The following is a 288,358-nucleotide window of genomic DNA, read 5'->3' on the forward strand; positions in this document are numbered from 1 at the left end:
GGTGGTTACTGGGCTATTGACCTGAAGGTCTTTATAAACCTAGCTGTGGGTACCCAATATAATACTAGAGAAACCCAATATAAAGGATCTTGCCTAAACTCGAGATCTAAGTTAGCAACGACTGCCCATATCTAGGAGAGTCATAGGTGAAAAATTATATACTGCTTTCTGTTGATTTCTTGCTTTTACTTGCATGTACATGCATGCACACTATTTATTGTGACCAACTAGTCTTAGTACTGTATTGTACTAAGTACAATAAATACACGGAGACAACTACTTCTGTTAATACGCTTTACTGTTACATTCTCCTTTCGGATCTACAAGCATGCAACACAGATGCTGTCAGCTCTCTATAGCAAATTCCCAAAGCTTGTTTATACACACTCATATTTATACCAAAAAGTCTGATATTTTTTCTCAGAGTCTGATGTATAACAGTTCTTTCTTTGTATAACAGTTTTTCTTTGTTCTCTTGTCCTTGGTGCTCTGTAGTTTGATGATCCATGGAAACTCAGTCTTGCATTATCTGAAACATGGTGTTCCAGCACTATCTGAAACTTCCATCTTTTTACATCATTGATGTTCTTCCAGCTGCCATTTGTGCAGGTATTTTTACAGACTTTGTTTCTCAATAACATACTCCTTTACATAGGTTCATAGGTTCATAGATAGGTACTAGGCTATCTGCCCGAGGGCATTTATCAGCCTAGCCAGAGTGTGTCGGCTTTCACCACTTCATTGATTAATTAACGGATCCTCTGTCAAGCAGAGACAATGAAGTGATCCCAGGAGTGTATTTTCTGTTACCCATCCACTCGTCAAGGTTTATCTTGAAGAGTGTTAGTGAGGGGCTCTGCCTAATGTAGTTTGGAATTTTGTTCCAAAGCATGGGGAGTTTCTGTGACAGGAATCTATCCCTCCAGCATGTGTTCTATTTATTGTTGTGGTGAGGTTTAGCTCACTAGAGTGCATGGGTTGCAGTGATTTGGATTTCTTTAGGTGGAGCATGTCCATCAATTCTGAGTTGGACATGGCTTTGAAAGTCAGGCAGAGATCACCTCTGAGTAAGCGATATGCCACTGAGTACAGATGGAGTTTTTTCAGTCGGGTTGCATAGGACATATGTTTGAGGCCAGTAATCATCTTGGTGAGGTATGTTTGTGGTCTTTCCAGCTGTTGGAAGTGTCTTGTGAGGTACACCCCAAATGGGGCATTGTACTATATGATGGGTCTAATGAGTGACGAGTAGAGGGGCACTATAACCTCTTTATTTCCAGATGTGAACCCTTTAGTAATTAGATGGGCCACATAGAAGGATTTCCTAACTACTTTGGAAATATGATTGTCAAAGGAGAGATTACTATCTACCTGGGTCCCCAGATCTCTTATTACCTCTTCTGTATTAAGGGGGCTGCCACCTATGTGGTAATTCGTGGGTGTTTTGTTTTTCCCAGACGGGGTGACTATGCATTTTTTGGCATTTAGCTTGAGACCATGACTTTAACACCAGGTGTCCGTCTCAGTAAGGCCCTTTTGGAGGATGTTCGTGTCAGCCGGAGAGTCAATTATGGCTCCCAGTTTGCAGTCATTGGCAAACTTGGTAAGCCATAGTCCTCCTGTGTTTGCCTGTACTCCTGAGAAGTGTATGCTGAACAGTAGGGGTCCCAGGACCGAGCCATGCAGGACACCACTTGTGACTGGTTTAGAGTTGGACCTGGAGCCCACTATTCTTACCATTTGAGTTCTGTCTGTAAGCCAGTTGCCAACCCATCTCGTGACATAGGGTTTTATGTTCAGGATGGTGAGTTTTTCTGTAATACCTGAGTGGGGAATGGTGTCAAAAGCCTTGCCGAGGTCAAGGTAGGCTGTATGAACCACCTTTTCCTCATCTATGGCCTTGGTGACTGTCTCGAAGAAGTCAACCAGGTTTAGTAGGCATGATCTTCCCTTAACAAAGCTGACCTGGGTCGGGTCAAGTGTTTGGAGGTTCCCAATGTCTTTGTTAATGAGTTCCATGATGATGCACTCCATAGCCTTGCAGACCAGGCTAGTCAGGCTTATGGGGCGATAGTTACCAGGGTCAGTTGTGGCTCCTCCTTTGTGGAGAGGAATAACTGTTGCTGTGTGCCATTCCATGGACATGTAGTCTGTGGAGAGGCTTAGGTTGAACAGTGTGTTTAGGTGGTGGGGTTAGTTCATTCTGTAGTTCATGCAAGACGCAGCCTGGGACGCCATCTGGTCCCACTGACGCTGTGTTTTTGGCTTTTGAAAGGGCTGTTTTCACCTGTGCGTCTGTGATTTTTGGGACACTACACTTTTCCGGTATTGTTGTGGGCCCTTTTGGGGGTGAGAGGGGGGTGAAGTTTGCATTGAATCTATCTTCCAGGATGTTGGCAATGTCAGTAGGTTCAGTATATTTTGTGCTATTTTGCACAAGTTCAGTGCATATCTGTGAGTTGCCACTTAGATTCTTAACATAGCTAAAGAAGGCTTTCTGGTTACCTTTTGAATCCTTGTCTATTTTTCTTTCGAAGTTAGCCTTGGATGATTTCATGAGGGACCTTAGTTTCTTGCTGATACTGATCAGGGATGTCTTTCCTTCTTGGGATTTGCTTTTTTTCTGAACTAGTTTCCTCCTTCTATTGTATAGCCTGTTTATGGCAGGGATCCACCAAACTGGTTTCCTTCTCTTAGAGGGGTGAGTCTTGGTTTTGCTAGGGATGGCACAATCCATGCATCCTTGTAGGTGCTCATAGAGTGCATTTGTAAAGGTTTCTGCATCTTGGGCAGCATTATCCTTTAGCGTGGGAGCTGTGAAACTTACCACCTCTGTCTTAAGTAAAGGGAAGTTTGCTTTAGAAAAGTTTTTTACTGTGGTTTCCTTAGTTGGGAGTGGTGGTGGGGTGTGGACATCCAGAGTGATTAGTTTATGGTCTGATCTGACCAGTGACGGGTTGACCTCTGGTGTGGAACACCTGTTACCCATGTTGGTGATGACCAGGTCCAATATGTTTTCACCTGGATGGGAGAAAGGAAATTCACCCCAGGGATCACGTCAGTCACCCTGCTAGACAGGGGGCAGGAAAGTAAATAGTGTGGGAAGAAATAGCCAGGGAATTGTTATGGCTAGGCTTGTATAGGCCCTAGTGCCAATAGCCTAGTACCAACCTATGAACCTATGAACCTCTGGTAGGGGAGTTTACCAGCTGATCCAGGGCATTTGAGTCGATAAATTCCAGGAAGCGCTGGGCCTGGAAGTTTGTACTCAAGTAGTTTTCCCAGTGAATGGTAGGGTAATTGAAATCGCCCAATATCAGGGTGTTCGGTAGGACCTTCATGTTTTCCAGTGTCTCCAGAAAGGTGGACTGGTGGTCCTGGGTCATGGAGGGTGATCTGTAGCAGACCACAATTTGCATTGCAGATTTTCCCAATGTTAGTTGCACATGGATGATCTCAGAGGTATCATGTTGCGCCACTAATCCGGAGGTGTAGGTATCCTTAATGAATATGGATACACCCCCTCCTTTTGTGTTTCGGTCCGTGTTCTGTGGTCGAAACATGTGGTATGAGTTGTAGCCTCGTAGTGCTGGGGTGCTCTATGGAGCCTTGAGTCAGGTTTCAGTTACTGCACAGATGTCAACGTTCTCCATACTGAAGAGTGCTTCTAGCACGTGCATTTTGAGATTTAAACTCCTGGCACTGAGTAGCATAACCCTCAGTTTTTTGTTAATTGTGCTGTTTACGGAGGTGGGTTTGACTTTTGAGCCTTTCCTAAAAAAGGCACTATGGGGGCAACAAGAGCCCTGGCCAGTATTCAAAAGCCTAGGAGTGACAGGTGCAAGCCGTCTCTTGCGAAGCAACGCAGCTTGTCAAGCATGTCGTCCCAGGCTGACAGACACTAGATCCCCTTTGAATGACACCAGAAGCTTAGCCATTTGTTGAAATTGATAATTTTTTCTTTATACTGAGGTATCATTCTTGGTGAGGGCAGGATGCTACTCAGGGTCAGAGTTATACCAGCCTGGGCTAAATGATCAGAAAGCTCTTCCATGTCTCTTTTCATGTAGTCCAGGGAGGTACATCGCAGGTCATTCACACCAACATGAACAATGACAGAGTCATGTTTGTACTTGTTCTGGAGTGATCTGAGTGCTTGTATTATGTGGCAAATTCTGGCTCCCGACAGGCAGCTAACAATAACCTTCTGCTTGCCCAGCCTAGTGAGTGGGACGTCAGTGTGCCTGACTACAGAGTCACCTATTACTAGTGTGTTAGGTATGTTATTTCGCCTTAAGGGCTGTGATTGTGTGGCACACTGATTCTGTGTTTTATGTGTTGTCTGGTTTGTGATGGGAGGTGCAGGTTGTTTGGGTGTATGCTTTGGAGGTCTCTGATGCTTTTGCAGGTTTTTATTTAGAGCCTCCAAGTATGATTTTGTGTATTTATGTGTATTTTTTGCCAGTGCTGTTTTAGTAGGTCTGTGTGCGGCTGGAGGTGTGGTGCAATTGTTAAACTTCTCCTCTTGACTGTCTGTTCCAGTCTTGAGTGGAGACAGCTTAGCTTCCACTGTTTTGTGGTAGGAGGAGAGGGTTGTCTGTGTACATGAGGCAGTTGTAACATTGCCTCAGGATACCCAGATTCATCAGCTGGACTGCAGAGTACACCTGAAATTGCCCTTTGGTCATGCCTGAATAGTAAGGTGAGCTGCTTAGTTGCTTGGTTGGTGAGGGGTGAATAAAGAGCTTTGCCCTGCTGGGCAATCAGTGTTAGGGTATATTAGTGCTTGCTATTAGGTCTGAACAAATGCTGGACTGTAGGATGCTTTTTGATTGCTTAGGTTGAGAGTTAGACTAGTTTCAAGGGAAAAACTAAAGAGGAGACTTAGTGGAGCTGGGAATAATTTACCTGAAGCTAACCGGTGCTGCCCAGTGCGCAAAACTGTACAAACACAGTTTTTATAGTAGGGAAATGAAAGAGATAGAAATGAGCCCAAAATGGCCAATAAACTACTAACTTCTGGGCTGGAAACATTCCTCCAGGGACAGATAGGTTCCTCAAAGCTCCCCTCTCTCACAGGTGAACAGATAAACTTCCTTCTATCCAAGTAAGGTATGGGCAACTGAGAAACTAGTATCACAGCCCTGAATTCAGCACTAGCCTGAAAACTGGACTATACTAGCTTAGAAAGGCGAGAAACAAGGAATTTTTTTTTGTTTTGTTTTTCTTTTAAAGATAAGGCAAAAACAGTAAAAAATACAATTAAAACAACTTTAAACGACTACAAACGATCAAAAAAGGCTATCACACTTTAGTGTGCAGCCTACAACAGTTAAACAAATTATTTAAACAAAAAACAACTTTTTAAAAGTGCACGCAGTCAAATAAGTACAATATGTGAAAAAAACAAGCTTTTAAATCACAATAAATGCTGGAAAATCTGCGTTTAGGCGGAAAACAGTTAAGTACAGCAAGAAAGTACAGAAAACTGATACTTAATCACTCCATAGTCTCTCTTCTAAGCTAGAAGGCTTGTATCAGTTTAAGGCTTTCTAGTGCTACCCAGTAGTTAGTTACAGGAAAGATGGAAAACAAGTGTAGATGTGGTCTTTTAAACCAGAAATTTGAAAGAGATGGGCAAACTGTCCAAATGGTCAATAAACTACAATTTCTGGGCCAAGAACCTCTCCTCTCATGGTAGACAGTGCTTACCACTCCTACTGATAAGCTAGAAGGCTTCCCTCCAACACAGAAAGGCTTGGGGGGCTCAGAAGCTTACTAACAATCCTGGATACAGCAACTCTGTAACCGGACTAGGCTAGTTATAGGAAAGGCAGAAAACAGGCGCAAGTGCGTCTTTCAAACCAGAAAGTTGAAAGAGATGAAAAAAACTGCTCAAACAGCCAATAGCTACAATTTCTGGGCCAGGGACCACTCCTCTTGTGGTAGATAGGCTACCTGATGCTTACCACTCCCACTGATAAGCTAGAAGGCTTCCCTCCAACACGGAAAGGCTTGGGGGGGGGGGCTAAGAAGCTTACAAAGAGTCCTGGATACAGCAAATCTGTACTTGGACTAGACTAGTAACAGGAAAGGCAGAAAACAAGTGCAAACACAGGCTTTTAAATCAGAAGGTTGAAAGAGATGGAAAAGCTTCCCAAATGGCCAATAAACTATAATTTCTGGGCTAGAAACCACTCCTTCTGTGGTAGATAGGTTACCTAGTGCTTATCACTCCCACTGATAAGCTAGAAGGCTTCTCTCCAACACAAAAGGGCTTGGGGGCTCAGAAGCTTACCAACAGTCCTTGATACAGCAAATCTGTACCTGGACTACACTAGTTATAGGAAAGGTGGGGACCAAACACAAAACGGGCTTTTAACCGGAAAGTAGAAAGAGATGGAAAAACTGCCCAAACGGCCAATGAACTACAATTTCAGGGCCAAAACCCACTCTTCCCATGGTAGATAGGCTACCTAGTGCTTACCACTTCCACTGATAAGCTAGAAGGCTTCCCTCCAACACAGAAAGGCTTGGGGGGCTTAGAAGCTTACCAACAGTCCTGGATACAGGAAGTCTGTATCTGGACTTGACTAATTACAGGAAAGGCAGGAAACAAGCTTAGAATTTTTTTTTTTTTACAGAAAAACAGCTAAAACAGCAGTAAATACAATTCAAATTGCAGTGCAGGCCAGTATACCTGAGTGTGTAGCAACACTACGGCAAATACATTTCAAATAAATGCAATTAAATTAACAAATGACTAAAAAACAAATGCAGAAGGCAGTATATTAGAAGGCTACTAACAAGCAGTAATAAGTGCAGAGTAAGAGCAACTGAATAGATAACAGCATGCAGAAGAGCAACTAAGACAGTTGCAGTAAGAGCGGCTGAATAAAAAAAAAAATAATATATATATATATATATATATATATATATTTTTTTTTTGTTATGTTTTTTTTTTGAGGGAGGGAACAGAGCAGGATTAAGAGGCTACAGGTGTTGTCCTTCCCACATGCTCGCTTTGTACACAGCAGGAGTGCCTGAAATCAGAATATGATCTCACTGCACTCCAATATCTAATAAGCTATGCCAGCACACTTACTACTTTCTATTTTTCAGCATTTTATACTATTCCTAAATTAACCCGTTATATTTCATATCATTCTTGCAGCTTTTTATTCAAACTAATAATCATGCTAACAACAGTTACTATTATTCTTTCAGGTTCCCCTTATTTTATTTTTTTTTTGGAGGAACGGACTAAACTTTAGTTAAATAAAATAATGCATTTGTTTCATTAGCATTGCTACTTACAGTATTTACCATGACGTGTTGAGTTATTGCAACTCTTTGTAAACTGTAGCATATAAAACCATTTTAAGCTGTCATTATTATTATGACCCCTAAAACTACCAACACAGGATGTATTAACCAATTTAACAATTTGGTCCCAGATGATGACCTCCTCTGAATATGTCCCACCAATTATGGACAGTGTCAGCTTCTGTTTTTGTATTTTACTATTAACACTGGGTTATTTGTTTTCTTTTGATACAACTGTGGTGCCAGTTTTGCAAACATTTTGAAATTTGAAGGCAATATTGTCCATTTGCACAACATTTTGTTTAATTTACACATTTAGATACATTAGTACTAAATTGTAATCTGTCTATTAAAGATATTTGTAATTACTTACATTCCTTGTGGTTGTAAATGTACAATCTGTGAGATATTTTGTTCTACTAGTTTTTATACCAAGCTCTTTTAAAACTGTATTTGGTATTTTTAATATTGAAGTGCCATATTGTTTTTTTGGTATTGTTGTCCTATCATAGTACAAGTGGATGGTATTTTTACCATTTGATCTGTATGAAGTACTGGCCTGTTACCCAAAATGGAAGTATTTTAACCCATGGTCCTTGTTTTGTATTACTGTGTTGTTTATATAAATAAGCAGAGTATTGGTAGAAATCATACCCTTTTTCCCCTGTTGAGTTTATTCTTATTTTTGTTATTGTCTACACACTGTGACATTTTTGCATGATGTCTTTCCTTGTCAGAACTGTTACATTTTTGAGGTGACGTACAGCATCTAATAGAGATAGAGCTGTTTACTGAAATGTTTATGTCAGTCTGATTTTTTTCTCTACTTTTATGTATGCCTGACCTTGTTTAGCTAACCATGCTGTTATATATTTGTTAAATGTTATCTTCTCAAAGGTACATGCTGTATGCTTTTTACAACTGAAATTGTATTGTAATTCCCTCTGTTTTGATGTTCAGAATGATGCAAATGAAATGCAGATGCCTGTGTTGAATGCTGCATGCCTTGTCTCGCAGCTGCATTTTTATCTATAGGCCTTGAAGCATGTTCCAGACACTGAACATTCAACTTTTCTCAAGCTGTACCAGAATATATGTATGCTAGCAAACAGAAATACATGTATTTAACTAACTATATTATTTCTACATATATTATAGCAACAGATGTGTATATGCATCTAACTAGCAAACAGATGTGCACATGCATTTATACATTTTTAAACATATCTATCACTGTATACGTTTCCTCTGTTTTATTTTAAATACAAAACTGTCTATATTAGTATATACTTTTTAGTCAAGTTATATTGCTATTAACTAGAAACACATTGGGAAACAAAACCTTTAGTTTTCTTTTGATACAAGTTAACAGTTTAATATTGTCAACACAATGATGACAACCATTACTATTAGAACTGGATGAATCTGAATATGACTATACAGTGATGTTCTATACAGTAATTTATTGACAATGCTTGAGGATTTTATTGCAAATGCATTGCAGTCTAGTTTTTTGAAAACATAAAATCATATATGTCACAAATGTCAAGCTTTGACGTGTTACTCTATTTACATAGATAAACCATTTACTATATACTATACAGAATACACTCGCTTATACAGCTTTTTTTTGCATTTGTATATATATATATATATATATATATATATATATATATATATATATATATATATATGGCTGTAATGTACACTCAGTCCACTTTACAAACCTAGCATTAAACTGAAGCTTGCTAATTACATTACTTGAAACATTAAAATGTATTTTTGGTATTAACACTTTGCACTTTTATTTGAGTCCCTTTTGCAGTACAGTTTACACAGTGTAAAATTGAAAGTATGCCCTTCCCCCTGTAGTATACATCATTTTATTGCAGTATTGTTTATTTGCTTTATGCTGTGAGAATTGAATGTATGTTTGCCTTTTGGCTGTTACCTAGACTTTGGTTTTACACATTTGCTTTCTTATTTGATTATTTTTGGCCATTATTTTCAAAAACAGAAAATGTTTTTTATAAAGCTTTTGCTGTTGCCTATACTGTCAAAGTTGTAGTAGGAATTGCTTTTACTCATTTTGAAAAGGCATTTACTGTTACTACTAGCTATTCATACCCTCCCCTTTTGTAAAGGGACCTGCATAATTTAACTGCATACTATAGGCCATGTACTGACTGTACTCATCGTATTTACTTGCAAACAGATTATTAATGACATGTATGCACAATTTTGATGTCTTATTCCAATTACCAAACAGGATTTTTGTAGACTTTTGTGCTTTTTGCTTAAAGCTGTACGTGAATACTTAACAATAATGTTTTAGAAAAAACGTAAGCCATTTGGCCTTCCAACCGGTTTTGTTTCCTTGAGCTTATAAATTTCAGTACCAGTAACATTTTATGTTAAATAATGCACTAAACCAGGATCCGGTGCAATAAATGTTGTCCAAAAGTAGATAGCCAACAGCCCGTTGAATTAGGTTAATGGAAATTTATTGTCCAACAAGTAAAAGCACCAACGAAAAGCAATTAAATTCCATTCGGTACAAAATGCAAATATTCCTTAGTCAAACATTAAGCGCTTTCGTCTCCGCATCCGGAGACTTCCTCAGAATAAAGTTAAATAAAATCAGTTTACCTTATATACACATTGTACTGCCCTAATTTAAGTCATAAATCAATTTAATCATTAATCAATTAAATAATTGATTGAGCTAATCTAGGGTAGGATTTTCTGATCTACTTTGACAATTAATGTAAGTTCTAGAACTGTGAATACTGTAAAGGTAGATTGTAGACTTCTATGGGTACAATTTATGTATTCTACAACCCTGTGGGTATTCCACATCTATACACATATATATTTTTGTAACCACATTTTTAATTGCATTCTATACTATTTATATTTAATATATTTATTTATATATTTATATGCTTATATTTATATTTATATTATTACTTATATTTATATTTACATTTATTTACGTATATATTTGATAACTATATTTAATTTATACCAATGTTTTAAAATCTATTTGTTATTGGACATTCATATGTGCACATTTCATTTATTTGTTGTTCATGGTTTATATTAACATCTAGATATAGATATATTTATTGATATTAATTTATCAAAAATATTTACACTGGCACTTTGTTCATAATATTTGCACATCAAATCTGCACAATATATGCCTTTGGTTTTAACATTTTAATATTGCAACACAATTTTAATTGGAACACAGCTTTTTATCAGTGTTTCTCAACGATTCATTATTAGATTTATGCTTATCCATCTGGGGATTATTTTAAACATTCATTACATTCAAAAAATTAATGTGAAGTGCCCAAAGTATGGGGATATGTATAAGTTATTTATATTCCGGGTATTGAATTTAACCATACGAATGAATTATATAAGCATACCACGCATACTCTTATATTTTACAAACAGAAACTACCACATCCGTATGTTTTTGAGGGATGTTACATTAACTTATTCATGACATCAGAGTTTAATTTATGTAATATAATTCAGGCCGGGCTTGTTAAATGGACAATAGGTAGGACGAATCTTTGCACAAACACCAGTGTCATTCCACGAAGAGATTAGAAAAAGTAAAAAGTGTCCAGAATTTAATTTTAACTGGAATGCTTTTTTAAAATGGAACAGAACATTTTACATGCTGCTTTGTTTGCCAGAGTACAAATTTAATTATCTAATTGATTAATGATTAAATTGATTTATGACTTAAATTAGGGCAGTACAATGTGTATATAAGGTAAACTGATTTTATTTAACTTTATTCTGAGGAAGTCTCCGGATGCGGAGACGAAAGCGCTTAATGTTTGACTAAGGAATATTTGCATTTTGTACCGAATGGAATTTAATTGCTTTTCGTTGGTGCTTTTACTTGTTGGACAATAAATTTTCGTTAACCTAATTCAACGGGCTGTTGGCTATCTACTTTTTGACAACCTTTATTGTACCGGATCCTGGTTTAGTGCATTATTTGGTATTTGCAGTGTTTGGCAAGTTAACATTTTATGTTATGCAACATTCCTTGTAACTACCCATTCCAGCCTGGAAAGATTTGAGGTCACATACTTTTTTCTTTCTGCGCATTCCAGACGCTTAACCCATATGTCCTTCAGCACTTACTCGTATCTTCAGTCGTTCGTTAATATACTTGAAACTTGATATTAGAATCCAGTTGTAAACATTAACTTGCCTATCTATGCATAATATTGCTTTTGAATACTGTTTTGCTGGAGTCTGTGCCATTTTTTTATGCTATCATACAATTACAAAATATTGTAAGAAACAAAAGAGATATTGGCTTAACTAACACATGCATAAAACAGATATATGTACATGATTTACATTTGCTGTGTGCCTTTTGCTGCACTTTAGGTGAAAATAAAATACATGCATGTCAGTCTTGTGACATCATGTCTTTACTGCATTTAACTACTTTTATTTGATTTTTATGCCCTAGAACTGTTTTGTTATATGAAATGGTTTTAAAATCACTATTTAAGTGCCTTGCTTTAACTGAATGAAAGTTTGTGCTGTGTACATTTAACCATTTTCTGAATGTAGAATAGTACGTCGTAAATTATTTTCTATCAGCGTAGTTAACTGTTTTTACTTTAACTCTTTAGTAACCAGATTATATTTGTCAGTATTTTGTTTTGTCGACTTTAAAGCTCTTATGCACTTCTGAAAAAGTGTTTGCATATGTTGTCTGAACTTTTTGAACTCACTCTGACTGTGTCTTAGAAGTTTATTAAATCATTTTGTCAGTTCACCATGAACCTCATCTCTGTTCTTATCGGTTTTGTAATGTGCAGTGGTTTTATGCCACTTTAGTCTAGCAAGCTGTACAGAAGATTTTCTAAATAACTGACTTGACTGATATTGTAACTCCGAAATTAACATTTTACATGTGGTGATAGGACATAATGCATTTGGTTGTTTACCATTACTTTTATGACATTGCACACAGAAAGCAGTTTCATATAACTTGCACAATAAATGTTTACTGTCATACAGATGATGTTGCTGTTTAAGATATCAGTGAAATGTACATAAAGCATTGACATGGTAAAGTACTACATGTGCTACAGTTATGTTTATACCAATCTTTAAATTCTGACCCATACATGTGCTGGACTATTATTACTGTCTACCTGAAAGGTAGTCTTACACTTTACAGTTCTTTTGTTTATGGCATCCATGCTGTAGAATGAGAAACAAAAAGAAAATTACCAGTTTCTGTGTGGAAGGTGGCCAATTCTTCCGTCGAGAAAGTGTGGAAAGTTCTTCATTGATTCTCCCAAAAGGTGGTCAAACACAGCTGACAGATTCAACTATGTGAATGTACAGGACCTGTGGAACTTGTAGAGATGCACTGTTCCGCTACTGGATACTGTGCAGACGTAGGAGGCAAATGTTTGCACTACAACTGGATGTACTAACTGAATAAAATGAAAAAGAAGCTGTAGTTGTCACAATAAGAAACCATTTGGTCCTTCAACTGTGGCTCACCATTGAAGAATTATATGACGTCATCTGTTGGTTTCTTGCTGTTACTTGCATTTACATGCATGTATATTGTGACCAACTAGTCTTACTACTGTATTGTACTAAGTACAATAAATACAGTGACAACTGCTTCAGTTAATATGTTTTACTGTTACATTCTCCTTTCGGATCTACAAGCATGCAACACAGATGCTGTCAGTTCTCTATGGCAAATTCCCAAAGCTTGTTTATACACACTCATATTTATACCAAACAGTCTGATATTTTTTCTCAGAGTCTGATGTATAACAGTTCTTTCTTTGTATAACAGTTTTTCTTTGTTCCCTTGTTCTTGGTTCTCTGTAGTCTGATGATCCATGGAAATTCAGTCTTGTATTATCTGAAACATGGTGTTCCAGCACTATCGGAAACTTGATGCTACATCTCTTTACATCATTGATGTCCTTCCAGCTGCCATTTGCGCAGTTATTTTTACAGACTTTGTTTCTCAGTAACATACTCCTTTACATGGATGCCAATATCTAATAAGCTATGCCAGCACACTTACTACTTTCTATTTTTCAGCATTTTATACTATTTCTAAATTAGAACCCGCGGTGGTGGTGCTACGGTAGCGTTGTCGCCGCACAGTAAGACGCTGTCCGGTTCGATTCTCAGCTAGAGCATCTTCTGCGTGGAGACATGCGTGAATAGGCGTACCTTCATTGAAGGTTGTGCGTCAGGGCTGGTAACTCGGCATGTAAATATCAACTACCAATCATTAGCGAACTGGAGTTCTGCTATGGCGACCCCTAACCAGAAAAAGCTAAAAGACACAACAAAAAAAAAATACTATTTCTAAATTAACCCTTTATATTTCATATCATTCTTGCGGCTTTTTATTCAAACTAATAATCATGCTAACAACAGTTACTATTATTCTTTCAATACGTGAAATCCGTGGCAGACATTTATGGTTTCCCATCCAGTCATCCAGGCTGTGCTTAAACAGGGTCATAGAGGGGTTCTATTTGATGTGAATTCATAGGCTATGTACCAAAGTCTTGGTATGGGACTGCCAAAAAAAAAAACATTTGTCAGTCAGTGAAACCACACCCCAACCTGTGCAAAATATTGTTGTGGTGCTTCTTTGAGATATGGTCGTGTTATATTCTGCCATGTCAGTGTCGTATAACATAACTAAAAAACAACAGGCACAAATCAGTTACAGCTAAATAAAAAGTACAATGCATGTAGAAGTCAGATGTCCATGCTTCTGAGTTGTTCTGGATTTCTTTTTGGTGATTTCATGAACAGCAATCACTATCCATGGAGTTTACCAGGCAGCAGGAGAAACAGAGGAAGATTGCCAGGCCTCTTGTTGTCTTTTTCAAACATGTATGCACACACACCTGTGAAAAATTTAGAAGTTGCAGTCTATCTACCCCCAAATCGTTGTAATGTGGGAGAAAACCGGAGCACCCAGAGAAAATGCATGCAAACACAGGTAGGATATGCAAACTTCATAAACAAGGCACCCCAGCCAAAGACTGACCTGGAGAACCTCTTGCTGTGAGGCTAACCACTGCACTACTTGTGCTGCCTTAGCTGTCAGATATAGTGATATTTAAAATGACATTGAAGTAGGTAATAATAAAATATTAAAGAAAAAAGCTAGCAGTAGAAGCTAATTGAGAGTGATGGTAAAGGAAATTATGGGTGTTAACTATTTGGCTTTAGTTAACTTTCCTTTTTCTGACTCTCTTCCCTGTAATTGTTGGCCTGTAAATACTTTTCCTTTCACATTCTAGCACTAAAGCTGTCATTTTATAGTTTCACTTCCATCTGCTCATGTTTCATCATCTTTGCTCTTCTTGTCTTTTTAGGTCTAGTGATCCTTTCACACAATACCCTCCACTGTGGAGTCGACTTTCCTTTTCTCTTATATTTATATGCAGTTGCATAAAGTAAAATTCACACACGTTACATCAGTAAAATGCTGCCATTGTAAAGTAAGCATTACAGTTTTGTAGTCTACAAACTTGGTACACACATCATGGCATATATTTGTTTTTACTGTGGCATATTTTCACCCCTTTACCTTTGAAGTATTTGTTACATTTTCACTTAAATATGCTTCCCTCTTAACTTATTTATTAGTGTATACATGTCTGTTACTGTATATATGTAATTTTGAACAAAACATTTATTAGTGGCAATGCACATGTTGTATTTCCAATTTATTCTTCTTCCCCAAAGATATAAGTCACAAAGGGGTCACTGACAGGCACATAGGTGGAATTTGTACACAGACCTACGCAGAGGAATTAAAAATGTTCAGAGAGGGTCAGTCCTGTCTCTTAAATAAATTCAGCCTTGAGTGCATAGAGTATGCTGTTCAGTTAATTAAACTACCCTTGGAGTACATCATCATTATCATTTCATTTATTCATGTCAAAATGTGCTGACGTCAGTGCAGCTCCCTGATGAAACAAAGATTTAACAAAACGTATGGAGAAGTTAAGATAAAAGCCTGGGTCCATGGCTTAGAGATGGAAAGCCCTATGACCCAGATGACCTGAGATGACTCAGGTGCTGGAGTAGCCTGGTATAGGAGTGTCCATGCTGAGTAAGTGTGGTAGTCCTGGTCTGCCATGCTGTCAATATGAAGTAGATGGATGCAGGAAATGAAAGATACAAGAGCAGAGAATGTGCGCTGCTTTGTATAGCCTGAGACAGTAAACCTCGTTGATGTGTATATGTGGGAACATGAATTTGCATTTGGAGGGAGTAGTAGTCCCTTGTGTTGACACAAGTGCTTGTGTCAGCCAGTCATGGGCAGGTTTAGAGCCATTAGAAACACCATCATAGCTTGCACTGGTAGATGCAGGTGAGGGCACAAACTACTTCCATGACTACTTCTATGATGGCCCCTCCAGTTGGCTCTTACCCTCATGATGGGGGGAACCCACTAGTGTAGAGTGAATTGGATCAAAACAAATGGTAGGAGCCTTGACCATTTAGGTCTGCCTTGTTATAGCACCCAGGACTATTGCTACTCAGAGAGCATCTGGTGTGGGCACTGGGCAGCATCACTGGTTTGGTTAGCTGCAGATTCCTCCAAGTAAGCACCCTTCCCTCATCTGGTTAAGAACGCTCTCCACTCCATCTCCTGCAAGTACACATTAGGACCTGCAACCATGAATGGGCTCTTTCCTGCTATCTCTACATCTAGCTTGGTGGACATGGGCATCCTGAGGCAATGTTAACAATTGCCTTATGTACACTGACAACCACTTAATTCTCAACAGACAAATACAGTATGTGAAAAATGCAGTTAACACATTGACACTGGAGGTTAGACTCTCACATACAGACATAAAAAGCAACAAACAGGTTGTCAGCAACTCACACAAGTCACTCAACGCGCCCACAAAGGACCATACACATAGACCCACATATGTGGGGGTGGTCACATGTAACTTACCAAAACCTCAAAGTCCTCTCAAGTGCAGTCCTCAGAAACTCCGCATCCATATAGATAAGACAATTCCCATCACAACACATAAAGCCACATCTCATTGTGTCTCAACTACCAAGCTCATAAGGTGAAATACTCCATTACCCAATATTCTTGTCATAGGAGACTGCATTGTGAGAAATACTGATGTCCCTCTTATTAGGCTGAATAATGGGAATGTTGCAGTTTATTGCCTGTCAGGGACCAGGATTCACCAGATCATGCAAGCACTTAGGCCACTCACCCCTAAGTACCAGTATGACTCCATGTGGGTGTGAATGACCTGAGACATACCTCCTTGGACTATATGAAGAGAGATATGATTGAGCTCTTAGAATGTGTTTCACAGGCAGGTGTGAGCCTAGCATTCAGCAACATTCTACCATCTCCAAGGTTGATGTCAGAACGTCAGGAAAAAATAATTGACCTTAACAACTGACTTAGCCACTGGTATCATCCCAAAGTGGTCCAATACTTCCCAGCTTGGGACGACATGGTTGACAGGCCATGCTGCTTTGGCAGGGATGGTCTCTCACTTGTCACCTCGAGGCTTTCAGATACTGGCCATAACATTATCCACCCCATAGTGGCTTTTTTAGGCATTGCTAAGCAGACAACCCTTCCAAAATAGCAAAAGCTACTCAGGACAAGATAAAAGTGTTACTGCTCAATGCTAGGAGTCTCAACAAGAAACTGCAATCCCTGGAAGATCTCCTCACTCTGGAGAATGCTGACATCTGTGCAATTACTGAAATATGGTTCAAAGCCATGGGAAGCACTCCAGCAGTGCATGGCTGTAATGCTTTTCATATATTCTGACCAGAGCAAAAGGCTGAGGTGTATCTATCTACATAAAGGATAAGCACACCTCACAGCTGGTCAAACAATATGACATGCTTGAGCTATTCCATGTCCAACTAACCATTGGAATAATCCATTATCATATTCCTGCTAGCTACATGTCCCCCACCATAAACCAGTAAACCCATACATCTTACCTGAAGTTACTAGAATCATTCACCATCCAGCCCAGTACCATATTCATGGGTGACTTTAACTAACCTTCATTAATTGGGAGGCATACACAACCACTAACACGCAGGCCCAAAGATTTCTTGACTTTGTAAATTCAAATGCCCTGAAGCAGCAAGTCTGCACTCCCACTAGGGGAACAAATATCCTAGAGCTGGTACTCACAAATATGGAAGAGTGCTGCACCCCCCTTGTGTGATATCCACATTGGTAAAAATCAGATCACAAAGTGTTCTCCCTTGAAATAAAGGTAAAACTAGTCCTCCCATCTAACCCCATACACGTTAAGAACTTCTCTAAGGTAAATTACCCTCTTTTAAGGGACAGCATAGCTAGTTTCCAAGCTCCCCCAAATCCAGAAAGCACAGAAAACAGAGGCAGAGGCATACACAAATGTCCTGTACAATCATATAAACAACTGCGTAGAAATGGCAGTACCAGACTGAAATAAACCCAGGTGAAACTGCAAAAACAGACCACTCTGGTCGACCCATGGTATTAACAGGTTGTATTACAAAAGAAAGACAATCCTGTCAGCAAGTAGGAAGGAATGTGCACAAGAGAGCAAAATGTCCCTCGCTAGGCTAAACAGGTGAATCAGGGAACTAGTCAAGTCTCTGAAAGCAGACTTTGAGGTAAAAATAACCTCCAAAGCTAAGGATAACCATAAGACATTTTTCAATTAGGTTCACAATGTAAAGGGCAACATCCATCAATGTGTGGAACTAGTTGTAGATGGTATCACCTATACTCAGCCAAAATATATAGCAAATCTGCGGGCTGACAAATTCAGCTTGAATTTCTCCTCTCTATAGCCTCCAGTTCTCCCTTAAGAAATACCCTCCACCACCAATTATCACCAAAGAACCGTTTGAAACTGCGCTATCTGACGTTTGAGTACCACAACAGATAAGGCATATCAGTTTAAGTAGTAAAAAAATGTTTTTGATTTACATTTTGGGATGCAACATGGCTGAGACCTTTTGCAACATGCAATTTCTTCTTCTGGAAATGGATGACGATGGATCTTGTCTTGGAACTGTTTGTAAGAAAATGTCACTAGTTGTTGCCAGTGATTCAGTATTGACAGTCATTTCTTTATTTTCTTATCAGAAGCCTTTGATTTAAAACACTAAGTACTACAGTTCCAGCTATTTATCTTCAAGCTGCACATCTTATGCAACATGGTGGCTCAGTAGTTAACGTTGTTGACTCACATCTCCAGTGTTTATGGTTCGGTCTTGACTCATGGTTAATACATGCATAGGACGTTCCTGTTTTCTATAGTTCTGAGTAAGTTTTATAAATATATTATTGTTTTCCACCATCTCCCAAAGTTTGTAGGCTGACCGCAAATTATAAATTGCCATTTTATACACTACATTACATTACATTTAACCTTGCCATTGTGGTTTGTTTACTGGCTGAAAAGGGTAAAGAAAGATCAGTTCATTTACCTGCTTAAGAAAATAAACAAAGGTAAGAAATATTGGCCTGTTTCTGAGTCTTACAAAAGTTTAAAAGGCTAACGGTGTTATCACATGTTTTTTTGACACGTCAATGTTTATGTCCACATAAGCCGTCCTTTATGTCCATATAAGCCCTCTGATAATCTTTGATCTGTATTTTGCTTGCCATTATTTTTCTTCATGGTGTTACATGCTTTCAATTAACTACTTTTATGACATGACCCTTTGGCTGATTGATATCCCATTGCAAAGACTCTGTAGATGTTTTCTTTCTCATTAAGGTACAATTCTTTCTTCATGCATTAAAGATGAATTAAGTACCACTTTTCTTAAAATCTTACTTTTATAATTTTAAACATTTGGTAACATTTTGTAGCAAATGTGACTCTAAAACTAAGATAAAGATAATCCTAGATTATAAATAAAGGATGACAGTATTCATGAGCAGTCTTAATTACTCTTGTCCTCTTTTCATAATCCTGGGTAAGGTAACTTCTGGCAATCCAAGTAGTGTCTCTACTTTTTAGATCTTATACGACATTCACAGTGAAACATCTCTATTATGCTGTGCCTGACAAAATACTACAACCTCTTAGCTCACAAGAAGGAAACATTGGTTCCTTCTGCCTTAATGAATTTAATTCACTGCTTGAGGTATAACAGACCCCTTCTCCTGTATCTGTTTCTCTCTTTTTTCTGTTTTAACTTCTCTCTCTCTCTCTCTGGACCTTGTCTATTGTTGAGATGATGCTCATGACCTCTGCATCTGACTCATGGATGTTATAAGCAAACATGCCCCAGTTTCCCAAATTGATGTCAAAATGAATCACATACCAATGGGATACCTTACTTTAGGAGTGATCTTGGCATGTCATATGATTGGCTGATGTCCATAGGAAGAAACATCCCTGTTGCATTAGTGAGTAGATAGTAAGATTTAGGGATGAATGATATTTCTCAATATTGCAGATCACATGCATAAAAGTAAGAGACAGAGTGTGTGTGTCTGTGTGTGTGTGTGTGTGCGTGTGTGTGTGTGTGTGTGTGTGTGTGTGTGTGTGTGCCTGCTTATGCACAAATCTATATATGGGCACTTACTATTCCAGTTTTTTACTAGAAGGGAGCCTGTTTGTACTTTTGTATATCATTTCCTTTGCTGAAACTGTAAGGTATTTACCAGTGGTCATTTTATGATGCAGCAATAGCTTAGCATGACTTGACATGTTCCAATAATGGTTTCAGAGCTTATAATGCAGAGGAAGGAGTTGATGGAGCACAACATGTAGTTTATGAATGAGTGGAATCCTTTCAGCAACTGAATGAGATAATTTTTATTATTTATTTTGCTTTTTAAATGTAGATTGCTGGAAGTATTATGCACACAGAGCTGCTCAGAATATAAATATTTTGATGGCTTTGTAATGCAAGATGTGTAATGTAAAAGAAAAAAAATAACAGTTTACACTGTTTTATAAAATGCATTACTAGAATTTATAATCTCCAACCAAAAAAACTACTATTAAATTAAGGCTGTAAAGATGCACATATGATATTTATGTTGGTCATTTGCTTTTAGTAGAATTAATTCACATGTGCTACTATTAATATATTCTCCAACCATGATCTCTGTATTAGGGTTCATTTTTAATCTCATCGGAATGTTAACCAATCATTGCATTATGTTTGGGTGATCAAGTGCCAGACGTCCACCCTTGATTTATACTTTTGTGTTGCATATTTTTAGGAAGCAGAAATTTTGTGATATTAAACAAAAATATAAAAGATGTGGGGGCACAACCCACACATAGGCAGAGCAGGAGGAACTTGCCTTCTTGCATCCCTGTAACAAATTATTATTTTTGGGTGGGTTGACTTGTTAATCTTGTATCTCCTAATGTGTCAGTTGTTCAACCTTCTGATCTTTAGGATTCCAGTTGGTCCTGCTTTATTAATTACAGTGAATATCTAGCACATTTATAATGTGATCTGCAAAGATAATTGTCCACAATGATTCTGGTGAGTGATTTTAATAATACTCAAAACACTTTTGGGAGAAATCTGACTGAAATCTGAAAACTCATCATAATGCAAGGAAGCAAATCCATTTTTTGAATAAAGATACATTTATTTGAAATTTAGAAAATACTTGGATCCCCCAGTTCTCAATGTGAGCACACTACAGAGTCCATGAAAGGATGACACATAGGGACAACTTAATTAGGAACACTACATAAGATAGCGAGTTCATTAGAATGAGTTTTGTGTCAATAAAACTCACTATGGTACATCTGGGATATATGTTTAAATATGTTGATGCATTATTACAAGAACATCATTATTTCTAGATGTAGCCACAGCAAAGACATCATGAAGGTTGGAAATAAATGCATAGTGTCTGTGTTGTCTACTGAGAATCCTTATGCATATCCAAATGTTACATGGTACATAAGGAAAGAAATAGTTTTATTTTTGAGTTTATGCCTTAAGTGCAGAATTATAAATTACATTTTAAAAACATGGTTTTTATGTATCCACAGTATATTCTCTCACTGCAAGTAAATAAAACAGAAAAACTGAAGCCTTGGATCCAGAAAATTTGTTTATTCATTATTGCAAGTAGAATAGAAAGGTATTAGTCAGATTTCTGGGAAGAAATGTTGAGAATTAGTAAGCACAAGACTGAATGTGAGCTAGACATAGGTGCTAACTGCAGTATTTTGTACAGAGATACTTATGAAGAACTGGGGCAAAAAGACACAGAAAAGAGAGGTTGTAAATATATTATGGGAGGCACGTAAAGAAAGTGAATGAAAACTTACTGGCATGAGTGCTTAAAACAGAAAACATAGGTTTCTGTTTCAAGTCATAGCATTTAAGGAAGGTGCTTCATTTAATATTTTGGGTGGTTTGACTATTGAGAAGCTAGAATTGATAAAAGAAATTCATAAAGTGAAAGCACAGAGAGAGAGAATGTGATCCTGCACACATTCAAGATTAGTCACACAGTCACTTAAGTATCTCAGTTACTAAACTGAGTTATAGCAAGTATGCCCTTCATGAATATATTGAATTATTTCCAGGATTAGGAAGTTTTCCAAGAAAACAATGTATACAAAGAAACCTTGTTGCTGAACAAGGAATATAAACTCAGGAGTAGATGCGAACAGGGATCTAAGCCGAAAGAAAGCTTTGCCATCATCAAGAAGCAATTAGAGCCAACAGGATGGGTGAAGAGTAAGGCAAAATGTATAAATCAGTGCAATATTTCATTTGTATTGATCCACATACCAGTTAAGGTAGAGCATTGGCCATTGTTCACTCTTGCAAAAAAAGTGGTCTCACTGATACTAAATGATAAATTATTTTCAGTACTAGATGCAAATTAAGGATTCTCACAAGAAGGATAGATGGACAAAGCTCTAAATTGTGTATATTTAATATGTAATTTGGAAGGCAAAGATTCCTGAGACTTTTTTTTTTTTTTCATTAGCACAATAGGTATTCCAAAAGGATGTTTCACAAATAATTGAAGGCTGGTGCTATGAACTTATGATTACTTGGTATGGGATTGCCCAGAAGAACAGCATGACAAGAGGCTGATGCAGCTTCTATATAGATTAAGGTAGAATAATTGTAAATGAAATAAGATCAAATAAAAAATAATAGTGGCATTTCTGAAATACATTGGTTATATTGTAGTGTCAGAGGGATTGAAGCAGAAAAAGTCAGATCAGTTGTGCAAATGCCAAAGACAGAAGTCAAGCAGGCATTACAGAGGTTACTATGAATGATCCACCATCAAACAGCTTGTTCCTGTGTTTGAGCAAGACATAGTCTTGGAATGGAGTTGTGAACAAGAAAAGAGTTTTAAAATGTTAAAAAAGACAATGACTGAAGCGCTAAGAGTAAGAATCATTGGGCTATCACTTCTAACCCTCCATTGGTTTACCAGCTACCTGTTTAATAGCAGCAATAAGTAAAATGGCAGGATCCCTCTCACCATACCTACCAAATACCACAAGTGCTCATCAAGGATCCATCTTCAGTCCCCTACTCATTAATGTTTTCATTACTAAGCTACATACTTCCTCCTGTTGAGGCTCTCTAATTCAATATGCGGATGAGTCTACAATCATCTGCTTTTCAACTAGTCCATCAGATTTACAGCATGTAACACAAGAAGCATCCATTTCTGTTAAGAATCAGCTTACCAATTCCCAAGTCATACTAAATCCCAAGAAAACTAAACTTCTGCTCCTGGTAACACCATCAAGACAAATTTAACTTTAAAATGCACTCCCTAAACAATGCAGAAATAGACATAGTTCCCCCACACCAAACTCTTAGATGCAATAATAGATGAAAAGCTCAAGTGTGACTTACACATGCAAAGTAACATTAAAAAAAAAACAGGAACTTGAAATGCTATACAGGTACAAATATTTTCTGAATAATACAACAAACAATGCTTGGTAGGAAGTATTTATTACCCTCATTACTATATGGAGCCCCAGTGCTTACTAACCTGCAGTTATGTCTGAAAATGAAACGTGAAACTTGCTACAACAAACTTGCTAAGACTGCAACTAATGCAACATATCACTGCCATCACTGTACAGCTTTAAAGTCATTTAGCTGTCTCGAACACCAAACCACCTCTCATATCTGCAACTTATAACTGCCCACAACATTATCAAAAAATATGCAACTTGCCCTGCCCTTATCCCTGTACTTGACAAATACTTCCTCAACAGGCCTCTGTGATGAATAATGATGATAAACAACTTCTCTCATTACATAAACCTACTAAATTATCTGGATAAAACCTTACTCTTCCTCCCTAGCCAAAAATTGGAACTCACTGTCTCTAGCCATTAGAACAAATACTAACCTCTCAACCTTTAAACTTTCTCAAAAAATATGTTTTTCCATATCTTAGATCTAGTCACGCTCTAATTCAGGTTAAACTCCTACATTCTAACCTACCTATTCACCTCTATTTTTTGCCCTTCATACACTTTTACATTAGTATACAAATCCCCTTCTTTTCACAATTACATACTCCTGTTCTCTCTTCCTCACATTCTTTCTCTCGTTTTACCGCTGACCTGTTATCCCCCTCACAACCTTCTCCTTCTTTTCTGTTCTTCCACTTTGCTTCTTTCTACATTCCATTTCAATACCTATTTTTTCTCATTGCTGCAGCCTACTACACCTCTCACAATAAACTGTTTACTCATATCCTAACTCACTTCTTGGGCCTATGTATGCTTCTCAAATTTATATATCTTAATATCAGTATATTATGTTATATTATAATTGTAATGCTATATCATTGCTGCTATCTGCTTAATATATGATGTACTGGTTTTCATAAAATTGTTATGCATTAGGAGTGTTCCTCCTCTGGGCTTCCACTGAAAATGGACATGCTTGGCTCAGTTGGACTATCCTGATAAATAAGTGTTAATAAAAAAATAAATACAGATACTATGATATAAATAAGGTATTATTGAAATGATATAGGAGCTTTGTGCAAAAAGGGTATCAATTCATCCTTATTTTTCTTTCAGAGAAGAAATAAATTGTGACATGGTTTAATGTTCAAAACCGTCAACCTCATAATTCTCACTCAAATATGAAGACAGATCTCTAAGAGGATACATACGAGAACAGTAAAATACAGAGAAGTTATGAAGTATATAATGTATCAACCATGAATGTCAACTTAGATACAAAGAATGCAGAGTTAGGCCCTATGCAAGTCATACCATAACAACAATCCAAATGAAAGAATGATAGCATATTTATTTCTACGACATACATGTATGCAGCATAGTAGGCATAGATTTATTTCTTTTGGAGTGAAGCTATGTAGCTTGCATGTATTATATGTGTAGATTCAAAGTACCCTGAAATAATCAAATTGAGAGGCACAACAAACAGAAGTGCAATTAATGCATTTAAGTCTATATTTTCAAGACAGGAGATGGCTGACTTTGTCATATTTGACAATGGTCTATAATACAGAAGCCAGGAATTTAGATGTGTGCATGAGTAACATTTCAGAAATATAAAGTCTAGTCCACACTATTCACAATGTACTGTACATGTGTAGAGATGAACCTGAGCAGTGGAGTATTTTTTGTGAAAGAGCTTATAGCTAAAGCTATGAGGATTATCTTCCTGCAGTGTTCGAATATAGGAGTATTCCATTGAAGGGACTTAATCTCTTAGCAGTTTCAGTTGTTAATGGACAGGAGGTAAAAGGGATATTGAAACAAAATCAGATGAAATGGAATTCTGCTTTCCGTTATTCAGAAACAGAAGTGAGAGGCAAAATTGGGGAAAAAAATCCATGGTGTCAAACTTTAGACCCATAGCTATTCTGTCATCTCTAGCTAAAATTATGGAGAAGTGTGTACACATACAGCTCATGCACTACCTCACACAGAACAAGCTGTTGTCCAACTTTCAGCATGGCTTTAAGCCACACCACAGTACTACTTCTGCCCTCTTCTCTTTCTCTAATGTCATTAACCACAACCGCAATAATAACAAATTATCCTCAACACTCTTTCTAGATCTATCCAAGGCTTTTGACATGGTTGACCACAAAATGCTTATAAATACCTTGAAGGCCTTCTCCTTAAACAACCATGCACTCAAATGGTTTCAATCCTACCTGCAGGGCAGACAGCAGGCAGTCCTGTGGCAGGACAAGCTATCATCCTGCCTACCCATCACATTAGGAGTCCCCCAGGGCTGGATACTAGGACCCCTTCTTTTCTCCATCTTTATCAATGACCTTTATTCAGTCATCCCAGACGCTACCTGAATTCAATATGCAGATGACGCCAACTTGATTTGTTCTGACACCTCACCAGCTACTTTATTCACATTAACCCAAAATACCTTCAATACAGTGGAAAAATGGCTCTCCAATCAACATCTAATCCTAAACCCCAACAAAACTAAGCTGCTCCTCTTCTCCCCCACACGCAGGATCCCCCCTGCCATCCTTCAACATAACCGCTAACAATGGCACTATCATCTCCCCAGAAGCCCAAACTAAACTACTGGGTATCATAGTTGATAACAACCTGAAGTTTGATGCACATATCAATCAAACTATCAAAACCATTATTAAAAAACTTGGTCTCTTTACAGAATCAAACCTTTCCTTACCCCACTTGATAGAACTGCAATTGCCCGTTCCCATCTACTATCAACTCTTCTCTATGCCTCACCGCAATTCTCCAACTTAAACAAAACAGATCTTAATAAACTATCATCCTGCTATAACCACATTGCCAGATTTGCTACTGGCACAGCCTACTGGGCACACCACTGTCACAACCTAAATTGCCTAGGATGGCTTGCACTGCCTAGCCTACTGCAGTTCAACCAGCTAATAGTGGCACATAAAGTCCTTTCCCAACCAGAAAATACACCTGCACTAAAAAATATTATCAGCCCCTACACCAGCACCTGGCCACTGCGATCATCCACTAGACTCCTACTTCAAACATACAAATCCAACTACTCAGCTGGGGACTCTGTTTGCCAACTCTGTTGGAAAAATATGGAACAGACTCCCAGCTGACTTGACCGTAGAACCCTCACTAACTCAATTCAAAAACAAACTCAAGAAATACTTCAAAACTCATTGGTTATGTCCTTGCACTAACCCTGACTAGTGACCTCTCTATTACTTAGGTGCCTTACCTTCAACTACGTCTAACTTTTTTCTACCACAACTTTTCAGGAAGGGACAATTGTATAACTGCTGCTCAATGTGTCTTAAACCTGAATGTAATGCTATGTATATATAACTTTGAAAATAATGTTATGTTTTGTAAAGTGTTTTATAATAAGTTAGTACTACATGTGGTAAATGCTGGTATTGCTTATGACTGTAATCTGCTTGAAACTAGCATTTACTAAATGTTCAATGTGTATCATTATCTTGGAGCTTTTCTCCCCAGGCCTCCACTGAAAATGGACATATATCCAGTCGGACTATCCCAGGCAACAAAGTCTGCATCCTGAAGTTGGAATTAATGCTGAGCAGCTAAACTTAGGTCCTATGTTGTTCATGGGGGATATGGAATGCTGTACAAGTGGAACTGTGGCATCTGCATAAGACAAATACATTAAAAATAAAAGGAGTCATATGATCCAGAACTGTCACAGGCAGTACTGTCACTAGAAAATAGAGCCTTTCAAGGCTGCGATAATTAAACTTTGCATAGACAGTCTCCTTCATTCATGCTTCAGAGAAAAGTTATAGAACAACAAAAAGTACTCCTAAAGGAAGTCTAGATGTCTGGAGAGAATAACATAAACCAACTAGACTTACTAATAGTTCAAGGGCTGATCACAATTTATTGATGTTAACAGTTTCAAATAACAACAGGTTATAGGTTTAGCATAAGGTTAAGGATAATCCCAATAATTAGTAGATCATCATTCACACTAACTCACTGAAGGTATATAAAACAGATACAATTTTTAAGTAGAAAATGGGTGGATATGATATATGGGGTATAGAGATATACATCTTTAACAGGCTAATGCTTAACAACAGAAAGTGCATGCCATGTGATCTACTTCCTTCAAGACATAGGCAAATTAAAGACATCAGTGGGGCTAGAAGCACATCCACATCTGAAATGTTCACTAGACATCTTGAAAGTATCAGAATGTTGCAGTCATCCGAGAATAAAAGCATAGGGTATGGATTTTTGTTATTATATAAAATGCAGTACCTCTACCAGATCACTCAGCTCCATGTCTCATTACTAGCATTGGTCCTGTTTCTGAATTAGTCCTAATTAGAACCCAGAACACCTAAAACTAGGAGTCAAGTAATTCTCTGTTGTTTACAGTTAGACCTTGACTGCAAAAGAAAAGAAAGTGGGCCATAAAGGATCTGTCTGCACTGTCCATAACTAGCTTTGCCCCACTCTTCAAATAAACATCATAAACAATGGCTTATTCATGCTATTCCCTTAGGGAAACAATGCATTTAAAATAATCCGTGTGTGATGTCTGCAAGTCAATTTGCTCAGAATCTGAATCTGTATTCTTTTACAGATTTAGACGGTTTGTCCAGGGATGAATTGAAAAAGTACTTTAGAGCGTATTTAGAGATTTGTGAGTAGACTTTAACTGAGACAGGGTTATCATAATAAGATATTTTATCTTGCATAAGCCAGAGATTGAAACTGGGAACACTTTTAGATAAAGTTTTTTGATGGTTTTCTTCATTTTCTAAAGAGTTTTAATTTTTAAGACAGAATATTAAAGAACCTGATATGGCCAGCAGTACTGTAGATGTTGACACTGATTTAGATATTGATTGCTGTTACTACAACACTGCCAGACCTTGTTGATTTGGTAACATTTAAAAGTATGAAGTGTAAAATCATAGATCTTCAGTGAGGAGTGGATGGACAGTGCGGGAAGCGGGTTGCCTCCTCCAGTTCTTGTATATTTAATGCACACATTTTTGAAAATGATATTAACATAGTGAAATTTGCTGCACATTTTGGTCTAAGTTGAATGAGAGTGTCATGATTTTGTAGTGAGAGAAGGTATGTGAAAATTGGAGAGATATAAGCAAGCTAAAGAGGCCCCAAATGAGCGCTGAGACCGCATGCCAAGGAGGTTATGATCCACATGGATGTGAAAATATGCAACTTAACAGGATTTTTAATGTACGTCTTAAATGCCTGCAGTTGGTTGAAGGTGCTGAGGTGGAAAATCTACAGGAACAGTTCGAAGATATGGAGACTATCAAGAGCAGGTTATACATTTGAGAAAAAAGGTTGATATTACAGTTAAGTAGTCTGGTGAAATGGAACAAAAGATGTTACACAGGATAACATGAGAAGGGGAAATCTGAAAATATATGATGTTTTAGAGGTAGAGGAAACACTGGATTTGCTGGACTATGATAAAAATAAGATTGTGGATTGTACAGGGTTTGCCAAAGAATCATTAGGTATTGAATCAGCCAAAAGACTGGAGTTGCTTGAGTCTGAGATGAAATATAGAAAACATAGACCAAGTTTGGTGCATTTTACATCACGTTGTGAAAACAGGAGGTACTGTGGAGATTTTGGCAACCAGCATACAGTTTGCCTATTACAAATTAACAAGCATTTGTAAAACATCATTATTGGGAAGTGACATTGCAACAGAAGATTTTCTTTATGAATGTGATCTGAGAGGCTAAAGACGAAAATTGAAGTTTAAATTGTTTCTCCCATGAATTATCCAAAGTATACTACAATGGTAAAGGAATGGCTATTTAGCAAATTAGGAAATGCCCTATTTCGACCCCAAAATGTGACCTAAAGATAAAGCCATTATGGAATTACAATGTGTGGATATATCAGTGTGGGCTGAGGATTAAGGGGAAGAAAAATCTGATTTCACCAAGAGATTGCCACTTTTCATAATTGCATATAGGGGTATGATGGATAGAGATCGGAAAAAAAATGTGAATTTATTAAGACTTGGAACATGGGTCAAATAGTTATAACGTTAAATTTTCAATAAAGATTGGACTGTTAGAAACAAGAGTATTACAATTAGTTTATCTGAGTCAAATGATTTGAAGATCACTATGAAGTCTGAATTTGTGTGTTAAATTTCTTTTTCATTTTCTTTCATACCTCTCAACCTCTTAGAGCAAGAAATCTGGACAAAGCCATAAACAAATGTGGGACAAAGGCTCAAAAATAGGGACAATTTTTAAATATGGCTCTTACAAACTTAGAAAATTGATAGAACAACAGGTTTTTCAATAGCATGAATTTTCTGATGGGTATGAAGTCTGAAACTCAAATGTCTGTCATTATTTTCTTACTTCAATCTTTAATGATTTGCCACTAATTTGCCAGAAAACCACAATTTTATAAAAATGGACCAAAACTAAGAGGCAAAAATATGGACATTCTGCAAAAATCTGTATAGTTGAGAGGTATGCTTTCTTCTAATTAATGCTGGGCTTGCAGGATAATTGATTTTAATGTGTACTATTGATAACTTTAGATGTAAGTTAAAACAAATATGTGTTTATATGTATGTGTAAAAACAATATGAATGCTAAATTTATTACTTATTGAAACTCTTATAAGGTTAGATTTGGCACCTTATCAACCAAATAATTAATGTTTCTTGAATGTATTGATTTAATAGTAGGTACAAAGTTTGAAAAATATATTACCGTATCTGTTAGGTCTGTATGTTCAGACTCCATTGTACATTAATTTTGGAAGCATTGATAATGATTTCAGATGACACTAAAACAACAGTGTGTCAAAACAATATGAAAGCTACATTTTTTGATGAAGAAGTTTACTTAACGGTGGAGTTGATAGCTTATCAGCCTGATAATTAATGTCTCTTGAATTTACTGATTTCATGGTACCTGCAAAATAAGAAAATATATTACTTTATCTTTCAAGTCCCTAATGTATATTAACTATGATTTCTTGTTAATTTGCTTCATTCCATTCATGCTTACAAGTCACAACTGACTTCTGTAGTGACTCTGTGAAGGACCACTGCCAACCACCAAGTTTAATGGCAAGGTAGGAATAGAAGTAGACTATTAGGGCTTTCACCTGTATCACACATGCTAAGTGTATAAAGCTAAGAACAATTTACACATTGATAATTTACCTACTGCATGTGTTTTGTAGGTAAGAAAAAATGGAAACACCTATAGAAAACTCACACAAATAATGGGAGATTATGGAGACTCCATACAGAAGGATTTCCGGACAAGAACTGAACCAGAGGACCTCTTGTAGTCAAGCAAAATGCTATCCATTGTCCCACTGAAGTAGATAAAATCAATATGTGTGTGAAAATATTATGACTTATGCTTGACAGAGAATATAACTCTAGAATTTATAATTGGATGGTGAAACTAACCACTGCATTTGTTTGGAAGGCACTTAACAAAGTTAACCAGTGTGTTTAAGAAGAGATTTTCTTCAGGTGTTTTAATTAGTTTGTATGTCCAACCTGGATTAAGTTTGTAGTTATTTTTTAAACACCTTTATTAAATTATCACTTAAGACATAGGCAAACATACATTAACAGAAAATAATTTATATAACTATTGTCAAACCAGCATTACATAAATTATTGAATTCCTGCCTTCCCTTAAACCTAACTCCTCCTCCTCCTCCTGAACTTTATTCTGCATGTATTGTTCCTACAGTTTCCATTTAGTTTCATGTAATTTGTTCCTTCCCTTTTCTAAATAAACCACTTCCAGTTCTTTTATATTTTTTATAATATTTAATACTTCAAATAAAGTTGTTTTAGACTTTGATTTCCATTTTCTAGTAATTGCTTTTTTGGCAGCCAACAGAATTAAACTCAATTTGTAAGAGTGTGGTCATTGACTTGGTTTCTACGGCTTTTTTTTTTTTTTTGGTTCAGTGTTCAGTAGAGTGATTTCAAGTTTATTAAACTCAATAAGGGCTTACTATGTCTAGGCATTCAGATCCTGTGTCCAAGATCAAAAGAATAATTTCTTTAGTTGCAACTATTTGCACATCTAATGTTTCTGATAGAGTATTCTGTAGGGAATTTTTAAAATCTGCCAATTCATTACACCCCCAAAACATATATTCCCAGTTATCTCTTTCTTCCACATCAGACCTCCAACATGTGCTATTTAACAAAGGAGACTATTTGAAGTCTGTTTGTGGTATAAAATACCTATGCAAAGACTTCCAAGCAAAAATCATAAACCTTGTGGATTTTGTTGCATACTTGGGAGCAATACATATGTCGTCTTATTGTTCCCTTGAAAATTGCTTTTCCATTCTCTTCTCCCAATCTTTTCTAACCACCTCTGATTTATTCTTATACCTATCATGCAACATTTTATATGATCTATTAATTATTAATTTTTTAACATCAGCTTCTCTTCTAGATTCAGCTAAAAACTCTGCATAACCATTGGCAAAGAAAATAAAGGACTCAGAAGTTCAGTGATATAATTGATATGATAACCAAGAAAATGTTGCTTTATTTGCGGATGATATTATTCTATACCTGATAAATTCAGAAAAGGACAATTCAGTGCTGTGGAACATTTTGAGACAGTTTCAATTCTTTTCAGGATGTAGAAGTAATGAAGATAACTAAAGACTAAAGAAACTCCAGCTGTACTTGGTTGCATACCTCTTACTCAGAGGTGATCTCTGCTTGACATACAAGGCCATGTCCAACCCAGAATTGATGGATATGCTCCACCTAAAAAAAAAAAAAAAACAAATCCCTGAGAGCCACACGTTCTAGGCATATAAACCTAACCACAATGATAAATAGGACCTGCTGGAGGGATAGATTTCTGACCCAGAGATTCCCCATGCTTTGGAACAAGATTCCAATATACATCAGGAAGAGCCCCTCACTAGCACTCTTCAAGAGAAACCTTGACGGGTGGATGGGAAACAGAAAATTTACCAAGGGGATCACTGCAGTGGCTCTGCTGGACAGAGGCGCAGGGAACTAATGGCTCTGCTGGTCAAAGGCACAGGGAACTAATCTAAGGGGGCGGTGAAAGCCAAAACACTCTGGCTAGGCTTATAAATGCCCTTGAGCAGATAGCCTAGTACTTACCTATGAACCTATAAAATTAAGTGTATTCACACATGAATTGGTTCAGCAATACCCATATTTACTGGGACACAACATGATGAAGTATTTAGGAGTATGGTTGAAAAAGGCTTCTGTTATGGTAGCTATGGATTTGTGGAAAGAGACTAAACAAAAGTAATATAAAAAGTTTGCAGTTATTTTTTAGATTGAAATCGAGTAAGATGCCTGAAGATAGGAATGCAATGCATTTTCAGTAGGGATACCTTGATAAATTATTTTGTGAAAATAGAAGTGAAAGCTGAATTTAATATGGGATAGCAGGGCAGGTTAGATGATTAAGCTGATGTAAAAGAATATAAATCTGAAGGATGAGGAATATTTCAGTAAAACCTTTGAGAAGTGATACATAAGATAATTATGGTACCTCAGGGAGGTAGAAGTAATGAACACATGATGTGAAAGTATGGCATATGCTATGCTGAATGGATATGAGTTTATTCTATGGGGTGCTTCCTAAGTCTGTACTCTACTGGTGTAACACCTAGTTCTTCTGCTAGATGTTACCCAAGTGGCAAGTCCAAGCAGCTTCACTCCCTTCAGAATGGGTCAGCCGACAGTGGTTGGTCACTTCCATCCTTCCCTGCCAGCTCCTAAGGGAACCCGGGCCATTAATTGAATTTGGGTCACATGTCCTTTAGTTAGGGTTCTATCCCTACATATCACTGAGCTTACCTTAAAGAGCTTTATTGACCATAAAGTAGCATTCTTAATGAAAACTAACTTTTGCCCAGTGAATGTGCAAATCTCTTTCTATCAAGTCAAACTGCTGATAGGCGGTAGAAGAAATGTATATGGTTGAGTTCAGGCATAAACAAACTGAAAGGGGGCAAGGATAAACTATGTGGATAAATAAAGGAATGAATGAGAGGTTTGTATGGATAAAGTTATAGAACTGAAGTGCAATGAGTGTAATAAAATGACTGTTGATGATAAGTATTGTGGCTCTACTTGTTCTTTTACATGATAAGATGATGAAATAGATGAGGATTAATAGCGGCCAAATGCATTAATATATCAGATTGGATGGGTGTGATAAAAGTAATGAGAAAACAGCTTGTTGGAAGTGATGGAGTAGATCATAGTCTGCATTTTTCCAAGGCAATATGATAGGCAAAAGTTCACCTGTTTGCTGATATAGGATGGAGAGAAGGACTGAAGTGTCACGGATGATAAATTAGATGTGGAAATAACAGATTCCATTAGATGGGAATTAAGAGATAAATTAGGGTTGCATTGATTAAAAATTAATTAGCGCATACATGGGATTCTGATGTTTTCCTGTCAAATATTAGGTGTAATAACATGATTTATGGGTGTGTTGTTTTTTGATTAAAGTTGAATTTACAGTTATATGGCTTTTACTTGATCTAAAATAGAAAAAAGAATGTGGCATAACATATACAAATTATAAATGCTGACAGAAATTGAAAGGGATAATAGTGTGTATATATATATATATATATATATATATATATATATATATATATATATAAATATATATATATATATATATATATGGGGTTATTCAGAGACTTGGCTAGGATGGGGCAAAGTGAGCAGTCTCACCATTTGTAAAGTGCTGGGGTACATGATTGGCAGATGCTGACCTTTCTTCAGTGCATTACCAGCATTCAGAAATGAATGCCAGTATTGCATTTTTGAACTGATGATCAGAACTGAAGTGCTTTAGCACTTTGTGTATGGCATAAACTGATAAACTGTAGTAGTTGCTTGCCTGTTTAAAAGGAAAGAAGAGATTTTTTTTGTATTTGCTTAGCTAATTAAGTCCAACAAAAGGAGCTTTTTTGGAAGGTGGGGTGCCAGATCAGGGGGTGGCAAATGGCACAAAAATAGCTTGCTATACTTTTAAGGTAATTTTTATAGAATGGAAAATACTGACAAATGGATGGAATATTTAAAAATTTCAAAGTTATAGAACTTAAGTGTTATTGAATATGTTTAATTGGGTGTTAATGGGCAAAGGAAACTTCATACATAAATATGTTGAATTTATTTTTGTAACTGCAATAAAGCTATTTGTTGTTTAAAATGATGGGTCTACAGTATAATAATATTTTAATTGAATCAAAGTGCAATAAGCAGGCCATTTTCACACATCTGGGAACCTTAGAACAAAGCTGAGCATGCAGATTTTTGGGAATGTTGGATTGTAATCAAAATGATAAAACTAATCACACAACTGGAAATGTGCCAAACAAGGACATAGTCAGCAGAACTCTAAAGAAAGCATATAGGGTGAGTTAAGCAAATTCAAAGTAAAAAGGCAGACATAATATCAAAAACATGCTTAAGAAAGAGTCAGAAGGAATGCATTACACGGGATGCAAAAGAATACAAAGCATTTACCGGAAGGAAATGGAAAATTGAAGACAAAAAAGTGGAAGTATAAAATAGACACTGACTATTAATAGAAAAACAGATTCCTTAAACATATAAATGGGAAGAAGAAGAAAAAGAAGGAAGATACATGGAAATTAAAATATTTTTAGTCAGGAAAGGCCATAACTAATTCATATTTAATTGTGAATACATTCACACCAATAACCAGGTCAAAATATATTATTATGAATAGCTCTTTGGAATTGCTTCTTCAAACATTTGACCTAGTCATCATTATTGACATGGACACAGTTTTGGTATTACTTGAATACCTGAAATTGAATAAATCTTCTGGGTTGAATGGCTTGGTTTAATATCAGCTCAAAGTGCTTGTACGGGCTGGGTGGACTGTTTTAATTACTTACTCACCCTGTCACATAGACAAGGTGACAGTCCAGCATTTTGTAAGAAGGCTTATATCATTCTTGTTTATAAAAGAAAAGGAGTAGGCTACATAGCACAGAGAGATAAAGCCACAATTATGATCAAGCTAACTCAGAAATGACCAGTGACTAATGATCTGGTAACTGGTGAAGCCAGTCAGGAGGAGTGGTAGTAAATGGCTGGCATTGGCTTGCCAGATCTGAGGAGATAAACATGGTCTGGTCCTCTGCTATGCTGACACTTGCTGGGGGATAAATCACAAAGCATGCAACTATAGGCTGGGACTTGTGCATGACTTTGCCAAGGAGCACATATGCACTGTGGCCATCATCTCACAAGTGGTGAAGCATGCAAGCACTTTGGGGATGGTGTATTGGACACTAAGTTTAGAGAGTGTGTGTGTGTGTGTGTGTGTGTGTGTGTGTGTGTGTGTGTGTGTGTGTGTGTGTGTGTGTGTGTGTGTGAGCTGCTAAGGGGTTGGGATTAGGAAAGCATCACCAAACTGGTAATGACTGCCTGAAAAACGGGTCAATTAATTGGCTGCAGTTTGTCCAGATGAAAATACTTTGAAGTATATATCTGAAAGCCACTTCCAACAAATGTTAATGATGTACCTTTTCCTATGGCTGTGTGACTATGCAGTTGGTATATGTAAATAAGAGGGATGTCAGGGCACCCCACACACTTTGGGAGTGCAGGGAGAGCTTGCCCCCTGCAAAAAAGCTTGTTCTGATTTTTGCTGAAAGTGGTTTTCAGTGAAATATTTTTACTCTTTTTTTTATAATTACAGATTTTTACTTCAGTCTGACATTATGAACCCAGATGATGGCTGTGCCATAATTAACTCTTAGTCCACAGTATTAAGAATGGTATAGCATGATCCATACTGAGTAGGTACAGGGATAGGAAAAGAGCACAAAAAATAAAAGGATGAAAAATTACTACCAAGTGACCTGGAAGAAGTACACAAAGGATTATTCCTGTTTATCTGATTATCTTTTCTTTTTTGACCTGTTGATGATCTTGATATGGTCTTGGTAATTGCTATTATAGCATGGACCTTGATAGGGTTAATAATTCTGAATGTACCAGAATGCTACACACTGCTGAAATAAACTGTTTTCTCGAGGAGTGAATAAAGGTTTGACTAAATGACAGGTACTGAAAAGTAAATTTTGATGGCAACTTTGGTAATTGGAGAAGTTGTGATTGTTGGGTATATCTTGTCATGTTAGGAGGTTTAGGAAATAGCAAACAGACAACTGTATTGTTTCTGTCCTTTGCTGTCTGCACTGTGTTTTTTTCTCAGAGTAGCTCAGAGGCTAGTTTCAGGTAGGGAGTTGTTGAGCCAGCCCACATCCTAGCTCTTAGTCATTGCCTGAGGTGTATTTTCTGTATTGTAATTCCAGTACAGATTGCATTTCTGTGAATTTGTGCAGAGCTGATAGATCTAATTTCTCCTGGCTGTGTACAGAGTTGGAATCTATTCCCATCTAATATTCCAAACTGATAAGTACATTTTTTGCAACTCAATTTGCACTGCGCTGTATTTATATATTTGCTTTATTATTTATATATTTGCTGAATTGTTTCTGTCCTTTGTTGTCTGCAACAGTCTGCATCTGTTTGTTTGTTCTGATTTCCTGCCAAGGAGTGTATCATATAACTGATTTAGTTTCCCACCCCCTTCCCTATTGGTATCTTGCTGTTATACTGGGTGGCTTTGCAGATGCTCGGTCCTACTGTAAATCTGATCTGGGACACTTCTACCAGTCTAGTGTCATTAGCTCATTCCACCTAATATAGAGAGAACATTTGAGAAGGCCAACCCATTTAGTTTCTTAACCTTGAATTATCTTCTGCTCCTCCTTCTCTCTTTCCACTTAACTAAAAAAGAAAAAAAAAACTTTGCCAGAATCTCCCTATGTTCTGACTGAGTGTGCTTCTCAGCTGATAAGAATAATTTCTGGCACGTTTTAACTGTTCAGAGTTGAAGAAAACAATAATTGAATTCAGTTCAGAATACATTTTGAACAAATTGCATTTATTTAAACTGTATTTGCTTTAATACTGCTAGACACTCGAGTGTGCTAGCTTGCACTGCACTTGAATTGTTTTTAGTGCTGTTTTAGTTGCTTTTCTGTAAAAAAAAAAATCTAAGCTTGTTTTCTGCCTTTCCTGTAACTAGTCTAGTCTAGATACAGATTTCTTGTATCCAGGACTGTTTGTCAGCTTCTGAGCCCCCAACCCTTTCTGTGTTGGAGGGAAGCCTTCTAGCTTATCAGTGGGAGTGATAAGCAGTAGATAGCCTATCTACCACAAGAGGAGTGGTTTCTGGCCCAGAAATTTGCACTTGTTTCCCACCTTTCTGGTAACTAGTCTAGTCCAGATACAGATTTGCTGTATCCAGGACTGCTTTAGCTTCTGAGCCCCCAAGCCTTTCTGTGTTGGAGGGAAGCCTTCTAGCTTATCAGTGGGAGTGGTAAGCACTAGTTAGCCTATCTACCACAAGAGAAGTGATTTCTGGCCCAGAAATTGTAGTTTATTGTCCATTTAGGCAGTTTTTCCATCTCTTTCAACTTTCTGGTTTAAAAGCCCGCATTTGCACTTTTTCTGCCTTTCCTGTACCTAGTCTAGTCCAGATACAGATTTGCTGTATTTAGGACTGTATGTAAGCTACTGAGCCCCCCAAGCCTTTCTGTGCTGGAGGGAAGCCTTCTAGCTTATCAGTGGGAGTGGTAAGCACTAGAGAGCCTATCTACCACAACAGGAGTGGTTTCTGGCCCAGAAATTGTAGTTTATTGGCTGTTTAGACAGTTTTTCCATCTCTTTCAACTTTCTGGTTTAAAAGCCCACTTTTGTGCTTGTTTCCCTCCTTTCCGGTAACTAGTCTAGTCCAGATACAGATTTGCTGTATCCAGGACTGCTTGTAAGCTTCTGAGCGGTGCCAAGGTCTGTTCTTCAAATTTTCCCTTAGATCTGCTAGTTCTCTCCTCTCCTGCACTTTTACTAGTTTATTAGTCTAGCACTTTACCAGACTTCTTGTAGCAATTATTGTAGCACACAAAAGTGCTACCAGCACTAAACCTTCTACAAGGAAACAGTTCCAGTACTTATTATTAATGCCCACCCCTCCAGGCATGTCTAAAGGTCAGACAACTGACAACCCTCTCCTCTTATCTCCCAACACTCAGACTTGTAAGGGATGCACTTATATATCCAAATTGGAAGCCACGCACTCTCCAGCCAAGACCAGATTAGCTAGTCAAGAGGAGAAGGTCAACACTTGCACCACACCACATGGAACACATAGCCCTCCAGAACACACACTAGCACTGCCTTCACATAAAACACAAACCACACACCCACCTTCGTGCAGGCTCTCAATAAAAATCTACCCAAACAGCAGAGACTTCCAAGGCAGAAATGCACTCGACCACCACAACACAACACTAATCATGAGACACATAACTCTCCTAAACAGTGTGCCTCTCAACCAAAGCCCCTAAGTCAAAACAGCATGCCAACTTTACCCCTCTCTCCCCTCCCAAAGGACCAGTCACAATATCAGTAGATTGCCAGGCACCCTGTATTACTGCTGCACAGGTTAAAACAGCACTGTCCAGGGCAAAGAATACAGTGTCTATGGGGCCTGACAATATCCCTGGCTGTGTTCTACATGAACTACAGAGTGAACTGGCACCTCACTTGTGTACCCTGTTCAATCACAGCGTCACCTCAGGCTTTGTCCCTACCGAATGGTGCACTGCTACAGTCATCCTTCTCCACAAAGGAGGAGCAACTTCAGACCCTGGGAACTATCGCGCCATTAGCCTGACAAGTCTGATATGCAAAGCTATGGAATGCATCATCATAGACCTAATAAACAAGGATATAGGGAATCTCCAAACTCTGGATCCCACACAGTTTGGTTTTGTGAAGGGTAGATCATGCCTGCTCAACTTGGTCGGTCAACTTCTTTGAGTCAGTCACGAGAGCTGTAGATGAAGACAAGGTGGTTCATACAGCCTACCTTGATCTGGCCAAGGCCTTTGATATCATTCCCCAATCAGGAATCATAAAAAAACTCACTAAGCTAGTCATCAACCCCTATATCACTAGGTGGGTTGCAAAGTGGCTCACAGGTAGAACCCACAGTGTGAAAGTAGCTGACTCCAAGTCAGACTGCCAACCAGTCACGAGTGGAGTCCCGCAAGGTTCGGTCCTGGGTCCTCTCCTGTTTGGTATCTTGGTATCTACTTCTCTGAAGTCCAGGCCAACACAAAGGGACTTTGGCTGACAAAGTTCAGATATGATTGCAAGTTGGGAGCTATTATTAACTCCCCAAGTGATGTTGACATCCTACAGAAAGGCCTCACTGAGACCAACGACTGGTGTCAGAACCATGGCCTTAAACTCAATGCCAAAAAATGTGTCATCATCCCCTTTGGGAAAACCCAGTTCCCATGAATTACCACATCGATGGTAGTCCACTGAAGGCATTATAAGAGATCTGGGAACGCAGGTTGACAGCAACCTCTCTTTTGACCACCACATTGCCACATTGGTCAGAAAGTCCTTCTATGTGGCACATCTCATTACTAATGGTTTTGCATCCAGGAAGAAAGAGGTCATTGTCTCTCTCTACTCTTCCCTCATTAGGCCAATCATTGAGTACAATGCCCATTTGGCATGTACCTCACTAAACACCCGCAACAACTGGAGAGGCAGCAAATTTACTTCACAAAGAGGATCCTAGGCCTTAAACATTTGTCCTATATGGACAGACTCAATAAACTCCAACTATTCCCTCTCTCATATTGCCTACTTAGAGGCGATCTCTGCTTGACTTACAAAGCCATGTCTGACCCATCTTTGTTAGAAATGCTGCATCTAAAGAAATCCCAGTCTCTCTGCACCACATGCTAAAGAGACCTCAACCTCATTACCACAATCAACAGAACATGCTGGAGGGACAGGTTCATAACCTAGAGACTGCCCATGCTATGGAATAGACCTCCCATACATATCAAGCAGAGCACCTCACTGGCCCTCTTCAAGAAAAATCTTGAGGAGTGGATGGGAAATAGAAAATTCACCTCAGGGATCACTCCAGTGGCTTTACTCAACAGAGGCACTGGGAACTAGGGTCTAGTGGCATGATACCAGGGTAATCCTATGGGATAGGCTTGTAAAGGCTCCAGGGCCATTAGCCTAGTACACACCTATGAACCTATGTGGAGACATCCATAAAGGAATACAAAACCACCATTTTGATGATATAGTACCTCTTTATGTTAAACTTACAAGAATATCACTAGAATAATGGGAACAAATCTGATTCCTTTTCAGAGTTGTGTGAGTCAGAGAACTGAAAATTTCAGAAAAGACAAAAACGATGGAATGGATTAAGTCATCTTACATGCAAACAGAGGTTACAATATTAAGTTTATACAGCTCGAAGGTGCATAAGCATAAATCTGACCTTATTTTATATCACACAGCATTTAAAGATCCACACAATGTACATGACTTAATATTATCACATGAGAAGAAAATATAAGAACTAATAACATGACAGTGAGAATTATGTACATGGTAGTAGTTATAGACGGACGTTAGAAAAGATAGTCAATATCTGGAAACTATTAGTAAGAAAGTTCAGCACAGAAAAAAAAAGAGAGTAGATTCATAAGTTTACTTGACATATGACAAGCAGGTTAAATGGTTTGCTCTGCCTGTGTCCATTATTGACTACCATCTAGTCTTCCACTCAGTAAGGGAAGAACCTGTATTTGCCAGGTTCATACATTTTCATCATGCAGCAGTCTATCTAGTGAGGTAGGTTCTGACGCTGCAAGCACTTGCCATGTGTCTGAAATGCCACATAATGAGTTAGCAATTACCCCCGTTTGTCATCTTTAATTCTAAAAATCAGAACAGATTATATACTAAGGAGAGAGAATTTAAGACAGTTTTGGGGTTGGCTCTTGTGAATTAATAACATTATTAACACCTGTCAGATAAAATATTTTTGGTGTAAACAAATTACACTGTTACATTTTAAAGAATAACATTAGAAGTTAACCTTGCACTTTCTTTTCTGTTATATAGTGTACATACATTTTATTGCAATCAAACATGCAACCTTAGAAATGGCATTTCTTTTCTTATACGGGATAAACTGCAGAGCAAGATTGATGGTGTTTTTCACACGTTAGTTTTTAGCTACTGTCAGCAGAACTCACACAGAAGTATATTCATTTCATCAGTCCTTGTCCTTGGTTGCTGTCTATCTGAAAATGGTATGGCTGCTTTCTATTTTTCACGGATGTCTTAGAAAAGGAGTTATCAAATGGTAAACACAGCCAATCTGTTTAGCTCCAGACCTTTTTCATATGAAGCACAAACAAGTTTGAATATTTTGTATATTTAAAACAACTGATTATTTTTTATCTGATTACATGGAAAATAAAGGTCTATACATATGTGGGTTTTACTGTGAAGGAATAGTAAATATGGGAAAGTGTGGTTAATTGAAGTGCTGCTGTATTTGATAGGGCCAATAGATATGTATAGCACAACATATGCCTTTTTTGGGGTCTATATTAGAACACCGAACATTCAAAATGTCCAGTGTTCTAATATTGAACCCTAGCAATCGAAAAAAAAAAACATTGAACATTCGGAACAGCAAATTTTTTCCTAGGGAAATAATTTGCTGTTCCAAAACACATGCACACAACACAAGCACAACAAACAAACAGCAATCCACACACATACACCTAAACTCAACACCTAACCCTACACTAAACTATACAAACACCACTAACTATCCACTTACCTTAACCCAAACCCTAAGCCTAAGGTCCGTCACTATCGCACAGTCACCTCACCCGCGCCCTAACCCACCTAACCTGCTCTAACCCACATGTCCACACAATCGCACACTTACCTGACCCACGCCCTAACACTAACTCACCTAACCTGCCTTAACCCACATATCCACACAATCGCACACTTACCTGAACCCGACCCATAAATTTCCACCAGAGCACTGAAAATACCGAAGCAACATAAACTGACAACTGATTTCTTTCCCTAGGAAATAATTCGGTTTCCTGTTACTTTGATATTTCAAATGTTCGGTGTTCTAATATAGACCCCTTTTTTGTATGGAGCCCCAAAATGCATTTTTCTTTATTTGTAAAGAAGGCTAAGTGACTTTAATTGGGGTTGAGGAGGTGCCTCACTGTATCAAAACCTGAGAATTTATGTCTTAAAGAAAAAAAAACTATCATGCTTCACATGATCTAATAAAACCTGTAAATCAACGCATAGTTTTTACTCATCATCATGAATTTTAACCTGTTGATGGACTGTATCAATATATCAATAACTTTGTTACAGCTAATCACTCTGTGTTTTCCAGTTTGATATTTTAAGTTGCACAGAAAAGTATATAACTCCTTTTGCTCTTCCTGGTCAGCATTTATTTACATTTGAATACTAAAGAGGGTTTGAATGTTAACTTCTATCATACATGTCTGACACAGTGACACAATGGTACAACGGTTCACATTGTTGTCTCATAGTTCCCAGCTGTCCACTGCACTTCCTGGGTGGAGTACTGTCTCTGTGGAGTCTGCGTTTCCTTCATCTGCCTGTGTGAGTTGTCAGTGGATGTTCCATATTCCTCCTGTATCTCACAGACATGCCGTTACATGAACTGGTGGTCCTGTAAATTTCCCATAGTAATGTCAATTTGGTGTGTGTGCGTGTGTGTGTTTGTGTTCATAGGTATCTATATTTTTATGCATGTCTGGATACATACCCATGTAATTAAACTGTGCTGCTGACAATATTCAGTTCTTTTAATTACAGAAAACCTAAGGAGAGGTACAAGGGCAATGAGAAGTGGAGATTCATGGCTTTTTTAGTGAAATCCCTTTTTATCATTTAATTTTCAGTCTAATTGGTTCTATCTCTACTTTCTTCCGACTATTTAAAAAAAAAAATAGTGTCTTTTTTTTCTGTCTGGCAGTTTGGTGTAGAAGTATATGACTACATACTGTAAGAACACATCCCTGTACCAATTTTATTGCTTTTGTTGACGGGGAAAGTCTGACTAGGTAAAAACCCTTTTCAGTGTGAGCTTGGGGAGAAATGTTCCACAAGATACAGTGAGAAAGTAACATATATACTTACATACATGGTGTGATGAATCATTTCAGCATGCAATAATGAAAAAAGTGATTGAGTATATAATAGTGAGAAAATAAAGACATTGACAAGATATATATATATATATATATATATATATATATATATATATATATATATATATATATATATGAATAGTCAGCATGCAAATCTATTATAATCATGATACAGGCAACATAATGACATGAAAAATCATTCAATGGTAGACCAGAATAAGTGTTTATACAAAGTTTAGACTCATTGTTTTTTTTATAACAGTAGGACAGTGGTATAGTAAACTTTAATAACAATGCAAAGATGCAGTGAGTGGGGAGCAGTGTATGTGGCCAAGTAGACAGAATAGTACAGGATAAGACAGACTATTACTGTATAAGTAGTCATTTTAGAGCAAGATGGGATAGTGGATAAAGATAGTCTAGTGGGATTTTCCAGGTGTGGCGCATGAGCAAAGCCATGAGGCCTTTAGGGGTTGTTTCAATAGTAGCTTGATTTATTTCACTTTGTTAGTTTTTCTGAGTGAAAGGGGAATGGAATTCCAAACTTCAGAGACATGAGAAGAACATATTGAGTCACTTGCACTATTATTTGATTTAATTGGGTGCAATAATTTGTTAATAGATTTAAAAGAATCCTAAATGGAAATGAGTTTGGATAATATGTTTTATTGTTTGAAATATTTCAGACTGGAAAATGAGACTGTCAATAGATTTTAGTTGTGTGCAGTAACAATCCCTAGGGTGGGGTGAAGGGGGCAGCCACCACAGGTGCAAAGTGGTATGAGTGCAATCTGTCAATCCTGATTGCTCTTTGGTGGATACTAGCTTTTAAGTACTGGCATTGCATCTGTGATTAAACTTGAGTGCTGTAGTAGTCTGTGTGTGGTATAAACTCTAGCTTGTTACAAATATAGCAAGCAGTTTGCTACAGTTTAAAATAAAGAAAGATTTTTTTTCTTTTTTTTTAAGTCAAATCTTAGCACTGTAATGTTCTGTGTATGGTATAAACTGTCACATCTGCTTGCTATAAATTTAGCAAGTAGCTTGTTACAGTTTACACATTTTTTTTGTATAACTTAAGCACTATAGAGGGTGGGGATGGGATGTAGAAACAGGACTTGGTTGCCTGGTTGGCTCCTGCATTTCGGGAGTATCAGGCTGGAAATGGCTCCAGGTGTTAGATGAGACAGCTATTCCTCTGGTAGTGTGAATATTAGATAGTGAAGAAATTCTAACCAATTAATCAGTTTTAATACCATGTAGTGATAGGATCCATAAGGCATATCAGCTGTGAATTTAGCTGTTTTGTTGTATCATAGATTCATAGGTATTTACTAGGCTAACAACCACAAGGGCCTTTTTAAGCCTCGCCATGCATCCCAAATCTCTATCAAGTTCTGGCACACTTGATAATTGTAAGCAGCATTTTTCTAGCATGGTTATTTAGGCAGCTTGCAGGTTGACATATAGAGGAGTGGTGTATAGACGGGTGGGTAACAGCATAGTAGAGGCAACGGTTTACCTAGCCAGATCATTCAAGTAAGATTTGGCTCGATATAGGTTGCCAAGCTTTTTTATGCATTTTGCTGATAGCTTGCTTCATGTAGTGGTCAGATTTCATGGATGGATCTGTGATGACACTTAGGAGACTGGTATGAGTTGCAAGTTCAATTTTGTTTTGTAAGAAGAAGTAATAGTGCAGAGAGGTTTGTCCTTAGAGTATTGTTTAGGTGTGAACAGAATAAGTTTGGTCTTCTTAGAGTTTATTAGTAGTTGAGAGTTATGGAGCCATGTTTCAGTGGAGTTGAAGAATTCCTGCATTTGGATGTAAAGCTGTTGTAGATGAGCATTTTGGGAGTGCAGATGAGTGTTGAATCATCAGCATACTAAATAGTTGTGGCATGTTTACTTGCATGTAGGTTATTTATGAAATCATTGAATAGCAAGGGACTGAGGACAGATCCTTCAGGCACCCTTTGGGAACTAAGGGAAACAGAGAAATGTCATTTTCCCATTTTACAGCTGGAAGTAAATCACTGAAATAGCTGTTGAACCAGGTGAGAGATGAATGCTCTCCTCCTAGGGTGGAGCATTCATAGAGCATTGTTTTGATGCAAAACAGTATCTAAAGCTATTGACAAATCAAGGAAAAGTGCTGCTACTTCCCTGCATTATTGTTGATGGTGATAGCAGAGCTGAGAAGAGTTGTTGTAGTGCTATGGTGCAGTAAAAAACAAGTTGTTTGAAGCTATATAAGTTGTTTATGGTAACAAATTTAAAGGAAAACTCCACCCTAGAACTAAAAAAAATATGTTTTTTTCAATCCATTTTTGTTTCCTGACCTATTTTAATACCTTAAAATCACTCTAAGTGCTTTATTTGTAATTTTAGCCTGTTTCCCACAACATGGCTACCAATGGGGCTTGATGTATCAATGTGGTCTTGTTTTCCCTCAACCCTTTCTCTTTCCCATAATGCATTGTATGACTCATGCCAGACATAAGGAAGTAACTTTGAATTCCCATGCCATTGACATATAATGGGATTTGTGAGGGTCACTATTTTCTTTACCTTCTGTAAAAGGACTGCTTCTTTTCTATCTCTAATCACCCTCATTTATGTTTGGATCAGACCTTGTTTTACACTACACTTAGAAGTTATCCAGCTGCAGCCAGAAAAGTAGCTAAATTGCAGGCCTTTGTTCAGTGTTTTCTTTTGTAGTTCAAAAAGAATTGAGAGTTCCCTCCCACCACACTACTGCAGAGTGACCCTTGCAGAATCAATTCCTCTTAGACTACAAAAGAAAACCCTGAACAAAGGCCTGCAATTTGGTCCCAGCACAAAGTAAAATCAGTAGAACAAATACGTTCTGTTTGCCTCCATTTTTAAGATTTTGAATATTGTCTATTTGTTTTAATAAATAGTTTTAATCAAGATTTCATTCTCAGTGTGATTACAGGGCTGTGGTGGTACATCCACATTTTGTTCTACTGTGTTAATAAAATGTGAATTGAATGGGCTGGCAGTGTTGCAAATCAGTACTCCAACCAGGTTTCGAATCTTCTCTATTCAGAGCCAGAAAACGCACAAATAACGAATGAATGAGATAGAAAAACTCACTTTATTTAAAACACGAAACAAAGCTTTCAGGTATAACCCTTCTTCAGTGTTTGTTAATATGTTTTAAACTAAAAACATTTTCATTATATAACCAGGACAGACAAAAAACACATGACACAGCCCACCTATAAGATAATACTTAAGGAAGAAACAATTTACAATTAAAGCTACATCATTATATTTAAAACCATATAGAACACAAATACATTATTAGTGTTTAAAAAAGTACATATATCATAAAATAATTTTTATATAAACGTATTTATGTAAAGTGAACAATACATAAATCATAAAAGAAGAGAACATATATAACATTTAGTGATACTGTTTCTGTCTAAATTCCAACATTGGTTTGATGGTAACTACATTATTTAGTCCAGGTTTCTTATCAGCATTTAACCTGATAATCCATTTATATTCAGCAATATCAAGTTTATTAATTGTTAAGTTAATTATTAAAAAATATCAATGGCAGCGTCTGAGTTTTTTGGCATACCTTGAATTTAACATAGTCCATAGAGGACTGCGTATATTAAAAATGCCGGCGTATGCCAATACATATCCAGAACTTTTAAAAACCTGGCAACAATTAAACTTGAAGTTGAGCAAAGAATATATGCAATTAATGAATGACTTTTTTCTGCCTATAGAAAAAGAATTGTCGGATGAAATTTAGAAAATAGAAAATGAACTAAGTTCTAGTGACTTTGTACATATATCTGGTGCATACCAATTAATGATTAATAGAGTAAATATGCTTGACAACAGACTACAAGCAATTAAGCAACATAAATTATTTAGAGACATCAACGATTTCAGGCTTGGTCATATTTTTTCTTGGCCGAGGACTAATACTAAAAACATTAATAATACTGGAACTCTACCTCTACATATAGAGAAAACTAATAGACTAGATGTTTTGGATGATTTTGAAGTTCAAAACGATCTGGTTATAAGTGAAAGACAGTCCCGCCCACAAAGAAGGTCCAATCAAGGAGAAAGTAATGATGGACAGATAGTGATGCGTAATGATATTGGTGGCAAACAGATAACCAACCAGAAGCAAGTAACAACGGTTATGCATACAACAAGGGATTCTGAAAATGTTTGTGAGCAGGTACTAGATATTCCACCAAATGTATCGGCTGTGAAAGCTAAACAAACTGAGGTTTTTTTAAACCTCAAACATCCAATAGTTCCCAACCTGCCCGAGAAGGTAGCAACGAAGGGTCGACCTCAGTCCAGAGGCCGTTCGCAACAACGTTTCAACCCAAATGCGGGCAAGAGAAAAAACAACAGCCCCTTACCAAACAACAAACAGGTACGGAAGTGATTGGTAAGCCACATTCATCAGTGGTAAATTTATCTTCACTTATTTTGACCGCTGAAATGGAAAGTCTTCTAGACAAAGGCTTACAATTTATTGTAAGCGGTAATGATACCATAGTTGAAGCCTTAACCGACTTAAAAATATTTGTTCGTAACCTCAGTTTAAAGATGTTTTTTAAGGATATGCATAACAGCGCACAAGTGAAGTTGAAGAAAAAAAGTGTGTTTATACCTATTAATTGTCCTATATTGAATGCCTTCAGTTGTATTTGTGAAGAAGAACTAAAACATTTATATAATGATGTGTCTAGACACAAAATGAAAAGTTATTCATATAATATAACATATAAAGAGAATGAGGCTTACAGAACACTGATGGAAAACAAAAATATTATAATTAAGCAGGCAGATAAAGGGGGTGCTATTGTGATTTTTGATAAGACTGATTATCTTACCTCAATGTATAGTTTTTTGGATGATAAACAAACTTTTAGGGAGATTAGTTTATCTGATGTTAAGAAAATCATTGGTGATGTGAACATGTTCGTGTATGATTTACAGGCGCAAGGTGATATTAGTTTAGAAATTTTTAATTATCTTTCTGTTTCAACTCCAGTTATACCAGTAGTTTATGGTATACCTAAGCTACATAAATCTACCATATCACCGCTGATGCGGCCTATTGTATTGGGGCGAGGCTGGTCGACAGAACCTCTATTTACATTCAAGAGAGACTTAGTAAATATCTATCCCTGTGTCCTAGTTACATAAAGGACACAGGTGATTTTCTAAAAAGTTATATCAGTGGTATATTAAGAATAGAGAATGCCAATATTTAATGGTGACTATGGACATAGCATTTTTGTTCACAGTTATACCCAACACTTATGGCGTTGACGCTGTCCGTAGTTTTCTATGTGAAAACACAAACAATACAGGGAGGGATATTAAAGTTTTGTGTAGTATACTGGAAATAATTTTGGAGAAAAATATGTTCATGTTTAATAAACAATATTACTTACAGATCGCTGGTGTAGCCATGGGTACACCCATGGCCAACACATACGCGAATATTATTCTCAGCCAATGGGAAAATATATATATATATGGTGATAACAATTTATATAAAAACAACATATTATTCTACCAACGTTTTGTAGGTGATTGCTTTCTTTTATGGGAAGGTACACAAGAGCAACTAATAAGTTTTGTATCCTATTTGAATGATACTACTGAATTTCTGAAATTTACATTGTGTTCATCTAATTTGAAAATATCATTTCTGGATGTTGAAATATGTAAAAATGATGACAATATGTTAGAAACCACAGTTTTTAAGAAAAAGGTACAAGTAAATAGCTATACACATGCAAATAGTATGCATGCTGGTCATGTATTTCATGGAATAGTTAAAAGTCAGTTACTATGTGTTAGTAGACTCAACACGGATCTTTATAGATGCAAACAGCAAATGGAAAACATGTGCTCCGAATTTTATGATAGAGGCTATAAGATGATAAAAGTTAATGAAATAAAGGATGTTATATTAAAAAATAGGAATAGTTATGCACGACCTTTTTTTAGTGATATAGTTACTTAAGCTAATGAGAATGATATACCACAAGATATTCTAAGATATACCTTGACATATACTAATTTATCAAAATATGCTAAGAAAATAATTGAAAAGAACTGGCCTGTTCTTATGGCTCAGCCTGAATTAAATAAATTTCTAGGTAGACTTCCTAAATTTGCACATAGAAATATGTACAATTTGAAGAGAAGGCTTTGTTATAAAGATTTTGAATTAAATGTAATGCCAATAATAATAAATAAAATAGGCACTATACCTTGCTATGCTCATAGTTGTAGAGATATATGTACGGATAAAATATTTGTGCATCCAACTAGTGGAATCTAGTTTGATATTCGATGCCAAGCAACATGTAGGACCACCTTGATTGTATATCTGGCTGCTTGCACGTTATGTACTGCATATTTATATTGGGAAATGTTCACGATCATTAAAAGAAAGAATCACTGAACATAAATCAGAAATGAGAAGGCATATTCTAACTAATGCCTTAGCACAACATAAAAGAGATGAGAATGAAAAACATAGCTTTAAATTTAAAGTGTTGCAAATAATAAATAAGTGTTTAAGGTTAGGTGATACAATTAATAAACTTGATATTGCTGAATATAAATGGATTATCAGGTTAAATGCTGATAAGAAACCTGGACTAAATAATATAGTTACCATCAAACCAATGTTGGAATTTAGACAGAAACAGTATCACTCAATGTTATATATGTTCTCTTCTTTTATGATTTATGTATTGTTCACTTTATATAAATACGTTTATATAAAAATATTTTATGATATATGTACTTTTTTAAACACTAATAATGTATTTGTGTTCTATATGGTTTTAAATATAGTGATGTAGCTTTAATTGTAAATTGTTTCTTCCTTAAGTATTATCTTATAGGTGGGCTGTGTCATGTGTTTTTTGTCTGTCCTGGTTATATAATGAAAATGTTTTTAGTTTAAAACATATTAACAAACACTGAAGAAGGGTTATACCCGAAAGCTTTGTTTCGTGTTTTAAATAAAGTGAGTTTTTCTATCGCATTCATTCGTTATTTGAGTGTTGCAATCAGTGTCATTAGTGATGGGGCTGGTTGAGTAGTGTGGCCAGGATGCACAAGTTTGTTACTAGAGAACCAGAAACATTTGGGGTTATTTTGCTTAGTATATTACAAGTTTGTATAGTATGTTTTTGTCAATTTTAGGTTTAATTCCCATAGTTTCAATTTGCCTACTGTGTCACAGTGATCAAGCCACTTAGTCAGACATTGTTCTTTGGTTGTCCCTAAAAAGGGACTGTGGGACCAGTGGACTTACCCAGTTAACAATCAGATTATTATTGTATTCCTTCTGTGCTTACCTACTCACTATATTTTCTTGTAGAGATGAAACTGAGGATTTCAATACCATAGTATCTAGTATTTAGTATTTAGTATCTAGTATTTACAGTAAATAAAGCTAACTCTTTGCTTTGTTTATTTTTTACTAAAGACAAAAAGGCATTTGTCGTATTTTGCATAAACTGGAGGTATCCTACCTGTATCCTACATTTTCAAGGCAAGTGCATTCAATAAATGGGGCCTATTTGCTCTGTTTCTCATTTGAGGAAAACAAAAATAACACAGGGCCCCTTACTTCCTTTAGTTTGGACTCATTTGCACTTACACATGTATTTACATATGTATAAATAAATATTATACAATGACCTCCCATTAATATTCCAAAACGTGCACCCTGATTGGCCAGCGTGCCCGTTGTAAATCCCACAATATACCAACGGAAAAAGATCCGGTCGCCTGGACTTTTTTCTGTTGGTATAAAGTGTCCAAAACCTTTTTTTTTTTTTTGTAATAAATAAAAATGGAGCAACTGAGACTTTCTTCTCTCCATTGCTTCCATTTAAAGCATTAATGTACTGGGTATGTGTAGGAATGCAAGTCCCATACACATGTGCAGTACAGCAACACAAGGAAGCAGTATACCACCACCAGTGGAAGAACAGTAATGCTTCGTTATACAAAGATATTATTTAAGAAAAGTAAGTATTTTTTTCTTAAATAATGTCATTGTATAATAGCAATAACCGACTCCGTGGTTGTGGTATATTGAAATTTACCTACGGTTGGCTTCAGTTAATCACTCGGGCTTCACCCTCATGATTAAACCACACCAACCATGGGTAAATCTTCAATATACCACACCACGTTGTTGGTTATTGCTTAAGTATTACTCATAAATTTACCATTTTACATACATACGTTTATAGGTTCTTACTAAACTTAGAGTCAAGAAGACCACTGTGAAGCTCAAAAATATCACCTAATATTAGTGGTAGATTAATAGCGTCCTACATTAAGTGAATATTTGTCATTGCCCATTCAGTAATTTAGACTGGTTTTAGGAGCTGGCCAGGGAAATACTCTGCCTATTCCATAAACAGAGAATACATAGGGTTAGCTACCTGCTATTCCAGCTGGAGTTTTAATTGAGGTGGTATAAATTTAGGTCTCTAGAGAATGTGTTCACTTCATCACCAGTTCTATTTAAGTGAAGGAGTTTGAAGATTGCTGGGAAATTTGTGGTGTGGAAAGCTAAGCACACATCAGCCATTTAAGATTCTATTCCAAACTGAGTAGGGGGTTAGAGCTTTTACTCTGTCAGAGTAGATAATGATACTAAGACCTTGGGTCCTTTTGGTGAGGAAACACCAAGGTCTGGTTGGATTGGGGATAATTTGAAAATAGAGTGTGGTATAAAACAAGGATGTCCTGCAATCAGTTTGATTTTCGCTATAATCACGAACACAGTAATAATGGAAATTAATAAGATGTCAAGTAAGCGAGGATATAGAATGATGGGGGAAATACAGTTGCCAATAATGTATCCTTACACTGATGATATTCTAGTAATAGCAAAAAATAAAGCCTGAATTGTACAAATTAATGGAAAATTAACTACATAGTTGAAGAAAACTGGTTTAAACATAAATAAAGAGAAATGTAAAGTTTTGGGTATAAATGTATTATAGGAGATACAGAAGACAATGAGAATAGTACAGATATTGTAGGAATAGTATTTGGAAGTACATAATACAGGCATGAACAATGGGACAAAATTATTAAAGAAATGAAAGACATGATTACATTCTGGAAGGCATATAGGTTTTCATACAAGAGGAAAGCACATTTAATAAACACCATAATAGTTAAAATAGCTTATATAGAAAATGTTTACATGATGCCAATGAAACATGAAAAAGAAATTATGCAGATACTTTTTTTTCATTTATTTGGGTGGGGTTAAGATTGAACCCAGTTAAAAGAGGAATTTTGTATATGAAAGATGAACAAGGGGAGTTGGGGCTGATTAATTTGATTGTGCGTGCAGCTTCTTTTAGTATATATAAAGCACTAAAAGGAATAATGAAAAATAATAAAGACTTGATAGAAACAATAATGTATTATAAATATACAGAAATTTGGGAAGAAATGGAAATTAAAAAAGTAAAAGTGTTTTTTTTTAATGAAGAAATAAAAGAATTTTGCAGCAAAACTGTATTGTGGTAATTAAAAAAAGAATGTGATTGAAAATAATGGAAAAAATGGTATATTAACATTGTGAGATCCTTTTATTTGGTGGCTGCATGGAGAGAGTTAGAAATAGATAAGAAGAAAGCAACAATGATGAGATTCAAAAATCATAACAATTATAATATAATGATTTTTTGTGGAGGTTGTCCATAGGACAATTACCAGTGGGGGCAAATGTGCCATATAAGAAAAAATAGGATAGAATATGGAATGGATGTAAAAAATTAGAAACTACAGAACATTTTTTTTAAATGTAAGCAAATTCAAAAACTGTGGAAAGAAGTACATAAACATGATTTAATTAAAACGTATTTAAATTTTGAAATGTTACATATGGACATGATAGAGTATGGGTTTTATGTGACTAGATCCCAGAATTAAGCCATGAAAATGGACATAATCATTTTTTTATGTAACATGGGTCATATGGAATGAAAGACTTGATGAAATCAAAGCAATGGAAAATGGACTTTGACAAAAATACTGGACACAATATGGCTTTGTTTGTGGGTTATTAAAGAGTGGAGGAAATACTTAAAATAGGAATATAACTGTATTGATTGATGTTAAAATATGTGAATATTGTAAACAGGTAAATATGCAAATATGTAAAAATATGAATTATATATATATATATATATATATATATATATATATATATATATATATATATACCAATAAACCTCCTACTCATTGTTATTCATTTTTGTTGTTGTTGGAATGTGAATATATGTATATGTCCCTTTCTTAGTGTGGAGGTCTCTGTTAAGACAGTACATGAGATAGAACAGCAGCAGGGAGTGGAGGCAAATGCCAGCTCAGAGAAAGCATAGAGGATTCAAGGATGTATTTCAGAAAGGGCTATTTGAGCAAACCGATGAAACTTAGAGGAATGTGTGATTACAACCCTTCAGTCTGCAGGGTTGTGGGATGATTTGTTGCAGGACTTTATAAATCAGAGTGAGCCAGATAATGAAATTTCCTGGGGTGACATAATGGAGAAAATAAACAAAGGGATGGAAAGTAGATATTGGCAGGAAAGAATTGAAAGAGGATGTATTCAGAAGTGGCAGCGGCTACATTGGAAGGAGGGAGAGAGAGAAAAAGAGAAGAAGAGAGTGTGAAAAGATAGTTTATATTAAAGATACAGAGCCAGAAGGAAAATGAACTGAATAAATTTGAGGTATAATGCAATGTGATTTTACCATTAGGAACAAAAGATCAAGAGGTAAGAGCATTTATTCTGATTAACAAAGAGACATTTTGTGACATTTTATTTGAGACTGTGTAAGCCATGGAAAGATTTTTTTGTTTATATGAAAAAAGACAGAATGACAATCCTTGGACTGAATATATAATAAGGGCATTTTGTTCAACAAACTAAAAATAAGGTACATATACAATCCTGAATAGAAGTGGATAGAGAGAATTTTAAAAGAACATTTAAAAATGTATGTAAAGAAATAATAACTATATCAAAAGTTTATGAAAATAGGGATTTATGGACTGGTGCATGGGAATGCATTATTATTCTGAAAATGGAAATGGATACAATTGTACATATTCCAAGTGCCATAAACATTGCTGGTAAAAGGGTATTGTGAAATGCTGGGTACAACCAAAGACTTATTAGTTTTTGTGGAAATGAAGAACATTTAATTAATAATTATCACAAGAAAAAATGTTATATATGTGATAAAACTGGGCATGAAGCAAAATAAACTTGAATGCTATAAATGTAAAAAAGGGCCATTTATGGATGGATTCTAAAAAAAAAGAGGATGAGCAAAGTGTTATAAATCAAATCAAAGGTAGGCACAAAGGAGTGAAGAGGGCATAGAAATAGATGAAACTGTAGAAAAAGGAGATGTTAAAAAAGAGAATAAAGGAGAGGAATTAGAGGCAGACTCAGAAGTCAGTGACAAAGAGGATATAAGTTGGAGAATGGCAAGAGGAAGAAAGACTTCTACTGGTAGAAGATTTAAAGATAGAAAGAGAAAACTTAAAGCCCTTGATATAAAAGAGAAAGAAAGGGAATGGATGAAGCCTTTCTTATAGGAGATTAGTACAATGATGATATATACTAAATTAAGAAATAGAGAAAGGAATAGCATAAGAATTCTTTCTGTGAATGTTAATAGTATAAATATTACAAGAATAGCAATTCTAGAATGGTGTAATGAATGTGATGTGGATATAAGGATTTTGACACAGGAAGTGAGACTACAAACACAAAAACTATGGGATATGGAAATAATATGGAATATAAGGAATGAACATTTTTCAAGAAAAGCAATGTTATGTAGAATGGTAATTCAAATTTTAAATGTTATAATAGGAAAAATTGGAAGAACAACTGTTATAGATTTAAGGTGGCAAGAAAAAATATATAGAATTATTGCTATATATGCATATGTAAATACGAAAGCGAAAGCAAATTTATTTCAGAAAATATTGCTTTATATTTTTGTTAACACAGACATAATAATTACTGAGATTGCACTTGTAATTTAACAGGAAATAAGAAAAGAGGAAAAGTTGTAAAAAATAATGATAGAAATAAAATATGGAAAATTAGTTATATGGAACAAAAAAGCATGGACAAAAATTGAAATAGTCTTATTTTTTGGTATCAGAAGGAATAGGTATAATGGAAGAATAAACTATTACAACAGGATTTTTTTAGGTCATTTGGAAGTATGGTTATAAATATATTATAATGAAGAGTATATAAAGATAAGAAAAGGTATAAAAACAATAACTGAAAGGAATGGAATGAAAAATGAAAGAAATATATCAAGCAATTATGGAGAGATCATATTAATATGAGAATATTTCACTTCAACTGGGTGGAATGGTGGATTGCTTCAAAACAAAATATAAAAATAGTTATGTATTGTGGAATAACAAAGAAAGAAAACAAGTAAAACAAGAACATGCTAAAATGCATAGAGAAGTCATAAAAATTTTGGAAAACAATAATGGAGATTATTACGAGAAAGAAAAAGATATTTATAGGAAAAATATGATACAATCAGAGAAGTACCTTATAAATAAAAATATTTTCTATAAGGAAGAAAAGAAGAAATGTCCTCCTATTTAAGTAAAATAGAAAAAGAAGGTAGTAGTATAATGAGAGAAATGAAAGACAAAGAAAGTGATGAAAAGAAAAGTCAGCAACAAATTATGGAAATTGTAAGCTATGGAGAAGAAATGTTTAGTAAAACGGCACATGATATAAAGGAATGAGAAGTTAAAAAATTTCTGAACAAAAAGAGATTACCTTATATGATTTAGAAAAGGTATTTAAACAGTTAAATGTTGACTCAGTATTAGGTCCAGATGGTACTGGGTTTGAAATGTATAAAAATGTAGACAAATGGCAGAAATGCTTAATATGTATATTTAATGAATGGTGGAATGATGGATTGAAATGCAAGGAATTATATAGTGGAATATTAAAATTTATATGGAAAAAGTGAGAAAGGGAAGATGTAAAAATTGGAGACCAACAGTTCTAAATAATATAGATTATAAGATATTTATGAAAATAATACAAAAGAGATTAGAAAGTAAGATGCAATATATCATGCAAGAAAGTGTATACAGTATAGGAAAAGGATGTCAGGAATTTTTGAATTATAATGAGAGAAATTATAGATGATACAAATTGGAATATGTAAAACATATGGTACATGATATTACTAAGGCATTAGATTCTATACAGCATGACATGTTGTGAAAAATAATGGACATATACTATTAATTATAAGATTAAGCAAGTGTGTATAACAGCTTATGAGAACAATAAAGTAATGGTTTTAATTAATGAATAGATAAGTAAATAAATAAATATGAATAGTGGTATAAAGCAAGGGTGTCCTAGAGCAGTATTTTATTTGCTTTGATTATAGATTCAGTGGTTAGAAAGGTAAATCAGAAAATGAAAAATGCAAATTATAAAATTCAAATGGAAATTGAAATTCCAGATATGATGTCTTATGGAGATGATAGTATCATAACAACTAAAAATAAACAGTGGATGAGCAAAGTTATTATATATTTTTGCTGAAGGTTTAAGAGAAAGAGGTATGATGCTTAATAAAGAAAAAGTTTAAGGAGTGGGGGATACAATAAAAATATCAGGTATTCAATTTTCTATGAAGGAAATATTTTCTTTAGGGATAAATTTGATAAAGAAGATCATAAGAAAGGATGGGATCTAATAATAAAGGAAATAAAACATATTGTATATTATGAGAAATGTATAAATTAATGTAAAAGAAAAAGTGTACCTCATTTATTTATTGTTATTGGGAAATATATCATATTTGTCTAGAGTTATCATGATTCTTAGGATATATGAAAAACTGTTATTAGAAATATTTTTTTCTTTTGTATGGAGATCAAGACTAATTCCTGTTAAAGGGTAATTTATATGGATAAGGAAAAATGGAAGATTAGGTATGGTATATCCAATAGTATGTGCTGCTTCATTAAACTCACATAAGATTTTGAAATGGTTAACTGAAAAGAATGAAAAAATTGTGAAATTATGCTAAAGTATAAGTATAATAAATTTGGGGAAATATAAGAAATAAAAGAACAAAAGAATATTTCAAAAAAGGAATAGAGAACTATCAGCAAAGATAAGAATGTAGAAAATAAAAATTGATGAAGTAGAAGGAGATAGAAAGATGGGATATAGCAAGATTATGGAAAGGCATTATTATATAAATCCATGGGAAAATGTTTCAGAAGCAAAGATTAAAGCAACTAAAGAAAGAACTAGATGATGTAAATACAATGTTGAATGCCAAGATTTTTTGGTAGAGGCTGGGAATAGTGCCTGTTAAGGCAAATATGCCTTAGAAAAAGAATAATGAAAGAATATGTTTATATTGTGTGTAATAAGAAACAACAGAACTTTTTTTAATGTAAGAGAGTAAAAAAAATTGTGGAATAAATTATGGGTCTATATTATAAGATTGACGGTTGAAAACATCGAACACCATATGGTCGATGTCTTCAAACGTTGACCTTACAAAAAGACTCAAAAAAAAAAAAGAAAGAAAAAAGTACCCTAACGGGATTAAGCAGGGGGGCAAGTACCCTTGCACCCCCAATGCCCCGCTCCTTAAATATACCAACTGTGAGACCACATTACATTGCAGTAAATGGAAAGCTCCCCTTATGGAGATTTCCAATTAAATTACACATTCGAGATTCTCAGCATTCGCTATTCTTGTGTCGACAATGTCAGAGTCAACATTGTCGGCATTCGAGAATATAATATAAACCCTAAATTATGCATAGAAAAAGATTCTGAAGGTATTAAAAATATGAAGATATAAAGATGGGCATGATTGAATATGGATATTATGAAAATATAAGTTAAAATTTCAAAATAGATTTAGATAAAGAAGTTTTTTATGTAATTTGGGTAATATGGAATGAAAGAATTAATGAAATTATGTTCAATGGTAAAATGATATTGTCAGTTATATTAAAGAAGGCTAGATTATGGTTATGTAAAAAGGAATGGGGACTCAATATAAAAATGGCAAGTTTTGATGTATAAAGTATGAAAATGCATAAAAATAATTGTATAAATATGTAAATATGTATCTATGTAAGTATGTATATGTATGTATATGTATGTATATATATCTATCTATCTATATATCTATATATATGTGTGTGTGTGTGTGTGTGTGTGTGTGTGTGTGTGTGTGTGTGTGTGTGTGTATATAAACTGCAAGAAAAACCTAGCCAGCCTACAGTATTCACTGTGTGATACCTTAAACCTCCTGTAAGATAGGCCCATGGGATATATGTAAATGACCCCTTAAGGGCATCACGTGGTTCAGCAATATGGCTTATGAATTTTCATGACTTTTTACATTTTCTTTCTAAGTCTTTGTGGATACATTCAGTCCAATAAAGCCAAACCGCAGTAGTTCTGGACATGCATATTTCTGCCTTCTTATGACCTCATCAGTAGAACATAAGTGAAATTTAGCTATACTTTAGAAACACAGGGTCTATAGCCTAGCAGATGTCCATAACCATTAAGGTGTCTGCAAAATATCCCAACCAACATCCTAACCAAAGAGTGAAAAGGTCACAATGACAAACCATTTATTAAAATCTATAAGAAAAACCTATCCAAGCTAGATGTTTCACTGTGTGATACCTTAAACCTCCTGTAAGAGAGGCCCATGGCATATATGCAAATGACCCATTAAGGACATCAAGTGTTTCAGCAATATGGCTTATGAATGCCTATGACTTTTTGCCTCTACTCTTTTCAGTAGGTGCTGTGGGATCATATAGCCTCACCTGATTTACAACCAGCCCATGCAATTGGGGCCTCTGTTTATCATCTCATCTGAAGGACAGCACACTCAGTAGCAATGCACCCTGCCTTATGCTGCACAGCAGTGTAAGCACTGGAAAATCAATCCAGCTACCTAGTAAGGAATAGAACCCACAGCCTTCTCCACCAATGGTGAGTGTGCTACCTGATGATCTACAGAGACTGCTTATTAAGTTTGGTGAATGCTGTTAAGAATGCAGCCTGTTCTAGAATAATATTATACAGAATCTGGTGCTAGACACTGGGTTAGAAATAAATACAGATTCTCCACTGCAGCTGCCACTGGATTTAAATGCCTGATAGGCATAGTAAGCTGGAATGAAGGATAGGACACAATTGGGGGAAGTAGTGTTTTTTGACGTCAACTAAAGACATGTATAAACACAGTATAGATCCAAAATGAGTACAAAAACTGATAACTGAGGACATATAATGTAAGAAAAGCTTAGGCAAAAAGTAAGATAAGTAACAAGAGCTAATGAACGAGAACCAGTAAGGTATTTTTTGGTCAGATTTAACATAAGGGTTGGACAACCCCAGAGTCATTAGGTTTAAGAACAAAAAAAAGGAGCAGAGTGGGAAGGTGAACATTTTTCCCACATAGCAGATCTATTCTGTGGTAGAGACATTTCAAATGAGGTTTCTCATGAAAACCTTGGAATATTTATAAATTAAAATACTAATCTCTAGTTTTTGCCTCAATTCATAAGAAATTCACCTGTTCTAGCTCCTATGAATCAAAACACAAGCTTTGTTTCCTTCCCTAACCAGACCTTTTAGTATTCAAAGGAGAAGAACACACACTGCAATAAAACATGATAATGGAATGGACAAGATAACAGACCCTACACACTACAGACCCATACGTCTCACTAGTCTCATATGCAAAGCCATGGAAAGAATTAAAATGGAAATGTTCATTAATGACATGGTAAAGCTCCAGGCACTGGACCCAACCCAATTTGGTTTTGTCCAGGGCAGGTCATGTCTCCTCAACTTGGCGGACTTCTTTGAGAAGGTCACCAAAGCAATGGATGAGGGCAAAATTGTCCACACTGCCTACCTTGACTAGGCCAAGACATTTCATACAATAGCTCACTCGGGCATTATCGACAAACATAAGAGGTTCGGTACAAACCCTGATGTCGCCTGGTGGATAGACAACTGGCTCACAGATAGGACCCAGGAAGTTAGAATTGGGGAGCCACCTCTACAACGAGGCCAGTCACAAGTGGAGTCCCTCAGGGATCAGTCCTGGAACTACTCCTTTTTCTCTGAAGTCAAGGCCAATGTCACTGGCATATGGCTGACTAAATTTGCAGATGATTGCAAATTAGGAGCTATCATTGAATCCCTCCCTGACACAAATGTTCTCCAGGAAGGGCTGACACAGACAGACAACTGATGTCAGAGCCTTGGACTAAAACTAAATGCCAAGAAATGCATAATAGTATCCTTTGGAAAGTCATCCACCCCTGGTAACTATCATGCTGACAACACACACCTAAGAGTTAACCCAGTACTCAGGGACTTGAGGACACACAGATCTAGCCTTTGACCATCACATGTCTACAGCAGTGAGGAAATCATTTTATTTTTTGCAATTTATAAACAAAGGTGTGGCATCTTGGTCCAAAGAAGGCTTTGTTCCATTGTACTCATCATTCATCAGACCTATCATTTAGTACAATGCCCCCTTTGGTATGTACCTACACAGGCATATCCAACAATTGGAATGCCTACAGAGGTTCCTCACTAAAAGAATACAGGGTGTAAATAAAATGTCCTCTGCAGACAGCCTCAAAGCTCTATCCCTGTATTCTGTCTCCTATAGGTTGTTGAGGGGAGTTCTATGCCTGGCATACAAGGCATTGTCAAATGACACTCTGGTGGATCTCCTGCATGACTGCAAAACAAACAGCACCAGAATGACCCATTCTGAATACTTAAACCATGCCTGTGATATAAATAGGACCTGCTGGAGAGACAGGTATGCATTCCAGAGGCTACCTCGTCTTTCGAACAGGCTCCCCATCAATATGAAGTAGAGTTCCTCCCTAACCAAATTTAAGTGTAACTTGAACAACTCGATGTGGCACAGAAAATTCATCCCTGGTTTCTGACGTATGTCTCTTATAGACACAGGCATCCTGTAAATGGTTCATCTTCCAGGCCCATGCTTGTGAATGTTTCATCTCCCAAGTCCTACTTACACTTGTCAGAGATTTGGGATGAATGGCTAGGCTTAAAAAGGTCCTTGTGATTGTTCGCCTAGAAAACACCTATGAATCTATGAACTAATGAAACCGAGAACTCTTGTTTAACACATCAGTCTGTTCTATGACAGACCAGTTTGAGACAGCTTTTTCAAAATAAATAAATAAATAAATAAAAACATGGAATATTTATAAATAAAAATACTAGTATCTAGCTTTTCCCACAGTTTAGAGACAATTAACCTCTAGCTCCTAAAAATCAAGACAATTATTTTTCTCTCCAGATCAGAACTGTTAGAATTCAAGAAGTGACTTTAAATAAGACTGAAAAAACAAGATGCACACTGCAGTCAAAGAAGATACCAATGTCAGTGATTCAAGTCAAGAAATAGGCTTTTCCTGCACATCAGATCTCTTTGGCAGAAGCAATTCAAGTGAACATTTTTAAGGAAAACAGTATAATGTTTATTAATAAAGATGGCTGTTTCCACTTTCATGGGTAATTAGCCTCTTCTAGTTCCTATGGATTACCAAGAGACACAAGCTTCATTTTCACTTTTAACTAGAACATTTAGAATTCAAAGTCAAATGACTTTAAATAACATGCTGCAATAAAAATCCACACTGTAAACAAACAAGATAATAATATGGGCAATGTAAACCAAGAAATATACATTTCTATACAATAGTCAATTCTGTGGCTCAATTCCAGTTCCTATGAACCACAAAACAATCCTACAGTGGGGGCAGTTGGTGCTATGGGCAATCCGCATGTTGGCACCCTCTCAACTGTTGTCTAGGAGGAAAAAAAAAAGAAGCACTAGGAAAAGAAATGCAATATTTCTACAAAGATACATAGTAGCTCTTTCCTCTCTCTCTCTCTCTCGCTCTTATTTCTAGACACACATACACACACACACACTCACACACACACACACACACACACACACACACACACACACACACACACACACACACACACACACACACACACACACACACACACACACACACACACACACACACACACATTCTGCAGGCAGTGGTCTTTTAAATAATTTAACAAGCCACAATGTGAAAGTTTAAATAATGTTAAATATGTGTGTGTGTGTGTGTGTGTGTGTGTGTGTGTGTGTGTGTGTGTGTGTGTGTGTGTGTGTGTGTGTGTCTGTATGTATGTGTGTGTTAGATGCAGATCTGAAAAATGCACATACACCACAGCTATAGCAAGGTTGATGGCTCCCTGGGCAATGCCTCCATTTAGCAACCCCCCCCCCCCGGGGGAAAAAAAAAATGAATCTGAAGGAAAAAGTTCTCGCAAAATTTGAGGACAAAATAAATAAATCAATAAGAAAAGAAATGTAAGTTTTTCAGGCTACACATATAACTATTAGGTCTCTACATAACATAATTTTACTACTGTTTGCTAAATACCTTACTACACTGAATCGAAAAAGTTACACTAGCTCCTTGCTACCCTTCTGAACACACAAGCACTGCTTGATGGGAATGTTCTTTAACTCTTCCACACTACTGAGCATATTCCTTGGAATTTTGTGGCCTTCCTACAGCTTTGACATGTGCACACACATACCCATCCCAGGTATAAAGTTCTTTTCTAAAAGTCAGTTAACAGCTGTGTGAATGTAAAGTTTGTAAAAATATCCTCTCACAAATATGTAACATGTTTCATTTTACAGATCTTAGCAAACACTTGGCTGGCACGATGACTCCTGGTACTTCTTTCAGGCATAAGCACTGTGCAAGGAGATAATTATTACTGACAAATGCTTGTTTACGTATGATATCATAAAACTACAGCAACAACAACAACAACGATTTAGCTGTTTATTGTAGTTCAGTAACATATCTGCTGCCAGTTACATTTGTTATGACCTAAGTGCAACATTGCTCAAAAATAATTAAAGAATTATTAAAATAAATCATCATGGTTTATCTTAGGCACTTATTACATGCATTTAGTAAGAAAACGAATACGTATTTTTCTCTGACTCAAAGTTTTTTGTGAGCAAGACAAACACATCAAACACAGTGTTACAATATTGTGAAAATAAAGAGAAACATGACTGACATAGATAACTTTCTCAACACTAAAACAGTTTAAGCTTGCTGATGAATAACAAAGGAGTTTTCTTAATATCCTGACCGAATTTCCTATTGATGGTATGTAGTTCGCATCTCTGATCTGCATTAAATAAGTAACAGAGACCAAGTGGGATTTAATCAGTTTGCAAAATGCAATAAATAATCACAATTCTATGGTATAACTATGACATCTGCAAACTTGTGTGCCTAAGGATTTCCTTATCTTCAGGTTCCTAATTTTACTTTTAAGTAGCGCTACATTTACAGCTAACATTTTATTTTAAACAATCAGAAATTACTCACATGCTTGACAAAAAGAACTGAAAATCCATTATGTTATTATAAAATAAGTCATGATAAAAAATGAAGCAAAAATAAACAAAAAGACAGCAATTAAACAATGATACAAAAGACAAAAATGCCTGTGAATGAAAGTCAAAGACCTAAGTTTACAGTTTTTGGTAAAACACATTCTTCTAAGAAGCAACACACTGTATTTAGTGTTCACTTTAGTTTTTATGTTTCATTCTGAATACACAGTGAAGAAAGGTAGTATTATAAGCAAGTATTTGGTATAAATAAAGGACCCTGCATACGATCAAGTCTAAAGGTGGAGTCTACAGCCATTATCTGTTTAAATAAAAGACAAATAAAACGAAGGAAAAGAAAGTACAATCCTGTAAGTAAACGTTCCATAACAGTAGCAGTGGCCTAAGACACTTAGGTCTTATCCCAGACAGCATACAGCTTTCAAAGCTTAAGGATGCCTTCCACATGCTCTAACAGTCAGGTCAAAGGGGATCTCCAATATAAAGATAGTAAGAGCATCAATTTGTTCAGAGTTTTTTTTTGCCTATAACAAGAGAGGCAAGAGCTTTGAAAGAATAATGCTAGGAAACGTACCTTATGGTAAACTATAAACAGTAAGGACTATACATCTACTCCCTAGCAATCCAAAAGGAAAACAGACAAAATAAGAAGGCTGGAGGGAGGAGTGGTTACTTCAATAGTGATCTGTTAGAACAGCTACTGTAATGGTAAATGTACTTACACAACTGTACTATGTTCAGCATTTAGATCACTGTTGCAGTAGCCTAAGCTATTTGGGTTGATTACCATAACTTGGAACTAAGAAGGCAGGAGGAAAAATGCATTAAGAATTCAGGAGCCACTAGAGAATGGTCCTAACAAGGCTTGTTCTGGACCTGGAAAAGGAATCTTATTTGCAGTGCTTTGTAAAAGTATGTACAGTGGGCCAAGTTGCCACCTCTATAATACTTCTAAAATCCACTGCTTTGCAGAAAGCCACCAAAGAAGCCAAAGCCCTTGTGGAATAGGCTCTAACCCTGCCTGGAAGTGGCTTATTATGATGAGTATAACAGTAGTAAATAGGATGAGACAGTCATCTGCAAATAGTCTGCTTTGACACTGCTTGTCTTTTCTCTTACCTTCATAGGAAACAAACATCTGATCAGCTTTCCTGAAGTCTAGAGCTTTGTCTAGGTAGTATCTGAGCTGTCTCTTCACATCCAGTTTGTGAAGAAGCTTTTCTTCATTGTGCTTATATTCAGGGAAGAAGACATGAAGATTAATAGTCTGGTTTAGGGTTTATTCTCAGACTACTTTAGGCATAGGTGAAGGGTTAGTTCTCAAAGAACCCCTGACCTTTTAAAAAATGAGGTAGGGTGACTCACCGTAAGATCTTGTAACTCAAATACTCTCTTAACAGAAATTTGAGCAATGAATAAAACAGTCTTCTATGCTAAGAGCCTCAATTTAGCCCGCGGAGCTGGTTCAAATGGAAGAAAAAAGAGTAAGCTTTTCAAGCAGAAAGTTAAGATCCTAAAGAGGAGCCATCTGTTTTCGTTGTGGGCAGATTTGCAACACCCTATATAAACAATAATTAATAATAATACAAAAATAAACAAGAAAGTAGTTAAAAAAGTTTTAATATAACTAATATCTTGAGTCAACAAACTCTTCAAATGGAAGCAAAACATAACAAAAAGACCCAGTATATACTTGGAACAACTTCCTCTAATTATTCAGTTTAAGCCATCCATCCATCAATTCCTTTTCCCATTTTTACACTTGGGGTTGGGGTGTCACTTCAAGAGTGACAATCATCTAGACCCAAGGTTCACACTGCTGGATGGCTAGCTTTGTTGCAGTTGTTCTTCCACAACACACACATACACACATGCACACTCACACCTACGGCCAGTTTAGAGCATTCAATCTACCTATTGCATGTCTTTGGTATGTGAGAGGAAACCAAAGCACCTGGAGAAAACCCACATGAACACAGAGAGGATATGCAAATTCCACATAGAAGGCACCCCAGCTGAGAATCAACCCATGGATCCTCCTCCTGTAGGTGATAACACTATCTGCTGCACTACTGTGACACCCTTCTAATTATTCAATTATCCTATGTGATACTTTCCAGGGAAGCCCAGGGTTCACACCATAAGGTTGTAATGTATTAAACTGCAAGATATGCATAATTTACCTAATAACAAAGATCTATATTTTTCTCCATAGCCAAATTCTTGTGAAGCTTGGCTCATACCAAAAAAAATCTTAAATATGAAACATTTCCTTGATGATAATTTCATAGATGTTTTGTTAGAGAATTTTTACAGTTTTATTTCTGCAATCTTTCAAATGTTCCATGAATCAGACTTTCACCATCCTACTTTAGTTTCCTATATAAAACATACTACAAGAGCACACTATGGCCTAAATTACCACAGAAGAATGGCATGAAAAACTGCTATGTACACTGAAATTCTCTAAAGGAAGAGACCAAAAAGCTTCTCTACTTACAAACTTACAAGCCTTGCTAACTCTACAAGGTTTGGTGCCTAAGTTATTAAATCCAACATAATCAAAACTGCTATAATCCAATCTGGAACTTAAAAGATGGGCTTATTCTATAAGAAATAGAAGGCCAAATAGGTAGAACAGCAGGCAAACTATTACCACATAATGAAACTTGCTAATGTACTTTAATCACTTGAAATATTTTTCAGAGATGTCATTAAATCTGTTTAATCTTTTTCTATTCTAACGCAGACACTACAGAAAAAAAAATCAAAAATGTTGTACAAACATGCTGCTTGTATGAATTTCTCCTTGGGTAAATAATAAGTTTAGGATTATAGCTGCTTCCCCTTAATATGGAATTAACAGCTATCTCCTTTCTGTGTAATGAAGTATAAAAAATACCTTCTCTTAGAGAAATCTTAACATCAAGAAATTTAATAGCTTGTAAATCAGAAATCCCAGAAAAATAAATCCCCAAGTTATGGAATTTAAATGTCATAACATGTCATCAAAAAGGTTACAGGGACCCTGAAAGCAGAAAAACCAACCAGTCTACATCTAACATAAAATTTAACATGATTAATATAAATGTCCATAGAATATATGTATTTTTTGAGAATAATTCATAAAAATAATTGCATATGAGGGTACAAAAACTTGCCGCCAAAGTAGTTCTCTGTTTCTGTGTATAATTATTATCAAAATAAAAATAATTATACATTAAATAAAATTCCAACAGTCATAAAAAAACATTGTTTTCAGGTCCATCTGGCAAGAAATAAGAAATAGCATCAATACCATACTTGTGTATGATGTCACTGTATAGATCCTGAACCTGATTCATAGCCATAAAGGAATCCTCTGAAACACCCAAAGTCTTTAATTTTTCCAAAAGTTCCAATGAACCCCTTATTTAAGTTACCCATTTTATGCAAAGGTTGTAAATACTGATCTAAAAGTGAACCTAACCTTTTAAACATAGTCCCACATAGAGAAATAATAGGTTGAAGAGTGGATTCATAAAAGTTTTATGAATCTTAGGAAGTCTGGAAAAACAGGTATATTCAAAAATCCCATCTGTAATATTTTAGATTGCTCATAAGAGAGTATACCTAAAGCATGACCTCTAGATATAAATCTTATGTTCACTAAACAAGATTTGAATGGGATCTTCAGTAAGTAACTTAGAAGCACTTGAGAGAACCTTTAAATAAGCCTGTTTATAAAATTAGACATCCACAATAACAATATTGTCCCCCTTGTCAGCTTCCTTAATCACAATTTTTCCTTCCTTACAAGAACGTTTGAGAACTTTCAAAGCAAGCCATTCATCTTTAGTATAATTGTAACTAGTATATATATATATATATATATATATATATATATATATATATATATATATATATATATAATTGGCTAACAATCTATGAACATCCTGTATATCTAGTTTTCATAAACTTCAATATAACTATTAGATCAAATGGACAGAAAGTTAGCTACCAACAACAGAACTATTTAAACTAGGAATAACATTTTCAGTAATGTCCATTCTTTCACAGGCTGTATGAAAGGAAACATTAGAGGGGGAACCCAGTGAAAATGAAGAGGACACAGAAGACTTCCTCTCCTCAAGCTGGACATGTAATACATCAGTATCATTGTTTACATTAACACCTTGACTCATAAAATAGTATCTAAGTTTGATTTTTTTGAGTAAGTTTATGAATATCAGTTAACACTTCCCATCCCTTGGGTAAAGCTGTAGGAATAAACTTCAGACATCTGCTTAGAATACTCAGTTGTGTTTGAGTTAAATGAAAACTTGATAAATTAAAAAAAAATTGCAAAGTATCTGTAAAGATGGATGATGCATCAGTTAAAACAGTGCTTGTTTACATAAATTAGAGTTAATAACAGCATTGGAATGAAAATGCTGAAAAATTATCTGAGCAGATTTTTTTAAAGCCTGCTGCTGATGTTTTGTTTTTGCCCTGCAATTTTAATTTCCACTTGCAACATACCTCTCAAAAACTGTTTAACTTGAGGATGGTTAGAAAGGGAGGATCGGAGGACAGGCAAGCGGAAATAAACAACTAGCCAAGGAATAAGAAAGGCCGGAGGACAGTATTTCACAGAAATAATCATGAACCAGAGGCAGTCAGGCCTGAAGAGGTTCCTGATCCTTGGACTAGCACCAACTAGAAAATCTTTTACACTTGCACATATATGATTTTCTAATAAGACTTTTTTGCTTCCTTTATTACCTGTTGCATGTCTTCAGAAAAAGGGTGCCCAAAAGGTTCTTTCATGCAGGCTGTCAGTTAAAGAGTTTTCTGATTAGAGTGCATCAAGCAACCCCTGTCTTGTGGGACAAATCCATTCTTTGGGGAAGCCTCTGGTAATTGATCTTGGTCAGACTGAAAAGAAGGGAGAACACTGTTGCCTGGGCCAAAAGGGAGTCACCACCAGTATTTTGGGGAGTCCCTCTGCATCTACAGAAGAACTCAGGACAACAGGAGAAAGGGTGGAAAAGAATTTAAGAACATTTCCGTCCATAGGGATGAACAAGCATCTGTCTTCCAGGCCTGTTTGCAATAAATCCTAGAGCAGAATATCTTTAGTTGTTTATTGTGAGAGGAGGTAAGTAGAACAACTTGAGGTGTTTCCTGCAGTTAGAACAAAACTTGGAAGACCCCATGATGAAGTTTCCATTAAAGAAGGTCTATCCTGGGCCTGCTTAGCTTGTCTGCAATGTCATTTTGCTTTGATTGAATATATGAAGCCTTCATAGTCAATCTGAGCTGAGTTGCTATCTCCCAGGATATCATAGCAAGTCTGCAATGCAGGTATGATATGATACCTTCTTCCTTACTTTATGTACCATATCACTGTGATATTGTCTGGATAAACCTGCAGTTTTCCATGGGACCAGAGAAGATTTAAAGCTTTCAAATTGCTGATCATGGCCACTATATCTCTGACATTGATGTGTTTCTGTCCATCATGAAGGTTCCACAGAGCTTGCAGTTTCACCCTTGTAGAGACTGTTACCTATGTCACGTTTGATGCATCTGTAGTGACAGACTTGAGCATGGTTGAGATGGAGAATGGGAAATCTGTATTGCAAGAAATCTGATTATCCAACAGAAAATCTCCAGTTTTACAAATCCCAGAACAGGGATCTGAAAAGGTAATTGGTGCAGATGCTGAGCCCAGACTGACCTGAGGTACCCCTGGATCTTCCTCATGTGGGGTATGGCCATGTCATGCATCCCCAAATCCTGTAAAATTTCCTTTCAGATGCATAGCATTGGTTGGAAAAACTTGGGAATGACTGTTGAAACGTCTCTACCTTGACATAAGGAAGAATTACTCTTTCTTGGGCAGAATCTAACAGACATCCCAGAAATACAATCCTATCAAATGGGATGAGAGAAGATTTTCGAAAGTCGGTTTGAAAAAAACAGACTGAGTAGAAGATTTTGAACAGCTGCTAAACACTCTTGACAGCTGGGAAAATAGTCTGCAAAGATAGGGAAATCATTCAAATATGGAAAAAATGGGAATGCCTTGAATTCTACAATAAGTAGTTACTAGAGTCAAACACTTTGTGAATACCCTTGGAAAAATGGAGAGTCCAAAGGGAAAACAGAGAATTGATCATGTAAGCCGGACACAGAACATATGAACTGATTGCAAACTGGAACGTGATGAAAATTATCCTTTAAGTCTAACTTTACAATTAAAAAACAAAGAAAGGGAAAGAGGCAGAAGGGATTGAAAGGAAAGCATTCCAAACTTTAGAATATTGACAAACTTGTTTAAAAGGAGAGCTCCAGTACAGACCTCCAGGATCAATCCCTTTTTGCTACCAGGAAAAAAACACTGGATAAAAGCCTTTCCCCATCTGGCAGGGAGATAATACTTCTGTTATTCCCTGTACAAGCATTAGATGTAGAGTCAGACAAAACAAGGATAGTTGGTTCACTGGACAAGAGGGAATCCCATGAAGGGGTAGGAGGCATTCCCATTGCCAAGTATATAACTGATGAAGTACGTTTAACACCCATTTGTCTGCCACATTCAGATGCCATAAGGAAAGAGGACGCCTGTGAGACAATGATTGGTTACTGGAGGGGGGCCTAAATATGCCCATAGTCATACTGACTGGGAGGACTGTCCTTAATTTTAGAGGCTTTTACATTTTTTTTGTTTGGGGGGGGGTGGCTCCTTGTTATTGTGTTTCAAATACATGTTTGATGGCTTCTTGCTCCTTTAATTGCTTATTGAAAAAAGAGAAATTTGCTTTTAATAAGGAGAGTTTTCAAAAAATATTAGGCATACCTTGACTTACCTTTCCCTTTTCATCACATTTCTTGAGCACCTTAGCTGCAGAAAGGGCAAGAGAACTTTGCTGTCCAAGTGAGAATTTACAATTTAACATCGTCAGGAAGGTTTTGAGAATGAAGCCAAGGCAACCTTCTCATTACTGACCCAGAAGCATCAGTTCTGGAGGAAGAATCAGCAGCATCATAAGCACATTTTGAAATATGCTTAGTCACAAGAGAAGCAGGTGTTAAAGGGAATTCAACATTTTTTTCACCTCAGAATAAGGTGGGTTAGCTATTAACTTTTGCACATTCTCAAAATATAAAACTAAATGTTTTAATATTTGAACATGTTAGTTTAAAATCCTGAAAGCTAAAGTAGCAGAACAATATGCATTCTTCCCTAACTTGCAAACATTTTCACATCCTTGCCAGAGGCAATGGGTTTAACAGCAGTACTCTATTTAGCACAAGCAGTTTCAGATAGGGAAATTACTCCTGGATTTGATATATGGCTGGAAAATATATTTTAGTCTGTGGAACCCTAATAAAACCACTCAGATTACCCAGGGGAAGGAGGAAAACTAACAGCAGTGAGAAAAATATTCTCTAAAGCAGACAAATCAGGAAGGGCAGCTACATATTTAGGCATATCCTACTGTAACAGATCATAATATATGTTCTTTTCAATAGGAATTTTATTCTTCTTCCATTAAAAAAACTCTTTAATCTTGGATATAGTCTTAGAAAAAGAAAAAATCTTCTGTAGGGCATTCTGAAACCATACTTTCCTCAGAATCAGAATGTTCAGATTGAGAAGAAATTCCTGAAGTATCACAATCACCTTGCAATTCCTGCTCTTCTGACTGAAAATCCAAGTCAGAAAGATAGTGAGAACTCTTTTCTGTTTCTTGAAAAAAAAGCAATAGCAAATTCCAGGCAATCATATCTGTGCTTTGAAATAGAAACAGAGGAAGGTAAGATTTTCTTATTATGTTCACCTTTTCTGAGAAACGTAAAATAACAAACTCAGAGTAGGCAAACTTGCCCCCAGATTCAGGGTCCCTATCTCAGCTGAGTGAAGGACCTTCACCTGCCCTTCCCTTGAGACTGACAAACGTTGTTCCCCTTTGTCCACCAAAAATATCCCTACAGATACAGAGGATGCGGCTCTCTTTCAGTCCTTATTGGCTGTAGGTGCAACATTAGATGCACCAGAGGAAAGATGAGAGGTATGACAAACCAAGATCAGCCAATGCAGGGTCACCCACTAGCAGCTGGAGTACAACAAGAGCCAGTCTGGTAACCCCAGACTTTTGTGGGCTGGAGAAGGTAAAACCACAGAAATTGGTAGCTGATGCATAGATAAGCTGTGAAGGATACCTCAAAGGTGGAGAGTGGAGCCTGAATGAGTCAGTAAAAGTAAAGTAGAGAGCAAGTGCTACTGAGGTAAGTAAACCACTGGGAGTCCCCCACACTCATAATATCGTGCCCTAAAAACATAAATCTAGACAACATGTAGGATAATTCTGACAAAAAAATAGAATTACTTTCACAAAAAATTTGCATAATTAATTTATACACAAGTTCCCTTAGAACTGCAATGACAGTCCATAAAAACATTCTGTTTCCTAGCAAGCACCACATTTTAGTCAGAAAAAGGCAAGTTTTCCTCAGAAAATAAATTTTAAAGGAAGGTTTTCCTTGACAGGAACTTACCTGCCCAACCTTGAAGGATTGGTAGCTAGCTTGACAGTTAATGGAACCTGCTGAAGGAGCATACTTCTGCAACAAACAATTTTGACTAAACTGGCTCTCTAATCATCTTTATTTTTGAGTTTTCCTCTAGCTCCTGACAGTTTCAGCATGTGGAAGTCACCCTTATGCTTTGAAAACTGTCTGGTCACTGGGGTGAGACCCAAATAGCTTAGGCTATTGCAACAGTGATCTAAATATTGAACATTAATTTGAACCACAAGAACTTAAAATACAAAAACTAATAAAAAAGTGTCACAGAGTATTTCAAATGTAGTAAATTAAAACAATTAAACCATTTAAACTGAGTTCATTACAGAATTTTAGAAAATAGGTAACAATGTCTATGATCTGACACAGTGACATCTCATATGAGGTGTTATACTGCATATGTATGGCTATCAATGCTGTGACAAAGTATTGCTTTGTTACAGATTTTACTTTATGTACTAGCAAGCAATTAAATTCAGTTTTCCATTGTACCAAACTGCTGTATAATCCTAGTCTGACCCAAAGAGAAGGGACAGATTATTTAAGTGGCAGAGATGTCCACACTGTAATTGCAAGTTCTTATCTTCCTAATAAGGTACCTCATTTTACTGGGCTTGAGGCCCCTCTATTACAATGACATATCTGTCAATCATCCAGGTGCTGCTCCTCCCATGTGGATGTGGGGATGGCACTGTATGGATCCATTATGACTTTTGCACAACGAATAATCATTACAATCAGGAAAAGACAAAGAAAGACAAAACAAGCTAATGTTAAACCCTTGTCTACATCAACATATGCAGGCTCTGGTGTTGTACCCTCCATTACTTCTGTCTGTCTTCATTGATATTTATTTCCACTGCTACCAGCTCTGACTACCTAAAAGAAGAGAAAAAAACAGAGTTTATGAAACAGCATGAAGTAAAAAAGTGAAAGAAAAAAATGGGGGAGAAAAGATAGAGAAACAGCAAAAGAAAACATCAAACTAGAAAAATAGATCACAGTCAGATCATAAGTACTAATACACAGTTGTATAAGTAAACTTACCATAACAGTAGATTTTGGACTAAATCAGTTTTGCAGAAGCATTAGCTATATAGTTTATATCTCAGACACATCGACCATAGTCAAACATAAATTTAATCAAAAACAAATGTTAAGTGCTGTCACAATCCTAAGCATGATGAAGTGCCTTGGAGCATAAAAGCACTCAATGTTTGTTTTTTATTACAGTTTATATCTTGCCTAGAATATAACTGTGAGCCAGTCTTCCAAAGCCTTGGTCCCCTACTATACATGTGCCCTGGCTGCTGGTTGTATGAGCTCCTAAACAATGTGGATCTTTACAGTAACATTAAAATGGCTGTATTGTTTTGGTTCCTTACATAGGCCATTCACATGCTGCAGACAAGGAAACAGATCTGTTGGAGAGACTTGCATTATAGATCTTTTTGCTGCCTGGAATACATAGTTCAGAAGCAATCGCAATGTGGAGTACAGAGATGTAAACTTTTTTTTTAGTTATCAGAAGAAGAACCAGATTCAATTAACTGGATCCTGCTCCACTTGTAGTGCCGCTGACTGTGGTTCACATTAAAACACATGAACAGTGACACTGATAAAGGTAATTTAAGTTACATCCTCTGCTCTGAATAATTGTATTCTGTTAGAGAGATGGCATCTTACAGTGTAAAGGGTGGCACTGTGACACTGATAAAGGTAATGTAAGTTACATCCTCTGCTCTGAATAATTGTATTCTGTTAGACAGATGGCATCTTACAGTGTAAACGTTGACACTGTGACACTGATAAAGGTAATGTAAGTTACATCCTCTGCTCTGAATAATTGTATTCTGTTAGACAGATGGCATCTTACAGTGTAAACGTTGACACTGTGACGCTGATAAAGGTAATTTAAGTTACATCCTCTGCTCTGAATAATTGTATTGTGTTAGACAGATGGCATCTTATAGTGTAAACTGTGACACTGATAAAGGTAACATAAGTTACATCCTCTGCTCTGAATAATTGTATTCTGTTAGACAGATGGCATCTTATAGTGTAAATGGTGACACTGTGACACTGATAAAGGTAATTTAAGTTACATCCTCTGCTCTGAATAATTGTATTCTGTTAGACAGATGAGATCTTATAGTGTGAACAGTTAATTTTCTTTAACTGTATAAAGATGTTAGCAAAGGGGACCAAAAAGAATGATAAAACTGTACCTGAAGACAAAACATCAAACTATTTGTATCCACTGGTAATTCTGTCTTCTTTTAAGTAATGCAATAATTGTTTTCTTTACAGATCTTTCTGATCAACTGAGTAATAGCTGAAAGAACTCCAAAAAAAAAACTGGTAAAATAACAAAAAAGCAAGCAGGCTGTAAGCACTCCAAACCACACCATTTATTGTGAGCACTTTCGTCAGAGACACTCACAGCAAGACGTTGCCCCGTTCGATTCTCAGCTAGAGCGTCTTCTGTGTGGAGGCATGCGTGAATGGGGGTGCCTTCATTGAAGGTTGTGCGTCAGGGCTGGTATCTTGGCTTGTAAAATTCCAGTACCAAACATTAGCGGACTGGAGTTCCGCTGTGGCGACCCCTAACCGGGATAAGCCGAACGACACAACAACAACAACAACTTTCATCAGAGACAATGCTCCAACTTCATCAGACAAAAGAAAATACAACAATTAACCACTTTATATACTTACAAGTGGATGCAATTAAACCAACCACAAATTAACCATCAGTAAATTACATTCACTAATTCATGTAGGGTTATAAAAACATCTAACTCCATTGTGGCAACAGTAAACAATTTAATTAATACAAGCTATCTTCTCCATTTACAATATGTATACTTAAAACCATATACAAAACACATCAGAAACCTATACACAAATACATGCATATAATAAAAATATATACGTTAAAGATTAAAAATTAACAAGGTGTAATACCCTTTCAGCTAAAATACTAGGGGAGCTAAACACATAGTTGATAAAAGTGTGGGTAATTATAAAGTAAAAATTTAAACTTGAATGATTTTTACTTAATTATTCCTACATTTAAAAATGCAACTTATGTACATGAATATATATATATATATATATATATATATATATATATATATATATATATGTGTGTGTGTGTGTGTGTGTGTGTGTGTGTGTGTGTGAATAAAAGACCAAAAAACATGGCCCAGTAGACAAGTATATATAAATGTAACCTTATGGTAAATATGACACTGACTGTAGGTAGGCAAACAAAGGCCAGTGTGACACTTACTGTAGAAAGGCATACAAAATATACTTAAACGCTTAGTTAGAAAAACTGAAGTGCTGGTGCACAAGCTATAGGCACTACCTAGCAAGTGCTTTAAGCTTTAAAAGGCATTTAATTGATATATATTCATTAAGGCCAGGAGGTATGTGGGCCAATGTGCAAACTTGCCACATAAGCTCACATTCCTCAAGCTTAGGTTTTATTATTTATTTTTTTATTTTACATTTGTTGACCGGGCTAGTCTAGCTGGACAAATATCCGTTTTCAGTAGAGGCCCAGGGAGAAAAGCTCCAAATTACAAGAAGTAAAACAATCATTAACAATAAAACATAATAAGCATAATACAATAAGTACAAAGGTGGACTTATGTATGAATTTACAGAAAACACAAACGAAAAAAAGCAGAACCACAATCTTTCAGAAAATATTTGGTTAACAATAAAATTACAAGGTAAAATTAAAGATTTAAGGTTCCTATGGACCTCCTCATATATTATGTTCTAACTGTTGTATGGCAACATCAACAGTCTCTATAATAGGAATAATCAACAGGGTTTCCAGGAGCATTGGGGGAACCAACACAATCAATGGCGGAACAGCAGGAACCAGGGACACCAGAGGAGATGCCAGAATCGGTGAAGGAAATGAATCAGGACAATTTAAAATTCCTTGTAAGTCTGGAAGGAGATTTTAAAATCTTTAATTTTACTTCTCCTGACATTAATAATGACATGGTAAATGTGTTTGTACCTGAAAGAAGGTCCAATTTAGTCAAAACTATCATTGGTTAGAAATTATTTGTATGCAAACTTAACATGACATGTCATGGGTGTTAATTCTTCACTCACTAATAACTTGAGTGTCTAGCTTATTTAACCATCCCCTTCAAGAGTCTTTGGCTATCTCTGAAAAAGTTTGTGAGATGGACCTAAGAGCTACGCTATCTAACAATTTGAACAGCATGAATGTTAAAAAGAATATTTCTTCTGATGAGTTAGATTTCATTAACTTGTTAAATTTATGTAATATCAGAGTCATGAAGCCTGACAAGGGTAGATGTCTGGTCTTTATGGACCAAACCAAATATATAAATCGAATGGAAGTTTATTTAAACAGTGATGTTTATGAGGATGTCAGCCTTAATGAAGTCAATGGCGCTTATAGGAGGATTAATAGCATTATTAATGATTTATTTCTAGAAGGGAGCATAGACATTGACACACTTCAGTATTTGACAATGCCAGAACCTATTATACCAACACTTTTTGGTTCTCCTAAAATCTACAAGGACCTAAATAACCCCCCATTCAGACCCATAGTGGATGGGAGGGGGTCTATTACGTATGCAAGTGCTAAATTTTTGGACAATAAGTTAAAACCTTATATAAAAATTGAACCACAAATCTGTCATGACTCATGGAGTTTCCTCGAGAACATCAACAACTTAGAATTTAATGAGAATTTTATCTTCCTCACGGTAGATATTAAAGATCTCTACACAGTGATACCACAAGAGTTAGGTATTGAGTGGGTTAGAGAATTTTTGCTCATGAAAGGGATGAATGGTGGAGAAATTTATGTCATCGAAACCCTTCTAGACATAGTCTTGTCTAACAATTCCCTATGATTTAATGGGCAATTTTTTCTTCAGAAAACAGGCATTGCAATGGGTTCACCCTGTGGTAGCAGTTTTGTCAACTGCGAGATGGCCTATTGGGAGAGAGTTTTTTTGTTTTAACAACACAGTGTTCAAAGATTACGTGGCTTGGTATACAAGATACCAGGATGACATGTGTTTCATTTGGAAAGGTGAGGCTACCCGTATAGAGTCCTTTATTGCAGATATCACCACTTTAACTGAGTTTCTGGAATTTACATTCCAAGTGGGCATAGATTCCATTAACTTTTGGACATATATCTGTTTAAAGATAGGGAGAATAGTAGATATGTGAGAACCATCTATCGTAAACCCACTTACTCAAATGCTTTTTTACATTTTTCAAGCAGCCATCCTTACCATCAGAAGAAGGCAGTTGTCAAGGGAGAGGTAGTTAGGGCTGCTAGGATGGTTTTGAGTGACAATGATTACATGATATAATGTGATTTGTTAAAATCTATGTTCCTCAAGAGAGGGTACCCACTAATTTATGTTGAACACATCTTCCGTGAGGTAAATACTAAAAGTCTGTCAGGGTATTTTAGACCTATTGTACACAAAGGCTATGAAGCAATATATAATACATCTTTTGAACAGCCAATTCAAAAGAGGGTGAACCCAACACTTGATACAGGTACAAGATTTCTTGTTACCTATTCTACAGATTCCAAAAATATTAGGGACATTCTTCTTAAGAATTGGACCATAATTTTGGAAGACAATGGTCTTAATAAAATATTGGAAGCAGCCCCGCGATTCATGTATAGGAGGGGACCCAATATGAAATGCCTGTTAGAGAAACAGAGAAAAATATGTAAGAGTAGTTTTGGTATGACAAAATGTGGTAGCTGTCCTCACTGTAAATTTATTAAGATGGGCAATAAACTTTGTATTAAGGATAGAACATACAATATAGAAGGCAAATTTAACTGTGACACCAAAGGGGTAGTCTATGTAGCCTAATGCGAGGGGTGCGCATCATACTACATTGGGAAAACCAAAAGAAAAATAAAACAAAGGATAGACGAACACCAGTACAGCATACACAAACAGATTACTACAAAAGCGTTGGCAAAACACATTTTAGATCACCCCACTCACAAGTTTGTGTTTGCAGTAATACAACAGATAGAACATAATATACGAGGAGGTCCATGGGAACTTAAACTTGAGGAATGTGAGCTTATGTGGCAAGTTCACACATTGGCCCACGTACCTCCTGGCCTTAACGAATATGTATCAATCAAATGCCTTTTAAAGCTTAAAGCACTTGCTAGGTAGTGCCTATAGCTTGTGCACCAGCACTTCAGTTTTTCTAACTGTTTAAGTATATTTTGTATGCCTTTCTACAGTAAGTGTCACACTGGCCTTTGTTTGCCTACCTACAGTCAGTGTCATATTTACCATAAGGTTGCATTTATATATACTTGTCTACCTGACCATGTTTTTTGGCCTTTTATTCACACACACACACACACACACACACACACACACATATATATATATATATATATATATATATTAATGTACATAAGTTGCATTTTTAAATGTAGGAATAATTAAGTAAAAATCATTTACGTTTTAATTTTTACTTTATAGTTACCCACACTTGTATCAACTATCTGTTTATCTCCCCTAGTATTTTAGCTGAAAGGGTATTGCACCTTGTTAATTTTTAATCTTTAATGTATATATTTTTATTACAATGCCTATTTCACCCATATCAGCATACCTAAAACCCCTACTCTTTTTCTCAATTCTTCCTTTCCTTCTCCTTCCTTATATCCCAACTGCTTATGAACATTTAGCTACTCTAATTACCACCAACCCTCTAAACAAACATCCCTACCAGATTTATCAGCCACCCTTAAACACATTAACATAACATCTATAACCAGCTATCTCCTCCCAAAGTATCATTGAGTTATCCATATTACCTATAAACACTACCAAGTCAAGAGAACTCATAACATACTGAATCTTTCCCTAATTCACACTTTTAGACTACACCAATACCTCCTACTGGATGGCGACATTCATCCCAGTCCTGGTCCTACCAATAATGTTCTTCCTAACCCAGTTAGACCCTCTCCTTCCTCCTTTCACACCCCTACAAGACCTCCTAATCCCCTCTTCATAGCTCACCTAAATATACAAAGTGTAAATAACAAAGTGACTCACCTTCATGCTCTACTGGATGTTCATGACTCTGACATCCTTTGCCTTACTGAAACTTGGTTAAATCCAGCAACCCATGACTATGAAATCACCCCTCCAGGATATAGTATCTTAAGAATGGATCGCCTTAATAAGAAGGGTGGGGGTGCAGCCTTAATTTACAAATAAGGGCTCCAAATTACCCAACTAGATACTCACCCACCATCTCATACCAAAACTGAAATTCTCATCTCTAAGCTACAACTAAATACTAGTAAGTCCATCTACATTATTTGCTCATATTTTCCTCCAGGTAATAACATTACCCCCCTAGAAAATCTCCTTAGCTGGCTTTCCAGTAACTTTCCTCAAGAAACCATACTGCTAGGCAACTTTAATATAGGTTGGAATACCTGTAATACTGATAACCCAACTAACCACATAAACCTACATGGCTTCTCCCAAACTATCACCTCACCCACTAGAATCCATAAACCTACCTGTAAAGAAAGTGCCTTAGATTGGATTCTAATAAATACACACTCCCCAACTTATTTGTCAGGCATTATCCCAGAAGACATTAGTGATCACTCGCTAACTTATATAATTAGACAAAAGAGTAATATTCCTTACCCCTCAACTTTCAGAATAACTCGCTCCAATAAACATTTCAACCCTGAACATTTCCAAAATGAGCTTAGTGTGTGCAATTGGTCACCCCTAAAACACCTCCAGCTAGAGGAAGCAGTGGCATACTTCAATTCTAAGTTCCTAGAAATCTTGAACTACCATGCCCCCTCTTGCACTCTTAGAAACAGAACAAAAACAGCTCCATGGCTCACTAAGGAAACTAAGCAAAGAATTCTATTAAGAAACAAAATTTGGGCCAAATGGCGAACTTCTAAAGACCCATCTGATCATTTAAAATTTAAACAACTTCGAAACTCTACTAAAGCATCAATATTATTAGATAAAAGAAACTTCTACTTTCAACTTCAACAGACCAATTAACACAGTCCACAAAAATTAATAGACTCCTACATCCAGGCAACTCTAAGACACCAACCCCGTCAGGTATTTCCCAAGAGACTCCCAAACAAATTGCTGATACATTTAATATCTTCTTTACTGAAGCCATCCAGTCACTTGCTAACTCTCTACCTCCTGTATCCTCTAATCTCCCCACCTCCTTAACTAACTCTCAACCTACTTTGCAACTACAACCTGTCCCTACATCCCTCATCTGTAACCGTCTTCAAAAACTCAAACCTTCTACCCCCTCTGCTGACCTCTTACCTGCTAAAGATCTGCAAATAGCAGCTAAAGTTGTAGCTTATCCTATCTCTATCCTAATAAATAGAACCATAACAGAAGGTACCGTCCGATCCATATGGAAAGTCTCCCATATAATCCCCCTACACAAAGGTGGCAACTCAACTGAACTTTCTAACTTTCGTCCAATTGCCCTCCTCTTTCCCTTAGCTAAAATCATGAAAAAATGCATTCACCGTCAACTGTTAGACGACCTTTTACAAAATAGACTATTAGCTAGCTTTCAGCATGGCTTTAGACCCTTCCACAGCACCACTACTGCCCTCCTATCATTTTCTGACCACATTAACAAAAACCGTAACAATAACACCTTCTCCTCTGCAACCTTTATTGATCTCTCAAAAGCATTCGACATGGTTAACCATGACCTATTGTTGAATATTCTTAAGTCTTTCTCACTTGATACTCAAGCACTTCAGTGGTTCAAATCCTACTTCGATAACAGGCAACAAGCAGTGCTTTGGGACAACAGTCTATCCACCCATCTTCATGTCACCCTTGGTGTACCCCAAGGTTCTATTCTAGGCCCTCTTCTATTTTCCATCTTTATAAATGATCTAACTATAAGTATCCCCCAAGCTACATGCACACAATATGCAGATGACTCCATATTAACATGCTCAGCTACAGATCCATCTGAACTGCAGTCCCTCACCCAAAATGTCTTTGAACTAGTAGAAAAATGTTTTTTACAGTGTTGTCTTCTCCTTAACCCCAAAAAGACTAAACTATTGATCTTTAGTCCTACACAAAAGTCCACCCCAATCAACCTCATTATTAAATCTAATAATGGCACAATCATATCTCAAGACACTACCACCGAACTCTTAGGAGTAACTATTGACCACAACCTGAACTATGATACTCATATCAATACTACAATACAATCAGTTAACTGAAGACTAGGCTCCATCTATAGAAATAAATCCTTCCTTACTCCCATAGCTAGAAAAATTACTGCCCATACCCACCTTATCTCCACCCTCTTCTATACCTCTCCTATATACACAAATCTATCTAAAAGCAACTTCAACAAACTGGCAATCTCCTAAAATAACATTGCCAGATTTGCTACCGGCTCCCCTTTCAGAACCCACCACTGCCAAAACCTGAAGCAACTGGGTTGGCTGGAACTGCCTAATCAAATTATATTCCACCAACTGACTATTGCTCATAAAACCCTTTATAATCCATTTAATACATCAATTCTCATGAGTCTAATCAGCCCATATAAAAATCTCACAAACCTATGTTCAGCAAATAAACTACTGGTATCTAGACAAAAGCCCAACAATAAAGCAGGAGATTCCCTTTTCTCTAACACTGTGGGAAAAAGATGGAACCTTCTACCTGTTGAACTCACATCTCTTTCTTCAACTGCACTATTCAAAAAGAAACTCAAATTACACCTTACAACCCACTGGCTATGTTCTTGTACTAACCCTGACTAAGATTTCTCTTCCTGTCATCCTAGATTATAGCGCCAATTTAATACTCACTCTATAGCCACTTTAAGACCACTACCTTCTTAGTTAGACTTTTTATACCCTTCAAAGACTGTATTGTTATTTTACTGCCTTATAGCTAAGTCACTGCCCTTAACTAATTCTCCAGTCTTGCATATATCTATTCTATTTTCCTATGCCTTATTTATAATTTTCTCTTGTGAATGTCCTACATCCTTCCGAATACTCTTTCTTCTACTATTTTTTGGTCAACTACACACACACAAAAAAAGGGCTTTTCTATTTTTTTGCTGTTTTACTATCATGTATGCTAAGTTACCATGTGAACCTGTTGTGTCTTACAAGTGTACTGTAACCAAAGTTGTAATATTTTGTTTGTTCTTGTTTTTTTATGTGGAGCTTTTCTCCCCGGGCCTCTACTGAAAATGGACATATATCCAGCTAGACTAGCCCGGTCAACAAATGTAAAATAAAATTACATTTTATGTAATTACATGTATTTGTGTATTGGTTTGTGATATGTTTTGTATATGGTTTTAAGTATACATATTGTAAATGGAGAAGATATCTTGTATTAGTTGAATTGCTTACTGTTGCCACAATGGAGTTAGATGTTTTTATAATCCTACATGAATTAGTGAATGTAATTTACTGATGGTTAATTTGTGATTGGTTTAATTGCATCCACTTTTAAGTATATAAATTGGTTAATTGTTGTGTTTTCTTTTGTCTAATTAAGTTGGACGAAAGCGCTCACAATAAATAGTGTGGTTTGGAGTACTTACAGCCTGCTTGAATAATAGCTGAAGCTATAAAATTTTGTATGATTATTTCAAGCAGAAGGCCTTTCAAGAAGGTCACTTTGTACAGTTTTTTTAATAAAAAATGTACATATGTCTATCTATGATGTAGCTACATAACATTACAGGATCAGTCAGCCTATGAGAAAAATAAACTTTCACCACCGAAAACAAAACACAAAAATGGGGAGTTGCTGATTTAATAAGAAATAAAACAGAAAATTAATTATTCAGGATTTCTCGAACAATCCCTAGACAAATGACTTCTAATACTTAGAAAAAAAATAAAAACAGTACAATTCAAGAGAAATAAATAGGCATAGTTTTTCTCACAGAAGCTAAAGAAACCTTTGAATATCAGTTCATAAAGATACATAGCTTAGGAACTTAATTGCTTTTAGATGCTGTGCCAAAGTGGCAAGCTTGCATCTGTTCTCTATTTTCCCATATAGTCTTTTTGTCAGCAACAGGAAAGTTTGCATGAAAGCCGGGAATACTCACAGAACTTCATTATACGTTTTATTTTTTAAGCTTGAGGAAATCTGCTGTTTTAGCCCAAACTAGTGTAAAGGGGACATTATTACTGACAATATTTAGTGATTCACCACAGAAGAAATCAACAGCTTTATAAAACAATGTTTAGAAATCAGTTGTAATCAGTTCTTATTGGAAAGTCCTTAATTCTAATTGGAAGACAATACAAATAATAACTTCATGTGATGATTACTCCAGCTCCTTTCTGTAATAATGGGATTCCAAATTGTGAGTCAGTGGGTTAAATAAAAAAAAAACTACAAAAATACAGCAGCACAGTGAATATTGAAAATTACTGTTTTTTTTCAGTTTTGCTTTCTGCAGGGGGAAACTCCCTGTACACCCCACACTGCCACTACTTATATATACTAACTCTAAGTTCAACATACCTCAAAGGAAAAGGAATACTATGGTCAAATGACATACAAGGGCAAATGTTACTATTGCTGCCTCACAGCTAGTTTTTCTCTGGTTTTGTTCATTTACTGTTGAGTCTGTATGTCCTTTCTGCATCCATATGGCTTTGTGCCACAGGCCCCGGTTTCCTCCTGCATCTCAAAAAAAGATACAGAAAAGTGAACTGGTAGTCATGGAAATTCTCAGTAAGTGTGTGTTTGTGTATGTGAGTGTGAACACATGCACATATGTATGTGTGTATGTGTGTGGTGTGTTTGTGTGTATGTGTGTGTGTGTGTGTGTGTGTGTGTGTGTGTGTGTGTGTGTGTGTGTGTGTGTTTGTGTGTGTGAGCACACCCATGTGTATGTGAGTGAGTATACATGTACGTCTGTGTGTATGTGCATGTAAATGTGCTTTGTGTATGTCCGTGTAAGTGTGCTGTGTGTATGTGCATGTGGGTGTGTATGCGTGTTTGTGTGTGTCTGTGTGTGTATGTAAACATCCAATAATGGACTGGTGTCTTGCCTATTACTTGTTGTCTTCCTTAGTCCAGTTGCTTACCTTTATAGGCTCCAGCGCTTACATGACCCTGAGAAAGATAAAATGGCTGTCAAAGAATGAATGAAATGAATGAGGATTATTCAAGTAACAGCAAAAAGAGTGGGGTTAGTATAGCAATCAGACATCACACATAGAAACGTAAAATTGATAGCAACCATTTCAAGGATCTTTTATAGAAGTAACTCTGATCCAGTCTTCACATCTGTCCTATTGGAAAGGCTGACAGCCTAATACAATTTCTAACCAGCAACATAATTTAACACAAAAATGTTTCTATAAGTTGTCGGCTATTACTGGAAGTTCCAGCTGTTGCTAGGTTTTCACAAACAGCAATCTGATTTTGCTGAAGTAACAAATTAAGACTCTACCTGGTGGTATATGTCACCAGACAGCAACATATCTTATTTAAATGTGGGAAGTGAGGCATTTGGATGTCAAGGTGAGACTGCTATGGAGAACTATTGACACACTTAAATATTTAGTATGTTGCAACTCTTGTACCTTATTTTGCCTTTTCTGAGAAATACTTATTTACCTAAATAGGTCAGGGGATATACCAGATCTCCAACATTAAAATCAGACTTGAACTGAATGCTGGGGGTCTGTGGCTGCAGCATATCGAGTGTAGAATTTGGACATCTGGTAGTTGTGCAGAGAACTGATGATTCTTCTTTAGTGCTGCCATAATGAATACTGTGGGAACAAATGGATGTAATGGGAACACCAGGATTAACACTGAGGTCAATATCAAAGGCTATTAACAGTAACTGACCAGTTACTGAGTTACGATGATCAGTCAGTTGTACCAGAGGGACGCTGCAGAAATGAAAAAAAAAATAATCACAAAAATGAAGACTGCAGGATATAGTATTATAAATATCACCTTGGGTCTATCCTGAAAAGACACTACTAGCCTAATGGGACTAACCCGGTCAGCAAAGAATAAATGATAAAACAAAATGCTTTGCATGTTTTGTCTAGGTTAAGTAAACAGATCATATATGGGCATTCAGAATAATAAAAACGATGTGGTACCATCTGTATGACTGGACCTACATAGTGAATATTATTGTCCAAAAGCAGCTATTATATATATGGCAGCAAAAAAAAAAAAAGTTTAAGGATACTTGCATGTCCATGGAGACGAGTGATGGAATATGTTACACTTGAACACTTGAGCTGGTTCCCTCAACAGAAGGCTATAGAAGTGAGGAAATAGAAAAAGAAAGAAGGATTTATGTGTGTTTGCTTTTGCAAATCTATAGATTTAATTAGTAAACTACAGTATGTGTCAAAAAGAGAATATATTTCTGAAATCATCCAGTGATGCTAACTGTATTTTTTATTTTGAACCCTCTGCAAAAATGAAACATTATCATGTATAATAAATGTCAGTTCTAATTGGATATTCATTTAATTTCAGACTGTAAAAGAACTTGGAGTAATCCAGGACAAATGTATTACAAAAATAAGAGAGGCAATGAAGCTCTTCCCTCTCGGTAGTTTCCCGGTTATCTTTTCTTCTATTGACCCTCTTTAAGAAATGACCAAAATGATCCATGCAACTTGAAGTGATTCTGCACAGTGCCTTCCAAGAGCATCTGCTTTCACACATTATGAGGTCATTCAGTTGATTCATTATTGTCTGCAGTACAGCATACTAGCTATTTGTTATGGATTCATTGGCACCACCTTTTATATATTCTGCCAGCTTCCTGCTGCTGCTGCTAACAGTGTCTTATATAATGTAATAGTCTTGACAGCCTAATTTCATTCACTGCCATATCACTCAATGATCCCATCAACAGCCAACAACATCCCATTGGCTCACAGCAGGCCATAGTTGAGTTATTTTCTTCATTTTCAGATGAAAAAATGTCTAAATCCTCTAAAAAGAAACACAAAACAAATTTTACCAGATAAAGGCTATGTGCAAGTTTGCATTCAGCTGTGTTACACTGAAAAAGTATACAGTAAATACTACTACTAATAATAATTGTTTAATTTTTAAGGCAAATAAAACCTGCATGACCTTGCTTTTTGCACATTTTACAGGCTATTCAAGCAGTAGATAACTTCTAAAATGTGGATTATGTTGCTTTTACCAAATGTGGTGTTTTTAGGCTATAAGAGTAGAGCCCAAATGACCGAACTTGACCAAATAAGGTAATTCTAACATTCCCAGCACTCAGACAAAACTTATTTCTGCCACACAGTAGCATTATTTCAAACATAAGTAATTTTCCTTTTTAAATTATGCTACTGTATGGAGGAACTGCCTTTCATTTCTTTCTCTGCTTTGTGATGCTTTGTCACTGGTGAGGCAGATACATTCATACATGTACACACACACTATAGATGTACTGGACATTCCTTGACTGCATTTGTACACCATTTAACCTGCAATACACAACACCATTTCACCACTTACCACTGGGCAGTTTATACTTTTTATCAACTTAGCATGAGTACCATAACTAAGGACAACAGGTACAGGAAAGTCACTAACTCTCTGACCCCTCTTGACAGCTTGCATAATGGTATTATCTGTACTTTGACAGGATATTTGGAAATTATGCAGTGGAAAAATATGCTGCTGGATACAATGGAAAAGACTCTGTCTGGATCCTTAGGGAGGATGACACCCTAGTTGTCACAATGTAGTATCCCTGTAGTTTTTTTTGATGATCATCACTTCTGTTTTTTCTCTGCTACTAACATACAATACCTTTTGAAATACAATACCTTTTGAAATCATTGTTACCAATCTGCTTAGTTGTTGGCTTGTTATTGGTGTGAGAGCTTCATGTTTAATGCAGTGAAACATTACCGAAGGAATGCTTTTCAGAGTTGTCATTTGCAATTACTTAAACAGCATGAAAGTAATTAACAGAAAGCAAGAAATGATGGCATTTGTTTAAATAAATTATTCAAAGATGAAACATAATCTAATATGCAATGCATTGAATGTAAGTACTTGCTTTTCCTTTTACATATTAATTGTATGATGCTTTTTATTTTCGCAGCAGCAAAGCATTAATCTGTACATTTTTAAACTGATAGCTAAGGTTACAGAGATAACTGAAATTGCTTCTCTCCTTTGGTAATGCATATTTTATTATAGTAAAGAGGTGCTCAGTAACCAGTCAGATTTATTTGCTTACTTAGAACTATTGCTGTTTTGCATAATTATTGTTATTCATTTCTTATCTGCATAGATCACATAGTGCATATGACCCTTTACTGAGAACGAAACAAACTGCTTATTTATACTAAATGGAACATTTTTGGCCTCAATACATGGTGTTTCCCAAGATCTTCATTAGCAATTGCAAATGGATCTTATAATACATGCATAATTAAAATGTTTTGTTTTACTTTTGCATAGGAGACTGTATGAATTAATGCCCATGGTTTAATCTAATGACATTTTTTTTTTGTGTAAGCAAGTGTCTTTTTATAATTAGAGACCACAATGTAATGAATAGTTTTATTTAAGAAAATGAATGTTCAGAGGCATTTGAGAAATTTGAAGGTGAGGGTAGCTGTACATTTTGTTCTTGTTTCTATGGCACAATGCTAATTAAAGGTAAAGGCAATAAATCAAGAGGTCTAGACATTGTTTACCAAAAGAAATGGAAAATTAAAAGGTACAAGGGCAAGCAGCTCAGTAAAAAAATAAAGTTTGAAATTATTGGAAGCCAATAAGGGATAACAGCTTTTCTGGTAAATACTTTAATGCATTTACTAGAACAGTGTATAATTTAGTTTTATTTAAAGATAACTAGTACATTTTTCTTAATGCTAAATGCTAAAGGTTAATATTCTCAGAAAGCATACAAGTTTTACATATTTGTGAGAGAATAAGGATAAGACAAGAGCAGATAATTAGTGTAAGTAGGAGCACAGGTTGTAACATGCAGCTTAGCATGGATAATCTTAATTTTAGGTTAATTAATGCCTGTGGGTGCAGATGCTGATTTGGCAAATTGTTCCTATCAAGAGGGTTAAACTTCATTATTTGAAGATGCACATAGTTCTACTTGCTTCTTTTAATTTAATGGAAGTGTGTTTGCTTTTTTTTTTTGTCTGAAGTTTTTCATTAAAACAAATAGTTTTGTAAAATGTGACATAGGTTCAAAGAGAATGACAAGAAACAATTGTATAAAGGATCAAACTGCCAAACATCAGACATTTAAAAAAGCTTTCAAGCTGTGGTGGTGCAGCGGTAGCATTGTCACCTCACAGCAAGAGGTTCTCCTGTTCGATTCTTGGCTGGAGCGCCTTCTGTGTAGAGTCTGCATGTCCTTCCCGCAGTCAAGTGGCGTTCGAAAGACATGCATGAATTAGTGTGCCTTCGTTGAAGGTTGGGTGTCAAGCTGGCAGCTCGGCACTGTAAAAATCTACTGTCAATCATAAGCGGACTGGAGATCTGCTGTGGTGACCCCTAACCGGGAAAAGCCGAAAGAAGAACAACATATGATAAGTGAAAATAATAGCTTCTTATCATAATGGCTACACTAAACATATTATTTTGGAATGTGAATGACCTCACTGTTATAGACAAAAGGGTAAGAATATTAAATTATATTAAGAAATATTAAGAAATGCAGAGTGCAAGTAGCAATGCTTAATTGAAAGATTTGACACACATCCAATAATTATTGGAGATCATGTGCCAATAACAGCTAAGATAAAAATGCAGGGTAATGAGTAAAATGAGACATTGGAGCTTTCCTACCTGCCTATTAAAAAGAAAGGAATTTAAGAAATAGGTAGTGGAAATTATTTGAGAGGTATTTGGGAAGATAGCAATTTCTTCAGAAGTTATAGCTAATGAGTAGGATAAAATGAAAGTGGAGTTTAAAAATAGGGCAGAAATAAAAGCAAAAGAGATATAGTTAAGAAGTAACAATAATTATATAGAGGGCTGACAAAGGGTGCATTCTGTATCAGGGATTGATATTGGAGTATAGGCAAAGAAAAAGAGAAAGGGATCATGGAATCCTAAGTGAAAGAGCTCTCTGATATAGTTTTTAGTTGATGACCCGAGACAGGTGCTGTCACCATGTAATTTCTGCCCAGACTAGAGTCAAGCACAACTGGGTCTACTTTCCCAGTTGATTCTGACAAGCCCCTTATCTTGGCTGTGGTTTCACTAGATAGTAGGCAGGAACAGTGGGAATCTCATTCATCCATTCATGTGCCATCACTAATAAGATGATGAGGCATTTGGCTACCTTTAGAGAGTTATAGTTACCCCCTCAAATTACCCTTACTTCATTGAATTCCTTCACATTTACACTTAGAACACTTAGCAGAAATCACACCATGCTAACAACCATCTCAGGCTTTTGCAATGCTTTGTTTTAATTAAACAGTTGGATTCCCCTGGAACACACAAGTTCTAAATCTGATGACGAGGGTGCTGCTAAAAAGGTATAGGTAGGACATATAAAATATTGATGTGTAACCAGTCACCCTTAACCTGCTTCCCCAACACATCAAAGTGACTGTAGTAAACATCTTTGCCACTCTGGCCAATATATAAAAATACTTCAAGAGACACTGCCATCTGAAGAATCTGAACTTGCAGGATTTCATAACATGTCTACAGGTCATAATTAATTTTAACTTCATACTCTGTGAAAGGAGCACAACTTTCTGTCAAAATAGTCATCAACTTCTGGTAGAGCTGATTCAGCTGATTAAATATCAGGTAATTGAAATTTACTGGCTTTGCCTGTACAAGATCATGGTACAGTAGGGATCAGGGAGCACCTTTTGCCCCCACGTATGCAAACCTGACAATGGTCAAATTTGAATTAGAATATATATATATATATATATATATATATATATATATATAAATATGATAAAGAAGCCAAAAACAAATCCAAAAGTTTTATTTAAGTGCTTTCGTTTCGTCAATAAGAAATTTCATCAGAAAGTGACAAAAATGCATACTACCCAGCTTAAATACTCCCCCTAATTAGCTATTTAAAGTGCTACCTGCATTTTGTATAAAAACACAGAAAAAATGTAAACATTCCACCTCTATAGAATAATACAATAATAAATAATACTTATACATCCTTCCTAATACCTCTTAGTTCAAGAAAATATACAATATAATTCATAAATTTATATAGAAATATATATAAAAATACATGCGCTTTTCTAAAAAACATATATGTATATATGTATATATTCAACAATCGCAGAGAGCAATACAGAAGATGTCCCAGATCCAACTGTTCTTGGCAATAAAACAATACACAAATACAACCAAAAAAAGCCCGTAGGAAATACACTTTTATAAAAAAAATTCAGACCTCAACCTAAGTACCAAACTAATAGATAAGGTACTATTTAGTCCAGGGTTTACACTGGCATTAGTTCTTAACTGCCACTTTAGTTCTTTTAATTCTAGAAAATCATTTACTGGACCACCTCTCTCACGGGTACATACTTGTTCTAGTATAGTAAACTTAAAATTGTGTTCTTGATTTTCTAGAACATGAACTGCTAGGGCACTTTTTATTTCATTATGTAAAATGTCACTGTTATGTTGGTACACCCTGGTCCTAATGGCATTGATAGTCTTGCCGATATAAAATCTTGGGCATTTGGTGCACACAACTAAGTACACCACTGCCTTTGTACTACAGTTGAATTTCCCATATAAATGAACTTTGCCATAATTGGGAATAATAACTGTATTTCCTTCCAACATATATTTACATTGTCCACAGTGACCGCATTTTGACATATTTCCTTTCACCTGGTTGTTATTCGGACACCTTTCAATAATAGTTTTAAAATTGGTGTCCCTTCGATAGACTATTTTTGGCCTATTACCTACACTGTTAAGATGTTCTTTGTTAATTTCAAATACATGCCAGTTTTGATAAATAATCTCCTTACATTCTTGAAAACCCTGGTTATAGGTAAGAATTAAAGCATTATTAAAGTCCGCCTCAGCCAACTTCTGTTGTCCCATAACCATGTAGTCTGCTTTCCCTAGTAGGGGAACAAAGGTACCCCCTGATCTTTTATTAATAATGTCCTTAAAAATATTATTTAAAAATTCCACCGGGTAACCTCTTTTCACTAACATATTTTTTAAGAAGTCCATCTGTTCCACAAATTCTGCCTCATCACTGATCATTCTTGCCAACCTAACAGTCTGTCCCTTCACCAAAGATTTTTTTCTGGTGTATAGGATGCCAGCTATCAAAGTGTAACAGACTGTTAGAATAAGTTGGTTTCCTATATATAGTGGTCTGAAAACACTTCTTAATTCTATCCTTAATAATCAAAATAGCCAAATAACTAATTTGATCAGAATTTAATGTAGATGTAAACTCTAAAAACCCAGTGGTTGTCTTTAGTTACTCAAAGAATTCCATCAACTCTACCTCATCCCCCTTCCAGAACACAATGATGTCATCCAGGTACTTCCCATAGAAAGTCCATTTTAGAGAATAGGGACTATTCAAAATAAATTCATTTTCCCAATATGTTAAAACAATATTGGGAAAAATAGGGGAGCATGCGGCGCCCATTGCCAACTATTCTCTTGCTTAAATAATTGTTTTTCAAAAGTAATAACATTACTCTCCAGCACCAATTCCATTAAGGTTCTAATTGTTAAAATATTCTCATGGTCAAATTGAGAGTACTGACATAGACACCTATAAAACCAATCCAGCCCCACATCATGTGGAATGACTGAAAAAAGGTCTTTCATGTCTATTGTGACAAATATTAAACCATCGGTGTACATTTCTTTAAATATTTTCATCAGGAGGTCCCAGGAGTCTTTCAGTATCCAAGTTTTTCCTTTCAGCACATTTTTAGTATGAGAATCAATGAAATTAGCAGTGGTGTAAGTTTTAGAGGCCCATGCATCCACAATTGGTCTTAAAGGAGGATCGCCCAAATCCTTGTGGATTTTGGGTATTCTAAAAATAGTGGATGTTCTATTGTTTTTAGTCACAAGAAATTTATATTCATCTAAGGTGATCTGATTGTTCAAAACTAACTCTTGTAATGGAATATCTATTTTTTTATAGATAATATTTTCTCATTTAAACTTATTTCACTGTATGTATCTGCATAACAGTGAACACATCTTGTTGATATAATCAATGCTATTCATGATTACCAGGCCCCCTCACTTATCCGGTTTCACGATTCTCAGATCATTTCTATTGCATACTTCTCTGAGTAAAGTGGTTTCTTCTACACTAAGGATAGACCCATATTTGTGTCTGTTATCATTTAACAAAGCTCTCAAATCATGTTCACACAATTTCTCAAAGAGATACACAGTTGGATGTAAAACAGGGTTAAAATTACTTTTTCTCTGACAAACATCATTACTAATCCTTCTAACTTTTTTGTCCTCGAAATAAAATTGTAAATTCAATTTTCTAGTGTAGAGTTTCAAATTAATTAAAGTATCATCTGCCCTTGCACCCCTACCTGTAACATAGGTTAACCCCTTATCAAACAAATTGGCAATATTCTTATGTAAAACCACATCACTATAATTATAAACATTAAAATCACCATGGTCATTGATCAGAATAACATAAGGTGCATTTAATGTTGATTCCAAACATTGTTGTTGTGGTACTGGCCTTTCCCCCTCCCTCTCCCCTTCGTAGAGGGATACTGTTGACCATTATCATAACCACCCCATCTGGTTCTTCAGTCTCTCGGACCTCCTCAGAAGGGGGGGGTATTCTAAAGGGTCAGGACCATCATAATTGTCCTCACAGTCACCACTGTGTTCTTGCCTTCTGCTTTGTTGAAATGCTCCCAATCTTTGTTGGCCCGATGGGGATGGTGGATATGCCCTACCCTCCTCATATTCATGCTTGTCCCTGGTCAATTTGTTAAACTTTTTATGCTTTAAGTCACTAATAATAGAATAAATTTAATGAAAAATATTAAAATATTGTAACTTTTTTTGTTCAAAAAGCAGGTCAGTATGAATTTTACTGCCCAATACTTTAATTTCTTTGTCCAGTTCACTGATCTGTCTATCATTGTCTCGAACAAGGCAGCTCAACAATTCACAACCTTGTTTGTTAAAAAGAGCTAAATGTTCTTGGTGAAGCATAGAGGTCCTTACCAGCCCAGATGGATATTTCCATGTTCTTAACCCTTTAGGAACACGCTCCACCCTTAAACATTCATGGAGATAATTGTTCTCCAATTGCAGTTTACGGTATCTTAATATAGACTTTTCAAACTGTAAAATCATGTCATTCAAAGTACCTTGAAACACACTGGAGATGTTACCAGGTTTATGCCAATTGATTCATCTCTCCTCAAGCCATTGCGATAATGTGTTGTTACGATTATACGAAAGGTCGTCTCTCAAAGATCCTCCAGGCAAATGTACATTGTCCTGCCCTACCCCTGGTTGACTGGGGCCTATTAAAGGTTGCCTCTGGGCTGGAGTAATTCCGCTCAGTGGAGGTGAGTCACAAACCCTCTCACCTCCTGTTTCTGTTGTACCAACGTTTCCTGATCCTCTCTGCGATGCCGGTCGCTGGGTTGTTTGTGTAAGCTGCTGTACCAACAGCGTTAAATTGCTGACATTCTTATTAAGTTCAATAAAAGACTCAGATAGAGTCCGTAAAGTAAATGAATCAATTTGCTGACTTCCCTCCATCCTCAAACTGCATACACACGTAGAACACAAGTCCAAACAAACTGGTAAAATGATAAAGAAGCCAAAAATGAATCCAAGAGTTTTATTTAAGTGCTTTTGTTTTGTCAATAAGAAACTTCATCAGAAAGTGACAAAAATGCATACTACTCAGCTTAAATACTCCCCCTAATTAGCCATTTAAAATGCTACCTACATTTTTTTATAAAAACACAGAAAAAAATGTAAACATTCCACCTCTATAGAATATTTTTATATATATTTTTATATATATTTCTATATAAATTTATAAATTATATTGTATATTTTCTTGAACTAAGAGGCATTAGGACGGATGTATAAGTATTATTTATTATTGTATTATTTTATCAAACTTTATCAGCATAAACATCTTTTGAGCAAATTCCATCTTACATTGCAAATGCAGGTCTAACTTACATTTAGTCATTATTAGACAGTCCTTCCTCCTGATTTTTTCTTCTTTTCTTCATCCTGTGCTGCTCTTATGTTGGTAAGAATTCAGTTGAACTTTTGTCTCAACCTAATTTTTGCTACTAAGTCTAATTCTTATATATTATGGAGCAACCTGATCTGGATAACATCCTATCCCCAAGGTGACCTGACCATTTGATGTATTAATAGTAAATACACATTGTATTATAGCTTGTAACTGTACTGCTTTAACAAGCAAAATATTAGCTCTACAAGACCTCTCACTACTTAGGGTATTTATTTGAAAAGTATATATCGTGGGAGCATAATCTGAAATTACAGTTGGGTATGTAAGCTTGTTTAAGCCTGTTATACCAGTACATACACTTTATCAATCCTAGAGAAGAATTTGTACCAGTATAAGTAACAAATAAAACTTCCCTCAGTGCATTTAAATCAGCTATGCATATGTATTAACCCCATGATAGAAGTAAATCTTCTCAAATATTTCCCTTAGCAGGCACTTATAGTGATCTGGGTCTGGACTGTACCTCTATACTTCATCTTGACATAACCACTATGTTCCCATTTCCTGCTTGCCTTGTGAGACCTTCCTGGTTTAACTGCTACTCCAACAGCAAGCTGACCAATCTTTGAGAGAGGGTGTCCAGTGGGATATATTCTGTGACTATGTGGAGATGCTAACCAATCCTTTTGTTAGGGTGCCTGGTGAGATATATGCTGTGACTATGTGGAGAACAGACCAGTCCTTGTGTGAGGGTGCCTGGTGGGATATATGCTGTGACTAAGGTGAGATGCTGACCACTCCTTGCATGGGAGTGCCTGGTGGGATATACCCTGTGACTAAGTGGAGTACCTCCAGTGTTTCCTTAATTAAAAAATATCAGCCATACTTGTCAGAAGACTCATTATAAAGACCTTTTAACTAAAATTTCTACCCCCTTCTCCTATCTCCTGGGTAGGAAGATGAGCCCACCCATCTATATGCTTTGCTTTTTAACTTCAGGTTTTCTGCCATTGTAAGTTGTCTTCTGAAGTAAAACAATTTATTTTTTTCTTAACAGGATAGGTTATACGATTTAACTTCCAACTAAGTATGTTAATCAGACTTTGCTATTTATAGCAAGTATTCATACACTAAATGAACCTCACAAACTTACAATAATATCTAATAGTAAAAACCTATGTGCATTACTCTGATTGTTGCCAAATCAAATATTGAGAACCAGCAAGAATATTAACATTCTGCACTGACTATTAAAATATCATGTCTCCAAAATCACAATGTTTCTATTCATATTCCTACACCTGTTCTTTCAGCATTGCAGCCCCATTAATATAGAAAATTGTAATAATCCAGGTCATGCATTTCATCAGAAAACTATAAACAATGGATTGTCAATCTTCCAAGAAGTAGGAGGCATAATGTCTGTAATCCAAAGGAAGCTGGAGAGCCCTTCAGTACCTAAATGGGAGAGGAGTTTGGAATGTTATTCCAGTTACTGTCCTCATAGGAATCCCCCTGACCAAATATGTAAATGGGCCTCTTCAACACACACAAGATAAATTTTACATCATCTCATGCTTCCAGATGACTTAAGAATAAATAATTGACAACAATCACATGGCTTTTCAAGCTTAAATCATCCTCCAGCATTGATCCGTGTTTCTCCTGTGGTTCAATTATTGTAGTTTAACTGGGCTCAGTTTTTGCAAACTGCATTCCTGTTCCATGTCTAGTGGTTAACAGCTTTTAGCCATCTGAAGGATACATGGATATTTATACAAATGAGTTAAGAATGTCATGTTCCTGCTGTCCTACCACAAGTGCGATCATCTTTCATATTTATCAATATGCTAGGGGTGAAGAGCAAAGTTCAGGAGAAAATACAACCAATAACCCTGTCTAACAGTCATTTCAGACTACAGATAATGGCAATCCCATATCCTACAAAAGACTGTACCATTTTGGCTTATAAACTACGCTTTTGTGTGACCAGCCAGGGGGAAACCTTATTTGAAATGAAAAGAGATTAGTCACCCCCAATGCTAAGGTCATTGATGCTTAGTCTAATGAAGGAAAGTCCCCCTATATTTCACTCAATTTGCCAACATCTGTTTGTCTAAGTGCAGATAAAGATTACCTCTTCTCTTTAGTGTGACCCCCACTCAGAATTCGCACAGTCTGCTAATTATCAAACCAGTCTCGCTCTTCTCAAATTTTCTGTTGCTACTCTCTGACAGTCCACTAGCCTTCTTTGAAACAAAGTGAATGGCTTCAGTCCTCTATAACTTGCTCTCCGGTCTGATGCAGTCCTCTCCCATGCTCTGATAATTTTTACCATTCTGGGAATTTTTGGCTGATGTGTGTGAAGTCTGAAAGTGAGGTAGCTTCGTTTCACTTCTTCCTTTGAATTAAATGTGACAGGGCTCATGGGGAGGGATATGTTGAGTTGATCAGGAAAGATCTTGTTAAAATTCTACCCAGGTTATTTGCACATTTCCTTTGCCATATGGAAGGCCATCCTTGGCTTCCTGGTCTCCAGAGAGAAGTCTTTCTTGTTCACAGAAGATTCTGCTGTTGCGTACCATTAAAGAGCTGCCTAGGCCAAAATGGTTGAGAGCACCCATTCCTTTGACGTATAATTATTAATTTCTTACTAATATAGTTCTAGGATATCTGCTTCTTAGGGACTGCAGAAGGAAAACTCTGTGCACCAGTTCTGTTAAAAGCAATTTCCTCTATATGCCCATCCATTTGGTTATCTTTTCCTCTGTAGCTGAAATGCAGTTAACTTTCAGTATCCAACAAAAGTTGTTTTTACATTTCACTCTGTCCTTCAAGTCCACTAATCATCTCCAGCTTGGTGTCCATATCAACCATCCTTTGCACCTTGCCCGCTGCCTGTGTATCCATTTCTAGCATGAGAGTCATATTGTGTACTATTTATTTTCTCAAGTTCCAACATTATCTGTTCAGATCTGGTTTCCTCAGTATTAATGACGTAACAAATCATCTCAGTAGCTAATGCTCTTGAAGCAGCACTGGTGGGAAGCCGAGAACAAGTTGTGTGGTTTGCTGCACTTGCTGGTAGTACAGCCACAGGAAGATTCTTCTTGGAAATAAGTTTATTACAAGTCATAAAGATAAATCTGTTAGCATCACCAAGTGCCTTTCTCAAAATGTTCAGCAAAAAAGCTTAATTACGGTCATTAAAGTAATGATAAAAGGCTGCAACATGTGGGGTGGCGGGACTTAAAAGCTCTACTGCCATGCCTCTAGCTTGACAGGATGACCCACAGTTTTGATTTTACCCACCACATAAAGAAATGTTCATGAACTTAAAGTAAAAGTGGATAATATTTCCTGCCATACTACAAATTATTTTGAATAAAAGATATCTATTTGCTTACTTGTTTGTTTATTTTTTTGTTTGCTTGTTAATCATCAAAGTAAAGTAGTTCAACACCCTTTTTATCCATATCCCTGGCCAAAGGCAATGGTAAATCATACACAGTAATTCAAATATAATACATGACTCAGAACACTTAGATTAGGTAGCATGTAGGTGATTATGAGTGTGCTTCTGATAATAACCAACTTATTATATGTTTGAGACATGGATGTCAAGAAATTGACCTCAAAAGTGGAATGAAAAGCTTGACAGGTGAATCTTGACATATACATCAAGAACAGGTAATAAGTAGTTGTGATATGAGAGATGCAAACATAATGCTTTGTAGGGTATGGAGCTTTGTCCATACCCTACATTTATAACAGCATGTGTTTTACTACCAGATAAGGAAAATACATATAGGAGTGCAAAGTGTTTTACAGTTTTGAAAGGTGTAAAACACACAGCATAGCAACAAAGATAGCATACAGAAATGCCTATCAAATGAATGAATGAATGCCTTTACAAGTTAATAGGCACTTCACTTTTTTACTCTATATTTTATTTGTGTCAGTGATTTGTATGCGAAAATGTTTCAAATGTTGCTCTGTGGTGGCTGTTATGCTCACTGGGACTAGAGATTAACAGTGCTGAAAGGTGCTTACATCAGAAAAAACATTTGAAAATGTTGCCTTTTTGTCAAATCTGGAGTATAATTGTGACACTCTATGTACTACATGACAATGATTATACAATTATTACATACACAAAATTAACAAAGAAAGGTCAACTTACATGTAATTTGATTGCACAAAATCACAGTAAGGGTTTGCAGTAATCTATATCACTGAAAAATATTCAGATAATTTGCACCACAAAAGTTTAAGATACTAATAATACAGTTATAAGCATGCAGCTGGGTATTTACTTTCGTCATATGTCAGCTTGCTAAGTCCACTGGGTGCTAGTGCTTCTTTTCAAAGATGATGTGGGAGCAGTGTGTTCAGAGTCACACATTAAAAGTATGTAGACTGAGGTACTAAAACTCAGGTCTACAGAAAAATGAAAAATTTGCATTTTTGAAAGCACAGTGAAAGCACATTTATAACAGCATGTGTTTTACACACACACACGCACACACACACACACTAATAAACCAAGGGCTTTTGCAGTTGAAAGCAGGTGCTTTAGCCCCACCTTGCTAGACTTTATACAGCCCAAAATTCCCAGCTGGTGCTTTCACAAAGGGGTTAACAGGCTCAAAGCTTCTTTGAACAAGGTAATCTGAGATCAGCCTATTGGGGTTTGAAAAATTATTGACCTGTGTGGTTTTTACACTTTGAAATTGTTACTTGGGATTGTACAGACAATTCTGGATGCGCTACCTAGGACTATGTGATATAATCTGCATTCTGTGAGAGAATTTTAGAATAAACAACTGGGACTTCCTGATTTCTTTTAAAGGAAGACAAGGAAATTGAAGTCACTTCATAAATTATTTACAAAAAAGGTAAAGTGGTTGTTAATTTTTCTTGCACGAGTTTGCATTGTGGAAAAGCAGCCTGTCTATAAAAGCTATGGAATGTTTAGTCTTCATACCTTTGGTTTGCATTAAAGGAAGAAAGCAGTACTTTTAAATTAATTGTTTCTGCTGTTTAATAAAGACAGCTGGAGGCCTGTTCCATGCTACTTTGCAACTGAATGAACTCAAGCTTGTTTTTTTAAGTTATGTCATTTTACATTCAAGTAAAATCTTTTGGTCCAAAACTGTATATATATATATATATATATATATATATATATATATATATATATATATATATATATACTGCTGTTTGCTGGATAACCTAAAACAAGTTAGTGTGAGGTGGGAAATGGGGCACAGTGCAGAGGCAGCAGACAGCATAGCAGGCTGCCTACACAGTACTGTACAAGGCCATGATGTAGAAGCAGTACCTACGTAATACAGAATTGTAATGGGTGAAGTATGGCTAGCCAGCAGTGTGTGTGTGTGTGTGTGTGTGTGTGTGTGTGTGTGTGTGTGTGTATGTATTATATAAGTAAATAACTTTGTGGGTGCGTATTGTGTGTGTGTGTGTGTGTGTGTGTGTGTGTGTGTGTGTGTGTGTGTATGTATTATATAAGTAAATAACTTTGTGGGTGCGTATGTGTACACCAAGGTGACCATTTTGTTACAAGACCTAAACTGGGACACTTGACGGCCTCCACAGGAAGCCGGGTCCGCAATCCCATTCTCCCAGCCCACATGTGAGTGGAGATAGGGCAGCCATGTCATCTTGCACTGTGTTAGGCAGGTTGGCCTCCTGTCCTTCACCAAGCACTGTGGGGATGTCACTCTGTGAATAACACCACCCAGGATGCAAGAGGCCACATGTCAGGAGGCTTGAAGTGATGCACATTTGTTGGCACCTGGCACCATGGTGGTGAGAGCCTGAGGTGCAGACATGGGGGGACCCAGGGCCATCTCCCCTGTGAGTTTGAAAGCCTTAAGTGCAAGGCAAAGTGGAGAACCAGTGTCACGGAAGTCTGGCTGAGGTACTGTCTGAGGCTTCGTGGCCCTGCAGAGTTCCATGAGGCTGGGAAGATGCCCTGAGAGGCTCCAAGAGCATGCATGACACTGCATGATTTGGCAGCAGTTAGGAGATATATAACCTTGGAAAGGAGCTCTCTCTCCTGTGTAGAAGTGGAACCCCAGAGGGGGTCAGTCCCGATGGAAGTCTGGAAGGGAGAGAGAGGTGGAAAGTGACTAGTACAGGACAGCTCTTGCCTGGGTGACGGGGTACGGACCATGTTCCACATGGGACAGATGTCTGGAAGGGGGAGTGAGGCAGATAGTGGCAGGGCTGGGCCAGCTTCTGCCTGGGTGGGGGGGGGGTCAGGCAGAGCTCCCCACAACAGAAGTCCTTAAGGGAGTGCAAGGGTGGACAGCAGCTGGGCCTGGAGAGCTCCTGCCTGAGTGAGTGGGGTCAGTCACAGCCGCCCATGATGGAAGTCCTTAAGGAAGCAACTGGTGGACAGTGGTGCGCCCTGGAGAGCTCCTGCCTGGGTGAGTGGGGTTAGGCAGAGCTCCCCATGATGAAAGGCCTTGAGGAAGTGTCAGGGTGAATGGCAGAGGGGCCTGGAGAGCTCCTGCCAGGGCAAAGGCATCCAATTTCACCCCATAACTGACAGCATCCTTGAAAAATCTCAAAGTCTCCAGAGCTGCTCTGGATGGGAAAGCAGGGGGACTCTGAAGCCTTCATGAGAGCAGATCTGCCCCTCAGTGGCCGAGGGGAGTTCTGGAAGAGTGAACAGGATTGGAGTGAAGCTCCCCTGAAAGGATCAGAGGGCATGAGCAATCTGGCACAATTTGGCAGCCTAACATGCAGGTGGCGGAGTCCCCTGACATGGGGGGGGGCCACGACCGGGGAAGGTCTCTTGGCCAGGTCGAAGGGGAGGACTGTAGGGTTTGTCCCTGACAGAAGTCAGTACAGGAGCACCAGGCAGATGGGTGTACGGCCTGGAGAGCTCCTGCCTGGATGAGTGGGGTCAAGCAGAAACCCCCATGATTTAAGTCCTTGAGGGAGTGACTGTCTGATGGTGGCAGGACCTGGATGGCTCCTGCCAGGGTGAAGGCATCCAACCTTACCCCATACCCAATGGCATCCCTGAAAAATCATAAAGTCCCCAGAGCTGCTTAGGATGGGAAAGCAGGGGGGACTGGCCACCCTGGGAAGCCAAGTCACCATTCAGACTGAGAGGTCTAAACTGGGACATTTTGTGTCCCAAAGACAATGTTTGGGATTCCGGGACAAAGACTTCCAAACTGGGACCGTCCTGGAAAAACTGGGACCGTTGGTCACCTTGGTGTACACCTGCATGATCTTACTTTACAATGCTCTTCATGGAGGAAATTTTACACCATAGCACACCAAACCTTTTTGAATGATGTGCAGAAGTGAGCTGTATGATTTGAAGAAGGTCCTGCGTTTGTGATTTCTGTTATCCATTCCTGTTTGCCATTTATCGTTCACATCTCGTTGTGTCCCTCTACCCTAAGATGGGTGTTACTACCATATTATCTGTAAGAAAGTATGCAACAGGAGGAGCAATCTATGGCAGCCTGTTTCTGCAACGCTGTGCAGCAGGTTAGGTTGTAGATTTTCAGTACACAGGCAATTTGGCAGCATACCATATAGGTGAGTATTTATCTGCAGCTGTGTCTGTACATAAATAATTGTGATTTGTACAACGTGTTATTAGCATTAACTATATATGTACAGGTTGCTCCGTGTGTATTCATGCTACTAGTTGAACAATTAAATGCTTTCTACAGGGCTGGCCAGACTCTAACCATGCTGTAATGCAAGTCTCATGTGTCTGCTGTGGCACAATATATCTCCGTCTTGAGTCATGTTAGCTGTCTTATTCATGCTGCATTGCTCATTTGCATATGTACTTACCACCTGCAGGGTTTGATGTGCAGTCACATCCTTTTCCTGCTGTTTTGGTACCCCACTGTCTCTTTACATCATTTAGTATTTTGCTCTTTTTTTCCAGGGAGGTAGCTCTATGCATTTTTTTGGCATATCTATCAAACTCACAGATCTTCCTAAGTATCTTTATGTATTCATTTGCTTGCTTGTTTGCGTGATTGCTACTGCAACAATTTTTTACTGGTTTATCTCTGTCCTTTTATTTGGATTTGTTGGTTAACACATCCTGTTGATCTTGTAGTCTATTTACTGCGAGATCCAGGATGCTATACAAATAGTATATAATTGTACAAGTACAAAATTATCACTGTTGCAATCCCAAAACAAGGCAAGATGTATGAGTAATACTTCACTGTAAAGAAATACTTGATGCGTCTACAAGTATTTGTGTGTCTGAGTTTGCAAGCAATAATTTTTATGCTGAATCTTCAATCCCAACCTTTATCCCAAAGAAAAACAAATACAATAATAGACATATATTGAAATGTGCTGGGTTTTCTTTGAAGGCACTTCTGCAGAACAGATTTTTACCACTATGAAAAAATGCTGAGACTCCAGGGGCCAGATTCCAAAAATCTTGCTTCCAGTATAAGTGACCTATTCTGATGTAAGCCAGGCCCAATTCCAAAAGACTTGGTCTCAGTGTAAGCCTGTTTTATAGACAGGCCTTACAGGACTAAGTCTTTTGGAATCAAGGCAGGCTTATTCTGGAGTAAGTCACTTAGACTGAGAGCAAGTCTCTTGGAATCTGGCCCTAGGTAAAAAAAAAAAAAAATGAAGATTAGATAAAGGTACATGTTTGACATTTTGGTGTAATATAACTGGGAGTTGCTAGTCTGGCTGCCCAGTGAGTGAGAGAATTGAAAACAAATAAGATGTTCAACCTTTAATGACATTTGTACCACTTCTGGTATATTGCCAAGCTTTCCACAATCAGATGGCATAGTATAGTCTTTCAGAAGGTTATCTAACTCATTAAGTCCTTTGCTGTGAAATTGTTATTGATGTAGGTGCACAATTGGGTTGCGCTACATAATTAGGCTTATAAAGGCCCTGGTGGCCATTAGCATAGTATATACCCATGAATATATGGGCAATTTAAAGTAAACCTCTTAAGATTTTATTTATTTTAATAGTTACTTACTAATTTTTAGAGTAATAGATTTGCGCTAACTATACTCATAGGTTTATAGGTTCATACTAGGCTATCTGCCCTAGGGCATTTATAAGCCTAGCCCGAGTGTGTTTGGCTTTCATCACCCATTTCAAATTAATTTTGCTATGCCCTTTTTCGAGGTTAGTATACTGTGCCTATGTCTAACAGTGACACAGAAGTGATACCAGGGGTAAACCTGTGATCTCCCATCCACTCATCAAGATTCTTCTTGAAGAGAGTCAATGAGGGACTCTGCCTAACCTGGACTGGGATTTTATTCCAGAGTGAAGGGAGCCTCTGGGTTATGAATCTGTCCCTCCAGCATGTCCTATTTATTTCAGTGCTGAGGTTCAAGTCTCTCGAGCGCGTAGTTCGATGGGATTTGGATTTTCTGAGGTGCAGCATGTCCATTAATTCCGGGTTGGACATGGCTTTATACGTCAGGCACAGATCACCTCTGAGCAGGTGGTATGCCACTGAGTAGAGCTGGAGTTTCTTTAACCGGGCAGCATATGGCATCTGTTTGAGCCCTTTGATCCTCTTGGTGAGGTACTTTTGGGGTCTTTCCAGTTGCTGCAGGTGTCTGGTAAGGTACATCCCAAAGGGGGATTTTAGTCAATTGTGGGGCAGAAGAGGGATGAGTAAAGAGGCACGATGACCTCCCCTGATCTAGATGTGAATCCCTTCATGATTAGGTGGGCTATATAAAATGTTTTTCTCACCACTTTGGCCACGTGGTTGTCAAATGAGAGATTGCTATCAACTTGGGTCCCCAGGTCCCTAATTACTTCTTCTGTACTTAATGGATTACCAACTATGTGGTAATCTGTGGGCACTTTGTTTTTGCCAAAGGGGATGACTATACACTTTTTGGCATTTAGCTTGAGGCCATGGCTCTGGCACCAGTTGTCTGTTTCTATGAGGCCCTTTTGGATGATGCCTGTGTCGGCTGGAGAGTCTATTATGGTGCCCAGTTTGGAGTCATCTGCGAACTTGGTCAGCCACAGTCCTTCCATGCTGGCCTGTACCTCCGAGAAATATATACCGAACAAGAGAGGTCCCAGGACTGAGCCTTGTGGGATGCCACTTGTAACTGGTTTGGAGTCTGACATGGCTCCAGCAATTCTAACCATGTGGGTTCTGTCCTTGAGCCAGTTTGCAACCCATCTAGTGACATAGGGGTTTATATTTAAGCTGGTGAGCTTATCTATAATGCCCGAGTGGGGTATTGTATTGAAGGCTTTTGTGAGGTCCAGGTAGGCTATGTGGACCACCTTCCCCTTGTCAATGGCCTTGGTGACTGTTTCAAAGAAATCGACCAGGTTTAAGAGGCAGGATCTGCCCTTAACAAAGCCGAACTGGGTAGGATCCAGTGTCTGTAGGTCCCCAATATCTTTATTTATGAGGTCCATGATGTCCTTTCCATAGCTTTGCAGACCAAGCTAGTCAAGCTTATGGGGCGATAGTTTCCAGGATCCGTTGAGGCACCACCTTTGTGGAGAGGGACCACTGTTACTGTACGCCACTCTTTGGGTACATATCCTGTTGTAAGGCTGAGATTAAACAGTAGTTTTAGGTTTGGGTTTAGCTCTTCTTGGAGTTCATGTAGGACACAACCCCGGACACCGTCTGGTCCCATTGATGCTGTGTTTTTTGCTTTGGAGTGGGCGGCTCTTACCTGAGCATCTGAGATGTCAGGGGGCAGCACTCTGCTGGGATAAATATTTGCCCTTTTGGTGGGGAGGAGGGGGAGAAGTTTACGCTGAACCTGTCAGCTAGGATGTTGGCAATGTCTGTGGGTTCGGTGTATTTTTTGTCATTTTGGACTAATTCTGAGCATATCTGGGAATTCCCACCCAGGTTCCTAACATAACTAAAGAAAGCCTTGTGATTATCCTTAGTGTCCTGTGCAATTTTTCTCTCGAAGCTGGCCTTAGGCGATTTTATGAGTGCCAGTAGTTTTTTGCTAATACTGATCAGAGATGCCTTCCCTTTTTGGGATTTTGCTCTATCATGTAGTAGCTTCCTCCTTCTATTGTATCGTTTGTTTATGGCTGGGGTCCACCAGACAGGATATCTGCCTTTGGAGGATTGGGTCTTGGTTTTATTTGGGATTGCATGATCCATGCATTCCTGAAGGTGTTCATAGAATGCGTTAATAAAGGATTCTGCGGTCTGGGCCATATTTTCCACAGGCCCGGGGGCTTTGAAGGATTCCACCTCAGTTTTGAGTAGTGTGAAATTTGCTTTAGAGAAGTTTTACACTGTGGTTTTCTGGGCAGGGGGTGGGGTCGGGATGTGAATATCCAGTGAGATTAGTTTATGGTCTGATCTTACCACTGAGGGATACACTTCTGGTCTGGAGCATAGAGTCCCCATGTTGGTGATGATCAGGTCCAGTATGTTTTCCCCTCTTGTGGGAGTGGTAAGAAGTTGTTCCATAGCATTTGAGTTTATAAATTCTAGGAACCTTTGGGCTACGGTGTTGGAGCTGGAGTAATGCTCCCAGTCTATGTTTGGGTAGTTGAAGTCACCCAATATAATGGTGTTTGGAGAGACCTTCATATTTTCCAGTGTTCTCAGGAAGGCTGAGTGGGGTTCCTGGGTTTGGGAGGGTGGTCTGTAGCAGGCTATAAACTGGAAGGCAGATTTACCCACTGTTAGTTGCACATGGATAGTCTCTGATGCTTCGTGCTGTGCCACCAACCTGGAGGTGTGGGTATCTTTGACGAATATTGATACTCCCCCTCCTTTTGTGGTTTGGTCCAAGTTTTGGGGCCGAAAAGCATGGTATGAGGTATAACCTGGTAGTGCTGGGGTGCTCTCGGGAGCCTTGAACCAGGTTTCTGTTACTGCACAGATATCGATGTTCTCCATGCTAAGGAGAGTTTTGAGTGCGTGCATCTTGAGGTTTAGACTTCTGGCGTTGAGTAGCATTACTCTTAGTTTCTTATCCCTTGTGATACCTATGGAGGTGGGTTTGTCTTTTGAGCCTTGCCTAAAATGGCACTATGGGGGTAGCAAGAGCCTTTGCCAATATCCGAAAGCCCAGTGGTGACAGGTGCAAGCCGTCCCTAGCAAAGCATCATGGCTTGTCGACCATGTCATCCCAGGCTGACAGGCATTGGATCCCCTTTGAATGACACCAATACTTAAGCCAATTGTTGAAATTGATCATCTTGTCTTCATATTGTGGCATCATTCTTGGTGAGGGTAAGATGCTACTCAAGGTCAGGGTCATACTGGCCTGGGCTACATGCTCAGAGAGCTCCTCTATGTCTCTTTTCATGTAGTCCAGGGAGGTACGTCTCAGGTCATTCACACCAGCATGGACAATGACTGAGTCATATTTGTACTTGTCTTGGAGTGACCTGAGTGCTTGTGTTATGTGGCGGATCCTAGCACCTGACAGGCAGCTCACTGTGACCTTCTCCTTGTTCAGCCTGGTGAGCGGGACGTCAGTGTGCTTGACGATAGAGTCACCTATTACAAGTGTATCAGGTGTGTTGTTTAGCCTTAAGGGCTGTGACTGTTCGGCACACTGGCTTTGTGAGCTATGTGTTGCACGTGTTTTGTTTTGGGGTAGTGGTTGCTTGGGTGTCTGCTTTGGAGGTCTCTGCTGCTTACGCAGATTTTTATTTAGAGCCTCCGAGTATGTTTTTGTGCATTTATGTATTTGGTTTGCTGTCGTGGTAGGTCTATGTGAGACTGGAATTGTAGTGTGTGTGGTTTCCTTCTCCTCCTGACTGGTTACACCAGTACTGAGTTGAGAGAGCTTAGCCTCTAGTTTGGCTATATGGTTGCATCTCTCACATGTGTTGGAATTTGTTGGGAGAAGGAGAGGGTTGTCTGTGTACATGAGGCAGTTGTAACATTGCCTCAAGATTCCCAGATTCACCAGTTGGACCGGAGAGTAGATTGACAACTGACCTTTGGACATGCTAGAATAGTATTGGGAATTCCTTTATAATTGAAAAAAAGGACCAATGGAGAACAAGGTACTCAAGGGGTGTTTGTGAGGGAATAGTGCTTTTAATTTTTTAGTGCTGACTTATATAATTGCTTTAGTGAGCAAGTGCCAGGTAACTTAAATGCAATGTGTTACAGGTAACTTAAATTCAAAAACGACAAACAGTAACTTTCTTTCAAGTGAAACAAGGAAATAAGTACAGTAAGCAATGCATATATCACTAGGAATCCACAGAAGTGCTGAAAAGCCGCGTTTAGGTGGAATTAGCATTTCAGGGAAATAACAAGCAAACAAACAACAAGCATACAAACAAAGCTAGATTCAGCAAGCCTGGATCTAGTCTATGCTACAGCAAACAAGGTGTACCAATTTCAGTAAGAAACAGTTCAAATATGCAGGCACTATAAGCCTTTAACCAGAAATTCCCAGCTCAGAAGGGCAGAGTCCAGCCTCTCCTCCCACAAGAGTGCAGACCACGAACCTTCTTAATGTAAAATAACTGGCCTGAAGCCCAAGTGCTTAAACCAGAACTAATACACTTTTAGAATAACAGACACTGAGCCCTCAGTCAGCAGTTCCCAACTTAGAAGGATGTAAGCTACCTGTCCTGCCACCACAGTGCAGGCCGCAAACCTTCCTAATGTAAAACAACTGGTCTGAAGCCCAAGTGCTTAATCCAAAAGACTTAGAATGATAGCTACACTTTAATCAAGTTACTACCAAGCAGTAATACATACAATTGAATACTTGAAAGAATGCCTGGATTAGTGCTCAAGTTATACAAACAAAGCTAGATTCAGCAGGCCTGGATCTAGTCTATGCTACAGCAAACAAGGTGTGCCAATTTCAGTAAGAAGCAGTTCAAATATGCAGGCACTATAAGCCTTTAACCAGAAATTCCCAGCTCAGAAGGGCAGAGTCCAGCCTCTCCTCCCACAAGAGTGCAGACCACGAACCCTCTTAATGTAAAATAACTGGCCTGAAGCCCAAGTGCTTAAACCAAAATTAATACACTTTTAGAATAACAGACACTGAGCCCTCAATCAGCAGTTCACAACTTAGAAGGATGTAAGCTACCTGTTCTGCCACTACAGTGCAGACCATAAACCTTCTTAATGTAAAACAATTGGTCTGAAGCCCAAGTGCTTAAACTAAAAGGCTTAGAATGAGTTACACCAAGCAGTAATAAATACAATTGAGTACTTTTAAGATGACGCAAAAGCAAAATAAAGTAGGAAGAAACACAAATACATTAAAAGCAGATAAGATAAGATAACCACGATGTTTAACCAACAATCACATTGAAGAACCCCTTGAAGGTGAGCTAATAGTTTAGATGATGATGGAGGGAGGCAGAATTAATCTGGGATATTGATAGAAAATTTTCATCTTTGATTATACCTGAGGAAAGAAAAATATGAAGCTTGAGAAAAAAAGGGGGGGGGGGGCATAAAGAAGGAATTGGAAAGACTGAGATATGATAGTGTTTAGTTTGGCATAGTTATACATTTGTGGTCAGTGACTCCCAGGATGAAGTTACAAGATCTTATCCATTCACTTAATTGAATTTTGAATGTTGCTAAGGTTTTACACTGTCTAATGTGTAGAGTAAGCTTGCTCATTATGTGAGGGAGGCAGAGAGTGATGAATAAATCCCTGAAACATAATATTTTAGTATAGAGCTAGGTCTTTGGAATTGATATTAACTGAGGACTTATTTTAAAGAGAAGGAGGCCACAGAGATTACCTTGCAGGAGCATATAGACCACAGAAAATATATATTTTATTTCATTTGATATCCAGGTAGGTGATCTGGTGAAGCTGACTCCTTTTTAGTAATGACCAGGTATTCCATGAGTAGTAAGTTGCACTGATTGCCATTAAAAAGTCCAGCTCCTTCCAGTATACGAGGGAGAGTAGTTTGCTATGGCTGAAATAGTAAATTGAGTAGATTTTTTGACTTTCCTTGTGAGTGCTATATCTGAAGCCACATGTAGTGCATAGGTCTTAAATGTGTTGAAACATGACTATGCTATTTTTCCTGCAAAATACTGAATACATTTAAGATTTTTTGCTGTTACTTTGGCTTTGAACTCCATTTACCATTATATACTGAACACGTTTTTACATTTATTCCTCCCTCACCCTTTCAATTTTGTTCATAGTATGATCTCATCAAGTAATTTTGGGCCATCTACACTTTTTATTTTTTATAGTAACAGTTGATTTTGCTATATGTATCTGCAAATTTAGCTGTAATTTTGCTAGATCTGTTTGCAAAATTACCAGTAATTCTTGAGGAAGGAATCATTTTTTACAGTTTTTTTTTTCAAGCCATATTATTAGATATCTATTTGAAAGTAGTTAGTTTCATTCAGCAAACAATTATAGCCAGTTATGTTCATCTGTTTACTAAGTTCAGATCATCTGCAGATTTTATTCATCTTATACTGTCTTCTTTCTATTGCTAGTTCTTATTCATGTACATTTCACTGAGTGCACAAGTATATTTTTCACCTGTGCTGTAAGTTGTATCACTGAAGTAGAAATATGCACTGTGTATCAATCTTCAGTCTCTGTGTAGAGTTTAAACTAGAAATACACTATGTTGCATTGAATTCAGCAGTGCTATTTCATTTATGTTTTAAAATTAAAATTTGTTTTTTAGAGTATCGGATCTCAGTAATTGTTTGTTACCTCCCAGCTGTATGAGGTACTTTGTTTTAGTTCCCATGGACTGTAAATGCATTGTTCTGTTTTTAGTAACTTCTATTTTTGCCATCAGAGAGAGAAGCAATATGCTGTGCGTGTGTGTGTTCAAAGACCAATACAATAAGACATGCAACAAAGAGACCTGAGACTTAAAAGAAAACTTTACCCTCCCCTACAGTTTAACTCAATCTTTAGATTTCTTTTCTCCCTACAACGTGGTTTCAGCATTGTGTAGGTACCAGAAACCTGTTTGTACTTTATAAAACTTTTATTTCCTTGCATTGGAGTCAAAGGAAGGGAAATCCCACATACGTCATTTTTTAAGCTCAACTTCTCACATGCTTTGCAGAGGAAATCATCTCCACCTGCATGACATATCATAGACACAGTTAAATCTACGGTTAACCCTGGCAGGTACTGCTGTTGATCTTAGATGGGCAATTAACCCTGCTAATGTCAGGAACACAGCAGCTGATATAAAAAAGACATAAAGCTGTGGAACTGTTTTCCACTGTTTTTATTACAGAGAGAAGGAGAACTTAACACTCCCCTTTCATAGCAAAACAAAGCATTTGGATCAGTCAAGGGTTTAAAGGCAATTGTCAACTCTTCTGCCAAATTTACATAAGTATCAACACATTATTGAAATGCCAAGCTTTAAATGTTGATTATTTATAATAGTTTATATGTTAAGACAACTTAAATATAGTATCAACGATTTCTGTGACATTTAGAGAAAAGACAGAAGATATTTTTTCTTGAAAGGTTATCAATACATTTACCATTTTCAAGCCACCACACACATACACACACAGGCCAGAACTGCAGAAAGAGAGACAGGTGGCAATCATATCAAGGAGGTGAACTGATAATGTTAATAAAAAGGGCTCTTATGCTTTTTGTGACATCATTCCAGAGGGGGATACATTTCTGGTACACACAGATCCATTTTAAGAGATTCTCACTGACGTTGAATCAGTCCTTACATTGTATGAGTGCATGAGCATTTTGTACTCCACAAAGGAAATGTGACAATTGTTGGCAACCATAATACACAGCTGAATTTACTTAACGTACATTTACTATGTACTCTTGCATTAAAAACATTAAGAAAAGGAAATCAGAAGTATTTAACTGTGTTTAAATGCACACATGCACGCATGCATGCGTGCGCACACACACACACACACACACACACACACAGGCACCTCATATGTTTTTGTACACATGTACTTTATACACATGCACATACACATACACACACACACACACACACACACACACACACACACACACACACACACACACACACACACACACACACACACACACACACACATATAATTACGTACATTGCAGGATGTCCTGCAATTCCTGTATCAGTTGCAGTTCATCATACTGACCACACAGCACAATCAACCTGTCTGGTATAATATAAGGAGTTGCCATCTTTGTCTAGATAACTGCTGTGCACAAGTACTAAATGATGCTAAAGGCAACAGCCAGGTCTAGAAATGTCATGGAGCCATGTCATTGGCAGACATCTACTCCTTTCATCCCTTGATTTGGTGTATAAAACTTGGAGGCAGTGCAACCATCTGATGCTTCTGTAGTGATGACACATATGTAACAGTGATAGGACTAACATGGATGGGATGACTTTCATTGCTCCTCCACCATTGAATGTGAGTGTGCCTTGTACTGTTCATTGCTAACAGCATCACAGTATCATTGGACTGTGCTGTGTGCATGGTCACATCAACATCAGCCACTGCTGATCTACTGAAATTAGAAATGTTATGAGCTGTTACACAGTGTCAATGGAACCTGTGAATGGATACAGATAACCCTGATATGTGGCACACAAATTCCTACATGCCAACTGCATACATAGTCTCTGGGTACATATGTACCTTGTAGTGTAGGTAACTGTTGTTGCAGCCTTGATGTCCCCTTGATGAAAGATATATATATATATATATGTATGTTTTAATAAGTGAGCCAGTCACAGCAGCAAGTCACTACTGTCCTGCACTAATGGAACATGATAGTACTAACTTGGTACAATTCCTATAGCCACATACACAGTTGCCACCAGTCCTGCTTCCATTCCCATGCCACTGCTATGTATGATCGTTATCTCATCTCCCCCAGCGAGGGGTAATTGGAATTCCTCCACCTTAATGTTAGAGGTTCACCCACTGTGGTCACCCTGTTTCTGGTAATTTCTAGTGTCATAGTCATGGCATAAGGATCATAACAGTGATCATGACATGTACCTTTACACTGTCCTTGCATGGCTTTCTGCAACTCGGATGCCTTGCACTAGTCCCTGCTATACCCAGTCACAGAGGGCCTTGTCTGCTTTACCCTTCTCCAGAATGCACATGCCACTTGTGTGTAGCCCCTGTAGGGGTACAGTTGATTTTACCAGCTGCAAATACTTCCTTAGTTTTATGGCAATATGTGTATGCCTGTGGGTTAGTGCAGTGTATGTATACACACATCCATACCATTTGACAATTGTATCAGTAATGTCCCAAGCTTCTGTGTGGTACTGTGCTGTCAACTTTCTGGCACTATGTCATAGTTTGGCAGTAACCTGGTCTGACCTTGTTCTCTGTCAGGTTGAGTTCCTTGCCCTGTACTCTGTCCCATGTAAGGGTATGTCCCCCAATGGAACTACAACCTGACCTGTTTTGTACTCTTTTTTTTCCTATTAGTATGATTCCTCCCACACCCCGTCCATCCCCACTAATGCCTTATGCAGTGTTATTGCACATAATCCTTTGGTCAATAGCTCTCTGTGTTGCCTCTGTCACCCTTCTGTTCTCACTGCAGTATTGATGTGCATTACTAGTAGTTCTGACCCTGCTGACATTGTGCCAGTATGCCATTACACTATCTTATCCACTATATTTTAATTCTTAAGTTGCTTATCATAGTGCAGTCCCCTGCAATATGATGAAAGCAGTTTTTATCATGATATCATGGACTATTTATGGCAGTAATTCTACTATTGTGGTGACTTGCTGCAGTTATAATGTAATAAGTTATCAGCCACAGTCACTAATACCATGCTTGAGTCTGCCTGTTCCTGGGCTTTGATGCCCTGTGCAATGTGCTGGTGTCTGCATTGTCCCATTGTCCCATTATGCTGCCCAATCATGCATACCACATGGTATGCAGTAATTGCTGCTGTGTACACCAGGCTAAAATATTCCTTCCCATTCTGACCTGCAGAGTGGACATGGCATCTTTAGGCACTGAACTCAGCAGGCCTTCCACCTATTGCAACCAGAAAAACAAGATTTTCCTTCAGCTTCTGCACAGAGTCAATAGTGAGCATCTGCTGGAGGAGTGTGATGAACACCTCTAAAATGGATGCCTGGCATCACCCTCTTTGTAATCAGTACAGGCACAAGTACTATGACCTGTGGAGGTGCCACCTAGACATGCTTCTTCAGTGGGAAACAGAGGTTAGAAAGAGGGCACCATTTTTTATTGTAAGCATTCTGTACTTGGTTTGGCATTGTACATTTGTCATATCACTTGTGGCAGTAATTGACTTCTATTGTCAGAAAAATGCTGTAGTGATTATGATTTGTTTTATTTTTTACTGCAGCCGAGGAAGCTGAAGCCAACTGAATGGCCTTTGTATGGGAATGTGACAGTAAGTGTAGCTTATTGCTGTATACAAAAGTGTAGCGGGAAGCTGAAGCCAACTGAATGGCCTTTGTATGGGAATGTGACAGTAAGTGTAGCTTATTGCTGTATACAAAAGTGTAGCGGGGGTGGCAAAGGGGGTAAACAGACAGGGTGCAATGCCTTAGGTGACATGATCAGGAAGTGCAGTTCATACATTATATTCCGTACCAGCATTTTTGGATGCTTTTAAAGAAATGCACTTGAACACTTTGTGTGTGGTAAAGCTGTAGCAGACCATTCTAGCTGTATATACTAGACTATTTCAGTAAAGTTTTATATACAAGTACTAATCTGTTGTGTTTATTTCTGATATTTTTCTTTCTTTTCATTCTTGCAGTGTGGTGAATGTCATCCTGTGCAAAGTGAGATTAAATAATTGGATGGGAAATAGGAAATTCACCCCGGGATCACCTCTGTGGCTCTGCTCGACAAGGGCACAGGAAATAAACTTTCTTGGGTGGCGTAAGCCAGGGAACCTTGTTGGCCAGGTTTACTTAGGCCCTTGGGCCGATAGCCTAGTACCTACCTATGAACCTATGAAAGGCTCACTGATGGGCATTGTGGCCACATTTCAGGATGGTGAATAGGCTCATTCACTGAGAGTGCTCCGGAGGGGTCATCCAGGGTCACCCAGTATCAGTTGTGGTAACTAATGTGGAAAAAGTTGAACATACAGGTCACTGTCTACATTGTCATTCTGGAGTCTCTCCTTGTGTAGCTTATTGAGTCACATAGCCTGCTGGCCCATTTGTCAGGCAAGCAGAAATGGCAACTGCCTATGATGTCAGCCATGGAGGTGACTGACATCTGGGGGGGGGGGGGTCCTATCTAGGCAGAACCTCCATACCTCTTCCTTTCTGCCACCACCATATCTCTATTCATTATGTGTCACTTTTCTGTCATCTTTGTAGTCCATTGCATAACCAGGAGTCCACCTTTTGTCAGTCAGTGTCTTTCCACTGTTGCCCCTATTGTGCACATACCTGTCTCATCAGTCTTTTTCCTTCCTATACCCTCTTTAATCCTTCCTTATAATTGTTCCTTGGTAATGTTCACCTTTATCCTTGTTAAAAACATGAAAATGGACACTTTTCCCTTGAAAAATGTATGCTCTCCTTTTTCATTATCTGCCCTTCATGATGTCCTTCTGCCTGTTCCTCTGCTTGTTCTTTCCCATTTCTGCTTGTGCTATCTCCCCCTTTTCTCTCCATTTATGTCATGACATGGTTTAGCATATTGTGGTCTTGTTTTGGCTACAGTTAGTGCCATTGTTGCAGCTGTAGGATGCTTTGTTGTCTGTACAAGTGCACATAACGTCAGGCAGACCACCTGCTTGATGCTTTCCCTTTGGGTCATGTGACCACCAGTATTAAGGCTTTTCCAGCAGCATAGGAAATGTTATTATTGCTGCAGTGTTTTATTACTTAGCCAGTCCCTGGCATGGCAGTTATATGCTGGCATTTAAGTATACTCAATCAGCTGTCTGCTCTTCTACCTCTTCAGCCAACACTTACTACTCTTTATTTTCCTCTCGTGTCCTTTCATAAAATTCTCATCTTTCTAATAATAATCAGCTCTCTGTCCATGCCCTTAATTTTACTTTTTGCTCATTATTCCTACACATTTCATTCTATTCCTCTGTCTGTTTTCGCAGCAGAATATTATTTTTCACCTCCATACATTATTAGAAATGTTATCAATATTTTGAATAACTATATATTAATTTTGCTTGACATAGACCATCCATTTCTGCAGGGTGTCTTGCTACTTGATATACATGTTGTATTCTTGATCACAATTTATCTTAGTAATATTTCTGTAAGTGTATTTCAATCTGTCTGTGTTTTTATCTGTTATGGGGATTTTCTTCTCTTGTATATAATTACTTATCAGCTGCTGTAAATGTTTTTGTGTGCATCTTTGTGGAGCCTTTCTCCCTAGCTCATTGTAAAATATTTAATCTGTTGCAGGGCTTTTCTCCCCTTGTATATAATTATTCAACTATTGTTTAAATGTTTTTGAATCTGTTGTGGAGCTCTTCTCCCTGAGCTCCACTTAAAATGGGCCATTGGCTCAGTCAGATTTTCCTGGTTATCAAAGGACTAATAAAGTAAATAAAAAAAATTAAATACATTATTAGGCCATGTCATACTAATTTCATGTTATATGCATGATGACATTATATTTTTTTAAGAGTAGATTCCACAGTATCTCATCAATCAGTTAGTAATCTAGACTATGTATGGGAATGTAGTTTTTGTTTTACTGTAATGTCTAATTTACCATATGACTTGATAATGGAGAAAGATTTTCCCAACTCAGATCAAGGGAACTAGCAAGTGAATCAGTTTACAGATATACCTCTGCCTAGCTTGGTAAAAGTGAGGGAGAGGGATGCAACCCCAGGCACATTCATTAGAGTGTATAAATCTCACAAAGATAATGGCATAGGGTTAGAAACCTATAAAGGTGCAAAATAAGGATGCAGAGAAAATAAGAAACTGTGCCATTTAAAGAGAGATGTCAGCACATACCTTTGACAGAACAACTTGCAAAAGTAGAACCAAAAGAAGTAAGAGGTGGGGGGGGGGGGGGCTACTCAATGTATTTATTATTTATTTCAATTTGTTAACTAAAGTATACTGGTCCGGACCCACACCAAAAGGCAGATGCAAAGGATTACATACATACATGAGTTAAAGCAAGAGCACGTACATACATGAACCAAAGCATGAGATATAGTTTACTCTTTAGTCCAAGCTGTATTAGCATATACAGGTGATGCAAAAGCTGAAGTGACAGTATTTCATAAAGCAGGTAGTAAACAATCTAGCTGTTCAAAAAGGTTGACAGAAACTAGTTACAGAAGGCTATTTACATATTTGCATCTGGTACAATTTAACCAATAAAAGCAGGTTGAGTAGATCACTGAGTGAAACATAAAATATTATAGCCTGAAAGTGCTGCAAAGCAGAGAGTAGAGATGACACTGCAGCCTGAAAGTGTTAAAAACAGGGAGTAGAAGTGACTATCAGAACTGAATAGAAGGGATTGATTACTGCAGGAGTGTGTTCTGAAAGAATGAACTTATGAAATGTGAAAACTCCTAGAAAAGTTCTAGATGATCTGTCAAGCTAAAAGGGAAAAGACAGAGAAATGGAGAATTGTATGCATCAGGAGGATGTTGAAAAGGAGAAATGTATTAATGAGGTGAATTCATTTAATTTAATCTTATAACAGGTAAGTTGGACCTTTTAACTTGTAGCTTGTTACTGGTCCCATTCCATGGTTTGACATGACCATGATAAGTTCCTAGCATTCCTAGAAAACATCCCTAGTAAAGCTGTAACTCTAACCCAGTGACTTTAACATGAGCAGTAAGCAGCAAAGGGTAATATACAAGAGAGGGTACAATATACATATATACATAGATTGTATTTGCAATAACATGGCATGTTGATTCTTTAAGGGTAAGATTATAAAGATGTAGAGTGATAATTAGTGTAAAGGAAAAAGTTAGTCAGGGTTAGTACAGGAGCATAGCCAGTGTGTATTGAGAAATAGTTTTAGATTCCTTTTAAAAAGTGAGAGAGAAGTCTGAGTTGTGAGTTCAGTGGGTAGTAGATTCCATAGTTTTCCAACAGTGTTAGAGAACAGGGAGTCACCTGCTGAGTTGTTGGATCTGGAAGTATTGATCAGCAGTCTGTTTGAGGAGCGTAGCACTTGTATTTCTAATATTGAATATACACAGTAATTCTTATATTGAGTGAATGCGAATGAATCAATAAAAACCAAGAGGGGAGGAAATATCCTCGGAGTAGTTATCACAAACATGGCTTCCACCTACTCCCTGCTGATGGATGTTCCCTCATTTGTTAAGTCTGATCACAATTTGGTTGCATTCCCTCTCATATCATCCACTTCCATGGTTTCCCAACACCACCCTCTTTAGAGACTTAAAAAAACAACCTTTTACAACTGCAAAATGAAATTCCAACATTCTTCCTTGCTAATACCAAAACGAGTTCAGGATATGCATTCATGTATGTTAGGATCATTCTTCTCATTTAGATAAATGCACTGATAGGGCTGTCCTCTCCAGGACCAAATACAATGGCAAACCCAATAACTACCATGGTGGTCAATAGATATAAATAAACTTTAAAACTGAAGGAAAAATCTGCTTAGATTACTTTTGTGGACTGAATCACTCGTCAAAATGAGAATAAAAAAATGCCCCACCAAAAAACTGAAGGCAGCTATTAAGACCATTAAAGCCTCACATGAACATTGACTTGCTTTTGAGGCTAAGGATAATTATAAGTCCTTTTTCAGCTATGTTGGAAAACTAAGCAATAATTCACATCACTGTTCAGAACTTATCTGTAATGTCACCATCTATTCAAATCTTAGCGACTTTGCCAACATACTGGCTAATAGGTTTGCTGACAGTGTCTCCCCTGAGATAAAGCTTTCCACCCCAAACATATCAGTGTGTGTGTGGGGGATCCAAGGGCCACATTCTTTAAGTGCAACCCAAGACCAAAACTACTTGAGTCCTGACAACAGTCCAACTTGCCTTATAAACAATGTCAGCTAGGCCTCTGCTAATCCCTTCCTCTTGTTGTTAGCCTAAATTATGCCACAGACAATGCTTCTGATCAGTGATGCACTGTGTTGGTGATGCTGTTTCATAAAGATGGCTGCACCACTGACTTAAGCAACAGTAGACCATCAGCCTTACTAAATTTGTTTGTAAGGCCATAGACTGCATCATCACTGACCATTTCAGATTTATTAAAGACAGGTAATGCCGCTTAAGTCTTACAAGCTTCTTTAAAAAGGTCACATAGGCCATGGACAATGGTCATACTGTTCATGTGGACTGCCTGGAAATAGTAAAAGCATTTGATTTCATACCACATGATGATTTTCTAAACAAGTTAATAACCTGAAATATAGATACCAATGTGATAAGCTGAACTGCAAACTGGTTCAAGGACAAAACACATGTTAGTATCAATGATGCCCACCTTAGTAAGAAAAGGTGACCAGTGGTATTTCACAGGAATCTCTATTGGGCCCTTTCTTTTTGGTATTTCTTTTTCTGATCTGTGCGCTGACAACAATGACTGGCTAGATTCGCAGGTGACTCCAAGTCAGGTACAGTTGTTACATCAATAAATTATACAAATTCCCTTGAAGTGGAACTATCATGAGTTAACACATGATGCACCATACCTCTCAACTGTACCGATTTTTGCAGAATGCCCAGATTTTTGTCTCATATTTTTTGGTCTGTTCCTCATAAAGTTTGTGGTTTTCTGGTAAATTATTGCATATTGAAGTCACTGCATAATACTAAATAAAGACAAACATTTGAGTTTCAGATTTTATATCCTTCAGAAAATATGTAGTAATGCAAAACCTTTTATTCTAGCAACTTTCTAAGTTTATAGGAACAATATTTAAATTATGTCCCTATTTTGGGGCCTTTGTCTCCCCATTCTTTCTGGTTTTGTCCAGATTTCTTGCACTAAGAGGTTGAGAGCTATGTGGTGCACTGAGAAAGGGCTCAAACTAAGTGCTAAGAACTATAGCATCATCTCTATCAGTAAACAAAAAATTGCTACATCCTGCTGCATCAATGGCACTCACCTTTTGGATGAGCCTGTCATGACCTGCCATGACCTGGGCACCTGGGTAGATGTCTCTCTCTTCTTTAATCACCATGTAGCTACCACAGTGAATGAATCCTTCTATATGTCACAATTAATCATAAAGGGCATGTCTTCCAAAACGAGTTGTTCCCTGTACTCTGTCCAGGTTAGACCCATTATAGAATATAATGCGGCCTTTGGCATGTATCTCAATAGACCTGTATAAAAAAATCTCAAAAAGATTCCTGAGGTTGCTAACAAAAAATAATCTTGGGTCTTGGCTTTATCATGACAGGATGGAGTCACCATGTCTGTGCTCAGTATCATACAGACTCTTGAGGGAAGACTTGTACCTTGCTTTGCATGCCCTCAGGTATCACATTATCAGAGACCTCCTTTTTCTCAATGTATCAAACAGTGCAGGCAACACTAACACAAGAGATCTGACTCTACATCAGAGAATAACTGAAGCTACATGGAGAGATAGGAGGTTCATTACCCAGTGCCTCCTCTTGCACAAGAATAGACTCCCTTGCATGTAAAGCAGTGTGATCACTTATCTGGCTTCAGACATAGCTTAGACAATTGGATGGATACCCTTTGAAAAGGTTGGTAGAACTTTAGGGTGATTATTGGCAGGGCACACATGGTCTCTGATTTAATAGCCTTGTATTTCCCATGACTCATAAATAAAGAAGACTTTACTACTGAAGTTAAAGAGGAAAAATGTTGCAATTCAGAGTTCTAGACTCCACTGTGTCCATGCAAGACAAAAAATCAAAGATATCAGTTACCTCAAGCCTTCTGTTAAATAAAGGAAAAAATAAAACTGAAGATAAATTCTTTGCAGAGGGAAAGGAATCTAGAAAAGAAAACAAATGAGAGGGTAGCTTTCGGTTGCTCTGTGACAGAGGGTGAGCGACATAATGATAGAAAGAAAAGGGGGAAGGTAGTGTATACTGAGAGTCAACATAATCTTGAATTGAATTTTAGTGATATTTCTGTTGAACCTAAATCCAGCTGTAAGCAAAAGACAGAGGAATCTGTGCATTAGGTTCATGAAGAAAAATGACAACAAAAATTAAATAAGGCACAAATAGCAACTGACACTAAAGATAGTAGCCATTGAGACCGCAGTGTCTGTGCTGGTAGGAGAACAGTGAATAGCTTCTGTCTCGTTATAGGTGAAATTGAGGAAAGTCCCTGTGTAGACTGAGTTGGGAGGGTGGCCTAATGGTTAAGGTGTTTGCCTTACAAACACATAGTGCAGGGTTTGAGTCTCAGAAGGGATAATTGGCTAGGCTTAAAATGGCTCGCAAGGACAGTTAGCTTAGTCCTAATCTATGAACCTATGAACCACCTTCAGGTAAGCTGCTTAAGTTTTAAAATGCAATGGGAAAACGACACTTGAACAGTTCAAAGGAAATATAGCTAATGTAGACAAGATGCTCCTACTTGTTACTCATACTTGGAGTTATAAAATGACTTACAGACTGAACAAGGATAGAGATGAGGTAGAGTGTGAAATGTTGGTGATGAAGTCTTTCAGAAATCTCTTGATGGCACTAGCACTTAGTGAGATACTAGCGGGGATACCTGTGAGTAGTTAAGAATAAAGCAAGGATCTTAGCAAATGTTTTTCCTTAGAAAGAAGTTGAGAACCTCTGTCCTGGATGCTTAAAATGTGGGAAGACAGCCCTAGATGCAGGTTTAAAAAATTCTTTGATTCTATTGCTTGTCATGGAGTTGCCATCTGAATGTATTGTTGCAGACATTGTGTCATTAGCAAAAGTCAACATTTGGTTTCAGTATATTTTTATTATTTTGGACTATGTAAGTAAGCACCATGAAAGCTGTCCCACTATTATAGAACTAGTCTTATTTTGCATTGTATGGATACCTAAGGAAATTCTCACAGACCAAGGGACTCCATTTTTGTCCAGAATAATTCACCAACTATGCCACTGCTTTAAGATCAAGAAGTTAAAAACTTCAGTGTACCATCTATCAGATGGATGGATTAGTAGAGTGCTTTAACTGAACATTAAAACTGATGCTGAAAAAAATTATTGGACATGATTGCAAAAACTGAAACCAATTAATACCATACCTCATGTCTGCCATTAGGCAAGTGCACTAGGACTAGTTAATACCACACCTCATGTCTGCCATTAGAGGAGTGCTGAAACTTCAACTGGGTTCGGCTTTCTTGAATTATTATATTGTAGACACTCTCCTGGAGTGTTAAATACTGATTTATATGTGTATGTATGTATGTATGTATTTATTTGTCTTTGTTTATTGGGAAAGTCCAGTTGGGCAAAGCCCAGAGGGGAGCTCCACATTACATACACTTGAATGAGCTAACAGTCAAATATACTATATAACACTCAGAGCTACATAACTCAAAAGGTGATCACCATGTGACATACTTTATGTAATATTTACAGCATATTAAGCTCAGACAGATCTACAGAACATATGTACAGCATGTGAAACTCACAGCAACAGCCCATTCAGCATTTTTACAGTGTATGTACGTAGCACACAGACAGCAAGTAAGGTATATGGATATTTTAGTTAAAACAATTACTTAAGACCTGTAATCAGAGATATTTGGAAAGAAGAGAAAGCCCAATTTAAAAGTTTAATAGAACATGATACCAACATACAGGAGAGGTTGCAAGTGTTGATGCCCATAGTATGGGAGCACATGGCTACACAACGAGGGGTGTATAACAGAAATGCAAGCATCAAGGAAGGCAAAGCTCAAGCCGATGTGCTGGTTTGGTTCTCTTGCAGAAGAATCTTTGGCTAAATGGTAAGGTCCATGTGGAATAATAGAAAAAGTAAATGAGGTAAACAGCATGGTAAGAGAACACTAGAACATAAGATCACAGTAGGTTACTAGGCTAATGGCCCTAGAGCCTTTTTAAGCCTAGCCATTTCTGCCCAAAGTTTCTCAGTTATCAATACCCATGGACTGGAATGAGTTTGGTACAAGTCTGTACTTTAGGGCATTTACAAGCTGCCCCTGCCATAAGGGCTACACCTGACAAGCCAGGGGTGAATTTGTGATTTCCCAGCCATTGGTCCAAACTGCATTTGAATAGGCTTAGGGAAGACCTCTGTTTTACATGAGTGGTAGTCATCTGCATACAGACTGTAGAACACCTCAGATGAAAAAGATATATCTGAAAGATACAATCTAAATTAGTATGGCCGAGGATATAGCCCTGTGGGACACCCTGACTGTAATGTTGAATTTCACCAAATGTCATATGATATGTGCCATGTAGTTATCCATCTTATCAGGAGTACATCAGTACCTAGTAGTTCTAATTTATTGATCAGTGTTTTGTGTATGCATCCTGTCAAATGCTGTAGTTAAATCTATACAAATTACACAACACAATTTTTCATCATAACTGTTATTATATTGTTATAGAGTATCATGTTACAGGTGGTAATAAATCCAATTTTAACATATGCATGCAGATCTATGATTTCAAGTCCCAAACTTTTTAATTCTAGCAATAATTTATCAGGTATAACTTCCATTGTTTTTCCACCACATGAAAGTAAACTTATCAGTCTGTATGTTTCTGGGTTTGTCCTACTCCCCTTTCCCTTAAAGACATATTTAATGAGTGCATGTCTCCAGTCTTAAGGAATCTCCCCATATTTGTACAATCTAGTAAATAGATATAATGGTACTATAATTTCATGCCAAAGTGTTCTCAGGTCATTTTTATTAATTCTGTCTCCTCCCCGTGCTTTATTTGCATCCATTTTACATAGTTCTTTTTTAATATAATCTAATTTGATTTCAGTATCTGAGGTAACCTGGATGCCACAAGGACAATTTATCACTCCCTTTGTGGAGACAAACTGCTTTGCATAATATTTTGTAAATATATCTATAATCTTTTGTGTCTGAGAATAAATTTTAGAATTTTCACACAGTTTATCAGTTTGTATGCTTTATCTTACCACATCTTATGTATGTATAAAATGGTTTCATATTATGCTTAATATCTTTATATACATTTTCAATTTTTTCTTGATCTTGTCTCAGTCAGTGTTTAATTTGACTGTCTAGTTTGCTTATTTCAGTTTTCAAAGTTGTAGTTCAACTTCTTTTCCATTTATTTATTTTAATTATTTTCTGTCTTTCAATTTAGTCAAGTATCTTGTTCTTATGGAATTATATTGTCCTGAGGTTGTGTGCCTAGGTCCTGAAGTTAAACATTTCTTTTTGCATTCAAATAATTACTTTCAAAACTTTCCACATTCTATCTGTAGTTTTTGCACTGAACGCATCCCTCCAATTAGGTTTACGTAGTGACTGTTTTGCTTCCATATAATCTATTATTAATTTTCTGTGCATTGGTTTAGATTTCAGTTTGGAAGAATTATTCACCAACAAATTAACTTTTATAACCCTATGATCACTGCACATCACTGGTGGTAAAACTTAACATGAAGTAACAGTATTTTATTTACAAATAATGTCTAGTGTTTTCTGTTCCATGGTAGACTTGTTTACAATCTGAAGCAATTGTTTTTTTCCTGAACATACATTGTAAATAATTTATTTACCAATGTTATTGAATCAATATTATTCCAGTTTGTTTCTGTTAAATTCAAGTTCCCAGCCACTATTATTATTCAGTCCTGTGTTTCATGTAAGGAATGTATGAATTTTTCTAGGTCATCAGCCCTTGACTTTTGTGGTCTATAAATTCCAACAATTGTTATATGTTCCAGGGTTGTCTTTTTTTGTCACAGTTACACATTCTACAGTATTTGTGTTATTAATGGGCATGTAATAACCACAGGTCTCATAACAATCCTTAATCCCTATCATAACACTTCCACCTGATTTTTAGTTAGAATGTCTGTTACAGTAAAAACATTTATACCCTGACAGAACTGGTTTCTAGTCATTGTTTTTTTTAACCATGTTTCACAAACAATAATAACATCACTCTTGTGGGAACATAGCACATTTTTCCAACAAAAAAACATTTTTATTAATGCTCCAAGAATTAACAACCATCAGATATACATCAAATATTGCCATCTGTGAACTGTTAAACTTTTGACCTGGCAAAAATCCTGCCTTACATTTTTCAAATATTGAAAAAATATTTTCTGCAAAAATATTCTTCTCCTATTTTTGACAAGTGTATGCTATCCTGTCTAAACAGGTGTTCCCAAAATTAGGCTTGGATGCTCTACATATTTCATTTTTTTTCATGTGTGTATTTACCCAAAAAATCTATTCATTCATGATGCCCTGACTCTCCTTTCTTCATGTGATTTGTGAAAAACATGTTCTAACACATATGCTGTCTAAGGGGACTGTAGGTTCCCTACTAACAGTCAGCGAGTCCTTGTGGATGAGATAATTTGTACCAACATGAATAAAAACGGATCTCTACTTCCTAACATTAAGGTGTTCTGAGGCTTCTAAGGCCTTTCTCTCATCCTCTATTTTTACTCCTGGCAAGTATAACACTATTCAGTGTTTATTGTCTTCTCTGCAACTGTAAGTATCAATTCCTCTAATAACTGAATCTCCCGTTACAAGAATATTTTTTCCAACCAGATCTGACGAATCTTCAATGTCTATTTCAGTAACATCTGCTCCATCAATTTTTACTCATGGCACGCATAACACTATTCAGTGTTTATTGTCTTCTCTGCAACTCTAAGTATCAGTTCCTTTAATAACCGAATCTCCCATTACAAGAATATTTTATTCCGACCAGATCTGACGAATCTTCAGTGTCTATTTCAGTAACATCTGCTCTATCAATTTTTATAAAGGAATGATTTTCATCACCATAGTCTAATTAATCCCACTGTTTTCATTGCTTATTACATTTGCAAGCATATGGCGACTGGTGACTTCAAATTTAAGGGGGGTTGCAGGAGACAGCTGAATGGGTGGGGCCAATGGGAAGGGGTGTGGCCAACTAGAGGGGGGGGGGCTATGCTCAAAACCACAACAACTGGAACTTTAATTAAATACGCTGCCCTGGGTGCCAAACCGTCATTATGAGAGTCCAATCAAGACAAAATGAAGTGTAGAAGAAAAAAATATTTCAATGCATTGGCTACATGACAGCTTACTTAATATCTAGATGGAAACAAAAAGGTTGTGAGACGTGAAAAAAATAATTATTTTTTTAAATACATTACTGGAATGCCAGTCAAAATCAAGTATATATAAAAAAACAAGCAGCACTCAAATCAAAACACTTCTCCTTGCACTGCAGTTCTAATTATAATTTATATTCAGCTCTATAAAAGTACCAAGTAGCATGCTGAAAGTAGCAATCTCTGTGATACCCCCACTTGTAAAAATGTTTCTTATCCAAAAAAGACCTACTGCCTGACAACAACTATCTACTTGTTTCATAGGGAAGACATGGTCAAGTAAAAAATGAACAGTAAACAAAAAAACAAGCTCAAGATAAATTGCTTAAAGGATTACTCCACAGGTTATGGACCACACATGATAGATTGGCATTCTGTTTAGTTTATGGGTAAAGCCTGCAAAGATGACTGCAAGTCTCCGACAAATGTAATGAGCTTCTGAAAATACTGTAATCTTGTCCTTTATTACAAATACTGTCATACAAGCCTTATCTGCAAGGTCATGGAGCTTATTATCATGGAACTTATAAACAAAGACATTGGCAACCTTCAAACACAGGACCCCACCCAGTTTGGGTTCATGAAGGGCCGATCTTGTCTCCTAAACCTGATTGACTTCTTCGAATCTGTCTCCAGAGCCATGGACAAAGGTAAGTTGGTCCACACAGCCTATCTAGACCTTGCCAAGGTCTTTGACACCATCCCCCACTCTGGAATCATAGATAAACTTACTAAGCTGGACATTATCCCTACGTCACCCAATGGGTTGCTAACTGGCTTACTGATAGAACCCACACTGTAAAAGTAGCCAACTCCAAATCCAGCTCCAGACCAGTGACAAGTGAAGTACCTCAGGGTTCAGTCCTGGGACCGCTGTTGTTTGGCATCGACTTGTCTGAAGTACAGGCCAACACTAAGGGATTCTGGCTAACAAAGTTCCCAGTTGACTGAAAACTGGGAGCCATTATTGAATCCTCAAATGATGTGGATACTCTACAAAAGGGCCTTACAGAAACAGATGCTTGGTGCTAGAGCCATGGGCTCAAGCTCAATGCCAAGAAATGTATAGTTATCCCCTTTGGGAAAAAACATGTATCTATGAATTACTATATAGGTGGCAGGACACTAAACACCAAAAGTGTGATAAGACACTTAGGGACACAGGTAGACAGTGGTCAGACCTTCGATAACCACATCGCCACAACAGTCAGGAAATCCTTCTATGTGGCACACCTCATCACTAAGGGCTTTTCATCCAGAAAAAAGGAGGTAATTGTCCCACTTTACTCATCCCTCATTAGACCCATTATAGAATACAATGCCCCATTGGGTATGTACCTCTCAAGACATCTGCAACAACTGGAAAGTCCGCAGAAATACTTAACTAAAAGAATCACAGGCCTAAAGCAGATGCCCTACACTGACCGCCTTAAAAAACTCCAGCTATACTCTGTCGCATATCGTCTACTCAGAGGCGATCTCTGCTTAACATACAAGGCCATGTCAAACCCAGAGCTGTTGGACATGCTACACATAAAGAAATCCCAATCCCTCAGAGCCACACGCCTCAGGGATCTAAACCTTGTCATCACAATAAACAAAACTTGCTGGAGGGATAGGTTCCTGACCCAGAGACTCCCCAGACTCTGGAATAGATTGCCCATACATGTCAAGCAGAGTGCCTCTTTAGCCCTCTTCAAAAGGAACCTTGATGATTGGATGGGAGAAAGGAAATTCACCCCAGGGATCACGTCAGTCGCCCTGCTAGACAGGGGTTTAGGGAAGTAAATAGTGTGGGAAGAAATAGCCAGGGAATTGTAAATGGCTAGGCTTGTATAGGCCCTAGGGCTGATAGCCTAGTACCAACCTATGAACCTATATGCATTTCAATACCTAAGGCTTATATGTTATCTGGTTATGTAAATATTCTCTGCATGGCAACAAGAAAAAGGCTTTCAATGTTGGTAATTCATTAACAGTATGCTTACTAAAGCTTATTTGCATCTTACAATCTCCAACAAGCTTACCTGATGGTCATTAAATCATTGCTACTTAAACACAGAGCAACAGGGCACTGCGACAGTAAGCATTTTCTGAATAATAAAAAGCATAAATCAACAGTATAAAATATGACAGAAAGCCAGAACATTCTACAAAATCAAGGACATATGAAAAGCCACTGTTGCACTTGTGTCTACCTTGGATAGGGGAATACCCTGCATGCTTATACTGCATAACTGCTCCTTGCCTTGCTTGGACAAATCCAGAGTCACTGTATGGGGGAGTGGGGGTGCAAAAAGTATGTCACAATTTGAAATGTCTCTGGCTGATGGTGATAGCTGTGACACTCATACTGCTCAACCTCAGAGCAAGAAATATGGACAAAGCCATACATAGAAGTGGGACAAAGGCCCAAAAATAAGGACAATTTTTAAATATTTCTCTTATAAACTTAGAAAGATAATAGAATAGTAGTAGGTCTTGCATTAGTATGACTTTTCTGAAGGGTATGAAATCTGGAACTCAAATGTCTGCCAGTGCCATTATTTTCTAACTTCAATCTTTAATTATTTACTACTAATTTGCCAAAAAAATACAATTTTATGAAAAACAGACCAACATGTGATGCAAAAATACAAAATTGCCACACAATACAGCTGGGAAACTGTCAAAGAAGAGACACCTTTTTAATATTAGTACTGTTAATTTGAGCAGCTGACAAAATAAGAGAATCTACATGCATTTCTGAAATAAAAGTAACCTATACCTCTGATCATTACAGTTATTTATAATTGTGAATCCTCCACATTTTCTACAAAAATTGCCATTTTTGCAGAGGGATTATTAGGGGGAGAGCAACATTTTGAGCCAAAATTGGGGACAGTTGCAAGGTTTGGATATTCCTAATTCTATAAAGTGATTTATTTGCACGTACCTCTCAATCTCTTAATGCAGGAAATCTATTAGGGGAACATACAAACAGTGCTAAAAATTGCTCTTGTATAAACTTAGACAGTTGATAGAATAACAGGTCTTGCTTTAGCATGCATTTTTCTGAAGGTTATGACATCTGAAACTCAATGTCTGTTATTATTTAGTGACTTCATTCCTAAATGATTTGCCAGAAAACCACAACTTTTATGAGGAACAAACCAAAAATAAGAAGCAAAAATCTATTCATTCTGCAAAAATCTGCACAGTTGAGAGGTATAGTTCAGCCAGGGCTGTCTTTGAGTTTGCTGCCCTTCCCCCCTCACAAAATCATGGTTGAATGGAGCCTCCCCCTGCAGCCATTCCAATGTCCCATTCCTTGGTTATTTTGCCCCATTTACCATAAACACTGTAATGTGCATACTGCTTTACGTCTGTGACAATTTGGATTTCATTTGAAAGTTTTATTTTGCATTTTATGGCACAAACACTAATAGATATCTGCTAAACAAAGCAATGCAGTCTCACAATGAAAATAGACTTAGCATTAAAACTTCTCTGCCCTTGAAACTCACATTCATTGAAACAGCATTGAAACCCACATTCAAAGAAAATATATTTTAGCAGTGGCAGATAAATATTAACTTTGGGCTGTTTTCAAATCATAGGCCCCTTGCACACGAAACATACATATGCTCTTTGATACACCTTCCTGATTGTATTAAATTATATTCCTTGTACAATACAGTACGGTTGTTAGAAGGCATTTTAAATTTATTGTTTTGAACATTTTTTCCAGTAAACGATGAAATAAAATGCATGCACCAATAATGACAAAACTGCCCAAATCAGAACATTTCCATCATAAAAGTCTACTTAAACTTCTACAGTTCACCAGTATCAGTAAATATGGATAATCTCTGAAGAAGTAAAAGTCATTTAAATAATTCCACATTAAAGAGATCTGTGACTAATGAAGAGGTTGCTGTTAGCAAACAACTTCATATTTCATTGTTTCATCTACAAATAAAATGCCTGTTGCCCTTGAGGAATAAATTGCCTATGTTACATTAAAAAACAAGCTAGTAATATTGCAATAGCGAATGGATGTCAAACTGATAACAGGTTCATAGTTACTAGGTATCTTCACCAAAAAAGACTGCAGCATCCTCCCCCTTTACAACACAGTACAGTATCAGCAATGCATCTACCTACTGTGGGTGTAGAACCCACAGCCTTCTGCATCAAAAGCAAGTACACTACCTGTCATGCTATTAAGAATGCAAGCAGACTCAGCATAAGCAGCACTAAACTTTTGCTCCCCTGCAGCTCTCAGCTCCTCATAAAATCTACTCGACACTCAGCTATATCTCTGAACTTTGCAGCACAAGAAATCTGGAAAAAGTAAAAATTTAATGGGGGGGACAAAAGCCCAAAAACCAGGGACACATTTTAAACATTGCTTGTATAATGTTGGAAAGTTGCTAGAATAAAATGCTGTGTTACCACCATACATTTCACTGCCAAGACTTGAACCCAGGACCCTGTGCAAAACTGTCAGAGCAACATACCACTATGCCATATCAGCTGTTTTGTGAAAGAGATGAAGACTGAAACTTAAATGACTACCATTTAGTGAATTCAGTTCTCACCATAGCTGTCAACCTCTTAGCACAAAACACCTGAACAAAGCCAATAATGAGGGAATACAGCCCCAAACATATTCAGTGAATTCAGTTTTCACCACCTTAAGGGCTTAGAGGTTGAGACATTGATGTGGTTGTATGTATCCTGGGGAATGTTGTTTTTGTAGAGCATTTTGGATGTTGCTGAGGACAGCATCTGGGATGCTTTGAGCTTTGGGTAGATTGCAGTTAAGAGCCTCAGCATATATGAGTTGATGTGTCAGATCCATAGTAGGTGTAGTGTGTGTATGTGTGTGTGTGTGTGTGTATGTGTGTGTGTGTGTGTGTGTGTGTGTGTGTGTGTGTGTGTGTGTGTGTGTGTATGTGTGTGTGTATGTGTGTGTGTGTGTGTGTGTGTGTGTGTGTGTGTGTGTATATATAGGTGTGTATGTTACTGGCAATCTGTTTGGAGATATCAGTGCCTGTATGCGACAGCATTACCTCCAAAGACATAGTGTAATTACATCTCTCACATACTGTGTCTGTCTGTTTAAGAATACATGGTTGCCAGTAAACATGAGACAATTACTACATTGTCTCATGATACCCATTTCTACCAGGATTGCTACAGAGACAGTAGGAAAGTGCACATGCATGGTTGTGGGTCCCCTTTTTTGTGACCCATGAAGGGTGGTGCAATTGGGGTTTGCAACTAACTAAATTTGGAGTTGGTGGGCTGGGGATTGATCCAGGGTTGATCTAAAACAGTACTCTTGGGGTAATGATTTGCTGTATACCCACATAAATACTTGAGAAAATAGCAGAGGAAGTTTTATATGGAAAATTGCAGCTCTAGATGCCTGCGCCTATACAGGCCACTGCAAACCACTGCTGCACAGGTTTTAGGAGATGAGCTATAGAGAAATCCAATCGGTAAACAGTAAAAGAGAAAGGCCATATCAACATTCTGAAGGAATTATAAACCTATATATTTCGTCTAACAGCAATGACTTCTAACTCTTCTAAATACGTCAAAAGACATATGCCTACAGTTTAGGTAAATGATACACCACCTAAACCATAGAAACTAGAAATAGAAGGATTTCTGTTAAGAAGCAAGGAATTACTTTCAGATCCACCTGGCAGAACAAATCTGATTCAACACCATATTCAAGCCATTCTAGGAGAAGAGATTAACGTAACAATATACAGAATGCAGATGTCACAAAGAAAGGCTGGACAGAAATTAGTAAAGAAATGGCTTAAAACAGGTGAAATAGAGGAGCCAAAAAGTGAGTGCAACAGGCCTATCATTTGGCAATAAAACCTACTGAAATGTCTGGAAATGTAGTGGTTTTAAGAGGCCAAAGGGCATCTTAGACTTGGACGATTCCCCAAAGTCTATGACTGAAGAAATACTAAAGATATTTGAGAAGACAAGAAATACATTAAATGGCCTCCAGACATTGAAAATACGGCATCTGCTTGGCTCTGTCTAACACAATGCAGATGGCCTATCTAGGGCATATAGAGAATACAGTGGGCAAAAAATAGTGGTGTTAAGCTGGGGTGCAGTGGTAGCTTAGTGTGGCAATTCTCACTACATAAAGTGTCAGCCTAAATGTAAACACTGTAAATAATTCTATATCTGTATGTAATTTAAACTGCTATCATAGATGAGTCCTTATTCCAACCATTTAAGGTTTGGAAGTTTGTACTCTACCTTCTAGTAGCTGGATCCTGAGCTTTTTAACGATTATTGTTAGATTGTCATAGTTCAAACAAATGTTTATAGCTCTAGAATTGTAAGAGTTACAGAAGAAGTGTAATAGTAATCTGTTTGGTACAAACCTGTTTCTAGCATTGCTAGTATTCATTAGATTTTTAGGTCTTAAAACTGGATTTTGTCAGTGTCAATAAACACAGCATATACTAATTTTTGTAATGTTTTTGGAAAAAACTTGCATTACCCCACTTACCACTCAACCTGCATGCATACTGGCAGTAGCAGTTTGATTCCATTGCCTGTCACAGAATGCAAAATGTATTATTGTCAACATTGCGGACAATGTGCACTTTCATATGAGATGAAGTAGTTCTAGCTGTGTTACTTGGTTGTTGATATATTCAAAGAAATATGAAAATTATTACAATCATACCCATCAACCTCTTAACAGAAAAAATCTGGACAACGCCTAAAATAATGGGGGCAAAAAGGCCCAAAAATAGGGACAGATTTTAAATATTGCTCTTGTAAACTTAGAAAGCTGTTAGAATAACAGGAATTGTGTTAGCATGACATTTCTGAAGGATATGAAATCTGCAACTCCAATGTATGCCATTATTTAGTGACTTCAGTCCTCAATGATTTGCCAGAAAACCACACATTTTATGAGGAACAGATCAAAAATATGAGGCAAAAATCTGTACAGTTAAGAGCTATGATTACAATATAACTACATTGTATATAAACAACATTTAATATTTTGTCGCTACACATTAGACATTTCAAGTATCAATGGTGTTGCATTGCCCATCATCTAAGCTTTAAGAATAAAAAAAAATCTTTCAGTAGCTTGTTTCTAACCTGGTTTTGCTGTTATTAGTGTAAATATGAACAGATAATATTAGTCACCTGGACGCATCACTAGGATCATCCTAGAGAAATGGTCTGGAAATGTGTGTGACTAGGGTTTAATAAGTTTGTGTTTATTTAAGAACAGGAGGGAATTCTCCTGTTATTAGCCAGAAATGTGTTACTGTCAGTCTAAATGAAAATGTTAATTATAAGATTAAATTGAGCTTTCCTGTATTAGCTAGATCAGTGGTGGTTGGTGACTTCAAATCAAAGAAGAGCTGCAGGAGATACCTCAATGGAGTGGGGCCACCTAGAAAGGGGTGGGGTTAACTTCACAGGGTGGAGCTATGATACAGAGGGATCAACACTGATCATGCTTACCATGTTACATAAAATAACTGCTCAATCACTATTGCACATGCAGAACAATCTACCAAATTCTAGACTAAATCACATTTCAGAGCTAATGAGGTGTTTAGGTTATGCTGTAACAGCACAAAACCTAAACATCTCTAAACAGTAAAAAAGTGGTTGGTCTTGATTGCATGAAACTATTAGCAGTACACATAATGTAGTAAACATACATTGTACTGTATTAGGTAATCTGCATTTTGTACAATGTTGGGTGAAAAGTAAGGAGATTTGGAAAGCCCACTGCACTATTTTAATTTATTATTCACAATTCAAGGTCACTGCAATGCTTAATGTGGCAGTGGTTCTGAGACACACTGACACAAGCTTGTAAGACAGTTAACTTTACCAAAATACACATTAATCTTGCAAAGCCAGAATTATATCAGTAAAGAGCAGGGACAATCAACCCATTTCATTCACAAACAGTACCCCCCATTACCGAACAAAAGAATCTGCTTGACCCTGCCAGGATTAAATGAACATACTTGCATTCATTTCATTTTGTTAACAGAAACATTAGTCACAACTTATTTATTTTATTTATTTTTACATGTGTTAAATGGATTAGTCCGACTGGGCCCAGAGAGCCCTTTCTCAACAGAGACCTGAGGAGAAAAGCTCCAGGAAAGTAATTAGTAAAAATAAAAAAAAACTAACAATTCAAGTTGTAAGATACTTAACAGTACAACTACAGAGAGAGAGAAATATATAACAGGAATATTTGCAAGGCAAAAATACAGTATTTTGAGAATTCAGTAGCAAATATGAAATTTGGTTAGTATTGAGTTATATACAAGCAAATATAGCAATGCCTTAAAATAAAAAATAGTTTCTAATATGTAATATACAATTCAGAGTAACAACATGACATAGTACATCAAAGATGCATTTAATAGCATAGGTATTAACTGCAGAGAGAGTAATATGTGTAAACAGTTTAGATAGGAAATACCATGTAGATATGTTAATCGAGAGAGGAGGCCAAATTCATTAGGTTATATGTGCCAGCTTGCCTTACACAAATACGCATTCCATTTAATTTATAAACACATTTAAATATTTAATATTTAAATAATATTTAAAATAATATTTATTTTAAATAAATAATGTTTAAATACACATTTCCTTTTATTTATTTTATTTTTATTTACCCAGTTTTGTCCAACTGTCTTTAGTCAAAAAAAAACTTTTTAGCATATGTCCGGGAGAAAAGCTCTAACATATTACAAACATTTTTAAGCAGACATTCAGTATATACATGAACAGATATGAAATAACATACATTAAGAATGACTCATACTTTTGATAATTAGATTACATTCATCTGAAAGTACAGACAATTATTACAGTCTTGCAAAGCCAGAATTACAACAGCAGTAAACAGCAGGGCCAGTTGCTCCATTCACACATAACCACAACCCCTACTGCCCACCCCATCCACAGTATCTGATTTGATCTTGCAAGGTTAAAAGACAAAAAAAAAAAAAAAAAGATAAAAGGCAACACTGTTATTAATATACGTATTTTTTCACATAAACCATAGCAAGAATTCAGAACTTGTGGTCGATCATACTTCATTCAGATGGACGTTACTGTTGCAAAGCAAGTCAGAAGTACAACAGTAAGGCCAGTCATGTCATTCACACATACTAGGTATAGCCCCCCCAGCCCAATTTCCTACCCACAGTATCTGCTTTCAGCCTACATGTTTTAAAATAATGAAAAGAGAAGACAATGGTTACATTAATGTATTTCTTTGGCCTTCACAAATCTAAAAGCCTGAGGTGATCTTACTTAATTCACTCATGCACATTTTAGTCATGCAAGGCTAGAGGTTCAACAACAAAACATCCGCACAGCATTGAAATCTATCTTGATTGACCCTGCAAAAAGCTTACGTTAAAAAAAAAATTATCCACAAGTATCCCCCAAAATACATTGTGTACCTAGTATCTGTTTGACCCTCGCATGATATTTTATTAGAAAAAACGACATCCACAGTCAAGCAACATCCAAAGTATACTACCTCTTTAGTATCTGGTTAACCCTGCCAGGATATTATATTAAAAAAAATCATCAACGGCCCCAAAAATACACAGACCACTAGTGTCTGGTTGACCCTACCAGTGTATTATATTAAAAAAAAAAAAGAAAATCATCACTAGTCCCCAAAACGCATTGCCTTCCTAGTATCTGATTAACCTTGCCAGGATATTATATTAAAAAAAAAAAAGTCCTCAACAGCTCCCAAAACACAGAGACCACTAGTATCTAGTTGACCCTGCCAGTGTATTATATTAAAAAAATGAAAGTAATCAACAGCCCCAAAAACATACAGACCACTGATCTCTGGTTGACCCTACCAGTGTATTATATTAAAAAAAAGAAAATCATCAATAGTCCCCAAAAGGCATTGCCTTCCTAGTATCTGATTAATCCTGCCATGATATTATATTAAAAAAAATAAAGTCATCAACAGTCCCAAAAATACACAGACCACTAGTATCTGGTTCACAAACCTGTGGTAGTGGTGCTGCGGTAACGTTGTCCTCACAGCAAGACGTTGTCGCGTTCGATTCTCAGCTACAGCGTCTTCTGTATGGAGGCATGTGTGAATGGGCGTGCCTTCATTGAAGGTTGTGCGTCAGGGCTGGTAACTCGGCACGTAAAAATCCATTACCAAACATTAGCGGACCGGAGTTCCGCTGTGGCGACCCCTTACCGGGATAAGCCGAAAGACACAACAACTAGCATCTGGTTGACCCTGCCAGGAAAAAAGTAAATACAGAAATTATCTGGTTGACCATGCCAGGAAAAAATTAGAAATTATCTGGCTGGCCCTGTCAGGAAAAAAAAACTGAGAACTTAATTGATTAATTTTTTTTTGTAGGGGAGGGTCTAATTTACAAATAGCTTACCTTGGCTTCATTCACCTTAAAATTTGGTTCTGAATCTCAGATCAGTGATTAAACCATTTCCACTTTTTTATTTTAATAAGAGTCCTCCATCTCTTGCTCTCTTCCTCACAACTTAACTATATCCAGTTAAAGCCCGGGAAGAGAACGTGACTAATCAGCAGCTGAGTTATGTACTCATATTACATGACAGGCTGCTGACTTAACATTCCCAGTGGCTTCCTATTTCCTGCGGTTAAAACCACAGTGACTTCTGAGCATCTTCATTGATACCTGCAGTTTTCCCAATCCAGACTGTTTTAAAAACAGTCCAGTGACAAAAAGATATATAACTGGAACTTTAGCACTCATGCGAGCTGCTCCGCGTTCCGGATCATATCACACCTTTGGCTTTACACACTAGTTTCTAGTTCAAACTGCTACTAATGTGGAAAACAAAGTAATTAAACAATTTTTATTTATGTATTTATTTATTTATTTTGTTTATGAGAAATTGTGTGTGTGTGGGGGGGGGGGGGCTGTAGCCCAGCAATCCGATACCATGAGCTACTAGATTTGATTTGTTCAGTGAAAAAATTAATGCTATATAAAAGGAGGGCTAATCTGACTAGCTTTGCCCTTCTTAGAGGGAGATTTGATCTCCAGAGTAGTGTAAATGAAGACATGGAAGGAGAAGCTAGGATTAACCTGGAACTAAGTAGCTTCTCAGGAACAGCAATCAGTCTACGGCTTCATTTCTGCAGGTTTTTGGCACATCACATAAATCATTAATCCAGCCACTGAAAGGACAAAATGACACTTGTGTACTACATGGCTTATGCTAACGATGGTAAAAGGTGTTCATATTTGGACTTCCAAGCTGGAAGGTATTTTAAAATGCACATGTGCAGTCTATTTTTGTTTGACTTCTTGGAGTTACATTTTATGTGTGCAATTTCTCTGGTTCTTGCCTCTTATAGAAATCCAGTGGGAGTGGGGGATAGGGAGAGAGAGAGAGACAGACAAATCTATTGAAGATGAGTGAATTCCAACTCTATTGGACTCTTAACTCTCAACCTCTTAGTACTAGAAATCTAGACGAAGGCAAAAATAATAGGGGGAAAAGAGTCCAAAGATAGGGACAGATTTTAAAAAGTGTTCATATAAAGATTTGCCGCCAGAGTAACAGGTTTTGTGTTAACATGCATTTTCTCAAATGTCTGTCTTTAGTGACTTCAGTCCTCCTTAATTTGCTAGGAAACCACAAATATGAGGAAATGTGAGACAAAAATTGGGACATTCTGTGAATATCCGGACAGTTGAGAGGTATGATTGGACTATTTTGAAGGTACTTGTGAACTTTTATTTAGCTCTAAGACTTTTGTTTTCAGAAGAACCTGCTTCGTTATGCTTTGATATAATTAGCTACATATTTTTCTAAAACTGGTACTTTTTACTGTTTTACACACACACACACACACACACACGCACACACACACACACACACACACACACACACACACACACACACACACACACACACACATTTTTTTTTATTAATAACGTTCAAATTCTATGTCCCTCTTGCATTATTATGCCTGACTACCATTCTGTCACATAAAAATACAAATGTCTTTGCTTTCTATATTCATAGGCTTCATTTTGCAAGCAAGAATTGGGGGTGGGGTGTATTGTTTAAACTGGACTATTGCCTCACAGTTCTTCACACTTTCGTAAGATCTAGGTTTCAGCTTTCTCCATTAGTATCATGTCTAATATCTGATGCTCTCTGTCTGTCTCTCTATATATAATGTGTATACACACACACACACACACACACACACACACACACACACACACACACACACACACACACACACATTATCCTAACAATGCACAGTGATAATTAGGTGTTAAGTATATTTATGTGACAAGCTCACAGTTATTTTTATCCGCACTGTTTGCGCATCACCAACATGTTTATTCCTACCATGTTCATTATCATCACTTTTTACCATGGTATACATGTCATCAACCCACACAAAAACAACAACACTCATAGAAAGCTAATAGCTAGACATTAAATCAAGAAAAGCTAAAATGAAAAAAAAAATTTAATCTAAAATAAAAACAAAAACTACAGTAGGACATTATCATAAAAATGGATCTAAAACTATAAACAGAATTGATTAAACAGTATTCTTACTTATGAGAATATACAAACAAGAATTACTAGAAATCTAACACACTGGTTTATTTTTCTTGTATTGTATACCTCTAAATATGTACTTGTCTTGTATATCTACTTCAATTTCTATTGTGTAAAAACATTCTTGACTTTCACAGTTAAGCTGATGTTATGTAAACATTTCTGTGATTGTATGGAGCTTTTCTCCCTGGGCCTCCACTGAAAATGGATCACTGGGCCAGTGGACTTTCCCGGTTAACAAATGGCAATAAATAAATAAATATACACTAAACAACATAAGAAATCCTAAAATAACTGGCAACCTGTTTGCCATGACATGAATACAACAATACTACAAAATACAAAGAAATTTTAAAAGATTAAAATTTACCTTAGAGCTGTATCAGTAAACCAGCCATGAAACAACCTATTCATAGAGCTACAAAAACCATCATGTAAAGCCTTTATTTATCCCTTCCCATTAAAATAAATGGAAAACAATTATTCTAAGCAGAATATGTGGGGTGTGTATTTTGTGATGAAAGAGATATCTTGTACCGAAGGATTATGGGACTTGTTTTATGACCCCCCCAGGTTTTACCACTCAAAAACTCATTAATTGATCCTGCAATACCAACTGTTTTGTTGCGCGCGCACACACACACACACACACCGGCCTCCACTGTGGATCATTGTGAATGCTAATATCTTTCCATTTTCCCTTTATAGTTCCATTTTAATATTTGGAACGTGCATGGATAACATCATTCTTTAGAAGGGGACGGGTTGGGGGTTGTTATAATGGTTAAGGTATTTACTTTACAGACATAAGGTACAGAGTTTGATTCACACCTTTGAAAGGGAAATTGGCTAGGCTTATAATGGCCCGCAAGGGCAGCTAGTCTAGTACTTCCTATGAACCTATGAATATCAGACAAGCTCCTCCATATATATATATATATATATATATATGTATTCATGTAGTGTGAGATACACTTGATATTCTCAAATAGTGGATATTTTGTCAGTGATTTTATTTTACTTTTTTCAGAGAAGGTGGAAAACCTATTTTAAATAGAGTTGCACAAACTATAATTTGGGGATCACAACAATTACAACATTCAACAGTTAGATATGAAAAATAATCAATACAGAATGAACAGCTTTTGTTAGTTTTAGGAGTTAAACTCTAGTTTCTGCCTTTCTCTTGTATAAATTTCAGCAAGATGATATCTGCACTATGTGAAAATTTGAAATATATAATGTTCCATCTTTCTAACAGCATAAACAAATATATTGTACACACAGAGAAATGCAGGTTAAATATAGTTTCTGAGTAACTTCCATTACAGGTGCAGATATTGAACCCGATTCCAAAAGACTTGCTCTCAGTGCAAATGACCACTTAAAGTGAGAGCAAGCCTTTTGGGATACCGCCCCAGGTGTAAGCCTGTTTATAGATCGGCCTTACACCTGAGTAAGTCACTTACGTGGAGAACAAGTATTTCCGAATCGAGGCAGAAATAACTGCAAATCTTTTGGAATCTGGCCCATTTTCATTATCTCTTTAGTCTAGAGTAAGGTACGCTGAGGTACCTACTGCCTTACATTTAGCATCATTAATGCTCACCTGCTTTGCATTCTGACCTACGCAGCAGTAAATCTGTAGAGTTACAGCACCTAGACATATGCAGTGCTCTGTTGTTTCACATTAATTATTCATTTCAAGGTAATCTACCAGCTCTTTCTGCAGCTTCATCAGCTGAATAAGCAATGAGGGAAGTACTGCTACTGTCGAAGTAAGTTTTTTCTAAATGCCATTTCATGCACTTTTGTTCTGTGCAGAATGGTTTCCCACCACACTTCACTTATTTCATCTTCATGTTCTTCCAGTTTCCTTTTTTTGTCTTCTTCATGAAATGATATTAGAGTTTTCTGCTCAAGTTTTGCTATAATGCATGTTGGACAATTATTTTTTTTCTTTTGATTAAGCATTTGCTTTTAGCATTAGTAACACATGCCCTTTACTGTTTTCTGAAAATGACTGACTTTAATTTATCGATACTTTTTCATATTTACTCTTCGTGGTACCTTTTCCAGTATATATTGCTCTTTTCTTGTTTATGAATTTGCTATGGAACGGTGTACTGTAAAAGATTATAACTATGCACTAGACAGCTCGGTATACCAGAACAGTCACGTCAACAAATCTTCAAAAGATATTGCAAGTGGCTAGTATCAAAGAAGAATTTTGACATATTATGTCTAGCAGTTTTACTTCCTGGGGTGTCAGTCTGCTGGCCAGTGGAGCTGACCATACTATGGAAGGCAGATACTGCAAACTATAGGTTCAATAAAGGTACAATATAAATGGGACCCATGACACGTAATATACATGTTGCACAACTCCATTGGCATAAGAGGGATAAAACAATGAATATGACCAAGCTGACATGAATACAATAAGTGGCTTGGTCACCTGTGGAGCTGTCCAAGAGAAGATGGGAATATTGAAGAAGTGATTACCTGCTTCTCCTCAGGGGGAGGACAGGAACTGTGGCAGCTCTCAGGTTCTCTTGCCCATGATATGGATCAGCCAGGTTTCTGGGAATGGGCTGATGACCCTTAATTGGGAGTGCTAACCTTGATAGTAATGTATGTGTGTGGGTAATGGTGGGTGTGAGCTCATGGGGAATGCTGTACATCCTAGGATCTGTGCATTGGATGCTAACAATTGTAAGAAAGAGAGTGAAAAAGAAACGGGGTTCTAAACAGGTAAGCTCCTATTGTCATTTTTTTTGCATGTCATTATATACACTAAATAGATCTGTTTATACTGGGCTCCTATAGTACTTTATCTTTTGCAGTAAAATTTGCAATTCATTACATAAGCGTTTTATAAATATGTTATTGCCATACTGTGTTTTTTTTATTTCCGTACTGGTTTAAATTATTATGCATCAGTAATGTTATTGGCATCTCTTGCTGAGGTTAACTGGCATGACTTTAATTAGATTTCATTAGTTCATGTTATTTTTACCATTCTATGCCCAGTTTTTATAGAAGATTTAATCAATATATTTGCCACCACTCAAAAATGTAAGCTCAAAAAGTTAAAGAAAAAACCCTTCATTCCTTGTTCTTTACCACTGCTCACTGATTGTTGTATGTTGGGCTAGAGTCTGATGCATTACAAGCATCAAAAGTTGTATCAGCAACAGACTTCCATAGATGGCATCATCCTATGACTTTGATTACTGAGGAAAATACAACATATGAACAGCAAAGTACTAATGCACACTGTGTAAATCACAGACATAACAGGTGTGTTTTTTTCTAAGGGAAGGCATTTTTTTGTATTTTCTATTAATAACTTTTATATGGTTTGTGTATGCCATCCACATATTTTCTTAAAGTCATGTTTACTTTTCACAACTGTTGACACTGAATGTTAATCTGTCTCAGTTACTATCACAAGCCAGATAAGACTTTGTGTTTAATAACACATGATGCAGGAACAAATCAGTGTTAATTCTATACTGAACAGCTACCACCCTTTTTGGAATACATTAATCCTTGGTGTAGGAGAAGAGACAGTAAACCTTAAAGCCCACAAATAGATACACAATGCATGCACAAGATAAGCCAAATTCTTAAAATAGATACACAGTGCATGAACAAGATAAGCCAAATTCTTAAAATATATACACAATGCATGAACAAGATAAGCCAAATTCTTAAAAATAGATACACAATACATGGACAAGATAAGCCAAATTCTTAAAATAGATACACAATGCATGAACAAGATAAGTCAAATTCTTAAAAATAGATACACAATGCATGCACAAGATAAGCCAAATTCTTAAAATAGATACACAATGCATGAACAGGATAAGCCAAATTCTTAAAATAGATACACAATGCATGAACAAGACAAGTCAAATTCTTACAAGGAGAGAACACAGGACTATGAAGTGAAGGTTAGGAAACAAAAAAAAGGAACAATTTAAATGTATCACCCTACCAGACACGCACACACATGTACACCACACACACAGAGGTAATATGGGGAGATATCAGAGAAGTTACATAAAAGAATAGACTTAAAGAAGTACATTTGCTGTTCTGTTACAAACATGCACTTAGCATGTTATAGGCCCAGCAGTACTTACTAAAGCTATTGATTTGCAAGGTTCTTAAGAAGACTAGCCGTATATCCATGTGCAAGTTTTTACATCTTATATTTTGCTTATGAATAAACCAGAGGTGGGAAAAACAAGGAAATGTTGGGAGATGTACTTGTTGCCCCTATCCATGAGGGACATTGGTACTAGTAAACCAGGGGTGAATCTGCCATTTTCCTTCCATTCATCCAAATTATCTAAGAGAAGTACTTTGCTTTTTGCGGAGTGGAAGATGCCTTTATGGAAGAAGTATTCCTGTCCCTCCAACATGTTCTATTTATATTACCAAAATATTGAGGTCCCGTAAGCTCATGCTACCATTTGACTTGCTAATGTGTAATAAATCTGGCAGGATAGAGGCTATTGAGTCACTGTATATGTGGCATAGGTCATGTCTTAATAGCCTGTATGATAATAAGTAAAGGGACAAGGCCTTGAGATGGTCTGCATCGTTTCTGGGATTTAGGCTCTTGCTTTCTCTCTAAAAAAAAAAAAAAATTATGGTAATTCCAGTTTTGATAAGTGTTTAGACAGAAACATACTGAATGAAGCATTCTACTCTTTGATGGCTCTGATGAGAGCTGAGTACAGTGCAATAATTATGCCATATCTTTAGATTTAAATTGTGCAATGAAAAAGACTTCCTTATTTACTTTCACATTTCTGTCACAAAGGGTTTAATAATATGAGTTTACTTTATATATATATATATATATATATATATATATATATATATATATATGTACATGTGTGTGAATGTGTACGTGTGTATATGCGTGTGTATATGCGTGTGTGTGTGTGTGTGTGTGTGTGTGTGTGTGTGTGTGTGTGTGTGTGCGTGCATGCATGCGTATATATATATATATATATATATATATATATATATATATATATATATATGTGTGTGTGTGTGTGTGTGTGTGTGTGTGTGTGTGTGTGCATGTGTATATGTGTGTGTGTATATATATATATATATATATATATATATATATATATATATATATCTATATATATATCTATATATATATATATATATATATATATATATATATTTATATATATATATATATATATATATTTATATATACATCTATGGATAACCTTCATTTGCCTGACAGATCATTTGCCCAACAGAAATTTCAGGCAGCCCAATTGCCTGACAGTTCATTTACCTGACAGTTCATTTGCCCGACAATTAGAAAAAGGCAAATAAAAGGTATATGTCCTTTTCCCCATAGTAGTGCGATCATGGAGTTAGAATGTATAGTTGGGGGGGTGTGGGGGGGCCAAGCCCTCCACCTACTTTGGTTTTATATTGTCCAGTTTGTTTTTTTATTGTTTACTAAAATCAAAGTAGGTTGCGGGGCTTCACCCCCCCCACATGCTCCCCCTAGCTGTCTCTGTCTCTGTCTCTCTCTGACATATGCACACATGCCATGAGCCCACAGTGTGTTTCCCAGTCCATACATTTATTTATTATTTCCTTTATTTTAATTGGGTAAGTGAGTTGATTTGAGGACCTTATTCAACCACAACTCGGTCCTAAAAACTCCAAAGTATTGCATTTTAAGAACAATAATTTATAGGCTTCAAAAATTAATATCAAAACATCTACAATTTAATTAATTATACCAAATTTGACATAATATGAAAACATAGGTAAAAATAGATACAACTTGCATGAGAATGATTTAAATTTTAGCCGGTTTATATTGAAATTAAAGGTATGTTATGGCATATTTAGAAAGGAGTCAGGGAAGAGAAATTGATGGAAGTAAGGAAGTGACATATGAAGGGAGAGTAAGGCGGTGTAAAGTATGAACAGCTACTCGTTCAGTTTTCTTGTCCTATCCAAGATGGCGGCAGATCATAACTGACAGTGGATATTATGATAATTTTTTCATTAAATCATTGTCTTACTGCAGGCTGAATTGTTAGATATTATTGGATTGCATATTAGCTTTATTCTTTTTACTCATTTATAATAATCTGTGATACTCTGAAGTTACGACCAAAGCCCTGCTTGGTATGTCTTTGCCACCATCCTTTACTTCACAAAGCTCTGATAAAGGAAGTGCTTTTTCATTTCCTGTGTCTTGTCATCTCTAATGTTGCAGTGCTGCTGTCTTTGGTACCAAGTTATTTTATTTATTTATTTATTTTTTGTTATGGAAAAATGTGATATTTTTGCTCTTGCCAAGGATGCAGTATAGGGACACATTACTTTACATCGGAAAGCCTCTTTGTTGCAAACTACATAGGTTCATAGGTAGGTACTAGGCTATTGGCACTAGGGCCTATATAAGCCTAGCCAAATGGTACCCTGGCTTTTGCCACCCAAGAAAATTATTTTCCTGTGCCCCTGTCAAGCAGAGCCACAGAAGTGATCCCCGGGGTGAATTTCCTATCTCCCATCCAATTATCAAGATTTTTCTTGAAGAGTGTTAATGAGGAGTTTTGTTTGATATAGATAGTTTGTTCCAGATTATGGGAAGTCTCTGGGACAGGAATCTATCCCTCCGGCATGTTCTGTTTATTGTGGTGACAAGGTTTAGGTCCCTAGAGTGTGTAGCTCAGAGGGATTGGGATTTCTTTAAGTGGAGCATGTCCAACAGCTCTGGATTTGACATAGCTTTGTATGTTAGGCAGAGATCTCCTCTGAGTAGGCGATATGCGACAGAGTAAAGCTGGAGTTTTTTGAGATGGTCTGTGTAGGGCATCTGTTTGAGGCCAGTAATCCTCTTTGTGAGGTATTTCAGGAAACATTGTAGCGAGTTAAGGACCACTGTTTTTATGGTGATTTCACCTTTATGATTATTATGCTTGTGGGTAAACACCATTATTGGAGCTGGTTTGTAGTTTTTTTTCTGGAGCAGAGAACTTAATTTTTTTCAATTTATTGTATTATTTCTTTCTTATAACACTAAGACCAGTGTTTGCAAGCACCAGACAGGTGAACAGCTAAACAGCATAATTCAGTTACTGTGGTTGCATGGAGGCTGTATCCTGGAGAATTCTGAGTTTTAATTTCAGTTTTGATTTTTGCAGTATCTGTTATGAGTTAATGTCTGCTTCATTTTGGTAAATTGTGGAAAACTGTCAAACTCTTTGCTGATATTTTATTGCGTGGTTTATTCATATGTAGTTCTGCTAGTGGGATGAATTAACAGTTTATCAAAATAGTTGTGTCTTATTTAACTACTGCTTAGTTATCATGTTTATGTTTTTTGTATAGTGCTTTTAGAGTTAAGCTCTTAAATAAACTAGAATTTGAACTTTGATTATCAGGTAGAGGTGTCTTCTGTGTTGAGTCTACAAGTCATCCTTGTGTCTGTGTGGGTTTTCTAGTGTGCTTCAGTATCCTCCCTCATCCCTAAGACATGCACTAAATGAGCTGGCAGTTTTCAAAACTGCCTGTGTGTGTGTATATATGTGTGTTATATAATCTATGTGTGCATGTATACATGTGTTTGTGAATTTATGTATATCCTTTGACAGACTGGCATACTGTACAAGATTAGTTTCTTTGCCTTGCAGTGACTGACTGCTGCGATATGCTTTAGTTTTCCATGATATGGGATTGAATAAGTAGGTACTGGAAGAATAAATAATGACTTTATTACCAACATTTTAATTGAAATTCTCCATATTTTTTGGGTCTATATTATAATAGCAAAAATCCTTTTAAGCAAACGCAGAAACACCAACATGTATTGCGCGAACCGCGATTATGTCGAATATACTAAACCGCGAAATTCAAAAAGTCGAAGTGTCATGGTTGGCCCGTCTGTGGTACAGCTCCGTAAGGTAAGTGTGCGACAGTTATGGACCTTAGGGTTAGGGTGCGGGTTAAGGTAAGTGCATAGATAGGTAATGTATGTAAGGTTTAGTGTAGGGTTAGAATTAGGGTTTTTTTAAATGTATGTGTGTGGATTATTTGTTTTGTTTTGGTATATCACTGTAGGGTAAGTGTGCGATAGTTACGGACGTTAGGGTTAGGGTGCGAGTTAAGGTAAGTGCATAGATAGTAATGTATGTAAGGTTTAGTGTAGGGTTAGACGTAGGGTTTTGGTGCTTTACTTTAGGGTTAGAAGTAGGGTTTTGGTTAGTGTATGTCTGTGGTTTATTTATTTTTTTTGGGTAGCAGTATGTAGTGGGAGGTGGAGATGGCTGACTATGGGGATTAAAATTTTTGTATTTCCTGGTTTAGTACGTTCGGCATATTCGTGGTTCACGCAATACGTGTCAGTGTTTTCGTGTTCACTTAAAGGGATTTTCGCTATTATAATATAGACCCATATTTTTCCCTGTGGTAACTACCTAGTCTTCAATACTCTCAGGTAAATAATCTGTGCTAGTTCATGTTTTGATCTCATAGCTAAGCCTTACAACTTCTCCCACAGCTGTTTCTTCCCCCTTTGTTTCCATCTCCTTTACTCTATTCATACAGCATCATCAGTGGTCAAGTAACAAATTATAAGGATACATCCAAGTGTGTGACCCTCCAGTGGCAATGAAACGAAAAGCAGAGATTCAAAGGAACTTCAAATAAGATGCATTCATAAAAAATAATAAAGTTTATTCCAATGAGTGAGCTTTCCAAAGGCTTCTTCAGACTCTTAAAACAATGAATAAAACTGTTTGAATCATTTTTAAACCATCCTTAAGCTTCCTATTGGACATTACAAATTGATATGTCACATGTTATCTTGTCTTAAAGGAACAGATACTCAAAAAAGTTAACATAGTTAAATGCAACAATATTTAGAAGGAATACTTCCATCCAAATATACAATTAATGATCAGAATGTCCATGCAAATAAGTAAAAATATGCATATACCCTAATACATTCTAAAAATAAAAGGAGCATTGTGCTTGGTCCTATATCATTCTACAATCATTAAAAACTGTTGCTACATTCATTAAAAACCCTGAACATTCTCTCTCCTCATGGTGTTAAAAACATTAAAATCCTTAGATAAACAGCAAGTTTTATCGCGTTTCAATATCTAGCATCTCTACTAAGATAGTGGTGTGTCGAATGCTACTTTGCATATATCAGGTTAAAAAATTAATATAGCGAGAACTCTGTACTAAAAATGTAAGCGTACCTTTACCACAAAACAACATAGCGAATATAATGTATTTCGCGATGTGCCTCATCAAGGAGTCAGACCTCATCATATCGGTGAAAGGCTGTTGTCCAAGATTAAAAAATTCCACAAATAGGAACCTCTTAGATTCCACGTAAAACAAACTGTTTACAAGTTGTAAAGTGCCGTGTGCTGTAGGAACTCTGAATGCAATTGAGTACAACCTAACTTCATGTGCTATGGTAACTTAGTGTGCGGTGAGCACGTTCTAAGCATCTAAGTACTGAACAACAGAAACAATGTTTAAGTTTCTAAGAAAAAAAGGTGAGCCTATATTCGTGCTGTCCTATGCCTAAAATAGACAGTATTTGTAAGCACGATTATGCCCTAGAAGCATATATTGATCACAAAGTGTCACTATTTAAAACAATGAAACGTGTACATATTAATGAGTACACTTATTAAAGTGTTAAGCTGAACATGGCAGAGATGGCATTAACTAATACAAAATAAAAAGATAAAAACAGATAAATAGTGGAATGCTAGGCGTAACACATAAAAATTGACACAATAAAGCTTGAAATTAGCACAAAGCACACATATAATAATACCTAAGTATAAAGCTCCATAGATGATAGGGTCCCTAACTAGTAAAAAAGCAACTACTTCCATGTACATAGTTGGTGCTAAATATAACAACATTCTAAGTTAAAAAGGTCAAATAAAAAATGTGAAGAGATAAACAATCCGCAACAATACTAAGCCTGTACCTAATGATAAAACAAAACTATCTATTGATGTATGGGGTACCTAGCTCAGTCGCAAAATAAATTCCAGCTACAGTGAACAAATATATAGACGTATATGCATGCTTGTATATACATGTGTATATATTTTTACACACATGCATGTGTAAACTATGCCCAATAACCACTAATATATTGAGGTGGTGATAGGAGGGGATGAAAAACATACTAGTATGTGAGGTATGGGCTCAGAAGTAAGGCTAAAACAAGAAAGCCGAACATATCCAAAGGTCCATCAGTTCCTGGGATTTGATACTAAGAACACATCTACTTGTGGCTATAAAGCTCAGAACATTAATACTATGAAAATAATTATATTCAGTCTACAAGGACTGATTCTTACACTGATTTACTATAAGAGTGACATCAATACGTAGTTTTAAAATTACCTTACTACTCTATTTAGGTAATAGTAGGTTAAGTCATCTTCGTAGTCTTCTACTTCTTAAAAATGGTTTGAGTTGCACTTTATCATTAAGCCCTGGTGACCTATCAGACCTTAGTCTGATAATCCAACGTGTCTCCTGTTCTAAGGTTTTGTTGATTAGATCACCACCTCTAAAACCCACGCTGACTTGTTCAATAACACAAAATTTAAAATTATGATTGGTGCCTGCTGTTGTATTGTGTCTAGCTAGGGCATTGGTCTCAGTACCTATCCTAATGTGGTAAATATGTTCCCTAACTCTTTCCTTAAGTGATCTATTGGTTTTGCCAATGTAATAGCTTTTGCAGGTTATACAGGTGGCCATGTATACCACATTCTTACTTTCACAGTTCGTGTTAGTTCTGAAGTTATATGTGCGTAGCGTAACAGGATGCTCAAAAGTGGTATCTTTATTAATGTAGATGCATTGATTACAATGGCCACAGGGTACTGTGTTTCTATCATTTATTGGTCTACTTTTCCCCGGATGTTTGGGTCTACATAAAATGCTTCTTAAATTCTGATGATTCTTGTAGGTTATACGTGGTATTGGTCCTACTACCTCATTGACATCCCTATCGGATTTCAGTATTCCCCAGTGTCTATCCAGGGTTTTTTTCACCTCCAAGTTCATTTTACTGAAAGTGAGGTTGGTTCTAATTTCAGTTTTAAAGGCTTGGACTCTTCATACTACCTTCATGTGCCATAAAGTAAGGTTTAGCAGTACTCGTTCTTAGACGCTCCACAGTTCTGACCATTTCTAATATTTCATTTTCTTTATAGCCCCTTTCTAGAAATCTATCCTTCATGTCCTCTATTCCTTTCTCATAGAACTCTTGTTGTGGGTTCAACCTTGATACTCTCATGAATTGTCCTTTAAGGACATTTTGGAATACATGTACAGGATGCATACTGTTTCTGTGTAGTATGTTGTTTCTTTGGCAGGCTTTCCTATGAATGGTTGTATTAATAAGGCCATTGGACATCCTGAATACTTCCACATCCAAAAATGGTATAGTTTCATCTGAAAAATTCATGGTGAATTTTAAAAATCCGTAGTGTTATCCAAATAAGAAATGAAATTCTTTAAAGAGGGTTCATCACCCAACCAAATAAGGAAGAGGTCATCTACAAAGCGGCAATACATACCAACAAATTCATTGAAAAGTGGATGGTCATATAAGTGAACATCTTCCCACCTAGCCATCACAAGGTTGGCGTAACTATTAGCACAAGATGTGCCCATAGCTACGCCATCCTTCTGTAAGAATATGGATTCTTGAAAAGCAAAAGCGTTGTTAGTCAAGACAGTCTCAAGTAACAGAGTTATAAGATCAACTTTTTATCCGAAAAGTCGGAGTGTATCTTCAAATATTCTGTTAACATTCTTATTCCTGTGTCATTAGGAATAACAGTGAATAAACTGACTACGTCTAGTGTCACAAAAAAGTAATGTTGCTGTTCACCTAAAGGTCGAGTTTGAGAGTATAAATCTAAAAGAAACTGTTTGCTATCTTTCAAAATATTCCTATTGTCATTGACTAAAGGTCTTAATACACTTTCCAAGTAAATAGATAAGGGTTCAGTGACCCAACCTTGCCCTGCAACAATGGGTCTGAGTGGTGGATCTACGCTGTTTTTATGGACTTTGGGGAGTCCCTGTATAATCGGGATGATGGGATTGTTCACCTTAAAGTACTCATAGAGTTGTTGAGTTATGTCCAGAGACATAACTAAGTCATCAAGGTATTATAAACACTGAACACCATATCTATTAAATTGTCCTTAGTTAGTATGGAGTAAGTATTGCTGTCATTTAACATTTGAAACATTTTGTTAGTGTAGTATATATCATCCATGATGACCACGGGGCCACCTTTATCAGCTGGTCTTATTATTATAGAGCTATCATCTTTGAGTGAATACAATGCTTGTCTCTGCTTATAGTTCAAATTGCGTCCATGTCTTGAAGGTGTTTTCTCCTGATAGCATTTGTATATGTCATCTTCCACTACATTGCCAAACACTTCAATTGTTGGGTGAAGTTGAGGCACGTAAGTGCTGTTAGGACGGTGCTTATTCTTAACTGAATTGTCATCAAACTGTCCAAACTCTAGCCTTAGTTGTAAATTACGAATGAACATTTTGGTTTCTATAATAGTGTCCACTAAGTCACTGTTCTTAGTGGGAATGAAACTTAGTCCTTTATTTAGGACTTGTTTCTCATACTCATTTAAAACCCTGCCGGAAAGGTTCATGATCAATGATTCTGCCTCCCCCACATTTTCTTTATCGTGGGGCCTACTTGTTCCTGCTCGTCTAACGATCCTTTCCTCTTCTGTCTCCCCCTGCTGGTTGACCTTCTTTTGTCCAAAAAATGATTTTGTGCTATGGGGAGGGGGGCAGGTAATATATTTGTATTCACAATAACACTATTTGTTTTTGGTCTTACCACTGCTGCACCTGACCTCTGTACATCCGTAATACAGCCTATCAGACCTTCACCTACAACAGTACTGTTAACTCTCCCATTTCCTTGTGTCCTGTTAGGGCTTACATTGTCCGTTTCTTGATTATTGTTTGCTGTGACTGGTTGATCAGATTCTGTGGTTACACTGGTACCTAAAATGTCAGTGATATCACTCTGCTTATTGTTTAAATCAATTCTATTAAATGATCTACTTTCTGAAGTATCACTGCGTGGATGTCTATCAGGATTGATTATAGGTGTGCTCAGTGTGGCATTCACAAAATTGTTACCTGTTCTACCTGGAGGCCTGCGTGAGGCATTTGAGCCCTGACTATAGTGTAAATTTGGATTCATTTCCCTAGGCCAGGTGAATACATTGTTGTTCTTAAAATCTCTTACATCCCTGGTAATCTTAGCTTTCTTTTGGTCTAGCAACCGTTTCTCTAAAAACAAAACATCTTCAATTACTTTCCCTAATTTTCCCATGCACATCTCATTGTTAGCATATTTACTTTCAAAGTCTTTAAACAAGTTATTTACAGTCAATCTCAGTCTCTCCTCTTCAGGCAGATGAAACTCAATTAAGAGTTTCATATAACTAAAACTCAACTCCATGTTGAGTTGCTGCCAGCGATATAGTAAGTCTGGTAATGAGGTACCAGATGTAGGCATCTTCAGTACGCGTAGGCGAGGTATAATCCGTTTGTTCAAACAACTTTCAAAATAATGTCTTTGAACTTGTAGTTTAACCAATTTACCGAAAACATACTCTAAATCTTGTAAGTCTTTAACAGAATCCATAGTACTCACATCAGTTCGAGTGACTGTCCCTCCATCAACAACTGGATTAAAATCCAATAATGAATTGATACTTCCAGATACACAAGTCTTAAATCTGTCAAGGACATTAGAAGTATGTTCCAGAACGCGTGGTACATATGGTAGTTCAATGTTTATGCTGCTTTCGTTCGCCATCCTTACTTCCTGCAGCACTGACCAAATAAATAATACAACTCAAAAGCCAAATGCAGTGCTGCTATCAGTTGAGGCAGGAGACTCAAGTAAACATAAGAGAGCAATCCAAATCCAAGTGTGTGACCCTCCAGTGGCAATGAAACGAAAAGCAGAGATTCAAAGGAACTTCAAATAAGATGCATTCATAAAAATAATAAAGTTTATTCCAATGAGTGGCGCTTTGCCAAAGGCTTCTTCAGACTCTTAAAACAATGAATAAAACTGTTTGAATCATTTTAAACCATCCTTAAGCTTCCTATTGGACATTACAAATTGATATGTCACATGTTATCTTGTCTTAAAGGAACAGATACTCAAAAAGTTAACATAGTTAAATGCAACAATATTTAGAAGGAATACTTCCATCCAAATATACAATTAATGATCAGAATGTCCATGCAAATAAGTAAAAATATGCATATACCCTAATACATTCTAAAAATAAAAGGAGCATTGTGCTTGGTCCTATATCATTCTACAATCATTAAAAACTGTTGCTACATTCATTAAAAACCCTGAACATTCTCTCTCCTCATGGTGTTAAAAACATTAAAATCCTTAGATAAACAGCAAGTTTTATCGGCGTTTCAATATCTAGCATCTCTACTAAGATAGTGGTGTGTCGAATGCAACTTTGCATATATCAGGTTAAAAAATTAATATAGCGAGAACTCTGTACTAAAAATGTAAGCGTACCTTTACCACAAAACAACATAGCGAATATAATGTATTTCGCGATGTGCCTCATCAAGGAGTCAGACCTCATCATATCGGTGAAAGGCTGTTGTCCAAGATTAAAAAATTCCACAAATAGGAACCTCTTAGATTCCACGTAAAACAAACTGTTTACAAGTTGTAAAGTGCCGTGTGCTGTAGGAACTCTGAATGCAATTGAGTACAACCTAACTTCATGTGCTATGGTAACTCAACGTGCGGTGAGCACGTTCTAAGCATCTAAGTACTGAACAACAGAAACAATGTTTAAGTTTCTAAGAAAAAAAGGTGAGCCTATATTCGTGCTGTCCTATGCCTAAAATAGACAGTATTTGTAAGCACGATTATGCCCTAGAAGCATATATTGATCACAAAGTGTCACTATTTAAAACAATGAAACGTGTACATATTAATGAGTACACTTATTAAAGTGTTCGCTGAACATGGCAGAGATGGCATTAACTAATACAAAATAAAAAGATAAAAACAGATAAATAGTGGAATTTTAATGAATGTAGCAACAGTTTTTTAATGATTGTAGAATGATATAGGACCAAGCACAATGCTCCTTTTATTTTTTAGAATGTATTAGGGTATATGCATATTTTTTACTTATTTGCATGGACATTCTGATCATTAATTGTATATTTGGATGGAAGTATTCCTTCTAAATATTGTTGCATTTAACTATGTTAACTTTTTTGAGTATCTGTTCCTTTAAGACAAGATAACATGTGACATATCAATTTGTAATGTCCAATAGGAAGCTTAAGGATGGTTTAAAAATGATTCAAACAGTTTTATTCATTGTTTTAAGAGTCTGAAGAAGCCTTTGGCAAAGCTCACTCATTGGAATAAACTTTATTATTTTTTATGAATGCATCTTATTTGAAGTTCCTTTGAATCTCTGCTTTTCGTTTCATTGCCACTGGAGGGTCACACACTTGGATTTGGATTGCTCTCTTTTATGTTTACGTGAGTCTCCTGCCTCAACTGATAGCAGCACTGCATTTGGCTTTTTGAGTTAAATTATAAGGATAGCCTTAATATCTCAATGTTATGTAACACCCTGCATTAATGTATATGTATTAATGTATAGCTGTAGGTTTGACTCAATGATTAACATGGCCAAAAAATATGGATATCAAACTATCTATGCTTTCTCACTGATAAAACCTTCCAAAACCACAGGACACCTGACAGCGCTATCCCAGACCTCTCCTTTAAGGTAACTTGTCTGAAGTATATAGGCTTCATGCACAGTGTGAGTTGCCTTCTAGCTCACACTTGTCACACTTTAGCCTACCTCTCTTTCTGTCCCATAAGTCCCACTTTTTAAGAGGGGTTAGTGCAGAGACCACATAAGGCTCCACCTCACACTCTTTAAAAGGATAACAGTATCCTATAATATATAGATTAGATTCCATTTAATTCTAAATATTTTAAAATCTGTATTTTATATATTTTTTCTGATTCTATAACAACCTCACTGTCATGCTAACATTTGCATGATGCTAGTACTAACACTAAATCCTAAATGATGTACATCTGAACTCACTCACGGTATCATTTAAATGTTGAGATTGTTCCCACTACAATAATACTGGACAAGCAGTCTGACAGCCCAGTCCCTCAACTGTAAATATTCCTGCCTTTCCACCCATAATGCTGTTTGCAATACATGCTTCACAAACTTACATTTTTAGTATTATGTGATTATGTAACTTTCAGCGCTATTGTTAATCTTTAACTAATATATAAATATGGAAAGCCGTCATCATCATTAGTCCCCCTTTCCCAGTTTTTACATGAAGTCAGGCTGCTACATGACTTATCGCCACACTTCTCATTTCAGAGCTACTCTCCTACCTTCTTCGGTAATCACACCCAACTGTCGCTCTTACATATGCAATGCTGCCATCTCTTGGCTGGTTGTCCTCATCTACTCTTGCCTTCCTCCTCTCTCTCCAAATCATCTTCTGCTGTCTTGTACACCTTACACAATACTCATCATTTTGTACACCTCACTTTTCAGCTTTTTCACATTATTTTTTTACACATTACCCCAAAATTTTGTACACCTTACATTTCAACTTTTTTTGCACTCTTCAGTTACACACTACCCATAATTTTCTGCAATTAACTTTTCTGCTTTTTTGTATTATTCTGTTACACACTACTCCATCATTTATACACCTTACTTTTAAGCTTTTTCACATTCTTCTGTTAGATACCACCTTATGGTTTTGTACATCTTACTTTTCAGCTTTTTTGCATTCTTCTGTTACACACTACCCCATTGTTTTGTACAATTAACTTTTCTGCTTTTTACACTATTCTGTTACACATAACTTTTTTGCTTTTTCACACTATTCTGTCACACACTACCCCTGACATTTTATGCCTCTATCTCATTTAGCCCTCCCTTCCCCTTAACCTTACTTCCCAGATACCTGAAGCTGTTAAAACCGTTCCAGTGTTTTCCCTTCTATTTCAGTTTTCAACTTCTTATGATTTGCCCATTTGCTGTCAATGACCACTGTGTTGCCTGTACTCAGTTTCAGTCCATGTGCTTTCAGTTTTGCATTCCAGTCCTTTATCACGTGTAGAGGTTCCTGTTCAGTCTGCTTCAAGTAACACATTACCTGCATAAAGCAGGTTTGTTAATCTGTTCTGTCTAACCTAATTGATTGCTGATGTAGTCTGTTGCCAGTATGAACAGGGGTGAGCTCCCAGCTGAACCTTTATGCATACCAAGTCCTACTGGGAGCCCCTCAGTGAGTCTGAGCACTATTCATACTTGCATGGAGTTCTAGTACATAATGCTGCACTAATTCCAGCAATGTTTCCAAGGCATCTAACCTCAGGACTCTGTAAATCTACTTTTTGGACTTTGTTGTATGCTTTCACAAAATCTGGGAATGCCCAGTTGACTCTTTTACCCCCAGCTTCTTTTCCATAGATTCATACAGTTATCAGTACTTACTAGGGTATTGATCTGTGAAGATCTTAAGAAGTCTAGCATTAAATAGTTTTTAACCCTTAGGCTGATAGGGTGCTAAGCCTGGGGGGGGCTGAATTTGCAGTTACCCATCCATTTGTCCAAATTACATTTGATTACGGTAAGTCAAGTACATTCTTTTATGTGCAATAGAAGATGGTTCCATAGAAGCAGTATTCTCTGTGATACATACCTATCCCTTCAACATGTTCTATTTATTTTGAAAAAGAGATTAAGATCATTTCATTAGGTATTTAGAATGCCACCGGATTTGTGAATGGGTAATGGGTTTGACAGAATAGGGTCTTTTGAAGCTTTATATGCAAGGCAGAGGTCTCCTCTCAGTAGCCTTTATGATATTGAGATGACGGACGAGACTTTGAGATGGTTTGCATAGCTTTTTCAATTTAGGCTGTTGATTTTTTAAATGAGAAAGCATTGTGGTCCTTCCAGTTGCAACAAGTGCTTTTGTAGGTGCATACCAAAAGTGGCCTTATACTCGGTGATCAGCCTAGTAAGTGCTGAGTGCAGTGGAACAATTACATTTCTGGATTTGGATGGAGTACCTTTAGATAGGAGTTTTGCAATGAAAAATGACTTGCTTACAACAGTGGCTACATGGTGATCAAAGGACAGATCACTGTCAACATTGGTTCCCAGATACCTAACTACAGGATCAATTTTCAGGTGTATGTTGTTAGTTTCATAGTTACAAGGGGAGTCATGTTTGCTGAAGGATATGATTATATACATCTTGAAATTTAGTTTTAGTCCATGGTTTTGGTTCCAAATATTTGTTGGGATAGGGCCTCTTAGAGGATCCAAAATTGGTGTTCTCCGGGGAGGTTATGATGACATCTAGTTTGCAGTCATCTGCAGACTTGGTCATCCACAAATGTTTAACATTAGCTTTGACCCCTGATAAATAAATGCCAAAAAGGAGTGGCATGAGGACTGAACCCTGGGGCACACTGCTCATGAATGGTCTTCTGGAGGGGGTACAGCCACCCACCCTACCTTTGTGGACTCCATTTGTGAGCCAGTTTACTATCCAAAGAGTTACACAGGGATTGACATTTAGCTGGGACAGTTTTTTATGATACCAGAGTGTGAGATGGTGTTGAATGCCTGTGTGAGTTCTGCTTCACCCTCATCCATTGCTTCAGTAACCTTTCCAAAGACATTGAACAGGTTAACTAGTCAGGACCTGCCCTTGACAAATTTTAATTTGATTGGGTCAAGAGTCTTTAGATTACCTAAATCCTTCTTCATATTAATTCCATAAATATCCTTCCCATAGTGTTACAGAAGCAACTGGTCAGGCTTATGGGTTTATAATTATCCAAGTCCATTGAAGATCCACCTTTCTGCAAGGGAATGACTGTTGCTGTTCTTCATTCATCTGGCTGACATTGAACAGCTTCTGTCACTCATTCATCTCTAACACATATAACAAGAAGGATGGGGGTTTCATTTAGATGCTTTAATGCATAGAGACACATCAGGATGGCTAGCAGGATCATTAAATATGAACAAACAAGTTAACAGACAGACCTTACATACATACATTTATACATACTTACATTTCAAAATGGCACTCTAGCTTGCACGTGCTCAGTATTTATACACTTGTGCAAGCCCTTGGATAGCTTATTAAAGGTATATGCACTCATATTGATCTACTTCCTCCATCTTAAAAAGATTGCCCTTTATACAAACCAATATCAGAGATAGACATGCATCAGTATATAAACACAATGTTCATGTTCAAGTTGCTTCATATCTGCTACAGGGTTTAGAGATTCGACCATATCTCGTAACATAACAATCTAGACCAAGCTTAGCAACAGGAGCAGGCTGTGGTGCACAACTTATATCAGGGACTTCTGGATTTGTCATAGGAATGGGAATGTCCTCTGGAACTTCCACTGGAATTGGAACACTGGACAACTCACTCTGAGATAATGAGCCTTTTTCACAGACTATATGCTGTGGTATAGACTCAGACATTGGTCTCAAATGCTTCTGATTCCACCTAAAATCTCCTCCTTCTGATTCCACAATGTCCGATCTTGGCTCTGGACCAATATTCTTCACAACACCAATCCGATCATAGCCTTTGGATGCTTTGCATCCTTACCACTTCTCCCTCTCTTACTAGATTTAGCAGTTTGCTGGTCTTATTGTTGTAGGACGTCTGGATTAGGCATTTCTTAAACAGATTGGCTTTCACTAACCTGTTGTTCTTCACACATGGAACCAACAATTGAGTACTGATTGGTAATGTGATTCTGGTTTGTCTCAACGGAAGTCTCTGAGCAGGTGAACCAAGATGTTTATCACAAGGAATATTTCTGAGATTTCAAGAGTTTCAGGAAAACATTCACTATTATGTCATTTTGACTTTTCTAGTAACTGTTTTGCTCTTTGAACTGCATGCTCTGCCAAACCATTTGACTGCGGGTACTCTGGACTACTTGTGACATGAGTAAAGTCCCATTCTCCAGCAAATGTTTTGAACTGTTGTCTGATATAACTTTGTGTGGACTACTGTGGACTGCAAAATGATGTTTCATCTTAGTAATAACAGTACTGGATGCTAGATTAGGAAGTAGGTCAATCTCGAACCAAATGGAGTAAGAGTCTGCTAACACCAAATAATGTCAATCATTCCACTCAAAAATGTCTGTGGTTACTGTCGACTAAGGTACTTCCGGAATTTAAGCTGAAGTGGTTCCTTCTATTGATGTGGCTTTGTACTGTTACACACTGAACAAGATAAAAGTGCTCTCTCAATGTTATGTGAATTAGAAGGCCAAAATACTAGTCCTCTCGCCCTTCTTTTAGTAGAGTCGGTACCTGGGTGACCACACTGCAAGATAGTAATATACTCTTGTTGCAAAGACTTTTGAACAATCACTTTTGGACCTTTCATAATGATACCTTTGTCAAAATCTTATCTCTATATGGAAAATAAAGTCACATTTCTTGAGGTAAACTAGATTGCTTTGACGGCCATCCATGGTTGATAAAGTGGTTGAGCCTTTGTAAAACTGGATCTGTGGCTGTGTGATCTCTCAGCTCATCAAGACGTGTGGAAGAAATATTTCTCACTTCCATGACTTCAAAATCAAGGTTCTCATTCTCATGCTGTTCTGTGGTATTTCTGGGCGATCTGGATAAGATATCAGCAAGGTAAAGAAGTTTGCCGTTCTTGTAGACAAGATTGAAATTGTACCTTTGCAATATCAGCATCATGCATTGCAACCTGGCTGGAGCTGAATGCATAGGCTTTCTCAAGATAGTGACTAAAGGTTGGTGGTCTGTTTCGATCTGGATAGGTATACCATAAACATAATCATGGAACTTCGAACATGCAGACACAATTGCCAAAAGCTATTTCTTAATCTGGGCATACTGCATCTCAGTTTGGCTAAGAGTTCTCAATGGATAGGTAACAGATTTAACAGATTGATCTTCTTGTAGAATGACTGCACCTAAACCAACATAGTATCCGAGTGTTGGTGGACTAGCAACTCCCTGTTTCAGTACTTCAAATGTTCTTTGGTGTTGCTGTAAACAAGACCAGGATACATCCTTATATGTCAGCTCTTTGAGTGGTGTTGATAGTTGGCTCATGTCTGGAATGAACCATGGCTAGGTAGTTGACCATGCCAAAAAAAGTTGCAGAGCTTGAACATTGTCTGGAGCTGGCATCTCGGGAATGGCATTTTGTTTTGAAGGGTCTGGTCATAGGCCTATACTTGTAAATAAATGACCAACATAAGTAACTTCTTGTACCTTGAACTTGCGTTTCTGTGCCTTGAGCTTAAGATTTACTTGATATGCTTTTTCCAAAAGTTTTCTGAAGTTTCTGTCATGTTGAGCTTCATCACGGTCTCCTACCTGTATGTAGTCTACTATAATAGCACAAGGATACCCAGAAGTATTTTGCTCCATTGCACATTGAAAGACTTCACTTGTAGAATTTATCCCTAATGACATTCTGAAAAAACTGAACCTGCCAAATGGAGTACTAAACATAGTGAGCAATGATGATTTCTTTTCAAGCTGAATTTGCCAAAATGAACTCTTTGCATCTAAGGCAGAAAAAATAGTGGCTTTTGGCATCAAGGCTGCAACTTCTTCAACTGTGTGCATTGGATGATGAGGTCTTATTAATGCTTTGTTCAAATCTCGTGGGTCAGTACATATTCTGATGTTATCTGAGCTTTTCTTGTGAGCTACCACCATGGAAGATACCCACTCAGTTGGAGTTTCAACTAGACAAATCACACATTGTTGCACCATTTTATCTAACTCAGCTTTGACTCTGTCCTGCATGGCTATTGGAGCTTTTCGTGCTGGCTTGATAACTGGACTGACCTCTGGGTCTTACTTCATGGAATATACAACTGCAAGTTTGCCTTGTTCGTCTTGGAAAAGATCAGCATAGGTAGAAAAAATGTACTGGGCAAAATTAGAGGGGTGGTTTTATAAGCTAACACGGTGGACTTCCTTATTAAATGAAAGTAGACCCATTTTTAAAGTGTCTCTCAGCCCTAATAATGACTGAATTCTCACATAAAATAATAAGTCGTAGCTTCTTCCAGCAGACTAACATGAAAGCACTACTGAGCCTTTGGTTTGAATTTCTTTACCTCCATAAGCAACAGATTTTGCACACCTTGTGAAATCAAGCCTTTCACCTTTACATACTTTGGCAAATGTTTCTGCCGACATAACATTGCATTTGGAACCTGTATCAACTTTGAACTCTCTGGGTTTGCCATTTATCCGAACAGTACACAATACTCCATTTGTAGCCTTTAAATCTGCTGGATTGACCGTTTCATGAAGCACTGACACACCATCAACATAAAGAGTAGGCTTGGCACAGTCTAACTGATCAGCTCCTTTCTTGAAATGTTCCCTTTTAATGAAATAATGTGGACCTTTTGATTTACAAAATCTTTTGAAATGATTCCATTTATTGCATTTGTGGCATTGGTGACCAAAAGCTAAACATTTCTCCCTTCAAAGATTCATGATTACCACCACAATTATGACAGTTGGCAATGAAACTAGGTTGGGGCCCATGCTTTGTTTTTGCTGACTCACTCTTATGCTTCACTGAGGCTGTGCAAAGTCTGGAATGTGCTAGAAAGTTCTGGGGTTTACCAGTGAGTGCTGCATGGCCTACAGTTGCTGCCATGTGCTTGGGCCTGTTTCTTTTAACCATGTGCTGCATACTATCAACATGAGCTTTATCACTGTACCTCCTAGAGCTGCTCTCATTTGTAAGCATATTTGTGTGCTTTTCTGTGAGCTCATATATCTGGCAATCTCAATGGCCTTATTCATAGGTTCATAGGTAGGTACTAGGCTATCGGCCCAAGGGCCTACGTATGTCTAGCCAACAAGGTTCCATGGCTTACGCCACCCAAGAAAGTTATTTTCCAAAGTTAAATCACTGTCACGAAGAAAAATCTTTCTCACAGCATCATCTTTTATGCCATACACAAGTCTGTCCTTTATCAACTCATCCCTTAAATTACCAAATTTGCACATTTTAGCTTTATTTCTCAGGTCAGTTATACATGCAAAAGTTTCACCAGGCTTTTGATCCCTTGTATAAAATAAGTGCCTTTCTATTGTAACATTTGTCTGGGGCTTATACATTTCTCTAAATTTACATTTTAAGCACTCTGGGTTCTCTCTTGACTCAGCCTGTACAACAATATGACAGTTTCCCTCTTTGTAGCATAAATAGCAAGTGCATACACAAATGAGCATTCCATTTTAATATCTTCTGACCCAGCTAAATTAAGCAGAATAAATGCCTTTCTATGGTCATCTTTATCAGAAGATATAGCCTGTATGAAAATGTTGTACTCTTGCTCAAACACTCTCCAGTTCTCGGCAATATTATTGTCAAACACAAGTGGACTGGGTTTTCGAAATCCATCTGCTATGCCCACAACATATACATAAACACACTGAAAATATGTCCCTTGTAATTATGTATGAAAGAAATTGTGCTGTGAGCTTGAAACAACATTCAAACGCACAATAAAAACTTCAAAATACTTTACTTTGTGAAATATGCTTTGTAATGACTGTACTCTGTGAAATATGCCTTGTAATGGCTATACGTTTGCAAAATATGCCTTGCAATGTCTATACTTTTGCAAAATATGCCTTACTGTAACACTGCACAAACATGCAAACATTTTATACACTTCTGATAACTTGGATATCTTTGCTTAATAAGAAAAATACATGCAAAAATGCGGTCATTTCCCTTTATTTTATTTGTTTTATGCAATACAGACTTTATTTCAAAATTTTTCATAGTAATTTGAATATTTTTATCAATAACGTACATAACTGTTTATGCAAATATTGTTTAGAACGTTCTGTATGCCCTTTTCATATTATGTAAATAAGAAATAGTGCTGAGCAAGATTTAATATTTAAATGCATTTCTGACCTGTTTTGCAAAGTTTTATCCCTTATAGGATGATCCACTCATTTATATTCCACCAGCATCTGGATAAATGTCTTAAATCATTTTCACCAAGCCGTTTCAAACTCCATGCGCCTTTGGTATGCCGGTTTTGACTTCCAGCCCTTTTAGATATGCCGCTTTTGGCACCATGTCCTTTAAGACATGCCACTTCTGGCACCATGTCACTTGTTCATCTCTAATACATAAAACAAGAAGGCTGGGGTTTTGTTTAGATGCTTTAATACATACAAACACAGGGTGGATAGCAGCATCATTAAATATGAGTGAACTAGTTAACAAACAGAGTTGTATACATAGATACTTAGATCTCAACAGCTAACTACAAAATAGCAGTCATGCTCACACATGCTCAGTATTTATACACTTGTGCAAGCCCTTAGATAACTTCTTAAAGGTATATACACACATACTGATCTCCAGAACCTATATCAACTTTGAGCTCTGTAGGTTTGCCATTTATCTGAACAGTACAAAATACTTCATTCTATGCCCTTAAATCTACTGCATTGACTGTTTCATAAAGCACTGACATGGCATCAACATAAAGAGTGGAACTGCCACTGTCTAACTGATCAAATCATTTCTTAAAATGTTCCCTTTTAGTAAAAGAATGTGGGCCTTTTGATTTACCAAATCTTTTGAAATTATTCCATTTATTGCATTTGTGACATTGTTGACCAAAAGCTAAACATTTTTCCCTTTTAGATTCATGATTACCACCACAATTATGACAGCTGGCAATGAAACTAGGGTGGGGCCCATGCTTTGAGTTTGCTGACTCACTCTTATGCTTCACTGAGACTGTGCGAACTGCGGAATTTGCTAGAAAACTCTGGGGTTTACCAGTGAGTGCTGCAGGGGTTACAGTTGCTACCGTGTGTTTGGGCCTGTTTCTTGTAATAATGTGCTGCATACTATCAACATGAGCTTTACCACTGTGCCTTCTAGAGCTGTTCTCATTTGTAAGCATATTTGTTTGCTTTTCTGTGAGCTTGTATATCTGACAAATTTCAATGGCCTTATTCAAAGTAAAATCACTGTCATGAAGCAAAATCTTTATCACAGCATCGTCTTTTATATCACACACAAAACTGTCCTTTATCATTTCATCCCTTAAGTCACCAAATCTGCATGTTTTAGCCTTATTTCTCAGGTCAGTTATATATGCTACAAAAGTTTCACCAGACTTTTGATCCCTTGTGTAAAATAAGTGCCTTTCCATTGTAACATTTGTCTGGGGGTTACACATTTCTCTAAATTTGTGTTTTAAGCACTCTGGGTCCTCCCTTGACTCAGTCTGGACAACAATATGATGGTATTCCCCCTCTCCTGTTTAGACACCAGGTGCATACACAAATGAGCATTCAATTTCTATAGCTTCTGACCCAGCTAAATTAAGCAGAAGAAATACCTTTGTAAGGTCATCTTTATCAGAAAATGCAGCCTGTATGAAAATGTTGTACTCTTGTTCAAACACTCTCCAGCAATATTACTGTCAAACACAAGTGCCCTGCATTTTCAAAATCTGTCTGCCATGCCCACAAAGTATCCACAAACACACTGAAAATATGGCCCTTGTAATTATCCATGAACAAAGTTTTGTGAGCTTGTAAAAACATTCAAATGCACACTAAACCTTTGAAATACTGCAGTTAGGGAAATATGCTCTGTAATGGCTGTACTCTGTGAAATATGCCCTATAATGGCTGTACTCTGTGAAATATGCCCTATAATGGCTGTACTTTGTGAAATATGCCTTGTAATGGCTGTACTTTGTGAAATACCTTTACTGTAACACTGCAGAAACGTGAAGACTTTATACTTTTCTGATAACTCTGATATATTTGCTTAATATGAAAATGGGGTTGTTTCCCTTTATTTATTCATTTTATGCAACTCTGACTTTATTTCAAACAAGTCCTATTGATGTCATAGACCAGGCTGAAGTCGCGCGTCCATGTAACTTGAGTGGAGCTTGACTTGCAGATATGCAGCAGTCCCATCAGGGTGGGCTCTGAGATTGCTTTGTTTGCCATACAGAGGTCACCTCTGAGGAGTCTGTAGGAGACTGAGTAGAGGGACAGGGCTTTTAGCCTATCTGTGTAGGGTAGATGTTTGTGGCCCAGGATTCTCCACGTGAGGAACCTCTGTGATCTCTGCAGCTGCTGCATGTGCTTTGTGAGGTACATGCTGAAAGGGGCATTGTATTCAATAATGGGTCTTATAAAGGAAGAATAAAGGGATGTTATGACCACCTTGTCCCTGGATGAGATGACCTTACTAATGAGGTGGGGCATGTAGAAAGATTTCCGTACATCGGAGGCAATATGGTGGTCAAAATTCAGTTTGCTATCAACCTGGGTGCTCAAGTCCCTTACAAGTGATTGCATGCTTAGTGCCTTATTATCAATGTGATAATTTGTGGGGACATCATTCTCTCTGAAAGGGATGATGATGATGATGATGCATTTTTTGACATTCAGTTTGAGGCCATGTTTCTGGCACCAGTCATTTGTTTGGGTGAGACCCTCTTGGAGGAGGTCCACATCACTAGCAGAATTGATGACAGCACACAGCTTGCAGTCATCTGCAAACTTGGTCAGCCATATCCAACTAGATTTGGCCAGCACCTCTGAGAAGTATATCCCAAACAGCAGAGGGCCCGAGACCGATCCCTGGGGTACACCTCTTGTCATGGGTCTACTACTTGAGGTGGTTTCCCCTATTTTGACTAGGTGAGTTCTATCAGTGAGCCAGTTTGCTACTCATCTGGTAACATATGGATTGATGCCTAGTTGAGAGAATTTATTTATTATACCTGAGTGGGGAATAGTATTGAAGGCCTTGGTCAGGTCAAGGTAGGCAGTGTGCACCATCTTTCCCTCGTCTATGGCCTTGATGACTGCCTTAAAGAAGTCAACATAATTTAACAGGAATGACCTCCCCTTGACAAAACCAAACTGTGTGGGATCAAGTGACTGGAGGTTGTCAATGTCCTTGTTAATGAGGTCCATGAAAATCTGCTTTATGGCCTTACTGATCAGGCTAGTTAGGCTGATGGGTCTATAATTTCCTGGATCACTGGATGTTCCACCTTATTACAAAGGGACAACAGTAGCTGTCCTCCACTGAGCAGGGATGAAGCCGCTACTCAGGCTTTGGTTGAATAGGGTGCCTAATGGTGCTGCAAGTTCCTGCCTGAGTTCATGTAGGATGCAGCCTGGGATGTTATCGGGTCCCATGGAGGCTATATTTTTGCCTTTGTGAGGGCAGTGATGACTTGCTACTGGGAATGTCCTGTTTTACTGATGGGGGGACAGAGGAGTGAAGTTTTCACTGAATTTGTCTGCCAGCAGGTTGGCTATATCTGCAGGGTTTGTGTATGTGGTATCCTTGACCATCAGAACAGATCTGGGTGCTTCCCTTGAGATTGCGGACATATGTGAAGAAAGCCTTATAATTTTCTTTAGTAGATGTGGCCAGTTTAGACTCTAAGTTTACTTTGGAGGATTTCACTAGTGCTCTTATTTATTTGTCTAGGCAAAGGAGAGATTGCTGCCAATTACAGATCTGCTCTTTCTCGGTCCTGGACAGCATTATTTTCCTTTTATTATAGAGTTTATTTATTGTAGATGTCCACCAGACAGGTTCAGTCTTCCTTGAGGAGGATGATTTTGTCCTGTCTGGTATTTCTGATTCCATGCAGCTATATAAATGCTCATATAGTACTTTGGTATAGGTTTGGACATGTGTGCCAGTTCCTGTGGAGGGGGTGGGGGCTGTAAAGCTGTTTATACCTTCCCTCAGGAGGTTGTAATCAGCTTTGGAGAAGTTTTTTTGTTTGACCCTAGCTAGATGGAGGGTCGGGGGAGATGGTGACTGTGAAAGTGACTGATTTGTGGTTGGAACAGCACTTTCATGCAGTATATCAGGAGTTGAATACTTCTATAAAGCCCACAGTTTTGAATACTCCCTTTGTTCTTGTATACTGACACTAAAATGCTTATTTTCCAGTCATCTGTGATATAACTCTTTCTCCATACCACAGTAAGTCTACAGACAGCCCCAAATATCCAGCTTTGTAACCCGTTTGTTGAGTTCATGCAGCTTAGATGTCTGATTCTAATAAAATAATTGCTACAGTAATGTGTTTCAGCTCTGATTCATACAAGCACACAGTATCCACAGGAAAGTATTTCAAATTCCTTCACAGAAATGCACACTAGTCCTACAAATCCAGGTTGATTGCAGTTTGACAGGATCAAATGACCACAGGATCGGTCACATTCTTGCCCAGAATCATGAAAACAATGGCCACAGTAATGTATTTCAGCCTGGTTTCATACAATTGGTGGACACAGTAAAGTATTCTAAATTGCTTCATGCAAATATATGTTGGTCTTGCAAATTCAGAATGATGACTACTTAACTTGGGTAAATGAGAGTAGGGTTGGTCATTTTCATTCACAGATAACCCTTGTACCTAACAAGTATAGACACTGTGCACACAGAACATCTGATTATGATAAAATAAAACTGGCTCTTCCACATAAGCATACAGTATCCAGTCACAATAAAGTGTTCCAACTTGCTTTACAGAAACACTCGTTAACCATGTCCTGGTGTCCTTCTAAAATGGAATATATATAGCTAAGGAAATATTACCTGCTACACTCCAGACTACTCTGAGCAAGACCACTATGACCACAGCCTTCCTTTGTAGATCCATTCAAAGTGCCACCGCCAATTACAAACTACCTCTACTGTTTTCACTGTAACTATAACATCTGCTTCATTGTTTAAAATTTGGGGTCTTATGCTTCTTGCTTTTTCATCCATGATCTAGAAAATAAGTCTGTAAGCTTCAAAGATTTTCTGATTTCTTGTCTAAACTACGAATGGGACACAGCTGAAAGCTCACAAAATGAATGGTGAGGTGTACATCATCTTTATTAAAGTTCACCATAGCCACAGCTGCTTTGAAGAGGAATGCCACAGCTGTATTTCTTTACCAAAAATAAATAAATAAATGAAAACAACTTGAATCGGAAAAGTATTCTTAGCCAAATACTACTGTAGCAAGCTGCCTAGTTTGCCCGTGCCTAAGGCTTGCAATGTATATTCTCCACCCTTCTTTAGTACTCTGAGAAGACAGATGCATAATATAGTAGACCAACACATTCAGTGTTTGTATACTTTACCTTTATTATTCTTGGAGAAAAGTGTATTATGTATCTGTATATTCATTCATCAAAGCAAAATTCTGCTGCTTTCCTGTTCTTCATATAGGGTATTTTATTTAAATGCAAAGTAATTAATCAATTAACTACTATTGGGAATTAATGAACAATATATAAAGACTGTTGGGATTAGTTCAAAATTGGATTCTGAAGAAGTCTCCATTGTGGGAGATGAAAGCGCTAAATCCGAGGTGTTTTTATACTTGTTTTGGTTGTTCACAATAAAGAAATTAGTTTTTAAACTACTCGTCATTCGTGGTTTATGCTGTTCAAGCATTACGGAGGTTCAGCAGAAAAAAAAAGGGAGAGATAAAGGACAGCCTTAATAGTGCCGGGACGTAATTGGTGTTTGGTGACATATTCCTTTTGGTTATAAGTTTCCAGTTGTATTTTATTTATGTAAGAGATATTGTAATTTTACCCTGTCAATGGCACACACCATAATTTGGCATTATGCAGTATGTGGGTCCAAACATAAATAACACCTAAAACATGAATTTCTCTAACTAGAATACACTGTCCATATATTGATAGGATGCACAAGTCAGTAATGAATGGATGAAACATTTTCCTGTACCAAACTCAGTTAAGTGTGACAATCTGTCATTTAAGGCAGAGGACTAAAGCTCTGAGCTGTTAATGAGCTGCTTGCATTGCACAAGTTACAGGGTATGATTCATTCCACCTTCATTTTTTATTAACTGAGTTTGAGCAAGGTTTTGGGTCACCCATAATGCTTATTGGGTTAATAAATTTGCAAAATAAAAAGTAAACCCACCAGTCTTTGAAAGAGCATGACAAATTAGAAAAGGATGCCTGCTGATATAAGTCCCATTTGTCTTGTGGAAGAGAAGGGGAACAGCCAATATGAATAGAGACAGCATCATGAATTGTATAATTCATGTACAAGCAAAAATCAACTACTGGTACTGGTACTATGGTAGGCTTAAAACTAATGTAGGGAAATGAAGTTTGAGCAATGTTCAATGTATATTTAAATCCAAGATGTCAAACCATATTTGAAGGTGAGTTTATTGGGATTGCGGTGCCATAGATCTCAAGTGCCTAAAATCTGGAAGATCTTTGCATTAGCTGAACTCATTTACTTTTGGGCTAAAAGCACCATTTAATATACATTGGATAACCTTGGACCTCAAATGTTCAGTTCTTTACTTAGTATTGACATGCTCATAATAGTTAGGGTAGAGCATGAATATTTTATTTTTTATCTACCTTTCACATATTGTGCCACAATATCAAGTTATTTTTTGACTACCATATAATTCCATTAGCACTAAGTCATCCAAAGCCCTATCCACTAGGATAGAGACTAGCTCTGTCATATCTGAAACTTAACATTTAAAGATGAACTATGTCAATTTATGCAAGAATATGACATAGCCTACTGATACTCAAATGCCTTTTTTCACATATTTAGGTCAGGTATTAGAAGTTTCCAACAGCTGAAATAGAAAGCAAGAGCCTGAACACCTATAAGGTTGTTTACTTTATAGCAGTCAGCAGAAATCCTCTCTACTAATTGTATGCTGAAAACAAATGAGCCCAACCCATGCTTATTATACAGGTCAGTAACTCCTTAATATATTATTATTATAAAATTATCAAACCCATAAATGCTAACAGACCAAAGCCACTAATGCCAGCAGAACTACACCAGGAACTGGATTGTTTCACATGTAAACATGAAACACACGACACTGTTAAAAATTCCCTTTTCATTATGAAGCAGATATATAGCATTTACTAACAGCTTCTAATAATCATTTTAATATAAAACATGCATTGGGCATACTTAAAATTTAAGTCATTGCCCCTTTCATTCCCCAACATTCATATAAGTAATGTTGAACTTATATACTACTACTTGTATCTACTGTAAGAAATGTTAGTCACTAGCATGATGTCCTGTTGTGTGTATATATGCTATATGTATGTTTGTTAATCACTAGCATGTTGTCCTGATGTGTATATATGCCATATGTATTTGAATCGACATTGTCATTTTTTCTAGCCGTACTTTCGGCATTATGCACGTCAGACACATGGCAGATGACAAATCAAAGGTCTGTAATGCAGGAACTGTGTACTGAAAAAGTGAAAATTGTCACTATTCATCATGCCTAATGCAAGGACAAAATTAATAAGATGTACCACAGCATTGGTTTTCCAGTACTGTTTGTCTTATTCCTGTTATTAGAGGAGCTGGAAGGCCTTCCACGTGCCCATTGCTGCTAGCATAATCAAGTATCAGTCACCTTTTATTCTTGACACTGAAAACGGAGACGCAGTCTGAAAAAAGTTCTATGTTGTCCACAGTTCCTTTATGTTTGGACAAATGTGACCTATAGACCTCCTTTCAAGTTCCAGCTTTAGAAGGAAAAATATTTCGAAGAGGAATTCAAATGAGAGGCCCTAGAATCAAAGTAAGCAAACTACTGGAGAAAAGGGTTTAAGATTCCTGTGTGAGCTTACTACCTAGGACATTTTTGTATCTAGGTCTGGCTTAGTTAATGTTCTAACGAATGGGATGTTTGACATTCTCTGTTTTTTCAACTGTTTGTACTTTGTGAGATCAGTGGAAATTGTATTTTTCCAGTGGGTGTTTGATTTGGATTAGATGGTGAGGGATGGTGTATGCTTTTATGTAACTTGCTTGCCTCAATAATTACTGAATAACTGACTGTACCTTATCCCTACTAGTGGTTAGTGCACGCACCTCATCACGATAGCCAGTAGCTAAACCCTCCAAATATTGTTGCCCACTTACTCCTTATCCACTCACTACTACAACTGCTCCCCCCTCCACTCCAGCCTTCGATATCCTTGTGAAAACACCCTCACACATTTCATTCTAATCCTCTCCTCTCAGACTTATTAACCGTTTCTCTTCCTACACATCCCTCTCACTCAACTCATACTCTGTCTCCTACCATGCAAACAAAATCTGCCTATGCTCTAATACCCTTATTTCTAAGCCTAATCCTCTTCTGCTTACTCTACCTTACTAGTCTCCCACAATTTCAGCACTCCCCTCCCTTTCATACAACTGCGATTTACATTAAAAAAGACTTTCCCTTTACAACCCAAGCCTCCCCCCACCTCTACAAACATAATGAATCTTTTCTATTTCAAAGGAAGCTCTTCCTTACCTCTAGTAAACCATTTCCCATACCCACTAAACTCACCTCATTAGGTTCCAATATCTACACCTATGACCCATTAGAAAATAGATACCTATCCATACTCTACTCAAAATTTATCACCCTTCTCCACCATTCTGGAGGCATACACCCTAACCCAGGGCCTTCATACAACTCCACCTCTAAACCACATTCACATAGCTCTCCCCTGCACCACAAATCTCTTCTCCTTGCCACACTTAATGCCAGGAGCCTTTGTAATAAAATACCTTCCTTTTACACCAGGATCTCTCATAACAAACCTGATATTGTCTTCATCACAGAAACCTGGCTAAAACCACACATAAAAGATACCGAAATTATGCCCCTAACTATAAACTTATAAGAAGTGACAGACCCCATAAGAAAGGTGGAGGAGTAGCCTTATTCTTCTCCTCCTCTTTAACAGTAACACCCTATACTAAGCCCATACCCTCATTTGACACCACCAAGCTAACCCTCACCCTTCTCAAAGTAAATAACAATAAAACTTTATGCATTGCCTCCCTGTACATTCCTCCTGGTAACAATAACCCTATACTGGAAGATATTCTTGGCTGGTTCACTTCCAACATAAATAGTGAGACTATAATCCTAGGTGATGGCAACATAAACTGGTCTTCCATTGACTCATCTACCCCTTCTCAAAGCATCAACCTATATCAATTCACACAGCTAATAAAAACCCCTACTAGACCAAATAAAGATTACACCACAGGTAGCATCCTTGACTGGATACTAGTCTCCCACTCAGACCGAGTTTCTGATAGTGGTAGTCTTGCAGACTCCCTTAGTGACCATCTCCCTGCCTACATATGCCATTACCCCTCCACCATCCTCTTTCAACACAGACACATTACCACCCGCAGCCTGCAAAACTTTATCCCACTAATTTTCTCTAATACCTTAAAACAGATAGACTGGAACCCTCTAAAGTCCCTCCCTTTAGATGCCGCAGTCTCACATTTCAATAGAATTTTCACTGATATACTTAACCATTTCGCCCTCAGTAGAACCAAAAGACTCAGATCCAAAACAGCCCCCTGGCTAACTAAAGACACAAAACTACTTATGCATCACCGAGATAAAATCTGGAACTACTACCAAAAATGCAAAACTCCCAACTTTCTTGCCAAATACAAGCAACTGCGAAATCAAGTAAAAAAAACAAATAGTCACTGACCGCAAATCCTACTACCTTAAACTTTAAAATAATCATAAAACCAACCCCAGAAAATTTTGGAATAGTATTTCATCAATATTATCCCCAGGCAAAAAAGAGAACCCTTGCCCTGACCCAGACACACCAGACCTCCATCTAACTACCCAATTTAACTCTTTTTTCATTGACTCCATAGACAAACACACCTCTTTTTTCCCTGACAACACCCCCCCAACTTAACTGATAACAAAAACTTAACATCCATGAACCCTAAGTCCTCCTCTTTTACTATCAAATCCATTCCTACCCACACTATAAAAAAGCTCCTACAAAAGTTAAAACCTTGCTCTAATGCCCCAGATGACATTCCATCCAACTTTCTCCAACTAGCTGCTGATGGCATAGCCCTTCCAATCAGCATCCTAATCAATCGCCTCATTCAGGAGTCCTATGTACCATACGTCTGGAAAAAAGCCTTCATCATCCCCCTCCATAAAGGAGATACAAACTGTTCAATCTCCAACTTTTGCCCTATTGCTATCCTATCCCCTATCTCTAAGATACTCGAAAAATATATTCACCTCCAACTATTACCCTACCTATTGGGCAACCAATTCCTAACTCCTACCCAACACGGGTTTATACCAGGACATAGCACCACCACTGCCCTTATTTCCTTCCTTGAAATCATTAACTCTGCTCGTGACTCTGGGAACATAGTTTCTATGCTCCTCCTCGACTTATCTAAAGCTTTCAACACTGTCTCTCATGTGCTTCTACTTTCTAAACTCTCCCATCTTAATCTCTCCTCTTCATCTATCAAATGGTTCTGCAGCTATCTCTCAGCCAGGGAACAAGCTGTAAAATGGAACTACTGCACTTCCTCTTTCCTTCAGACCCCAACAGATGTACCCCAAGGCTCTATTTGGGTCCTTTACTATTTAACATTTTCATCAATTATTTCCACCAAAAGATCCCCAATGCTAAACTGATGCAATACGCAGATGACTCCACTATCATCTGCTCAGCCAAAACTCTTCCTTTACTAATAGACCTTACGCAAGAAGCCTTCTCCTCCACTGAGTCCTGGATGCTTGACAATCACCTAGCCCTAAATGCCTCCAAATCTAAAATAATGATCTTTACCCCTTCTAGACATACTGCTGCTGACAAAGCATCCTTCTCTATACTTAGCCTAAACAAAACAACTATTGAAATAGTTCCCCATAAAAAACTTATAGGCGTTCTTATTGATGACCAGCTAAAATTTGATATCCACCTACAAACCAGTATTAAAAAGACTCATCAAAAACTTGGTATGCTTTATCGACACAGGCACTACCTTTCTGTCTTCTAGACAACTCCTATCTACCACCTACCTCCTACCCTCCCTTTTGTATGGAGCTCCGCTACTCTCTAACCTCCAATCATCCCTAAAATCTAAACTTTCCTCATGTTATAACAACATTTCAAAGTTTGCCACAGGATCCAAATCATCTACTCACCATTGCAACTTCCTACATGCTCTAAATTGGTTAGAACTCCCAAGCTACCTTAATTTCATTCAACTAACTACAGCACACAAGCTAATTTTCAAACCTTCTAACTGTCCATCACTCTCCTCTTCCCTAAAACTTCACCAGTCACATAGAACACTTAGATCCACAAATCAGAACCTCTTCGAACTTTACAAGCCTTTACACGGACCAGGGCAACTTCTACTATCATTCTCCCTTGCCCGATTATGGAACTCTCTTCCCCCTTACATTAGAACTACCCCTAACCTACCATCCTTTAAAACCCTACTCCACTCTCAGCTCTACTCCCTCTGGGACTGCTCCTGTACCCATCCTACCTGATTCCTGACACCTATCCCTATTCCAGTCTACTCTAATCTCTGCCACTGCTTCAATTCATCTCTCTAAAATTCCTTTGCCTAAATACATGTAGTGTATTAAATGAACATAAATGTATTGTTTTTGCTAATATCTTATAAGTGATTGACTCAGCTCATATATTTCAAGATATGTAAAATCTTGCCTTGCTGTATATTGAATGTTAAACTGTTGTTCTCATATACTGTACTAATACATTGTATATTGTATATTGTCTTTCTGTCTGGAGCTTTTCTCCTCGGACATCCATTGAAAACGGGCTACCTTGGCTTAATGGACTTTCCCGGTTGACAAACTGAAATACATAAATAAATCAATATTCTACTTCTTTTTACTCTCATGTAATGTATTGTAATGTGGAGCTTTTCTCCCCTGGCCTCTGCTGAAAATGGACCTGTGTCCAGTCAGACTTTCCCGGTAAACAAATGTAAAATAAAATAAATAAAATAAATACTGACTCTCAGACACAAGTCAAACAAAGTAAATTCATGTCACCATCACAGTCATAAGAGGTACACATCAGGATTATCCATTACCCCCACTGTTGTTTGATCTGGCTATAGGGGATCCGTACTGATCCCCGAATTAAATTTTCACCGAATCACTAATGGCCAGGCATACTTACGTGAAAGTGCTTTTCCCTGAAGAAGCACTTTCGCTTAAGTATGCCTGTTGTGGAGGTACAGTGCAGGTAAGGAAAAATTCCCTTTTCCCCACTGTAGTGTGATCTCGGAGTGAAAATATTAAAGTAAGGGGGTGTGGGGGGTGCAGGGGAGCTTGCCCCCTGCAAAAACATTAATTTAATGTTTTTTTTTTGTTTAACACACTTTAGCGAAAGGGCTTTTTCGGTGAAAGCGCTTTCACTAAAGTGTGTTCGGTGACAGTGGATTCGTACTGTTGAACTTTCGTTCAACAGTCCTAGATCCAGCTATAGAGCCAAGAGCACAAATCCTTAGACCTTATTTAGATATACAAAGTTACTCAGTATCCCCTTATCTACAACATAAAACATCACTATTTACAGATAATATGATACTACTTTTTGTTTACTTAAAGGGGTCAGATAAAATAGCATGTGATATAATAAATTAATTCAAAGCTCTACCAGGACTAACCATTAACTTCTCTAACTCAGTACATCATTCTATAGTGTATGACTGATAGCACTTTTCAGTCTGACTCAATGATGACAAGCAGTTATCACGCATTCACACAACATCTTCAGGGTTTCTTAAGTTTTTGGAGAGATGGCTTTGTATCAGGATGATACCACTTTTCAAACAGGACCAGCATCTGATGTGCAGTTTTGAGCCACTAAAACTTCTCACTAAACAAGCAGATCTGCAAAATATTTCCTGTTAGTGTTAACTTGTGGTCCCATCATCTTATCATAGTGACATTTATGGCAATCTCTAATAATACTCACTTATTGGAGCTTTACTGCTAGGTCACTGTACTGCAGGAAGTAGTTATGAATTAAGTGCATGTTGGAACCTGTGTAATTTTCAAGTTATAGCCCACCAACCTTTTGAACCATCCGTAAGTGCATGTGATCTTTTGGATTTATCCTCTTGATTGTTTAAAGGGCATACTTGTCTACCAATTTGTTTAAAATTATATTAACTTTTTATTAAAGAAATACTTTGAGTGTTTTAAAAATTAGTAGTCTTGAAAATTTTTCCAGCAAGAAGTGAAAAAGACTAACCAATAATAAAATTATCAATTTTAGAATATTTCAAATGTGCAGAAACACTCAAAAACTGCTGTCATGATGAATTGCTACTGTCCATACCCATCAGTTATAGCCACTTTATTAACTGTGTACACCTCACATTCTGATTGTGATAAAAATGTCCACAGGAATGTATCCCAACTTGTTGTACTCAAAGGCATAATACTCCTGCAAAGCTCGACTGACTGTTTATGTTGATCATAACTGCAGTGTCAGCCATTTGTATCCATTGACAACCCCTATATTCAGCAATTATAGCCATGCTGTTCACTGTGCACACCACAGATGTCTGATTTAATAATAATTACAATAAGAATAATGGCCACAATAAAGAATTTCAGGGCTGTTTTGTACAAGCACACAATGCTCACAGCAAAGTACTTAAACTTTCTGTATACTAGTCCTGTAAAGCCTCCCTCCCCTGCAGTTCTGACCACTTTAAGTATGCTTTAGACATAAACCCATGACAAAATAATTACTGAAGTAATGTATTTCAACTTTGTTTCTCACATATAGTAGCCACAGTAAAATAATCTAACGTGTTTCACACAAATCACATTAGTCTTGAGAAACCAGAATAATGAGCAAATGAAAGTGGCCAGCCTTTTCCATGTATGGACAATCCTCATGCCCAACAGTTATAATTACTTTTCTCTGTGTACATCTTACATGTCTGACTGTAATATATTAAAAAACATAAAATAAAATAAGGGCCACAGCTTATTTGAATTCCCTTTCATGCAAACATACAGTTGCTTGTTAGTCTCCACAACAAAGTAAACCATCATTAGCCCTACAGTAAAAACATCCAAGACTCTTATCTGATTGTCTGCTGAGATTTAAAAAAAACTTGTCACCCTACCACCGTCACTTTTCTGCATGATGACAAATCCGTTCCTGCTTAATATTTGCACACTGTCTGCTCTTTGCCATCACAAGAATTGGGTAGCATATGGACAGCAAAGAGTAGAAAGCCCACAAAAATGATTGATTATGTTGTGCTTGTTGAGTGTCTTTCCTGTGAGATCTCAGTGAATTGTGGGGCTACATAGTTCTGTTTTAAGAAATTGCCATGAAATTATATGATGCAAACTATTGCACTGTTTGCCAGAACAATGTACACAATAGCAGGCTGATCCATAGACTATACTTGTCTGCACACTACTGTATGCAGAAAACTGATTAGCCAGCTTGTATTGTTCACAGTACCAGTGTTTTCCATCTGTCCTATTTTTATTCTTAGCTTGAAAGATAGTGTCAACATTTGGAGAAATTAGGAAAACATTTGAGCCAGTGATTTGTTCTTTGAGCTGTCCTACAGCACTTGAGTTTGTATGCCAAGAATCCATGGCTCACAAATAAAGTCTTCATCATGTGTTTGCATGGTCAACTTGCACTACAGGGATCATCACATAAATGATATTGCAATTGTCTACAGGCTATGCACTGAGGGGGAGTATGGGAATTTGCTACAGCAAATCCTTAGGAAGCAATCAGACTTAATTAGTGAGCAATTCTCTTCACATCAAAAATCAGTTGTGTGTGTGTGTGTGTGTGTGTGTGTGTGTATATATATATATATATATATATATATATATATATATATATATATATATATATATATATATATATATTGCAATTTAAGATCTGCACTTATCTCTGTCTTTAATGCTGAGGTGCTACCAATCTTTGTGAAGCTGACTGTAGGAGGAAAATTACACCAAATACCTGTTAAGGGACAGGAAGAAGACTTACTATGTACCACACAATAGAGGTAGTACTATGCTCTGTACAGAATTAGCTTTATACTCAATTATTTGTGACTGTTTTGAGAAAGGGCAGTGCAGACTATTGATATGCATCAATGGTCACAACTCCCCTTTTCAAGTCAACTTCAGTTCCAGCATCCTACTCAGTGTCACTTGCTCATGCTTTGTGGCTCTTGAGCTGTAGATCACAGCTTCCCTAATTGCCACTATTACAATCTACCACAGGCAGGAGCCACACTTTGTGTAAGAAAGACAAAGCTGGACAGTGATGTTTATGTGCCTTTTAGACCCACTAAAGATTCATGTTAAACAAAAAGGTCTTGATAACAAAAGTACTATATGATATCTAGTACTCCATGTTAATCATGCACTTACTTTCATAATTCATACAAAACTCAGAACTTGAAAACACTCCTCTCAGCTAAGGGCATGTTATTCAGTTTCAAGCCATCTCACTCCCAAAGCTAGAGCAGGGTTAGCCAAATATGTGTTCATTACAAGATTAGAGCCTTCCACTGCCTTACACTCAGCATGCAACATAAAGTTATTGCAAACTACCTCAGACAAAATATGTTGATTCATAACTCTCCTCATACAGTTAGCATCACTGTCATACCCTTAAGAAAGCTAACAGGCTCATCATAAATGCATGAGCATCTTTCTTCTGTCTTGATTCACTTACAAACTGATCAACTGCAAATACTGCCACCAACTCTGTAATAAACGTCTGGATAAGTCCCCCTCTTATGACCTTCACAGCAACTCTGACTGCACCACTACCTTATACAGACCACAGTTTATAAAACCTGTTTGCGAAAGGAACTTTAATAAGCTGATTCCTACAAACTGGAAAAAGCTATCAAAGGAACTGAAGTGGGTGGCCAAATGGTTAAGGTGTTTGCCTTACAAACACAAGGTGCAGGGTTTGAGTCTCACAAGGGATAATTGGCTAGGCTTAAAATGGCTAGCAAGGGCAGTTAGCTTAGTACTAATCTATGAATCTATGAGAAGTAAATATACATACAAGACTTTAGTGAATGGTATTCTTTCAGAGATATGGGCTTATGAATCCAAATCCCTCATGACTTTCACTTTGATTTACCACACTCATTCATTCCAACCAGACAATTAATTAAAAGAAAAATTTCTCACTATATAGATCCACCCCAATTTACTGTCAATAACTTCTCCCTTAATGTATTTTCCATTGATAAAACTAAACGAAACTACCTCCCTTTACTCCTATCTCTTCATTTCACTTCTCTTTTGACTCTTCCTATCACTTTAATCGTCTTGTATCTTTTACACCTTATTCCATTCATCCCTTCCTAAATGTATCTCTTTTTTATATATTATTGTTAGTCCAAAGTTATCATGAAATAACCTCTCAGGATGATATAATAGTCTTTATACTCTAATTTTACCTCAGTACAGTTTGTACTCTAGTTGTTTCTCTGTCTCTCAAAATGTATTTTTCATTAAACACAAATACCACCAATGACTATGAAAATGGTATTTTTATCCTTAAGTGTTGGATGTCTGTTTAATTGGATAATTGGATACGTGAAATTATATATATTACATATGCATAACTTGGGGTCTGTTTTCATGGTCTGATGAAGCGCACAGTGAAAGCTTACTGTTTTTCTGCTATAATAAACGTTTTGTGATATATGAATTGCGAGTGGTCCATGGTTGTTTCACTGCCATAGTCGTTGCTGGTATTTGCGCTTATTTAATTTCTGGTGATGAGACATTTATCCTACGGGACACCCTTTTGGTTTGTTTCATTTTTATTTTTCATTAAACTTCACATTATCATTTCATATATATTTGTACTTCTTTGAAACTTTGTTGTTGTATATTTCTTCCTTCATCTTTGTTCAGCCCGACCAGTTCTGTCCTTCTCTTCCTTCTTTCTGTGCTGTGCTTTTAAAAGGTTCTTGCATCCCGTTCTTGATCTTTTCTGATAATTCCCTTTCAACTTTAGTATTTGCTGCTACCACCTTTGTTGGTTTGTTTACTAGCATCCTTGACTGTTCCTCCTCCATCTCTCCATCTTTTCCACTGCTTGTAGGCCCCATATTTTTTTTCTAATTGCTATCCTCACATTCCAGTGTAGCCATATTCATTGGCCTTATTGTTTTGCCTCTTCCCCACACACACTTACCTGTAGCCCTGAGTACTCCATCCCTGACTTGATTTACGTAGCTTTTTACTCACTGGAGTTTCTCAGTTCCTTAACCTATCCTTGACCACTTGACTCAGCACAGCACAATTTCCTCTTCTCAAATCCCACGTCATTGTCTTTGACATTTCATTTTTACCCTTTTCCCAACTCTAAACCACACAGTCGCATGATGACTGATGGTTAATTGTGCCATAATATCAAATGTAGTATCCCCTACATTAGTTATGAGAACCTCTAGAATTCTATCCTTTCTGGTGCAGTGCTGTACCAGTTGACTTAAGTCTTCATGGTCCAAGACCTCAAGTAAACTGTCACTCTGCCTGTACTTTGGAATTTGGAATCTCAGTCTACTCATGGCAGATTACACCCCTCCGTGAGTATTTCCCTTGTCCACCACATTCCTTTATTCACTCCTCCAGTCTTTCCTTCCCCTCCCCTTTCTTATTGTATCCGGTAACCAATATACTGTATTAGTTTGGTTATCTCTCTCTGTCTGCCATAATTTCCAGGACATTTAACCTGGTTCTAACCCTGGTTGTACCCCTACTGTATTTTTGCTTTAGTTTTTGTCCTTTTCTCTGAACTCGCACATCATTTCTTCCTATATGTAGATAGTTAATCTTCCCCATCTCTCCCTGTCTGTACTGTTAAACCTTTGGTAATAAAGGAAAGCACATTCCCTATAATAAAAGTATAGCTTTGCTAGTGTAATGTTTAATTAACTGTTTGTACTCCCATTAGGTATGCTTTACAAGTGGTGCTGTTCTTTACCAAAGCATCCTAATGTTCCACTCCACAGCTGTTCATTATTAGACCATCCTCTGGTGATAATGTTTTATTATGAGCAAATCTGTTCCACAGCAAAGTTCAGGGGATATTATTGATAGTGCCAGCTCATCTAGATATTGTAATGTAATTTATCAGTTTGTGGTACATGGCAATAGTAAATTTTGTTTTATTTTATGATGCCTTACACCATGAATAGCACCATTTAGTTCTCATGCAGTATCCTAAGCCCATCTCATTAAAGCTTACTACTCCCAGTTGTGCAACTTTTCTTCTTTTCTTATTTATACATTTTTTTTTGTAAACATGGTATAGTGAGGAGTTTCCACCATCCTTAATAAGGAAAGGCCTCTACAATAATGCAATATGTGTTGCATTTTGATATTGTCTTATTTGCTGTTTTGCATATTTTTATGTTATTATCTGTGATCAGTTGAACTGTTTCAGTTGTTTTAATTATTCCCTTATTGGTTCTAGCTTGTAAACACTGTCTTATTTCTGAATAATCTGAGTCACTAGCGCATACATTGTTGTTAAGCTAATACTTGAGTGACTTGTGTATTAACAGTTGCTGCCTGTGTGGTTTAGAATACAGATGCTTTACACATAAAACCATTGCTGTAGTGTTTATTTGAACTGTAGCTGCAGGCTGATCAATTCATACTGTTTATATAATATGTTTTGCAATGAATGAGTGGTGGAATCCACATAACTAGTTGCTGTCACTAATTAAGATGTGGAGATGACTGCATGCACAGTGGTGAGTTGTATTAGCTTGGACACCATGCACTGGTATTCTGAACCAGTATTACCATTCGCTGGTCAGTTGTATTTTTGCTTTGACTATCAAGCTTATGACCTACATGTCTTCAAAAAGTTTGATTTTTTTGATTGCTGTAACCCCACATTAATTTTCTACTTCCCATATGTATCGAGGTTATTTCTGAAGAAAGTTTGTGACCTATTTTACTATGTATTATTAATCAACTAACCTCTGCAAATTGTTAATATCTTTGTCTCTACTCCTCAGCAAGCAGAACAATATAATTATATTTTTCTGTCTGTTTTAGTCATCTATATTTTGTCCCTATAATTATATCTAAACAAGGTATTGTTTTTTTATTGATTTCATTCTGAGGCTGATTTATACTTTATTCAGCCATAATATAGAGTAATAATATTCTAAATGAATTCTATTTGATCATTAAACAATACTTAAAAATGCTAATAGTTATTGTGAATTGCTTAGGGATTGCAAAAAAAAAAAATACATTTGAGCTAAAACGTAAAATGTCTTGTTACATATTAGCATAGCTTCTTACGTCTTCAGGGCATGACTATCAAAAATCCATGCCAAGCTATTATGTGAGGTAAGCAGTGAGATTCCATTCCCAGAATAAAACAGTTCACAGTTTACCTATTAGCATCAAGTCTTTGGATTTGAGAATGGCCAAGCAAGCAGATGCTCAGATCGTCAGCACGAATGTTCTTCTTCATTCACTTGTAAATTTAAGGGCGGCCATGGTGGTGCAGTGGTTAGCATTGCCGCCTCACAGCAAGAGGTTCTCTGGTTCAATTCTTGGCTGGGGTGCCTTCTGTGTGGAGTCTGCATGTCCTCCCTGTGGTCATGTCGGTTTCCTCCAGGTGCTCCTGTTTCCTCCCACATCCCAAAGACATGCTGCAGATGGATTAGACACTCTAAATTGGCCCTAGGTGTGAGTGTTTGTATGTGTGTGCCTTCTGTGGAAGGTTGGGCGCCAGGCTGGAAACTCAACACCGTAAAACTCCACTGTCAATCATGAGCAGACAAGGTGATCCACTGTGGCGACCCCTAACCGGGAAAAGCCGAAAGAAGAAGATTCACTTGTAAATTTAAACACTGTCATTAGGTATATGTAATATCACATATTGCCCACGACCATGATTTCCATTTTTTATATTATTATTGTGATTCAGGAGAGTGAGGCTTTTTTGTGAGAGCAGCAAAGTAAAATCCATTATTAAGAGTATTATTTCTTTCATATTGATCACAGTCAAGCATTGCTTAGGGTTAGAAAATTTGTGGTAGAAGGTAGAGAGGCAGAACGCATGAAAGCAAAATCCATTACTTGATTCTTATTAAATATTCAACAGTATGACTTACCAAGTTGAGAACGGTATGTCTATGAGGCCAATAAGCTGAAACACATTAATGTAGCTATTATTTCTTGCACTTTCATTATAGTCAAATGCCTGAAAGCAAACTGTCATAGTGGGTATTTTTTTGTGTGGAAGATGAGTAAGCAGATTGTGAGTGAAAGTAAAGGGGCATTACCTGATCAGTGTTAAATGACCCCCAATATGACTTGTCAGAGAGGAGTGGTACACAGGCAAGAAAGCAGCATGCTGAAATACATTGCTAGTATGTCTTTCATAGTGATCACAGGCAGATGCCCACATGTAAAAGTAACTAGCAATTGCATGATCACTGCTAAATGATCATTGATATGTTTTGTGAATAGGTGCAATGTATTTGAGATCACCAAGCTGAAATACATTACATCAGCCATATATTCTTGAATTTTTTTCACAATCAAAAATCTTAGGTGCTTATAGAAAATGGCTTTTTATTGGATCTGATGAAGCAGTCTATGTAAAAGTGTGGTCACTATTACCACTCAGTCATGGTTAAGCAGTTGGTAATGTTTGTCAGGGAAGTGTGAACAACATTTACTATGTGTGCAGGAGAAATATGTATTTTTAAGGATAATTACCATAGGTTTTATATGCATACAATTTATGTAACACTTTCACAGGGAAAGGAGATGTACTTTTTCAAAACGTGCAAATTATACTGGGATAGAGCTATAACATGTGCTAGTGGCATACTAAAAGCAGTGGAGATGGCCCATGTTTTGGTTTTCAAGTTGTCACAATCTCTCACTACTCCTAGTGTGACTAGCTTCAGACTCAATTCCCAGAAAGCATGTGCATTTTCCTTTTCATCATGGGACAAATTCATAAATAAATGTTGCCTTTATAACATGAATAAAATCACTATGCATTTGTCACTCACAGTGATGTTTTCAGAATTTGAAATGTCCATATATAGAAAGTTAAAATATTACTGGGAATTATGACCTGGTACTCAGCAATTCAACATGTGGTTGTTTAAGTGCATGTGCTTTAAAAAGCATAACCTAGGTACAGTTGCATATCTAACCCAAAAATCCAAAATCAAGTTGGAGTGAATGACTGTGCAGCCAAGATATAATCATTTTATTGGGATGAGCAAACACACATGCAACCTGTCTTTTTATAATTTTACCTTCTGTACCTATCCTACATGGGCATAACTGACTATTCAGCTTTGTTGTCTAAACAGTTTTAACAGAAAATGTGAAGACATTTTCATATATATTGTATTGATAGGCTCTAGAAATAGGACAAATATGTTTTTAGACTGTGCAAAATTACATTATACTTGATTTCAGTTAAGGGTGAGTAAATGACTTATATTCAGGGTGTTGAATGCAGTACATGTCCAAAGCAAATCTTTACTGAGTTATCATTAATTTACTCATTTAAATTATGAATATTTTGCAATGCAAGACCATATTTTCTCATTGTAGATATGCCATGATCAAAATTGTCTGTGCTGGTGGAGGGGGTGAAAGTGTGCTGCTGTCTTATTCAGCATGGAGCTGCCATGGAATGCCTATAAGTAGAATGGCAGTTTAGGTGCATTGTCTATCTGAATATCATATTGTAATTCCTTGAAAGTTTTACTAAGAACTTTCAAGGGGAACTGGTGTGTGTGTTTCTTTGTATATTCTTTTATACATATTTACCAAAGTAGTCTATTTTATTTTATATTGACTTTATGGTATATTAAATTGTTATTTTATTAGAAGTAACAATTGTTTATACTTCATCTGATGATGAGTTTTTCGTACTGCATATTTGCCATGATCAAACATCCCCGTGTTAAGGGGCAAAGTGCTAAGGTCTTATTCAACACTAATCTATACTGAAGTCCCTAATGGTAAACTAACGGTCTTAGATTAATGTTGTACCCTGATTTCTCCAATTATATTTCTCTGAAAGTTTTGTTAGGAATTTTCAAAGGGGACAGCAATATGACCTTTTATATCTAGGTACTAACTGTATGTTTTTTCATGTGCTTCATATTATCAGTCCAGCATGTTATATTATTCTCAGTTTTGATTAGGTAGATATATGACTTTTTAGGTGAGTAATGTAACTTATATCTTAAATTTATCTACTGAGCTGAAACTACATTGATATTAAAATAGATTGCATACCTCATAAAAAAAATTCTAATTACTGTGACTAAACTTCCTGTGCTGATAGGGGCAACATGATGTGGTCAAATTCAACACACTGATGCATTAAATTTTCAAAGAGTAGAACAGCAGTCATAGTTACCCTGTGTACCTAAATATATAAAGGTTATCTTTGCAAAAGCTTTGTCAGTAACTCTTAGAGGAATATTGAGATGCCGCTGTTAGGCATATGCATGTACAGTTATTTAATGTTGACAGGCTGAAGCTATATTGTGCTCAGTTTCCTTTGGGGTCAACATATGACTACTGCTCATGATAAATAATACAGTGCATGTTCAGAATATATATTTATTAAGCTGCTGTTATATTACAAACAAAAATATGTGTAATTTACTGGAGCAAGCAATACCTTTGTCAGTGTAAATAGGGCATGACCAAAACTTCCTACACTTAGGTGGAAATGTTGTGTAGTCAAAATTAGCACTCAGCTGCTATGAGATCACTAAGGGTAGAATGAGACTTATAGGTGTATTTAATACATGAATATTCCATGGAAAATGCTGTCAGTGGAGGAACTGAGATACTCTATTTGACATAAATATGCATAGTTATTCCACAGTGACAGTCTGGCATGTTGTGTTACACTTAGGTTCCACGGAGATGGGTATATGATTTCTGTTTAGAATGAATAAAGCAACACATGTAAGAACATATATATATGCTGAGATGCCATTAGCTTTAGAAGTAAAGGTCATATGTACTTCTCTATAAAATGCAACTTGTTTTGTTATCAGCGGCATACTATGAAAAAAAACCACTATCTACTGACTGACAAGCAGAGCTGAATCATGGTCAAATGGGTCCCTAGGCAGGGCAATGGATTGGGTCTCCCACACGGCAGCTCCTCACAGCCATTCCAGTGGCCATTTCTCCCCAGTTACCATAAACATTGTTCAAACCTGTCAGTGTGCATACTATTTTCTTCTTCCCTTTACAGTGATTATACTGTAGATATCTGGATTTAATTTAAATTCAAATTTTATAGCACAAAGATTGAAATCCATTTGGTGAACAAGCAATACAGACTCACAATGAAAACAGACTTAGCATGAAGAGTAGACTTCTCTTCCCTTGAAACTCACATTCATTGAAATGGCATTGAAACCCACATTCAAAGAAAATGCAACTGGCCAGTGGCTGATTAAGTTTACCTTTCGGCTGTTTTCAAACCATAAGCTACTAGCACGCATTTTTAGGACTATGTATACATTTATGTGTTCTTTGATTCACCTTCCTGATTGTATTAAATTATATTCCTTGTATAATACAGCACCACTTATTAGAGGATGTTTTTAGCATTTTCTAGTAAGCAATGAAAGAAAATATCTGAACCAATAATGACAAAACTACACATTTCTAAACAGTTCAAAAGGCCACTCAAATATCTGGCATTACAGTTTATCAATATCAGTCAATATGCACAATTTCTACAGAAATAAAACTCATCTGAATGAGATTTGTAACTAACTAAGAGGTTGCTACTGGTAAGCAACTTTACATTTCAATGTTTCATCTACAAATTCAGTATTGGCTGCCCTTGAAGAATTAATTGCCTATGTTACATTAAAAGAAAGTTGGGGAATGACTGGCAAACCAATAACCTGTTCATAGTAGGCATATCAACCAGAGGAAGACACACACATGAGTGCAGCACCTCCATCTCCCTTTAAAGGACACCACAGTATCAGCAGTCCATCTACATAGCGTGGGAGTAGAACCCACAGCCATCTGTACCAAAGGCAGTTATGCTATCTGTTGTGCTACTGACACTGCTTGCAAATTCTATAGCACAAACACTGACTGCCATTTGCTAAGCAAAACAGCTAGCCCATTGAAAACAGACTTAAAATGATCAACAGTAAATTTCTCTTCCCTTGAAGCTCATAATTCCTAGAAAATGCACTGAAGCTCACAATTCCTTGAACAGTGTGGTAATTGGTGTAGAGGACTCACACTCATCTCCACTGAAACACACAATTCCTTGAGTAGTCTGGTAATAGGTTTAGAAGATTCAGGTTCTTGTCTCCTGCAACCAAGGTACAGGGTTTGAGCCTGAGTAAGTTACCTGACTAACCTTCCATCCTTAAATAGGGAATTTCACACAGACACACACACACACACACACACACACACACACACACACACACACACACACACACACACACACACACACACACACACATACACCTTGTGATTTACAAATAGAACAAGTTTAAATTCTGTGAGCCTCATTCACCAATAAGTGCACGCAACATACCAGACTATTACTGTGGAATAACTATGCATATTTATGTCAAATGTAGTATTATACATGGCAGCCTTTCAGCCCCCATCTGACAGCTGTTGATAAAACTTTCAAAGTTATCCTTGATCTGTGACATATAGGTACAGTGTGATGTTCAAATCAACACTGTGCTACATTGAAATCCCTATGAGTAGATTGGCAGACATAAATGCATTTTACACCTGCACATGTTGTTGTAAGACCATGAAAGTTTTATTAAGAACTGCAAGACAGGAACTGATAAAGGTCTATTATATACTGGTACCAAATGTAGGGTTTTATGGGTATTCATCATTGTCACAGTGTGGCATGTTGCTTCATATTAAGTTTTGATTAAGGGTGGATATATGATTTCTTCTCAGGGTGATGTATGTAGCACATGCCCCAAATACGTTTTTGCTGAATTGTCTTTAGATCAGAAGTGAAAAACATATATATATATTTACTCATGCTTATCTACATTTTAACAGTGCAAACTGCATGATCAAATACCCTGAGGTGATGGGAGCAGTACAGTGAGTTTTAATTCAGTACTGAGCTGGACTCAAATCCCTAAGGATAGAGCAGCAGTTATAGGTATATTTTGCACATTAATATACTATTATGATTCTCTGGAACATTGTTTTTTAAATCATGAAAGGAAGACTGCTATACTTTTTTATCCTTTATACATAGTTGTCAATTGTAGGGCTTTACTGGCATTTTCCTGACATGGTCTAGCATGGACTATTACATTTAGTTTCAATTGAAATACATATATATCTTATGTTTGAAAATGCAACACATATGGAATATATCTTTATTTGGTTGTAGTAACAATAAGTACCTTTCCCTCTTGTGCTTCAGGTTGTGTCAGACAATGGTCCTTCTTTGTTATGTCCCCTTACTTGGTTATTTGGTTAAAACAAAAACAAACAAACAAACAAAAAAAACAAATGAATAAAATAAATAAGAGTATGCATTTTTGTATAGCAACAGAGTATATATTGTTCAACCATTTTTCCTCTCAAATATAATATTGGTAGAGGGAATATAATGGGGATCTTCATGCAGATCCATAGTGAGAAGCAAACAAACTGCTGTCATCTGCTGCAGACGAAAAAGATTACAGTAGCTGCTCATGAGCACAACTGGAACAAACATGAGGTAGAACTAAAAGAAGGGGCTACTACTTCCTAGTTGAGTGACTAATCATTAGAAATCCTCATCTATGTAAACTGTACTAGGTAAATGTTTTTATTTATTGATTTGTTTACTTTTGTTAACTGGGAATGTCCAGGTGAGAGTTTCCATTTCACTTGAGCTCTCGAGAGAAGAAAATCTTCATATAGTAGACTCAATAATGAGCAGTTATTTACTCAAGAAAATACTACAAATGTATTATTTATTTATTTATTTTATTTGCATTTGTTTACCAGTAAGGTCCACTGGGTCAAAAAGTACCCATTTTCAGTAGAGGCCTGGGGAGAAAAGCTCCACAAAGATTTATACAATACATACAATACAATACAATACATACACTTGATTAAAAACTTGATTGGCAGATACACATTTTACACAGTAAACAAAAGCTTTTACAAAGTAAGAAGGTAGTGGAGCTGTACATAAATCTGTCTACTGACAGCACACACATATATTTAGGTACAGAACTGGATTATTATCCAGGGATGAGGGTGAAGTTTAAAGGTAATGTAGGATGGAGGTATGAAAGGTGGGAGTGGTAGGAAAGAGATAGGGTCAGGTTATAGGTTGTGAGGAACTAGCACATGAGCATAGCCAGTGAGAGGAAAGGTATTGTCTCATGGATTTTTTGAAGAAAGGTGCATTGCTAGTGAATCTAAGATAGGGTGGGAGAGAGTTCCATAGTCTAGCAGTGGAAAAAGAGTGGAGCATTTGATTGGTGGAGAGGTTAGGTTTTTCTACTTGCAACAGCATTTGATTTTCAGAGTGGAGAGGTCTACTAGGGTGGCATAGTGTAAATAGGGAAGAAAGGGCAGGGCAGCTGGAAGGATAGAACATTAGTTTGTGAGCAGTTGTTAGTTGTATGTATGTAAGATAATGAGAAAGTTCTAGCCGGTTTAGTAATTGAAGAGAGGCACAGTGGTGAGATAAGTGTCGCCCATTAGTGACGAACTTTGCAATCTTATTATAGCATGAGTCTTGTTTAGATTTAAGACTGGCCATTATGTTGGTAAATAGAGGAGAACTGTAAAGAAGAGTAGGGAGTAGGAAGGAGGAGGCAAGGGCTAGTTTTGATGAGCAATTGAGGAAAGCTTTGTGCTGGTATAGCATTCCCAGTTTCTGGTGTGTTTTTTTGATATTGTTGTGACTATGCATGTTGAAAATTAGGTGTTTGTCTATGGTGAGACCTAGAAGTTTAGTATGTGTGATGCCTTCAATTATAGTGTTATCTTGGGAGAGAATAGAGAGAGTTTTTGTTTATAGTAGTGGTCTTCTTAGGGGTGAATAACATAGGTTTTGTTTTCTTAGAGTTTAAGGCAAAGTGGTTGTTAGCCATCCATATTTCAATGGAGCTGAGAGCTGACTAGGTAAGTTTCAGGAGTTTAGCTGGAGAATTGGCAGTGCAGATGATAGTAGGATCATCTGCGTATTGGATGACTGTGCCTTGAGTGAGAGTGAAGTGGAAATCATTGATAAAAATGTTGAAAAACAGAAGTCCTAATATGGATCCTTGTGGAACACCAGTAGTGGTATTGAGGAAAGGAAAGAAAGAGTGTTGCCACTTAGTAGCTTGTTGCCTATGTGTGAGGTAGTTAGAAAACCAGTGTAGAGTAGAGGGAGAGATTCTTAAGTTGGATAATTCCTAAGGAGAAGAGGGTGGGAGAAAGGCTTTGGAAAGGTCAAGGAATAGAGAGGAGACAAGTTTCCCGGCATCTCGAGCCTGACTGACTGACAGAGTCACAGAAGGATACAAAAGCTGTAGTGGTGCTATGACTGGGTCCAAAACCATGCTGGGTCATTGACAGCAGATTATTGTTAAGTAGATAGTTAAGGAATTGACTGTGAATACATTTTTTGAGGATCTTTGCGATAGGGGAGAGTATGGCGATGGGTCGGAAATTGGATAGGTCTGAATTGTCTCCGCCTTTGTGCTGAGGGAGGATAAATGCTTTTTTACCAAATGGTGGGAATGTAAGACTCTTGAATGGACCTATTAAGAAGTATGCTAACAGGGTAGGCAATGGAGTGTGTGGCTTTTTGCAGAAATTCTGGGGGCAGGTTGTCAGGGGCATTACTGCATGGTTTTAACTTCATAAGTAGTTTCTTTACTGTAGCAGTAGGGATAGGTGCTAGAGAGAGAGGTTATGTAAGTAGCAGGAGGAGGTATTTGTAGTTGGAGGATCTGATAGGTTGGGATTATTTTGAGAGAAGTTGTTGATGAGATTACCTATGATGTTTATAAAATATGAGTTGAAGAGTGTGGCTATTTCAATGGGGTTTTTTTTTCTGGATTTGGACAGGGGTTATTGTTTAGACCTGGGTGTAGTAGGATGTTGATTGAGCTTCAGAAGTGTTCAGAATTTTGTTTGTGTTGGTCTTGCAAAGTATGATAGTAATTTTTTTTTTATCATTAATAACTAGGCGCTTTACTTGGTTGCGAAGGAGTTTATAGGTTATAAGGTCAGTGTTTTTTTTGTGCTTTTGCCAAAGTTTCCAGGCTTTATCTCTGGTGGCCATCTTCAGTTTGGTTGCTCTAGTGAGCCATGGGGCATGACTAGATTTTACACATTTTATCCAGGGAGGTGCGAGGCTTTTTAAGATGTTAAGGAATGTAGAGTTGAAAAATTCGACTGTGTTGTCTAGGGAAGTATTTTAAGGGTTCCCAGTTAATACTGTTTAAAGACTTGTTAAAAGGCTGAAGGGCAAAAGTGAGATAGGTTTCTAGTGTTCCTGTACTGATGTTTGTTTAATGCTGTTGAGGTTTTAATAACAAACAACATTACAAATAACATTGTATAATAGCACATAACATTACAATTCAAGAAAAACAAGAGATGAAAACATTCTAATATTACTGTAGTGGAAAGTTATTCTGACAAAGTGAAAGGAAGGTGTGAACTATCATAATAAGAAAAAAAAAATAAGATAATATTGGACAATATTGTTATGTAGCACAAAGTCAGAGGTCCATTTTCCTTCTACCAGTGAACATTATGTGAGTGACGGAATGTTCCATATCTTACCTCTGATCAAAGAAAATATGGAATCACCAATTTTGTTTTTGGATATTGTTATGTTGACCAGCTGCTCCATTGATTTTCTGAGCTCAGAGGAGTGCCTCCATGAAATGGTGTCAGCAAAGGATAAGTGCTTAGGAGTATGTAAGAGTTTGTGAATAAAGTATAGCTGAACTATACATACATTACAAATATTTCAACCAATAACGTCCATCTAGCCTGCTAATGTACCAAAAAAGTTCTTATAATAAGTGTTCATCTAGGCTATTCTTAAAAATATCTAAACTATTGTTTGTTTAATATTATAGTCAATTCCATGCATCAGCATCCCTTATGCAGGGTGTATGACTATCTTCTTTATCCCCTCTCTTTTTGCCATGCAACCTGATATAATTTATTTGTGTCATCTAGTGACTTACTTTCCAGAAGCTGGTAGAGTATCTCTGATGCCCTTTTCCTTGCCATTGCAACTCCTTTCTTAGCCTCTGTTAGCCAACCAGTAGTCCTTCCTAGCCTGGTCCGTTTTTTCCATCTCCTACTTTTTCCTGCACTCCTTCTTTCTTTTGACTACTTCCTCAACTTCTGTATTCCTTAAGTACCTCATTTCCATATCTAGCTCAGCCGTATATCTGTTCTGTAGTCCTCACACATATTCTTTTTAGGTGCTGCCACTCTTTTTCTACTACATCTATTTCCTCCTCTTCTTCTTGAGGTGCTAGAGCCCTGGGTAATTCCTTGAACTGTTGTGCTTTCCATCAACTTCCAGGTCTTCAGCCTGGTCTTTGATAACCTTAGAACTCTCTGACCACTGCTTGCACCTGATTGTGGCAACCAAGTAGTTTATGCTGTTGGCTGACCATTTTATTGGGGATGATGTTGCAATCACTGATTCTACCCCAATACCCTTTCCTTACTAGGAGGAAGTCTACCTGAGTTGCATGTTGGTCACACTTGTATGTGATTTTGTGACTGCCTCTGTTTCTGAACCATGTATTTGCGTCTATCAATCCATTTGTCAGACAGAAGTATAGAATGACCTCTCATTCTTTATTTCTGTTGCCCCACCCATGTGGACACAGGCAGTCCTCATATCCTGTTCTCTCTGTACCGATATATGCATTCATGTCACCCGTTATTTACACTGTCCTGCTTTATCTAGTAAGTCCTGCAGATGCTGTCTGAATGCACTCTTTTCCTCACTATCACAACTGTGCTGAGATTATGAATACTGCCTTATCATTAGGCTGGAGTCTGACTGCCATGAGTCTGTCACTCATTCTAATGACATCCCACACTGCCTTCTGAAGTTTCTTCCTCACCACAATTCCCACACAAATATTCAGAGTAGTAGACTCTGGATACCAAGCCAATGGCTTTGTTGCACTGTATCTTGTCTCTTAGATACATAGAATGTCCAGCTTCCTCCTTACCATCATGTCATCCACTTCCAAGCTGTGAAACTACACTGAGTGCATCAATTCTTAGTTCATGTTTGGCAGTTTGATTGGTTTTACATCCAGCTTTCACTCAATAGGGCCATCCCAGGTAGCTAGTAGCTTATTGACTCAGGGCTGCTAGGCTTTTTGGTGGGTACACATTGGCCAATAGGGGCATAGACACCACACCCACCCTTAGCATGAATCCCTGGCATAGGTCAAATCACTTATCACCAGGAAATACCCATGCCCAATTTGGTGACATTTGTCAGCATGACCGAATCACCTAAAACCATATTTTACACCGTCAAGTGGCTAACCCTACCATGGTGCACAGTCTGTTATCCATGTTTTCCTATCATGAGGATACTTGGCACCACAGTAGACACCCAAAGTGGTTGGTTTATAAGGTACCATGTAGAGTTTGTGCTGCTGCCCATACCTTGATTCTTTGGTGAGTTTGAGATGGAAACAATCAGCATGTTTTTTGGAGGTGGGAGGAACTCCACAGAGAGACAGATAGAACATCCAAACTCCAAACAGACATTGGCTGGAGGTCAGGATAGAACCTTGTCCCTTGTGCATCGGAGGCAAAGACCTAATCTTTATGTCAACTGGTCCTTTTTGTGATGTATTTGCCAGCATATTATTCTCCTGCACCCAAATGGTAAATTATGCCAAGTTATTTTGCAGGCATGCCCTATCTGTAACGCATGTAATCAGTTTACCCATTTTCAAGTCATCTGCATACAGAAGGTAGAACACATGAGCTGAAAAAGATAGATCTGAAAGATACAGTCTAAACATGTATGGACCTAGAATAGAGCCTTGTAGGGCACTCTGACTACAGCCTTGAATTTCACCTGTCCAATTGCTATATGATACTTGCCATATCCTTTTTGTAAGCCATGCAGCTATCCATCTTATCAAGAAAGCATCAATACCTAGTTGTTCTAATTTATTGATCAGTCTTTTGTGTATGACACTATCAAATGATAGTTAAATTTGTATAAAATTACATCACAACATAATTTTTCATTAATAGCTGTTATTATATTGTTATAGAACATCATGTTACAGGCAGTGATAGATCTATTTTCAACATATGTATGCTGATGTATGGTTTCTAGTCCCAATATTTCTAATTCTGACAATAATTTATCCAAAATAACATTCTCCATTATTTTTCCACAACATGAAAACAAACTTATGGGTCTGTCTGACTCTGGGTTTGCCCTACTCCCCTTTCCTTTAAAGACAGGTTTACCAAGTATATGTCTCCAGTCTTGAGGAATCTCCCCATATTTATATGACCTAGAAAATAATTGATATAATGGTACTGTAAGTTTATGCCAGAGTGCTCTCAGGTCATTATTACTAATTATGCCTCCTTCCTGTGCTTTGTTTGAATCCAGCCTGCTTAGTTCGTTTTCAATATAATTTAATTTGATTTCAGTATCTAAGGTTACCTGGGTGTTAGTAAGACAATTTATCATCCCCTTTGTGGATCCAAACTGCTTTGCATAAGATTTTGTAAATATATCTATAATCTGTTGTGTCTGAGAGTAAATTTTAAAGTTTACAAACAGTTCATCAATTAGTATGTCTTTATTCCTAACACATTTTATGTATCTATAGAATGGTTTCCTATGCTCAATATCTTTATATAAATGTTTTTTGTGACATTCAGATACGTCACAATATTGCCCAGCTAATCTTACTGGGAGAAGAAACTGTTGTAGAATAGAGATGACAAGCTCAAGGGAAATATCTTCCAATATATAATAGTAAAGCCATCTGTGTATTGTATTAATTTAGCTCCAACACACTGTTTGACCATTTCATTCACACGCACTCGCTCACTCGTGCATGCGTGCATGCGCACACACACACACACACACACATATATATATATATATATATATATATATATATATATATATATATATATATATAAAACGGTTTACTTCACAACCCCAAAAGCTCACTTACTCGACTTTCAAAAAGACTGAGGTGAAAAACACAAAACTCCAGAAGACCGACCGCTCAGAACATTGACATTTTACTACAGGCAAGTAACCGCTTGACTAACCTGGCAAACAAACTAAAACCAAAGTAAAGAAAACCCACCCATGTGAGAGGCTTTGTCCCCCACACCCCTCTATGTGGGGGGCTGTGCCCCATCCCCCCAACTAGATATACCAACTCCACGATGACGCTACTGCAGAAGTAAGGGGCAGAGTTCAACAGTGCTGGCCAAGCTGTTACTTACCTGTAGTGAAATGTCAGGGTTCCAAGCAGCCTGTCTTCTGGAGTTTCATTTTTTTTCATCTCTGTCTTTCGAAAGTTGGGTAAGTGAGCTTTCAGGTTTGTGAAGGGGACCCAGGTTTGTGAAGGGGACCCATATATATACTTTCCATATAGGAGCTGCACCCCTCTAATCACACATTGTTGTAAGGGATTTAGGCACTCTTGTTGATAAAATTATCATTTGACCATCATGTCTCCACAGTAATTTGAAAAGTCTTTTATGTGGCTCATCTAATTTCCAAAGGTATCTTCACTAGAAGTCTTAATTCCCTTTTACTCATTTCTTATCAAACCTACTACTGAATGTAATGCACCTTTTGGTGTGTATTTGTCTAAAAATAGCAACTTAAGAGACCTGAGAGATTCATAATTAAAAGGATCAGTGACTTCAGAAATCTATCAGAAGTGGCTGATAGCCTTTTATCTGTACCCAGTCTTTTACAGATTCCTTTGTGGGGATCTGTGTCTAGCCTTTTGAGCCCTTCACAGGACTAATTATACCTTAAATACTCTGTTAAAGGGACTAAACCTTCATCAGCAGATAAATACAACATGTTAGCATGTTACCTTCATATTTCAACATATCCCTTACCTCTGGAAAAAATTTCCACTACATGTCAAGCAGACTAGAACCCTTGTCCCTTTAAGGTAAACCTAGATAATTGGATGGACAGTGTCCGATTCTTTCCCAGTCTATCTTGTCTTGTTCTCCTTGAGGCTAGAGGGAACTTTTAAATAGGGTTTTTTTGCCTATAGTTGAAGTGTTCTGTAGTCTGATTGCCTAGTACTTACTTATGAACCTGTTAACCTAAGGGGTTATACCTATGACTTTTCCTATTCATATAGTTGCTGTTAATGAGCTTACTAGGTGCTTTATTGTCTCCCACATCTATTACTTTGCATTTGGTTTCAACTGCAATATCTCTGAATATTCCTCTTGGCTCACTGGCATAGAAGGATGAAGCTGTGATTCCAGCAACTGGTGTTCGATAAGCAGTCCAATCGCTGGAAGCACCATGCAGAGATGGGGAGGAGTGAATAGTACATGGCCTACTCACCTGTTCTTGGGGGTGGGGGGTTCCATGCACTTGGCAGCACAGAGAGTACTTGGTTTCCCTTATGGAGACTGGTAAAACCACCTCCTTTCCTTTGAGGAAAGGAGCAGGACTGTTTAAAGGGAACACTTGTTGTAGAAAAGAGAGTATGTACTTTTTGAACAACCCACCACACAATCTCTTATCACACTACTCTAAGTGCATGTAGGGACATTTGGTCTGCATACAAAAAAAGTCAAAAAACACCCCCATGGCTGTTTGAATGATGGTCCCTCCCATACAAACTGCAGTCTGGTGTTGGGGAATGAATAAGCCAGCTGGCAAGGAAATTGGTTGGCGAGGAGATGATCGACAGGCTACTGGGAGTTGTGTCCCAAAAATTTCTGCTATGCTCATTCTGTTTTATTTCATCCCATCTTGTGTAGCCTGTTGCAAAACTTAGTGGCATCTTCAAAAGTATGCAGTTTTCCTTACTATTAACAAAAGAAGACATAAACAAAGAAGTAGACTATTTGTGAATATAAAACAAAATGTAAATGACAAAACGCAAACTGTTCTCACCTTAATGTGCAGAACGGAAGATCTTGGTGAACAGTTGTGTTTTGGCCTCATCTCTATAACAGGAATCAGTCCTGAATGATGACTGAACCACCACTGTAGTGTTTGCTGAAGATTGAAGCCTGCCTAAAAATGCAAAAGAGTGTAAGAAATAATGAAAACAGATGAGATGTCAGGTCAGTAAAAGAAAGAAAATATGAAGTTCTTACATTGCATAAAAATGCAGTTTTAGCTTACAGATACTAATCCTCTAATTTATTATTTCCTAAGAAACAAATTACACACATTTGGATGGCATCCATTGCAGACAATTTATTAAACTACATTGTTTCATAAAGGCACAATTTGCTGAATCAAACTCTCTAAATGCAAGTTACAAAAAGGCACAACTCACCAAACCAAAGAATATTGAAGGTGCAGTACACCATTGTGATGACTACCTGGGCTATGGTCTCATAGACCATAATACTTGCACAAATATGTGAGGGTCGAGGGATTATGGTGATTTGATGTACTCCACCGCACCAATAAATATTGGTAAACAGCAACAAATAAAGTGAAAATATAAATAAATGTATATGAATACAATTCAGTATAACATAAATTAATGAGTGAGGTCTGATCTTAAAAAGAATGTAGAAAATGTACACTGCAACATTGGACAGTGGGCCTAAACCAACCACATCAAAATAGGTTCATAGGAAATTACTAGGCTGATGGCCCAAGAGCCCTTAAATGCCTAGGCATTTTTAACCTGAGTTTCCCAATTTTCAGTAGCAAAGTGAATGAAATTCACAGAGGTATGAGCCTGTGCTATGATATTTAATACTGACTACCTCTGTCCATGAGGTACATGGGTACCACCCCAGGAGTAAATTTACGATTACCCATCCATTGATCTAGGTTGCACTTGATGAGGTTCAGGGAAAGGCTTTGCTTCATTTGAATGGGAAGCTTGTTCCAGAGAATGGGTAGTCTCTGAGAAACATATCCTATCGTTCTAACAACATTATTTATGTCAGAGGCTAGGTTATGATCCTTGGAATGAGTAACCCTCATGCGGTTTGATTTATGAATGTGTAACATTTCCATCAGGTCTGGATAAGAGATTGCCTAGTAGGCCAGAAACAGATCACCCCTTAATAGTCTGTGAAAGGCATAATACAATGATAGGGTTTTCAATCTTTCAGTGTATGACTTGTTTTTTTATTCCCTGTATCTTCCTGGTGAGAAACCTCTGGGATCACTCCAGCGGTTGCAGATGTCTGGTGAGGTACATGCAAAAAGGTGTTTTTTTACTCAATTATTGGTCTAATGAGGGCAGAGTACAATGGAATTATAGTGTCCTTTGATCTGGATGTGAAGCCCTAATTTACAAGTTGTGCCACATAGAAGAACTTTCTCACCACTGTGAACACATGGTGGTCAAAAATCAGATTAATGTCAACCTGAGTACCCAGATCATGTACCACTGGGTCTACTCTTAGGGAGATGCTGTCTACCTTGCAATTAGCTGGGGTATTTTCTTTGCTAAAGGGAATAATTATGCATGTTTTGCATTTAGTTTCAATTCATGATTCTTGCACCAATCATTTGTCTGCGTTAATCCTTTCTGCAGTATATCAGTGTAATTTGGGGATTCAGTGATTGCCCCCAATTTGCAGTCATCCACGAACTTGGTCAAGATGGATTCATGGAGAGAGTAGAAACATTAGATTAGCATTAGCTGAATTTTTTCAAAGAGAACATTAATGTGTTTTTTGTGACATTTAGATATGTTCCCACATTGCCCAACTAATATTGCTGGGAGAAGAAGCTGTTGTAGAATAGAGATAACAAGCGCAAGGCAAATATCTTCCAACATATAATAGGAAAGCCATCTGTGTATTGTATTAATTCTGCCCCATCACACATTAGTTTCTTTCTTTTGTTGTATAGCCTGTTTATACCAGGGTGGCTTGTTTTTCCAGCAAGATCTGGGTTTAATGCGGTCCAGTGCTGCCAGTTGTATACAACTACTTAAGTGGCTATACAGGACATTGGTGTATACCTGTGCATAGGATTCTGTGTTTTATGAGTTTGGGGGAGCTTTGAAATTTTTTATGCCATCACTTAGTAGGAGATAAATTGTCTTGGAGAATCTTTAGCATTTTATACCTTGATAGGGTTTCTGGCCTTATATTTATTTTAAAGGACAACATTTTGTGGTCCAATATTACCAAAGAGGACATTACATGGGAAGGGGGGTACAGCTTTCCCTCATGTTAATGAGTACCATGTCCAGAATATTTGAGACCCTAGTGGGTATGCCAACCAGCTGTTCCAGAGCATTTGCAAAGTCCAAGAACCTCTGAGCTTGCACATTGATGGTCATTTATGTTCCCCAGTCAATAGTAGGATAGTTAAAATCACCCATGAGTAATGTATTGGGCAGCATGTTGAGTGAATCCAGTAAGTCCATGTACACAGTATGTTTTCCTGGCTCATGGTGGGGCAACCTATATCTAGCAATGATGCAGTAGGGGATTTTGCCTATGGTTAGATGGACATAGAGTTACTTAAGAGAGTCATACAGTCTGACCAGTCTAGAGGTGTATTTATCCTTTATGAAAATGGGTTTACCGCCTCCTTTGGTTCTTTCTTGCTCAATTGGTGGTCTGAATGTATGGAAGGAATTGTAGCCTTGTATGACCAAGGGGCCTTCTATGGCTTTGAACCATGTCTCTGTGACTACACAGATGACAGCATTTTCTAAGATGAGGAGTGCTTCTAGGGAGTGCAGTTTCTTGTTTAGACTCCTAGCATTGAGCAGCAGTACCTTTAGCTTATCAAGGGAAGATTTTATTGCAATGGGAGATTGGTTACTTTGACTCTGCCTAAAAAGGGCATTATAGGGTTAGCTAAAGCCTTAGTCAGTATCTGAAAGCCTAGAGGAGACAGGTGCAGACCATCTCAAGCAACAGCTTGGCCTGCCAATCATGTCCTCCCAGGCTGACAAATATTGGATACCCTTGAACTGACACCAAAAGTGAAGCCAGTTGTTAAAGTCAATCACTTTTTGTTTGTATTGTAGTTTCCTCCTTGGTGAAGGTAGAATGCTGTTTAATGCTGGGCTCATATCTGCCTGGAGACACATAATCTGAGCACTCAATCATGTCTCTTTTCATATAGTCCAGGGAGGTATGTCTCAGGTCATTCACATCTACATGGACTATGACAGAGTCTTATTGGTACTTGTGGCTGAATGACTTGAGTGCTTGTGTGATATGATGGATCCTGGCACTTGACAGGCAGCTAACCATAACTTTCTCCTTATCCATCATGGTGAGGGGGACATCCTTGTGTCTCACTATGGATTGTTCTATGACCAGTATGGTAGGTTTTGTGGTGTTTTCCTTATGGGCCTGTTTGTTGAGACATTGGTGTGTGCATTATTATGTGTTGTGGTTGTTTGCTTTGTTGTGTGTATATGTGGTTTCTGAAGATGGTGTTTGGGAGGCCTTTGAGTATTTGGTAATTTACTAGTGAGTAAATCTGCATATGTGGATTTATGTGTCAAATCCTTATTTAGTGTGGGAAGTCATGTGTATGTGTGCTGACAACCTGTTTGGCAGTCGATTTGTCTGTATGCAAGTCTTGCCTCCATTTTCATAGTATAACTACATGCCTCACACATATAGTATTTGTTTCAGGATTAAATAGCTGTCAGTATACATGAGACAATTGGTACATTGCCTCAGGATGCCCACATCCATTAAGCTGGCTACAGAGATGGTAGAAAGCTACCCATTCATGATACATGGTTCTTACTGTGAGTTTTATCAGTGAAAGGGATGGGTTAATTAGACTGGACTGTGCTGGTAGCACAGAGACTGTGAGTGGGAACTACACTTCGTGTAATCTAAAGTTAACCAACAAGATCGATGTTGCTCAGCACTTCACTTAGATGCTCCTAGTGCAGCAGAGTGGAAGGTATTGTTTCCGTGATGGGTATTTTAGGAAAATGTTATCGTTAAGGTATTTGCGTCTCTACAGGGCACTGCTAATTGCCTCTGTGTAGAGAGCAGCTTTATGTAAATCCATGGCTCAACAGGCAAAAAGAAACAGCTTTTAAGCTAACTACCAGTCAGGAAAGCACACTGTGATGACCCACCATTGGCCCAGTAATCAAGGAGCTTCAATCCTCACCACTGGCAACAGAGGGAGAACACACACTGGAAGGATAACAGCACACACACAGTATTTCCAGATGCAACTTTTTGCATCAAAGTACAATTTCTCTTAAGAGCAAACAGAAACCACAGCCAGTCTGGGGCTGGTTTCTCCCTCTTTTTCTGGATCCCCAATAAGACTCCCCACTGGAGCAACTATAGAGTTGAAATCTCAGCTGAGTGGCCAAGACGAGACCTCCAGCACCCTCTCTATCCAACCAGTGCTTCATGTCTCTGCCCAAGTAGCTGACATAGACACACTCATTGAGGTTTGATTTATACAGACACACACACACCTGGGATAAGCTGGCACAGGTTTACTACTTATGCCCCCTTTTGCTCAGACTATAAGCTAGTTATCACTGCCACCTGCCACCAGCCAACTCCTTATCAACTACTTTAAGGCCCTTAACATCATTTCTTGTCATCTGACTTCTAGTCCTCAGGTCCAAAACAACCATTGATGGCAGCTTGTAGCATTTAACATCTACCTGTAAAAATACATAGGCAAGGCATTTCCTCAGATTTTAGGCAAATGCTGGAAGTCATAAAACAATAAAACACTTCCAAGACAATACTTAAAGTTTCCTAGTATAAACATTCTATCTCTAGCTGCCATAAAGTCATTTAATGTCACTTATTCTTCTGAAGTTAACCTCCTGTACTTCAGTTTCCACTATTAAAATATATAAATTTAGACGGTTACAATAGTGTATGTACATTTCTGTTCTCTTCTAGCAGGGCACAAAGTAGATACATCTTTAAGCTCAATACTTTACAAAATACCCAGTAATTTACAAAATATCTTTTTAACACACGTGGCTGTACAGACCAGTTTGATATACACATGCCATACAGTTCTAATACAGTTGTAACACATACATCCTGTATACATCACATTGATAGTCACAAATGACATATAATTATTTACAAAATTCCAGATAGCTGTGCTGCTAGTATCTCCCTTTGTCACACTTCTATATAAATCATGTTGATTTTCATAAATGACATATAATTATTTACAAAATTCCAGCTAGCTGTGCTGGCAGTATTTCCATTTGTCACACACGCAATACGCCTTCTACCAGCAATTCCCAACTCAGATATGTTCAGATTAACACACTTCTTCCACAAGAGTGCAGAAAAACCTTCTTAATGTATAATGGCTAGTTTGGAGCTCAAGTGTAAGAAGACTACACAAACTAGATACAACAGCCCTGACTATCTGATACAATGTAATAAGTACTTAAAGCAGCAGTAGATCAGTACAGTTTTTTTTAAAAGTGCAGCAAATACAGCAAATATCACAGGAAAGTAATAAAATGTTACCAGTAGAAGCACAAAATGATACTTATTTTGTCTTTTTAGCAGAGGATTACCTTAGCTGTAAGCAAATGCACCATGCACTAAAAAAACACAGAGCATTATTATAGGTCATTTCTTCCTATGCTCCTTACTCTGAACTCAGTGCTTTACAGTGTTCTGTTATCTACTGTAACTATAATTTGACTGGTGTGTTACATTCACATGTGGATTCATTCATTTCTAGAAGGGGCTAGTGGTTGCTTTATGGTAATGATGTCATCAGCTAGACTCAGAGTAGTGTACATACACGATTACCAGTTACTGTACCCACTCTTAGATTATAAGCCTAACAAAATAGAACAATTAATATATAGCTGAGCAGTTTTTCTCTCCTTCAGAACTGAGTGCCACAGTTCTATACCAGCAGTTAGCATTACTCTTAAATCAATAAATAAATATGTAACCAGTCACATGGTTTAAAAATTGAATGCATCTAATTCTTTACTAAAAGAAAGTTGAAGAATATGGTTTGGAGGTGGCCAAAATGCCAGTCTGATAGCAGCAGAAATCTATAGCTCTGCTTGGATTTTAATATCCTGACGGGAAATATACTTTAATTTTTAGAAAAATCTAACTAAAAATTAGATTAACATAGACTCTTTATTATTTTCTAAAAATTAATACATAGTCAAGAGAATTTTTTAATTATTTCTGTCAAGAAGTTTTCTACTGGAGATCTCAAGATGAGCAACTCAAAGAACCCACAGCAGGAGAGTGCAGTGAAGAAAGAATTACATCTTATAATAACAAACATCCAAGAACTGTCACTACAAATGTGCACATTCAAAAACAGAATGGATATTATCAAACAAGAATGCAGTAAACAACTGGAACTTCTAAATGGAATAGTAAAAAAACAACCTGAACAGACTCTTGCCTTAGAGGACCTAGACGCTAGAGTGACAGAAAATGAACATCACAAAGAATTTCTTCTGAAACAAAACACCAGGCTGATTGAAAAACTGGAAGACCTTTAAAGTAGATCAAGGAGGAATAACATAAGAATATACGGAATTCCTGAGAAAGAAGAGAGTGCTAACATGACTCAGTTCCTCAATAAGTGGTTTTCTTCAGCACTAAACATGCCTGAATCCCTCTTTTTTGGAATTGAAAGGGATCATCAGTCCCTGGCAAATCCAGCTTAATCTCTGCGTTCATCCCTCAGGTCTATAATAGTTAGATTTCTTTCCTCACAAGACAAGGACTTAGTGCTGAAATCAGCTTGGACTAATTCCCCTATCAAGATGGGTAAAAAAGTTATTTGTTTTGACAATTACTATACCTCTACAGTCATATCCAGAAGAAAGGAATATGTTCCTCTAATTAAGTCCTTGAAAAAAGCCAATATTAACACTCAAATTCTTTTTCCTGCAATAATAAAAATCAAAAAGAATCACTGTTCCAATGTTCACCAAAACACCAAAAATACAGAACAGATGGAAGAGGCACAAATCCATAATCCACACGAATTCCTTTATTAAAACGACTCTTTAGTCCAATAAAACGCAGAAACAATAAGTTTGACTATACAGTCCACTAACGCGATTTCACCAGCACTGCGTTTTCATTTAAACCACTTCATCAGATGGAGACAAATGCATACCTACACAAAAACCACTCCTTATATATTCATCAAAATAATTAAACAATTAGTTAATTAAAGGGAACAAGATACTTAAACATTTAAAGGGGTAAGACATAATGCATACAACACATACATTAAAATATATTATAATGGATTCCCCCCACACTGACCTGATACATTAATGGTTTAATAAATTAATGATGAAGTGGTTTAAATGAAAACGCAGTGCTGGTGAAATCGCGTTAGTGGACTGTATAGTCAAACTTATTGTTTCTGCGTTTTATTGGACTGAATAATAAAAGTCACCTTGACAGAAGGAGTGAAGATCTTTGATTCCCTACAAGAAGCCATAGAATTTATCTAAAAGAAGAAAATACTGTCGGACATAGAAGAAACGGAATAGTCATCCCAGAGTTTGAAGAGACAGGCAACAAAAAATGGATGGTCTGTGAAGGAAGGAGCAAACAATACTAAGAAACTAAGAACAAATGAATACATTTCTTCTAATTTAATTTTAAATGCTTTGTTTTATGAATTATAATATATTTGATACTGGAAAGTCTCTATGTTGTAAGGTGATGTGAATCATTTTTTATTATTAACTTTCTCTTTTCCTTTCTATATATACTTCTTCTAATTACATATAGTACTAAGTATTTAAATAACATTCTCACTCTTTCTCTTTTCTTTCATCCTATTTTTTTTTTTTTTGTTACCAAAGTTCCTTTTCTCCATTATAAGTACTTTACATGCATTTCCCTTTTAAATAACTACAAATGATTATGTCTTCTAGTTCTTCAGTAATAGTATAATTTGACTTAATACCAAAGTGCATTTTTTCTAGTTGGTCAGTGGTGGAGTAATAAGGTGTTTCCGATTAGTGTTTCTAACTAGATGTTTTAGACTCTTTGTTTATATACATTTAAACATTAATACAGTGCATTAATGGTGTTTTATAGATAGCTAAATATAAGCTGTTGTTACTTCTCAATAGTTGTTTTCATATGAAAGGGTTATTTTTTCATGATGTTTCAGTTTTGCGAGGAAACTGGTGGTTTGTGTGACTGTTTTCATTGTGGAGATTCAATGACATGCACTGACAATACAGCTTGAGTGTTTCTTTTTTTCTTTCTGTAAACTCTAAAAGCTTCAAGATCTGAATTTCCTGCTGAAAATGCTTTTTTCTTCACCAGAGACAACTTCTGTTGTGCATGAGCCTATTTATATACTTTTTAACAAGTTTATGAAGCTGCAGCTTGAGGAAACCACAGTGATGACATCATTTGACCTTTTGAACTTGTTAAATGGTTGTACTTATAATTCTTTTCTCTTGAAATTCTGTTATCCTTCACTAGTTACTTTAAATGGTAAATAATTAGTTCCGATAAAAGTGTTTAACTCCTTTGAAAATGCCTATGCTCTGTTATTCTGCAGATTCAATTACACTATTAGTAACTAAATGACATCAAGTGAACTAGGAGATGCATTAGAAAACTCATTATGCATATTAACATCAGACTTATGTTATATAACTAAACCTTTAGGAACTAAACAGATGGTTGAGAGGCCCCCTTTTCTCTCTCTCTCCCCCCTTCCTGATGAAAGACATCAACATAAATATTGTTAATGCATATGAGTAATATGTGTATAATTGCAAAATATAATCGTTATGTTGTAATAAGTGTTTTATATATCTATATATATATATATATATATATATATATATATATATATATATATATATATACACACAACAGATCCTTACATGAAAAATGTTAGATAGATGACTGACAAAATGGTTAAATTATCTGATGTTTCTTGAAAAGTCTTAGAAATAATGATGATCTTCTTAACCTTCAGCTTCTAATGTTTATACATACTTTGATCTGATGTGTATTTCTGACATATCTATGTATTAGAGGTGCTATTATCATATGTGACATATTCATATAGCTTCAGATATATTGGACACTCTTATTCTAATGTATATTTTATGAATTCAGATTTCTTTAGTTGCTTTCATAATGCTTTTCTTTTTTGTTTTCATACTATATTCTAAGCAAAGATGGATAATTTGTGTCGTTTGGTATTGGAGGAGAGAACTTTATGTTTCACGTATGTGTTTGTAAATAGTTTTGGATTTTTGAAAGTAGTGCTCAATACACATTATGCATCCATGTTAAGTAAGTTTGCAATAGATTTCAAGTCAATACAGAAGAAAGGTCTTTCAGTTAGTAATAACATACACATTATAGTGAATGGCTTATAAATGTTTTTCATTAAATATTAATGGTTTGAACAATAATGGCAAAAGAGCTGGTTTGCTTAAATATATCAAAATGCATAAAGCCTAGATCATCTTTTTACAGGAAACCCATCTATTAAAAAAAGCTCTACAAAAATACTCATTCAATGGCTACACCATTCTGGCTGATTCATGTTTTAAGACTAAGAGAAGGAGCACTCTTATTCTATGGAAACATACTTATACTATGCCAAGAATTATAGATACAATTTCAGATAAAGATGGGATACTAAGCATGGTTACTTTGGAAATCAATAGGAAGTATTATACTCTGATTAATACATACTGGATACCAGGACTGAGTACTAAATATGTTGACAGATATCTGGACCTGATTACTTTAAATGCAAAAAGGGAAATTATAGCAACAGTTGATTTTAACTGCCTATTATCAGGCAATGATATTCTAAAAATGGTAAAATAAAACTAACATCTCAAGCCAAGAAGTTAAATGACTTTACAAACCAGATGAACCTTAAAGATATAGATGGTCTAAGAGAATACTATGCGGTATTCTATACTCACTATTCATATTGGTTTGGTACACAAACAAACATTGATAAGGTCTTTGTATCAAATAATATATACTCTAAAATAAGTGATGTATCTATAATGACTTGTCCACTTTTGGACCATAATGCTATAAACTTTACAATAACTACACATACAAATAATTTAAGATTTCTACAGAGAATTCCTGATTACATAACTAAGTTAAATGTCTTTAGGGAATGGAGAATGAAAAAAATAGACATGTTTATGGAAACAAATGATAATGGTGAAGTGACTGATACTATACTATGGGACACCTTTAAAGTTTACATATATGGTAGAATAAAATCTTGGTACCTTAAAAAAAGGAGAGAGTGGGACAAAGAACTTTGAGACTTTCAAAAAAACATAGACAAGATAAAAATGGATACAAAACCAAATAAAGTAGCACACAACAAAATTACTAAGTTAAATAAAAAAATACTTAGAATTTCTGAAACATATGGTAGCCATAAACCTGGAAAATTTGAAATTACAGTCTTATGCTGTAAATCCCAAATATCTACATAACATAGTGGTAAGATCCAAAAAAAAAAATAAACAATCAAAATCTTATCAATGAGATTAAATATAAAAGTGATGGTTCATTTGAGTACATCTAACTTAATGGGCATATTAGAACTGTTCAAAAATGTCTATAAAGATATAAATAATAACCACTTTTGGAGACAGATAATGTAATACTTTTATTCAAGAAAATATAACTACTAAGGTGTCAATGCAACAAAATAACATATTAAATAACCAAATAACACTAACAGAAGTGCAAGGGCAAATAAAAAAAATTAAAAGATAATAAAGCTCCAGGACTAGATGGAATAATTCCTGAACTATATAAGATTTTTCCTGAATATATAATAAAGAAAATGATGAGTGCCTTTACTGTGGTTAAGCAAAAGTGTATAACACCCCCATCATGGAAATACTCAATTATCTCTCCCATATTAAAACAAGGTAAGGACCCCAAATCTTGTGATTCATATAGGCCAATTCCGTTACTAAACACTGATTATAAAATTTTCATGACAATATTAGCTAGTAGGATAAAGAAAATATTACCTAATCTAATGCATAATGATCAGCCAGGGTTCATTCTTCATAGAAAAGTGCAAGATAACATTATTAAATTACTATCATTAGTAGACATAGCATGCAAATACAAAAAACAACTAACTATTATCAGCCTAGACATAGAAAAGGCTTTTGATTCTATTAGTTGGTGTTATCTACAAAGAATTCTGATTGTTTTTGAATTCTTCTCAGATTTTGCCAACTTATTAATAAAAATTTATATTGGGGCACAAGCTTATGTGAAAATCGGATCATGTCTATCCTCACCACTAGAAATCCTCAAGGGAGCTAGGCAGGGTTGTCCCCTGTCACCATTATTGTTTGCTCTTTCAATGGAACCTTTTGCTACATATATCAGAAACAAGCAAAATATAAAAAGGCTTTCAAATTAAGGACTATTGTCCTAAGATACAATTATTTGTTGATATGTTGTTAATGTTGGGTGATATTGATGGTTCTTTGCATGATGTTATAAATACCTTAAGCAAGTTTGAAAGAATTTCAGGGCTTAAATTTAATCATAATAAATCCAAAACATTACTAATTAACAAGAAGATAAAAAAAAACCTAAGAGAGAATAGCCTGTTTAATTGGGAGAATGATGTATTAGAATATTTGGGTGTCAGTATAAAGAGTACATGGAAAGAGTCTGTTAAACTAAAACTACAATAATTTAACAACCACCATTAGTGAACTAATCAAAAGATTAAATAAAATGTTCTTCACAATGGAGGATAGGCTCTCTTTAATTAAAATGATAATTTTACCTAAAATGTTGTCTTATATACAATCATTGATACTACCTCCTCCTACTTAAATTTTTATGGATCCCCTTAAAACCTAGGATTGCATATAAATGGCACATTAGAGCTTGGAACAGTAATGGGATAGCATTCCCTAGCTTAGATATTTATTCCCAATCAGTTCTAATTAATGTAATATTACACTGGATCACACCTACTTATATATCTGGGTCTATATAAAAAAAAAAAAAAAAAGTTTCAAATAACAAACGATCACATGAGCGAAAATGCAAGACATTTAGCTCCTTATTGTTGGGGGCTGTGCCCCCTACACCCCCGCTAACTATATATTCCAACTCTGAGATCACACTATAGTGAGGAAAGGGCAAATATTCCAAACTTCACTGTACTGCGATCCCAAAAAACCCTTTCATTGTCCTGCATTTTCGCTCATGCGAGCATTCGTTATTTAAAACTTTAGTTTTTTTTAATATAGACCTATATATCTGGCTGGAAAACAATACATGAGATTCAAATAACTGATGTCAGAACTTTAGAAAATCAGTTTAAGGAACAATATGTAATAAGTAGAGTTCATTGGCTTTTAAGTGAATTTTGTTTATTTAATAAGTTTGGTCATTTTTCTTATGGCATTAATCAAATATTTAATAACTTTAAAAATATAATTGATTGTAATTACAACATTAAGCAATTTCTATTTCTTATATTCCCTATAGCATACTCCCGATTGCCTAGATTCTTTCAAATTCAATGTGATGCAAAAATTAAAGGAAAATAACTGATATTCTGGCATCAGTTTATTGAAAATAAGAGTCTTAAACCACTAAACTCTCTTTTATGTAGTTTTGATAATAGTCAAGACAGTTGGTTGTTTATACAGTCACGGCAGTTTATAGAAAACAAAATGAGAGTATCAATCAACCTATAGACTGAACCTATACCTAGTTTGATTCAACTTTTTATTAGTTGTCTTGAAAAGACAGAAATTTGATGTTTAAAAATTTTATTAATTTAGCAAAAGTTGTCTGTAAAAAGAACGGCAAACCATTTGTTATAGAACTCATAACATTACTCATAGAAAATAGCATGGCAAAAATTGGAAAACATTTTGAACAAATACTGATAAACAATCATTTTATCCATGAGCAGTTATCATGGATGAATGTAAATATTGTAAATAGTTTTGTTATTGTTTTATTGTATTTGTTGTATGTACATCTGCGTATGTTTATAATGAAAATAAAAATGTTTTTGAAAAAAAGAATACAGTTTGAAAAGTTACATATACAGACTAGACAGTTTTGCAGAGAGGAAATACAAAATATAATGTTTAAACAGGTAGATGGGTTGTAGAAAATAATGAATAACCAGCTATGCTTGACTATTTTTCTAAAAGAATCATTAGGCCCTGTCTATTACTCTGAGGAATGTAAAATAAAATGGGCAAAGCAAAAATATAAACAAACTTACAGATGTGAAGAAGTATCCCTGAGGCAAACAAAAGTAAGCATTAGCTAGCTAGCTAACTGAAAATGGCTACCAGGTCTGTCACTCAAAACTTGGCCAAATCAGTGACCTTTTTTTAGAAAAGTTCATGATGTAATGTAGTAAGTAAAAAGCAGCAGCTATGTCCAACATTGATAGTATGTGTATGTGCATAGCTACTCTCCCCTACAGAAAAAAGTCAGTTTCACCTTTTATGTCCTGCTGCAGCCTGGCTGCCTTTCTCACAGAAAAAAGTTACTGTTTGCATTTTAAATTTTATTTTCACTTTTTTTTGCTGCAGCTTGAAATGAACAATGACACATAGTACTGTTGTATTCACATAGTTTTTTAGATTTTATGTTTTATCTATCTGCTGCAGCCCAGAGAAAATTACAGCTGGAAATTCTATAAATGTTTTTCACAGTCACAGCTTTGCTGCATTCTTACTAAAAGAACAGTTTTAGGTTTACGTACGGTCCTAATACTCATCATAAATCATTATACGACCATGAAGAAGGCCTATTTCTGCAAGACCTCTGGACGTCCACCTCATTATCACAGTGTATGGTTACCCTTATTGTAAGATTGCACAAGCTTACAAAAAGGAGAACTTTTTTCTATAAACAAGTGCTCTCCTTTTCAAGGCAATGCAACCCCAAAATCAAAATAAGTATGTGTGGAGGTTGTGATGTTGCCACATGCAACATGGGCTGTGCGGGGTATTGGCCCTCTTCTGAAATGCAGTTTTACATGTCATTTAGTGGTATGCATGATGGGGATTTCTGTGATAGTTACCTTCACACTGTCTTTAAAATTACAGTTCTACATTTCAGCATATTCATCTTTCATTTAATTGTTGTGTTTGTCTTCCACATGTAGGGATTTTTGGCAAGAAAAAGAAGATGTACGATCGCAATACACATAGCATTGTCCAGTATGTATTATCAGGGCACAACATGTATATCTGACACTTGGCATGCTGGGGTGGAACTACAGACTGAAATAATTAGCTGCAGATATGCAAATGCCTTTTATGTTATTACTACTTTCTGTATTTCTTACTTTTGTGTGTTAGAAATGTTGAACATGTAAGTTGTAAAGTAGTAGTTCCTACTAAAATGACGAAGTGACAAAGTAGTTCTATTTACACCCTTGAAAGGTTTAGACTACAGTAGTCATATTCCTTCCAGCTGTGGAATTTTCTGGAGGGACTTGAACTACCCTGAACTAATGGACTTCAGCTATACAGGACTTTAATAATGTTTCTGATCTGTGAAAAGTATCGAGGAAATATAAATGACAGTAAAATGGTTAGTGTCAGTATCTTCTGATCAGGGATTTGAAATAAATTAACTAATATGAAACTGTTGAAGTCCTTGGAGACTTTGCAAATACTTATATACTTTTCTTGAGTATGGCTTTGAGTAAGTACTCTGACACACATTCCATTGTTCAGTTCTCTCAACAAATATCTTTTATTGTTGCACATCTGCCTCGGTAGTTGAAACTGAATAACTAAAAGCCAGAAGTCAAGAAAACAACTCTAAAAAATGAAATTGCTCATACAATAATAAGTGAAGTTTCGCATAATATTATAGGAATTTACATACACCATTTATGTTCCCTTGAGAACATAAAGATTTCCTAGGTAAACTCCAGAATGAAGATGGCAACAAAAATGCAATTATTTGTGTTGATGTTAATCACCCTTTATGGGTAAATTATTTAAAGTATTCTAATCAAAACAGTTGGCAAAAAATAGTATGGAATTTATCTAGGCAATATCCTGGACAGCATACTGACAAACATTGGATCTTTCTGCTCTCCACCCATGCCTATTGCTTCTGTAACTAACAGAGATCATTATAGCATCATCTTTAACTTAAGAGTGAAATCATACTCAGTAATAAATATATTATCCTTCCTGGATTGCACCAATGGATGCTATGAGGTAATACATAATATACTTATGAAATCTGACTGGGCTACTGTCCTGCAATCAAGCCAACACACAGAGATATCTCTGTATAGCTTACTGCTTGCAGAGTTTTTTTTTTTTTTTTTTTTTTGCTGAGGAGGGCACATAATCTCTCTCAGCTGTAAATATCCACTAGATAATCTAAAATATTTCTAATTAAGAAGTCTTGTGTATGGTTTTGCCAATATATACAATTTACATTTTAGACTTTCACAGCATGTAAGTAAATGACTCTCATACAGATTCCCCCAAGTGTGTTTGTATTTAATTAATGGAAAAATGGTGAAATGCCAGATGCAGTATTTTTATTAGAAAAAATAGTCTTTTTTTTCTTTTGGTAAAATTGGGCTCCTTAGACTAAAAGAGCAAAAGGAACCAACTTCAGCCAAAAATTATCATAGTGGACTCCCTCTTATCCATTCTTGCTGGGACCGGACCTTAGGCTGGATAAACAAGTGGCTGGTGAATCAGAAGAAGCATTTACAAGTTACAAATCAGCTAGAGTAACAGAATTTGTGTTAGTGTGCATTTTTCTAAAGAATATGAAGTCTCAAACTCAAATGTCTGTCATTATTTAGCCTGGAAGAGGCAGAAGTACTATTCTTCTCTGTTGTCTTTTGCTAGGGCTATGGCAGAAATTTGATGGCCGGATAAGAGGGAGTCTACTGTATGACCATTCCAAAAAGAACTCACAGTTAGTATCAGAATTAACTTTGCTGCAAGTTCACCAATAAGTATGCTAGCAGAAGTAGCAGACAGCATTAGATATAATGAAGGTGACTTGATAATTGTGTCGTGGGGTAATATGTACCCAAAAGAACAGCACACTCGGTAAATGTGGTCAGTGATATTGAGGGTTTGTCCTTTCCCTGAAGAGCATAGACACAAAGTTGAATATCATACTAATGGAGTTGTAGTGTACAAATTCCCAGAAAAATTATTATGAGAAGTCATCAAATGCCCTGTTGAGCACAACAGTTTGTTGATGGCAAAATTGCCTTACAACTGTGTTTCCTCCTCACAGTTGTCGGAGACATTCATCATTGATTAAAACTATGCAATTATTAATTGACGTCTGGGAATGTAACTCCCCTAAGAAAAACTTAAAATAGTTAAAAAGAGCACTAGCTATCAAGCTCCTGACATAGGAAATGTACTGATTACACACACACACACACACACACACACACACACACACACACACACACACACACACACACACACACACACACACACACAGACAGACACACACACACACACACACACACACACACACACACACACACACACACACACACACACACACACACACACATTCTCTCTCTCTCTCTCTCTCTGTATGTGTGTGTATATATATATATATATATATATATATATATATATATATATATATGTAGGATTACTGAATTATGTGAACACACCACAATGTGCATGGCAAAAATGTTGACCACAAAAGGTCAACAGAAATGACTTTCAACTGTGCATGCACAAGTAAAATCCTCGCTGCATGCACAGTTGTTTGCACAGAGGCTTGCCCCCTGCACACCAATGCTAATTATATATACTAACCCAAGACTGCACAATACAAGAGGAAAGGGAATATTCCCCTTTCTGGGGATTGTCAACCTATCATACCTGTCGACCATCTACATTCATGAACCTTTTGTGGTTGATCAATTGGCCACCAACATTGTGGTGTGGCTAAGCAATTCACTGGAACCATATACATTGCACACACACATGCACATATAAAGTTACACTGAATTTCAATGAACCCCTCCCAAATATTGATTTTTACAAAGTCAACCAGAAATCATTGACTTTGCAGACATGGACACACTACTACATATGCACCAAGCAACAATCTTAATGCAATCAAAACTTACATAAAAAAAAAAATAGAATAAGACATCTTTTTTGTGTGGGGGGGGGGGATCTCCCTGGCCCTCCTACTAATTATATACACTTACTCCGAGATTACACTGTATAGGGGAAAGAGTATATTTCTTGTACTCCAAGAATTTTGTGATCTCTCACACCTGTCGACCATTTGTATAGTTGAATAAAATGCCTAGTTCACATAAATATATACCACAGCTATTCCATCAGGTAAGTCTAAAAAAGATGGTTTGGTCTTTTCTCTGCCAATGGACTTCATCAAACTAATAAACATTTTAAAACACAAGCAAATTTTTTTTATACAGATGCACACACATACGAACGTATACATATAAATAAATAAATATATATATATATATATATATATATATATATATATATATATATATGGATTCACTTCTTAACCTCAAATTACTGAAATGTCGAATTTCAGTATCTTGAGACTACAAAACCGAATCCACAAAACACCGACACAAAAAAAACGCGAAAGTCAAAACACCGAAAAAACCGCACACACAATACTACACATACACCACAACACCCACATCACAACAAAAACAAACAAAACTACATGCATACACAACTCATACACACATAAGCAGGGGGGCCCCCCCCATGTGTGGGGCTGCGCCCCCCACATGCCCCCTACTTATATATACTAACTCCGAGATCGCACAAACACAAAACAGAAGCCGACTCACACACGCACATTCTCCGACCCCTCACACACACATCAAACACATCAGCACACTCACACACACTCTAGCTCCCACTCACAACCCTTAGAAAACACTTACCTGACATAACATCTACATCCACACACGGCACCGCGCACCATCAAAACACAATCCCGGACATTACGCAGCGTAAGGTCATAACCGCGAATTCGACATATTCGAATTCGCAATTATGGGCTTTCACTATTTTTAACATTCGACTTTATAGCTTCGAGATACTGAAATTCGACATTTCAGTAATTCGAGGTTATAAAGTGTTTCCATATATATATATATATATATATATATATATATATATATATATATATATATATATATATATATGGGTCTACTTCATTTGCCCTAACTTCCAGTTGACTGGCACCCATTTGACTGAAATTTCATTTGACTGACACTTCATTTGACTATCTCTTCATTTGACTGACAAGTATTATTGGCAGTCTCAAGAGCACTGTAAGGCAAGTAAATGGAATATGTCCCCTTCCTCACTGTAGTGCGACCCTGGAGTTAGAATATACAGTTGGGGGTGTGTGGGGGGCACAGCCTCCCACAATGGGTTGGTGTGGGGGGGGGTGAAACCTCCCCACTTAATTTCGTATTATATTGTGTGGTTTTGCTTTAATATTGCTTAGTGCCCCCACACCTCCCTAACTATATATTCTAACTCCAGGGTCACACTACAGTGGGGAAGGGGACATATTCCATTTACTTGCCTTACAGTGCTCTTGAGACTGCAATAATACTTGTCAGTCAAATGAAGTGTCAGTCAAATGAAATTTCAGTCATTTGGTCTCAGTCAAATGGGTGTCAGTCAACTGGAAGTTAGGGCAAATGAAGTAGACCCATACACACACACACACACACACACACACACACACACACACACACACACACACACACACACACACACACACTATCTGTGACATATCATGAATTCTATCACTAAAACTGTACAACATAACTGAAAACAAGGTGTTCAGAAACATCACACTGGACATGTGCTATGCCAATACTCCATTGAAGAAATGGAAAAACAAAACTTTACCCTCTTGGGCAAACTATATTCTTAATAGTAAACCCAACAGCATTAAAAAACACAAAAAAATAAACAGTAAGGCACACTGACAAATTCCTACTACCAATATGCTGTGATTATTCTTGTATATGTTTAAGCTATTACTAGATATTTACTGCTGTCTGTTCTTTATGTCAGTACCCTAGAGGATTTATGATTATTATATTAGCAATCTATGCCAAGCAGTATGAGGATGCTCTGTTCGCCATAAATTTTTGAAACATTTAACATTTGCTTAAAACAACCTCTAATTTGCAGAAATAGCACATTTTGCAATGCGATGACATAAGATAAATAGCTATTTTAATGACATTCAGTGAGAAATGTAGATTTTTGTATGTGTATTACAAACTCTTTATTTGAATAAATATTTTACTCTAATTATTTTACATAATTTTCACAATGTCTTTATTTTATGATGGGATCCAAATAATAAGAACCTCATTAAGGTAACCTTGAAATATCGGACCTGAAATACACAGACTGAATGGCCAAAAGAACAGAGTTGCATATACTAAGTCTGAGAAGCCAGTTCTTGGAATATTCCCTTTTCAATGAGGTATGGCAATCTGAGGGTTGGTATATATGTCTGGGGGGGGGGTGCAAGGGGGCTTTTTTAAGGAGCAGAGTGATTTTTGAGATTCGCTCTTCTCCTGTGTTTTCGGTCTTTTTCGGCTTTTCAGCATTGGCATTTTGAGTGACAACATTTCAACAGGGTGCCCAAATCAACTGGAATAGTGATTTATTTATATATTCAAGCATTAAACACTAACAATAAACAAACAGCACAATAACTGTGCTGTGAAAGCAATAGTAATTGGTAAATTAATAAATTGATTAAAAAGACTGCAACTGTTAAAAATACATGTCTTGTGTGGATTAAGAAAGAGACTCCTAAGCAGATGGTATTTATGGACTCTCCAGAAGGAATTAGAGATGAAAAGGCTTCAACATAACATACTTTAATCAGGGAAGCTGACTGTAGAGTGCAAGAACAAGGAAGGCAAAGAAGGGCCTACCAGAGGTTTCTAAATAAGAACTTGTTACTGCTGTCAGCGCCACGTAATAATAATAAGTTTCCTTTAGAGCTAGGGGGAAAAAGAGCTCTTTTAAATATTCAGGGCCTAGTATGTGTAGGACTGAAATGGTTCAGGCTAGAATTTTAAGTGATATATAGGGAACTCAGGTGTGCCATTATTGCTCAGAAAAAACATCCAACATTTAAATGTGTTAGTATATTAGTAAGTATTAACATTATAAACACATTTAATGATCCTCAAGTTAACACTTATATGGGGAAAAGGTGACTCATTAAATGTAGACTCCCTGTTCCCAACTACTGAAATATGCAACTCCCTGAATGTTTTTACATTCAGTAGTTGTACTGCAAGATTGCAGTTGTGTGAACTATTTCTTCATTCTTGTGGGATTTTTTTTCCTTTTTCCTTGCAGTTTTGCAACAGTGGAGTAGGTATATAAAGTACTAGACTAGAGAATGGTAGTCAAGCTTCCATGTGGGAAGTTCTGGTTTTTATCTGTGGCAAAAAAACAAAACAAAAAAAAAACTTTTTTTTCCTGATATTACCTGTAACTTTGGTGAGTGTATTGTTTGATATCTTTGGCTTGTCCAGTTTATTGTTGATGGATTATACATCTACCGTTCATGCTGATCCCTTTCATTTGGCACATGTACCTTGATGACTGTGGGTAGATATGAATAAGTACTGAATCCTTGCATGATTTTGTTAGCTATTTAAATTGCAACAGATGTATTTTAAAGATGATGCTGAAAGTCTTAACTATACTACAAATCTTTGTGAGAAACCATGTATAGCTAGCTAGTTATTTACTGCTTGCAGATAGCTTACATCCAAGACATTTTCTTCAAAATAATCTAAACTGCAGATTTTTCAGGTATAGCAGATTTCTTCTGGCTTTGATGGTTGCAAGCAAAGATATTCTGAAGTATGTGGGCTATTTGAAGAAAAGGATGTTTAAAAACAAGAATAACTAGATATCTGTCACTTTACATCTTAAAAACATATCCTGTTGAGAACTTATCTGTAGTTTGGATAAGAGTAAGATCTGTTATTTAAAGGTAGATTCATTATCTCTACATTTTTATTAATTACCTTCTCTTCTCTCTAGGAATATGACCAGATGCAAAAGACTGCTTACTTGGTTTAATCTCACTGTGATTTGGTTTGGTAGGATACAATAGCAGCAGATTGATGCCTTGGAAGAAATTCCTAACTTACAGTTAAAAAAGGCTCACTTCTTTCATAATAAGTACATTTCATTGAACTTCTTTGGATATCCCATATAAACACTCAACGGACCTAGAAAGAAAGCACATAGAAAGACAACATTGTTTATTTTCCTATCGCAAAAGTTACTTTGGACACAGAAAGTTACTAAATTTTATACACAACCATCAAAGGCAGAATACAACCTACTGTTGAACATTCATCTGTGCTGCATTTTGCTTTTTTTGTAAATGTAGGAAAAAAAGAAGGCAATAAAAAAGTCATGAGCAATTCTTGTTTTAATTACATTTGTTATACAATGAGACTGTGTTTGTGACTAGACTTCTTCTGTATGCCAATTATTCTGTGCTGTCACACAGTGATAACCACACTTTTAATCTTCCTTGGCACACATAAATGACACCATTAATAACATAAGAGATATACAAGTGATTGTTATGGTGTGGAGAGAAAATGGTGGCTGTATTCATTATTAAGGATGATTATAGCAAGAAAGTGCCCGGTCAAAATTCTTGCTATCAGAAAGTAGAGCATATCCTTTCTATTGTCTTGATTTTTGAAGACTTTTGTTTCCAAAACATGGCATGCAGTTTCATTTTACCATATGAAAGCTATAGTAAGTTTAGTGCACTTCAGGCAGCATTAAGTACTTTGACATCCATGCACAGGGGTTCCATCCTTCCTGGAAAGTTTGTACTATGGCATTCATAAAGCAGTCTCTGTATGATCCTCACACCAGCCAAGAAAACATACTTTATAAAAAAAAGGGGGGGGATGCATAACTGAAATGCATCAGTCTAGTCATAAGGAACTAAAGAAACACTTCTAACATGGTGTGCAGTACTGACAGTGACACTGACACTGTGGTAGGTTGGCATAATGGTTAAGGTGTTTACCTTACAAACACAAGGTGCAGGGTTTGATCTTTACATGGCATAATCGGTTAGGCTTAAAATGGCCCACAAGGGCAGTTAGTCTTGTACTGATCTTTGAACCTATGAACCTACAGCACAAGTTCATCTGCTACTTTGCTGAAGTTAAACTACTGCAATGCATGTACTTTATCTGTTGAATAGTTGTAAGTTGTCCAGTATTTTCCTAACCACATGTGGATCATTAAGTAGCATATTGTCAGATTAAATCAATGGATCCTCTAATGAGTGTTCTTTGTAGTATACATGGCATATATGGTAAAGTGGCCTGTCTCTACCAATGCCACTGACTACTGGCAGCTTACATGGGTACCCTCTGGCAATGCCACCTGTACAAACCCATAGGAAAATGTTATCTCTCCTTTGTTCAGATATTATTTGTTCCTAGAATCCAAATTCTAGTCAGGCATAGCCTATTCAGGCTTTGTAGTACAGTCACAGTAGGAAAAGGGAATCCAACATGCTTTCTGGCTTTCAAGACAGTTCTTATAACCTTTCACCAAATCAGCTTAAGATCCACATAACATAAAGTAATCTGCTGGTCTTGTAATGCTGGGTAAATTTTGTTAAGCTTGAGAAATAGTAAGTCTCATATAGACTGCTGCATCCTATACTGTGGCATGCTGTAGCAGAGCAGTCTTGGGATTCTAAAACACTGTAAATTTTGTTAGTAATTCACAGTTGCCGAATCGACAGATCATAGATGCTGCTGATGTAAGCACTGTAATACTGTATATTACAGACCACCTGACTGCCACAATATAGTATGGATATGCCACGTCTGATACATCGGTATGGCATAGCCATCATTTCACAAAGTCATAGGACTCAGATTCGATGGATATTGAAGTTCATTCTTTTCAGTACTGCTGTCCATATCATTAAGAGCAACATGAGCAAAGTGATTTTGCAGCCCCCTTCCTAATTACTTTTTAAACTATAATACCAGCTAGGCTTATAGACTCAGAAGAGCAGATGCCTCCCAGCTTTGTGGATTTATGCAACTGTCATCTGACTGAAATCATCAATGTAGGTAAATGTCTTATATGAAATTCTCTTACATTGTACTATAGTGAAGTTCTTTGCTGATGTATTTAGTTCATTAATATGCTAAGGCTCTCTACTGTTTACACTGGTGTTATTTCATCCAAATCATCGTTAACTCAAACAGAATATGTGCACAAAAAGTAAGTAAGTAGATAAGTAAATAAACAAGTGGAAGTAACCTGTAAAGGACATAGTTTGTGTCTGTTTGTGCGTTTTAGGCATGGAGTTACATTTAAGGTAAGGTTTTATTTATAGGTGAGAGATGTAGTACTTAAATCAGTTATCTGGAACAATAATTCACAACTCATTTCTCTAATTTAATGTTTCAGTTGACACAATATGTGGCAGCTAATATTGGCATCCATGCAGGTGAATCATTTTACAGTCTTTTATCATGTATATGACAAATTAATACTAGGGAAGACTGTGAAGTACTTAGAAAGAATGGTAACATTAATTTTGTAAAATCAGTAATATGGTCAGAAATGCACAAGGCAGCGTGATGCGGATTAGGTATGTATAAGTTCCAACATATTGCAGACCTGCTGGGGATAGTGCTGCATAATGCAGCCCTGCATTCATAATTGGCAATCACAGGGAAAGTGGGTAGATTGCACTATTAGAGGTCATGTGACCTGGGTTCATGTGCTCACCATGATGCATGCTCACAGACAGATTGAAGTGCTGCATATTTATGATTTAATTTTTTTTATTTACATTTGCTAACCGGGTAGTGTCTGACTGGTCCAGAGGCCCATTTTCAGTGGAGACCCGGGGAGAAAAGCTCCAAAAACAAATGCAATGTGACATCAATAGAAAAAGAAAAGGTATGCTAAACTACAAAACAGCTAACAGAGTCATTTAAGTATGCGTGCAAAGAGCATTACATGAGAACAGAGGTATTGAGCAACTGTGTAATCACAATAACATTATATACACACTGTGTGTGTGTGTGTGTGTGTGTGTGTGTGTGTGTGTGTGTGCGTGTGCGTGTGTGTGTGTATATGTATATATATATATATATATATATATATATATATATATATATATATATAAAACATAATATAAAACAGAGCTATTGGCATCACTGGGAAACCAAATAGTCAGATAGGAAACAATAAAAATTCAAATAGCAACCCATAAAAGATTGAAGAAAATCATTGGTGATAGGAGTAAGGTTACGGTGCTGGAGACGGGTGATGAGAAATAGGAGAGAGGAGATATATGCAACATAGGCACAGATAAGAGCCCATGCAGGAAGTATATGTCAAAGTGTCAACTTTGATTTTCTAAATGGGAAGAAAATAGGGAAATTCGACAGTCAGAAATGGAGAAGAGCAAGCAGAAGAACACAAAGGAGGACAATAGAAAGGGAAAAGTTGCACAGGATGGAGGAAGGAAGTTTGTTATTATTAGTGAAGTATGGTAGAAGGGAGTGAAACGGGGGGCATGGGTAGAAGGGATCGCACGGGAATGGGAACAAGGGGGGCAGATCTGCAAGTATCTAACACAGAGAAAGACTGACAGGGGAGGTGCTTAAATAAAGGGGGGCCACAAAGGAGATATGCAAAGAGACAGAAGGTAGATGAATGGTGATGAGCATGACTGAAAAACAGACAGGAGAGGGTGAGCAATACATAAGGAAGGAAAACATCATGATGGAGGACAAGTTGAGGGTTACAACCTTCTGCCACAAACCTCCCCAGAAGCCAATCTCCTCCATGGCTGACATGATGGATGGTCTCTGCAACTGGTGGCCTCATGGTCAGGACTGTACAGCTAGGCAGCTCTGCAAGTCACATGAGGATGCATGCCAGGGTGCCAATCTGATTGCTGAACTACTGGTATATCTCAGTCCTTACCAGCCAAGCACCTCCCTGCAGTCCCCCAAGAGGACTCCTCTTATCCACTCTCCAGTGAGGAGCTCATGCCTCCTCCCTACTTGAGAAGCAGCACCAGTGGCCATTACTGAAACCATCCAGTTTGCCTCTTACAGAATGATCTTTGTCACCTTGCAGAGAATCTGGCCAGTGGACTGCTAGAGGACCCGTGAGTTGATTTAGGTGGCCTGAGCAGAAGATGGCGGCTGTTATCACACCATATCCTGCACCATGGCTGACAATTCTGAATGAAATGACAAAGGAAAAAATGGCAGAGAGAGAGAGAGAGAGAGAGCAAGCAAGCAGTACAAAAGAAACCATGTTAAATATAATGTTGTACCTTATTTTATGACAGGTCCTGGAAAGAAAAAATGAAGTCAGGAGAACAACTTCTTTGAAAAGACCATGGATAACACTGGGGTTTGACTGACTGTGCCTCATTCACTGCTGTGTAAGACAGTAACACAGGTTATGGATGGTAATCAGTATGTGTGTGTGTGCATTGGCCAACAAAACAAGGGATAAATAAACAAACTGTACTAATGAAATGTACAGCCATGTGGAACGCATGTATAAATATCATACATGGTGAGTAATAAAATGTAAAAGTACTTTAGATGAGAGAAATAGCCTATCTTCAGTGATATACCAAAGTACAGTTGTAAGGATACAGCAGGGTTTGTAATACCTGGCACAAGAAAGGTCTGTAGCACAGTTAAAAATGCATTTAAGACTTTATATCAACCCAGAACCACAACAAGGGTGGGGGAAGGGGGTGGCTACTCCTGGTGTAAAGTATTGGGAGAGCACAATTGGCAGGTGCTGATCATGTGGGAGAGTGGTGTGATGATGTGAGGTATTGCCAGCATAGCTAGCTAGAGTTTTGTAAATAATTATATGTAATTTCTATATCAAACTGATTTATGCAGGTGCTTGTGTTAAAAATGTATATGTTAAGCTGTTTATGTTAAAAATGTACCAGCATGGGTCCGGCTGGACAGAAAAGAAATACACCTGTATGTCAGATTGTATTGTAACTGTTGAAATGAATATATTGTAACAGAGGATACTGGAAGAGAAGAGGTTAATCTCAGTCTAGCTAACTTTGAATTTCAATCAAAAAACAAGAGCAAACAAAAAAATGGACAGATACCACTGGCAACAGTTCCAAAGATTTGTTCGAAAAACGTTAGCACCTCGGCCAACACAGCCTTCAAGAAGTCAAGTTGTTAACTTTGAAAAATAGTCTGAAATTAAATTACCTGGTTTAGGCCATAGAGATTGTATCTTACAGTTCTGATTGCAGCCAGAGACAAATTTTCTGTGAAAACCAGGACTAGAAATCCTACTGTATTGTCCTTACAGGTGAACTAATTGCTACCCTGGAAGAGTGGACATTTTTGAAATAGTTGTATAGCTTCCAGATGCTATAACATATCTTAGCAAAGCTGTATTTGTGTGTATGGTAATACATATGTGCAAGATTCTGGCTCAGTGTTTCGAGTAAAGGGGGTAATGTAGGAACTAAAAGTCAGATGACCAGATGTGTGTGATGTCATTCTGTAAGCCAGCATTGAAATTATGTTTTAATACTAGATGAGACAAAAGTCTCAGAGCAGTATGTTTTTGAAACCTGACAAAGAAGGAACACTCATCCCCTTCATCTTGCCTTGCTTTAGTAAGTAACCAGCTAACAATAATTCTTTAGATCAGTCAGGAAAATATAGTGAGATTAGTTAAGTACTGTTTTTCTATATTTGTCTGAATCTGTCCATCTGTGTTATTTTTAATATTTCCTGTGTCTGAAACTCTGGTGTTTATTATAAATAGATATTTAGTATTTTCATATTCTTTTATTATTTATTATTAAATATATTTAAACTTTTCATTGTGGCTATTTTTTCCCAAAACATCGTTATTACATTTACACATATGACAAAGGCAATCTTACATTTATATAAATGAAAAACATACAAAATGATATCAGTTTAGTTGCAAACAGTTTACACCACAGACACCATTGAAACAACTGTAGTTGTAAACATTATACATCACTTATAAACCATCCAGTCATTGTCAGTTAAGCATTATATAGCTCATTCAAATCCTGCCTCTTAAACCTTGTTTCAGCTCTGCATATTTTGTTCCCACAATTCCCATTTTTTTCTATGTAGTTTGCTCCTTCTTTTTTCTAAAGATCCCAATTCTAGTTGTCTTACCTCTGTTACTATATTCACTACTTCTAGTAAAGTTGGTCTATACTTTGATTTCCATTTTCTAGTAATTGCTTTTTTGGCAGCCACCATAATTAGCCTCAGCAAGATTTACTATGTCTAGGCAATTCTGATTCTGTAGCATAACTCAAAATAATCATCTCCCCAGTGAGTCCAATCTGCTCACCCAGCATTTCTGACAGAACAGTCTGCAGGGAATCCCAAAAGTGTGCCAGCTCATCACACTTCCACAAATATGTTCCCAGCTACCTCTTTCTTACCCATCACACCTCCATTTGCTATCCACCTGAGGAAAAATTCTTTGGAGCCTACTTGGGGTATAAAAATACCTATGCAAACCCTTCCAGGCAAATATCCTAAATCCTCTAGACTTTGTTGCATATTTGGGAGATATTCATACATCATACAGTAAATATCATGCAGTAGATCCTCCCACTATCTCGTTGTGAACTGCTTATCCAATCTCTCTTCCCAATCCTTTCTAAGCTCCTCTGATTGATTCTTATAATTATCATGCAATATTTTATATGCTTTAATAATTATTCCTTTTTTAATGGCAGCTTCTTTTCTAGATTCTATTAAAAACTCTACTAGTGCTGGCCTTTCATTTAGGAGACTCCTGTTTATTTCTCTTTGCCTACTCTGATATCAATCCTTGATAGGGAAGGCAATCTCTAACCTGAAGTCCAAATAAATTCTTGGCCTCTTTCCATTTTATTACTTTCCCCTTTCTAGTAATTTGCTCCAGTACTTTGGTTCCTTTGCCAGTTTTCTCCAATAAATTCCAGCCCCCTCTTGAATATTATCTGTATCCCTGACCACAGTTAACCCTATTGGCAAAATCTGTTTTTTTTTCATTCTCATGCTGGTTTGGTTTTTAGAATACTCCCTGCTATTTTATGAATATAATACTCTGTATGATGTTGATTGTTCTCCTTCTTTCAGAGAATATCTTAACCTTTGAGAGTACTTATATTTATTTGGTGACACTATGGCCACACCAAAAAGCCTTGGTGCTTTGGTCAAACAATACCATTTCTATTAGTATTAATTTTACTTAGTATAATTGGGTACCCTTAGAGTAGCTGGCTTTGGTGCATTCTGGTGGCAGTATCTACCTTATAGTCTGGGCAGAGGGGGCAGGTCATATGGACATAAACTGTACCAAGAGACATATTATGTAGAACTTTTATTGGCCCAGGACTGCAAGAGATGTAGCAGGGTACTGCAGGACCTTGTGAGCAGTGCCAAAAAGTAGGGAAGACAAAAGACGAGGTCAAAGCTCCTTTGATTCCTTTGCCTGTGATTGAGGAGCCATTTCAGAGGGTTGCTATGGATACTGAGGGGCCTCTGAGTACCCCAAGTTCCACAGGGAAAAAGTATATCCTGGTGCTAGTGGATTTTGCTACTGGATACCCTGAGGGGGTGGCTCTGTCCTTCATCAAGCCAGAGAAGGTGGCCACTGCTGTGTGTGATTTTCAATATGGTAGGTTTCCAGAGAGAAATACTGACTGACAGAGGTGCCAATTTCATGTCAGACCTGCTGGCTTGTCTGTGGGAGTGTTGTGGGGTGAAGCACCTAAAGACCACCCCTACCACCCCCAGACTAATGGTCTTGTGGAGAGGTTAAAGTCTACACTAAAGGCCATTCTACATGCATTTTCAGACCAGTTTAAGAGAGAGTGGGACAATATTTGCCCCATCTGTTGTTTGCATGCAGAAAGGTATCCAGGAGGAATCTACAGCTTTTTAACCCTTTGAGTTGCTGTACAGGCATAGGATGAGGGGGCCTTTAGATTTGATTTTTGATGAGTGGGAGGGTGATTGTGAATCCCACAAGGAGTCTGTTGTGGCATATATCCTAAACTCAAAGAAACAGGGACAGCACATAGGATAAACCAGGCAGGATACAAGATGCAAAACAGTAGTAAAAAAATCCAAAACCTGGAAATGTTGAGGTAAAATGCAGCATTTATTCCAAACAGAAAAAGAATCACAAAGCGTTTGGGATCAACCCTTATTCAGTGTGTAAAAAATGAAATCACATGCCTTCATTTAAATAGTAAATTCAAACCATAAGACTAATCACGATTCTGAAATTAAATTACCTGCTTTAGGTCATAACAATTGTATTTTACAGTTCTGATTGCAACCAGAGACAAAATGTCTGTGAAAACTAAGACTAGAAATTCTACTGTATTGTCCTTAGGGGTGAACTAGTTTCTACTCTGGAAGGGTAGAAGCTTTTGAAATGGTTTTATAGCTTCCAGATGCTATAACACATCTTAGCATAGCTCTATGTGTGTGTATGGTAACACATATGTGCAATATTCCGGGTCAGTTTCTAGAAAAGGGGGTAGTGTGGAAAGCAGAAGTCAGATGACCAGATGTGTGTGATGTCATTCTGTAAGCCAGCAGTGAAATGATGTTTTAATATTACATGAGCTAAAAGTCTTAGAGCAGTCTATTTTTGAAACCTAACAAAGAAGGATCACTCATCCACTTCATCTTGCCTTGCTTTAATAGGTTTGGAAAGAAATAAAATTGTGGAAAAGTGAATAAATGTTAGTTAATAATGAAAGTCCAAATTCCTATTAATCACATGTGTATACATATGTATACATGTTTTAATCCATTTTTTAATTCATTGTTATTTACTTTTCTTGGGATAGAAGGGTTAAACTTTTTGTAATGATGTCATGATGTTTTATCCAATTATGCAAGGGCATGCATTATTTAAACCTTGTATGGTTTTTACTTAGTTGTCTGATGAAGTTTATATTTTATTAAACAAAAGTGCTCACATTAATTTCTTATTAATAAAGTCTTAAAGTTTTATTTTAATACTTTTTTGCGTTTGGTGTTTGGTTTGGGAGGCATCAATCTCTACCTACCCACTTTTCTGCAGTTGGTTTTATTTGTTCGTGGGTTGCTATGGCTTTGGGTAGTGATTTGGAGACCATCCAACCACTTTCAGGCTCAACACAAAATGACTCAACCTCAGATTTAGGTCAGTTAACTGCCCTTGTCTTGCAGTAGACACATAGGATCGATAATCTGTATCAACAGGTGGGCATCATCACGAAGAGGAGTACACCCGATTTTTTTAAATAATCCAGGACAGTCTATGGACATTCCTACAAACTTCAGTGCTACACCTCAGTGTCTAGCTGCTTATCCACAGAGATTACCAGCACCTACATCATCACAGGATGTGCAATTGCTGAACCCGGAAGTCAAAGAACCACAACGAGCGAGCATTTAGAACGGAGCTGTTGTGAGAGAGATAAACGGCCATAGGAAAGAAATTCTGTCACTAAATGACTTTCTTTTAGCAACTATGCTGATTCCAATTTGTCTTCATTGGAAGATAAGCTTAGTAGTTTCGATACTAAGTTAATACACTGCAAGAAATTGCAGCTTGAGAATACATACTTAAATGAATGCATTAAACTAAAAGTCGTTCCGAAAGGTTTAAGAATGTATAGACCAGAATGTGAATTTTTTGAGTTAATTAGGGGTCCCTAACTTTAGCTGATGTCCCTGACTTTAAGGTCCTTTTTCCCCAATATTCACATTTGGAGGTTAAGAGGCATGCTGTGTTTGTGTGTGTGTGTGTGTGTGTGTGTGTGTGTGTGTGTGTGTGTGTGTGTGTGTGTGTGTGTTATATCTGTCTGCAACTTTTGCTTCTTTTTAACTTTAACGATGTCTGTAAGAAGGGAGTCAAGCCTTCATTAACATAAGAAGCACTTGGTGCTGATGTTTTGAAGGCAATTGAGCCTTCAGGAATACTATTTACTGAGGAAAGAGACAAGAAGGTGAGGGAATATATGAAGGTGGGTGAACCTTCACAGGATTCAGAAGCAGTTTTTCAGACAATGTTTGAAGGCAAAAATATGAGCCCAAATGGATGTATTATTACATCCCTCCAGTGGGGAGGGTCGCGCAATGTTTTATTGCAGGACGTAATTGTGCAGCGTGAACTGTAGAGTGGAGAGCAGCTTCATGGGTGGACATAATGGAAAGAGTGCAGGAAGAAGAAGTTGAAGAGATGGTAAAGAAAAAGTTATATGTGGATAAAGTAAGAGGAGGAGGAAGAAGAGAAGAAAAGGCCAAAGGAACAAGTACTATTAGTAAGACTTGGCAGCAAAGTAGAGATAGTTATGGACAGCTATGATATTTGGGACAATATAGTGGCACCTCTGGGTACTTCTCCACAAGAGGTGAGAGCTTTTATACATATTAATAAAGATTATTTTGTGATATTTGAATCTAGTCAATAAATGAAAAAGTTTCTGTGACAATATGAGTTGAAAAAGTACTGCAATCCATGGAACTTGTATGTATTTCAAGTATTTCATATGGAAACAAAAGAGAAAATATTTATTCATTTCAGAACTGAAATTGAAAAAAGAAACACTTAGAGAATATTTAAAGGCTCTGTGTAAAGAAATTATGGACATTGCAAAAATATATGATAACGGGTTTATGGACTGGGGGTTGGAAATGTTATATTGTATAAAAAAATGGAAAATTATAGGATCATCCATATTCCAAGCATGATACATATAAATGGGAACAAAGGTACAGTTAAATATTGGGGGAAATACAAAACTTTTTTTTGTAGAAAATATGATCATTTAATTAGTAACTGTGACAAAACAAAATATTACATTTGTGGTAAGGTGGATCATGATGCTAAAAATGTGAATTGAAATGTTTTAAATGTAAAAAATACAAGTACTTTATGCATGGACTGCAAATAAAGTATAGGGGAAAATAAGGAAGGGGAGTTAGCGACAAGAGATTGAGCAAGACATAGAACAAGAGGAAGAAATGGAAACAGAGGAAGAAAATGTGCAAGGTAAACATAATGATAGAAAATAGTGCAACAAAAATAAAAGAAAATAGTATAAGAAAGAGCAAAAGAAAAAAAGGAGATGAAAGTATGTCAGAAATAATTGAAGATTAAGAGATAAATTGAAGAGTAGTGAAAGGTAGGAAAATTCTGTTAGAAAAAGGATAAAAGATAGGAAAAAAAAATTCACGGGGTTAGTTGCAAAAGAGAATAAGAAAGGGAAAGGATAGATGCTGACATGAGAATAAAGGATATAAGAAGAGAAGGGAAAGTAAATGCAGAACTGAGAATATTAATAATAAATGTTAATGGTATAAAGAATATAAAATGGTGGATAGAGGTACTAGAATGGCGTACAGAACTAGATATGGATGCAATTATTTTAGAAGATATAAAAATACTATCCGAAGAAGAAAGATTACAAACCAAAAGATTATGGGAGGGGTTAGATTATTTGGAATATAGGGATAGAAGCATGTTCAGATATAGCAGTATTATGTTCATAGGTAAATACTAGGCTAACTGTCTTGAAGGGTCATTTTAAGTCTAGACAATAATCCAAGGTCAGAATCAAACTGTGCCCCTCATCTCTCTGTGGTGAAGACTTTATAACCATTATGCCAAACCCACTTATTAATCTATCATTTAAAGTTTTGGATTTTATATTAGTTGTAATGGGGAGAATAATGATTGTAGATTTGAGATGGAAAGGTCAAGTTTATAGAATTATAGTAATATCTGTATATGTGACAAAGAAAGGAGGAGAGAATATGTTTAAGAAAATATTAGATTATGTAAGTGTAAATATTTTATTTTATTTTATTTCATTTATTTTATTTGCAGTTTGATTACCGGGGAAGTCCACTGGGCCAAATTGACCCATTTTCAGTGGAGGCCCAGGGAGAAAAGCTCCAATATAGATTTGATATCAGCATGTGATTTTAATTGCGATTTAAGAAAGAGAAAAGCGAGATGGGATATAAAAAAAATAATAATAATATCTATGAAAAGTGGAAAACTATACATTTGGAATAGCAAACAATAGACGTATAGAAAAAGTAATTGAAGGACAGAAATAGATTACTTTATTATTTCCAAAAGCTTAAAAATAGTGCAAGAAGGGACAAAACGTACAGGAGTTTCTGATCATTTAGCAATTTGGATAAAAATTGAAGAAACAAGTTTATATAAAATAGGTAGAGGTATTAAGAGAATAAATATTAAAGAACTAAACAAGGAAAGAATACAGCTGATTAAACAGTTATGCAAAGATCATGTGGGAATGAGAGAATTCTACAAGAATTGGACTTCATGGTTGATAAGTTACAAAGATAAATATAAAATTATTTGGAATGGCAAAGCTTAAAAAAGAGAAGAAAGAAAGAAAAATATAAAGAAATAAGTAGACAAGCATTGGCAGAGTTGACAAGTAAAAAGAAAGAATTTGTTAATATAGAGAAAGAAATATATGAAATGAAGCAAGAAAAAATTCAAAAGTATTTATTTAAACAAATATATTTTTGCAAAGAAAAAATAATTAGAACCTTATTTGAGCAGTATAGTAAAAGAGAATAAAATGATAATAAAAGAATTAAAAAATGGAAAAGGAGAAAAGGTACAAAGTCATTTGGAAATAATGAATGCAGTAAAAGAGGATATAGAAGAAACATTTAAAGAAATGAAGATAGAGAAAGGACAAAAGTGGAATGTTAAAAAATGACAGAACAAGATAATAAGGAATTAGAAAAAGGCATAGCAATGGAAGAATTGAATATTGTATTAAGAATGCTAAATCTAGAGTCAGCAAATGGACCAGATGGGATAAAATATCATATGTATAAAGACATGTTAGATTCACAGAAGAAATATTTTGTACAACTGTTAAGGTTGGAAGAAGACTTTGGACAAGAAGAAATGTGTATTGGAGTTATGAAATTTATATGGAAAAAAGGATAAAGATGAAATAAAAAAAAAAACTGGATGCAGATAGTACTTAATTTGGAGTTATTTATGAACATAATTTAAATACGAGTGGATAATAAAGTATTACAGGATACAATATTTGGAAGGAAAGGAACAAGAAATCAATAATTACTATTGATAGTAAAAAGAATTGTATCTGATGCCATATACAGGAAAATAGATTCAAAAATTAAGGTAGGTGACTTGAATAAAGCATTTGATGAGATACAACATGGAATTTCATGGGATATAATGAAAGAATATAATTTAAATGAAAAAATCCAAAAGATTACTGAGAGAGCATATTAGATTAATTAATTAAAAGTGTTAGTGAATGGATGGTTAAGTCAGGAAATAGAAAGAGTGGTATAAGACAAGGATGTCCTATGAGTAATATTTCATTTGTGTTGTGATTGCAGTGGTTAGTAAATTAAATACATTATTGAAGGTAACAGAATATAGGAATTAAGAAGGAATTAAAATATCAGTTATGTGTACATATGCAGATGACACAGTAGCAGTAACAAAAAACAAACAATGGCTGGAGGAAGCTATTAAAATATATAACTAACAGTTCAAGGCCATAGGTATGAGTATACATACAGATAAGAGCAGAGCTCTTAGGGGAAGAAGGCAAGACAGAGAATGTTCAATTTAATATGAATGAAGTAACATTATTAGGTATAACATTCAGAAATGAAATGGTAAAAATAAAGCAATGGGAAGATATAATAAAAAATGAGAAATATACATTTATTTTGGGGAACTTAGAAGCTGTCATAAAAAATGTATTTAATAAATTCTGTTTTATTAGAAAAAAATGGCATATTTCACAAAATTTTTATGATTCCTGTTAAGTAAATGACAAATGTATTTTTGTTCATATGGGGGTCAAGATTGAACCGGTAAAAATAGGAATATTATATGTTAAAGAAGAAGGAGAAAGATTGGGATTGATAAATCTGATGGTGTATGTAGCATCCCTGAATTTATATAAAGTGCTAAAAGGGATAAAACATGGAAATAGTTCATTAATATGCGTGATAACAAAATAAAAATATAATACAGTATAGTGGATGATGAATAAATTTAAAAGAGAAATAAAAGATTTGAATGGTGACATGAAACAGCATCAAGAGAAAATAATAGTGTGGAAATTAAAGATAGGTGACTTTGAAGAAAAAAAGACATGGTATATGAATATAATGAATAAGTATGTTTTTATTTATCCATGGGAAAGTTTGAGGAAGGAAAAATAAAGACATTAAAAATCAAAACTGAATGGTGTAAAAATATGTAAAATGTAGAGATGTTTTATGGAGATTATCCATAAAAAATGCCAGTAAAAGTGAATATGCCATATCAAAACTAGAAAAAGGCATTTGTAATGATTGTGGTAAGGTTGAGACAACATAACACGTTTTCTTAAAATGTAAAAGGGTAAGAAAATTACAAGAAAGCTAAGTGAAGATAACTTGCAAGGTATTAAGTAAATACAAAATATAAATATGGATATGTTGAAATATGGATATTATTGAAATAGAGGATGGGAATTTGTAATGCAAATAGAAAATTGTTTTATATAATTTAGACTATATGGAATGAAAGGTTGAATGTGATAAAATGTAATGGAAAAATTGATATTAACAGATATATTAAAAAATAAGATCTTGGTTATGGGAAAAAGGGTGGGGGGTCATAAAGTGAATGTATATGTAAAGATGAAAATATAAATAGTATATGATGGAAAACCTACTGTAAAACAGTGTAAATGATTGTAAATAGTGTAATATATGTGTATAATATAAGCAATGGATTTAATAATGGAGCCCTGCCTTTTCAATAGGCACCATGAGATCTTTTACATCCACCAGAGCTACCACCAACTCAATCAGATTGAGCCTCAGTTTAACATCTCACTTGAAGCATGGCATACTTGGGAATTCACCAGCCCCTTATGCTGCACTGCAGTGTCAGCAAGGGATCTACCTTATATGGGAATAGCGCCCACAGCTTTCTGCACCAAAGGTAAGTGTGCTACTTGTTGAGCCACTGACACTGCACAGATTTTAGCTCAAGGATTTAATAACTTGAATCACTGATGATCTGCAGACAAAATACATATTCTTGCTCACATTCAAAACTGAAAAAAGTAACAGCCTCAAAGTTGGTTTGATTACCAAGTTTGAAGTTGTTGCTGTTTAAACTGGTTCTGTGGCAGTAGAGTGTCAGACCTATAAGCAATGAGTGTAAGCTCCATGAAGAGTTGACAAAAATCAGTATAAACCAATGTTGGTGAATGTTGTACCTTTATCGATCTATATGTAGGGCAGGGCAAAGAGGGTGACTGCTTTGGGCACAAAGATGGCATGAGCGGCACTATAGTATAATTGCCAATTGGTCCCGGCAACTCAGTGAAGTAATCACTTTTCTTGATCTGCTGGCCACAAACACAGTATTGGCAGTCATTTAAGAAGTTTTTCTCAAGATTGCAGCTGCTTAAATGATTTACTTTTAGTTTGTGCATGTTAGTAGCAGTAGCAAGTAGCTAGAATAGCTCTTTGTCCAGTTTCTGAATAGTGTGGAAGATTTTTGGCTCTCAACATCAGGAGATCTTTTTTTTTTGTTCCTTAATTATCCCAGTCCTGCAAAATCAATGTGGAACTTCTGCCAAGTAATGCTGACCATTCTCACAGATGAAGTGTTGCAGGTTCTGGCTCATTCTGGACCATCTGGCACCTGCACATTTCATTGCCAGTTGTTCTCTTGCTTGTTCAGTTCTTGTCTTGGCCACCAGCTGTGGCTTCATTTTCACAATTCCAGGATAACCTTGATGTAGTTCTTCTAACACTCTGGGTCATAATGCAGTGGGTAAGATAATCACTAACCCCACATTACACAGCCAGCATTTAAGGTAAGTTCCTTTCATTTGCTCAGCCATTTTGTTTTACAGTATACACTTTTAATAAAACTTTACTTATTGGTTGCAGATTTTACAATGCCTGCTATAACTATCATGCTCTCAATTTGACTGAAGGAGAAAATATCCAGTGATTCCAGAATCACAGCTATATCTGGTTCCCTGTCTAGTTTCCAGTTTTGGCACACCCTCCCCTTAAATCCAAGTTGTGGACCAAATAAACCCACTTCTGCTCTGAAGATGTAGCAAACCACCTGCTATAAATGTAACAATTGGCTTGCTACAGTTAAAATACCAGCAGTCACCACAAACACAGTATTGGCATTAATTTCTGGATGCTAATACTGTACTTTCCCACCATTGGTGTCTGTGGATTGTGTCCCTAACACCTTGCACCAGTGGCAGTTGACCCCTGCCCCCAGTTTTAGCTATATCTCTGAGTGATTTATCATCTTCATGTTTATAAGCTTTAGTCTCTAATGGTAATTGACACAACTTATTGTCATTTTTATGATGTGTATTATGTTTATACTCAATCTGTATTGGTGTGCACATTACTGCATTCAAATATCTGTTGTGGTTGGAATTCCTTTTTTCAGGCTTAAAATGGAGACCTGCTGCTGGTGGTCTATAACAAACATAAATTCTCTGCCAAATAACTAGCAGTGAAACCACCTAACACTCACACGAAACTTATTGCCTCTCTGCCAATCTGTGCGTAATTTGTTTCAGCTGTGGGCAAAGAGAATGAATCAGATGTTAAGTCCTCTCACTGCCATTTTCATTAACATGACATCACTATTTAACTAGGTTTCACAGGCCAGCTTGAAAGGAAGGGATGGGTTATAATGCTTCAGGACTCTATCTGATGTGCTTCACAAAACAAGTTTTCACATTTCTTATTTTACATCATTGGTCTGCAGACTTGAAGCACCTCATTTGGAGAATACAATTCAGTTGCCAGATTTGGTAAAAAATACCTGAGTAGTTCAGAATTGCACAAAAAAGATCTGAGGTGTAAAACATCTTGTCGTGGAGGGTTTAGTACAATCTGAATAATGTTTTCACACTTACCCAGTCCTTGGGCATTTGTAACATAGTCACGATACATAATACTTGGTTTTAAGAAGTAAACATTTGCCCCAAGTAGCTCCTATCTCATACTCTTCCCATCTTTTTAGAACTATTTTCTAAATGCTTCTCATTTGTAGCAGCAGTGACAATGATACCTTCAAGATAACACTGACCTCTGGACTTCCTAATGGATGTGAGCCATTGCCCACTGGCAGATTGTATTTGGAATACCTTGTACCCAACCTGCTGTTGTAACATTAGAGAGCCTTGGTTGTAGTGATTCTCTGGAATACATTTAATATGCCAAAGGGTACCAATACCACTAGTAAATGCATGGACAGCATCTCCTAATATCCGTTCTAATTTTTCCTTAGTAGCTTTTTACTATAGTAAGTCAAGTTAGAAGGCTCTTTACCTCTTTTCAGTCAAGCCACAGATTTCTTAACCACTCACAGCCCCATAAGAGTGCACCACCATTTTGTATCCTGTGCAAGAAGGCGTACGGCAACAGTGGTCCCACTTCACAAAGGCGGTGCTTCTACAGACCCTGGAAATTACCACCCCATAAGCTTGACGAGCCTGGTCTGCAAAGCTATGGAGAGGATCATTATGGAACTCATAAACAAAGACATTGGGGACCTACAGACATTGGATCCTACCCAATTTGGCTTTGTCAAGGGCAGATCCTGCCTTTTGAACTTGGTCGACTTTTTTGAAACAGTCACTAAGGCCATTGATGAGGGTAAGGCAGTTCACACAGCCTACCTTGACCTTGCAAAAGCCTTTGACACAATACCCCACTCGAGCATCATAGACAAACTCACCAGCTTAAATGTAAACCCATATGTCACAAGATGGGTTGCAAACTGGCTCAAGGACAGAACCCACAGGGTCAGAGTTGCTGGAGCTATGTCAGACTCTAAGCCAGTCACAAGCGGTGTCCCACAGGGCTCAGTCCTGGGACCCCTCTTGTTCGGCATTTATTTTTCCGAGGTACAGGCAAACATAGGAGGATTGTGGCTGACAAAGTTCGCAGATGACTGCAAACTGGGCGCCATAATTGATACTCCAGTGGACACAAACATCCTTCAGAGAGGCCTCATAGAAATGGATAATTGGTGCCAGAGCCATGGCCTTAAGCTGAATGCCAAAAAATGTATAGTCATACCCTTTGGGAAAAACAAGGTACCCACAAATTACCACATAGGTGGTAATCCATTAAGTACAGAAGAAGTAATCAGGGACCTAGGGACCCAGGTTGACAGTAACCTCTCATTTGACACTCACATTGCCAAAGTGGTTAGGAAGACCTTCTATATTGCCCACCTTATCATGAAGGGTTTCACATCTAGATCAAGAGAGGTCATTGTGCCCCTGTACTCGTCTCTTATCAGGCCAATGATTGAGTACAATGCCCCATTTGGGATGTATCTTACCCGACACCTGCAGCAGTTGGAAAGACCCCAAAAGTTCCTCACCAAGAGGATAAAGGGTCTTAAACATATGTCATATGCTGCCCGACTGAAAAAACTCCAGCTCTATTCAGTCGCATACCGCCTTCTCAGAGGTGATCTGTGCCTGACGTACAAGGCCATGTCCAATCCGGAATTAATGGACATGCTCCACCTCAGAAAATCCAAATCCATCAAAGCCACGAGAGCAAGAGACTTAAACCTCAACACAGAAATAAATAGGACATGCTGGAGGGACAGATTCATAACCTAGAGGCTCCCTACACTCTGGAACAGAATCCCAATCCATGTTAGGCAGAGCCCCTCACTAACTCTATTCAAGAGAAATCTTGACGAGTGGATGGGAGATCGTAGGTTTACCCCGGGGGTCATCTCTGTGTCACTACTAGACAGAGGCACAGTAAACTAAACCCTAAAAAGCCGTAGTATTCTCATCCTAAGGGGTGGTGTAAGCCACACACACTCTGGCTAGGCTTATAAATGCCCTAGGGCAGATAGCCTAGTACGAACCTATGAACCTCTTTTTGAGTATTATATTCTTTTGTCACAGGCAACTCTCCAAGAAGTGTAACTGTTCCCAGTGTATGTCCTGAGAATTATGGAAGATTGGTTCAACCTTTCTTCATTTAGCAATACTTTGCAGTTATTTTGAGACATTACTAAATCAATTAGTAGGCACAGGGGGCACAGATAGTAAATCTGTGCCGGCCTTTCCCAGGTGTGTGTGTGTGTGTGTGTGTGTGTGTGTGTGTGTGTGTGTGTGTGTGTGTGTGTCATGTTCATGATAAACCTGATTTTCAGCATGCTTGTGTGGTGCAATATAGTCCCTTGTATTCTCAAATAAAGGCAATTCTGACAAAAACTTGGAATATTTTTAGAACTAATGCCGAAATATATCGTATATCGGGTCAACAACCTATCTTTTCTACCAAGGTTGGACCTAATATTAAGACAATATTGGAGATGGATCATACTTTGAACAATACCAGGGTCAAGAGAGGGGGTAGTAAACCTTGTGGTAAATGTTCCTATTGTCGATATATTTTACAAGAAAACTTTATTACCCTTGACAATCAAAGTAAGAGTCATATTTTTTTAAAGAGTGGCAATTGCGATTCAAGCAAACTGGTATATATAGCTAAGTGCTGCTCCTGTTCTTCCTTTTATGTAGGTAAGATGGAGAGAAGACTGAAAAATAGGATATACGGACACCTATATGATATCAAAAATGAAAAAGACACCAGTGCAATGTTCAAGCATAGTGTTACTTGTATTAATTTCCAGTGTTATAAGTTTGCTATATTAGAATTTGTCACCATTGAAGCCAGAGGGGGTGACTGGCAAAATGTGTTGTATAAAAAGGAATTACTATGGCAACTGCGATTGGCTGCTGATTACCCCCCAGGGCTTAATGAGTATATCTCTATTATGCCCATTCTTAAAGAAAAGGCAGGTTTAGTGTAGTAGTATTTTTTAAAAATATATAAGTGTATTGTAGTATATTTTTATTACAAGTTTTTCTATTGAAAAGAGATGTTATGTGTGTGTATTTTCTTGTTTTTTTGTTAAATAGGTTATGATGAATCTGATATTTTCTTTTTAAATAATTATGCATTTATATATTCAAGAGGAGGGAATTTTCATTGAGCATGATTGGGTATTTTGAATTATTGATAAATTAGAATTCATGTATTTAACCTTGGATTTTACTAGTCATTGTGTTCTGAGGAAGTCAAACTACTTGATGAAAGCGCTTAACCATTGTGGATGTTTACAATTGTGGATTTTAGCTACGTTTTACTACGTTTGTGGATGTGTTTTTTATAATAAATAATTCGTGGACCCGCAACATTGTGCTCTATTTTTTGGTTTGGTTGGTTTTTGAGCACTTTACACTACCTTTTGGACAATGTATACCAACTTGCTTGAATAACAATTCCCCCTTCTCAAGTACACTATATTCTTGTTTTGGTTGTCAATTGAAATAGAATTGTCCTGAAAAATGTATGAGCAATAGGGGCATCTGCCACATGGTCTACTACCATTTAAATTCCCATGTTCACCTTGATTTTTTGCTCTACTTTCCAGAACTGACTTTAAGTTAGGTCCGATTTTAGTTGAAAATATAGGATTTTCACCTAATACCTGAAAAACTTCATTATTGGTTTTAAAAATACTCCAGTTTTTATAAAGTATTTCTTTGACTTGGTGATACGGGGGACTATATTGGACAACATATGCCTGTTGAAAATCAATTTTATTATCATTTTCTATAGTTGCCCTAATATTCATTGTTTTGTTTGATCTCCTTCCCAACTGTTAGCAGGGGCCTGGGAGATGAACCATTCACAGGCTACTTGAGTCCATTAGAGACATAGGTGCCAAACCTGGGATGAATTTACTGTTCCCCACCCAGTTGTCCAACCTATACTTAAATTGGGTTAGGAAAGAACTGTACTTCACATAGATGGGGAGCCTGTTCCAGAGAAGGGGTAGTCTCTGGGATGCATATCTGTTTCTCCAGCAGGTCCTGTGTTTATTACAGACATTTTTAAGTCTTTAGAATGGGTAATTCTGATGATATTTGTTTTGAGGATATGCAGGAAGTCCATCAGGGTGTGGTCCACCATACATTCCCCAATTTTCTGTAAGAACGATCATGTTTGCAGCCTGTGGTTAGTCATATTGCACAGTAGCCTTAGCTTCTTTATGTGGTCACTCAATGTTTTGATGTTTTATATCCTTCACTTATCATCACTGTATTGTCTTTATTGGTTTGAATGCACTAACAAAAAGAAGAAGCATTTAAGGAAACAGGAGACAGACAAAAATTTGAAGTAGTCTATGAAACGGTAAACTCAAAAGTGTTATGCAGATTAAATGTGAATACCTCATGACAGAATGTTAACAATACAGAAATATCTACAATGATTCTTGACAGCAAATATAGAAAATGAAAATATGTAGAAAAAAAAATAAAGCAGGACTGCTTTCACTAAACATTTGTAAGGGAAGGAAATGACAATATACCTAATCCATCCTGAAGGAAGTGTGGTGGATCTTAGTCCATTCTAAGAATAAAGGGTCCAAAAATGTAAAGGAGCATAAGGAAATGTGACTTGATTAGTTTTATCCTGAAATTCTTAATGATGAGGGAATGATGGATAACACTACTGTGATGATAAACATAACATGCAGAGTTTGTATATAGTATGAATATGTATTATAACCATTAACAATTTAACAATATTCTAAAACGGTTCTACCTGAGTTAGTCGACACGCCGGAACATCGACATGGAAATTGCGAGCCCCAGAAGATCGACAGTTCAGAAGACCGACGCGACGGGCCCCAGAAGATCGACAGTTCAGAAGACCGACCCGATGGATGAAAGCACCGACGACGAGGATGCCGACATGGGAAAAGGCTGTGTAAGTATGCGGTAGTGACGGACGTTAGGGTGCGAGTAAGGTAAGTGTGGATATTGATGGTCTGTGGGGATAGGGGTGGGTTAAGTGAGTTAGGGTTAGGGAGTGGGTCAGGTAAGTGTGCGGTAGTGATTGTGTTTGGGTTAGGGGTGGGATAAGTGAGTTAGGGTTAGGGAGCGGGTCAGGTAAGTGTGCGGTAGTGATTGTGTTTGGGTTAGGGGTGGGATAAGTGAGTTAGGGTTAGGGAGCGGGTCAGGTAAGTGTGCGGTAGTGATTGTGTTTGGGTTAGGGGCAGGATAAGTGAGTTAGAGTTAGGGAGCGGGTCAGGTAAGTGTGCGGTAGTGACGGACCTTAGGGTTAGGGTTTGGGTTAGGGTTGTAGGTAGTTGTGTATGTGAGGTTTAGTGTGGGTTTGTAGGGATTTTGGTGTGCTTGTGTTGTGTATGTGGTTTTTGGACAGGGAATGTGTTTTGTTTGTTGATTGTTGTGATTGTGGTGTGTGCAGTGTATGAGGTTTCGTGTTTGTGTACCGTCGGTTATTTCGTTGTCGGGCATGTGGGGTTTCGTGTTTTTGTACTGTCGGTTATGTGGTTTCGGTAATTGTGTTGTCGGTGTTTTGGGGTTTCGTTTATGTCAGGTAGAACCTCTAAAACATAGCTATTCTTGTGTGCATGTATCCCATAATGCATTGTATTTACAATGTAGTGGCTAGTGTGTTCATAATGACGGAACTGTTAATATAATTTCTATTGAGGTGCCATTTTGGACAGAGTAAACAGTTCCTGTTTAATTAAAATTCTGGTGTATTCTGATGATTCTGACACTGCTTTTTGTTATTATAGGGTAACTAGAGATGTGATCATCACATGGTGTCATAACGAGGATCTTCTTTATGAGTGAAAATCAACAGTTCCATATCAGTTTCAATACAACACCAATAACCTAAAGTGTATCTGAAAAGGTCGGAGTAAGCTCCTTTACTGAAAATAAATTGTTTTGTTTCAAAAAGTGGTTGTTTTACCAATATTAAGCTGGTCAACCCAAGAAAAGTAACTTTTGATTAAAATGATAAAGTTTACCCCTCCTGAGCTATTTGACTTCTCAAATCATTTGCCTGACCTGCCTGGAATAAAAGGTTCATACGAATCACAAATTGAGACAAAGTTAGGTAAAGAATCAGAAAAAAATCAGGTAAATTCTGTTAAAGTATCTCTTTCAGAAAGCAGAGTATACAAATATAGCCATAAAAAAATCCTATTGTACAGAAAATCCTATCAGTACAATAAACTCAAAAATATTTTAGTAAATTCATCTAAGTCCTTTCATTAACCAATCAGCATAACATCTTCTGACAAAATACCATTTGAATCACGTTTAATTAACAGCAATAAAATATATGATAACATTTATCCAATAAATTGTTTCATATAACAGCATAATTACCCATTCAAAACTCTATCTTCGAAGAAACGTTTTAAATTAAATGTATCTTTTAATCCAGGTCTATGAGTTTGATTGTATTTTAATTGCCATATAACTGCAGCTTTTCTAAAATGATTTTTAAATCTACATATCTAAAACCTAGAGAAATGCATTCAAGTACACAAAATATATTTTTGAATTCTCACATCCTTTAGTGTGTTTTGAAAAAGTGCCCCTTTCATCCCTATACTTGACATGTTCATAATTCTACATTCCAATTTTCTAGCTGTTATTCCTATATGAAAAGCACTGCAAGAAATGCATTGGGCATAATAAAACCACACATTTTGTAGAAGTGAATCTCTTCACAACTCCTGTCAGAAAATTAATTACAGCATTAATACTATACAGCCTTTTTAAAATAAATGCACAACTCAAACAGCCCTTAAATGAATAAGTACACTTTGTCTTTTCAATGTCATTGCTAGCAACTATTTTGTCCATGTTGCTAAAACAATTTTTAAAATGTTTAACTATTTTATTTGTAAAGTGAGGTAATGCACCTGCAGTGTTTGCTAATTGTTCATTACTGCATGTCAGCATTTTAAATTATATTTGTCACTATATGTGAATTTAATATACAAGTAACATTCATCATAGTGCCATGTTGCTAGTTTTCTCTATCAAGCCCATCTTTTCAGATAAAACTGTAGTACCTGGTTTAAATTTATCAGATATCTCTTTAAATACTTGAATAAGAACTTTGTCAATCAGATTAGCAGGATTGCACCTCTGATAAAAAAAGAACTAATATTTCTTTTACTTTTTTAAATATCATCTTCTGTAGTTGTCCTTGATGTCCTTACTAAATGACCTTTTAAAACATTTTTCTTCATATAAAAAGGGTGTATATTGTCAAAATTAAGAATATGATTCACACAGGTATTTTTCTTGTAAACCTTACTAAATAAAGAACTGGAAGTCTTATTTGTATACAATTCTAAATCGAAAAATTCAGTTTTCAAAAAAAGTTTTACTAGAGTTCAAATAGCTAACAAATTCTAATGCTTTTCTTCTGTATCAAGCCTTAAAAGAAAAATGTCATCAGTGAAACAATAGTAATCCTGATATGGGTTTAATGGTACAAAAGATGAACAAACGAAGCGGCAGAATTATTTATTCAGCTGGCTTACGTCAGTATCTCAAAAATTATGATTTGAAGGGAATTTAAGTTAAAATATCCCAAATGAATCAGTGAAATTACTAAAGAAGGAAAATACAAGTTTTAACATGGCAAATGATGTGTGTGAGGTAGAATGTAGTGAGAATGCCAAGTTTAACAGAGACATAATTCTGATAAAAGTAAGCAGATACATGAGAAACAAGGTGAGTATAAGCTTTGTGAATGTTCAGATGTGGTCATTTTCATGCTGTGTGGGAGCAGTGTACAGTACAAAGCAGAGGGTGTAAAAATAAAAAAATGGGTCATTTTGCTGTTGTTTGTTAAAGTTAACTAAGGAGGTTGCTTCTGAAAATAAAACTGAAGCAAATATTTAGAAAGATTTTTTAGGGGTTCGCTCACTTCTGTGTCTAATGTTAAAGCTTATGGTTCTTAGAACTCAAGTGAGTTTCAAGACTGACACAGGGCCAATGTTACTGTGATAGCCCATGTTGCATATTTAAATTTCTCAATGTCCACATTTGCTTGAAGTAGTGACTGAGATACAGGGCCCTTGGTAAATTAATAGCTATGTCTGTGTAACAAGAACATAAGTTCTTCCGAAGACACGCATCTGGAACATTTCTCTCCTGGGCCTGGCTGAAAATAGGTTCGGTCCTAGTCGGATTTTCCCAGTCAACAAATGTTAAATAAATTAAATAAATAAATAATTTTAAGTTTGAGTTTTGGGTCTGTGCTGGATGCTCTGTACATTAAGAATGTGTTCAGCAGAGCTCTAGCATTCGGGATGGGCTTAATTGCCAAGATAAATTAAGCCAATAAGGATGTGTTTTGTAAAGACTAAATTAAAACCAAATGCTGTTCAATAAGCCTTGACCACACCCAGGAAGGCTGTCAAAAGCTGGGGCAGAACTTAAAAGAATGCGAAGCCTTCACATAAAAAGTATAGTTGAACTGACTGAATGATATGCTCTTGTGGTCCCATAAGTAATAAAGACTGTGTTCTAATATATATAAATTTATAAAAGGCTATTGATGAACTTTTCTGAGAAAAGTTTAATTCTACCTACATTAGTAGACATAGAACCTATACTAGTCAATGCTTAAATATTTCTACATTAGATGCTGGAAGCCTTCATAAGTTTATAGGTAAGTACTAGGCTTGCTGCCCTTTTCAGCCATTTTAAGTCTTGCCAATTTCCCTTAAAAGGTAAGAATCAAACCCTGTACCTTGTGCCTGTGAAATTAAAACCTTAACCATTATACCAACCCACAGACCTGTTACTGTTTCAGGAGGTGACTGATATAATCTCGGCTCCTGAAATTGTTCAACATAAAACAACTGGCTTACTCAACAGGCCTAATGTTGTTATTGTTGTTCTGGATGATATCTTGGTATTTTGTCCATATAAAGGCATGGTTTGAAGTTAGAGGCAGTGCTCCAAAGTATTGAGAATTCTGGGTTAAAGCCTGAACTCCATTACTTTGGTCATAGCATAAGTTCTACTGGAATCAGACTGGATGCAGGCAAAGTCCAAACATTAGCTGAGTTACAAAACTCATCTTGTGTGACTGAATTAAGACAGACTAGGCAAGATTACCTTCTTTTGCAAATTTGTGTTAAACTTCTCAACTGTGGTATGGCCATTAATCAAGCTATTGAAAAAGAATGTACTTTGGGGAAATGCAGACGCATTCAGCAAAGTAAAAGAAAGGCTAACAGTTCCAGTGGTAACCTAGTATGATGTCACTAAATCAACAAAAATGATTGCAGATGCTACTAACTATGGCTTATGTGCAGCATTACTGCTGATGGATGAAATGAGTGTTTCATCCCATTGCCTATTGTTCTAGAATTCTAAGTGATGCTGGACAGAGACATTGAGAGATCAAAAAAGAATCCCATGCAAGTGTGATGACGTGATAAATTCTCTAGATATTTACTAAGGCTCAAGAGTTTCCAACTACAGTTGATTCCACTGATTAAATACTATGATTTAGACAAGGTGCTACTGACGTGTCAAAGACTGTTAAAAAGACTGAGAATTCAAATGATACATTTGCCTGGAAAACCGTTATTTGTGGCAGACATATTACCCAGACAGCCCATATTTGAAGAAGACCTTGTCACCTATGCTCAGAACATAATAACTACAGGACCAATAACTACCAAGAGAGTGGAAATGCTAAATTATATTATCTAGAAAGACTTTGTGTTACAAAATGTTATCCGTTATGTGAGAGATCGATGGCCAAATTGATGGAAAGAAACCATATACCTTATGCACAAGCAGTACATCATCAGAGCATAGCTACCAGAACATGATGACTTGTTGTATCAAGACAGAACCATAGAGCCCTGATCACAGCTAGCTGAAGTGCTACACTGAATACATAAAAGTTATCAAAGTCTTACAAAGTGTTAAGAAAGCGGCAGCATGCCAGTATGGTGGCCAACCATTAACCAAGACATTACAAATATTGCAATAAATTGTCAATTTTGTACTGTTCATAAATCATCACAGAAAAAAACAGCCATTAATGCCAACACCCTTGGCACAAGGTCCATGGAAAAAGATGTCTGCTATATGAGTTTATAAGCAAAAATTATCTCACAGTTGTATATTATTTCTCTCATGACATAAAACAAATTCATATACCAACTACCATAAGCCAACAAATAATAAGCAGGTTCAAAACCATGTTATTGAGATACAGAGCACATGTTGACCTGGTTACAGGCAATGATACATAGTTCATGCCAACTGGGTTCCAAATGTTTGTTGATGACTATGGTTTTACCCATACTATGAGAAGGCCTCTACACTCAATGAAATGGTGAAGCTAAGAAGCCAGTTCAAATGACCAAAGCAATAGTGTGACAACCTGATCCTCACAGAGTTCTCCTGTCAAAATGACCAACAAGCTAAAGCTTTGTATAAACATTTCTATGACAAATGTTATTCCAAATAACCACTAACTATCCTACAACCAGTCCAGCAAGTGTGCTTGAAGTGAGAGTGAGAGAAACCTAATAATTATAATGTACAGTGCAGTTAACCAAAATAACCAACAAGGTAAAACTTTGTATAAAAATGTTCTACAACAAATGTTATTCTGTGCAACCACTGATAATCCTTCCAGCTCTCTAATAAGTATGTTTGAAGTTAGAGGGGGAGAAAATATGGACAACAACACTCATCACATAACAAGCTTCACTGTACAGAAATCTAATTTAATATTGTTTTGATCCTTTTAATATTGTTTTGTTGAATGACTCTAAATGTAATTGTGCTTGTCACAGTAATCGGTCTTATAGTTTTCCTTCCAGAAGACTCAATTCCGATTCTAGTTCCACTTTCTGAGGTACATGTGTGGCCTGCAGTGGACATGAATTCAGAGAACCAATTAGCTACCAGAACTGGCCAGATAAGTCAAACTATACAGTTTTCTTATTAAACGTTTTGCTAGTGATGGTTCCCTCAAGTTGTAGTTTTATAAATAATTGTGGTATTCAAATTAATTGTAATTCAGAAACATTTACAGATGCATTAATAAGATCAGTCAAGAGGTGGAATAAACAGCACATCTGTTATTCACACATTAATTCTTTGTAATTATAAGAGAGAGAGAGATTGTTCTCTTTTTAGGGTAGAAAGATGCAACGATACAATACTAGAGCTGCTAGAGTTTGTATGTATTGTGAATGTTCTATAGCCATTGCCACTTTAAGATTATTGCACAGCATAACTGATTTAAGAGTGTATGTATCCCATAGTGTATTGCATTTCGAACCTAGTGGCCAGTTTGTTCATGATGATTGAACTGTTAACATAATTTCTACTGAGCTGACATTTTGTACAGAATAAGTTAGTTGCTTGTTTAAAATTCTGGTATATCTTGACATTTCTGAACACTGCCATTCAATATTACAAGGTAACCACAGGTGTTCTTTGTGGCAGCTACTATTTTTTTTTAAATCATGGTCGGAGGTTTAGTGTTCCTAAAGACTAGAAGAGTGCACTAGTGAGTTCCTTCCCCAGGATAAGGGCTTAGAAACATGAAGTATTTGGGTGGAACTGGATGCAGATTCACAATAGGAAGCCCATGCCTAACAAGTCTAACACTGATATGAATGGGAACAAGGGTACAATGTCAGGAAATGGCTGTTGATACTGCCTGCTGAGTAACACAACATATTACAGGTAACACAGCAGTCTAATGAATAACAGGAAGGTGCTACAGTGAGATCTGGGGGGCCAGAACTGGTAAAACACTGGTTTGGGTAGAGGACCCAGTAGGGCATCTATAGAGTGCACCTGAATGAAAACAAAGAGAACCTTGGCCAAACTGGGGGCACACTATAAGACAAGGCCTCTTAAAATTAAATTCTGTGCAGAAATTGCAAAATGATGCATCTGGAAAGGAAAACATTGAAAAGCAGAACACAGCTACAATTAAAAGGATAGCAATAATAAATGAGGAAAGGGACCTGGAAGTAGTATAACGATTACCTAAAAGTAAGCACACATTGTGAAAGAGTAACAATGAAGGGAGAAGGAACAGACATCCTTGGAAATCTAGTGGGATTCTAGAAAGGCAAGGAAGACACATCAGTACAAGAAAACAAAATGCTATAATGTGTCTGTACAGACAATTAGTAATACCTTTCCTACAGTATTATGTAATACGTATGTAAAAAGAATTATTACCTTATAAACTGAATAGCAAACATTCAAAGGAGAGCAATAAAGAAAATAGAAAGCCTACAAATCATACTATACAAACTAGGCAAAAAGATATGCAATCTTGAAGAAAAGTGGGAGTGGGAGCATTATGGAAGCCAGCAGAGTTTAGGAGGATATAATCATCCAAAAAATGTGTGACAACAGGAGGAAAGTATGTGAATTTACATGTTGGGAAACAACACGTGAAACACACGTGAATCAGTGGTTAAGGTCTTTTTCTCATAGCACCAGGGTTCATTACTGATCTTTCTTTTATCTGTATTCATTTTCTCTGAGTACCACTTTCCTCCCACATTCAAAACATGTTAGTTGACTGGCTGCTGAAAAGTACCCATATATAATTATACGTGTATATATATATATATATATATATAAAACACTTCCCTTGTCATTATGCCCCAGTTAGTGGCTGAAAAGGATCCATGGAAAATTTGAAAAAAGTAGTTTAATCTGTAGAGAGATAATCTGAGAAGCCTTTTTGAAGAATTATTAAGGTTTGCAGCTGTAAAAAGGACAGACAAAAGTATTTGTTATGACTGGTACAAAAATGTAAAAAAGAAATAAAATAGCTCTTGGTTACATAAGGTAGGTTCATGGGCATACTATGGAGGCCAAACTGACATCTGCCATCAAAATATGGGGAAAGGAGATAAGGGGGATTGTCAATGTTCTGAGCATTAATTTGCTGCAGACTAGTTAGCACTCTTAAGTTTTAACTGGCTGTTTATTACTTGCTTTTTGTTTTACTCTCTGCTGTGTTGCAAGGCTTTGCACTTATTTGAGCAGGGCTGTACCATTCTGTACATCTAAGCTGATTAATGTACTGGATGTGTTTACTTTGTGATCCCTCTAACACCAGGGAAGTAAATTCTATAGCAATTTAGAGCATTTCAAACTGATTTTGAGACCAGTACTGCTTGCTGTTATTTATTTATTTTTTTTACATTAAGAACAGTTTTTTTTAGTTTGCTCCTAAGAAAGAAGTTGAACCGGCAGTGTTCTGAGTATTTATTAGGTGTGGGCTTGTGCCTTCTCCATGTTTTGATTGGCTGATTGTTGCTTTAGTTGGCTTTTTTCTCTGCTTCTTTGTATGGCTTTGTGCTTGTTTGAGCAGAGCTTTACCAGAGAGTATTAAAGACAGTCAGTACATAACACCCATGCTATATAGCAGGTAGTAAGCAAATATTCCTGACACACTATTTCAGGTGATCTAAAATTGAACCTTCCAAATGATGTGCACAAAGCAAGAGATTTCAGTCCCATGAAAATAACTGTGGCACCTGTACCTATATCTCTACCTCCTGCATTGTGTCTTCCTTGCTGTGCTCTGTACCTGTTAGGTTTGTATGTGCTTACAGGAGCGATTTGCACTTGCATCTGCACAGGACATCTGTAGCTCCTGTGTCTTTTTTGTGGTACCAGCACCACTATAAATATGTATTTTACATTGCTATGTTTTTTGTGTCATCCAAGCCAGAAACCTCAGTCATATCTGACATATACTACTTGCTATGTTTTGTTATACTGATTTACTAATTTTTTTATGGCATCTGTGCCTGTGACGAGAGGTGCTTCTGCCATATAATGTCCATGCCAATCATTTGTGTCACTTCTTTGTTGAATAATACTGAAAACATTGCCACTCATTGTCCATTTTTTGTTTTGACTGTGCTATGCTTTCACATTATACCAAACTACCTCTGCTACATCTCACAAAAGTAAGCATCTCAGTTACTATTACTGTACCACAGCTAGTATACTGATCAGAACCTACTGTATTTATCCCCCATACAGACACCATGGGACCACAGTCTGGCTGTTCCCTTCAGTTGCAAGCCTAGTTGTATTAGACACATTAAATTGCTGAAGGAAATACCTTATGCCCAAAGACAGCAACTTGTTATTACCAGACACATAATCCATTTGAAAGGTGCATAAACATATCTGAACTGGAGGTAAACATCTCTTATGTACATGGGTTGTTAGTGCTTTACCCAGTTACCAGATCATATCACATCCATAATACCAAATGTGTGCATGCTGAGGTACAAAAGAAATCCCTCCCAAAGCGTATCAGACAATATACTAATGTGCTTAGGCCTTTGAAGCAACCACATCTCACCCTCCAAAGACACTGTTGTTGCCACCACAAGTATGAGTCACCAAAGCAGTATGCAGACACCTGTAAGGTAGCCAGAGCATATGCCACTTATGTAAGTGCCCTTGTTATAGGTAATTCAGTAGTTAGACATAGTAATGTGCCAGGCAAAGAAAAGACACAGCAGTAGTCAGCTGTCCTTCAAGATGTCACCAAGGTGGTTAGAGCCCTTCACCCCAACTATGCAAATAACCTGGACATAACAAATGTGGGAGTGAACAGCCATGAGTGCTCATGCTTGGATGATATGAAGGGAGATAGGGCTAATGTTTTTGTGTGTCTCTGAGGTTGGTACGTAACTAGTCTTGAGTAGCATTTTTCGATCAAAAAGAATTATGCCACGATAAAAAAATAAAATAATCTGCCTTGGCAACTGATTTAGTAAGTGGCATCATTCCGGGGGGGGGGGGGGGGGTGAAATGTGTGTCAGCTTGGAGAAACATTGCCAACCATTCTACATGTTTTATTAAGGATGTCCTGCATCACCTTGTCCAGGGCTTCCACATATTGACAATGATGTTTTCTGCCCCCGTAGTGCCTTTTTTTTTAGGCCAAGTCAGTCCCAACACCTACCATCATAGCAGTTTAAAACTAGGCCTGTAGTGGCAGTGGTCAACACTAGAAACCTAAAGAAAAAGTTGCCTATCTCAAAAATAAAACAGGTTCCCAAAAATACCTGTTTTTTACCTGGTTTTATGCCTACCCCACATTTAGACCCTCTGCTGAAGACTGCTGTATTTCTGGTGGGGGGCATATCTGTTTTTATTCAAAAATGAATTTCCTCACATCGAATCCAGCAAGATAACAACCTAGAACTCATTCATGTCCTGATAACTACAAGCAAGTCCATCCTTCATATCATGGGCAGTTACAAAACTCCTTCGATGATAACTGCTACAAATGAAACCTACCTTAACAAATAATAATTCATAAATGTTGAACCTAATATAACCATCATCATCTCTCCGTAAACTGGCTAACATAAATAAGAGATAACAAATAAGCAGTTCATGGACATCATCATCACCAATCCTCTCAAAAAGATAGTATGCCTTCCTACTAGGGCTCAAGCTTACAAGATCTGGTACTGCTGAAAAATTATGTCTGAATATGACATACTTTTGCACAAACCTATAATTGTATTCTCTTTGGTTATATCTAACCGCCATGTCATAGTATTCTCCATAATATCACGGCCGAAGGTGTCCTCAAATCCCAGTGCGTTCAGAGACTTCTCCAAGGCTAATCTCCTAACATTCATCTGACCTCATAAGATTTAGAAGCTCCCCATCCCATGAGGACCTCATACTTAAAATGACTACTTGTACTGCAGACTTGCATACCCTTGTAAATTCCTGCTTTGAAGCTTCTTTTCCAATTCATCACAAATACAATGCCAAGTTCAGAAACAAACCTTTTTGATGGACCCCCTGCATCAAGAACTACAACAGCAGAAAAAACTTCTGGTCCTTACAAATAAACCCAAAACCCCTCACTCCAAAAATGATCTCAGGAGAGGAAAAGAAACTAAAGAACTAAAACAAAGGATCAAGACCCCCAAAGCTAAATATGAGCCACATGTTGCTACTTAACACTGTACTAATTTGATATCAAATAGTACCACCCAGCCTGACCCTGGGGATATCACAGACATGCTAGCACATTTGTTTATTTCAGACTTCTCCCCTCTGTTCCTCCCTCAGAAGAAGTACTACTAGCCCTCTTCAAAACAAAAACAAAAACACTAGCTGTTAAGAGCTCAAACAACATCCATGTTAGCATAAAACACTTACTACCTTACAGACTTGTAAACATATTAAAATTTCAGCTTGCCCACTGGTTATGGACCTAAAGCCTGAAGAACAGCTGCTGCGGACCCCCCTCCAGAAGGGAGGAGGGACAATCACTGACTGTAGGAACTATAATCTGATTAACCTTATCAGTTTGTTTTGTACAGAATGGAACTTATCATGAAATTCATAAGTAAGGATATTGGCAGCTTGCAGTCCCTTGAATCGAGAAATTTGTTTTTTTGTAAAGTACAAATCCGGCTTACTTAACCTAACTGACTTCTTTAAAACAGCCACAGAGGTATTAGAAAAAAGTAAATGGGTAGATCATGCCCACCTAGACCTATCCAAGGCTTTTGGCAGCGTTCAATACACTTGCATTATTGATACAGTAACTAAGCTAAATATAAACCCTTATGTAACTCATTAGATAGCAAACTGGCTAACAGATTGACTTCCACATCATCCAAGATGACATTTTTATTTATTTACTTTGAATCTATTAACGGGGGTAGAATATTCTTCACAACTGACCAGTGTCAGTCTCATCCCTGAGGGGGGGGGGTGAAATTAAGAAACAATTTTGATGCATATTACAAGTACAATTAGATACACATGGTAAACTGATATTAGTAGTAAATATATATCTGTATATCCTGTATGAAGGAATTGTATACAAGAAGCTCAGAGGAGCATTTGAGTAAGTTGTGCATTGAGGGTACTAGAAAAGTGAATATATTAGAAACTGAAAAGGAATGAGACAGTGTGTAGAGAAATGAGGCAGTATATCCTGAGTGAAGGCATTTGCATTTGGCTAGTTTTTGAATATGAGTTTTGAATTCTTCGCAGAATTTGCAGTAAGATGAATATTCTTTAAGTTAGGAAGGAAGAGATTCCATAATTTGCGGCCAAAGATAGAGATACAGTGGTCTGCATAACAGAGCCTGGTTTGAGAGGCCTATATTGAAGGCCCTGAGTGGGCTTGATTTATGAGATTGTAGAATGGAATGTCTCTTATTATACCCATACAAATTAGTTTTTGCTGAATTTGTACTGTTATTTTATATTGTATATACCCATATGCAATTTTTCTAAATCACTTGTGTATGCGAGTGTTTGTATAATTATTTCACCTTTTTAAGCTAGATTCACAACACTTTGTATAGTATTGTTAACTTTTTAAGTTTCATGCATGTTGTTTTTAATTACGGAGCTTTTCTCCCTGGGTCTCCACTGAAAATAGATTTGCTCAGTTGGACTAAACTTGTCAACAAATGTCAAAATAAAATAAATAAAAAATAACTGCCCATGATATATGTAATATAAGACCATGAGCTAAAACTAAGTACAACAATTTAATATTGTAGTCTTTTAGAAATAAGAATATCAATGTACCCACCACATAAATGAGACCCTCCGTCAAATGTGGTGTCATCATTAGGTATATGGGTACATTCATGGAGAATGAGTTGTTCTTCAGTCGCCATGTATCAACAGTTATTTGGAAACCCCTGTACTTAACCCAGCTAATAACTAAAGACATATTCTCAAGGTCCAGGGAAGTTATTGTCCTGTCCATTGTCTATATTATCAGGCCTATATTAGAATATAAAACCCTCTTTGGCATGTATCAATCTAAGCATATTGTCGAACTGGCAAAAAACAATGTTTTCTCACAAAAAAAAAAAAAAAAACTCCGGTATGAGCTCTCTAAGCTATATAGAGTATCTAAAATCTATACTGCTGTATTTTGTCTCTTATAGACTTTTAAGTGAGAGTCTGTACCTGGCCTACAGGTCTGACAATCACTCTGTCCTACTTTGATCTTCTGCACATTTGTAAAACTAAGAGTACCAAAAGTATTATCACAGAGAATTAAACTTACATTACAACATAAACAGGACCTGTTAGCGGAGTAGTTTCCTGTACCAAAGGATACCACACCTTTGGAATGAGGTCACATTCCATGTCAAACAAATAGTTCCCTCAATCTCTACTTTAGGTGAATGGATGGGTAAAATTACATTCCCTGCGGGTGTAGCCTCCCAAGTGCGTTATAGATAAGCCAAGATGGTAAACTGCAGCAGCTTTGCTCCTAATGGTCTTTGAGACTGATAGAGTGATAGATGTATAGTAGACAATTAACCTATCATCCACAGTGATGCATGTGAATGCAGACTCTTATTACCTCTGCCATACTGTTAATGATAAAGCTGAATAAGCCCCAACCACCCCTTACAGTCATGTCTTATATACTGCCATAGGATACAAAGTACACTTCAGATTGTTCACATATGCAGGGTCATCTGCTGTGGAAAATTAGTAGTTCATAAACATTTAATGATGCACATCTCATTTAAATACTATTTGAGAAACATAATGGTAATATTTATTTATAATTATTTATTTGACATTTGTTAACTGGGTTAGTCCGACTGGGCAGCAGAGCCCATTTTCAGTGGAGACCCAAGGAGAAAAGCTCCATAGATAAACAAATACATAAACAAAACATCATACAATATCAACATACAAGTGTATATACTCAGGGGAAAGAGAATACAACTTATAAATGAACATGTTAGAATACAAGAGTAATACTGAGAGTTTAAACAGCCATTATACATATTAAGTATATAACATATAATATAAAGTTAGATTCTATCTGACATTTACCATCAGAGAAAAATTCAAGGTTGTTAGAATATCATAAAGACCTTAACTGAGTAGTTGTGGTAATGTGTGACAGCTGAGAGGGGAGGGGGAATAGGAGATGAAGTAGTTTAGGTGGGAGTGGGACAAGGGCAGGTGCAGGAATTAGTAAATAAGTCCTTTAGAAGTTTTATGAAGTTAAGGAAGTTGGCATTTTTTTCTTAGAGAGAGGGGAAGTTTGTTCCAGGCATTGATGACAGAGTGGCTGTATAAACATTTGCTAATATTTTTATAGGAGGTTACCACATAAAAGCTCCACATGGTATAATTATTCTGATGTCATTGTGATCTTTACATAGGATACAGAAGATGGATAGGTGGCATAAACCATGCTATACTCTGTTGCATAGTGGTCTTTGTTTTATTATGTTCCTCCTCTTGTCTTTGGTGACTGTATAAAACCACCACTAAAGGCATTACATGGGTTGCAAGGGATAGATAATACACGTCAAGGTTTTTGACAGTCATCTGGCTCCTGTGCTACTCTTTCTAGTCTGTACTAGAACTGTGAAGCTCATCAGGTAAGAGGTGATTTAATGTCAGATATCCTGTGGAGAGTAAGCTCTGATGCTGTACATACCTCTCGGCATAAAACATCTGGATGAAGCCCAAACAATTGGGGGGGCAAAGGCCCCAAAATAGGGACAGCTTTTAAATATTGCTCTTGTAAGCTTAGAAAGTTAATAGAATAACATGTTCTTCATTAACAAGCATTGTCTGAAGGATATGAAGTCTGAAACTCAAATGCCTGTCACTTTTTGTGACTTTGATCCTTAGTGAAATGCTAGAAAACCACAAGTTTTATGAGGAACAGACCAAAAAATAATGAGACAAAAATCTGGACATTCTACAAAACTCTGGACAGTTGAGTGATATAATGTACTACAGGAAATAATTAATTAAGAGACTGAAATATGTCAAATTAATGAAAAATAAAATTCAAAATGTCAGGGGCAAAATGACCTTTATCTAAAAGGCATGGTAAGTGACCACAGGTATAGTACGTTCTAGAATATATTAAGTGGAAATGAATATGGCTACATCTGTATCATACAATATGATTCGACAAAAGAAGTAATGAGTTTTTTTCTGAAAAGAAAACCATATGAGGAACAAAATCCCTTGATGGTTATAAATAAATGCTTTCGTCAAGAATCTGGCTGCACAATAAGGATTGCTAATGAAAATTTAGAATGAATCCATGCTTTTGAAGTAAAAAGTGTGGAACTAATAAAAGAAAATAATTAAAGCATGTATTACACGTTTAGAGAACTTGTTCTACTGTGTACAGTAATAAAGCACTGACTGCAATCCAGATTATCTTGGATACAGGACCAATAGCAGAATATTTTGTGAAAGTGAATTAATTCTATTGCAAAAGGCAAGGCTATCAGTCTGCTCCTATTAACAACATTGTGCTTTATTCATGCACCTGGGTTTCACTTTCATTTTTCAGCTATGACTCACTTTTGCTCTTAGTACCTTTGGTAATATGCACACATTTAGCCCAGGTATAAGAGTAAAAGTAATTGTGTCAGGCATTCATATATCAATAACACTGCAATCTGTACAGAAAATGTAAAATCCATGCATTTAATCTCTTCAGCACTTGAAAGATGAAGAGTGTCCATTTCCAGCACTGGCTGTTTGGACACCCTGCCTTTTCCTGAAGGTGGGTGTGTGGGTTGTGTGCTGAAGTATTTGTGGTGTGAGTGTGTGTGTATTTTGATTATTTTTTCTGGCAAGTAAGTGAGTGAACGAAAACAAAGTACCTTCTTTTCTAAGATGTTTGCACTGATAAAATGGTACAGAAATTATGACATGCAAAGAATGCAGATTAACCTGATTTTTCATCAGCCTTGAAAATATTTATACCTTCACCTACACACTTCAAAACTCAGTGTATGCATATAAAGCCAGGGTAAATTAAAATATCCTATCTATTAAATGGATCCTATCTATTAAATGATTGAGTAAACATAATGTAGTATATATATATATATATATATACGTATATATATATATATATATATATATATATATATATATATATATATATATATATATATATATATATATATATATATATATATATATATATATATATATATATATATATATATATATATATATATATATATATATATATATATATATATATATATATATATATATATATATATATATATATATATATATATACATATTTATATATATATATATGTATATATATATATATATATATATGTATATATGTATATATATATATATATATATATATATATATATATATATATGTATATATATATATATATATATATATATATATATATATATATATATATATATACATATATATATATATATATATGTATATATATATATATATATATATATATATATATATATATATATATATATATATATATATATATGTGTGTGTGTATATATATATATATATATATATATATATATATATATATATATATATATATATATATATATATATATATATATATATATATATATATATATATATATATATATATATATATATATATATATATATATATATATATATATATATATATATATATATATATATATATATATATATATATATATATATATATATATATATATATATATATATATATGTATATATATATATATATGTGTATATATATATATATATATATATATATATATATATATATATATATATATATATATATGTATATATTTATATGTATATATTTATATGTATATATATATATATATATATATATATATATATATATATATATATTTATATATATAGAGAGAGAGGAGTATAAAACTCACATAGACAATGCCTAGAAGTACATGACAGATTCTAATAACCTAATTAATGTAATTATTCTTTTATAAGATTACGGTAAAATTATATTTATGGGCAAACCTTTTGTAACCTATGCAGTTGGCCAAAGATGATGTTTGTCATCCGCCTTGGATATACATTCATAGGACAGAAATGTCATTATTCTACTATAGTAAAGTAGTATATATATATATATATATATATATATATATATATATATATATATATATATATATTACCAATATTAAACCTTCATCAGTAGATGAATAAGACTCGTTGACATGATAGATTCATATCTCCATGTAACCCTCACCTGTGGAACAAACTTCCACTACATGTCAAGGAGAGCAGCACCCTTGTCACCTTCAAGGTAAACATAGATAATTGCATGGGCAGGATCAAATTTACACAGAACATGTTGGCTGTCTGTTCTAGATTCAAATAGGTAGTTCCATTTTGGAAAAGCTCTGAGAAATGTTGGATGTTACTCCTTAGTTTCCTAACAGGCTAATACACTCAAGTGTACTAGCCTTTGATAGCATTTAGTCGAAAAAACAAGCATTTACTGTATTTTCTGTCTGAGTGTGTAAAAAAACTAAAAAAACCCCAAAAAAATACTTCTGCTTTCCTAACTTTCCAGCTAGTTGTTCCAGTGATCAGATTTTGCTGATCCCTGGGCTTTGTATTTGGTTCCTGTGTTCCTCCATTTTCTTGTGTGGCCAGAGGGAAGTTTCTTTACTCATCAGTGAGAGTGGGGAGTACTGAGCTGCCTGTTTGTCCTCAGAGGAGTGGTTAGAGACAGCAACTGGTAATTCATTGGCCATTTTGGGTCATTTCCTGTTTTTTCCAGCCCCCTGCTATAAAGCACGCTTTAACGCGCTTTAGCGCGGAGTTGCCACAGGAGCACACAAGAGCAGCGGCGGTTAATCAAGGTTAAACTATTCGGGCTACCTAAAGTCCACTCTTCAAATTTTCCCTTAAAACAGCCTTCCCTGAACTGTACTGCTGATCTAACCAGCATATTCTATATCTAAAAAGCTCAGCTCTACTTGATTCCTAAGTAGAATATTCTCTATCTGTAAAGCCTAGCACTGCTCCTAAAGTACTTTTTTACTTGATATAGCACTTTTATTATACATAGTACCCCACCAGCCAAAAACCCCATTCGATCCCCCGGAGTCTTTTAAAGTCCTTGTCTATTCCGTCTAGCATGTCGAGGGATCAGTTGCTAGTGTCCTCTCCTGCTCAGCTGGTGAATCTGGGAATATTGAGGCAATGTTACAATTGTCTCATGTACACGGACAACCCTCTCCTTCTCCCACAAAACACAAATACATGCGAGAGATGCAACTATATAGCCAAACTGGAGGCTGAGCTCTCTCAACATAGGACTGGTAAGACCAGACAGGAGGAGAAGGTAACCACACACACCACAAACCCAGTCTCACATAGTACTATCACAACTTCAAACCATACACATAAATACACAAAGACATATTCGGAGGCTCTGATCAAAAATCTACCAAAACAGCAGAGGCCACCAAAGCAGACACCCAAACAACTGCCACCTCAGGACACAACACATGCAACACATAGACCACATAGTCAGTGTGCCAAACAGTCACAGCCCTTAAGGCCAAACACAATGCCAGACACACTCGTCATTGGTGACTCCATAGTCAGACACTCTGATGTCCCACTCACCAGATTGAACAAGGAAAAGGTCACAGTAAGCTGCCTGTCGGGCGCTAGAATCCACCACATAACGCAAGCACTCAGGTCTCTCAACAGCAGGTACAAGTACGACTCTGTCATTGTCCACGCTGGTGTGAACGACCTGAGACGTACCTCCTTGGACTACATGAAAAGAGACATAGAGGAGCTCTCTGATTATGTAGCCCAGGCAGGTATGACCCTGACCTTGAGCAGTATCCTACCTTCACCAAGAATGATGCCACAATACAGAGACAAGATGATCAGCTTTAATAATTGGCTTAAACTCTGGTGTCATTCAAATGGGATCCAATGTCTGTCTGCCTGGGATGACATGCTGGACAAGCCACGCTGCTTCGCAAGGGACGGCTAGCACCTGTCACCCCTGGGCTTCCGGATATTGGCAAAGGCTCTTGCCACCCTCATAGTGCCTTTTTTAGGCAAGGCTCAAATTCTAAACCTACCACCCTAAAACACAAAAAAGGAAAAAAACTAAAGGTAATGCTGCTCAATGCCAGAAGTCTAAACCTCAAGATGCACGCACTCTAGGCCCTTCTCAGTATGGAGAACATCGATGTCTGTGCTGTGACTGAGACCTGGTTCAAGGCTCCCGAGAGCACCCCGGCACTATCAGGCTTTACCTCATATCATGCGTTCCGGCCCCAAAATCCGGACAACACCAAGAAAGGAGGGGGGGTGTCTATATTCATCAAGAACACCCACACCTCAAGGTTGGTGGCAACGCACGATGCATCGGAGACCATCCAGGTGCAATTAACCATAGGCAAGACTGCTCTGCAATTTGTAGCATGTTACAGGCCACCCTCTCAATCTCAGGAACCTCACATAGCTTTCCTGAAAACACTGGAGGGGATAAATGTATCTCCAAACACCATCATACTAGGTGATTTCAACTACCCGAATATAGACTGGGATCACTACTCAAGCCCCAACACTCTAGCCCAAAGGTTCCTAGAGTTCATAAACTCAAATGCCATGGAACAACTAGTCACCATCCCCACAAGAGGAGATAACATACTAGATCTCATCATCACGAACATGGCGTCACAATGTTCAACACCGGAAGTATACCCTTCACTGGTGAGATCAGACCATAAACTAATCTCACTGGAAGTCCACATCCCGCCCCCACCTGAGATAAAAAAGACCACAGTGAAGAACTTCTCAAAAGCCAACTTCACACTTCTAAAGGCTAGTGTGGTCTCTCTTAAGGCCCCCAAGACTGCGGAAACCATTACTCAAGCCGCTGAATTACTTACAAATGCCTTCTACCAGCACCTACAGGACGGCATGGATCAGGCAATCCCAAACAAAACAAAGACTCTTTGTACCAAAGGCAAGCGTCCAGTTTGGTGGACCCCAGCCATAAACAAGCTCTACAACAAAAGGAGGAAGCTACTACAAGATAGAGCAAAATCCTTAAAAGGGAAAACACCCTTGATCATTATAAGTAAAAAACTAAGATCTCTCAAAAAATCATCCAAGGCAAATTTTGAGAGAAAAGTCGCTAAGGACTCAAAGGACAATCATAAGGCCTTCTTTAGCTATGTTAGAAACCTGGGAGGAAACTCCCAGATATGCTCAGAATTAGTTCAAAATGATGTAAAAATTACTGAACCTACAGACATTGCCAACATACTGGCTGACAGGTTCAGTGCAAACCCCCCCCCCCCAAAAGGTGAGATATCTATACCAGAGAATTATAGCCCCCCAAACATCTCAAACGCTCAGGTGAGAACTGCTCTCTCCAAGGCAAAAAACACAGCATCCATGGGACCAGATGGTGTCCCCGGATGTGTGCTCCACGAACTCAATGAGGAATTAAACCCGCAGTTAGGGCAGCTGTTTAATCTTAGCCTCACCTCAGGATACGTGCCTAAGGAGTGGCGTCACGGCAACTGTGGTCCCACTTCACAAAGGAGGTGCCTCCACCGACCGGGAAATTACCGGCCCATCAGCTTGACAAGCTTGATCTGCAAAGCTATGGAGAGGATCATAATGGAACTCATAAATAAAGACATAGGAGACTTGCAGACTTTGGATCCGACCCAGTTTGGCTTTGTCAAGGGCAGATCATGCCTTTTAAACCTGGTGGACTTTTTTGAAACAGTCACCAAGGCCATTGATGAGGGAAAGGCAGTCCACACAGCCTACCTCGACCTGGCAAAGGCTTTCGACACAATACCCCACTCAGGTATCATTGAAAAACTCATCAGCTTAAATGTAAACCCATACGTCACAAGATGGGTTGCAAATTGTCTAAGTGACAGAACCCACAGGGTCAGAGTTGCTGGCGCCATGTCAGACTCAAAGCCTGTCACAAGTGGTGTCCCACAGGGCTCAGTCCTGGGCCCTCTCCTGTTCGGCATCTACTTTTCAGAAGTACAAGCAAACACAAGAGGATTATGGCTGACAAAATTTGCAGATGACTGCAAACTGGGTGCCATAGTTGAGAACACAACTGACACAGATATCCTTCAGAAGGGTCTTATAGAAACGGAAAACTGGTGCCAGAACCATGGCCTAAAGTTAAACGCCAAAAAATGCATAGTCATACCCTTCGGGAAAAACAAGGTTACCCCTAGCTACCATATAGGTGGCAACCCACTAAGCACAGAAGAGGTTATCAGGGATCTGGGTACCCAGGTTGACAGTAACCTTTCATTTGATACTCATGTTGCCAAAGTAGTTAGGAAGACCTTCTACATTGCCCACCTGATCATGAAGGGATTCACATCTAGATCAAGGGAAGTCATCGTCCCCCTGTACTCATCACTCATCAGGCCAATGATTGAGTACAATGCCCCATTCGGAATGTATCTGACATGACACCTGCAGCAACTGGAAAGGCCCCAAAAGTTCCTCACCAAAAGGATAAAGGGTCTCAAAAATATGTCCTATGCTGCCCGACTGAAGGAACTTCAGCTCTACTCAGTCGCCACCGTCTGCTTAGAGGTGACCTGTGCCTGACATACAAGGCCATGTCCAACCCAGAATTGATGAACATGCTTCACCTCAAAAACTCTAGATCCCTCAGAACTACAAGGGCGGGAGACTTAAACCTTGACACGGTTATTAATAGGAAGTGCTGGAGGGACAGATTCATCACCCAGAGACTCCCTATGCTGTGGAACAAAATCCCGGTACATGTGAGGCAGAGCACCTTGCTGGCTTTGTTCAAGAGAAATCTTGACCAATGGATGGGAGATCGCAGATATACCCCAGGGATTATCTCAGCGTCACTGCTTGACAGAGGCACAGCAAAATAATGGGCATAGTATCCTCCAAACTAAAGGGGTGGCGAAAGCCACAAAACTCTGGCTAGGCTTATAAATGCCCTTGGGCAGATAGCCTAGTATGAACCTATGAGCATAACTAAGGAAGGATTTGTAATTATCTTCAGCTTCTGATGCTAATCTAAACTGATAAGATGTCTTTATATTCCTGATTGTGTTTTTTTCAGTTCCTTCAATAGCTTTTTAATTGTTTTTTTCCCCTTTGGTACACAGTTTAAGAAGTTATTTTTTCTTGTATTGTATTTTTATTTAAACACATGGACCACTTTTAAACTTCCCGTTTTGTTTGGATCTGGTAAAGACTGACAGACCAATGCAGTGCTTGCTGTGTCAGTATCTTGGGTAGTACAGTTAAACTTGAATTTTGAGACTTCATCATAACATCATGGAAGGTATGTACATTTGAAGTTTCTGAACTTTGTGATGTTTAAATCTGATTGTTTGGAGATTTGGGAGAAAATTGTTAGCAGTTAATGACTGAATTTAACTGGAAAAGGGGATGTCATGAGGATAGTTGGTATCAATGCCATGTTGGTAAAGACCAAGTCAAGAATATTTTGCCCTCTAATGAGTTCCTTGTCAATTTGGTCCAAAGAGCTTTAGTTTAGGAAATCAATGAGTTTACAGTTCAGGCTAGGTATCCCAGTTTATTGTCAGGTACTTAGTCGCCTCAGGTAGTGGAGTTCATCCAGTGTATTTAGGAAACTAGCAGTGTTTTCTGGGAGTATACAGGGGTCCTGTAACATGCTATAATCTGATAGTTTGTCCTGTTTAGTGTTATCTGGATCTCATTGATTTCAGTTTCTGCTTCTCTATGAATTTGCCTAGAAGCAGAGTGGCCCCTAACAAATATGGATACTCCACCACAGTTCACATAGGGCCGAAAGTTGAGATAGGAGCAAAACCGCAGAATGGAGGGAATGCTTTCTGTACTTTTAAACTAAGCTTCTGGTAGCACATATAATTTAAACAAAAATTAAGTCCTTCTTCCTATCTAGATGACAATGTCTTAATATCTTTTAGGCACGTTTACTGAGGATGTGTAGCAGGTTCTAATGGAGACAGGAAAGCCTCCTACTAGAAATTCATATATATGCAAATTGAAAAGGTTTTCTAGTTGGTGCCAACAACATAAACAGTACCCATTCAAGTCTATTGTTTTTATGGTTTTACAATATTTGTAGGAGTTACTTGCCTATGGCCTTTCTTACTTTTCTGTCAAGGGTTGCTTGTTGGCAATTTCATGATATCTGTCCATGGATCCCCCCTTTCAAGGCATTCTGATGTCAAAATGATCTTGAAAGGAGTATTGCATAAAAGACCTCCAAGAAAACTAGTGGCTCCTCCTTGGGATCTTAATTTTGTGTTAGACAAGCTAACACTTCCTCCAGTTGAACCAACTGACTTGAGATTCTTAACAAGGAAAACAGTTTTACTGATTGCTCTGACCTCTGCAAAAAGAGTATCTGAGTTGCAAGCTCTTATGGTGGGTCAACCTTATCTCATTTTCCACAGAGACAGGGTTTCTTTCTGAACTATTTTTTCTTTTATGCCTAAAATGGTGTCCAAGTTTGCTTTAAGCCAAACTTTCCATCTCCCTGTGTTCTTCCTTGAACCCAAAATCAGGGAGAAAATCTACTTCAGACAGTGGATGTCCACGAACAGCACAGGTACTATCTTGACTGAACAAAATCTTTCAGAACTTCCAATCAGTTGCTCATCTCTTGCGAAAGTAAGAAGATGGGACAACCTGTGTCAAATCAGACTATTTACAAATGGTTTATATATATGCAACAAAAACAAAAAAAAGCAGTAGAAGAAGCAATACGACCTGCTGCTTATTTACAAATGGTTGTCAACGTCTGTTACTGTTTGTTATTCCCTCCACAGCAAAAGTATTCCAGCCAGGGTCAAGGCATACTCTACAGGGCTTGCATCTATGGCTTTTTGGAAAGGGTTGGGAAGTATCCTTTGTACATGTTTTTAAAAAGCACTACAAGATAGATTCCTTCTCTAGCTCTAAGTCAGGCTTTCCTAGGACTATTCTCCAGGGGATCCTGGAACTTTCTTCTATCTCACATAAGTTATAAACTATGGTAATCTACCCATATGGCTTAGACAACTGCAGCAGTGATCAAAATGAATAACATTGTACAGTTGTACAAGTAAACTTACAATAGCAGTAGATGTTTGAAAGATTACTGCTAACGTACCCACTTCCTCCCTCCATCCCCCTTGTTTTCTAGTTTGATTTTTATGTCAAGATGCAGACATTTCAATTTTATTGTTCCTAGCAATGGCATCTCTGGGCTCAACCTTCCTCTCTCAGTTGGCAGAAAAGCTCTGAAAGACTTGGCACCCAGACCTGTCTTTTAGTCAGCTCATCACTAGCTGACTAACGGTTTGGGAGTGTGGGAGATGCCCTGCAGCTTTGGAAGCTTGCCAGCTGTTATATCTTTAGCAGGCTGTATAACCCATATAGCTTAAGCCTCAGCAGTAGTAATCATTCAAACATCTACTGGTACAATAAATTTACTTATACAACTGTACTTTGTCATTGTTCGTTGCATTTTTCTTCTTTATTGTAAAATGCTTTTCGCATCATGTTATTGCAAGACTTTTGCATATTATTCTATTAGCATTTATATTTTGCTTTTGAATATTGATTTTTTTCTGAAATAGGTCATTTTGGATGAGTGAACTACCCCAGTCAACAAATCCAATGAATTAATAAATACATTTCTCCTACATCCATTTGAATCCACTGCCTTCCAGTGCAGTCTTACCAAAGGTAAGTGATACTTATCCACAACTATTTTACACACATACATACACACACGCACACACACACACACACACACACACACACACACACACACACACACACACACACACGCACATTATTTATGTCAGAATGGGTTACTAATTCCTCACTAGTTCCAGCCCTCCTTTCCCACCTATATTATATAACCAGTTCCCACCCATATCAGTCAAAAAGTGGCAGCAGCTTAAACGGGGTTCAGTTCTGTTCTTGAAAGGACTATGTATGGGCTGATGCACGGAAAGTGGAAGCTTTCACACATGAAAGTCTGGCTGTTGGTGCAGAGGATTAAGACTGTGACCTTTAGTTTCTGTGGTGCTGGGTTTGATTCTCTTTGCCTTCATTTGCCTACTGTGTGACCTTAAGCAGGTCATGTAACCAAATTTTGCTCCTGAAAAATTACATTGTGTCCAGTGGGCCTACCTAGTTAACAAATGGGTACTATTTTATTATTATTATGAACAGTGAATTCTTCATTTTTTTCTCTGTTTTGGAATTTAGGAGCTATGTGGAAAAATGCATGTAACTGTTGTTCTCATGATATGCACAAAAATGCATGTAACTGTTGTTCTCATGATACGATTGTTGTCATGATATGCACAAAAATGCATGTAACTGTTGTTCTCATGATATGCACAAAAATGCATGTAACTGTTGTTCTCATGATACGATTGTTGTCATGATATGCACAAAAATGCATGTAACTGTTGTTCTCATGATACGATTGTTGTCATGATATGCACAAAAATGCATGTAACTGTTGTTCTCATGATACGCACAAAAATGCATGTAACTGTTGTTCTCATGATATGCACAAAAATGCATGTAACTGTTGTTCTCATGATACGCACAAAAAATACATATATGCACATGCTCTCAATATGTAGGTTGCATCATTTAAAATACAATTCCACATGCTGTGTGATGGATGTGATGCTTCACCTCCAATAGTAAGTTATTTGTGCCAGATAACAGCATAACATGCATGCACCTGGGCAAATCCTGTCTGGTGACAGAACTTGTAATGTAGTCCACAGATGCATAAGGCAAAATTGTTTGCTTGAACTTTATCAGCTCAAAGGTTCTATTTCTAACTTAAATGTTTGTTCAATACTTATTTTAGCCTAGGCTCTAAGCTTTCATTAGATAGTTCTCCAATACTGAGGGGTTGCAGAGAAAGAAAGATCATTATTTAAATTTGTTTTAATAAAAATCATTCCTTCTCTAAGATGGAGTGACTTCTGAGTGAGGATTTATAAGCAATGAAGTATGGAAGTGCAGGTGTGCTTGCCCTCCTTGTAAAAACAATTATAATTTTTTGTTCTTAGTTTCCTGCAAGACTTACCTAATGGAGCTTCCTTATGAGCCCAAGCTCATTCATTCATTTCCTACAAGAGTAAGAGCCAGGCATTCCTGGAATGGGCAGGAGCCCTATGGTACATTTGTTCCACCTGATCAGTCTGATTAGCCAATTTGTTTCCCTAAAGGGTGAGAGTCCAGCATTAGGAAGTAGACCAGATACTGGTCCTCTGGAGATCCCAAACTCATCTTACCTAATCCCTCCTAAGACAAGGGCTTTTAGAGTTGTAGTGGCTACATGGTTAGGGAGGATCTTACATGTTCCCACATGTTTATCTTTCTGATTCAGCAACATTTACTCCACTTTAACATCACAAGCCTGCCTAACTTCCCCAAGTGATCAGTCACCAGCTGGCAGGCATTATTAATGTGTCAGACCTAGGTGACTCCCATCCCTACCCCTCAGGATGAGTGAGCTGATGGCAGTCACTCAAGCTCACCCTACCTCCCAGCCTACCTGCTCTCATGAGATTAGTTGAACATTGGTCACCTCAGTTGTATTCAGTGCTTCATCCCTCAATGCCATGTGGCCAGGTGGCCTGCACAGTTATTTTGTGATTACATGTTGGCAAAAATATCTGGTTCTCCTTCAGTACATACATACATGTAGAGATCATATTATGGTAAATTAGGAGCGTAACAGATTTTATTCAGAAATTCTTCTGTGGATTTTGAGTTAAGATGGTAAACCCAGGAACAGCTGGACCAAAAATGGGATAGTAAATCCAGGAACAGCTGGACCAAAAATGGGAGTTTGAATTAGCCTTGATATAAATGAGAGACTGGAAAAATAAAAAAAAAATTTAGTCAGGTTGAATGATTAGACATAACCTGTAGGTTATGTGTTTTGTTTTGCATGAACACACTACAGACACGACATGTGTCTACAGTATTTGGAATAAATTACTAAGATATTTTTACATTTCAATTCTTGCCCTGTTTACTGAGTAAAAAATAAAAGCTAATATGACGTAGAATATTTGTATACTAAACTGCTGTCCAGCTAAGCCCAGGGGAAACAGTATGAGCACTTTGCTTTAATTGACAAGAGATCATTTTGCAGTTTGGGCAGTGCTGGTTTTAGCCAGAGGAAGAATATTTAATACTATGACCTACGACCTAGGCAGTGAACTTTCTTTTATAATTGTTCTTCTGCATGCACATTTAACAGGTCATACAAATTATATGGGGCAGCTTTATTTGAATTTGCAGGATCTTGAAAACACATTTACTAAAACTCAAGATCGGACTGCACTGGATAATCCAATCCACTTTCACTGTACTGTACTGTAATTGTTAAACATACTGACAGCTGGGTTTAATTTTAGATAATGTTCAAAGTTTAACTCTTTCTTTACTTTATACCAACTCATCATATTTAACGGCAGATTTAATTTTGTTATTCCTTTATGCTATTTACAGTAAGTGACTGCAGGCAATCCATCTTACGGACATTAACAATTAAAATGACTGATGTACTTTGCTGGGAGGAAATAGCCTAGCACTGGAGAGTTATAGGCTATACCCGTCTAAATCGACTTGTGTTATTACATTCTTCCTTTGACTAGCTCTGGAAGAATGCACTTTGCTGACATTCAAAACATCCATTTACAATATATTTTTTCATGCTGCTTAACTTTTCTAGGAAAGATTGTATTTTATGGTTGCCTTTAGAAAGCATGTACTTTGCAGCATTTAATTGATCTTAAAATATTGAATGCTGTTTACTTTCTGATATAAAGGTTAGAATTAATGTGTATCTTTTAATGCAAATGCAAAGTAGATTAGTGTTCTTACACTAAACTTGCATTTACATTCTCTATGTCTATTACAGAAACTCAAAAATGCTATATACTGTACCTAGATGAACAGCAGTCTTTTAAGGAAACATTACAACACGAGAATATGTATTATTTTAATTAGAATTGCATTTAATACAATACTTTTTTCAAAATGCTCTAAATGTTATGACTTTTGCAGGCAACAGAATGCAAATCAAAAGTAAGCATTTTAGAAAAAAACACAACAAATGTAAAGTTTATGTTGTAAGCTATTGATTTTATGCGAGGTTCAGACAAGTTATAAAAATCATATTATGGTAAAGTAGGAAAGCAAATATATGCATGGCCTATTCAGAACCAGCCTGCTGGCACAGAAGGTCATTTTGAGTGACTATGCTATCAGCATACTTCTCAAACTCTTGGAGCAAGAAATCTGGACAAAGCCTAAAATAATGTGGGGGGGGGGGGTGGGGGCAATGGACCCCAAATAGGGACAGATTTTAAATATTGCTGTTTTAAGTTTAGAAAGTTGTTAGAATAACAGGATTTCTGTTAGTAAGCATTTTTTGAAAGACATTGTCTGAAATTCAAATGTATGTCATTGTTTACTACATGCACATTCTCTTAAAATATGCGTATCTTATTTGAATCATGTGGCTGTGTGCTCATTTGTTACTGTTTGTACTCCTAATGAGTCTTCAGTTGTTGTTGTGTCTTTTGACTTTTCCTGGTTAGGGGTCACCACAGTGGAACTCCGATCCGCTAATGATTTGCAGTAGATTTTTACGTGCCGAGTTGCCGGCCCTGACGCACAACCTTCAACAAAGGTATGCCCATTCACGCATGTCTCCACACAGAAGACGCTATAGCTGAGAATCAAACAGGACAACATCTTACTGTAAGGCGACAACGCTACCACAGCACCAGTGAATTCCCAAAAAGCTACAAATTTTATGAGGAACAGAACAAAAGTGTGATGTAAAGATCTGGACATTTTGCATAAATCTGAATAGTTGAGAGGTAGGTATGGCTATCAGAGATCCCAGTTTGAATGCTGCCTGGATTGATGCAGGACTGCAGGGGTAGGATTAAGTGGCAGATCACTGGTTAGTTATGGAAGAAGGAGCATGTGGGATTTTGTTGCTGTATGGCTGCTTCTAGGCAGAGACAATTGACTAGTCTAGGTAATAAACAAAGTATAGGAAATTGTATGGAAAGCATATCATGCATATCAGCACACAGCACGTTTGTGTGCTACTATGCATAGACAATACTGGTGGCAGGTACATGCCAGAGAAGCCTGCTCTAATGAAGTTAGGCTCCCAAAAGAAGCAAAGAATGCATTCTAGGTCTGTGCATGCCAAACAAAATCTGCCGAAATGAAGTGACAGCAGTAACAGGTACAATGAATGGATTGTAGGTGAGTACACGCCAAGAGACCTATCCAAATGAAACTATGACCCTAAGAGGATTAGTGACTGCAATGCAGGCATGCACAAAAAGCCTGCCCTAATGAATTAGGGTCCTCAAAGAAACCGTGGATTCAATGTAGGTTAGTGCATGCCAAAGAAGCCTGTCCTAGTAAAACTATGGTCCTGAAAGAAGCAGTGAATGCATTGCAGGTCGGTGCATGCAAAGGAAACCAGCCCAAATGAAGTTATGGCCCTAAAAGGGTCAATTAAGGCATTGCATGTATGCAAATGCTGAAGAAGCCTGCCTTAATGAAGGTTGGGTCCTAAAAGAAGCAATGAAAGCATTGTAGGTCAGTGCATGAAAAAAACCTGCCCAAATGAAGTGATGGCACTAAAGGAGCATTGACTGTACTGTAGGTCAGTACATGCTAAGGAAACCTGCCCAAGTGAAGTTATGACCCAAAAAGGATCAATGACTGCATTGCAGACATGCCCATGCCAAAAGGACTGCTCTAGTAAAGTTAAGTTCCTGAAAGAACCAGTGAATGCATTGCAGGAATAAATAGTGAATGCAATGCAGGTATGCGCATGCCAAAGAAGCCTGCCCTAATGATGTTAGGGTCCAAAAAGAAGCAATGAATGCATTATAATTAGTGATACCCAAATAAAGTGATGGCACTAAAATTAGCATTGAATTTGTTGTAGGTCAGTGTATGCCTAGAAAGATTGCCCAAAGGAAATTATGACCGAAAAAAGATCAATGAGTGGATTGCAGACATGTGCATGCCAAAGAACCCTGCCCTAAAGAAGATAGGGTCCGAAAAGAAGCAATGAATGCATTGCAGCTCAATGGCCATAAAAGGATCAATGCAGGTATACAAATGCCAAAGAAGCTTGCCTTAATAAAGTTAGGGACCTTAAAGAAGCAGTGAGTGCACTGCAGGATTGTGCATGTTGAGAAATCCTGTCCAAATGAAGTTACTGCCATAAAAGGATGAATGAATGTATTGCAAATATAAGCATGCCAAAGAAGCCATCCCTAATAAAGTTATAGCCCTGTAAGGATCAGAGAATGCATTGCATATATGTGCATGCCAAAGAAGCTTGCAATAATGAAGTTAGGGTCCTAAAAAAGCAATGAATGCATTGTAGGTCATTGCATGACAAGGAAACCTGCCAAAGTGAAGTATTGACCCTAAAAGGAGCAATGAATACATTGCAGATCAGTGCATGCCAAGGAAACATGCTGAAAATAAGTTATGGCCCTAAAAGTATCAGTGAATGCATTGCAGGTTTTCTCATGCCAAAGACGCTTGCCCTAATGAAGCTGGGGTCTGGAAAGGAGCATTGAATGCATTGTAGGACAGTGCATGACAAATAAGCCCGACTAATTAACTTAGGGTTGTGAAAGGATCAGTGAATGCACTGTAGGTTATTGCATGCCAAGGAAACCTGCCCACATGAAGTTATAGCCCTAAATGGATCAATGAATGCATTGTAATATCAGCATATCAAAGAAGCCTGCCCTAATGAATTATGGCCCTAAAATGATCAATGAATGCAATGCAGGTATGCACATGCCAAAGCAGCCTGCTGTGATGTAGTTAGGGTCCTAAAAGAAGCAATAAATGCATTATAGGTTGGTGCATGCCAAAACATATAACCACATAAAAAGTGATGGCCCTAAAAGGAGCATTGGATGCATTGTGGGTCAGTGCATGCTAAGAAAAGGTGGTTAAATGAAGCAATGGCCATAACAGGACCAACAAATGCATTACAGATAGATATAAGCATACCAAAGAAACCTGTCTTAATGAATTATGGCCCTAAAGGGATCAATGAATGCAATGTAGGTATGGGCATGCCAAAGAAGTATGCTCTAATGAAGTTAGGGTCCTAAAAGAAGCAATGGATGCATTGTAGGTCAGTGCATGCCAAAGAAGCCTGCACTAATGAAGTTAGGATCCTGAAAGAAGCAGTGAATGCATTGTAGGCCAGTGCATGCCAAGGAAACCTGCCTAAATGAAGTTATGGCCTGAAAAAAAAGGATCATTTACTGCACTGCAGATATGAGCATGACAAAGAAGTCTGCCGTAATGTAGTTTGGGTCTTGAAAGAAGTAATGAATGCATTGCAGGTAGGTTAGTGTGAAAGAAACTTGCCATAATGAAATTAAGGTGCTAAAAGAAGCAATGAATGAGTTGTAGGTATGCACAGGCTGAAGAAGCATGCCCTAATGAAGTTAGGGTCCTGAATGAAAGAGTGAATGCATTGTAGGTCAGTGCATGTCAAAGAAGGCTGCCCTAATGAAGTTAGGGTCCTAAAAGGAGCAATGAATGCATTATAGGTTGGTGCATGCCAAAAATATACCCAAATAAAATGATGGCCCTAAAAGGAGCATTGAATGCATCGTAGCTTAGTGCATACCAAAAAAACCTGCCCAAATGAAGCCATGACCATAAAGGGATCAATAAATGCATTGAAGGTGTTCACTTGCCAAAGAAGAGTGTCCTGATGCATTTATGGCCCTAAAGGGATCAGAGAATGCACTGCAGTCATGTGTATTGCCAAAGAAGTCTGCACTAATGAAGTTGTGGCCCTAAAAGTATCAAATAATTAATTGCAGGTATGTGCATGTGAAAAATGCCTGCCCTAATGACTTTAGAGTTCTATAAGGAGCAATGAATACAGTCATGCACATGCCAAAGAAGCCAGTTCTAATGAAGTTATGGCCCTAAAGGAATCACTGAATGCACTGCAGGTATGCCCATGCCACAGAAGCCTATCCTATGTATGCCCCTGAAAGGATCAATGACTGCATTGCAGGTATGCACATGACAAAGAAGTCTTCTCTAATGAAGTTAGGGTCATAAAAGATGCAATGAATGCATTGTAGGTTTGTGCATACCCAAAACATTTACTCAAAGTAATGGCACTAAAAGAAGCACTGAATGCACTGTAGGTCAGCGCTTGCCAAGTAAAGTTGCCCAAATGAAGTTATGGCATTAAAAGAATCCATGAATACATTGCAGGTCGGTGCATGCCAAAGAAGCCTGCCATGGTGAAGTTAGGGTCCTAAAAGAAGCAATGAATGCATTGTATGTCAGTGCATGCCAAAAAAAATTACCTACATGAAGTGATGGCACAAAAAGGAGCAATGAATGCATTGCAGGTTAGCACATGCCAAGGAAACCTGCCCAAATGAAGTTAGACCCTAAATGGATCACTAACCGCATTGCAAACCTGCGCATGTGAAAGATGCCTGCCATAAATAAATTAGGGTCCTGAAAGAAGTGAATGCATTGTAGGCTGGTGCATGCCAAAGAAGACTACCATAATGAAGTTAGGGACCTGAACAGAGCAGTTAATGCATTGTAGGTTAGTGCATACCAGGGAAGTCTACCCAAATGAATTTGTGGCCTACAAGGATTAATGACTGCATTACAGGTATGTGTGTGCCAAAGAAGTCTACCCTAATAACATCAGGGTCCTAAAACGATCAATGAACGCATTGAAGGCATGTGCATGCCATGGAAGCCTGCTGTATTGAAGTTAGGGTCTTAAAAGAAGCAATAAATGCATTTTAGGTCAGTGCATGCCAAACATCTGCCCAAATGAAGTTATGGCCCTAAAGGGATCAGTGAATACATAGCATTTATGTGCATGCCAAAGAAGCCTGCACTAATAAAGTTATGTCTCTAAAAGGATCAGTGATTGAATTGGAGGTATTCACATGCCAAAGAAGCCTGCAGTAATAAAGTTGTGGACCTAAAAGGATCAGTGAGTGCTTTTCAGGTATATGCATGCCAGAGAAGCCTGTCCTAATTACATTAGGGCTCTAAAAAGATCAATGAATGCATTACAGGCATAAACATACCCAAGAAGTCTGTCTTAATAAAGTTATGATCCTAAAATGATCTGTGAATGCATTGCATGTAAGTGCATGCCAAGGAAACCTAATGAAATAAAGTTATGGTCCTAAAAGTATCAGGGAATGCATTGCAGGCATGCACACGTCAAATAACCTAACCCTAATGAGATTATGCCCCTTAAAGGATCAATGAATGCTTTGCAGGCATGCATATGCCAAAGAAGCCTGTCCTAATTAAGCTATGGCCTAAAAGGATCAGTGAATGCATTGCAAGTTAAGCCTGCCCTGTTGAAGTTATGGCCCAAAACGGATCAATGAATGCATTACAGGCATGCACATTTCAAAGAAGCGTGCCCTAATGAAGTTAATGCCCTAAATGAGAAAAGCTACTCTGCCACATACATGCAGTGACGCCGAAGATCATCCTGTCTGCAGTTTTCATCTCTTTCCGTGACAAAGCATAAAAAGGATATTTCTCTAGGATACCCATCCCTCTGCTCATAAGTGAAATCAGAATGGTAGGGAAATATACGAACCAGAAAAGCTTTGTGTTGGTAATTGCTGAGTTACAAAACAATTTCTATAACAAGGCTATGTAGGATAGCTATATATTTTAAAAGGAAACATTTAAAAATATTTAATCAAAGAACATTATTTGGTTATAAATATTTATTATATATTTGCATTTGTTTGCCAGGAAGGTTTGACTGAGGAAACCTTTTCAGTGGAGGCCTGGGGAGAAAAGCACCAAAGCTAAGTAGAAGAGAAGTACAAATAGTAACAACTGAGCATAAAAGGACACGATTCAAATAAGATGCACACATGTTAACACAATAAGCATATAGTGTACAATCATTAATAATAAAAATACAATTATGCCAATCACTAATAAGTTATTATATCCATTATGTTACAGATATAAATAAAGCTGCTGTCGCTACATTCATCCAGTAGTGACCGGTAATGTCAAAGGGGAGCATTGTTTGAAGGAATGGTTAGTTCTAACTGGAATAAGATATGGCTATATGGCTATGCTTCATTAGGTCAATGGCTGTTTGTCTGTAATCAAATAACAGCTGGGGCTAGCCTCCGAAAGACTGCCTCTTTCCCCACTCACTATAAGCAGTGCCTGGACCATATACATTGCAGGTGTCCAGTTGTGATAAATGGAGCTGGCTTTAGGTGAAATGGGAGCCATGGTTACTTTACAACTGGAGACTGTGCCAATTGATGTGTGTCACTTCAATGTGACAGTGAGCTGCAGAAAGGAAAATGTTGTCTGTGCATAAGCAACTTACTGCTATTTATTGCATTTTGCTTTCTTGCAGACTAAGGTGTCAGTGTCTGATATGATAACATCTATTAACTCAATAGCTCTAGTGAGAGATTTCAGTCCTCAAGTGGGAATGTTGACAAACCCTTGAGTGTCATGACTGAGATTGGCTTACCTGATCTGAACCTGAAAGGTGAATTTTTATTACTAGTCAGTAATTCTGCATTATGCATACTATGTTTAGTCATGGGGCAATCATAAGTGTATCCATGACATGAGATCACACTGGATTGAAGAACAAGGAAAGAGTAGTCATGATGTCAGAAATGAGGTAATGTATTCTGGACAGTCAGGTCAGGAAGGGAGCTGAACTGTCAGCTAATCACACTTGGGTTTCAGATGGGTCAGACAACAGGAGTGGCAGTTGTACAGATATGAGAAAACATAAAATGTAGGGAGGTTATTTTGGGGACCCCTATCTACAAGTGGGGTGAATTTATTTCTCCTTTTCAGAAGTCCTTCAGCTGTATACTGTGGAAAACAGGAATATGGAGTTTGAATGAAGTCTGTTCAAGGTAATAACAAGGAGCCGAGACTGAAATGGAGTCAGTACTTGTCATGGTATTATTCCTTGGAACCTGGTGGACTACAGCACTGAAGAAAGCTATTGGGTTAAACAAAGAGTCCTTACATGCAATGCTACTGTCTTTTAGGTCTAATTGATACGTTGCAATAGGCCAGGAAAGCAGCAGCTGTGATAGTCACAGAAATGAAGAGAAGGGTTTAGGAGGACTGAAACAACAAAATAAACCCACCACATCTGGCAAAGCTGAAGAAAACAACGAAGAACCAGGATCCAAGTATGAAATGTTTAATAAAACCTCTAGCTCCGCGCCATGGAGCCTTTAAAGGAGAATAAAACAATTCTAAATACTCAAGCATATATAGCAAGACCAATTAACCACTAATTACATAATTAACCCTAAATTAGGTTAAAAAAAACTTTCCGGTTACATTCCACATTAATACCTGCTGGACTTAAAGTCCCATACTTCAATATAGAAGCAGTTTCCTTATAAAAAAGCTTTTACTTAATATCAAAATTACATCCTTTATCAGGAATCTTTTCTAATATCGTACATTGTAAACCATCTGGATTTTTATTATGACACTCTTTAAAATGCATTGCAAGAGAGCTTTCAAGTTTAACATTTTTAATGTCCCTAATGTGTTCTTGGACTCTGAGTTTGAAAGCCCTTTTGCTTTCACCCACATAAAATATGCCACAAGGACACCTTAATGCATAGACAACCCCTTCTGTGTTACATGAAAATTTACAATTTGCTTTAAAAGGAATTCCATTAATATATTTAAATGTTCTACATACATACATACATATAATACATCTACCACAGAGAAATGTACCTACTACATTTAGTGTTTGACTAATTCTACAATTGGGGCAGGGGGAGAAACTGGCATATACTAAATTATCTTTAATACTCTTCCCCTTACGGTAACTGCGGTGGTGGTGCTGCGGTAGTGTTGTCGCCTCACAGTAAGATGCTGTCCGGTTTGATTCTCAGCTAGAGCGTCTTCTGCGTGGAGACATGTGTGAATGGGCGTACCTTCGTTGAAGGTTGTGAGTCAGGGCTGGCTACTTGGCACGTAAAAATCCATTGCCAGTCATTAGCGGACCGGAGTTCCGCTGTGGCGACCCCTAACTGAGAAAAGCCGAAAGACACAAACAAACAAACGCCACCCCTTATGGTATGAAAATATGGGAGCTTTACATATTATATAGGGTCATAGGTAGGTACTAGGCTATTGGCCCTACGGTCTATATAAGCCTAGCCAAAAATGTACCCTGGCTTTCGCCACCTAAGAAAATTATTTTCCTGTGCCCCTGTCAAGCAGAGCCACAGAAGTGATTCCCTGGGGTGAATTTCCTATTTCCTATCCAATCATCAAGATTTTTCTTGAAGAGTGCTAATGAGGAGCTCTGTTTGACATAGATAGGTAGTCTGTTCCAGAGTATGGGAAGTCTCTGGGACAGGAATCTATCCCTCCAGTATGTTCTGTTTATTGCGGTGACAAGGTTTAGGTCCCTAGAGCATGTAGCTCAGAGGGATTGGGATTTCTTTAAGTGAAGCATGTCTAACAGCTCTGGGATTGACATAGCTTTGTATGTTAGGCAGAGATTGCCTCTGAGTAGGCGATATGCAATGAAGTAAAGCTGGAGTTTTTTGAGACGGTCTGCGTAGGGCATCTGTTTGAGGCCAGTAATCCTCTTTGTGAGGTATTTCTGTGGCCTTTCCAATTGTTGTAGATGTCTTGTGAGGTACATAGCAAAAGGGGCATTGTACTCTATAATGGGTCTAATGAGTGATGAGAAGAGGTGAACAATGACCTCTTTTTTCTGGATGAGAAACCTTTTGTAATGAGGTGAGCCACGTAGAAGGATTTCCTGACCAGTGTGGTGATGTGATTATTAAAGGAGAGATTACTGTCCACCAGTGTCCCAAGGTCTCTTATCAAATTTTCAGCATTAAGTAGACTACCAGCTATGAGATAGTTCATGGGTACAGTGTTTTTACCAAAGGGGATGTCAATACGCTTTTTGGCATTGAGCTTCAGGCCATGGCTTTGACACCAGGTATTGTCTCAGTGAGGCCCTTTTCTAGTTTGTCCACATCGTTAGGAGTTTCGATTATGGCATCTTGTTTGCAGTCATCTGCAAACTTTGTTAGCCAAAGACCTTCTGTGTTAGCCTGTACTTCAGAGAAGTAGATACCAAACAGGAGAGGATGCAGGACTGAACCCTATTGTACTCCACTTGTCACTGGTCTGAAGACGGATTTGGAGTCTGCTACTTTCACAGTGTGGGTTCTGTCCATGAGCCATTTGGCAACCCATCTTGTGACATAGGGATTTATACCTAGTTTAGTGAGTTTATCTATAATTCCAGAGTGGGGGATGGTGTCGAAAGCCTTGGCGAGATCTAGATAAGCTGTGTGAACCACTTTACCCTCATCTATGGCTTTGGTGATTGCTCCAAAGAAGTCAATCAGGTTTAGGAGACACAATCTGCCTTTTACAAATCTGAACTGGGTAGGGTCCAGGGTTTGGACATTACCAATCTCTGTGTTTATGAGTTCCATGATGATACATTCCATGGCCCAGCAGACCAGGCTCGTCAGACTAATGGGGCGGTAGTTCCCGGGGTCCGTCGTGGCTCCCCCTTGTGGAGTGGGATAACTGTCATGGTGCGCCATTCAGTGGGCACAAAGCCTGAGGTGAGGATATGATTGAACATGGTACTTAGGTAGGGTGCCAGTTCATTTTGTAGTTTGTGTAGAATGCAGCCTGGGATATTGTCAGGTCCCATGGATGCTGTGTTCTTGGCTTTGGAGAGTGCGTTTTTTACCTGTGCAGCCGTGATTACAGGAACTTTGCATTCTTCCAGTATAGAGCTGGGCCCTCTAGGGGGTGAGAGGGGGGTAAATTTAGAACTGAACCTATCTGCCAGGATGTTGGCAATATCAGTTGGTTCTGTATATTTAGTGCCATTGTGCTGTAACTCAGAGCAGATCTGAGTGTTGCCATTGAGATTCTTGACATAGCTATAGAATGCTTTGTGGTTGTCTTTAGAGTCAGTGGCAATTTTGTTTTCATAACTAGCTTTAAAGGATTTTATGAGGGATCTCATCTTCTTACTGAGGTTGACCAGGGAGTTCCTCCAATCATGGGATTTTACTCTTTTTTTGCAACAGTTTCTTTCTTCTGTTGTAGAGTTTGTTTATGGCAGGGGACCACCAGATTTGCTTCCTTTTTTTGGAGGATAGCATCTTGGTTCTATTAGGGATAGCATGATCCATGCACTCGTGTAAGTGCTTATAAAGTGCATTTGTGTAGGATTCAGCAGTCGTACCTCTATTGTCCATCTGCATGGGTGTCATGAAGTTTGCCACTTCTGTCTTAAGAAGTGTGAAGTTGGCTTTGGAGAAGTTTTTTACGGTGGTTTCCCTAATTGGGGGTGGGGGCGGGATGTAGATGTCTAGGGTGATTAGCTTGTGATCGGATCTGACCAACGAGGAATTGACCTCTGGTGTGGAACACTGGTTGCCCATGTTGGTAATGACCAGGTCTAGGATATTGCTGCCCCTGGTGGGGGTATGAATAAGTTAATCCAAGGCGTTGGAATTTATGAATTCCAGAAAACGTTGAGAAAAAGAGTTGGTACATGAGTAGTTTTCCCAGTTAATGGTGGGGTAGTTGAAATTGCCCATTATTAGGGTGTTGGATTGTACCCTAATACTTTCCAGAGTATCAAGAAATGAGGAGTTGGAGTCCTGGGGCATGGTGGGGGGTCTGTAGCAAGCTACAATTTGGATTGCGGTCTTGCCGAGAGTTAGTTGCACTTGGATAATCTTGGATGCATTATGCTGTGCAACTAGCCTGGAGGTGTGGATATCCTTAATGAATATAGAAACACCTCCACCTTCAGTGCTTCGTTCCGGGTTAGGTGGCCGAAAGGTGTGGTATGAATTATAGCCTGGTATTGCAGGGGTGCTGTCTGGAGATTTGAACCAGAATTGTCACTGCACAGATGTCGATGTTCTCCATTTTAAGGAGTGCCTTGAGTGAGTGCATTTTGAGGTTTAGACTTCTAGCATTGAGTAGCATTACCCTCAGATTTTGCTTGCTTGTACCTGTTATGGTGGTGAATTTGTCATTTGAACCTTGCCTAAAAAAGGTACGATAGGGGTGGCAAAAGCCAGTATCCGGAATCCCAAGGGCGACAGGTGCAGGCCATGTCTGTCAAAGCATTGTGGTCTGTCGATCATGTCGTCCCAGGTAGACAAATACTGGATTCCCTTAGAATGACACCAGAAGCTTAGCCAATTGCTGAAGTCAATCATTTTGTCCTTGTATTGTGGTATCATCAGAAAGTTCTTTAAATCTCAACAGGAAATTCCAATTATATTTAATTATTTCCTTTATCCCATTTGATAAAACATCATATGTGGCAACTACATACATTTTTTAATGTTAGATATTGTTTTATCAGTTATATTGGTAGGTCGCCAGATATTTGACCTTCCCAACTTGTTTTGGGAATTCTCTTTAACCTTATTCAGTAGAGCATGTACATTCTGCTTACAATAGCCCCTCCTCCTGTTATAGTCACAGAAATGAAGAGAAGGGTTTAGGAGGAGTTTGGTAGTGTCATGGAGACTGACTTGTGGATGTACACAGAAACGTTAAATACCATTTTGGGCTAATTTCTATCTCTTTCAATTCCCTGCTGTAAAAACCGCGTTTGCTCTGTTTTTCACATCCGGGCAGTGCCGGTTAGCTAGGGCTAAATTTATCCCAGCTCCACCAAGTTTCCTCTTCAGTTTTCCCTTGAAAGTAGTCTAACTCTCAACCTAAGCTCTTAAAAAGCATCCTACAGTCCAGTACTTGCTCAGACCAAATAGCAAGCACTAATATACCCCGACACTTGATTGCCCAGCAGAGCAAGGCTCATTATTCACCCCTCACCAACCAAGCGACTAAGCAGCTCACCCTACTATTCAGGCATGACCAAAGGGCAATTTCTGGTATACTCTCCAGTCCAGCTGGTGAACCTGGGTATCCTGAGGCAATGTTACAACTGTACACAGACAGCCCTCTACTCCTACCACAAAATATTAACATATGCAAGAGATGCAATTATACAGCTAAATTGGAGGCTAAGCTCTCTCCACCCAAGACTGGAACAGGCAGTCATGAGGAGAAGGTTAGCACTTGCATCACACCTCCAGCCTCACATAGACATACTGAACAAGCACTGGCAAAAAATACACATAAATACACAAAATGATACTTGGTGGCTCTAAATAAAAACCTACAAAAGCATCACAGACCTCCAAAGCAGACACCCAAAAAACCTGCACCTCCCGTCACAAACCAGACAACACATAAAACACAAAATCAGTGTGCCACACAATCACAGCCCTTAAGGTGGAATAACATACCTAATGCACTAGTAATAGGCGACTCTATAGTCAGGAAGACTGACGTCCCACTCACTAGGCTGGACAAGGAGAAGGTCACTGTTAGCTGCCTGTCGGGAGCCAGAATCCGCCACATAACACAAGCACTCAGGTCACTCCAGAACAAGTACAAATATGACTCTGTCATTGTTCATGTTGGTGTGAATGACCTGAGACATACCTCCCTGGACTACATGAAAAGAGACATGGAAGAGCTCTCTGATCATGTAGCCCAAGCGGGTATGACCCTGACCCTGAGTAGCATTATGCCCTCACCAAGAATGATACCGTAGTATAAAGAAAGAATGATCAATTTCAACAAATGGCTAAGCTTCTGGTGTCATTCAAAGGGTATCCAGTGTCTGTCAGCCTGGGACGACATGCTCGACAGGCCTCGTTGCTTCACAAGAGATGGCTTGCACCTGTCACTAATAGGCTTTCGAATACTGGCCAAGGCTCTTGCTGCCCCCATAGTGCCTTTTTTAGGCAAGGCTCAAAAGTCAAACCCATCTCCATAAACAGCACAAATAAAAAAACGAGGGTTATGCTACTCAATGCCAGGAGTTTAAATCTCAAAATGCACATGCTCAAAGCACTCCTCAGTATGGAGAATATCGACATCTATGCAGTAACTGAAACCTGGTTCAAGGCTCCACAGAGCACCCCAGCACTACCGGGCTACAACTCATACCACACATTTCGGCCAGAGAAAAATGGACTGAAACACAAAAGGAGGGGGTGTATCCATATTCATCAAGGATACCTACACCTCCAGGTTAGTGGTGCAGCATGATACCTCCAAGATCATCCATGCACAACTAACATCAGGCAAATCTGCAATGCAAATTATGGCCTGCTACAGATCACCCTCCATGACCCAGGACCACCACTCCACCTTTCTGGAGATGTTGGAAAAAATGAAGGTCCTACCGAATACCCTGATATTGGGCAATTTCAATTACCCTACCATTAACTGGGAAAACTACTCAAATACAAACTCCAAGGTCCAGTGCATCCTGGAATTTATCAACTCAAATGCCCTGGATCAGCTGGTAAACTCCCCTACCAGAGGTGAAAACATATTGGACCTGGTCATCACCAACATGGGCGACAAGTGTTCCACACCAGAGGTCAATTCGTCACTGGTTAGATCAGACCATAAACTAATCACTCTGGATGTCCACACCACACCACCACCTCCAACCAAGGAAACCACAGTGAAAAACTTTTCTATAGCAAACTTCACCTTACTTAAGACAGAGGTGGTAAGTTTCACAGCCCCCACGCTAAAGGATAACAGTGTCCAAGATGCAGGAACCTTTACAAATGCATTCTATGAGCACCTACAAGGATGCATGGATCGTGCCATCTCTAGCAAAACCAAGACTCATTCCCCTAAGAGAAGGAAACAAGTCTGGGACCCCTGCCATAAACAGGTTATACAATAGAAGGAGGAAACTAGTTCAGAAAAGAAGCAAATTCCAAGAAAGAAAGACATCCCTGATCAGTATCAGTAAGAAACTAAGGTCCCACATAATATCTTCCAAGGCTAACTTCAAAAGAAAAATAGCCAAGGATTCAAAAGTTAACTACAAGGCCTTCTTTAGCTATGTCAAGAATCTAAGTGGCGACTCACAGATATGCTCTGAGCTAGTGCAAAATAGCACAAAATATACTGAACTCACTGATATTGCAAACATCCTGGCAGATAGATTCAGTACAAACTTCACCCCCCTCTCACCCCCAAAAGGGCCCACAACAATACCGGAAAAGTGTAGTGTCCTGGAAATCACAGATGCACAGGTGAAAACAGCCCTTTCAAAAGCCAAAAGCACAGCATCAATGGGGCCAGATGGTGTCCCAGGCTGCGTCTTGCAAGAACTACAGAACGAACTAACCCCCCCCCCACCTAAACACACTGTTCAACCTCAGCCTCTCCACAGGCTATGTGCCCATAGAATGGTGCACAGCAATGGTTATTCCACTCCACAAAGGAGGGGCCACAACTGGCCCTGGTAACTATCACCCCATAAGCCTGACAAGCCTGGTCTACAAGGCTATGGAGTGCATCATCATGGAACTCATTAACAAAGACATTGGGAACCTCCAAACACTTGACCCGACCCAGTTCGGCTTTGTTAAGGACAAATCATGCCTACTAAACCTGGTTGACTTCTTTGAGACAGTCACCAAGGCCATAGATGAGGGGAAGGTAGTTCACATAGCCTACCTTGACCTCGCCAAGGCTTTTGACACCATTCCTCACTCAGGAATTACAGAAAAACTCACCAGCCTGAACATAAACCCCTACGTCATGAGATGGGTTGCCAACTGGCTTAAAGACAGAACTCACACGGTAAGAATAGTGGGCTCCAGGTCCAACTCTAAACCAGTCACAAGTGGTGTCCCACAAGGCTCGGTCCTGGGACCCCTACTGTTCGGCATATACTTCTCAGAAGTACAGGTAAACACAGGAGGACTATGGCTAACCAAGTTCGCCGATGACCGCAAATTGGGAGCCATAATTGACTCTCCAGCTGACACGGACATTCTCCAAAAGGCCTTACTGAGATGGACACCTGGTGTCAAAGTCATGGTCTCAAGCTAAATGCCAAAAAATGCATAGTCATCCCGTTTGGGAAAAACAAAACACCCATGAATTACCACATAGGTGGCAGCCCCCTTAATACAGAAGAGGTAATAAGAGCTCTGGGAACCCAGGTAGATAGTAATCTCTCCTTTGACAATCATATTGCCAAAGTGGTTAGGAAATCCTTCTATGTAACCCATCTAATTACTAAAGAGTTCACATCTAGAAATAAAGAGGTTATAGTGCCCCTCTACTCGTCACTCATCAGACCCATCATAGAGTACAATGCCCCGTTTGGGATGTACCTCACAAGACACTTCCAACAGCTGTAAAGACCACAAAAGTACCTCACCAAGAGGATTACTGGTCTCAAACATATGTCCTATGCAGCCCGAATGGAAAAACTCCAGCTGTACTCAGTGGCATATCGCTTACTCAGAGGTGATCTCTGCCTGACTTACAAAGCCATGTCCAACTCAGAACTGATGGACATGCTCCACCTAAAGAAATCCAAGTCACTGTGAGCCACTCATTCTAGTGAGCTAAACCTCACCACAACAATAAATAGAACATGCTAGAGGGATAGATTCCTGTCACAGAGACTCCCCATGCTTTGGAACAAAATTCCTAACTATATTAGGCAGAGCCCCTCACTAACACTGTTCAAGACAAACCTTGACGAGTGGATGGGTAATAGAAAATACACCCCTGGGATCACTTCATTGGCTCATCTTGACAGAGGCTCAGTTAATTAATCAATGGGGTGGCAAAAGCTGACACACTCTGGCTAGGCTTATAAATGCCCTCGGGCAGATAGCCTAGTACCTACCTATGAACCTATGAACCTATGAACATTGGTTATTGGCTTTGAGCAGGGGGCAGGATACTGCTTAGGCTAGTAAGGATGGTAAAGTGCTAACTCCCACAGTCTATAAACGTGGAAGAAAGAATCTGAGGAACTCCTGTACCCAAAAGAATTGCCCTACTCTGAGTAAATAATACCAGAAACAAGTCAAGGGTTTGGATCTATTATTGTTGAAGTTGTTCCTGTAGAAGTTAAACAAATCCATATTTGTAAATCTGCAGGAGTGGATAGTATTAAGCTAGGAATTTTGAATGAGTTGGATACTGTTGTACTGTTGTTGTTACTCTGTCTTTACTTTATTGTATGGATGGTGGGCATTGTACATCTGGACTGACAAACTGGAGTATTAATCCCCAACCTTCCCATCGACCATTTCTTTTAGTAAAACTAAGAATTATTTTAGTTATTTTCTTTGTACCCCTTAAATAATCTCACTTAAACTCTTCAATATTTTTTCAATCTGACTTTCATGATTTTCATGAAAACATTGTAAGTACAATTACATGGCATTTCCCTATGTCTTTTTCCCAAGTAATCTGAATAGCACTTAAATGTATCATCTCTTTAGGAGTACATAACTTCAACTATTCATTAAAAGCAGGCAGAACATGCTTTCATTATTTCATTTATTCATCCACAGACACATTATGTACAGTGCTTAACCTATGCCATCCTCTCCCAGTAGATCATGCACACTAATCTTTTCATTAATGTGTCCATTTCTCCACAGTAATAATTTTACCCAGGTCCTTCTGTTGCAGACCTGACAACCACATAGCCTAATAAGTCCACTGCCTCATATTTTCTAATATTCGTATACATTTTTACAGACTCTTCTACAGTTATCATAACAGACTCTTGCATATACACTGTCTTTCCTTCCACTATAATTATAGCTTATATTTCTATTTAAAATAAACCTGCCTTCTTAAATAAGATAAAACAACATTTCTTGTCCTGTCAAAAAAAAAAAAAAAATCAAATAAATAGATAAATATACTGGATCCCCAAAGAATCACCCTTTCACTTATTTTCCTCATAAATTTGTCTTTTTTAATTTCAAAATTTGAATCTATTTTGCCCAAAGTTTATTTATTTAACATTTGTTGACTGGGAAAGTCTGACTAGGACAGAGCCTATTTTCAGCAGAGCCCTAGGGAAAGATGCTCCAGATGCATGTCTTTAGATTGTGGGAAGAAACCGGAGTACCTGGAGGAAACTCACGCAAATGCAGGGAGGACATGCAGACTCAGCACAGAAGGCACCCGAGCCGAGAAGTGAACTGGAGAACCTCTTGCTGTGAGGTGACAATGTTAACCACTGCACCACTGTGCCGCCCAACTTGTTATCACCTTCATATGACAACAGACCATAATTGCATTTATTTAGCATAACTGTCTTTCCCACAATAAACAGAACATGCTGGAGGGATAGATTCCTGTCCCAGAGACTTCACATACTCTGGAACAAACTACCTATCTATATCAAACAAAGCTCCTCATTAGCACTCTTCAAGAAAAATATTGATGATTGGATGGGAGATAGGTGATTCGCCCCGGGGATCACTTCTGTGGCTCTGCTCAACAGTGGCACAGGAAAATAATTTTCTTGGGTGGCGAAAGCCAGGGTACGTTTTGGCTAGGCTTATATAAGCCCTAGGGCCAATAACCTAGTACCTACCTATGAACCTATAACAAGTAATCAATTTTCTACCTATTTTTTAAAATATCTGCCACCATATTTCTCATGATTCATAGTAAGGCCTCATACCTATATGATCAAATCCATAGCTGTGAAACAGAAGCTTATATCACAGGAATATGACTACATTGCCCTGTTATATGTTTCAGTTTCAGACCCCTTCCCAATTTCATAACATCCATACTGTCGCTAAAAATCACTTTTATAGCAAAAACTGTTCTTTAGAACTGGTAAAAGTTTCCCTTTTTATTTCTATGAAAGCAGGGGTGTACAATAACTATCACTTTTACCCCCTCCCATAGCACAGAGGGATAAAGGCCCAGCTGTAGTTTTGTGAACCATGTTCTACTACAGGGCATGAGACCTAGAGGAATTGAGCCAGGGGATGGGAGTGAGCAGCATACAGCTTGACCAGCTTGGGGGGGAGGGGTGGCTTTGCTCACTGATTGGGTGGCACCTTACTGGGGACTTTGCATGGTACAGGCTGTGCAGTCTGGGCCATAGGGACATGCTGCTGCACCCTAGAGACATAGAATAGGGAGCTGTCATGCAGGGGAAACTTGTGTGCGTGTCCCCTATTGACTGTCAGTACTAGCACCCTTGGAAGCTGCCAAGAATTTATTTATTTTATTTATTTTACATTTGTTGACCGGGCTAGTCTAGCTGGTGAATATTTCCATTTTCAGTAGAGGCCCGGGGAGAAAAGCTCCACAAAACATACTAGTAAGACATACTAGTAAAAAAAATGAAAAAAGACAACAATACAAAAACTACAGCCAAACATAGACATAAAAAATACCTAGTCAAATTTCAAAAGAAAGACATTTCAAGGATAAAAGGATAAAAGTAATAGCATCTAATTTTGGGTAGCCTATTAGAGTGCAAGTAAATTTGAAAGTTAATAAGATTTAGAAACGGTCAAAAGAGAAGAACAAAAGTCAGTTGAGTAAGAGAGGAGAAATAGATGCAAAAAAAAAATAAAGCAGATCTGAGGTATTAAACAATACATAAAGCTAGAGTTAGTTATAGAGATAGCTTAAAACAAGCATAGGGGCTGAATAGTAGAGTGGAGAAAGTAGAGGTGAAGAAAACAGAGTAAAGGTAAGATTGTTAGTCAGGTTTATTACAGGAACAGAGCCAGTGACTTTTGAAGTACAGTTTGATTTTATGTTTGAAGAGAGGTAAAGATGTGATCAGTGTTATATCACTAGGTAATAAATTCCATCTTCTGCCTACTGTGTTAGTGAATAGAGAGTCGCCGGCTGAGTTATTTGACTTTATTGAACTGGCCATGAGTTTACTAGAGGAGCGAAGGGAGTTAAGATTGTTATAAGGGATTAAAAGTTTAGAGAGTATGGGTGTGTTATCAGGTTGGTGCAATATTTTTTGGGCAATGGTAAGTTGAGGAATTACTAGATAGTTTTGGAATTCAAGCCAGTCTAGTAGTTTTAAGTTAAGACAGTAGTGAGTTCTGAAGGGATTACCAGTGGCGAAGCAGGCAATGTTGTTATAACAAGTTGCCAGTTTGTTAAGGTTAGCTTTCTTAAGGTTGGTAAAAATGGGAGAGGCATATAGAAGAGTTGATATAAGATGGGAATGAGCAATTTTGGCTCGAGTAGATGCAGTTAGAAAAGGTTTAATTCGATATAAGGATCCTATTTTTCTGTTGACTAATTTAATGGTGTTATTAATATGTTGATCGAAGGAGAGATTATTGTCGATGGTTATTCCTAACAGTTTAGTCGTCAGGTCAGGTGAGATGACAGTGGCATTGTTTGAGGAGATGGTGAAGTTTAAGGGGGGGGTCCGAGTGGTGGGGGTGAAGAGGAGAAGTTTAGTTTTTTTGGCATTCAGCAGGAGGTACCGTCTGGAGAACTATGTTTCTACTGTGTTGAAGATATTTTGAGTAAGTGATATAAGTTCAGTGGTGGATGATGCTGAGCAAATAAGGGTAGAGTCATCTGCATATTGAATGCAGGTTGCTTGAGGGATTGCAGAATGAAGATCATTAATGAAGAGGGAGAAAAGAAGTGGTCCAAGAATGGAGCCCTGGGGAACATCAATGGTAACAGGCAATAGAGAAGAAATGTGGTTATCCCATAGAACTGCTTGTTGTCTGTTACTAAGATAGGATCTAAACCATTTAATGGCTAGGTTATCAAAAGAGAGGGATTCAAGAATGTTAAT

The 288,358-nt window shown here is 37.3% G+C and overlaps 1 protein-coding gene across 1 annotated transcript; it reads right to left on the reverse strand.

Moving 5' to 3' along the window:
- Positions 1 to 68,145: 68,145 nt before the first annotated feature.
- Positions 68,146 to 197,580, reverse strand: CTXND1 (cortexin domain containing 1). The gene is made up of 2 exons (XM_044077972.1): positions 197,464 to 197,580; positions 68,146 to 73,699 (listed from the first exon to the last, which is right to left on the reverse strand). The coding sequence occupies exon 2, from the start codon at positions 73,643 to 73,645 to the stop codon at positions 73,466 to 73,468; it is 180 nt and encodes a 59-aa protein (XP_043933907.1). The 5' UTR covers positions 73,646 to 73,699; positions 197,464 to 197,580; the 3' UTR covers positions 68,146 to 73,465.
- Positions 197,581 to 288,358: the final 90,778 nt, after the last annotated feature.

The sequence above is a fragment of the Protopterus annectens genome, chromosome 7.part0 (assembly GCF_019279795.1).
Source record: "Protopterus annectens isolate FY-2018-M chromosome 7.part0, PAN1.0, whole genome shotgun sequence".
Lineage (NCBI taxonomy): Eukaryota > Metazoa > Chordata > Ceratodontiformes > Protopteridae > Protopterus > Protopterus annectens.

Coding starts and splice junctions, on each gene's coding strand:
- CTXND1 (XM_044077972.1), bottom strand. CDS start 73,645: ATGGAGGGTACAACACCAGAGCCTGCATATGTTGATGTAGACAAGGGT.